Below are 288,358 nucleotides of genomic sequence, written 5' to 3'. Positions count from 1 at the left end.
GTTGGCTTGTTTCCGTAATTGTTCGGTTACAATAAGGTTTACCTCCCCCCGAGGGGTTGAAGGCAGACTGGGTAGGGCAGATGCCGCTTTGTTGTCAATACACAGCGGCACTGCTCAATGAAGAGATCGGTTCTGTCGCTCTTTGGAGCCGGCAGAACGCCTTCATTCGCCATTACCAACTTGACACGCATTCTAAGGATCGTGCTCGGTTCAGTCTTTCGGTTCTCTCCAGTGGAGAGTGCCCTGCCACCCTGACCAAGTTAGTAACTAGTCATTGGTATCGGTTCTGTGTTCAATGTCGATATATTTCATATCACTACATCATTATTAGCCTTACCATCCTTTCGGGTTGGGTCGGGTTTGGGTGTACATATCGCCCCTTTACGATCCTCTTCAAGAGGGCGGGTCCGTTTTTGGAACGCTTTAACCAGTCATATGCTATTAACCCGTCTTGCGACGGAATTGAGTACTTAACTCCCACGGGCACTGTTTGGTATGCCTCTCTTCGAGCCGCATGTCACGTGACCAGGTTAGTGTAATGGTGAGCCAACACATGTTCGACTACGCTTTTAAGCTATTCAGGGGTTTGTATGCTTACAGTTATCCCTCTTCCGAGCCTTCGGTATTTGGGAGTCTGTGTTAAGCAGCTTTGTGGGATGGTGGCCTACACTTACCCTCCTCCGCCGAGAGTGTTTGGTGGGGGGTGTTTTCACTCGCACAATGCATGGCGTTTGTACTGTTCGATTTCCTCAGAAAGTTTTAGCGAGGGCTAATAATTTATCTGGGTTTTATCTAGGTCCCAGGAAGCCCTCTTCCAAACAGGGGTGCATTCGAGCATTAGTTTGCAGTACTTATTAGCTCGACTCCTGGGTTATTGGCTTTAGCGTTTAAATTTTTACGCTTTCCCTACCCTTATATCTCATGCGCTTGTCTGGCTGGGGCTATATTAGGGTTGGGAGTTGTTCGGCATGTCCCCATACATTCCTTCCATTGTGATGGTTGGGGGGGTTTTATGTCATTGATACTCCGAACGAGCCAATTGACATATAAGCTTGGCTCTCTAGTTCCGCTCGTCTGATTGACATCAGCGGTCAGGTGGCTCGGTGTTTTCTATTTCCATTATCGGTTGTAGATTTCACTCCACCACGGGTTTATTTGTTGCCAGACAGAATGCCACTCCGTCTCAAATATCTTTGGGAGTCTGTCATATGCTTATATGTACCCCAAGGAGGACTTCTTCTGAAAAAGATTATACAAACCTGTAGAGGTTATGAATTCTTTGAAGAAAGTCCTCCTTGGGAATCTGACTCCCTCGCCCCCCTCATTCTGTCTGACCGTTCAGCATGAAAAGTGAGGTAAGAGGTAGGCGCAAGTTACCTGCTCTTGGCTGTGTTGGTCCGGTGGGGCCCTGTAGGGGTGGTCTCACAAGACAAAACAAGTTTTTTGTTTTGTAAATATTTTATTAAAAATATAGTTACAACTGTCGTAGGATTTAAAATGGACATTTTAATGCTTATATGTACCCCAAGGAGGACTTTCTTCAAAGAATTCATAACCTCTACAGGTTTGTATAAATTTCTGACCACTTAGGTTTATGACCCTTTTCTAGAAAAGTCAGTACTTTTCCTAAGTCCTGGTCCTGTTTCTGATTGTCGATTAAGTCCTGTTGACTTGTATCGACCAACTGTAATTGTCAAACTTCCCTAGTTACAGGTGAGTCCTCAGACGTCATACCACACTGTCTGCAAGGAAGGCGAGAAAGGCCATCTGCATTAGCATGTTTGCGTCCTGGTCTATGCTCTATTTTATATTGGAAAGAAGATAGAGTCTCCAGCCATCTAGCTATTTGTCCGCATGGTTCTTTAAACCGAGTCAACCAGGCAAGTGCCCCATGATCTGTCCTTATCAGCAAGGATTTTCCATATAGATAGGGTTTGAAATGTTTTACAAAGTGTACTATAGCCAATAACTCCTTCCTGGTGGCCTTAATAATTTCTTTCTGGTTTTGTCAGTGTTCTACTGGCATAAGCAATTGGCCTTTCAACTCCATCTTGAACCTGACTCAGAACCGCACCTATTGCAAAATCGCCGCATCTGTGTCGAGGATGAATGGTTTGGTGAAATCAGGATGGGCCAAAATGTCGGCACTGATGAGTTTACTTTTAAGATGTTCAAAAGCGATTGAACATTCCTGAGTCAATTATAAAACTTCTGTCTTTCTCGGTCAACTTATGCAGACAAGCTGCAACCTTAAGCGAAACCAGAGATGAAGCGGCGGTGGTAACTACACAAACCAGAAAACTTCTAAGTTCCGATACATTCTTCGGACTTGGACAGTTTTGATTGCTTCTACCTTCTTAGGGTCGATGTGAACGCCTTGTGCATTTACAATGTGACCTAAGTATTCCACTTCCCTTTGAGCAAATGACATTTCTTAGGTTTCAACTTTAACCCGGCTTCCCTAAGTCTATCAAACACTTGCTTCAGGCAACTGAGTGCCTCATCAAAGTTGCTGCCAAACACAATAATGTCATCCAGATAGACCAGACATATTTCCCATTGAAGACCCATGAGTACTGTTTCCATTAGCCTCTCAAAAGTTGATGGTGCATTGGTAAGACCAAATGGAAGGACTTTGAATTGATACAGTCCTTGACGAGAACAGAAACTAGTGATGGGACGATCATCGGGGTGGACTTCTACCTGCCAGTAGCCGGACGTTAAGTCACGGAACGACTGTTCACCGATCGAAAATCCACACAAAATCTTGTAGTTCCGTCTTTCTTCTTAACGAGAACAATAGGAGAAGCCCAAGGACTATTGGAAGGTTCTATGACATCTTTGTCTAACATATCCTGAATATGTTTCTTAACCTCTTCCTGACTATGGACTGGTAACCTCCTAACTGGCTGTTTAATGGGTTGAGGATTGTCTAGCAAAATTCTATGTTGGACAAGGTTGGTTCTCCCTATGTCCGTTGATGAAGCTGAGAAGATGTCCTGATATTCAGTTATTAAAGTTTTAAGCTTAGAGCTCTGCTCCGGACCTAAGTCTGTAACAGCTTCTTTTGCCATTTCTTCCAAGTATTCAGGTAATTCTGAATTTACTTTCTTAATGTTCCTCACCTGTCCAGGTTTATTGGACTGCACTGCTTGGACACAATCTATTGGAAAACATTCTGCAAAATGAGTTCCCGCATAAACTTTGATATCCTCTTCAGATGGATTGAGCACCCTGATGACTACCTCAGCTTCATTTTCGAGGCAGAAGTCAGAGTTCTAGCTACAAATAACCGCTTTTGGACATAAAAAGACTGGCTCCTTCAATGACATAGTCTTTGTTTACAGCTTTGGATTGTCAGTGAGAATTTGACCTGGTAGAATCATCTCATGACGTGCAGGGATACTTATTGTTTTCGGACAGGATACCCGAAAGCAGAAATCTGTCTCTCTCTCGTCTTCACAAGGCAAGATATTTTCCCCGATCTCAAGGGATCCATCTCCCATATTTAGATTACATGCATTCTCTTTCAGAAAGTCCAGTCCAAGTATGCCCTGATTTCCTATTTCAGCCACCCAGAACTCATGTTCACAGGTGTGTTTTCCTAAGCTTATATGGAAAAGTCCTTTTCCCAGAAGGCTCAATGGTTTTCCATCTGCCTGTAATATCCTCTCAGAAGAAGCCTCCAAACTAGGTTTCCTATCTTTGAGAATTTGCGAATAACTTTTCACAGACATTAATGACACAGATGCCCCGGTATCTATCAACATGGAGAACTTTGAACCATTAACTGACAACAGGAACACAGATCCGGAAACATCCGATTATCATTTATTTTACAACTGGGTCCTTCTTTTTACAGCCTTACTCCGACCCGTGAGTGGGGCTGACTCTAGTTTCCCGATTTCTGTCTGAACAGAACCGTACAGTCACGCTTTGTAATGACCTTTTGATTGCAGTGAAAACATTCTATATCCATGTGCTTATTGAGCGACCTCCTCTTATTTTGTATTCTCGAGGAATTACCCTGAGTTACTATCTGAGTGAGACTTGCCACTGCCTTAGTCAAGTCAGACACCTGAGACTTTAAATCCTCGTTTCTAGTATCCTCTATCACCCTGGCCAGCTTACGTCCTCCCTGGCGTTGAATTTCAGCATGTTGGAAAGCTTCTAACTCAACAGCTAACTGCACAGCCTCATCTAGGGTTCTAGGTCTAGATTGTTGTACTCTTAGTCTCATTTCTGACTCCTGAAGTGCCTCGATAAAGTGATCTTTAGCCAAGATTTCTACAAGTTCTGTACCGGCATCGAGTGCATTCATGCAAGCAAGTCTTCTTATACTTTGTCCCAACTCAGATAAAGTTTCATCCCGTGTCTAGTTCTACTTTTCAGCTGTGCTTTGTACAATTCCGTCCTGATTACTAGGAGCAAATCTCTGTCTCAAGGCTTGTACTAGCCTGTGATAATCAACTCTATGAGCAGGAGGTAAGTTTCCCAACACCTGTTGAGCAGAACCACGCAGCTGAACAGCAAGGTAAGTAGCTTTTGAATTTCATCCCAATGGTTTAACTTCGGCTACCATTTCAAAATGGACTTTAAAATCATGAAGGAGCTCTGTCCATCAAAGTCATGGGTAAAATAGTTGGTTTATCCCAGACAACCCTCCGTTCAGAGTTAGAGATCCCATTAGATCCTGCCATCATTGATATCCTAGAAGTTGGTGGGTCCTCTAGCAGACTATCAATAACTTCCCCGACAGTTTGTCTTTCCCTGAAACTGGTCATCCATAAAACTGAAGCGACGCTTTGTCTCTAATTTACCCAGTGGAATTCTTGGGCCCACAGCAATTCCACTAACCTCACTGACCTCCTAGGTGAAATCCCTCTTAGTGTATCCTGGCCTATCCGAGGAGATGTAACCACTCTCAATTCTCTATCTCTGCCAGAACCAGCTGGTATCTTAGAAATTATCTGCCAGATTCACTGAGAGTAACCTGTACTTCCCTTGCTTGACTTCCTGACATGTCCAAATCATGTTGAAGAAAAGCACTAGAAGAACAATGGATTGGAACTTTATCCTGGTGCTCGGCCATTCTATTCCCAATAGAATTTTCACTAAAAGCCAATCCCCACCAACTTATTTTATCCACAAATTACAACTCAAGGGATGAAATCACAAAAAGTTTACAGCTCTCGAGACAGATCCAAAGTACAGAAATATTTACAATTATTTACAGGAACTCCAAGATCTCCCAATGAAGAACTGTACAAATTATGCTAACTTCTTGACTAAGCACAAAAATAATCACCGACAATTACAGTGATTCCAGTCCAAGGAAATGAGAATAATTACAATTACAGAGTCCAAGATAATCCAATTTTATCCACAAGACCAAGGAACTGGAAACTGTAACAATAATTTGCCAGAACTTATTACCACAACATATCATTTATATTTCTAACTAACTCCCTTGACGGAATACATACTCCGCAAGAAACGATCTAAAAATAGACAACACGAAACATTATCACTTTCCAAATATTATTCATCCCACCGCTGCCACCAAAAATCTATGTAACGCCAAACAGGGGAGGGTATGCTATTCGATGCTCAGTCACTAAAACATGTACTCTTATGCATGTGAAAGTACAAGTGTAGAATCTACATAGTCCCATTGATAACCTGGTAGCGCGAGTTTGTTTACAAAACATGTCTAAATTCCGCCCCCTAATTTGCATTATACTAATGAGTTCGCTTGTTCCTCCAAGAATATATATTGCTGAATAGTGATAAATGTAGGGAATACGTTTTAAGATAATTAACTTGTGATATGTAAACTATTGTGTTCGTTGTAATTCGCTTGAAATTAAGACTTCTATGCTTCGCGTCTAGCTCATAGCAAACGTCAGCCATATTGTCATTACAAAGTACTTGCTCCTGATTGGTCATTTCCTGGGGAGGACCGCCCTTTAACCTCTGACCCGATATCCCTTGCATATTAATTAGCTAGCTGACGTTTGCTAATGGCTAGACTTAGCATTGGTTTCTGAACCCGCGAAACTTATACTTTCCATAACTCCAAAACTTTTGGAACAACAACTAGAAACTTTGTATAAAAACGTACAAGATGTATTTCAACAACAATAATAATTTATTAATACTATACCATATTTACATATATACACTTAAAAAGACACTTGGAAAAAAATACTCAAAGTCGGTGCATCCCGATCGTGACTACCTACATAGTACCAACTGACTGAATCCTAATCAGAAATTCCCCAAACTAATTCTTATAAGTCCTGGTAACTGTTCTGCCATCCTCACCTCTTTACTTGTTATCGTGTCCTGCGTATTTAGGTGAAAAGCTGCTTATGCTTCCTGGAAAATGCAGGCAGTTTTACGGTAGCGTCTCCGTTTTATACTTAATTACAATGACGTCACAATCGAAATGCACCCGCTGCAGTGACCACGTGACCATGCGAGAGATTCGTAAACAAAGATGGCGGCACCCATAAAACAACCTGTCATCCCTACGCTGTTTGACGGTTCTAACAACTATAGGGCTTACGCACATATCGTATTCTGACAGTAAGGTAATAAAAGTAATCTCTATATACTTGAGAAATAGTTTAAGGATGTACAATCGCTTCCTAAAGTCATAATCTAACCTAGGACTCCACCGGAAGTATGATGGACATTCGATTCGACAGTTACGTGCAGAATGACGTAATGACCAGTACGTTTTAGAATAATATAATGATACCCTATTGCGCTTCAACTGTTACAACTTTGATTGATCGAATTAACAGAGGTACAGTTGTCACTTATAAACTACTGCGTAAAATTCTGGTACTGAATGATGAAACATATTGATCCTTAAAAAATGTTATAAATATAAGCTGCAGATTCAGTGTATGAACGACAGATCTAAAGATCCCCCAAAAGTCATTACAGGACTAATATCTTGAGACAATTAACGAGTTGTACTTTTTCACAAGCCATGCTATAGCACATGTCCCTGCGCATATCGTTAACGTGATGTTTATGGGTAATTCATTTCCACTCGAAACACTTTCAAACCTACAAACCTGTAGGAAAAAATGTTTAACTTTATGAACGTTTGTGAGGGGGGAAGTGAGGATACGTGTCAGACAGACAGGAATAATTGGAATGTGTTTCATTTTAACATAAATAATTTCTTGGATTTCATCTTCTTATTACTCTTTGATACTGACGAATTAGATGCTTGATTGGCATTGTAGATGATGCTATTTGATGAACATTAAGAATTTCCTGGATTTCATCTTCTTTTTATTATTTGATACCAGGAAATTCTTTATGTTTATCAAATAGCGTCTGCTAAAATGCCAATCAAGTATCTAATTCGTGTTTCATTTGTCTTTACGCATATATGTTACAGGAAATGTGTGAAACCAGGGATTTCACTTAATCCCTAATATTTCATTGGATATCATGAAATTACTGATTTTCATGGTGTTCCATTACACACATTCCCCGTTAGGATATCAGTGAAAGTGTGAAATTAATGTTTGTAGCTTAAAACTTTACTGCTGAGACTCATTTTATCCCGCAGTTCTTAAGAGTTGAAAACTTTGACAATTTACTGATGGCACTCTTGGCTTAATTAAATACCTTGAGTCGGGGTGCCAAGGTCATTTTCTTGCAACTTTACTGTTGAGTCTCATTTCATCCCTCAGTTCGTAGGAGTTGAAAGCTTTGACAATTTACTGATGGCACTCTTGGCTAATTACTACCTTTTACTTTTTGCGTTAAGTGTCAGCGCAAATCCAAGCTAATGACATAGAACAGGCGTGAAATCCGGTATCCTCAAAGGTTTGTTCACGCGTTCTCTGAACAGAACATAACATTTTATTCTCTAAAAACCCACACACGGTGGTACATGGGAATGCAATCATGTACAATTTAACATAAATATACACTCAAGATTGCGGATACTAGAATAGTTAAATGAATTATTATTACAGCACAAAAACGACTCTTTTAGGGATTACGTGAAATCCCTGGTTTCAGACACTACCTGTAACATATATACGCAATAGCACAAGAGACGCCATCTCGTTATTCCGAACTCTTAAATTCTAAATGTCTTACTGTTAATGTGAAAGTGGGGGATGGCGAAAAATAGCTTTAACTGAAAAGGTATGTGTACGGAAAAAAACTCACAAAATATGAATGTTGACAGAATTGGTTTATATGAATATGAGTACATCTAAAAGATGTAGATAGCCAAACTGGATGCTAATATACCCACCGACATTGAAAACGCACCACTTACAAATGTTCAGATTACTAAAAGCACGTGTAAGGAATTGATATTTTTTGAGTGGATAATAACAGATGGACGACTGACAAAAACAACAACACAGAAAAGACGCTCATTCATTTAATTGTTCCACAGTCAGAAAGGATCAAACACACGTGGGGTCAAATCGAAAAGTCAATATCGCGTGTGAACGCCATTTGCATTGACACATGCAGTGCAACGTCTCCTCATTGAGTCAAAAAGCATCCGAATAGAGATCTGGGTGCCGTTGTACAAAGCGATCTTAGCGCTAAGGTGACCGTAACTCCCATACCTTAACATAGACTTAAGGTAGTCTTAGCGCTAAGGTTGTTTTGTACAACGGCACCCTGGAGGATGGCATTCCACTTCTGCAGTAGTGCAGCCTCAAGTTCCCGGATGTTTCGCACCTGTTGTCGCCGCGAAAGACTTTGACCAACTTCGTCCCACAAGTGCTCCATGGGGGATACATCTGGCGACTGTGCTGGCCAATGAATAACCTGGATGTGTTGCTGGGCCAGATACTGCATGGAAAGTCTCGCTGCGTGTGCCCGTGCGTTGTCCTGTTGAAAAGTATGGACATCTTGGTGGCGATTGAAGAACGATACGATGTGATTCTAAAGAATCTGGTCATGGTAATAAAGGGCATTGACTCTCCCTTGACAGACATGAAGGCAGTCCTGTGATTGTAATTTATTCCACCCCAGACCGTGACACTCCCACCACCCCAACGGTCTGTCTGAACCACACACTCATCAACATAACGTTCACCACGTCTACGCCAAACACGTAATCGGCCGTCAGCATTACGTAAATGAAGACGTGACCCGTCAGTGACTACCACACCATGCCATTGTTGTAAACTTTACTGAACATGCCTGTTAGCCCATTGTATACGCTCATTACGGTGTCTGTCAGTAAGAATTTGTCCAACGTAAGGACGTCGAGCATGGAGCCCTGTAGCGTGTAGACGGCGTCGCATGGTGTCGGCCTTGAAATTGTGCAGCAGTCCTGGCAGTTGGCAGTGTTCGATCACTGATATGGACAAGGTCAATATGGCGATCTTGATGGAGCGTCGTAACACGTTGTTGCCAAGGTCATGGAAGGTCACGGGTGCTGCCTGTCTGCTGATGTCGTCTATGAAGCCTAACGACGGTAGAGTGGCTAAGTCTAAGTTGTGGAGCAATATCTCTGCTGGTGGTGCCAACCTGAATCATGCCTTCTCTGTCGTGAGGTGTTAACCTTGGCATCTCTGTCCTCGTTTCACAATCGTTAGTGAAGCAATGAGAATCGTTTCTCATAAACCTGCCTTTAATGTCACAGTCAGCATGATTTCAGAATAAAATTCGCGCTTTTTTCATGTCGTGGTTGCATGTTGATGCGTTTTGGAATTAAGAGCCATACTATGAACAGGAATTTGCTTCTAAACATTTTTGCGACTAGACATGCCCTTCGACGTCAGGTTAGTCATATTCGTTGATCATTGTCATGCTGAAATCCACCTTGATGAAAATATGGACAATTTTAGACAGGTGCGTTTCCAATGTTGGTGAGTATATATGACCTTTTGTTGGCAAACGGGTTCCTGTATTTGGACTTATTATATTTGAAATATTACCTGAATCTGGGATTCGCAAATGTCAAGGAAGTTTGCAAGAATTTATTATCACTGATCATGAATAGACATGTTTTACGTTTTTAACGTTAATACATTATGAAGATATATACATTTCGAAATAAAACACGAACAGCTGAGAATGATTACGGGAGAAACCTTTTCAACAAATTATCATCATCATTGTAGTTGTAGTTAATATAGTGGTTTAATTCGTTCATGAAATACAGTAGCATGCGAGTGTTAAACTAACGGAATTACATAAATAGAGTTATCGTTCATGTTTCAAGTAGTTCGTACGCCAACATGAAAGCTTTCTACATTGGCACGAGTCGCTATTCAGCTTGTTTAGAAATAACACGAGTGGGTCTCGAATGACAGTTTCAGTACTGTTATATCTTGGTACTGACGCGCTTTGATTCATGATATGATTTCCATGTGTGACGTCAGGCCTATTCAATTCTGACACAACTTTTACCCAAGGCGTACTCCGGCCTCAACGCAATGGTTTCCAGTCAACTATACTTTTACCACCTTGTGGAACTGTTGAGGACCAGCAATGCACTCAAGGAATCTGCCCTTGGTATGTACATTTACACAATAGCTCCTCTGATTGTCTATATCATGCGTGTCGTTCGGCACATTCTGAGTAATGGCGGGTTGAGCCGTTTTGTACGTAAACGTATTAATTACGCAATCATACCGTGGCCGCCCAACACACTTACATTGTAGGGAGTGGTAATGCGCCCTCGTATATCAGATAACTTCTATTGAAAATTGATTTTTTATTCATTAATTACAATGCTGATCTCAAACCGAAATCGCATGCTCCATATAAAGCTTGGAAATACTTTGGTGGTGCGTCCAGCATGTGACGCACCATTTTCAGATCTGGATGGACCTGAGGATGCAAGTTTACTATGGAGAATGAAAGCATGGATTGAAGGTACTGTATCCTCTATCTGTTCTTCCAAGTATAATATGAGGCCGCGGGGTCGGTCGGTCTGTCGGTCGGTCGGTCTCCGGTCGGTCGGTCGGTCGATCGGTCGGTCGGTTGATTCGGTCGGTTGGTCCCGGTCGGTCGGTCGGGTCGGTCGGTCTCTCTCTCTCTCTCTCTCTCTCTCTCTCTCTCTCTCTCTCTCTCTCTCTCTCTCTCTCTCTCTCTCTCTCTCTCTCTCACTCTCACTCTCTCTCTCTCTCACTCTCACTCTCACTCCTCTCATATGTATCATTTTCTCAAAGAGTTTGCCAGAGGAAGGGATTCTTATGTGTCACCCACATTCTACATGATTGTTGATCAATCTGTCAAGTCATAATTCCACTTTACTTTAATCAATCAGTACATTGATAAACTGTAGAATAAATATATAATACATCTTCCTCATGACAGAGCCTCTTTTGTTACCACTATGCACACAGGGTGAGTGTGTAACTTTAGAAAATTTGAGAGAGTGTGAATTCTACTCTTTTAGGTGGGGTGGGGGTAGCCTAATGGTTAAAGTGATCTCTCATCATGCCGAAGGCCCGGTTCGATTCCCCACATCGGTACAATGTTTCAAGTCCATTTCTGGTGTCTTCTGCCATAATATTGGAATATTGCTAAAAGTGGTGTAATCCCATACTCAGTCTTTTAGCAGTGTGGAGGGTTGTCTGCAGGTCTTCCCTGTTGGAACTGAATTTGGTGTTTGGTAATCGATTCTTGGGTTATGTGCCATGTTCTTTATCAACAGGGAGACTCTATAAGGATATGTTGTAGAGTATCCCTGTTATCAATAAGGCCAGACCAATGTATTTCTTGTTTTACATATTTTTGTCCTCAGAAGAATTTCATGTAAGTTTACATTTTTGACCAATAAAAACATTAGGATTTTATTTTTTGAGTGGGGAAAATTCACTTTTATTTCTTTTAAATTATTCTTGAAAAATACAACTGGAGGATATATAAAACAAGAAATAGAATTGGTCTAGTCTAAACTTGAAATATATGTGTGCTTATACAGTATGCATGAGAAGCAATGTATACAGGACACCTTTAGCACAGTTTACTAAAGGTAAAAGATGCAAATGTGTTATGTGATTTTTAAGTTTAAACATTTGGGACATCTTTGAAATAGTGTGAAATGGGAGATAGTTGGTTATGATGCCTCTATCAGTATCATACCAGTCACATCCCAATCAAGGGCATCAACTTTATATATTTGCATTGGGGTAGGGAGTCAAATCAATGCCTGTGGCGTCACATAAGTTTATGCAGCTGAACATAGACAAGCATGTGCAAGGTGAACATGTCACAGTGGACTGTTTCTGTCCAAGTATAGACATCCATCAAAACATGCATGGTGTTAGTTGTTTGTGTGTTCAGAAATGTTGTAGAGCATCAGCTGACCAGATAAAAACTGACCATTGTTAGATTTCCCCATAAAATGACCAAAAAAAATGAGTTTTGTTAAGGATGTTTTATTACTAAAATACAGAGCAGCCTGTCTTGAAATGGGACAGGCTAGAAGAATACTATGAAATGTAATTATATGTAGTACCGAACTCATTAAGTTGGTTCACACTCATATCTTTATGTCTGTTGAAAAGACTCTTACAAACAATTGAAGTAATGCCATTGGCTCACCAATGTGAAATGTGTAAATACATGGAGGTTACATGTATATGGCATTGAACATTACACCCATCATATTTGTGAAAATATAAACTAGTAAACAAACCAAGGTAGCTATTTGAAAATACTTTCATAAACAGAAGCCATACTCACTCACAATCACCTCAAATGTCACCTTGAATGTTGACATAGCACTAACATTAAACATGGCAGTAATTATAACCAGACATGAAAATAAGGAATACCTTGCATTATATATGAGTAATAATAAGTGAAACATGTTTTACAGTTACATGAACACTGACATCAACTTTAATGATCATGACCAAAACCTTCAAAGAACAGGGTATCCATTTGAAAGGAGAAGGCACATGTCATGTTTAATTATGCATGTGTGAATTCCTTCTTAGAACCTGTGTTGTCTTGTGACATGAACATTTTACCAAAACAATTCCCCGGGACTAATGAAGAATAATCTCATTAATCTTTGTGTTGTAGTCATTGTGGAAACAACACTGTTTCAGTGGGCTGCACATCTTGTTTATAAATTATTACCTTTATCAAATGATTTGGCATGAACTCATGATAGGTAACTACATTTCACAAAATGTCCTCCAGAAACAAAATATGGCAAAATCTGGAGCAACAAAAACTGACAAAGCTGAATATTTCAAGATGGGGTAATTCTCTTTTTTCTAAGACTAACAGGCATACACATTAAATATTTAGATGTAACATCACATGTCAGACATTATTCACATATCATGAATTACACATATAAAACTTTCTTCGTTCTGGCAAAGGGCAACAGTTTTACATGCCTTCCATGGCAGACATGCAGAGACTTAGTTGCCAGTATGTGCAGCCTTAATTAAGTACTAACTATCACAAAAGTAATATAACAGCCAGTATCATGAAATACAAGAAATATGGCATAACTTTAGTATTCCATAGTTTACTACATGCCACATATACTAATATCAAACCATCAAACTATATCAAATCATGTAAAAAAATCGTGTAAAAAAAATGTCACTGAAAAGGTGGTCCAATTGTTCAGCAGGACAATAAGCACAAATGGGGAACAGAAAAGCACAAAATGTTTGTGTGGGAAAATTAATGGAAACTTCTGTTCTGCTGGCAAAATAAATAAAAATTCTTGCTGAGACTATTTTACTGCTTCAAAACAGAAGTTCCTTAATTTGTCTCCATTATGGAGGTGTTACTCAGCTGACATCAGAATGCCAGAACAATTATCAAAATACATCAAACAAATCAGTAAAACTGCATAATGAATGCACTTGAATCATTCTGTAGTCCATCAAGATAACTGTCATCACTTGTCATCTACAGTGATGGGGACACCTCTTCCTGGTACTTGGTCAGTATCATATTCTGTTGATTTGCATTCCGGTTAACCTCTCGAGGTAATATGTGGCTGCTCTGAAGTACAAAAGATAGAAGTGTTTTTATTTATATTGAACAATTTTTATGGATAACAACTTCTTTTATTTTATAAGTTGTACGCGTTTGATAAGATTCTTGTACCATTGTGAGCGATGCTTGGACAAGGTGAACTACCATACATGTATATCATGTACCTGCATCACAATATTTGGTCATATTTAGGAAACTGTGTTATACATCAACGAGATACATTAACTCAGTTAATGTTTTATGCTTATTAAAAATAGCAACAGTCAGTTTCAATGAGATAATAATAGCATTAGCAAGCTAATTTTCTTTTGGCAGTACAACCTTAAGTCCAACAAAATCACAAGGGGAGGGGAGAGGAGTTTGATCATTTTTTATGGAGAAGCATGTACAATCTGTGTAACTTAAAATTTATGTACAAAGTGACCCCCTCCCATGTACACAAATACTAATTATGCCCCCCTCCCCTCCCTCCCCTTCACATTAATTTGTATATTTATAATTTAAATATAATTATGTACAAAATTGCTGCCCTGCCAGTACATGTGTACAAAATGGACGACTACCCTACCTCCCAGAAGAAATGGGTGACCCCTCCCTTAAAATCATCACCACCCCACCCCTCTCAAAATAAATCAATCAATCAATCAATCAATCAATCTAAATAAATAAACAAATAAATAAATAAATAAACATCTGTGCATAAAACAAGCACCACCCTCTATTTCTACCAATTAATTTCGTCTGAAATAAAATTCTCAACTCTTTCCAAAAATAACCTTTATGATTTGATAGAGCAAGCATTTAACATTTCAAAAACGAAAACATCATTGAATTTTGATTAGGATAATTGCCCATATTAAAAACAGGTGTTTGAAAATTGAAAGTAATAATTGATTGTTGTGTGGCCTATACATTCGTTATTTATTGTGAATGGATGAAAGTTTGTAAACTAAGATTTAGAATAAGTTACAGTCAAACTTAAAAAAAAGGCAAATTTTAAAATGCATTAAAAGTTGCTTTACAAACAAAACGAAAAGATTTTAGCTGTAATTATCAGTATCCGGCAAGGGGAAGTGTTTATTCATTACAATAAACTCAAAATCATAAAACATTTATTCCAAAATCTTATTAATGTGGCCTTTTCAGTTTTGTCAATTAGCAATCTGAATTGTTGGAAAGATGTCTGAATCTTTGACATTCGGTTCTTCCTGATTATCGTAATTAAAGCTTACTTGATGTGTAAATTTCATCTTGGTATATAACAGAATTGTTATTCTTAGTCAAAGCGTAATTCAATTGTGTAGTTTGAGCAGGAGAGGAATAATTATTTTGTGTAAAATTTCAGTCCAATCACATTTTAATCAACATATTCTTTCATAAAGAATAGAAAAGGTTATGGTATCTGTAAAACTGTCAGTGGATAAAGCTTTTTTAACTACAGGTTGATTAAATTGATGGCTATACCCTAACTTTTCTGAAGCATCAACATCTTATTTTCAAAATAGGGTGGTGCCTAATTAATGCACAGGGGTATAGATAGATAGATAGATAGATAGATAGATAAATAAAATGTAACAAAAGCCATAAATAATGAACGTTCCCTTAAATGGACATTACATTACCCTAATTTTTCTGAAGCATCACAATGAATAAATAAATAAATAAATAAAAAATAAATAAAAAAAAAATAAATAAATGATAAAAAAAAAAAATGTAACAAAAGCCATAAATAATGAACGTTCCCTTAAATGGACATTACATTACCCTAACATTTCTGAAGCATCACAGTGAATAAATAAATAAATAAATAAAAAATAAATAAATGATAAAAAAATAAAATGTAACAAAAGCCATAAATAATGAACGTTCCCTTAAACGGACATTACATTACCCTACCTTTTCTGAAGCATCACAATAAATAAACAAACAAACAAACAGACAGACAGACAGACAGACAAATCAATAAATCAATAAATCAATGAATAAATAAATAAATAAATAAATAAACACACACACACACACATAAATAAATAAATTAAAATAAAATAAAATAAATAAAAAAAAAGCAATGTAACAAAAGCCATAAATGGACATTACATATCCACTTTTTTCTATTCTGCACCAAGATGTAACATGTTGCATCATTACACTGTTACAAAACAAAACATTCATGTTTCTTTTACAAATGTTTCCAGACTGATCTCATTTTGGTGGTTTTGAGACAGTGCAATAGATATGCAGTTAGCTGCCCTTCTTGTTCAAAATTTCAACATCACAAAAATGTAATTTTCTGAGTAAAATTGATATTTTATACTTATCCTGACTCATGCTTATTGCTTGTCTTCTTCTTCTTTTCGAACATAGTGGAACACGTGTATCTCCCAATTGAAGTTCCCTTCAATAAAAAATCACTAATTAGCACTCACCACGAGTTACCTCCCTTCCACAAGCTCGGGAACGAGGGCGCCACCTCACCCCATGTGCCTCACTCTCTCCTCATATACTGAGCCCAACACTTGAATTTTCAGGGAAATCCAAAGTGTTATGTGGGGAGGATGGGAGGGCTTACCTCATGAGTCAGGATAAGTATAAAATATCAATTTTACTGATAAGCTATATATATAATAGCAAAACTTCGTAGAGTTAGCTAATATATTTTATGATATGAGTATAGTACTGTGCCTAAGATATAATTAACTTAAGCTACCTAAATAGCAAAAAACTCCGTAGAGTTTGTTAGCTAATACATTTTATAATGTAACCATAATGTTTTAAGATATGATGAAACTTAAGCTAAATATATAATAGCAAAAAACTCCTTAGAGTTTGTTAGCTACTATACTTTTATGATATAAACATAGTACTGAGCTTAAGGTATGAATAAACTTAAGCTACATATATAATAGCAAAAACTCCATAGAGTTTGTTAGCTAATATATTTTTATGATATGAGTATAGTACTGTGCTTAAGATATAATTAACTTAAGCTACATATATAATAACAAAAAACTCCGTAGAGTTTGTTAGCTAATACATTTTATAATGTAACCATAATGCTTAAGATATGATGAAACTTAAGCTACATATATAATAGCAAAAACTCTTTAGAGTTTGTTAGCTAAAACATTTATAATGTAACCATAGTACTGAGCTTAAGATATGATTAACTTAAGCTAAATATATAATAAAAAACTCCGTAGAGTTGTTAGCTTATATATTGTATGATATAATAACCATAGTACTGAGCTTAAGATAATAAAAGAACTTAATCAAAATATATATAGCATGTAGCTATTTAGTACTGTTATAAGATAAGTAGAAATCTGTAAGATTGACTTATCTTCTCCCAGGAACTGTCAACTGTTGTGCAAGGACCATGGGACCCAATTGGTGGATACCTGAGACGTCCTCGGTGGTGATATCTCTCAGATAGTGGTTGGCAAACACCATATCGGATCTCCAGAAATAACCCTCCATTATGGTATTTCAATAGCACTTGCCGTAGAGCAAGTGTAGATGTTAGCCTAATATCATGAGGATTAGAAGCTCTGGAGGGTCGAAGTCCTGCAGTCTTGTAGGGCACGGTAGTTATGACAGTTCTGATCCAAATGGAGATAATAGTAGTACATTGAGACTTCAGTCTGCATAGCTTGTTGATAGAGGTAATAAATCCCTTTGAATTTTTCCTCCTCTGTTTGGCTCGGTGGAGATATATTTTTCAGTGCTCTTACTGGCCATCGCGTGATAGATTCATCATTATCATGGGGTCCAAGTATATCATCAAAAGTAATGTTCATAAACCTCACTTGTGAGGTGTTGGAACACTATATTCAGATCCCAAGTTGAGAGGTGAAACTTCCGCTTTAATCCTCAATCGAAAGCTCGTGTAAGGCGAAAGTAACTGGGTTTAAGTTAACTTGGCACTTCCCGTTCTCAGTTATGACAGAGCTATTGCTGCAAGATAGGTGGACAAGTTGAGCCTTTTAAATTCTTAGTCTGGCGTGAGATAACATAAGTAGTCAGCCACTTGAGGATGTGTAGCATATCTAGCTGTAAATCCTTTCTTTGCAGCATAATTGACAAAACTGTGCCATTTGTCATCGTGATAAGTTGCAAGTTGAGTTCACGTAGGGCAAAGCTTTGACTGCTTTGCAGCTCTGGCTGAATAACCTGTTATTCGGACACGCTATGGATACAATCCATAAGTGAAGTTGGAATATTTCTGGCTTTCCGCATGCGCTTGTTTGGTGTCGCGGATGTCTTAACAGATTCGAGCACTCTGTATGATGTAGTATTGGTTGTCGATTTCTTGAATAAGAGTTGGAAACCACGCTCTACAGCTGGTCAGTAGGCGCGACCAAATTCAGATGGAGGCTCTGGCGTTTGACTGATTTTGAGTAAACTTGTAGAGATTAACAGCTGGTGGCGGAAAAGCGTGCGCATTGAGTCCTTCCTACGATATGCTTAGTGCCGTCTGTTGCCAATGCTAGTGGGTCTGGAACTGGCGATCTGAATGTTGTCAGTTGTTTGTTGAATCGAAAGTGGCAAATAGGTCTATTAGTGGAGTTCCTATTTCCTGACAATTTGAGTGAATATCTCTGTATGGAGCATCCATTCTGTCGGCGATGGTATGTGTGGAGGAGAGGCGTCTGCTATCACATTCTTTGCTCCTGGAATGTGATATGCTCTGACATGTATGTTGAGATTGTTGATTAAATCGAACAATTGAAAACATAGAGTCGATAGGTTCGGGGACCTGGTTGAGCTTAGTTTGTTCACATAAAAGCGCCACTGTCGAGATTGTCTGTGCGAATCATCAACTGGGTATACTGTAGTAAGTTGCTCCAGTGCATTAAAGTTTATCACTGCTTGCATCTCTAGCAGATTTATGTAATTTGCTCTCTTGATTGCTCCATAGCCCTGATGCCGTCCTGTTGGCAAGATGGGCTCCCCAACCTTGTAGTGACACATCTACGAGAGAAGTGTTATCGATTCCAGCTCTATTAACGAGGCAGCCTATTCAAACATTCGATCTCTTGGTCCACCATAGTAGATGAGGTTTGACCTGATCCGTAAATTGAACGGTAGAGATTAGTCTAGATGCTAATTGATGATGACTTGTAACGGTTGTAATTGTAGTCTGCCTCTGCCTGTCATGTCTTTGAGCTGAAGTGCGTAACCCCAACAGGCTCTGCCACTGTAAGTAGTGGTAGCGGGAGAGAGTAAGGCTTATGGAAATGACTGTTGTATCTTGATACATGGTCCTCCGGTACAATTATCACGATTCTGCTACCGCGTTACAAATCAAAACCTAGAATTTGCAGATCTTCTGCGAAGGTTCTAGGTCCAACTTAAGTAGGTTTACTAACCATCCTAGTTGTGTTAGTAGCTTGATGATGAAATTCAACTGTAGTCTGAGACGGCTGTGGATTTGGATCCACTTGTATCCCGTCGTCGAGGTAAATTCGCCATCTGAAGTCCTTGGCGATGTAGGTGCACAACCAGGGTGACTGCCATCGCTGAACTTTATGTAAAAAATCGCCTGACTGCCGTTCGTTCTCGTCCTTACTTGACAGGGGAGGTCTCTAACCTCATGAAGGCAGCCCAATCATGAAGGTTCAGATTAGCTGGACTGTAAGGAGGCTTGCTCGTTCACTGATATATTGTTGTCACTTGCAACCTATGTCTTGAACTGTGAACTATGCTCTCGACCTCTGGCGTGAAGCGTTGTCCATCAGCGTCCAATCAGAACAAGGCATTTTGATTCTGTAGAGTACCCGCTGTGATGTCACCGGTGTAGCAGGAAAAGGAACCTTGTATAATATAGTGCAGTCGTTGATATTAAAACAATCGCCGGGTCACCAGAAGCTTCTTCAAAGTTACCCGGTGACCACGTGTTTCGAGGGTTAATGGTAATATGAGCCTTGAAGAAACCTCGGTATGAAATACCTCAGCTCTGTAATATTAATGCTGGGTAGGTTATTTTCCTGGCTGTTGTGAAAGTAACTTCAGTCTTGAAGATAATTCCGACTTCCTTATATAAAGGTTCAATAAAACTTGCAAGTTGTCAGCTTGTAGACTGTATACATGAATGTATTGTCATAATTGTAGAATTAAAGCTGAACTTGTTGTACATATTTCTTCTCAGGAAATCGTTGACGATTATGAGTTTTACTCGCTGTAACAAGGCTGCTGTTCAATTCTGTTATTGAATTTTCTGCAGATCTGCGTAATGGTCATGCATGTAGATAATCGTATCGTAGTCCGGGATTGCATACCTAGCAATCTATACTGAAATGTTGATTCCTGTGAAGATCTACGAAACGTCGTTGATGCCCTTGATGTAGGTAGTCGGCTTGAAGATCCTTAATTAGGCTCTTCATCTGTTGATAAAATAATACAGCGATGTTCTGTGTTGTAAATAGCCTGTGCAATTGTCTTCGCGTAGGCTTGTAGACCGCATATGGCATACAGTTGATAGACAAGTCATGCGATGTCTTGAACGGACTGGACGAAAGTGGCTATATATGACGAGTGGCTAGTATATGGAGACCTTGGAGGAGACTTCCTCGGCGAACGCCGGGGACTTCGCGAAGCTCTCGAAGTATCCCTTCTAGATCTTCTGGGTGAAGTAGACTTGGAGCCACTTAGCCTTCGCGACCTTAGCGAAAATGTCGAGTCAGAGTCGATCAATATATGGAGCTTGCTTCGCGCTAACGACCTCTGTGTTCTACAGGGTGTGGGCTCGGCGCCGCCTCTCCTCAGCGATGTCCCTCGCGAACTGGTGAGGCTCTAGCTCTGAATCGTGAGGCGCCTGGGACTTCCTTAGCGAAGTGTTAAGCTCACGGGCTGGAGTTGCCCTTGGGAGGCGCCCGTTGTGAGCTCTGGGGGCCCCTCACGAAAACAAAGGCGGGCTCTGGGGCCCTGTATGACTTATTATGGGTTGGGCTCTGGGGCCCATGGCTCTGAGGGCCTCTGTAAACCGTAATGGTCCTCCATCAGTCTCATGATTTGGTTGACCAGGTCGTCTGGGATGGTCTGCGCTGGCTGAGGGTGTCCTCTCTGTGATAGTGGCCGGGACCCTCAGTCATAATCTCGGCGTCAAGCGTAGGCATCTCTGGTTGCGTGTTGATCTGCGCTGAAATGACGGTAGCAGATACTTGGCGCTTCTTATGGCCGTACATCTGGAATGATAATCGAATGTCATCATCATATAAACATAATTCTGAAACAGGTAGAATATCAGAGGCAAAATTGTTTTGTAACTTTTCGTGGATTTCCCTTTTATGAAGCTGTGGACCTGGGGGTTCGGCGCGACGTTGAGATGATGTGAAGCTCTTCTAGTCTTAGACTGTGATGAAGGAGCGATCCTGAGATGTAGGTCGCTTCTTGGACATAGCGGACTGCGTCCCACGCTTATCCCCCGAGGGAAACTCAGGCGGGCCACCAGACGGTAGAGGGTCGTCCGCCAACAGTTGACAGGGTATATTTGCTTCCGATCTATTAGCCATGACTGAAGATTGTTTGCGAGATTTATCTGCCTTCCGTCTCAAGACAGAACATAAATATTTATCAAAGGCAGAATTAGGCAAATTAATACATAATTTACAACGTGAAACAATAGAACATGGAGTAATGCAACAAGGGCATTTTAAATGTGATCGGTAGCAGAATAATGTAATTTACAACCTGTGCAGATTCTCATTAACGTAAACTGCTGAACAAACACGGCGAACCGTGAATAAAACAGCAGAAACACGACTAATAATCAATGCAAGTTGAATGAGGATACTAGTTACACCTCTATAAATGAATATAAGAGGTACTAAACTAAATAAAATAAAAGGATATAGTGTGTGGGAGACACAGGAGTGCTCTCACGATCCAGCTCACTGGAGAGGAAGGAGAGTGAGGCACATGGGGGTGAGGTGAAACCCTGCGTTCCAGCTTGTGGAAGGGAGGTAACTTCGTGGTGAGTGCTAATTAGTGATTTTTTATTGAAGGGAACTTCAATTGGGAGATACACGTGTTCCACTATGTTCGCAAAGAAGAAGAAGACAAGCAATAAGCATGAGTCAGGATAAGGAAAAATTGAGGCCTATAGCTCCAGTTCTTTTACAGTTTGTACCTTCTAGTATCCCCCCCACATACACATTTTCATGAGTATCACAAATATTCTTCAATGTATGTACAAATGTAGCTTTATCAACTGAGACAATAAACCATTTCAGAAAAATGAATGATGTGAGAAAATGCCATATCTGAAGCCAAATGAGAAACTGACACAACCTCATACTTAGCATTTACATACCAATTTATGATTCATATTGAGTTTATTAGTCCCATATACTATACCCATCAGCTAATACCTTTCTTGGTGTCATCACATCTACTCTTGTTTGGAGTCTGTTCTCCCCTTCCTGAAAAGTAAAATTATTTATCACCAAGTGCAAACATGTTCCTTTAGCATAAAGCAATGCTTACCATTATAATATTTCTTAAAAGTGTCTCAAATTGTAATAACCTTTTTGTCATGGGTTTCTCCTTCTTTTGCATCTGGCAATGAGTCTGTTAGGACAATACATGTGAAAAATATGATATTTTACCTACTTTGGTACAAATCCAGGCATCAGCAATGTTTTCATTTCAGGGTACATATAAGAGTGAGTAGGTGAGTTAAGTTTCACGCCACACTCAGCACTATTCCACTATATAGCAGCGGTCTCTGAATAATCGAGGTCTGTACAAGACAACCCAGTGATCAACAGCATGAGCATCGATCTACCCAATTGGGATAAGATGACGTGTCAACCAAGTCAGCAAAACCTGACCACCTGATCCTGTTAGTCAGCTTCTTCACGACAAGCATGGGTTACTGAAGATCAATTCTAACCTGTATCTTCATGGGTTCATATAAGAGTGGATCATTGTAAATGGTTAAAAATGTACTGTTTCTTTGTTGGCTCTAGAAATTGCTAAATATCAACAAATGCTTCATCACACACTCTAAACGAATTACCTCTTGCATTTAGGCACTATATACCATCCATACCTGTGCTGACCATGAACTTGTTTAAACAGTGATGATTTTATTTACCACTAAGTTACCATCAACCAATGTTCATCCAGTGACATAAAAATCAGTCGAGTGCAATTTTTTGTTATTAGAAATTTACCTATGACCCTGTCATAATTTTGTGGGTTTTTTTTAGAGGTGTGTGTGTGTGTGTGTGTGTGTGTGTGTGAGAGAGAGAGATTCCTATTTGAAATCGATGGCAATAACACATTCTTTAAATAAAACAACTATTTGACACAATCCAGCTTGATCATATAACCTCGGGAACATTGATAAGAAAGGTTACTGTCATAAAAACATTAGCCCTCTCGAAAGTAGTACATATTTTAAGCTCATTGCCTAATCCTCCAGATGGCTTTAGCAAGTTTCTTGAAAAGATATTTTTCAAATTCATTTGGAATGGTAATAATGATAAAATAAAAAGAATCACAATGAAAAGATTAAAGGCTGAAGGGGGACTGGGTATGGTTGATATAAAAACATTTATTGAAGCTCTAAAATTATCCACTCTTAGACAATAATTACTGTATAAAATCATCCGACAATAATCCTTTTAATATACCTTATAATGATATATTCAAGTATGGAGCAAATATTCACAAAATACTTAACATTGAAAACCCTTATTGGAAAGATGTTTAAAAGCATGGAACAATTATTGCAAAAAGGTTAATGCTGATTCTGACAATACTGATCACATTCTTGCACAACCATTATGGCTCAATCATAATCATAAAAACACTTATATTAGACACTGGTCGGATAAGGGTTTATTGACAGTAAAAGATGTATGTGATGAGCATGGATTTATGCCTTTTGATAAGTTGAAGATACAATACAAAATAAGAGGGACACAATTAGACTATAACTATCTACTTCAAATCTGACCTGATATTTGGAAAAATGTTATTAAAAATGTAATTTTTAGAGTAAAATTGATATTTTATACTTATCCTGACTCATGCTTATTGCTTGTCTTCTTCTTCTTGCGAACATAGTGGAACACGTGTATCTCCCAATTGAAGTTCCCTTCAATAAAAAATCACTAATTCGTACTCACCACGAGTTACCTCCCTTCACAAGCGCGGGAACGAGGGCGCCACCTCAACCCATGTGCCACACTCTCTCCTCATATACTGAGCCCAACACTTGAATTTCCAGGGAAATCCAAAGTGTTATGTGGGGAGGATGGGAGGGCTTACCTCATGAGTCAGGATAAGTATAAAATATCAATTTTACTCTAAAAATTACATATTTTTCCTTATCCTGACTCATGCTAATTGCTAGTAGAATCCGACGGAAAAGGAGGTGGGAATATATACTACCCATCAAAAGTTTGGACTCACTAGTGTAAATGTAGCCACTTACTTTAGTCAGCTGTTCTAAACTAGATTTTGCAAAATATTCCATACTGTTTTAATGTACTATTTACACAAGAACTGATGTATTGTAAAACAAGTTCGTAAAGTTGAAAAGATTATTGTCATTAGTTCAATAAATGATGAAACTCAGTGAAAATTGGCGAATTCTTAACAAAACTTTACACCAAAACGCAGCTGTTCACATGCACGATATTTGCACATGCTTTTCAGCAATTTGATGCATGATCCTCATGCAATTAATCTGTATAAAGTTTGCAGTTGGTTCCCCCAAATTAGGGGAGAAATCATCTTCGATGTAACCATACACATATACATAACATAAAGTGAGTGCTTTGGGTGAGTCTAAACTTTTGATGGGTAGTATATAATACTTTGGATTTTAATAATTAGTGATTTGAACTGTGATGATTGTAATAACCCTATGGGAACTTCATAAAGGCACTGAACTGATGAATTCCTGCTGTTAACTTATCAGATGCCATATAAAGGTTATTACAATTTACTTATTATGAAAAAGTATATATAACATTAATACAATGCTTAAGACTAATAGACTTAAGCTTGTTAATATGATAGCATAAACTCCTTAGAGTTTGTTAGCTAAAATACTTTTATGATATAAACATAGTACTGAGCTTAAGATATGATTAAACTTAAGCTAAATATATAATAGCAAAAACTCCTTAGAGTTTATTAGCTAATATAATTTTATGAAGTAAACATAGTACTAAGCTTAAGATATGAATAAAACTTTTAAGCTATATATATAATAGCAAAACTTCGTAGAGTTTGTTAGCTAATATATTTTATGATATGAGTATAGTACTGTGCTTAAGATATAATTAACTTAAGCTACCTAAATAGCCAAAAAACTCCGTAGAGTTTGTTAGCTAATACATTTTATAATGTAACCATAATGCTTAAGATATGATGAAACTTAAGCTAAATATATAATAGCAAAAAACTCTTTAGAGTTTGTTAGCTAATATACTTATATGATATAAACATAGTACTGAGCTTAAGATATGAATAAACTTAAGCTACATATATAATAGCAAAAACTCCGTAGAGTTTGTTAGCTAATACATGTTATAATGTAACCATAATGCTTAAGATATGATGAAACTTAAGCTAAATATATAATAGCAAAAAACTCTTTAGAGTTTGTTAGCTAATATACTATATGATATAAACATAGTACTGAGCTTAAGATATGAATAAACTTAAGCTACATATATAATAGCAAAAACTCCTTAGAGTTTATTAGCTAATATACTTTTATGAAGTAAACATAGTACTAAGCTTAAGGATATGAATAAAACTTAAGCTATATATATAATAGCAAAACTTAAGTAGAGTTTGTTAGCTAATATATTTTATGATATGAGTATAGTACTGTGCTTAAGATATAATTAGCAAGCTACCTAAATAGCCAAAAACTCAGAGAGTTTGTTAGCTAATACATTTTATAATGTAACCATAATGCTTAAGATATGATGAAACTTAAGCTAAATATATAATAGCAAAAAACTCTTTAGAGTTTGTTAGCTAATATACTTATATGATATAAACATAGTACTGAGCTTAAGATATGAATAAACTTAAGCTACATATATAATAGCAAAAACTCCGTGAGAGTTTGTTAGCTAATACATGTTATAATGTAACCATAATGCTTAAGATATGATGAAACTTAAGCTAAATATATAATAACAAAAAACTCTTTAGAGTTTGTTAGCTAATATACTTATATGATATAAACATAGTACTGAGCTTAAGATATGAATAAACTTAAGCTACATATATAATAGCAAAAACTCTGTAGAGTTTGTTAGCTAATATATTTTTATGATATGAGTATAGTATTAAGCTTAAGATATGCATACATTTAAGCTATAATAGTATAGTACTGTGCTTAAGATATAATTATAACTTAAGCTGTGTAATAGTAACCAACTCATTAGAGTTTGTTAGCTAATACATTTATGAATATGACCATATAACTGAGCTTAAGGATTGATGAAACTTAAGCTGAATATATATATAATAGCAAAACTCCTAGGAGTTGTAAGCTTATATATAGTATGATATCAAAACCATAGTACTGAGCTTAAGATAATAAATTAAACTTAAGCAAAATATATAGATAGCATGTAGCTATTAGTACTGTTATCAGATAAGTAGAAATCTATAAGTTTGACTTATCTTCTCCGAGGAACTGTCAACTGTTGTGCGAGGACCATGGGACCGAATTGGTGGATACCTGAGACGTCCTCGGTGGTGATATCTCTCAGATAGTGGTTGGCAAACACCATATCGGATCTCCAGAAACATCCCTCCATTATGGTATTCAACGAGCAATTTCCATGTAGAGCGAGAGTTGAGGCTAGCGCTCTAATTTCGTGAGGATTAGAAGCTCTTGGAGGGTCGAGTCCTGCAGCCTTGTAGGCACGTAGTATGACAGTTCTGATCCAGATAGAGATAGTAGTACGTGAGACTTCCGTCTGCATAGCTGTAGATATAGGGATAAATAATCTCTTGAATTTCCCTCTGCTCTGTTTGGATCGTTGGAGATATATTTTCAGTGCTCTTACTGGACATAGTGATAGATCCATCGTATCATGCGGTCCAAGTATGGATGAGAGAGCTGGGACGTGGAATATTCTGTCTGGTTGACCTGGCAGCGAAGTCCCAGATGAACGATGTTATGAATATCATCAAAGCATGTTCTCTCGTAATCCAGTGCGTGAATCTCTGACATCCTGGCGGCCGTAGCTAGTGCTAACAGGAACAAGGTTTTCTGGGTCAGTGATTCAAACGATGTAGATTGCAATGGTTCATAAGCCTCACTAGTGAGGTGTTGGAGCACTATATTTAGATCCCAGACTGGAGCGTGAAACTTCCGTTTCTGATCCTCCAATCGGAACGCTCGTAACAAAGCGAGTAACTCTGGTGTTTTTGTTAACTTGACGCCCGTTCTCATAGTTATGACAGAACTTATAGCTTCAAGATAAGTGGACAAGGTTGAGCCTTTTAGATTCTTAGTTTGACGTAGATAACATAAGAAATCTGCCACTTGAGGATGTGTAGCATATCTGGCTGTAAATCCTTTCTTAGCAGCGTAATTGACAAAACTGTGCCATTTGTCATCGTTATAAGTTGCGAGTTGAGTTACGTAGTGCAAAAGCGTGACCGCTTTAGCGCTCTGGCAGAATAACCTCTCTTATTCAGACATGCCTTGATACAATCCATACGTGAAGTTGGAATGCTTCTGGTGTTTAGTTGCACTTGTTTGGTGTCGCGGATGTATCAATAGATTGGCGTTGTGGGAGCTGAAGAATTGGTTTTCGATTTCTTGAATGAGATCTGGAAACCAAGTTCTCGCTGGCCAGTAGAGGCGCTGACTAAGATGAGATGGAGGCTCTTAGTTTGACTGATTTTCTGTAAGACTTGTGGGATTAGCGCTGGGCGAGGAAAGCGTCACGCGTTGAGTCCCTCCACGATATGCTTAGTGCGTCCGTTGCCCATGCTAGTGGGTCTTGAACTGGCGATACGAATGTTGTCAGTTGCTTGTTGAATCAGTGGCGAATAGGTCTATCAGTGGAGATCCTATTTCCATGATTATTTGATTGAATATCTCTGTGTGGAGCATCCATTCTGTCGGCGGCGGTTGGTGTGGCCGAGAGAGAGCGTCTGCTAATACATTCTTTGCTCCTGGAATGTGGCAAGCTCTGACGTGTATGTTTAGATTGTCGATAAGATCGAACAATCTGAAACATCGAGTCAGTAGGTTCTGTGACCTTGTTGAACCTTGTTTGTTCACATAAAACGCCACTGTTGAATTGTCTGTGTGAACCATCAACTGAGCGTTCTGTAGTAGGTTGCTCCAGTGACTTATGGCGTTTAAAACTGCTTGCATCTCTAGCAGATTTATGTGACATATGCTCTCTTGATTGCTCCATAGGCCTGACGCTGTCTTGCCGGCAAGGTGGGCTCCCCAACCTTGTAGTGACGCGTCTACGTAGAGATGTGTTTTCGATTCCGTCTCTACTAAGGAGACGCCTGCGCAAACATTCAATCTCTTGGTCTTGATGATGAAATTCAACTGTAGTCTTAGACACTGTGGATTTGGATCCACTTGTATCCCGTCGTCGAGGTAAATTCGCTGCGAAGTCCTTGACGATGTAGGTGCACAACCAGGGGTGACTGCCATCGTTGAACTTTATGTAAAAAATCGCCTGACTGCCGTGCCCTCGTCCTTACTTGACAGGGGAGGTCTCTAACCTCAAGAAGGCAGCCCAGTCATGAAGGTTCAGATTAGCTGGACTGTAAGGAGGCTTGCTCGTTCACCTGATATAATGTTGTCACTTGCAACCTATGTCTTGAACTGTGAACTATGCTCGACCTCTGCGTAGGCGTTGTCCATCGATGGTCCAATCAGAACAAGGCATTTTATTCTGTAGAGAGTACCAGCTGTGATGTCACGGTGCAGGAAAAGGAACCTTGTATAATATAGTGCGTCGTTGATATTAGAACAAACGTCGGTCTTCACCGTAGCTTCAGAAGTTGCCCGTGACCACATGTTTCTAGGGTTAATGGTAGCCAGCGAAAACCTCCGGCGAAAAATACCTACCTCTGTAATATTAATGCTGGGTAGGTTATTTTCCTGGCTGTCGTGAAAGTAACTTCAGTCTTGAAAATAATTCCGACTTCCTTATATAAAGGTTCAATAAAACTTGCAAGTTGTCGCTTGTGGAGCTGTATACATGAATGTATCGTCATAATTGTAGAATTAAAGCTGAACTTGTGCGGTACATATATTTCTTCTCAGAAATGGATTGGCGATTATGAGTTTTACTAGCTGTAACAAGGCTGCTGTTCAATTCCGTTATTGAATTGTCTGCAGATCTGGCGTAATGGTCGCATGTAGATAATCGTATCGTAGTCCGGGATTGCATACCTAGCAATCTATACTGAAATGTTGATTCCTGTGAAGATCGTGAAAGCGTCGTTGATGCCCTTGATGTAGGTAGTCGGCGAAGATCCTTAATTAGGCTCTTCATCTGTTGATAAAATAATACAGCGACGTTCTGTGTTGTAAATAGTCTGTGCAATTGTCTTCGCGTAGGCTTGTAGACCGCATATGGCATACAGTTGATAGACAAGTCATGTCTTGAACGGACTGACTGGCTATATATGACGAGTGGCTAGTATATGGAGACCTTGGAGGAGACTTCTCGGCGTGACGCCGGGGACTTATGAGCTCTCGAAGTATCCCTTCTAGATCTTCTGGGTGAAGTAGACTTGGAGCCACTTAGCCTTAGCGACCTTCAGCGAAGTATCGAGTCAGAGTCCGATCAATATATGGCTTGCTTGGCGAACGACCTCTGTGTTCTACAGGGTGTGGGCTCGGCGGCCGCTCCTCCTCAGTGATGTCCCTCACAACTGGTGAGGCTCTAGCTCCGCCATGGCGGCCTGGGACTTCCTTAGCGAAGTGTCTAGAGTCCGATCAATATATGGCTTGCCATGAAGCGACCTCTGTGTTCTACAGGGTGTGGGCTCGACAAAGCGCTCCTCCTCCGCGATGTCCCTCGCAACTGGTGAGGCTCTAGCTCCTATGCGGAGGCGGCCTGGGACTTCCTTAGCGAAGTGTTCGCTACGGGCTGGGTTGCCCTTCGCGGAGGCGCGTTTGTGGGCTCTGGGGCCCTACGCGAAGCCAAGGCGGGCTCTGGGGCCCTGTATGACTTATTATGGGTTGGGCTCTGGGGCCCGTGGGTCTGGGGCCTCTGTAAACCGTAATGGTCCTCCATCAGTCTCATGATTTGGTTGAGAGAGATGGTGCATACCGTGAGATAGGATAAGTTATAAAATATATATTAAAGCCCTCAAAGGGTTCAAGATTACTTAATGACAAGTGTATTTCTAAAAATGACAAACTTGAGATTTGTACTAAATGGGAAATGATATTCAATGATTGTGAATTTTCAATACACATTTCTGCAAATAGTTATTTATACTAAAATATAATTATTCAAAATGAACCTGACTGACAATGATTTGTCTACCGTTGGTTTGCAATGATGTTTCTGAGAGCAATTGTTGTGCTTATTAGGACTGTTGTGAAACCATAAAATTCTGGAATGATCTCGAAATCAATTAATAACTATTTACCATGAAAAATAAACATTACAAAATATTTGATTTGGTTTGGTACATTACATAATGATGTATTACTAAATCAAATCATTATCTCTGACAAAAAACATATCAATTTATGTAAATTTAAAAAATCAATTCCAAAATTCATTAAATATAAAATGGCATCAAAAGAGATATTTTCTGTTCAAAACTTTATTTTCAAGGGAAACAATGAAATTGATAAATTCAGTCTTAAGTCTTAAATGGAATTCACTCATGCCAATATTCAGCAACAAATTATAATTACATCTTTACACCTTTTGGCACAACATAAAGAGAGATTTGTTACACTTAAAGACCTGTAAGAGATAAATTATGTCTATTTCATTAATGTTTTGCAAAATGTATTTCTGCATTAATAAAGAATGTTTTATAATCATAAAGATACCATGGGAGTTTATTCATTTGTCACAAAAAAAGAGTGTCATGGGATAATTTCACGCAACATCATATTTCGAATGACAGAAAATCTTTAAACCTCAAAACTAGTAACTATGCAACTTCCTGTTCATTAATGGTCAGTTGTTTGCCTTCCTCTGCTGACATCATCAAATCATAGCAGAGTCTGCTACATTAATAGAATATGGTTTTGATATTCATGACCTGATGTGATTGAGATAGTTCAAAACTGTTTCAACACACACTCCTGCATTGCTTATATTGTAAACAAACAACTGTCCAGGTTTGATAAACCATTTATGAGAGGGCTAACACCAGTGTCTGATCTTTAATTTATCCCCAAAGTCATTTGTGTAAGCATCTTTGATGTAGGCTGGTGATCTAAGTGGAGAGGAATCAGAAACATTGTTCAAAGTTAGAAAGCTCAGAATTCAGGCCAGAAATTGGCCAGGGTCACATTAAACAGCTTTAAAGTCCTGACATATGTAAGGCTGAATAATGAATTTTGCCAGAAAGTATTAAGTAAGGGGTTGGAATATGCCTAGCAATGTGAAACACTGACCAAAGAACCCTACTGCCTGTTAAAGCCAGGAAATTGAAATTTAAACAGATGAAAGCTCTTTGAGACAACAGCATGAAACGAAATTACACATGAGTCTATCAATTCATCAAGCTAAGACTTTGAAATACTTCCATGAAATAAAAAATTCACTGTTTGCTGTTTTGAGAATGCTAGACTTGCCAATTTCATATATGAAAACAAAATGAAAAAAATCCAGATAACTTATGAAGTTTATTAGTTACCCTGCCCAAAAGTGATTATTATTCATCAGAAATATCTAATAGATGAGGTTGAGAGAGTTATGGAATTTGAGATACAGCCTTCACTGGACTGGGGCACTTAAATGTACTGTATGTACCTACATGTTCAAGTACCACAACTTGTTCAAGGTGGTAAAAGGATATCAAGGTGAAAGGAGGTGCACACACTGCCAACATCAGACCGACTTGTTGAAACACAACATTGGATGTGAAGGCTTCTGATTCTGCTGTATGTGCAAAGATACACCTCCCTTGTCACCATCAGTCATTCTCCAAGCTGAAAATAGTGTCAAGATCATATTAAATGTTCAATCATAAAGACCATAACAGCCATGAGACAGTTTTGAGAAACTAAATAATTGTTTGAAAGTCATGAGAGAAAAAAGTTTATTCATATGCAAAAAGGGTGTAACAGAAAGAATGGATCATATGCAACACTGTTTACTTAAAATAAGAGGGTTTTGTGACATATTGTGCCATCAGCAGTGAACACATTTCATACTCACAATACTCATATCATATGACTTTACACACAGACACCCAAATTGTGTCAGTGGTGACTTTATCCTAATTTGTTGTCAATTCATCGGTTTCAACAAATTTAGAAGCCAGGTAACCATTACCATGTGGGCTCTTGTCACTGTTAGACCACAAATCGAGGCTACATTCAAATCAAGGCCACTAAAACAATCCATTCAACTCAAGAAGCCCAAGCTTCACTCCCTTAAATTAGTCTCTATAACAATGCCAACTTGTATCCATGGTGAAACATAAATAGGAAAGCATATACATGTAATGTATGAATTACTAAAATGTGCACTCACCTTTACATGTTGCACAAAATCAAATGTTTTCCCATTAACTTCCAAAGCAACATTAAAAACAACCAGGCTGTGAACAGCCAATACATGTAGTAAAAATATAGCCTGAGACCACTTTACCATCTACAGTGACATGCCATGGCCAGAGCACCATAATTAATATCTGTCCTAGGCTGTCCTGTGGCATGCTGACCAACCTATTACTTCTCACTTATTCAGCAAAATATCGGTCTGGATCGAGCATTTCAATTTTGCTGTATCCACTGTCAACAACGGTCACCAGAATTTTTGAGCTGAAATACACTAAACAGCCTTGAACTTGGGGTCAAATCATGAAAGGCTGGAGTCAATGGCATGTGCAGATTGAGGACAAAAACAAATGGCAATAAAGTAAAATGTCTGATCTTTCATTAAGCTGTCACAAGTCACCCTGAATAAATTAGCACAGACAAATCAGTGCATTTAAACAAGGCACTACATTCTCCTATTTTCCTTCGGGTCATGGTAAAACTTAGAGGAGTAATACAGGGAGTGTGAAAAGCGCCGACCCCAGTTTCTAAGCACCAAAATGTAACCTACTTGAAAATATCTCTGCACACATTCTCCAAAAGCAATCAGGTTAAAAAAAGCAACTACACATTGAAAAAAATATGGTTAGTTTTAATTACTGGATGAATGCACATTTTAACAACATAAAATCATCCAATCACTGCTGTCATTTGATTCAGTCAGCACTGAAGGCTCTCTACGATGCTTTAAAAATAAAAGGCACAGCAAAACAACATGCATTTCATTTCCTACCAGTCCCCTGGGGTGCTTGGGGCTGGATGAAGCTTTCCTGGGCAGCTGGCAGAACCTCTGTGGTGCACACTGACTGTCCCCAACCTTGGCCTTGGCGAAGCTGCCCAGCTTGGCTGAAATGGGAGAGAGTGAATGAAATTTTTCAGTCTAGAGGGGTTGTACATGGTCAAAGGGATCAGGTGGGGCCTCTGCACCAGCCAAAAACCCCCATAAGGGTCAAGGGAGAGGCCAAGACATCATTGTGCATTTAAGGTTTTCTGTGCACTTAAGGACTGCTATAGGAAACCTTAAGTGCACAGAAAACCTAAAAATGCACAATGGACCTTTTAAAAAAGAGCACAGCAAAAACAACATGCATTTCATTTCCTACCAGTCCCTGAAGCTCTCCTGGGCAGCTAGCAGAACCTCTGTGGTGCACACTGACTGTCCATCGCCTTGACGCTGGCCAGCGAGGCGGCTGCCCAGCTTAGCTGAAATGGGAGAGAGAGTGAATGAAATTTTCAGTCTAGAGGGGGTTGTACATGGTCACAGGGATCAGGTGGGGCCTCTGCACCAGCCAAAAACCCCAAGAGGGTCCAGGGAGGGGCCAAGACATCATTGTGCATTTAAGGTTTTCTGTGCTCTTAAGGACTGCTATAGGAAACCTTAAGTGCACAGAAAACCTTAAATGCACAATGGACCTTTTTAAAAAAGGCACAGCAAAAACAACATGCATTTCATTTCCTACCAGTCCCCTGAAGCTCTCCTGGGCAGCTAGCAGAACCTCTGTGGTGCACACTGACTGTCCGCCTTGACGCGCCGAGGAAGCGGCCCAGCTTGGCTGAAATGGGAGAGAGAGTGAATGAAATTTTCAGTCTAGAGAGGGTTGTACATGGTCAAAGGGGTCAGGTGGGGCCTCTGCACCAGCCAAAAACCCCCATGAGGGTCCAGGGAGGGGCCAAGACATCATTGTGCATTTAATTTTTTCTGTGCACTTAAGGACTGCTATAGGAAACCTTAAGTGCACAGAAAACCTTAAATGCACAATGGACTCTTACAAAAAGGCACAGCAAAAACAACATGCATTTCATTTCCTACCAGTCCCCTGGGGTGCTTGGGGCTGGATGAAGCTCTCCTGGGCAGCTGGCAGAACCTCTGTGGTGCACACTGACTGTCCTATGTGGCCTTGGAGAAGCGGCCCAGCAGCTGAAATGGGAGAGAGAGTGAATGAAATTTTCAGTCTAGAGGGGTTGTACATGGTCAAAGGGATCAGGTGGGGCCTCTGCACCAGCCAAAAACCCCCATGAGGGTCAAGGGAGAGGCCAAGACATCATTGTGCATTTAAGGTTTTCTGTGCACTTAAGGACTGCTATAGGAAACCTTAAGTGCAGAAAACTATAAATGCACAATGGACCTTTTTAAAAAGGCACAGCAAAAACAACATGCATTTCATTTCCTACCAGTCCCCTGAAGCTCTCCTGGGCAGCTAGCAGAACCTCTGTGGTGCACACTGACTGTCCTTGGCAGCGCTGGCCCGAGGCTGGCCCAGCTTGGCTGAAATGGGAGAGAGAGTGAATGAAATTTTCAGTCTAGAGGGGTTGTACATGGTCAAAGGGATCAGGTGGGGCCTCTGCACCAGCCAAAACCCCCATGAGGGGTCCAGGGAGGGGCCAAGACATCATTGTGCATTTAATTTTTCTGTGCACTTAAGGACTGCTATAGGAAACCTTAAGTGCACAGAAAACCTTAAATGTCACAATGAACTCTGCTAAAAAGGCACAGCAAAAACAACATGCATTTCATTTCCTACCAGTCCCCTGAAGCTCTCCTGGGCAGCTGGCAGAACCTCTGTGGTGCACACTGACTGTCCGCCTTGACGCGTCGAGGAAGCGGCCCAGCTTGGCTGAAATGGGAGAGAGAGTGAATGAAATTTTCAGTCTAGAGGGGTTGTACATGGTCACAGGGATCAGGTGGGGCCTCTGCACCAGCCAAAAACTCCCAAGAGGGTCCAGGGAGGGGCCAAGACATCATTGTGCATTTAAGGTTTTCTGTGCTCTTAAGGACTGCTATAGGAAACCTTAAGTGCACAGAAAACCTTAAATGCTAATGGACCTTTTAAAAAGCACAGCAAAACAACATGCATTTCATTTCCTACCAGTCCCCTGAAGCTCTCTAGGCAGCTAGCAGAACCTCTGTGGTGCACACTGACTGTCCTTAGCCTGGCGCCGAGAGAGCTGCCCAGCTTAGCTGAAATGGGAGAGAGTGAATGAAATTTTCAGTCTAGAGGGGTTGTACATGGTCAAAGGGATCAGGTGGGGCCTCTGCACCAGCCAAAAACCCCATGAGGGTCCAGGAGGGGCCAAGACATCATTGTGTATTTAAGGTTTTCTGTGCACTTAAGGACTGCTATAGGAAACCTTAAGTGCACAGAAAACCTTAAATGCACAATGGACCTTTTTAAAAAAGGCACAGCAAAAACAACATGCATTTCATTTCCTACCAGTCCCCTGGGGTGCTTAGGGCTGGATGAAGCTCTCCTGGGCAGCTGGCAGAACCTCTGTGGTGCACACTGACTGTCCCTTGGCCGCGCCGAGTAGCGACCCAGCTTGCTGAAATGGGAGAGAGTGAATGAAATTTTCAGTCTAGAGGGGGTTGTACATGGTCAAAGGGATCAGGTGGGGCCTCTGCACCAGCCAAAAACCCCCAAGAGGGTCCAGGGAGGGGCCAAGACATCATTGTGTATTTAAGGTTTTCTGTGTACTTAAGGACTGCTATAGGAAACCTTAAGTGCACAGAAAACCTTAAATGCACAATGGACCTTTTTAAAAAAGGCACAGCAAAAACAACATGCATTTCATTTCCTACCAGTCCCCTGGGGTGCTTAGGGCTGGATGAAGCTCTCCTGGGCAGCTGGCAGAACCTCTGTGGTGCACACTGACTGACTGTCCTTGGCCAGAGGTAGCTGACCCAGCTTGGCTGAAATGGGAGAGAGAGTGAATGAGTTTTTCAGTCTAGAGGGGGTTGTACATGGTCAAAGGGATAAGGTGGGGCCTCTGCACCAGCCAAAACCCCCAAGAGGGTCCAGGGAGGCCAAGACATCATTGTGTATTTAAGGTTTTCTGTGCACTTAAGGACTGCTATAGGAAACCTTAAGTGCACAGAAAAACTTAAATGCACAATGGACCTTTTTTTTAAAAAAGGCACAGCAAAAACAACATGCATTTCATTTCCTACCAGTCCCCTAGGGTGCTTGGGCCTGGATGAAGCTCTCCTGGGCAGCTGGCAGAACCTCTGTGGTGCACACTGACTGTCCGCCTTGTGGCGCCGAGGAAGCGGCCCAGCTAGGCTGAAATGGGAGAGAGAGTGAATGAAATTTTCAGTCTAGAGGGGTTTGTACATGGTCAAAGGGATCAGGTGGGGCCTCTGCACCAGCCTAAAAACCCCAAGAGGGTCCAGGGAGGGGCCGAGACATCATTGTGCATTTAAGGTTTTCTGTGCACTTAAGGACTGCTATAGGAAACCTTTAGTGCACAGAAAACCTTAAATGCACAATGGACCTTTTTAAAAAAGGCACAGAAAAAACAACATGCATTTCATTTCCTACCAGTCCCTGGGGTGCTTAGGGCTGGATGAAGCTCTCCTGGGCAGCTGGCAGAACCTCTGTGGTGCACACTGACTGTCCTTGCCTTGGCGCCGAGAAGGCCAAGCTTGGCTGAAATGGGAGAGAGAGTGAATGAAATTTTCAGTCCAGAGGGGGTTGTACATGGTCAAAGGGATCAGGTTCAAAGGGGTGTTGAAAATGCCATGAAATTGATTTTATATTAATTACTTTAGAGGGAAGTTAAGTTGAAAATAATTGAAAGTGATTTTAACTGCCAATCAGTAAACTCAGTAAGACTTGCCAAAGTACCAAAACACCCTGGCAGTATGGTATCTTTGGAGGGATATACTTTGCCAGACATTTAAACTGGCCGAGGTGTTGACATGGTCTTTCTTTTTTTATCCTTAATATATTTATCTGCACCTTCACACCAGAAACTAGTAATTTTACCATTTGGAGGGATTCCTCAGATACTTCAGATACACGACCCAAATTCTAGAAATATTTGTTGCCATTCTAGGTTACCCTGAGATATAAATCTCAAATATTTTTTTCAAAGTTTGTAGTGCCCTGATAGCCATGGAAAGGTAGCATTACTTTGGCCTGCCTGAGTAACCTTTCCTTCCTTCATTAGACAGCCCTATTAGAGCTGGCGCTATTGAAATACGTGGAGGTAGTTTAATTAGATCTGGCAATATGTAATACAATACATATGTATTGAATAAGTATTTAGTTGGTTGACAAGAGATGTTATTGTGTTAGGTTGGAGAGTTATGAAAAGTCAGGACTGAGCAATGACAATATTGACATGTGAATGTTTCCATCGCAACGCTAGGTACCGTGGTTGTTCTCGAGGAGGCTTTCTCGCTTGAACTCCTTCACCGTGGGAACTTCAATACAGCACATTATATTGAATAAACGGCACGTATACTTCATGTTTACATATACCTCATATGCATATTGTAGCTGTCGCATTGTATAAGGCAATAACAGATGAAGAAGCATAGGTCAACTCCCTCTACTAGTTCCGCGGAAGATACTGTGCCGTGTATGTGACGTAATGACATAAGCTCCGCCCACTCATGAATATTCATGATTTCTGTGCACTTAAGACCATTGTGCGTTTAAGGGCAATAACACAACACCGCGTGTATTGCAGGAAGTACGCCCCCACCCAACCCCTCCTTTGTCGTGAAAGTATATTAAAAGACCATTGAAACTCGGATAAAAATGAAGTGTGCATCCCCGTTTTCTCAATACTGTGCAACCCCCCTTTCTTGAAAAGTTGTATCCCCCCTGACCACGGACCAGTCAAGTGTGATCAGTGTTTATCTCGGCTTGCACAGCAATGTCGGCTACCCATTGGTCAAAACCGGTCACATGTCGTAGATACATTTTTTCTATGTTAAACTGGACTACGCGCGTCCCTAGTAACAACATACCGTCAAGAGTTATCTCCATTGTTTGCATTGTTTATAAACAAACACTAGATGACGACGCAATTTGGTATATTGCAAGGACGTGCATTCATTACATTAGAGCGAGCCTGTCAGTGGAGGCTTCCAATACTGTGTATACATCTTTCCTTTTGGAGTCAATACTCTCAAGAAATTCATGCCACCACTAAGCAAGAGTTGCAATGTATCCACAGTGTACAGAATTCCCTCTATCCATGCCACTGGGGCCGCACTATTGTCGATGTGTCACTTCGCTGCAGCTCAGATTATGGCCTTCACTGAACACACGAGTGTATCACAAACTCTCTGTTTATCAGCGAGTTGGCGATTCTGAGAAAGAACGTATGGGAAAAGCCATCCAGAATAAGCTACTACAAATTCACCTTCTCTTCCCCCATCTTCTACTTGCCCTGCCTTTATACCAACTTAGCGTCCCAAACGTCTCGCTTTCTCGCCCGGTCCGGCAGTCGGCCATGACCCTTCCAAGCAGCGATTATGACCGATGCGTTGACTTCCACTTGAGAGGGGTGCGACAGAAATGCTGTAACTTCTAGGCCACAAATGCCACTATTAGTGTACCATATACAATCTCTGCATTCACTACAAGGATCCATGTGTTGACCTGGTGTAGTCGACACGATGTAGAACATCATGCTTAGTCTAACCTCTGCGAGTGTCGTCTACGAGGCTAGTGCATTCCAATACCGGTTATGCTGACCTAAGCCTCGATACCCGAGTTGATGAAAGTTTCATATTAACAGAGTTTGCACAATTGCTTACATTAGTATATATGTGTTATTAAAGAGTTTTTCAAGATAAAGTTTGACAATGAATCACAGTGTGGATTTTGAACGTTTGATTGCACAGTTTCTAAGGTGGAATGTCTGCGCGAGGTGACGTGACCGTTGAAACCGAAATAAGAAATCGCCGTTTCAGCTACCGCTTTGCTTAATTTGCATAAATACTTTCTTTCAGTCTAGAACCGTTGCACGGAACTAATCCAAACTTTTTTCCTGAATGCATTGATATGAACAAAAACATGGTATGTTCACAAACAAAAAAGCTATATGGAGACAATCAGCCACCATTTTCATTGTCTCCTTCTTTCAGTCAAGATTTAAAGCATTTAGTGAGGGTGCTCGTCGAGATAAATTCGTTACCGTGTGTTCGCTAGTTTGATATAAAGATTTATCATGTGTCCGATTTCGTTCTCGTTCGATACATATAATAACTATCCATATCAAACTCGCAAACACATTCCAACTGTCTTCTCTTAACTACTATGCTCAAACCTATGGGTGGAATGTGACCGATGTATAACTGTCTGGTCTTAGTTACTAAGCTCCCAACTGTGGGTGGTGCGTAACCAGTGTATAAATGTCTGGTTTTTCCTGCTATGCTCCCAACTTTGGGTGGTGCGTGACTAGTGTATAACTGTCTGGTCTTTGCTGCTATCCTCCCAACTGTGGGTGGTACGTGACCAGTGTATAACTGTCTGGTCTTTGCTGCTATGCTCCCAACTGTGGGTGGTGCGTGACCAGTGTATAACTGTCTGGTCTTTGTTGCTATGCTTCCAACTGTGGGTGGTGCGTGACCAGTGTATAAATGTCTGGTTTTTCCTGCTATGCTCCCAACTTTGGGTGGTGCATGACTAGTGTATAACTGTCTGGTCTTTGCTGCTATCCTCCCAACTGTGGGTGGTACGTGACCAGTGTATAACTGTCTGGTCTTTGCTGCTATGCTCCCAACTGTGAGTGGTGCGTGACCAGTGTATAACTGTGGTCTTTGTTGCTATGCTTCCAACTGTGGGTGGTGCCAGTGTATAACTGTCTGGTCTTTGCTGCTATGCTTCCAACTGTGGGTGGTGCGTGACCAGTGTATAACTGTCTGGTCTTTGCGGCTATGCTCCCAACTGTGGGTAGAGCGTCACCAGTGTATAACTGTTTGGTCTTAACTGCTATGCTCCCAACTGTTAGTGGAGAGTGACCAGTATGTAACTGTCAGATTTTTCCTGCTATGTTCTCAAATGTTGGTAGAGAGTGACCAAAGTATAAGTGTCTGGTCTGAGCTCCTATGTTCCCAACTGTTGGTGGAGTGTGACCAGTGTATAACTGTCTGGTGTAAGGTGCTATGCTCCCAACTGTGGGTAGAGCGTGACCAGTGTATAACTGTTTGGTCTTAACTGCTATGCTCCCAACTGTTGGTGGAGTGTGACCAGTGTAAAACTGTCTGGTCTAAGGTGCTATCCTCCCAACTTTGGGTAGAGCGTGACCAGTGTATAAGTGTCTGGTCTTAGCTGCTATCCTCCCAACTGTTGGTGGAGTGTGACCAGTGTATAAGTGTCTGGTCTGAGCTGCTATGCTCCAAAATGTGGGTAGAGCGTGACCAGTGTATAAGTGTCTGGTCTTAGCTGCTATGCTCCCAACTGTCTGGTCTTTACTGCTAAACTCCCAACAAATAGTGGAGAGTGACCAATGTATAACTGTCTAGTCTAAGCTGTTACGCTCCCAACTGTGGGTGGAGTGACCAGTGTATAAGCTGTCTATAGGTCAATGTATAACTGTATGGTCTTATCTGATATGCTCCCAACTGTGGGTGGAGTGTGACCAGTGTATAACTGTCTGGTCTTTCCTGCTATGCTCCCAACTGTCGGTGGAGTGTGACCAATGTATAACTATCTGGTCTGCTATGCTCCCAACTGTTAGTGGTGTGTGACGAGTGTCTAACTGTCTGGTCTTAGCTACTATGCTCCCAACTGTGGGTGGAGCGTGATCAGTGTATAACTGTCTGCTTTTTACAGCTATGCTCCCAAAATATAGTGGAGAGTGATCAATGTATAACTGTATGGTCTTATCTGATATGCTCCCAACTGTGGGTGGAGTGTGACCAGTGTATAACTGTCTGGTCTTTCCTGCTATGCTCCCAACTGTCCAGTGGAAGTGGACCAATGTGATGCCCCAGTGTGATGCAGGCGACGAAACTGTCTGGTCTTAGCTACTATGCTCCCAACTGTGGTGGAGTGTGACCAGTGTATAACTGTCTGGTCTTAGCTGCTATGCTATGCTCCCAATGTATAACTATCTGGTCTGCTGTGTGATCCAACTGTGTATAAAGTGTATAACTGTCTTAGCTGCTATGCTCCCAACTGTGGGTGGAGTGTGACCAGTGTATAACTGTCTGGTCTTTCCTGCTATGCTCCCAACTGTGGGTTGCGATTTTAGTGTGTTTGACCAGTGTATAAGTGTTGAGTGGAGAGTGACTGGTCTGTCAGGTCTGCTATGCTCCCAACTGTTAGTGGAATGTGACCAGTGTATAACTGTCTGGTCTTAGCTACTATGCTCCCAACTGTGGGTGGAGTGTGACCAGTGTATAACTGTCTGTCTTATAACTGTCTGGTTCTTGTTGCTATGCTAACTGTCGGTGGTGCCCAGTGTATAAATGTCTCGTCTAAGCTGTTATGCTCCCAACTCTGGGTAGAGCGTCAACAGTGTATAACTGTTTGTTGTTAACTGCTATCCTCCCAACGGTTGGTGGTGCGTGACCAGTGTATAACTGTCTGGTCTTTGCTGCTATGCTCCCAACTGTGGGTGGTGCGTCACCAGTGGATAACTGTCTGGTCTTTGCTGCTATGCTCCCACCTGTGGGTAGTGCGTGACCAGTGTATAACTGTCTGGTCTTTGCTGCTATGCTCCCATCTGTGGGTGGTGCGTGACCAGTGTATAACTGTCTGGTCTTTGCGGCTATGCTCACAACTTAGGGTAGAGCTTCACTAGTGTATAACTGTTTGGTCTTAACTGATATGCTCCAAACTGTTAGTGGAGAGTGTCCAGTATGTAACTGTCAGGTTTTTTCTGCTATCCTCCCAACTGTGGGTGGTGCGTGACCAGTGTATAACTGTCTGGTCTTTGCTGCTATGCTCCCATCTGTGGGTGGTGCGTGACCAGTGTATAACTGTCTGGTCTTTGCGGCTATGCTCACAACTTAGGGTAGAGCTTCACTAGTGTATAACTGTTTGGTCTTTACTGATATGCTCCAAACTGTTAGTGGAGAGTGTCCAGTATGTAACTGTCAGGTATTTTCTGCTATCCTCCCAACTGTGGGTGGTGCGTGACCAGTATATAAATGTCTGGTCTTAGCTGCTATCCTCCCAACTGTCGGTGGTGCGTGACCAGTGTATAACTGTCTGGTCTTTGTTGCTATCCTCCCAACTGTGGGTGGAGTGTGAAAGTATATAACTGTCTGGTCTTAGCTGCTATTCTCCCAAACTTTGGGTGGTGAGTCACCAGTGTATAACTGGTTGTTGTTAACTGCCATTTTCCCAACGGTTGGTGGAGAGTGACCAGTATATAACTGTCTGGTCTTTGCTGCTATGCTCCCAATTGTGGGTGGTGTGTGACCAGTGTATAACTGTCTAGTCTTTGCTGCTATGCTCCCAACTGTGGGTGGTGTGTGACCAATTTATAACTGTCTGGTCTTTGCTACTATGTTCTAAAATGTTGGTAGAGAGTGACCAAAGTATAAGTGTATGGTCTGAGCTCCTATGTTCCCAACTATTGGTGGAGAGTGACTAGTGTATAACTGTCTGGTCTTTGCTGCTATCCTCCCAACTGTTAGTAGAGCGTGACCAGTGTATAACTTTTTGATCTTAGCTCCTCTGCTCCCAACCGTTAGTTGAGAGTGACCAGTATATAACTGTCTGGTCTTTGCTGCTATGCTCCAAACTGTGGGTGGTGCGTGACCAGTGTATAACTGTCTGTTCTTTGCTGCTATACTCCCAACTGTTGGTGGAGAGTGACCAGTATATAAGTGTATGGTCTTAGCTGCTATGCTCCCAATAGTGGGTGGAGTGTAACCAGTGTATAAGTGTCTGGTCTTAGCTGCTATGCTCACAACTGTCGGTGGAATGTGACAAGTGTATAAGTGTCTGGTCTTAGCTGTTATGTTCCCAACTGTAGGTGGAATGTGAATAGTGTATAAGAGTGGGGTCTTAGCTACTATGCTCACAACTGTGGGTGGAATGTGACAAGTGTATAAGTGTCTGGTCTTGGCTGCTATGCTCACAACTTTCGATGTAATATGACCAGTGTATGAGTGGCTGGTCTTAGCTGCTATGCTCCCAACTGTCAGTGGAATGAGAACAGTGTATAAGTGTCTGGTCTTAGCTGCTATGCTCCCAACTGATGGTGGAGTGTGACCAGTGTATACATGTCTGGTCTCAACTGCTATGCCCCCAACTGTGGGGGGAGTGTGACCAGTGTATAACTGTCTGGTCTTAGCTACTATGCTCCCAACTGTCGGTGAAATGTGACCAGTGTATAAGTGTCTGGTCTTAGCTGCTATGTTCCCAACTGTCGATGGAATGTGACCAGTGAATAACTGTCTGGTCTTAGCTACTATACTGCCAGGTGTGGGTTCAATGTGACCAGTGTATAAGTGTCTGGTCTTAGCTGCTATGCTCCGAACTGTTGGTGGAATGTGATCTGTATATAACAGACTGGTCTTAGCTGCTATGCTCCCAACTGTAGGTGGAGTGTGACCAGTGTATACCTGTCTGGTCTTAGCTGTTATGCTCCCAACTCTGGGTAGAGCGTCAACAGTGTATAACTGTTTGTTGTTAACTGCTATCCTCCCAACGGTTGGTGGTGCGTGACCAGTGTATAACTGTCTGGTCTTTGCTGCTATGCTCCCAACTGTGGGTGGTGCGTCACCAGTGGATAACTGTCTGGTCTTTGCTGCTATGCTCCCAACTGTGGGTGGTGTGTGACCAGTGTATAACTGTCTGGTCTTAGCTACTATATGCTCCCAACTGTGGGTGGTGCGTGACCAGTGTATAACTGTCTGGTCTTAGCTGCTATGCTCCCAACTGTGGGTGGAGCGTGACCAGTGTATAACTGTCTGGTCTTAGCTGCTATGCTCCCAACTGTGGGTGGAGCGTGACCAGTGTATAACTGTCTGGTCTTAGCTACTATATATGCTCCCAACTGTGGGTGGTGCGTGACCAGTGTATAACTGTCTGGTCTTAGCTACTATGCTCCCCAACTGTGGGTGGAGCGTGACCAGTGTATAACTGTCTGGTCTTAGCTACTATATGCTCCCAACTGTGGGTGGAGCGTGACCAGTGTATAACTGTCTGGTCTTAGCTACTATGCTCCCAAACTGTGGGTGGTGAGTGCGTGACCAGTGTATAACTGTCTGGTCTGACCAGTGTACTATGTCCCAAACTGTGGGTGGAGCGTGACCAGTGTATAACTGTCTGGTCTTAGCTACTATATGCTCCCAACTGTGGGTGGAGTGTGACCAGTGTATAACTGTCTGGTCTTAGCTTACTATGCTCCCAACTGTGGGTGGTGTGTGACCAGTGTATAACTGTCTGGTCTTTAGCTACTATATGCTCCCCAACTGTGTGGAGTGGAGTGTGACAGTGTATAACTGTCTGGTCTTAGCTACTATATGCTCCCAACTGTGGGTGGAGTGTGACCAGTGTATAACTGTCTGGTCTTAGCTACTATATGCTCCCAACTGTGGGTGGAGTGTGACCAGTGTATAACTGTCTGGTCTTAGCTACTATATGCTCCCAACTGTGGGTGGAGTGTGACCAGTGTACGACTGTCTGGTCTTAGCTACTATATGCTCCCAACTGTGGGTGGAGCGTGACCAGTGTATAACTGTCTGGTCTTAGCTACTATATGCTCCCAACTGTGGGTGGAGGTGACCAGTGTATAACTGTCTGGTCTTAGCTACTATATGCTCCCAACTGTGGGTGGAGTGTGACCAGTGTATAACTGTCTGGTCTTAGCTACTATATGCTCCCAACTGTGGGTGGAGAGTGACCAGTGTATAACTGTCTGGTCTTAGCTACTATATGCTCCCAACTGTGGGTGGAGTGTGACCAGTGTATAACTGTCTGGTCTTAGCTCCTATGCTCCCAACTGTCGGTGGAGTGTGACTAGTGTATAACTGTCTGGTCTTAGCTACTATATGCTCCCAGCTGTGGGTGGAGCGTGACCAGTGTATAACTGTCTTGTCTTAGCTGCTATGCTCCCAACTGTGTGTGGTGCGTGACTAGTGTATAACTGTCTGGTCTTAGCTACTATATGCTCCCAACTGTGGGTGGAGTGTGACCAGTGTATAGTGTACTGTCTGGTCTTAGCTACTATGCTCCCCAACTGTGGGTGGAGTGTGACCAGTGTATAACTGTCTGGTCTTAGCTACTATATGCTCCCCAACTGTGGGTGGTGCGTGACCAGTGTACGACTGTCTGTCTGACCAGTCTGTCTGGTCTTAGCTACTATGCTCCCAGCTGTGGGTGGTGCGTGACCAGTGTATAACTGTCTGGTCTTAGCTAGCTACTATATGCTCCCAACTGTGGGTGGAGTGTGACCAGTGTATAACTGTCTGGTCTTAGCTACTATGCTCCCAACTGTGGGTGGAGCGTGACCAGTGTATAACTGTCTGGGTCTTAGCTACTATATGCTCCCAGCTGTGGGTGGAGTGTGACCAGTGTATAACTGTCTGGTCTTAGCTGCTATGCTCCCAACTGTGGGTGGAGTGTGACCAGTGTATAACTGTCTGGTCTTAGCTGCTATGCTCCCAACTGTGGGTGGAGTGTGACCAGTGTATAACTGTCTGGTCTTAGCTGCTATGCTCCCAACTGTGGGTGGAGTAATACAGTGATGCAGAAGTAGCCAGATAATGATTGCAAATCATTTAAAAAGACGTATGTGTTCCACATGCACAAGTCTGAAGTGTTTTGGCGTTTGAATCAAACGTGGTGCTGGTGCGTTTCAGCACCCTTTTTTTCGCTATTTTGACGATGTTTTATTTCACTCAAACTCAATGAATATTGAATCAGTTGCTCCACTGCATATTTCATCATGTCGATTAAAGTGCCCATTAAGCACACAAAAAGTTACATTTACCTTAGAGTATAAATGTCATCACCACGTTTAAGTTTATCCATGACTCAATTTTAGGGTGTTCCCATACTTTTTGTTTGAAGTATATAGACTATACCTTTATTGTATTCAGGTATAACTTCATAATTATTCTCTCAACAGCTTGGCTTAGTGCAACGAAATCCTGTCTCTCGGACATTATAAAAGGTACGTTAATAGTTTCTCCAATGTGGACCAACTCAGATGTACATATTTGATCCAGCGTCTACAGAAACTGTCTTTTGAAAACATGTGGGTTTTTTTTTGTATAGGTTTGGTCTAAACTGCTATGCTCAAAACTGTGGGTGTAGTTTGACCAGTATATAACTGTCTGGTCTAATCTGCTGTGCTCCCAACTGTGGGTTGAGGTTGACCAGTGTATAACTGTCTGGTCTAATCTGCTGTGCTCCCAACTGTACATACATTATGACCCGTGTATAACTGTATTATCGTAGCTCCGATGCTCCTAATGATGGGCGGAGTGTGACCAGTTAGTGTATATTTGTCTGTTCTAAGCTACTATGCTCACAACTGCGGGTGTAGTGTGACCAGTGTATAACTGTCTGGTCTTCACTGCTATGCTCTGAACTGTGGGTGGAGTGTGACCAGTGTATAACTGTCTGGTCTTCACTGCTATGCTCTGAACTGCGGGTGTAGTGTGACCAGTGTATAACTGTCTGGTCTTCACTGCTATGCTCTGAACTGTGGGTGGAGTGTGACCAGTGTATAACTGTCTGGTCTTCACTGCTATGCTCTGAACTGCGGGTGTAGTGTGACCAGTGTATAACTGTCTGGTCTTCAATGCTATGCTCTGAACTGTGGGTGGAGTGTGACCAGTGTATAAGTTTTTGTTCTTCGCTGCTATGCTCCCAATGGTGGGCGGAGTGTGACCAGTGTATAACTGTCTGGTCACAGCTGCTATGCTCCCAACTGTGAGTGGAGTGTGTAACTGGAGAGGAGTAATACAGTGATGCAGAGTAGCCAGATAATGATTGCAAACCATTAAAAGAAAGTATGTGTTCCACATGCACAAGTCTGAAGTGTTTTGGCGTTTGAATCAAACGTGGTGCTGGTGCATTTCAGCACCCTTTGTTTCGCTATTTTGACGATGTTTCAAACTCAATGAATATTGACTCAGTTGCTCCACTGCATATTTCATCATGTCGATTAAAGTGCCCATTAAGCACACAAAAAGTTACATTTACCTTAGAGTATAAATGTCATCACCACGTTTAAGTTTATCCATGACTCAATTTTAGGGTGTTCCCATACTTTTTGTTTGTAGGATATATAATATACCTTTATTGTATTCAGGTATAACTTCATAATTATTCTCTCTAACAGCTCGGCTCAGTGCAACGAAATCCTGTCTCTCGGACATTATAAAAGGTACGTTAATAGTTTCTCAAATGTGGACCAACTCAGATGTACATATTTGATCCACCGTCTACAGAAACTGTCTGTTGAAAACAGGTGGGTTTTATTTTGTATAGGTTTGGTCTAAACTGCTATGCTCCCAACTGTGGGTGGAGGGTGACCAGTGCATAACTGTCCGGTCTTGGCTACTATGCTCAAAACTGTGGGTGTAGTTTGACCAGTATATAACTGTCTTGTCGGTCTAAGCTGGTATGCTCCCAACTGTGGGTCGAGGGTGGCCAGTGTATAACTGTCTTCTCTTAGCTGCTATGCTCTCAACAGTGGGTTGCGTGTGACCAGTGTGTAAGTGTCTAGTCGCAGCTGCTATACTCGCAATTGTGGGTGGAGTATGACCAGTTTATAACGGTTTGGTCATAGCTCCTATGCTCCAAATGACGAGCGGAGTGTCACGATTGTATAACTGTCTGGTCTAATCTGCTGTGCTCCCAACTGTGGGTTGAGGTTGACCAGTGTATAACTGTCTTGACTAAGCTGCTATTCTCCCAACTGTACGTACATTGTGACCAGTGTGTAACTGTATTATCGTAGCTCCTATGTTCCTAATGATGGGCGGAGTGTGACCAGTGATATAGCTGTCTGGCCTTAGCTGCTATTCTCCCAACTGTGGATGGACTGTGTTCCACATGCACAAGTCTGAAGTGTTTTGGCGTTTGAATCAAACGTGGTGCTGGTGCGTTTCAGCACCCTTTTTTAGCTATTTTGACGATGTTTCATTTCACTCAAACTCAATGAATATTGAATCAGTTGCTCCACTGCATATTTCATCATGTCGATTAAAGTGCCCATTAAGCACACAAAAAGTTACATTTACCTTAGAGTGTAAATGTCATCACCACGTTTAAGTTTATCCGTGACTCAATTTTAGGGTGTTCCCATACTTTTGATAGTATATATAATATACCTTTATTGTATTCAGGTATAACTTCATAATTATTCTCTCAACAGCTCTGCTCAGTGCGACGATATCCTATCTCTGGGACATTATAAAAGGTACGTTAATAGTTTCTCCAATGTGGACCAACTCAGATGTACATATTTGATCCAGCGTCTACAGAAACTGTCTTTTGAAAACATGTGGCTTTGGGTTTTTTGTGCATAGGTGACCTGGTTTTAGTTGATGAAATAGCAAGCCTGTGTTGTTACACTGCATGGATTGTATGAGATCAGAACACATGGTCTACACTGGTGACGTGATTGTGTGGTACCCCACGTGTTCTTAACACTTCAACACAACCTTCAAGCTGTTCGTCTATTTTTGTGTTTCTTTATTGGAATTGCAGTGATTCCAACATAAAGCTTAACCGCAAACGTATAAACTGTGGTTAATACAAGACTTAATATATGCCTCTATATTTTTAAGAGGAAAACAGTCAATACATCACTTTCATGGAAGAATTACTTATGTTTGAGATATTCCTATCATTCAAAAGATTACAACTTCAGTAGAGATATTCAGATACCTGGTAAAGCAATTTTAAAATCCTTGAATGCTTTATTCTGATGTTAATCACTTAAGTGTAAACAGAAAAGGTTGACTAACTGAAGACACACGATGTTCACATCATTGAGTCTGTACTGTAGTCCTCGCCACTTGAAACATATGTTCGTAATACTTCATGATTAGCTTTGTTAACATATTTACAACCAGGATAAGACTCGACAGTCAAGTGGCTATATTTCACTTGAACAGGGTAAATAGCCCTTTAGATAATTCATATGCATGTTTCCTTTTTCTGTTCGTGATAGTAATGTACATATCCTAGATATGACTGGAGTGTTTGGTATTTTGAGTCCTCGTACAAAGCCTACCACAGCACAACGTGTTCGCGGTTATAGTCTGTTTGCAGTGAAAATGTACCGATGAATTTCACTTTAAACAAAAAAGTAAATCAAACAAAGTGAAATAAAGATTGCGAATCCTCATAATTTTACCTTGCCAATTGAACATTTAAATTTCAGAATGTTATTCAACTTAGGATGAAAGTTGTTTTACAAACGATCACAGTTTGAAATCGCTATTATTGGTTTATATTAAAAGGGGGTAAGCGCAGTAGTTGGAACAGTGAAACAAATGCACGTGCGGTACGTGATGAGTGTTAACGCTACTTATTCTCGGTGTTTCATTTGATGAACATACCCCCTTCTAATACAAACCAATAACAGCGATTTGAAACTATGATCGTTTGTTCAACAACTTTTATCCTAAGTCGAATAACATTCTGAGATTTATATGTTCAATTGGCAAGGTAGAATTATGAGGATTGGCAATTTTAATTTCACTTTATTGGATTTACGTTTGTTTCGTTTAATTAAGATTCCACGCTCATTTAGCTGAACTATGTAATTACTTCATAGAGTGATCTTAGAATGATATGTAACAAATATAGTTAATCAGGGTATGTTCAAGTTCACCCCTGGTGAAAGGGGCGGTTTGTGTGCTTCTTTTGTATTACCTGTACGACGGGCGATCATGATGGAGCAGCACGATCTCTGACCACGATAGTGCAAAGAGTCACTGTTATCTGTGTAATTAACATTCTTTTTGTGGTGTTTGTTTGTTTTGTTGTTTGTTTAACGCCGCAAACAGCAATTTTCTGACTATATGGCGGCTCATCGATATGAAAGCACACAGGATCAGTTAAAGTTGTTGTTTGAATAAATCCGAAACTAATCATTGTATCGAGGAATATGAGTGAGACTTTTGACCTAAATATGGAACGACTGATTCGTATTTGTATTATTCTCTGGAGATACGGCCATGATAAATTATGTGAAGACATTCAAATTTCCCATATATTTCTCTTGAAACACATCACAACAATGAATGTATCAAAGAGTTCAAGTAAAATGAAATTATAAAAAAATCTGAAAACCTTTGTTGCCCGTCAGCAAATTCTTTTCACATAGAAATTCGTTCGAGCTTTCAAACGAAACTGATTGTAAGGTCGTTCCCATTATGCATTCGAAGAAGGTTGTGCGTGAACATATCTCTTGACACCGATAGCCCGTATGTGGTACCACTTGTGCGTTTCCGATGCCGTTGAGTTAGAACCCCAGAATCTCCAGGACAGTTATCCCTTTAGCATCTAATCCTTGATCATATCGTTGTAGGCATCTATGACCTGTGAAATAGTTGACATAGTGTTATTAATGGTATTAAGACCCAATTCACTCGTTTTAGGATACATTTTCATCTAATTAAATTAGTATCTTTGCTCATTGACGTCTCTTTTATCAAATATAATATGCACACTCTCCTCACCTGCAGGTATCCTTAAACAATGGATTTGGCGACTTGCTCGGGCTATTCTCGGATTCTTGGTTCTTGGTATTTTGGGAGCAGTAGCAGGTTTGTTCAGAGTCATCTTACTGCAGAGTATTGATTCGATTCCAGTATTGGACTCAAACCCAGGAAATGGTAAAATATGCACTTAACTAAGAAAGGATATTGTCAAATTAAACATAGTATATTATGTTAAACTTGAAAACTTTCCAACAGGCATTGTGTTTTTTATAGTTTATGATCGTATAAATAACTATAATCGATGACATGCTCACCCATCCCTCTCCAATACACATGCCCTCGTGTCTTTGCGAGGATTAAAGATTTTTAAAAATATATTTTGAAAAATTTAGATGACCCCCGGCTCGAAATGCTTCACAGTACAATACAAGTAGTCATATTATGATGGTTCTATTACAGGGTATCCTATGGGCTTATTTTGGCTTAATTCCTCTCCTAGCGTCCAGTGAAAAATCATTTGATGTCCCGACGACCTCGCCAGCCTAGACCCGTTAAACTCGCACTGTGACTGTCAGCCATCCCGACATTGAAATGGTAGAGCATTGGACTGACAATACTTATCAAGAGCACAAAAATGGTCAGGACTACTGGGATTGGTACTAACTTTTTGCATGTTTCCCCCAGCAAAACATTTGGTAGTTCCAATGTATAGCACTACATATGGCAACCGAAACGACTTTCCAACAAATGGGTCTGCGGATCGAAAAGTCTGTAGGAGCACATCTACTCCTAGAAAATACTGTAGACAGCAATCTTGTGTCGGATATCGCCGGTGTCGACTATCTTGCTGGCAATCTCGGTAGAACAAATCTACAACCTTTGGAAGGTCTACCTACATTCGTAGACGATATATCGTGTTTGGCTACCTGCAGCGCCAAAGACTGCAGAATTCTGGCCACGAGAATCTCCATTTGCAGTACAACTGTGGAGCAATATGGAGCACCATCACTAGAGTAGAGAGAAAACTGGAAAGAAAAGCGAAAGACAAATTGGCAAGAACTACATCGGGAAGAAGGCATATGCTCTATTAAGTAGCAAGATAGAGCGTTTCTGAAATACCCATTGGCGAGCTACAAGCGTCGATTTCTTAAACTAATGCGCCGACTACTACTAGTACCACGGCTGTGGACTGTATTCTATCGACTGTACAAGAGATTTCTCTGGTGTACTGGACATGGCGACTGGTGGGATACCTTTGGAAGAAACAAGGTTTCGAGAGCAAGGAGACTTGTCTTCTGCTATGCAGTCGAACAGTCCAACAATGCTAGACAATACGGGCAGTGTTGGGGCTAACGTCTGTACTTGGGTCCGAGACCTGGAATGGCTATACCATGCGAACAGAAACTCTACAACAAGGTTGTTTCAAGTTTGTAAGCAGGAGAGAGTCCGAGAACAGATCGGTGGACATCTGACGAATATGTGGATTGCCCAAACCAACACTTGTGTGAAAACTTTCCTGCATCCAGGCGTGCAAGCCCGTGGTTGTACTCGCATAGAAGTTTACGCTCGCGCACATCCACACAACTTTCGGAAGAAATAGCAAAGCGATTTGGTAGAACAAACTCAAGAGATGGTATCTCCTCCAGACACCAACTTGTTTGGAGTACAACCACCAGCAAAACAATGGGAAAACCTATCGAAATGTCTAGACCACTGTCTTGTTCTGGCAGATAAGCCCACAGGGCACCATATTAGTAGTGACCGCTTGGTATGCACATTTGGAGACAGGTAGAATTTCTGGGATCCGTTATTGCTTCTACAAAGAACAGATGGCGATGCTACGTGGGGAGAAAGTGATAGAATGGGCTGCAGCAGATTTTTAGGTTCCAAGCATGTCCAATATTTTTGGGTAGATATAGCTCCGCTCCAGATACTGGTGTGGAGCTAGGTCCACTACAATACAAAAGGATCCAGATGCCAAAAACGCGATACTGTCTGCGGTAGTAGAAGCCCAACCCAGCTACATCCAAATGGAGCCGATCCAAGTATTCTATTGCCTTCTTGCAAGACAGTAGAGTGGAAATGGAGAACAACCAAATGTAGCAGCATGGGCAAGGCTTCTTCCAAATTCCAACTACAGGAAGTACCAGAGATTGCAAAAGACAGAGAAGTATATTCTGGATCTGCTGGGGATCGAGGAAAACGATTGCAAAAATACAACAAGCAGCACGCGTGGAAGAATGGAGAAGAGAAGCATGGGCTATCCTAGAAGCAGAAAGACAGCACGTCAGATAGAACAAGAGCAGCGTAGAGAAAAAGAACTGGAACAACTAGGAGAAATAGTAAGGGAGAACAAGGAATACACAAAGAGATCGAAAGAAGCTCGCAAAGAGGTAGAAACAGCTCTATAAAACACACAAACGAAGAAAATAGCAGACGTTGCAAATACTGCATGGTCTATTCTAGGATGCTGCAAACATCTGGAAGGGCAAACAGCCAGCAGAGTAGTCTTGTTGCAAAAAGGTGTAGAAATGCCAATAGTGGTTTGGGCAAACAACAGATTGGAGCATGTGCTGGAAGAGAACCACGACTTTGTGGAGACCACTACGGACAAATACGGACGAAAATAGTGTTGGATACCAAGAGGCTTTGCCAGCAACGAAGAATACCCTGTTGGCCTGCACACCCTGTTGGCCAGAACCCACCAGAACTTTCCAGAAAGATGGAAGGACCATATTCTGGAATCCCTTTGACGTAGTCGTTGCCCAAGATCCTAGAAAGCTATCTTCTATAGAAACCGAAGAGATGAAGCAAGACTACAGCGACCTGCTGAGCGAAAAATGCAAACCATAGTGGTAGAGACTGCAAAAGCCCCCACTCCCAAAGGGATACAACCAAACTTCTAGATGTCGAGCCTGGAAAATAGACATTTGCAGAAGGAGAAAGCAAGGGTGTATTGTATCTACTGCTGGTGGGAGATGGGAACCCAACCACAGACATCGAGAAATACCGAGGATACTGATGTCTCCCACGCTAAAAAAAATCACTATTTTTGACTGGGCGTGGGAGGAATTAAGCCAAAATAGGTCCCCTAGGGTGCCCTGTAATAGAACCATCATTATACCAACTACTATACATCATGACAAGGCCAGACACTTCCTGTGCACCCCACCCGCTCCATGCATGGTTTAAAAACTTAATGTAAGATGGATGATTGGACTATCAGCACCATTCATGACACCAACCAATTCTTTACTGTTATTTCTGCAAGTCGATAGAAACCGATTTTGACTCTCAACTTCTTGATCATGACACAAATGGATGACTATATGTCCGCTTTTAGCGGGGTCACAATTGAAGCAATCCCTCTGGCAGGCGGGTGGGGTGCATTGAGTTCCTAGCCTTGCCATTATGTAACGTACTGTGTGAAGCATTTCGAGTCAAGAGGTCATTTCAAAAAATGCCAATATTTTAACCCTTAATCTTAAGCGGACCACGGGGCCTGTGCTCCAAGGAAACTCAATTTTAGATCATGTACATGAGTTTGTTGTTGAGATGATTTGGATAGTGAAGCCTTTCCAAAGCTTGCAAAATGTATTGAGTAAAATCGTGATCTGAAATCGTCGAATGGTGACGAAAGTTTTCAATAGAATCCAACTCTGATATCTTTCCACTATGGGAGAGAGAGTTATTGTCATCGGTGTCATTTGAATCTTTTGTTTGCCCAAAACAGCAAATATCCGGCTATATGGATATCGCATTAATATGAAATCGCAGAGGATCCGCTAAAGGTGTTGTTGGAATTTATCCGAATAGAAACTCATTATTGTAATGGGGAATATCAGAAGACTATTGACCTAAATATGTATCCTTTTCAGGATTTGCTGTGCTGGGGAAACTATCTGATTATGGAGGTATAATGGAAGTCTGGACTGGTATTTGTATTATTCTGTACATTGTGGCGATACGGCGATGATAAATGATAAATTGAAGACAATTAAATTTCGTATCTATTTCTCATGAAACGGATCATGACATGTGTGCATTACCAGTTGAAGGACCTGATTAATAAGAAAAATGACATAGAATATGTAATAACTGTAAATCTAACAATGAATTTGTCAAAGGGTTCATGTGAAATGGAAATATAAAAATATCTGAAAATCGGTTGCCCATCTAATCTTTGATCATATTCTTGTAGACATCTATGTCCCGCGAAACTATTAAAATAGTGTTATAAATGGCCTTAAAACCCCAACTCACTCGGTTTAAGATATATTTTTTGGTGTTTTGGGAGCAGTAGCAGGTTTGTTCAGAGTGACAATGGTTTCCGGGTCATTTTACTGCAGTGTTTGCACCTGGACTTACAACATCGGTGATACATGTCTCACACCTGTAGCGAGTGTATCAGGTATTTACATAAGCAGTTGTACACGTCGCACACCTGTTGCATGTTTATCAAGCATGTAACTGAACTGCAAGCAGAGTGGAACACACTCTCCTTTTTCTCGTCAAGTGCAACCATGTTTCACAAATCCGCTAATTTTATGAAGAGAATATCTCAAATACATCCACCAATTATATCTGTATGTTTATTAACTTGAAAACTTTAGAACTGTCTCTGACCTGAAGTTCATATCCAAAATACTCGGGAGACCTGTTAACATTTGTCTCCAGGGGTGCTTACTTTTATGTGTTTTCACTTTTGGATAAATTCAATCGGCCTACAGACTGAACCACAGTACAGAGCCAGCTCACCGGGGTATCCTGCGGACTTCTCCTGACTATTCATCGCTCTTGCTTGACCTTCCGCCGACAGGCCACCACCAACTCCTTCTGGAGAGAGTCAAGGAACAATTTGGAATTGTTATCTCAAGTTTCTTTTCAGCAATAGTCTCCTTTTTGGTATCTCACAGAAGTTCCTCTCAAAGTTGCAAAGCACAGCCGCCAGAATCATCAGCGGAACATCTAAACATTCTCATATCACACCTGTCATAGAAGACCTGCACCGGCTTCCTGTCAAATCAAGAATTGCTTTTAAATTGTTGTGGTTTGTTTGCCAATGTCTCCATACTGCAAGTCCAGAATACCTACAGGTCCTCCTCATCCCTTGTATCCCAGAAAAAACAGCTCCGGTCTCAAAATCAGAACCTCGCTATAAACTTTAAGCATTTGGAAGGAACTCATTTGCTTGTTCTGCCCCTCTACTGTAGAACCCTCTCCCTTTGGCCATAAAATCAGCAGTTGGCTTTACCCCTTTCAAACACTTGCTGAATTTTACAGATTAAGATGAACATGCATCAGAGGGGTTTCGGGTGATCCTGGCACAGTCAGGCTGACCATCAGCTCAGGGCCCTTGCCCTCTGTACATGCAGCCGAGACAGCAAATGGGACTTCTCCCATGAAAAGGTGCCAAGTGAAAAACACCAAGAACTTTCCGGAGAATATGTACATTCACCACTGCAACCTTCTACATTATCCAGAGTGTCAGAAGGACTGTGCTCCCGGTGGAGAACCTGGACACTCTCCTGATTTGCGCCAAGACATCAACGGGGAGTCTGACAACAGTGTACCTGGGATGCAAGCGAGATATTTCAAAGGCGAGGTCCGCATATTTATCATGCTTTTCCTGAATTTTGCCAATCACGTTGCTGTCAAAAGGGGCAGAAAATTCAAAAACATTAACAAATTCATTGGCTCTATCAAAAAGGACAAGATCGGGTTTGTTGGTTGGAATTCTTCTGAGGCTGTATATGGGCATATTCCAAAGAAGTTTAGAAGCATCATTTTCCATAACGCCCTGGATATGTTCAGGGTCGTACCACGAATGGACCTCAGAGTCAAAGCCACAGATATGGCAAAGACTATAGAAGCCGCGAGCGATGCCATCATGTCTTTTAAGAAATTCTGTTTGTGCCAATGAAGGGCATCCACTGACAAGGTGTTTGACAGTTTCTGTAAATTCATTACGTAGTCGACATTTCATGTTAATATTTTCTTTAAGAATCACATTTTGGCGATAGCAAGTGGGAAGTGACTGGTCCTGAGCAGCAAAACGGAAGCCCTAAGTTTTACGTTTAAGACCAGCCGACTTTATCCAGGTGAAGGAGTCGATTGGATTGCTATTCTGTTCCACACACTGGCTGTACACATGATGCAATGGCTTCTTAGAAAAGCTTCTCCACAAATGACCGACTCTGGGCAGACTACATCGCGAGCAACAAAATCATCCTCAAATTTCAGATTCTGTCCAACAACCTTGGCACGCGTAAATAGCTGTGGAATTCATTGCTTTCATCATGAGTTTATGAGTCTTGACATACATCACAAAAGGATCATCCGATAAATAAATATGTGCTAAAGTACCTGATGAAGGAGTAAGCAAGGAAGTTGACATCTATAAATCTTGCTTTTCTTGTGCTAAAGTACACAAAAAATTCTATCATGAAAAGGTAGCGCCTAGACATTCATCAAACCCGACCTCCAGAATTGGGAAGGTACTGTGTGACCTTTGCAGAACCATATGGAGAACATCGCCTGTAATCCCGCAAAAGCCCGAGTAGAAGCAGTGAAATACAATTAGGACTGTGTATTGCCCCAAGTTTTGTATTCGGGATATATTGCAATACACTCTTCTGTATTATGCGATAATGTGCAATATATTGTGAAAGAACAGTTATTGAGATCTGTCCACTTTGGTAAAAATTATTTTACCTTCAAATTGAATCACAGTCTATGCTGAGGCAACCATTGTGCATTGTATAGCTTCTTTTAAAGTGAAGAAAAGGAAAATCCAGAACATTCTTCTGTTTATATTTCTATTTTAAAACAGCAGGGATCGACACTCACTAAAACATTTATCTGGCCCTCAGGGCTAGTGGATTTTGCATGTCACTAGTCCTTTCCAAACCAAAAAGTACTAGCCCTACGCTTTACTATGAAAGAACTTTCAACAAAGTCTTTCTTTTTAATTGTAACTGCTGTCCAAAGGAAAGTTAAGCGGCTGATAAATGTATGAGGTTCTTATTTCATATATGGACAAATTCAACTGAAAGGCAGCTACACCATGTTCTCCATCTACCCACCCATACTATTATACTTTAAATTCTTTAAACAGCAAAGGATGTTGAATTTCAAATAATTTAAAGAGTTATAGAAGTTACTGTACACATCTGTATTGCTCAAGAAAAGATTAATTGAAGTCACAATCATGTGACATGACTTTGAAGTGCACATTCTAATAAAAACCATTCTTTATGTACCATTGTCTTTGAATAAAAGTATATGTCATTACCTACCCTATTTTATGAATGACGTTTGGTACACATTCACATAAAAAATGAAAGTTAAGCAAAGAGCACTCATGATGGGCAAAAGATCATCTGTGTATCAGGCAAAGTACTTTCTTTACACTAACTAGAATGATGAAAAATGAAACATGAGAAACATAACCTTATAATGAGATAGAAGCCTACGTTTATCACGGAAAATATCAGCGTGTGAAACATTTTTGCTATATCATGCACCATTTAAAAGTTTTAGGTCTAATCCAACTGTTGATAAATACTAAAGGTATGTTTATCATATTATTCAAATAAAACAACTTCAACTTAAATAAATTTATTCCTAGAAGTAATACAAATTTACACACTTAAAATGTCCATATAAATCAATAATATCACAGTAACCTTGCCAGGAGTATGTTGTTGTAAGAAAGCTTTGATTTTGCTCGGATAAAGAGTGGTTTCTAATGGCTAGCTGCCAACTTACAGTCTGCTTTAAGGTTAGTGTGATTGGTAAAATCATGCTACAAATAAATTCAATCATATTACAGCAGTGGATATTGTCCTCATAAATCCAAAACTTTAGACAAGCGTTTTGGGTACAGTAATGCTATTCTGAAAGTGTTAAGTAACAAATGCGCCATATATACGTGAATTATGGAACTTATTGGACGATCGTATTGGTAGGTGATGCGACCTTAATGCAAATGTTTTCTCATTAAACATCGTGGTCCGAAAGATGAAGATCAAGGTGACGAAAGCCGAGATGTCACTTGACTTACATCACATGATCGCGACGAAAAGATGGATATAGTAACTTAGATAATATACGTTTGACAACTTTTATGAAAACTGTTGATTTTTTTAATAGTTTATTCAATTTAATGATTTCTCGAAGCGTCCATACTTTGCTCTTTTTGGCATTTTTTAAGTGGACCCGTTGCCAATCATTTGGAAAGACTTCAAGCCCAATCCCACCACCACCCATATTACCTGAATATACATATGTATCTTTTTCCTCACCATTAAAATTTAGGGGTATACAGGCGGAATACTTAAATATTTGGTGGTATACCGGTCGTCATAAACGTATCCCGATACGTAATTGTTACAATTTCAGCGCTAGAAGTAATGGTGTTTGGACACAGGGGAGCTGTTGCCAATGCAGGTTTCGAATGCCATCAGGCCCTAGAACTGTATTAGATTGGACTTATTAATAACACTTTTCAGGCAATCTGGTGAGATGTAACAGACAAACGACCCCGTTATTTTGTCATACACTGCGTGATTGTAATCACGGACCCATGGTGCCTAAAGATTACAGGCGCCGAGTACAGACCACAACTATTTCTAGAACCTTTCATTGGCATCCATGGGAGGTCGTTTATCATGTTCACCATCAGCCGTTGTCTTGAGTTGCTGCAAAAAATGCTTTTCATTATTTCTCGAGTTTATTGTGTTTTATATATTTGTTGCTCTTTTCCCATATTTTCTTTTTCTCTGTCTAAACCTTCAATTTTGCCTTAAGGAAATCCACAATTTGGAGAAGTACTTTTTCTCTCGTTGTCTTGTATTGTAACTTTCTCCAAATTGTCTTTTGCCTTTTAGACTCTGGGTTTCCTCACGGTCTTATTTTAAGGCACATCTTGACTTTGTGTGCTGGTTTCCACAGCGTATGTTCATATCCTCGATCTTACTCAACCTCCAACAGAACTAGTGTTTTATAAAGTCATTGCCATTTTCATAGCTAGCAATAGCCATGGATGTAGCTGTGCCAATATTTACTTGTCAGAGGAGTACACAAAGGGGTACCTGATCTAGACTATCAGTTGTCGGACATCCATTTCTGTGCGAGCCTCGGCGGCTGAGTGTGTACATCAATCCCTTCGTCGTGTCTCTCTCTGAGAGTATGGATTCGAATCTAGTAGGGCTCCCAAACCCAAGAAATGGTAAAATGTGTACTTAACAAAGAAAGGGTATTCCCAAATTAAACATATGTTAAAGTTTACCACTTTCCAAAAACCATTGTGTTTTCATGATTTAAGTTTGTACAATTCAGTAATCGATGATAATATACACACCTCCCTCTCCAATAGCCAATTTCAAATCATACATACAAGCTAGATGTGTATGATTTAGGGTATCCAAGCCATTCCAAAGCTTGCAAAATGTACTGAGTAAAATTGCGACCAACTCGTCCGGGACAGTCATCTCGTTGGTTACAGAAAGGGGCGAATGGTAACGAATGTTTTCAATAAAATCCCACTCTGATATCTTTCCACTGTGGTGGACAGAGTTACTGTCATCGGTGTCATTTTAGTGTTTTGTTTGTTGTTCAACGCTGCAAACAGCAAATCTCCAGCCATATGGACATCGCATTAATATGAAAACGCAGAGGATCCGCTAAAAGTGTTGTTGGAATTTATCCGAATAGAAACTCATTATTGTAGTGGGGAATATCAGGAGACTATTGACCTAAATATGTATCCTCTTTCAGGATTTGCTGTACAGTGGACGCTAACTAATTATGGACGTATAGTGGAACTGTTGACTGGTATTTGTATTATTCTGTACATTGTGGAGATACGGCCACGATAAATAATTATTTGAACACAATCAAATTTCGTATCTATTTCTCATCAAACGGATCATGACTTGTGTACAGTACCAGTTGAAGGATCCGATTAACCTGAAAAATGACATAGAATGTGTAATAATTGAAAATCAAACAATGAATGTATCAAAGGGTTCATGTGAAATGGAAATATAAAAATATCTGAAAATCGGTTGCCCATCTAATCGTTGATCTTATCCTTGTAGACATCTATGACCCGCGAAAGTATTAAAATAGTGTTATAAATGACCTTAAAACCCCAACTCTCTCGGTTTAGGATACATTGTCACGTAATTAAATTAGCATCTTGTGTTTGTATTCATTGACGTCTCTTCTATCGAAATATAATCTGCAAATCCTCTTCATCTGCAGGTGTTCTTGAAAAATCGACTTGGCCAATCAATTGCTGTGGGCATTCTCGGATTCTGGTGTTTTGTATTTCGATATCAGAACCAGGTTTGTTCAGAGTGACAATGTTTTTTGGGTCATTATACTGCAGTGTTTGCACCTGTACTTACAACACAGGTGATACATGTCTCACACCTGTGGCGAGTCTATCAGGTTTCTACATAAGCAGTTGTACATGTCGCACACCTGTAAGGTGTTTGTCAAGCATATAGATGAACTGTAAGAGGAGTGGAACACACTCTCCTTTTTCTCGAGAAGTGCAACCATGTTTCACAAATCCGCTAATTTAGTGAAGAGAATATCTCAAATATATATCCACCAATTTTATATGTATCTTTATTAGTTTTGATAATTTGAGACAAAAGAGGCAACTGGCAAATTTATCTTTTTCTATAAGCCATCGGCCATGGGCACCAAACCAATTTACATTGGTCAGGGAGGTGCACAAAGTATGTGACCTAGACTACGAATGCTTGACTTCCACTTTTGTTGAAGCCTTGGTGGTCATTTGTCTTGTGTGTAGGTTATATCGCTGACTTTGTGTGCTGGTTTCCACAGCGTATGTTCATATCCTCGATCTTACTCAACCTCCAACAGATCTAGTGTTTATAAAGTCATTGCCATCTCATAGCTTTCGGCCATGGATGTAGCTGTGCCAATATTTACTTGTCAGAGGAGTACACAAAGGGGTACCTGATCTAGACTATCAGTTGTCGGACATCCATTTCTGTGTGAGCCTCGGCGGCTGAGTGTGTACATCAATCCCTTCGTCGTGTCTCTCTCTGAGAGTATGGATTCGAATCTAGTAGGGCTCCCAAACCCAAGAAATGGTAAAATGTGTACTTAACAAAGAAAGGGTATTCCCAAATTAAACATATGTTAAAGTTTACCACTTTCCAAAAACCATTGTGTTTTCATGATTTAAGTTTGTACAATTCAGTAATCGATGATAATATACACACCTCCCTCTCCAATAGCCAATTTCAAATCATACATATCAGCTAGATGTGTATGATTTAGGGTATTCAAGCCATTCCAAAGCTTGCAAAATGTACTGAGTAAAATTGCGACCAACTCGTCTTATTCCGGGACAGTCATCTCGTTGGTTACAGAAAGGGGCGAATGGTAACGAATGTTTTCAATAAAATCCCACTCTGATATCTTTCCACTGTGGTGGACAGAGTTACTGTCATCGGTGTCATTTTAGTGTTTTGTTTGTTGTTCAACGCTGCAAACAGCAAATCTCCAGCCATATGGACATCGCATTAATATGAAAACGCAGAGGATCCGCTAAAAGTGTTGTTGGAATTTATCCGAATAGAAACTCATTATTGTAGTGGGGAATATCAGGAGACTATTGACCTAAATATGTATCCTCTTTCAGGATTTGCTGTGCAGTGGACGCTAACTAATTATGGACGTATAGTGGAACTGTTGACTGGTATTTGTATTATTCTGTACATTGTGGAGATACGGCCACGATAAATAATTATTTGAACACAATCAAATTTCGTATCTATTTCTCATCAAACGGATCATGACTTGTGTACAGTACCAGTTGAAGGATCCGATTAACCTGAAAAATGACATAGAATGTGTAATAATTGTAAATCAAACAATGAATGTATCAAAGGGTTCATGTGAAATGGAAATATAAAAATATCTGAAAATCGGTTGCCCATCTAATCGTTGATCATATCCTTGTAGACATCTATGACCCGCGAAACTATTAAAATAGTGTTATAAATGACCTTAAAACCCCAACTCTCTCAGTTTAGGATACATTGTCACGTAATTAAATTAGCATCTTGTGTTTGTATTCATTGACGTCTCTTCTATCGAAATATAATCTGCAAATCCTCTTCATCTGCAGGTGTTCTTGAAAATCGATTTGGCCAATCGCTGGGTCATTCTCGGATTCTGGGTGTTTTGTATTTCGGCAGCAGTAGCAGGTTTGTTCAGAGTGACAATGTTTTTCGGGTCATTATACTGCAGTGTTTGCACCTGTACTTACAACACAGGTGATACATGTGTCACACCTGTGGCGAGTGTATCAGGTTTTTACATAAGCAGTTGTACATGTCGCACACCTGTAGCGTGTTTATCAAGCATGTAACTGAACTGTAAGAGGAGTAGAAAACACTCCCTTTTTGCTATTCAAGGACAACCATGTTTCACAAATCCGCTAATTTATGAAGAGAATATCTCAAATATATCCACCAATTTTATATGTACCTTTATTAGTATTGATAATTTGAGACAAAAGAGGCAATTGGCAAATTTATCTTTTTCTATAAGCCATCGGCCATGGGCGCCAAACGAATTTACATTGGTCAGGGAGGTGCACAAAGTATGTGACCTAGACTACGAATGCTTGACTTCCACTTTTGTTGGAGCCTTGGTGGTCATTTGTCTTGTGTGTAGGTTATATCGCTGACTTTGTGTGCTGGTTTCCACAGCGTATGTTCATATCCTCGATCTTACTCAACCTCCAACAGAACTAGTGTTTATAAAGTCATTGCATTTTCATAGCCTTCGGCCATGGAAGCTGTGCCAATATTTACTTGTCAGAGGAGTACACAAAGGGGTACGTGATCTAGACTATCAGTTGTCGGACATCCATTTCTGTGCGAGCCTCGGCGGCTGAGTGTGTACATCAATCACTTCGTTGTGTCTCTCTCTGAGAGTATGGATTCGAATCTAGTAGGGCTCTCAAACCCAAGAAATGGTAAAATGTGTAGTAAACTAAGAAAGGGTATTCCCAAATTAAACATATGTTGAAATTTACCACTTTCAGCAAGATGAGAATATATAATTTAGGGCCATCAAGTCTAAAGGTTTATTCCAAAGCTTTCAAAATGTATTTAATAAAATCCTGACCAACATGTGTTATTGCTTCATGTTGGTTTTGGTCGAATGGTGGCCGATGTTTTTTTAATAAAGCGATTAAGGATATGCCAACCAATAATTTCACAAATGTATTGAAATTAAAAATCCTTTTTTATTTCTTCCTACCGAAATTATATCTTCAACGATAAAATACATTAAAAGCATGTCAATACTTAACATAACCATTTAGTTTTCTTTAAAAATATTATTTTTCGTATATTGTTTTTGACGGTATTGAAAATAAAGTAAAAAGACACCTGCTTAAGAAGGCAGTTAAATTACGTGCATTATTCTTCCTAAAATTTACATTGAAATTTTTGAAAAAGAAATTATTTGATAACAGCTTTGGCGCGGTTCTCTTTTATCGGAATTTTCCCCACCTGTTGGTGTATATATATTTTGCTTCTTTGGCAGGGAGTCTGTTGTTCTACTGGGAGATCGACAGGTACAAGTCTATGGTTGGTGCCTTGATTGGCTTGACGGAGAAAGAAAGGGATAACTTGGTCTCAAAGATTCATAGATTGATTTGTTCGCCGAAGAAGGAGAATCTCACATGCTTCATCACAACCCACTATCGCAGAAAAAAGTTATTACGTATCCTGTTTGACTACACTGAACCTTCATTGCCGGATCCAAGGGAGGGGTGTGGGGGTGGGTGGGATGGTGTGTGTGTGTATGTGTGTGTGTGTCTATGTTTGTTCACGGGGTTCGAATCCCCACCCCTCCCCTTTGAAAATGACTAACCGACGCACACACCAACAACCCCCACCCCCACCCCTTCCACCCCTTTTGAAAATTATTGGATCCGCCTATGAACCTTCACACATATAGTGAACTTATAGCCTCTTCTTTTCCATGGCCATCTTGGTAACACGTAGTTTTCTGGTACAACTTTAAATCTTGAAAAAAAGGTGTTGTGTGTCCAAAATATAGCGTTTTGGTCCTAGAGAAACACAAGTCGTACCACGAGGGCTGTCAAAAACAAAACTAAGTAACAGATGGAAACATCAGTCAAATTAGAAAATCATTCAGATCAACTAGCCCACACCCACTGTTTTGTGATAGATCCGATCAACCAGTCCGAAAACTGCGATCCGCTAAATATGCAAATGAGGTTACAGGAACAACTTTTGATAAGCAATGTCCTTTCTCATCCACTGTATGGTGGTGGTGGGCCAGCCGATGGATTAAAGCGCTTGGTGGTCACGGCGAAGATCTGATGAGAGTGTGATTGAGTTAACTCCCTTTGATATTCTCAATTCATTTTCTAAAATCAATGTTCACAAAGCAACTGGTCCGGATAATCTTTGTGGTAAAGTTTTAAAAGAATCTCGTGAACACCTATCCCACATTTTAAACACAATTTTTCAAATTTCTATCAACAATCATTCTATCCCAAACATTTGGAACACTTCAAATATTATTCCAGTCCCTTGCCTACCGTTGATAATGACTTCTGTCCAGTTGCTTTGACTGACGCCTATACCTATGAAATGTTTGGAAAGAGTTGTAAAGCGTCTGCTCCTGTAAGAAACAAAGCATCTTCTCGACCCTCTTCAGTTTGCCTACAGGGCTGGGCGAGGTGTCGAGGACGCTACCATCACTTTGTTAAACAATATTTACAAACATTTAGAACTTTCCAATTCCTATGTAATTATTCTGTTTGCTGACTTTTCTTCAGCTTTTAATATCATCCAGCCTCACATTTTAATGCAAAAGCTCTGTAATATGTCAGTCAACCCATGTGTTATAAAATGGATAGAATCTTTTCTCGTAAATAGCCCCTAGTTTATAACTGTTAATAACACCCAATCAGCAACAACATTCGTATCCACTGGTGCCCCGCAAGGTTGTGCTCTTTCTCCGGTTTTATTAATTGTATATACAAATGACTGAATCAGTAGTTTTTCACGATGTTTAACTGTAAAGTTTGCAGATGACGCCGCACTCGCTGGATTTATCGCTCTGAAATCACTAAATTTCTTGTTTGGTGTAACATCAACTTCCTTAAATTAAATGTTAAGAAAACAAAAGAGATGATTATTGATTTTCGGAAAAGCAACAGTGAGCTGTTGCCAATTGCCATTGATAACGAAACCATAGATAGAGTTGAGGAACATACTAGTAAGTATCTTGGCACAATGATAGATTCTAAGCTCACCTGGAACAGCAATACTGATTACATATACAAGAAAGGACTAAAGCGGCTATACTTCCTACGTCGTGTTCGTTACTTTAAGATTGACACAACCATATTGTCATTATTCTATAACTCGTTTATTCAAAGCATTTTAGTTTTCAATGTGCATTGCTGATATGGGGGGTCTGTCTGTTCACAATCGATGTAAACTTTCCAAAATTGTTAACACAGCAAGTAAAATGCAAGATATTGGCACTATTTACAGGCAGCAAATTGAAAAGAAAGCACGTAAGATTTTAAATGACAACTCTCATGTCCCATTTCCTGAATTTCAACTTCTTCCTTCTGGCCGACGACTGCGCACGCCGATATTCAGAACAAACAGGGCTCGAAATTCATTCATCCCAGCAAGCATCAGTGTTTTAAATGAATTATTTTAATGTTTGTTTATCATTTTATAATACTTTGTTTCAAACTGTTCTATAAATATACTTTTAGTGCTAATGTTCCTCAGCAAAAAATTTAATGTCGTCACTATATAGCCTTGAATCTTAAATATATTATTATTATCTATTCATCATTTATCTTTACCTAATATATTAGGCGTTGTTGCTAGCTGTTTTAGTACTATTTGACATATGTATGGGTATTTTATGTGGTTTTATGTATATGCATCTTTTGTTGTATTGTATGTGTTTTCAATGTTAACCGTGCAAAGCAAATTTCCTTCGGGATAATAAAGCATTATTTTATCTTATCTTAAGACCCGGGTTCGATTCCCACATGGGTACAAAGTGAGAAGCCCATTTCTGGTGCCACGCCGTGATATTGCTGGAATATTGCTAAAAGCGGCGTAAAACTAAACTCACTGTATGACACTGCCGGTTTAGATGTGAGAAGTGTTCGATGATTGTGGCTATATGATATTGGGGGTGGGGGTCTGGGCAATATTCTTGGACAGATCCAGATGAAAAACACACTACTGTACAAACCTACTTAGGCAAAGTGTTATAATATAGGATAAATCGCTTACCCACATGGGCACAATGCGTGATGCCCATTTCTGGTGTTTCCCGACGTGATGTTGCTGGAATATTGCTAAAAGCGGCGTAAAGCTGAACTCGCTTACTCTATCCTTCAGTTGGTCACATCAAGATTGCTGTCAACTCTTCCACATTGACAAAACTGTGGTTGTCAAAGAGTATCTCACTACTACCGATGTCAACATCCATCTAAGCTGAAGGACAACAGAAAGTATACCGACTTGTCTGTTTTATATAAACTTGAAAAATTAAAGAACTGTAGTTAAACTTTGTTATGTCATTTCAGTAACAAACATGTTCAGTGAAGGCCGTGGTAAAGAAGAATCTGCAGCTTAGTGCTCCCCTATCTTGTTTGAAACGTAAACTTGTGGAGAAGAACAGATAATTTATTCATTTTCAAAGATAAGATGCTTTTAACATAAGATACCTTTTAGTAGTTGTGTATTAGGCGAACAGGTACTATAATATTGTTATATTTATATTCTATAATATAACGACATACTAGTATATATTAAGAAAATAATATATTATATAGAAATATCAAACGTACAGTTATATTTATGTAGCTTCTCTTTTCGGTTGAAATTTCAAACTCATGATAAACTCAACTGAAAGGTAGTATTCCTATTGCATCGCCGTTTTCTGGTCGAACATTATCATTTGTGATTGTCTAATATGTATAAGAAAATATGTCAATTAATTAAATAAATAATATTGTCATTAAATGTTTTAATGCGTATTTTTGTATTACAATGCGATTATCAATCTAGCAATATAACACATCACACAAAAAAACATTTTTACTATTCAGTACTATTACTTTGCTCTATATCAGAAGCATTGCACGTGTATTACACTGACGTACAGAAGACGCCTGGTCTCGTAAGATTTTTAAAATTATTTATTTTAATAAGAAAAAAAACAAATAAAGTAAATGGTTAAAGTCACACACATTGTGTAGGTATTGCCAAAACAGCACAGATATCGTACCCAAATTCAGCCTTGCCAGCGCCTCATGTTCTCAAGACGATTCAGCTGATGTTAACGGTTCATGACATGCCCCGAATTGGTCGAGAGACCGCGATGCCAACAGCATCGTTTCATCACTGTCTTCCCGTTGATGCTTATGGCGTCCATGTGAGCATCGGGTTGTGTAAATAGAGATTGAAACCCGTGAAAATCCTGGTTAGAATTGGTCTTCAGCAATCCATGCTTGTCGTAAGAGGCGATTAACAGGATCAGGTGGTCAGGCTCGCTGATTTGTTTGACACATGTCATCGTATCCCAGTTGCGAAGATCGATGTTCATGATGTTGATCACTGGATTGTCTGACCCAGACTCGATTTTTACAGACACATACGCCACATAGCTGGAATTTTGCTGAGTGCGGCGTTTAACGACCAACCAACCAAATAAAGAATGCGCAGGTGGTAGTAATGTTGCGGCCTGGGATTTACCCTCTAAGTCAATGAGAATAAAGGCTGCGGGTGTGAGGTCAACTCGTTTATTCTGGGAGTCAGTAGACAGTAGATATCAGTTAACACTTTGTAACAATAGCATAATCATAAGTACACTTTCATTCAGGGGTTAAAATATAAACATACATATTACATCACATTACATTACATAACATCAATAAGCATATATTTACAGGTACATTACTATCTGTAATAATGCATACTTCATATGCTCAAACCGTTAGAATTACACATACATATATATGTTTCATACAAATGTTTTCACCAAATTATGATATAGTATCACGTAGTCAAGTACATGATACAAGGCAACAATACAAATATACAACAATAAGCAAATACATCACTTATGCATATATAATGAAATGGATTATAAAATGCGTACCCTGTGGGTGACACGGGAGTGTTGCTACCGGCGGTCAACCTTCCTCATACTACAGGAATGTGATACCTGCGCCAAGCAAATATAACACATGAAAATATATACGTTGCGTGACTGAGAATAGTTCAGACGCAACTTATACAATAAATATAATTACAAGGAAAGGTTTGCTTCATTGTTTGATACATATAAATATGCATAATCCAATCACACTAGTAATATAGTTATATATAAAATCATCACTCATACACACATTCTCGCATAAGAGTATTCATACATTTGCTAATTACACTATCAAATGCTGTGCTGAAAATGCTTACTTATGATACTTATTTATGTTATTTATGTATTATTAAAACTATATAGCAATAATGTACTATAATTACTAACCTTAGAAGTAGCGTATTTACTATGTTGATTTGCTGTGCACATCAAGTAATGCTGACACGTGCTGAGCACTTCAGGTGAGTGTGACAAGTGCTGTTTAAGTGAAAATGGCTGATGACCTATGATTTGAAATAAGTCAATCCCAATCAACCTGGTTATCATTACAAATCACATCACTGACAGAAAGATAGAATAACCTAATTGCCCTATGACCTTGTAATGGAATGATCCAAAACAATCAGAGACCTGCATTAAGCACTTAAAACACTACTTGCCGACAACTGCTTATTCTGAACACAATGAACCTCTGTTGAACCCAAAACAACACAGATGTATATACATTTTGATAAAAATAACGCAACACATGAAGATAATATAAATGCTTTTATTTCACCCTATTACAGTAATCTTGCTGGGTGATCACTCTCGGTCTTCCAGTTTTTGGACTGTCGGGCGGTTGGGTAACCTAGTGGGTAAAGCGTTCGCTTGTCACGCCGAAGACCCGGGTTCGATTCCACACATGTGTCCAATGTGTGGAGCCCATTTCTGGTGTTCCCGCCGTAATATTGATGGAATATTGCAAAATGCTGCTTAAAACTAAACTCACTCTTGAACTGTCAGATGTCTGGCCAGTCAGGGTGACGCGTCTCATTAGTCTGGTGATGACCTGCTTTGTGTAGCCGGGCGGACGTTCTGGCAGTATGGCTGTTCGATGCCCCCACCTGCGACACCCTAATCTCTCGTTCACGCTGATAATCCTGGTATTTTTAGGTGTGCCTTACTTCTAATAGTAAAAAACTGGCTGTGTTTATACTGTTGGCGCTTTACACGTAGTGCAGCGCAAGAAAATCCTGATATCTCACGCACAATACTGTAAAGGATATATGTGGTGTTTTGGCAACACAGACACCATGATTGTAAGTGTGTGCATAATTCATTTACTCCTGCACAATCAGATAAAGACGATATGATGCTGTCACAAAGTTTGGATGAGAGACCGTGTTCGGCAGTTCCCCTCCTTAGTTTCTAGGGCATCTCACCAACTCCACACTTTACATATATATGTATGTCATTTGGCAAAAGAATTTGCTCGATATATGAATATGTTCACCCCAGCAGTGAATGGGTACCCGGTAGAAAGAGATTTTAATGTGAATCTAGCGTCTAACAGTTAGCTTCGGGTGCAGTTTCAAGTGACCGATGTAAGTATTAGTTTCTTAGCGCTGTGTGCATTCATTTGGTGAAAGAAATTAGAGCAGTTCAAATGGATTTTATTGATATTGTTGAAAGATTGCTGAATGCTAAATGTATGGTTTTGCTTATCTTCACTATAAATCTCTAGTTTTCAGTGCTAAAGACTCCTAGGGTAAGACACAGCCCGACGTTATGACTGTGTACAACACGCAGGCTATACATGAAGTATGTAGAAGCCACGTGTGGTCAACTCAAGTTCATTTCGACGTCATGTGGTTACTGAATACGTGATGAAAGTAATACATGTGACCAGTCCAAATATTTCCTAGTATGACATGTCATGTCCAGTGGGTTATGAATCATTTTATAGTAAATACGAAGATTAACTTGACTGGAACAAGGCCAGTGCTATATTCTTCAATCGTCGGTGACTATGTTGTAGTCCATGAGCCAGATGAGATTTGACTACCAAATTGAGTGGCAAACAGTCACTATGATTTTCATATAGCTTAAGGTATGTACTTTATGAAATTACCTGATGGACACCTCCCATGCCCAGCTAAATAGGTTTTTGGCAGCCATCTGGGCATGGGAGGTGTCCATCACGTAAATTTCAAAAGGTACATACCTTAAGCTATATGAAAATCATAGTGACTGTTTGCCCCTCAATTTGGTAGTCAAATCAATATTTTCAAGGTGTGGCTCAGGGACTATTGTACATACATGTATATAATTAATTTCTCTTGTTGAGTCTTCCCTGCCTTTCAATATATTGCAGTTGGAAAGGAGCATCCATCTGGCTGCGTTGTCTTTGCTAACAGCAAACATACAACTAGCTCTCTTACTATCCTCATTTCATTATTCGCGTCACGCTTGAAGGCCACCACCTGACTCGTTTAGACGAGGCGATGTGGTTTGTTGGTACACAATGATGAAATGGACTATAAAGGATATTCCCTGAGAGTTACCCCCCTTTGTAAATAAACCAATCTGCGCGGAAATGATTTAATGTTGAAAGTGAAATTACATTAGCCGACGTGTTTTCCAGGGAAAGGGCTTGTCTGACAGGCAGGTAATAGTCACTGTGAAGTACTACAAGTGTTCAATTTTTGTAACTATTGTTCACAAAACAGTCTGTCGTTGCATATGTCGGAGGGCTTTCTACAGTCATGTTGTTGTACATCTACGACGACGTTTTTGTACGTTTCAGGTAGTTCTAGTACCATGGCTGCGAACGTTCTTGGAATGGCCTTTGTGCCCTACTACAACCACTTAATGACGTTGTTGGAAACAAACCAGGAGCTAAAGAAAAGTGCCACAGGTACCGCAGATGAGTACAGGAGACTAATTTGGTTACTATTATTCAATTATTTATACATATCTACGAAATCACCGTCTACGAACCAATCTGGGCTACGAATCCACCGCGTCTACGAACTGGTTCAGCCTACGAAAACACCGTCTCCCCGTATCTTCGTACTCCTGTTTCCGGACACTTAGGAAACAGTTCTTGTTATGTTTCTATTCATGTGAACGACTGTAATAAATTTTAAGAAAAAACTGTATCTTGAAGACAAGCTTTATTTGAGATTTTACAATGTCACATCCCAGGTGTTTCATGATCCAGAAGATAGATCTATACTGGCTACCGAACAGTTATCGCCATATTTAGGATTCATAATTTTTCTCTTATCTTACTTACCGTGCAAAAGTTTCTTTTGCTGTCCTTTATTGTTGTCAAATAAAGTGGGGAAAAAATATGGGAATTGTAATTGACCGGAACTGCACACGTGTGATACTGATGGATTGGCGATAACTGTTATGCGGCGATAACTGTTTGCTAGCCAGTATACCTACCAGTCCAGCATATAACTAGGCGCCTGAGCACTATACCAAGGAGTGCCCAATGCAGGCCTTGGCTGGAATACGAGTATATTTACATGAAATATACCTACCTGTTTGTAGTTCTGATATAATCAAGCAAGATGACATACGTTCTTGTTTGTAGTTCAGATTTGTTCAAGTAAAATGACTTCCTGTTTGTTGTTCAGATGTATTCAGGCAAGATGACTTCAATGCTCGTTTGTTGTGCAGGTATATTCAAGCAAGTGGCGTGGGGAGCTGGGGGTACCATTGCTGGTGGTGTGGTCGGTGGACCTGTTGGTGCCATGATTGGAGGGCTTGCAGGTTTGTAAACAAAATTAGAAATCAAACATTTTATATTCATGATGGAAAGGAATAGGTTTCCTCTACCTTTATTTAAAACAGGTTTTGTCTTGGTTAAGTAAAATATTATCGACGATAGTTAACTACAGGTATTACAACAGGTAATTTGTGTGACCCTGCAAAGCAATGAAATAATGTAAGTGTAGGGTTGGTTATTGATACAGATCACAGAAATTGATCATCACAAACTAAATATCAAGTGATTATCAAAACTTATTGAAGGAGTAACTTTGAGAAAAACTGTGTCAGAAAAGATGATTTCCCATTTTTGGCAGTCTGTTGTGCACTGAACCATGCAGGTGTTGTATCTCACTGCCAAAATTGGGACAAGTGGTGTGACAATTAGGTCTCGTCAGTAAGGTGGTAACTAATTTGCTACTGGCACAATTAGGATCATTTAAGCACTGAGGATGTTTGTAAAAGTAAACAGGTTAGAGTTAGGGAAGTTCATCTCACATACTAGAAAAGAAGGATGTTTTATTTAGATAACTAATTTCCGGAGTAGATGAAAGAGTAGATGAAAGAGGGAAGTTCATCTCACTTACTAGAAAAGAAGGATGTTTTATTTCAGTAGAGTATATATAAATTTGAAACTGAAAAACATGTCTGTTTCACAATACAGGAGTTACTAACAGAACCTAAATTCTTTCATTCAATTGTATTTCTGATAATTATTCTCTTTTTGTGTGTGTGTACTTTGAGTTGTAATAAATATTACATAATAACAGGAACTTAATATTTTTTCAAGAATTTGTACAATAAATATTTTGGTCATTTAAAGGACTCTATTTATACTTTTTTACTGCATCCATTTTAGATGCTTGTGTGAACTGCATGCATATTTTTGCGTTCAGTAGACCTTTGCATATCAAACCAACAATTTCTGATCGTGTTTTCAGTGTGTGTTTCATTTGTTGTCAGGGTCTGTGATTGGCTACTGTAGGAGTGATGAGTACCAATCAATGATCAAGGTACTGAAGGAACTGACGGATAAAGACAAGAAGCGACTCGTCAGTCAAGTTCAAGAAGTGGTAGGGTCAACAGGGATTGAGACTCTCACTCGCTTCATTGGGCAACAGGCCCAGAGGGAAATTCTACTCAATGTACTGAACAAGTTCACTACAGATCTCAAAGGAGGATAGGCATATAGAGAAAACAGTCATGGACATTTTACGTGCATACTGTCTTGATATAAGAATAATATTCTTCAAACATGTCACAAATCATTTTCACTTATATATCTTCTAACACTTAGATCTGCTTTTTATCTGTACATTTATTCATCTCAATGTGCCTGAGACTGAAAATATCTTGTACTTGCCATTTCTATATTGCTTTATTAGTAACATATATATATATACATAAACATTCATATTCTGAAGACAATGTGAAGAGACATCTCAAAATGTAAGCATTGTAACTCGTGGGAGAGTTATTGCCCTTTACAAATGTAGGTCATGTGATATTGGTACAACCTTTGATCAAATCATGAGTAATAAATGTTGCTTTAGGTCCCATCAGCAATTTTGCAGCTATTCGTGGCTCTCAAATCATGAATAGTATGTTATTTTGTATCATGTACATTGTGTTGCTGTGCATTTATATACCAGCCTGATCTTATCAGACAATATATATGTATAATAATGTATGTACTTGATGTAAATAGGCATGCAAGCAGAGTCTGTACTTTCAGAAAACAATATTAGCATATGGGTGTTAGAGGGGCCTTGGTGTCATAGCATGTCTACCATGTCACTACTCTACCCTAGGGTAGTTCAGTAATCATTTGCATATAGTTGGGTTTGCAGAGGGAATTATGGTGATATTATGCATAATTTTAAAATTGTTATGAAATAGATTACATCACCTCATTTTGACTGAAACATCATCACTTATACTTGTACTTATATTTTGTGTATGAATGAAATAAAACTTGAATTGATTTATTTTTTATACAGGATTTTTGTCTTAGAGTGGGAGGTTTCACTTTCAATACAATATATATTTGTTCCCCATAGGTTCCCGATGGACACTTATGTTAGAATAGAGTGAGTGAGTGAGTATAGTTTTACGCCACTTTAAGCAATATTCAAGTAATATCATGGGGAGGGACACCAGAAATAAGCTTCACACATTGTACCCATGTGGGGAATCGAACCCAGGTCTTTGGCGTGACGAGCAAATGCTTCAACCACTAGGCTACCCAACTGCCCCGTTAGAATAGATTCCTGGCACCCCATTGGTGATTTATAAGAAGGAACTAAATTTGATCCAGTAAAAACTACAACTGATTGCCTGTGGTTGTATCGTGGATTGTCAGTTCTGCTTTCAGTCACACTATTGAATATTCAGGAACAACCTCAGTAGGGAGGCTCTTTCTTCAGCATCAAGATGTGTGAGTGTGTTTCTCCATTATAAAGAAACGTGTGTGTGTTGTGTTTTTGTTTGCAGTACTATTGATATGTCTCAGTGTTTTCTCCACTGTTAAGATGTGTGTTTTTACACTTAAAGATGTGTGAGCGTATCTCTACTGTATTAGTGTGTATCTCTTCATTATTAAGGTGTCTGTGCTTGTTCAATATTAAGATGTGTACCTGTATTTAGATGGACGACTGTCCAGTATTAAAGTATGTTCGTCCAGTGTTAAGATGTGAGAGGGTGACTATCTTCTTCTCCCTCTGTTAAGCAGCTTACTTACCATTAGACATACATTCATTCCTGTTTGCCTGCACAACCTGAAAACATGTTGCAACACTACAAGCAACATAATAGTTGATCTAACCTTGGTTTGTAAACAAAGTGCATCCCTCTTTATAACAAGCAGTATATATGCGCATGTGCTGTCTGTCTTCACATGAATAAGTCTATATTACGGACGCTTTAATCAATACTTTATGGAAGGAAGCACTGAAGGGACCTGATCAAATAAAATGTAGCGCACGAGTTCGTATATTGAGTGCACAAGTTAATATATATAGCACACAAGTTAGTTTTCTTAAGCAAACAAGTTAACATCTCGAGTGCAACATCTTGAACATCTTGAGCATCTCGAGTGCACAAGTTAACATCTTGAGCGCACAAGTTAGTATCTTGAGCGCACAAGTTCGTGTTTAGCATCTAATGGTATTAATGGAACGCACATTTGCTTGACTGCTGGCTAAAATGTACAAACTCATATCCTTTTGGAAGATTTCAATCTATGCAAAGTCGGAGTTAACTAGGTGGTTATGATGAGACTATGTAAAAGTATGCAAATTTATCATGAACTTTGATAATGTTTATCATGTAAACGTTCATCGTCTTTATGCTTGCCAGTACTATTCTTTGTATCTGAATTTTCCCCTTGTTGCTTTATTACATAAAGCAGGCCTAGGTATGTATAATGTCGTAATAAGAATTAAAACATAAACATGAGTAGGAGTTTATTGCGAGGATGAATAGTGGTTTTACTTACTTCTTATATTTGTACAATTTTTCCTTATCCTGACTCATGCTTATTGCTTGTCTCCCTTTCCTTCCGAATGCTAGTGGAACACTTGAATCCCCTTTTGAAGCTCCCTTCAAAAAAGCGGACGTAAAATCACTCACCAGGAGTCATCTCCCTTCCCCAGGTTTTGGCGGGAAAACGGCGCCACCTGTCGCCATGCTCCTCACTCTCTCCTGATTCGCACGAGTGGGCGGTTGTGAGAGCACCTTGTCCCCTATACGGCATTATATCCTTTTATTATTTAGGCCTTTCTTCTAAATTAGCTGTATAAGGCTTTAGTTAACATTTACCTACAATATTCTACGGAATTAATTCTCAAATTTCTCTGTTTTATCACATTTTTACGTGACTGTTCAGATTGTTTACAATTGATGAAATCTTGTTCTGGTTGTAGGTATCGATTGTCTGCTGTTGATCCACATAACCTATGTCCTAATTGCAAGCCCGTATGTTTATCTGACTCTCATTGTCAGTTGTGTTTTCACCTGTCTGATAGTGCATTTTACAAATATTCATATTATCTGTCTAGACGTGCAAAGGACAGGTCCAGACAAGATTTACACGACATGTCTAAACCGGCTAAGCTTGCAGAGGACCTGCAGTTGGTGTCTGCGCAGATTCACCATTCCAGTGGTCTACGGGGTCGTCTACGGAGGAGGTTTCTGCCGTAGACAACGCTGGCCCGAGGAAGAGGTCATCTACATCTGATAATTACTCATCGCAGTCTAAGAAGACTAGGGCATCATCTTCCCAGAGGAAGAAGTCAGCTACAACTAAGACTTCGCCTCGAAGTCTCGACATGGGGCAATGCAGAAAAGATCGTCCCTCTGGAAGAAATAGATCCCTCTGGAATGAATATATCCTCTGCCCTGAGATCACATCTAAGAAGAGATGAAGGCGTCTTCTACGTGACTCACGAAGGGACAACCTATCAACGCAGACGTTCGGCAGAGAGGGTCAACGGCCTTCGGAAGAAGCCTCATCCGTCTCAGATGCGTCGTCGTTACAACAGACAACACAGACCTTCAACCCGGGCGCCTTTATGCAGCAATTTACCCAACAGATGTTGGATCTGATGGAACAACGGTTCGCACGCGAGAGAGCTGCGACGAAGACGACGTCTGCGACGAACCCGAGTGAAGGTCAACTGAGCTGCACACCACGTCCGTTGGGAACCAACGTCCTGCAGAGCGTACAGGAAGATTCCAGCTCGACTACAGCGTCCGCACGAATATCTGGCAGCCATACCAACGTGGAACCTGCACCGACTACGTTCGGCGGAAGGACTAGACGTTCGCCGAACCCACGTAGATCACCATCGACGTCAGATACGGACGTCCGTCACGAACCTGCACGCAAGCATGACTACAACGTCCGCACAAAGGTCTGGAAGTCCTACCAACGTAGAGCCTACACCAGTTACGTTCGGCGAACACTCAAGGACAAGACGTTCGCCGAACCCACGCAGATTGTCATCTACCTCAGATGCGAACATTCGTCACGAACCTGCGCGCAAGTGTTCGTTACCAAGGAGAAGAGAATCTACACCACTGCCAAGGCACAGAGATTCGTCACAAGACTCCAACCCTCGACAGAGCTGTTCACCTACACGCAGGTTCGCGCGAACGTATGGTTCGCCACGAAGCTCACCACGCAGGTCTCCATACAGATCACCACGCAGATCACCACATAGATCTTCATACAGATCGCCTTACAGATCTCCCGACACTAGGAGACATCAATCCTCAGAGCATGATACTGCTAAATCGGAAGATGACGGCGGAATTATTAAAAAACATTTCCGACTCTGAAATCAGGTCATTGATGGCCAACGGTTTGGAACTTGCATCACCCTCTAAGGAGGCCAATAAAGCACTCTCGTACTTGATGTTGAATGATGATATAGACACACTCACGATTCCACCTATCGACCCTGTCTCACAGTTAGACAGGTCAAGAGCTATCAACGAGACCCTCATCTCGATCATGCAGATCTTCAGGCAGGTCTTCAGGCAGATCTTCAGACTGATCTCCAGAAAGGATTCAGGATCTTCAAAAAGATATATCTACATCAGAAGAGGGTAGCGGGATTAACTGCAAAAAACTCCTCTACGCTGAGAACCTACACATTCATGAAGGTTAAAGATGCTTCTTAAGAATCCAGGAGGGACTCATGTCCATATACAGATCATTCACCTGCGTGCAGATCTTCAGGCACTCACGTCGTCGCGGATCAGAGATAACGACTTGATAGATAATACCGGAGAATTTCAGCGCAACCTTGGTAAGGTTATGAAGTTCCACAGTCAACATATCCCCGACGTCCAAGCCAGGGAATTCCCACTACTCCACATGGAACCCTTCATGAAGGCTTCAAAGATTGATGTGAACTACAAGATCATCAACGACTACCGGGGTAGAACTTACACTGAAGTTATAAGTATCAACTCTACAAAAACCTTTGTGTATTCAACACAAAGGGTTTTTTATACGACACTTCATTAAGATCGATGAATACAGTCTACAAGCAACAGCCCTAAGCAAGTATGGAATTTCAACTGATCATCTGTATAAGATGACGACTGCATTATCTTCAGGAATGAAGGAACAGGAACCGAGAATCACTAACATCATCCTTACAAAACTACGTTACACCTGTAGTCAGTTGAATTATGATCTATTCCGTGCTGGTTTAAGAGATAACCCAAGTTGTTCTTGTGGAAATGTTTGTGAAAATTCTCATCATTACTTATTTGACTGTCAATTATATACAGTACAGAGAACTATCATGATGACTAATTTACGCAGTATTACAAATGTGGATATAACCTATGAGTTACTATTACATGGCAATGCAGATCTGACTGTTCACATAAATCAAAACATATTTAAAATTGTTCAAACATATATTTGTCATTCAAAACGATTTTCTTAAATGTTGCAATTGTTCCTCTTTTTCCCATATTTCTGCTCTGTTCTTCTCTGTCCATCTTGTAGAATGAATGTAAATAATACTATGTAAATACTACGGAGAGGGTGTTCTAAGTTGTATAACTTGTACCCAATCCTTTTCTCCTGAATAAAATATGTTTAAAACAAGGAACAGTCACAGCAGCCAGGGAGACAGTCTACCTACAGCTGTATCACGCGGCGGAATTTTTCGCCCTCCATTTAGCCCTCTATACACGTGGTCACTCGTGTAACTTCGGGAGGGTACGGACAAGGACGAGTGTTGATGAAGAAATCAACGACTGCACAAGATTTTACACGGATCTTTTTCCTGCAACACCGATGACGTCACATCGCGGGAATCTGAAAGGATTCAAAATGCTGCATTTTGATTGGTCCATGAGAGACAACGCCCTGCGCAGAAGTCGGACATCGCTCACGTGTCAGGAAGTTGTCTACAGATTGTAAACAACATTTCAACTTGGGAGGAGGACTTCATTTACAGTCCAGTTAGCAGGGTACAGCGTGATTTGACTGTCTAATGGGATTTAGAGACCTTCCCTGTCAGCAGATTGAAGACTGTTTATCTGGCGAATTGCAACAACATACGTTTGACGAATTTTGCTCGCGGCAGCCAGTCTACTATCTATAGACTTCACAACGATGGCAGTCACAGATCCGGACGTTGCTTCGCTTCCTTTACGGACATGGCAAGGGTTCCACTGTCTACGTACTTACAACATAGAACATGAGCAGATTCTGGGAAGATGTTTCATCTCGCCACAGAATGACAAGGTCGTCTCAGAGGATCGTTGGGTCTAGATACAAGTCATGGTATCTCAAGCACTACTCTCTCCGTTACCACTACGAAGTTGACAGAGCCTACTCAGTCTTCTAACGTCAGCACAAGACATGACTCACAGAGGAAGACTACAATTGCGCCCACTACAGGTGTTCGTAGACGCCTGTTTTAATAGTCTGGACTCCTTCGGACTACCGGACGGATTGAAACCATATTTTCTATGGTGGACTCGGAAGTCGAATATTTGCGGAGGAATCTACTCATCAGAGCGGAGTGCAACACTCATCTCTACGTAGATGCATCACTTCAAGGCTGGGAAGCTCACCTCGATAACGAAGTGGCAGCAGGAAATTGTTGAGTCAGGAGCAATCTGCATATCAACATGCTTGAGATGAAAGCAGTAGTAAAGGCCTTACTACACTGGTCCAACATACTAAGGAATGCACAACTGATAATCCACACGGACACAGTGGCGTTCTACATCAACAAACAAGGATCAACAAGGTCAAGATATCTACTAGACCTCAGCTTTCATCTGTTCAGCATAATAGATGACTTGAACATCTACATAAGAGCATGCCACATTCTTGGAGCCAAGATTGTGATAGCAGACGCCCTATCTCGTCTAACACAACCATCCCCGATGGAATGGATGTTACATCCAGAAGCCTTTAGATACATCATACAGACGATAGATTTCCGCTAATAGACCTGTTTGCAACAAAATTCAACAAACAGCTTCCAACATTCGTCTCTCCGATTCTCGATCCACAAGCATGGGCAACAGATGCTCCAAGCATCTCCGGGGTAGGACTAAACGCTTAGGCGTTTCCTCCTCCAGCTCTAATACCACAGGTGTTGCAGAAAATCAAGCAGATGAGGAAGCTGCAACTGATTTGATCGCACCTTACTGGCCAGCGACAATGAGGGTTCCTATTCTCTCACAAGAATTTGGAAGTCCAAAACTGCAACTCTCAGAGTGTCCGAACCTACTGATACATCAGCACACCAAGCAAGCACACGGGAACCCCACAGTGTGCCAGCTACACACATGGAGTGTATCAAAACTTGCTTGACGAAAGGAGAATGCTCCGCCAGAGCAGCGAAAGCAATTACACTAGCTTTACGCAAATCTACCCGCAAACGACAAGTGGCAGACTTTTGAGAAATACGCCTTGAGAAAAGGCTTCACAGCGATGAAAGCAGCTCATCCTCAAGTGGCGGAATATCTTTGTCATCTCAGACAAATAATACAATTAAAAGGTTCAATGCTATCTACATACCTAGCGGCCCTCAGCTCAGTAATCACCAAGAAGTCAGGTGTTAAACTGACTAAAGTACCAGAAATACTGGCCTTACTAAGATCCTTCAAATTGGAAGATCAACAAAGGAAGTTTAAAGCGCCGGCTTGGGATCTTAACGTAGTTCTACAGCTTCTCACCAGTGATGCTTATGAACCACCAGACAGGACATCCTATGAGTTTCTTACAAAGAAAACTCTGATGGCTTTGGCAACAGCAGCACGGATGTCAGATATACATGCTCTAGACTTTGAACGTATACGTTTGATGCACATCACAACATCGTTCATCTGGGATTGAGATGGGACTTCATAGCTAAGAATCAACTGCCAGGTCAACCCGACAGACAGTCCCACGTCCCAGCATTATCATCAATCCCTGGGCCACAGGATATCCAGGACCTATCCTTATGCCCAGTCAGAGCACTGAAAATCTTTTTACAAAGATCTAAAAACAGGAGACGAAAATTCAAACGCCTTTTCATCCCTATATCGGCGGAGACACCCACAGAGATCTCACGCACTACGATATCATTCTGGATGAGAGCAATCATCCTTAGAGCCTACAAGGCAGCAGGACTTGAGCCTCCACGAGCCTACAATCCTCTTGAAGTCTGAGCATTAGCATCTACGCTCGCCTTACATGGAAACTGCTCAATATCTACGATAATGGAAGGCTGCTTTTGGAAGTCGGAGACGGTGTTTGGCAACCACTACTTCAGTGACATCGTTTCCGAAGACGTCTCCGGAATTCACCAATTGGACCTCTTGTGGTAACACAACTAACGGTTCCACAAAGGCGCTGAGAAGGATCTCACCCCTTTATCACGTGACTTGCAAAGCCAACGTTCTGGAGAGCTTTAGAGTCCATGCGCACGTCTAGGACAGACCAGCATGAGTGATAAACCCTGTACTTGTAAAAGAATTACTCGTACACGAAGAAGGATTGCTTCTCCACTTGATGCTACACGAAGAAGGATTGCTTCTCCACTTGATGCTAAATCCACACATAATGTCAGCAGAAGAAACGTTCCAGCAGATCTGACAAGTTGTGGTCCCCCCAAACTCATCAGAAAAAGATGGAAGTAAGGATCAGCAGCAGCAGCAGTGCCATCTGAAGTTCCCATGGGGGGTAAATAGGACGTAAGTTCATCACTAAGGAATCCAGAAGTGGTTTGACCCACCACCAACTCCGTCGGATTCTACAAGCAATAAGCATGAGTCGGGATAAGGAAAAATATGTAATTTTCTGAATAAAATTTATATTTTATACTTATCCTGACTCATGAGGTGAGCCCTCCCAACCTCCCCTCACGGCACTCTGGATTTCCCAGTAAATCAGTGTGTCAGGCTGTAAAATACGGAAAGAGTGAGAAGCATGGCGACAGGTGGCGCCGTTTTTCCCGCCAAAACCTGGGGAGGGAGATGACTCCTTGTGAGTGATTTTACGTCCGCTTTTGTTAAGGGAGCTTCAAAAGGGGATTCAAGTGTTCAACTAGCATTCGGAAGGAAAGGGAGACAAGCAATAAGCATGAGTCAGGATAAGTATAAAATATCAATTTTATTCAGAAAATTACATTATTATTATGAACACTAGCGTAAAGCTTGGATAACTTGTTTTGTGCTACGGGTTTATTATGGTTATATAGTATTACATGACCATGAAAAATGTAAGCATTGAGTGTTATACTTAATTATCTTAATTATAAAACTAATGTCTGATGTATTGGAAGTGAAGTTGATCACTTTCAGGGAACTATAGTCTGTAGTCTTGGTTTGCATGTATCAGTAATGTTTCCTTACGTGGGTACAATGGCAGTTTAACTCTGTACAATATGATATAAAACCCGCCTGATTTATTTGATCCATTAGTATGTGCACCTATAGCACATATACCGACTTTATATCTTACAAAAATACCATGTTCCCCGTTTTACTTCCTCCGTATCAATCCCTTATGTATACGGATGTGTCTTGTAGTTTATTTAACATGTTTAAACAACACAGGAAGTCGAAGAATAGACACGTCGATGAAGACAAGTGTCCTGAGCGAAATTCAACACCATCCGGGTCCAACAACGACCGTACACTATCCTGTTTCACGATTAAACCGCATTGGATACATTTTTGATGCATCAACGATAACCATGTCTTTGTTCAGATCGTCGAAGTTGTCCGCAATAAAGTATGAAACATCAGCGGGACGGTCGGGTAGCCTCGTGGTTAAAACGTCCGCTCGCCACGCCTGGGTTCGATTCCCCATATGGGTACAATGTGTGCAGCCCATTTCTCGTGTTCCCCAACTTGATATTGCTTGAATATTGCTAAAAGCGGTGTAAACCGTACTCACTCACTCACTGTAACATCAGCAAATCTGGTATCTGGTGCGAAAGAGGGACATACACCTCAGAATACGCTTCGAGTGGCGTACTATACTATACCATGATTTTTGACAAGAAGATGTGTTATGTGTTTGTATTGGAACCCAAGACTGAAATCAGCATGAATCAGCTCGTGTTTCCGCTCCTCCTTGCTTCAACATGAACTGCTTATGGAGCAATGTATCTCAAGATACTATTTTAAGTTGGGCGCTCAATATATTAACTTGTGTGCTCAAGATACTAACTTGTGCGCTCAATATATTAACTTGTGCACTCAAGATAACTAACTTGTACGCTCAATATATACCGAGTCAAAAAAAAAACTTCACAAAATGTAATTTGAAAAATAATGAATAATTTTTCTCTGATGATACATCTATGTATCCGAAATGGGATCCCTATCTTTCGACTGTAGAAAAACGTTGGCAAAACCCACTCAAACCCATCCATTCGTCGTGCAAATGACGTTAGTGCCAAATCAGGTTTTGCACGTGCAGTCGATCACGTGATCTTCGCATCGACGTTTTCTTCATATGCACGTGTTTGCATTGGCCTCAAGAATTGAAAAAACACTTTTAAACCACAGTTCTAACGGTACTTGAAATGCCACGATTGTCAAATGTGCAACGTGAACGTGCCATTGGCATGTTGCAAGCGGGAAGATCAGTTATTGACGTCGCAAGAGCAATGAGATGCAGCCGTCGTACTGTGTATGACTTGCGAGGTCGTCTACAACAAACTGGCACCACTTCTGATCGCCTAAGGTCGGGTCGTCCACGTGTGACGTCACGAGCAGAAGACCGTCAAATCGTCCTACGTCACCTACGTGACAGATTTCTGCCGGCTACACGAACCAGGGCTGAGATGTTTAGAGGTCGACTGTCCTCACAGACCATTCGAAATCGGTTGCGGGCTGCCAATCTCCATTCTCGACGTCCATATCGTGGGCCAATATTGACGCCGTTTCATCAACGTCAACGTCTGCTGTGGGCCCAACGTCACCTCCGATGGACCCAGAGAGACTGGAATCGAGTCGTCTTTAGCGATGAATCCAGGTTTACCCTCAGATTCGCGGACGGCAGGCATAGAGTCTGGAGACGACGTCGTGAACGGTATGCCCAATGTTGTGTACAGGAAGTCGACAGATTCGGGGCGGAAGTTGCATGGTGTGGGGTGCTTTCTGTGGGAACAACCGTTCCCGACTTCTGGTCATCCGTGGAAACCTCACAGCTGCTGCTTACCGCGACCAGGTGCTCACCCCTGAACTCGTTCTTTTCATGGCGGCTCATTACCCAGGTCTACAGTTCCAGCATGATAATACTCGGCCGCATACCGCGATGTTGACACGAAATTTCCTTCAAAACGCTGGAATCAACGTCATGGACTGGCCATCGAGGTCCCCTGACCTTAATCCAATAGAGCACGTTTGGGATGCGCGGGAGAAGGCTTCGTGGTCTTAGGAACCAACCTCAGAATTTGCAGGAACTTGGTGCTGCCTTGCAAGAGCAATGGCGCAGAATCCCCAACCACGTGTTCACAAGCATCAGGCAGTCGATGAGGAGACGGTGTTTGGCAGTGGTGAATGCGCGGGGCGGCCATACACGATATTGAACTGAGAAATTTCGCATTTTTATTCTTGTGACTTGACATTCTGTATACCCATGTTTTGGAACGGCGGTGTAGCCTAATGGAACTGATTATGGCACTGTCAGTGTATCGAGTACATCACACAGATCTCAGCAATGAAATAATAACAATTTAACCATCTTACCATCTCTTGTTCTTTTATAGTGCCCTGAAGAAAGAATGTGAAGTTTCTTTTTTGACTCAGTATATTAACTTGTGCGCTCAATATATTAACTTGTGCACTCAAGATACTAACTTGTGCGGTCAATATACTAACTTGTGCGCTCAATATATTAACTTGTGCGCTTAATATATTAACTTGTGCGCTCAAGATACTAACTTGTGCGCTCAAGATAACTAACTTGTGCGCTCAATACATTAACTTGTGCGCTCAAGATACTAACTTGTGCGCTCAAGATACGAATGAACTTGTGCGCTCAATATATTAACTTGTGCGCTCAAGATATTAACTTGTGCGCTCAATATATTAACTTGTGCACTCAAGATAACTAACTTGTGCGCTCAATATGTTCACTTGTGCGCTCAAGATAACTAACTTGTGCGCTCAAGATATTAACTTATGCGCTCAAGATATTAACTTGTGCACTCAAGATAACTAACTTGTGCGCTCAAAATATTAACTTGTGCACTCAAGATAACTAACTTGTGCGCTCAAGATACTGACTTGTGCGCTCAATATATTAACTTGTGCACTCAAGATAACTAACTTGTGCGCTCAAGATAACTAACTTGTGCGCTCAAGATATTAACTTGTGCGCTCAAGATATTAACTTGTGCGCTCAATATATTAACTTGTGCGCTCAAGATAACTAACTTGTGCGCTCAAAGTATTAACTTGTGCGCTCAAGATTACTAACTTGTGCGCTCAATATATTAACTTGTGCACTCAAGATAACTAACTTGTGCGCTCAATATATTAACTTTTGCACTCAAAATAACTAACTTGTGCGCTCAAGATATAACTTGTGCGCTCGATATATTAACTTGTGCGCTCAAGATATTAACTTGTGCGCTCAAGATACTAACTTGTGCGCTCAATATATTAACTTGTGCACTCAAGATAACTAACTTGTGCGCTCAATATATTAACTTGTGCGCTCAAGATAGTAACTTGTGCGCTCAAGATATTAACTTGTGCGCTCAAGATACTAACTTGTGCGCTCAATATATTAACTTGTGCACTCAAGATAACTAACTTGTGCGCTCAAGATATTAACTTGTGCGCTCAAGATATTAACTTGTGCGCTCAAGATATTAACTTGTGCGCTCAAGATGTTAACTTGTGCGCTCAATATACTAACTTGTGCGCTCAATATACTAACTTGTGCGCTCAAGATAAATTAAATTTACTTCAACTGAAAGCTTTACTACAGAACATTTGTGCGGCGTGCCACTGAAGAAATGTGGAAAGCGTTTGAAAATACGTACAGTACATGTAGTTAGAAAAGGTGATATTATACAAAGAAATTGTTTATCCATTGAATGTATTATGCAGTCTGTACACCTGCCGACTCTATATCCAGCCACGAATACACTTGACACATGTTTGTATGCATGACGGCGGTCTATAAATAATCGAGTCTGGGCCAGACAATCCAGTGATCAACAGCATGAGCATCGACCTTCGCAATTTGGATGACATGTGTCAACCAAGTCAGCAAGCCTGACCACCCGATCCGGCCTGTCGCCTCTAGGACAGGCATGGGTTACTGAAGATCAATTCTAACCCGGATCGTCAGGGTTCAACTTAAACAATTATGTATGTGACTTAAAATTTTGACATTCATCGTAATTGGTAAAGCGCTTGTATTCGAGTTGGTAGCAAGGACTGACTGACTGTATAAAACCGTGATGTCCGGGGTTTGCGTCCATACATTCGGAGTTGTTGTGACAAAGGCGTGGCGTCTATATACATTCTTCCGGTACTAGTTTAAAACAAACACCAGTCAAAAGGCTTCAGATCATCCTTAAAGTCTCATATGATTCCTTAATATAATAAAGATTCATTCTGGCGCCAATTTATTGCTGAATCCAGACTTACAGTTTGAAACTGGTGACTAAGACGGCGTTAATTGCTGAGGAGAGATCAACGTTTAATCTCATAATGTGAGCAAAGTATGTGATCATGAGGCGAAGCCTGCAAATTCAGCTACCTCAGTCCGACAGTTACAATGGTACAGAACTTTGCACATCAAAATGGGACTTTTGAGATGATTTAAGTTCAAAGAGGTTTAGAACTATTGCCAAAACGGCATAATTTCAAATGCAGTTCAGAATTTATGATGTAGGAAAACCCTTCCAATTTACAGTGAACAGAAATTACCGAGTAATTGCCATTAATATATTTTTAAATATGGCGGCGACATCGATTTTGATCCTCGCGAACACTCGAGATATAATTATTGGTTTTAGATTCATTAGTCAAGTAGTAGTCTGAGTGAAGGCCGGGTGTTCATGACGCACAGCGACCATGGTAAAAGCCTAATTGACTTTCTGTCATGTAAAACACCGATTCACAAACAGAATTCATCTATGCGTTTACTAAAAGATGTATCCCTCCAACGAAATTTAAAACTGATTGGAAACAAAACAGTCTGACAGAATGAAATGCTCCGTAAAAGTTTTTTTCTACCCTGGCGTCAGCAAATATCTGAATTTAAAAACAGTTTAACACAAAGAGCAATCCATTATTGATTAAGGTATGTGTGTTTGTTTACTTGTTGTTTAAGGCTGCTCTCGTCATTTTTCAAGGTATATGTCGGCGGTCGGTAAATAATCGAGTCTGAACCTGACAGTTGAGTGAGTGACATGAACATCGATCTATGCAAATGGAATACGATGACATGCATCAACCTGATCAGCGACCTGACCACCCGATCCCGTTAGTCGCTTCTCACGACGAGCACCGGTTGCTGAGACAAACTCTAACCCGCATCTTCAGAGGGGCCATGAACATATGAGATACAACACTATGATTATACCACCGTGAAAAGCTGGGCGGTCGAGTTTATCCGTTTGAATTGTTTCAAGACGCCCCTAAAAAGATCTTAGACTCACAGTTTTAAGTAGAATATTATCTCGTTTTGACCCAGTCACCATACAAAATACCACCCTGAGACAGAAACATCTGTTCGATTGTCGAACATCTTGAAATGATGCTTAAGGAATACCAACGCAATGGAAATTAATGTTTGAATACCATTGCGATGGAGAAACATTTTATGGATAGGTGGAACACCAAGCTGGTAGAGAAATACCAGCGCGATCGAGAAACATCTGTTCTCAGGGGCGTAGGTACCATATAAGAAAAACCCGGGCTTACACATGAATTTAAAAATGAAAGGTGAGCAAGCCCTCAATACAAGCTTTGCAACCTATAGACTAGTCTGTCTCACAGTCCCTGAACCACATTATTTTCCCCACTGCCAAGCCTTCTCTGCAGTGCTAAAGCCCTAAATAAAGCAAATCTAGGTTTCCTCAGGTTCAGGAATCTGAATCTCTGGTCTCCCTAGGGCTCCTTTTCAATATAAATGGGCTTGTTTGTTACTATCAAAATTATATATATATTCAGAGACTAAGGTACATGGGCGGATCCAGAAAAATTTTATTTTAAGGGGGCGGATCGAACCCTCCCCCCCCCGGCTCCGCCAACGCAAAAAAAAATCTTCAATGTGGTCTTAAGTCATTTTCAGAAGGGGGGGTGGGAGGTGAAACACCCCACCCCACCCCACCCTGGATCCGCCAATGAGATATATAGCGTATCTGTTGATATTGAGATTCCAGATCAAAGATACAAGATTCAGGATGTTTATCTGTAGAAAAGGCTACATTACCCACAGTACAGATGATAGGCTAACGCTTAGTCCCTGAATATACTAGTATATAATTTTGATAGCACAAACACATTTAAATTGAAAAGGAACCCGGTGAGTTGGGAGATTCAGGTACCTGAGGAATGTCCGTTAAAGTATAAGGACAACGAAAATACCGTCCAAGGCCACTGTACATAGCACTCACTTACTCACTCACTCATGCACTGTAATAGTTCAGACTGCTATGCTCCCCTGTTTGGTTCCTGTCTTTTACTAAACCGCTTCATGAATATCTTTAAATAGTTTTACTGGGATCTGAACGTATTTTCAATAAATTAACATATTTTAGTGGATTAGTCACCTTAATCAAACATTTACATATATATGCATTTACGTATGTAATTGTTGCTATAGATACGTCGGTGTAACTGAATAACATTTTGTGGGAACTTAAGTTGCAATAATTCATAGCAATATAAGAATATAATATCGTGAAAACTGTATTTATCAATATAGTGCACACGTGGAAAAGTGCATGTTTCAATAAACAATCATCATTCAAAAACGTCAAAAATCATTATGGCTTTCAACAAATGCTCCCTTGCATTTATTCTTAGCCAATCAATGACGACTTCATATCATGTGCTCAAATCCAGCCAATCAGAAGCTGCGACATTTCATTTCTTCGAGGAAGGAGCCAATATGGCTACCCATCACAAAGATACAGTTTGACTGGAGACATGGACTCAGTTCATCCCTTTTTGGAGTTTGTTTATCAAAATAGTCTGTGTTTATAGTTGGTGAGTATTTAACTATCTGATTATCTATCCGTCACCTCTAAGCAACGCAAACTTAGCGCTTCAGATTTTGGCGCATTATGCGAGCAACAAACGCGACCTAAGTCAATAAATACGCATTTGTGGTTGTGTATAAGTACCGATCCATCCATTGGTAGTGACCATCGTGTATATAAGACTAGTGCTATGCTTTGAATGTTCGGTTTGGAGCCTACGTTTTAAAGCGTATTACCTGCAGTGAAATTGTTGTTTTTTTATTTAATTAATCTATTATCTAACGGTCAGTTTATCAACCGAAATATTGTTTACTTCCCGCCACACACGGCTTGGTAAACTACTGTCTCAAGAAGTGAAAGGTATCTATCATGCAATGATACTGGCGAAACAACATAGACCTTGTGGTAGTTTCATTATATTGTGTATAAAATTATATGAGATAAGTGTATTTTAGATATGCGTCTAATATCCCTTGAAAATTTGAGCAATTTAATGGGTCCCTCCCTTACACACACACACACACACACACACCCCCCCCGTCAGGTGTTCAACATTAATCGTGCACATGCATCCTCTACATAACTGTCATAAGACAAATAATGAATCATTTAAGGATGAATATTTATTACCCAGTGTACCAGTCTTGAGGTATGCCAGTCCTTGTGATAACACTATGGTGTCTTTTAAAAGAGTATAGACATGTCAATTCGAGTTCAGATTTCAAAACTAAACCATTTCATGATGAGGTCAATCCAACAATCTACACATCGCCTTGTAGAAAATTCATTATTCTCCCTAAATCCATGTAAAACCTGAATTATAGTTTGATGTATAAGCTCAGCTCTTTTGCTACAGACAGATGGCATTGTGACTCTTCCATGATTATATCCTATTTTGACATTCCTATTTGAAACAACAAATTACATTACAAATTTTGGGTGACAATCTTGAAAAAGACCCCATCTAAAACCCTGCAGCATCAGTACCCACACATCAGCAAAACCCTTTCCATCACTGTCAAGGGGAAGTAATGATGAACCTGCATGCAAATTACAATCATAACCATGATTACCATAAATCCTGTTTGTGCTCCATTCTAACTGACCTAAACTCTGCATCACCTTTGCTATTGCATATACCTTAACCTTACCTGTTATGCGGAACTACTGTTCAAAGTTTTATCACTTGTATAACAACAGCAATGACAGTGATAGGGCCTTGGGGTAGGCTAGTGGTTAACTTAAAGCGTTTGCTCATCACGCCGAAGACCTGGGTTCAATTCCCCACATGGACACAATGTGTGAAGCCCATTTCTGGTGTCCCCTGTCGTGATATTGCTGGAATATTGCTAAATAGTGGTGTAAAAATAAACTCTCACACTCACTCTGAGACTGATAGAGGGTAACTGAGTAGTTCTTGGTAGTATGGAGCCAAGTGGTTCTGTCATGCATAACCATAAATATGTAAAATGTATGAAGGTTATTGTTTGATAATGTTTCAATTTGGACATTAAATTATTGTGACAACAGGGTTGATTGTGAACTAGTTGTGCCAGTAGCTACAACTTTATTTCTTTACATATGACAGTGAAGTATCCTTTTCAGGTGGGTGTAAAGTTATGGCATCTCAGGAAAAGATCAAACTTCTATTTGAAGATCTTGGGAAACCAACTTTACGAGGTGTACGGAAGTGTCCTAAATGTGGAACCTATAATGGCACTAGGGGGATTAGTTGCAAGAACAAGGCTTGTGATGTTGTGTTCAAGGAGAAGGAACGGAAGAGGGGCCATAGTGCTGATGCAGTCAAAATCATCACTGGTTCAACAGTGCAGGTTTTCTCAGTGCGACTCCGTGATCGAGGACCTGACTACCGAGGGTTTGTACAACTACCACTAGTTCAAGATCTAGATGGGAATCCAGCCACAATGGTAGATCCCTCAGTGCTTGCTACAGCAGCAAGGTGCTATGTGGACACATGTAGTCGGAACACAAACCAGATCAACATCCAACAAGATCAACCTTGTGCTCACATCAAAGCTGCCATTGAATGCACAGCTGAAGCTCAGCCCCTCACTCTGAAGAACTCTGTACTAAATTCCCTTCAAGTCTCAAATGAAACAAAGCAAGCAATCTGGCTTCTGGCCACCGAGACAACAGGTCCCCTTGTACAGAGAGTCACTAAGAATATCATGGTAGTCAAATGCAAACCCAATCCCAAACAACCACTAGGCTTCCTTCATTTTGCCTTCTTTGAGACATCGAGAAACCGAAACGCACCAGACTACAAGTTTCAATGTAGCTGTAAGATATTTAAGGTAAGAATTTTCCCCATAAGGTATTATTGCTGTTAATCATTGGTTTTGAAACACTTTAAGGACTTACTTATACTAATGTGAGTGACACATGATGAAGTTTGTTGGAGATATGGAAAATATTCATCATAATATGGTTTGTCTGGAATCTGTCCCCACTATTTCCGTTCAAGGATCCAAGGACTAAGTGTAGAATTTGTGTACAAAATCCTTTTTGATGAGATGTTTATTTAGTTTTTATGATACTACCATGACTAATTTGTGGCTGTCACAACCCTTTGGCTATAACTTGTAAGTTGCAAGGGTTAAAGGGCCACTGATCCAGAGCAATTTCCGTGGACTGGTTGTTGCTTTTGTTATTGTTTTTCTGCCGTGAGTACCCGGATGATATCCCATAATTCTTGACTGGTTCGTGACCTCTGCTGCGCTACTCGCATGCGCAATTGATAGTATAAGTATAGATTGATCAAAGAAAAGAGGAGATCTTTTTTTCTCGGTAATATTTCCATCTTCATTAATTTGATAACAAATGAAAACATTTTGAAGTTTAACCATCTGCCAGTGGTGAAATATGTCAGGACTGAAAAGTAACGAAGTCAATGTACGTCTTTATATTTTGTCTTATAATCCTCATTAGTTTATTATCATCTTTGTATGCATTTTGAATACTAATAAAATGCACACGATATGCTTATACTTATTGTTAATTTATAACATGACTGTAATATCTAGACATTTTATAGATTGCCAACATCGATTATGTATTATTTCACACACACGCCCCAAGTGTGACCTAGTGTATGCTGTCTTATTACACTTCACGGCGAAAAAATGATTCTGCATAATGCTGCAACGAATGAATAAAAACAAAATGCAAATATTAAAATGAAAACAGATCATTTTAAAGTTACAGCAACAATGTCAGGTTATCCTACCTTTTACGAGGAATGTATCCATCAATATCCACATAAAGGAAAGACATGCCATTCACCTTCAGCTGACCAAGAATCCTGCTCCATGTCATGTGTCTTGTAACAGTCTAATATGCGAAAAAATGGTATATTGTTTCAGGTTTTTCACATTGTAGAGTCTGATTTGTCACCCAAGATAGCACACCTGGCAACTTATTGCATCATGTCCGCCATTCTTTAACAAAGTAATTTAGTTAGCCAATAATGAGCAATCAATCAATGTATTGGCGGTTAATCCTTTGAAGAGAGGACGTTGTTTTTACACAGGCACTTTACGACAGGGTGTATTCAGGTTAGATTAGTAAATCTACATACATAAACACTACCTTTTGACAAATCCACTGTGCAAGATAAAAGCAATTAATCAATCAGTGTGTTATCGGTTAATCCTTTGATCGATGTTTGTTTTTGTAACTCAGCTGATAATCCCTCTTGCTGCACTTCCATGCGCATATTACATAAGATGTAATACATTTGCCACATCAAACCTTAATTAATAATGTTGAGTATTTACTCGAGACACGAGAAATGCCAAATGGGAACCTTTGTCGGGTAATCTGAGTTGTGTTACCACTAATTATACCTGTTATAAATTCATTAACTGACAATCAAGTGAATGATGATAAATAACGTGTAGGTTTACCACCAAACACGGGTTACAGAAGGGAAGTAGTAATCGCTGTATTGCATGCAATTTTGATTGCCTGACAAAAACTTATAGGCCGACACTCTTTTGAGGATACGAACGGAACTGCATTGTTGCGTAAGAAATACATATATGCATTTGCTGTATATACCTATTTACCTAAGTAAATTTTCAGATTTTTTAGCAATGGCAAGGTGGGGTTGTTTAGTTTACAGATTCAAATACATCAAATGTGTGTTTTTTATATCATAGCATAGGTAATAAACATCATATTTTTACATGACATGATTGAATATCGAGAAAAAACACAGAATTAGGATCAAATTGGATCAGTCATTATACCATCCAGGCATTAGAAAGTCTGACAATGTTTACACTACTGGGATTCTTTATTAGAGTCAGACAAGAACTACCGGGATATTTTCAAATAACGGGCATCCACCTTTCCTAATGCCCCACTTTAAGAAATTCTGCCAAGGTGGACAGTGGCCCAGTCCCTGTGTCCGTCACGGTCAGTGAGCAGGTACCGACCAGCCTGCAGCTTGGTTTCGTAATTAGATTGTTGGCGAGAAACATTAATCACTCTGGGTCAGTGGCCCTTTAATTTGTCAGAGCACTCATCGGTCTCAGTTGTCATGATTATGATGCATATGATGTTGTTTCTGAATCATGTGAACTTAATTTACAAATCCTTTCAGAATTTCAAACCAGGTGTACCAAAGGATGACAGCATGAAGCGATGTGTCCACTTTTATGCTTGTATCTGCGCATTTGCTAGTGATGATAAATTGGCAGAAGAATTTGAGCATTATGTCAACTTGGACAATGCCTGTAAGTTTTTGTCTGCATATATCAGTATCATGAAAAGACTCATATTTTGATCAGCTTCATCAATATTCATCATGTTCATATGTACAATTATCAATATTTGGGAAAGGGTGGCCCAGTTGTCTACGGTGTTGCACTGCATAGATGTGTCCTTAGGCAACACCGAAAACAATAAGAGGTTGTTCCAATAACATTAACAATTCCAATATTTCTAGATTTGTCAGCACCATACTCATACTTGTAGGTATCGCTGAAATTGTTTATGTGAGACACACATCAATTACACCTTTCCTCCCAAAATAAGCTGATGGTCCTGTGATACAAATCAAATACTGTTCATAGTGATATAACAACTAACTCACACATTCATAAAGATTTTTTCACCATCATGTACAAACAGGAAATGTCTTCAATTTTTGTTTGCATCGAATTAAGTGAAAATCGTACTCAGAAGTGTTCTACAACTGCATACTAATTTAGTGACTAGATACTTTAATCTTATTTTGCAACCTACTCATATTTCTTTTTAATGAGTGATGGCATGTGTGATGTTCCAATAGTTTGTTTGCTTGACATGGTGAGACTGGTTTCAGTATCCACGATAACGCCAAGCGTCAGTGTGACTGAGCGGCAGGTGCTCACGATCTATCAAACAGCTGATGGTTCCACGCTTACCACTACTGACCCCAGCACACTCGAGGTCATCGTCACAGAGGAAGATATTCTTGGTCCTACGTCTGCCAAAAAGAAGAAGAAAGATGATACTCTGGGTAAGATGACCTTGCATTTGTTGGAACCAAACATTTTAATTATTTTAGGGCCGGTGGGGTAGCCTAGTGGTTAAAGCATTCGCTCGTCATGCCGAAGACCCAGGTTCGATTTCCCATATGGGCACAATGTGTGAAGCCAATTTGTGGTGTCCCCCACCGTGATATTGCTGGAATATTGCAAAAAGCAGTGTAAAACTAAACTCACTCACTCACTTTAATTATTTTAAAGGATTGATCTATGGTTTCTTCCGATATGATATAGAATGGTTGATTGTCCCCCACTGCAACATGGAACGGGGGACAATGTACTCAGCAGCAGACGTACGTATGTATGTCCGGAATCGATTCTTGTTAACGCGTTATCTCATGCACTGTGGTGTTCAATGTCTTCAAATTTGGTGATAGCCTACAATGGTGGATTACGCAGACACCAGTCGATTTGGGTGACCAGTCAGGGTGACCTTATTTTTAAGGTCACATGACACTTTTCAAAATCTTGTCATCGTGATAAATAAATCACACAAAAGGTAGATTTTTCCTTATCCTGACTCATGATCTTTTGCTTATCTCTCTTTCCCTTGCGAATGGTAGTGGAACACTTGAATCCCTTGTAGTTCCCGAAGCGGATGTAAAAATACACTCACCCACGAGTTACCTCCCTTTTCCTGCGCAAACAGTCATGTGACCAGCCTTACTTGTCACTCTCCCCCTTTTCGCCCAAGCGGATGGTTGGGCGAGAACTGGAGTCCCGTATACGGCAGATATCCTTTATATTTAGATCCTATTTATCAAAATTACGCTGTGTATGGTATTTGGCTATAACTATCATAAATTTTGAAGAAATTTTGTAATTTGTTACACTTTTTCATCGTAATGTAACGTGTTTACATTTTATGAAATCTTGCATTGTTTGCAGGCACCGGCTATCAGTGGCTGATCCTCACCCCCAATGCCCATCGTGCATTAAACCATGTTCTTCCACCTCACGTTGTACATATTGCAGTGATTTATCAAATGTTCAATTTAATCAATATTTGTCTTATATCTATAGACGTGCCATGGTTCGGGTGAGGAAGTCATCACAACAAGTCACGGTTGATAAACCTGGAGATCCACCCGGTAACCGTAGGTTGTTTGCTACTACAGAAATAAATAATTCTGGTGCTATGTTGAGTACGTTGCAGGGGCAGTCGTCTGTTACGGGTCGAAAAGAGTCTGCTACGACAGAGTTGACGCCCTCTCAGAGTAAGAAAAAGACTACTGCTTCATCCACAACGCAGAAAAGGGCATCCATAACTAGGTCTACATTGAAATCAACACGACCTAGCAAGTCAACTCATCAGGGTTGCTTAATGAGGAGATTATCCTACCGCTAGGGGCAGACGTGTTTGATGAACCACCGTTACTTCTGCCTGAAGTACCTATTAGATCGGCGACACAGTCGAGCTCCACGACTACTAGATCGTCTCCTGCAACTACAACAGCGGCCAGCTGTTTGACGACCAACTTCTCAACGCAGTGAAGTTGAAGCACACAACACATCAGCATTCGTGAACGCTTCATCAACACCGAATCAGTTCCAGTCAACACAGAACTTCAATCCAGGCGACTTTATGAGGCAATTTACTACTCAAATGATGGCCATGATGGAACGAAGCGAAGGCACGACAGGAACGCTCATCAACTGACAATGTTCGCAAACCCTCAGACCTACGCGAACCCAATATGCCTCACAGATCTACATCTGCAGACAACGTTGGCGAACGTGAACGTTCGAGAAGGTCATCACAATCGGACGACTCTGTCATCATAGAACAGGATGGAAGGTCCGCCGAAGGCTACTAACTCTACGACAACCTTGTCTGTGAACCCTCAACTTTCGAGAACGCCTAGGAATCCATCCCCAAGAGCCAGCCGTTCCAGATCTACATCCCACAGCTCTCACAAGCGAAGAGAAGGTTCGCGAAAAGGAAGTTCGCGAGAAACTAGTTCGCAGACGTTCGAGACAGACGTTCGCGAAAGGATGACTCACAACATTCGCGAAAGGAATGTTCGCACACTGAGGATTCGCGAAAAACATAGTTCTACGGAACAAGAACTATCTGATGAACATACTGACTTACGTCTTCTCAGATACGGAAGTTACAGCTTGAATAGCTAATGGATTGAACTTAGAGTCTCCCTCCAAGGAATTGGATGAAATTTACACATATAAGATGTGCAAGGACGACTTCGACTCAGTCACCATTCCTCCTATTGAGCCTATATCCAAGGTGCCTTCGAATCTACACACATCTTTTGACAAAGCTACTAGATTCCAGAATCAACATCTGCCAGCATTTAATGCGAAGAAATTCCCCTTACATCACATGGACCCCTTCATGAGAGCGCCGGACTTAGATGAAAATATAAAACTGGTTAACGACTCTTGGAACAAGGTCTACAAGGTGGAGGATAATAAGTTGGCTCAACTTGATACTTCGACGAGGAGATCCTTCTTCGGATAAGCGAGGTCCAGAGCAATTGATTAACAAGTTCCAGAACCCCAGTTCGGAAGAAGATAGACTGCTATTATCTTCTCTGCTCACTCAGAAAAAGGACCAATACTTCATATCGGATCATCTGGCCTCAACGTCGTCGGGTCTCACCTTATTACGGAGACAGGGTCTACTGGCATCGTGTTCCTGGAGTGACAGATTTACCCAACCGCTACTTAGAGCTCCTTGGGCAGCGCCTACCATCTTCGGAGGTGAGATAGATGAAGCAGCTAAGGAAGCTACTCACGACTCACAAGGGAAGTCATGATGATCAAGTCTATAGAAAATCTAGCCAACGTCATTCGTCATACTTCACAGAAGTACAACAGCAAGTCGAAATATTCCAGTATCCAGAAGGCTAAGGAGAAGAAGTACTCCAACTTCAGAGGTGGGAAAAGTCCTTTTTCGTTGCCCATCCGGAAACTACAGAGGAAACTCAGGGAGAGGACGTACTCCCAGAGGTTTCAGAGGGGCAAGACGCTGAAAGTGGGGTTCGGAATGACTGGATGCTTCCACCCCCAGCCGTTCCTGTACAACCATCGACAGTGGGTGGACGTCTACAAAGGTACTGGCAAAATTGGGGAATACTAGAGGACGACTACGTCTCACAAGTACTGCGAGAAGGGTACAGAGTGCAGCTCAAGACCACACCACCGTTAACCCTCAGACCAATGGTCTTCAACTATGCAGACGAGCAAGCAGACAAGCAACAAGAAGCCATCACCTCGCTTCTAACCAAGAATGCGGTGGAAAGAATAGATCAACATCATCTCACGCCAGGCTTCTACTCCCCAATTTTCCTAGTACCCAAGAAGAATTCCAAAGTGAAATTCAGATTGATTTACAACATGCGGAAATTCAACCAAGACTATCTACTCAAACCGGAAAGGTTCAGAAGGATCCACCTACCTCAACTCAGACTACTAATTCGTCCAGCAGACTTTATGGCCAGCATAGACCTCCAGGATGCATATCTACACATCCTCATACATCCGGAATCAAGGAAATATCTAGGATTCTTATTCAGAGGTCAGCACTTCCGATGGAATGTCCTACCCTTTGGAATATCGTCGGCTCAGTGGTTATTCACATGAATAACCAAGCCCATAATCGCCTACCTTCATCATCGAGGTCTACTCAATACCTTGTATCTAGACGACGGCATACAGGTTCATCAAAGTGCCAATCAACTCAGACAGCAGCTGAACTTCACAATCAAGTTGCTCACACAACTAGGATGGTTAGTGAACCTGATGAAGTCGGAGTTCGAACCAAAACAAGATCTGCAATTACTGGGGATAAGATTCATCACAACACAGAATCGAATTGTGACCCCAGAAGATCGTTGGGTCAAGATACAAGCCATGATTCCTGAAGCAGTCATCTCTCCGTTAACACTACGAACATGGCAATGTCTACTTGATCTACTAAACTCAGCACAAGACTTGACTCGAACAGGAAGGTTACAACTAAGGCCATTGCAACGATTCCTGGCAAAACATCTGGACAGCAGTGACCCTATCTCTATTCAGCGACCCTTACGCGTTTCCACCTCCGATCTTACTACCGAAAGTACTGTTGAAGATCAAACAGACACAAGCGCTACAACTGACTTTGGTCGCGCCCTATTGGCCAGCGAGAGTCTGGTTCCTAGACCTAATAGAAGATCTCGGAAGTCCAACCCTCAAACTACCAGAATGGCCGAACCTACTCAGACATCCGCACATCAAGCAAGTCCACAGGAACCCAACACTGTTCCAGCCACACATGTGGACCGTATCAAGACCTGTCTGAAGAAAAGAGGATTCTCCACCAGAGCAGCAGATCTACCTGCAATTTGTAACCCTAGCATTACGCAGATCTACTCTCATCCTCAAGTGGCAGAATATCTATGTAAACCTTAGATATACAAGACATCTGAAAGGTTCGACATATCTGGCAGCCATCAGTACAGTCATCACTATGAAGTCAGGCATCAAATTTTCGAAAGTACCAGAATTACTTGCTCTGCTGCGATCTTTTAAACTGGAGGACCAGCAAAAGAAATTAAGAGCACCAGCCTGGGATCTGAATGTAATTCTACGTCATCTCATGAGCGATGCCTACGAACCTCTAGAGACTTCCTTCGAGCTACTCACACCGAGAACAGACGGAGACGGCACAGCACAGGTTAATGAATAAATAACTTTGTCTGCTGTGAACGTGCTTCTCGAACACCTGGCTGTCCCTTTCTCAGGACTCCTCCCTCGTAACAAACAGTGAACTGTGTCAATATTTTAATGATAGTTTGTTAAACAACTTTATTATTTTTAGGACAAAAATTCTGCAAAAACCTCACAGAGTGGGTATGATGTTTTGATTATGATCAGGGTTTCATTGAGTATGTTATGTTTATTAGTTTTTGAGTTAGATTGCAATTCATCGGTCCACTTTTGAGCCAAATGGACTATAGGAAATGCCGTTATGCAGCTCCCATGGGGGGGATACAGGACGTATCTCTGGACAACTGTTGAATCCACAAAGTGGCTTGACCCACCACCAATCCATAGGATTCTATAAGCAAAAGATCATGAGTCAGGATAAGTAATAATATGTAATGTTTTAATTGAAATTGATATTTTATACTTATCCTGACTCATGAGGAGAAGTCCTCCCAACCTCCCTGCTGGAAGCACTTCGGATTTCAACAGTAGATCCAGGTGCATGGGCGGAAAAATCAGGAGAGAGTGACAAGTAGGGCTGGTCACATAACTGTTTGCACGGGAAAAGGGAGGTAACTCGTGGGCGAGTGTATTTTTACATGCGCTTCGGGAACTACAAGGGATTCAAGTGTTCCACTACCATTCGCAAGGGAAAGGGATATAAGCAAAAGATCATGAGTCAGGATAAGTATAAAATATCAATTTTACTTAAAAAATTACATTCTTCTCTGTGACCAAAAGATAAAAACTAGTAATTATGTTACATTTCATTCTTCTGGGGCGGGGGACATTGCCATGTTAGTGACAAACACATGCTGTCCATTGTTGTTTAGTCTTCTGAGGTGTACAAAATATTTCCTGCAAGACTTGTGTACTTTCAGCTCAAGCCAGCAGTGCACTGCTCACACTGCAGGAGGGTACACCTGCACCAAAGAAAGCCAGTCCTGTCAAACAGCAGACACAGCAGACTGTGAAGACCATTGTCACGACTCCAAAGAAACCTGGTAGGTAGTTCTATAAATGTTGCATTATTTACAGTTAGTAGCAGTTGGACATTATTGGGAATGTCCAGGATGTTGAGGGTGTGGATTTCCCAATAATATTCTTGGACAGACTTAAGATAACCACCTCCAATTTTGTTTTTAAGACAGTGTTAACTGGCTGATCTGCTCTGACACTCAGTCTGACCTAGCTATTTCTATAATAAACGTCACTCATTGAATACACGGTTTGCAAAGACATTTTTGTAAATGCAACATAAGGAGGGCTCCAACCTATGCACCTAATTACATGCATCAATATCACATTCATGTTTATTGGAGCCAGTCTCATTTGCGTGCTAAAACATTGTCACAGACATTGCCAGGGAGCATTCACTGAGTTGTGTTGCTGTTCCAGTCCAGACCCCGTTCCTGGATGAGACTCAGACCATCATCACCTGGCACCAGTGGCTGGCTAGCGTCACCGAGAGGATCAACCAGACCATGCACTACCAGTTTGATGGTAATGTTACTTGAACCGCTGTAGGAAACCCACTCCCCACTCATGACCCACTCATCAAAGACACCAGGATTCTCATTATGCAAACCTTAGATTGGGATGAGAATCCCAGATTTCCACTGATAATGTTACTTAGGTTGTCAGCTCCATTCCGTTGTTCAAAGGGACTGGGGTAGCCTAGTGGTTAAAGCGTTTGCTTGTCATGCTGGAGGCCCGGGTTCGATTCCCCACATGGGTACAATGTGTGAAGCCCATTTCTGGTGTGCCCTGCCGTGATATTGCTGGAATATTGCTAAAAGCGGCAAAAACTCTCTAACACTCTGTTGTCATTGAAGTAGTAAACATCCAGGATGCATGACTACCTGCTTTCCTTGTCATTGAAGTAGTAAACATCCAGGATGCATGACTACCTGCTTTCCTTGTCATTGAAGTAGTAAACATCCAGGATGCATGACTACCTGCTTTCCTTGTCATTGAAGTAGTAAACATCCAGGATGCATGACTACCTGTTTTCCTTGTCATTGAAGTAGTAAACATCCAGGATGCATGACTACTGCTGGAAGTAGTAAACATCCAGGATGCATGACTACCTGCTTTCCTTGTCATTGAAGTAGTAACATCCAGGATGCATGACTACCTGCTTTCCTTGTCATTGAAGTAGTAAACATCCAGGATGCATGACTACCTGCTTTCCTTGTCATTGAAGTAGTAAACATCCAGGATGCATGACTACCTGCTTTCCTTGTCATTGAAGTAGTAAACATCCAGGATGCATGACTACCTGCTTTCCTCCCACACTAAGCTGACATTCTGTGATATAACGAGATTGTTGCACTAGCAAGTGTGTCTTGCTGATTTCACAAAATGATCCTGTTAATCGTGAGACAGCAAACACTGCACTGATCGTGATCTCATCAACAATTTTCTGATGTCACAGTAAGATATGACTGACATCAACATTGTTGTTCAAATGATGTAAACAATACACTGATGTGCATGAAGTGATATCCGACCTGATCCACATAGGTTATTTATTGCTTCAGTTACTTTAACCCTGTGTATAATAGAAATGAATTCCTGTCCAAAACAGCATTGCTACCAGACATTTACTCCACCAAGTATTTTACTATTGATGAACTATGTCTTCAGGTAACCCAGAGCCCCTTGTGTTCCATGCACCGCAAGTGTTCTTTGACTGTCTCCAACAAAGAATCTCAGCTGGAAGTCGCAAGAAACGCTTGCCCAACTACACTACTGGCTTTGTGAGGAAGGATGCCCTCCCACTGGGCACCTTCACCAAATACACATGGCATATCACTAACATACTCCACGTCAAGCAGATATTTGACACACCAGAAGTAAGTCATAGACATTCTTGCTTCTTACTCGTCAGATATAACTTTCTTTCAGACATAAGGTATTTGTTTCTTCACTACAATATAGGGATTATGACCTGTTTATCTCTGGTGGTTTAGCTTACTGTACATCACATCAACAGAGTTGTCTCCCTTTGTCAAACCAGGCCATACTGTCATGGTTTTGAATTCATACCTGTTCTTTAGAAATTCATGTAAAAATGGTCAACAACTGTGACCAACACCCCTGGGTTCTTTTGATACTACATTCAGGTGATACTCAAAGATCATGATAATATCTCTTACAACTTGTAATGTGTACTGCTCAAAGCATTTACCAGGATGTTTGTCTTTGTTTTTCTGTAGGAAAACATAGTATAGAATGACGCTCTTGTCTTGTTAAATTGTTTTTGAGTCCTTAACCATTTGACTACGTTTTACAGATGCCTCTGGAGATTACAAGGAACTTTGTGGAGAACAGGGATGGGACATTTGATCTGTATGAGATACCTAAAGTACAGGTGGAAAATATTGATGATTCTTTCAAGGGAAAAACACAGACTCCTATCAGACCATTTGAACTGAAGACCTTTCTCAAAGTTGGTAAGTCATCACATCAGCTGAATATCAAGTGTGCTTGTTCTGTGACTGCTATGGCAGGGTTATTGGTATGTAAGGTGGTCAACTGGGCCAGGGACATTGGAAAGGATGTTGGGTTTCACGTTTCAAATATGTCCCTACAGCCAATGATGAAGGTTAAAGGTTGTAGGTAGGCTGGTAGGACTCAGTGACTTGTTTGATTGCATTTACTTTATCTAGATGGCATATGATGGTGCTTATGATATCAATCATTGGTTTTCTGGTTCAGACTTGATTATTTAGAGGGAAATGTCCTCTTGGTATCATATTGCTGAGTAAGTCATTAAACAGGAAGCAACATAAATAGAGGTGCAATGGGAAAGTCATAGATAAAACTGCAATAATGTCTATAATCAGGTCTTAACATAAAATCCAGTGATTGACATCATGAGCATCAATCTATGACATACATCAACCCAATCAGCAAGCCTGACCATTAGTTACTTTTATAACAAGCAAAGGTTGTTGAAGACCACTTCTAACCTGGATCTTCTGTGGAAGCTTCATGAAAACATGCTTAGTGAGTGCCATGGCACATAGTAACTTGGCCAGTTAGATCCTGGAATATTATTGTACTGATGTTATAATGGATGTCTACATAATGGATGTCTACATGTAGAAACAAAATCTATTTCTTGTGCAACACAACAGAAAGCAAATTGACAAATTGACAAAGGTAGTGAGTCGTGGTTGCATTAAATACTTATATATATTGATTTCTGCTTTGGTTACAGGTAATATCAGTGGAGAAAGCAAAGATCCCACACCCTTCATAATCGAATGGATACCCGACATTTTACCACGGTCTCGGATAGGCGAGCTGAGGATCAAATTTGAATACGGTCATCAACGAAATGGACAAATTGAGCACAGAATCTCAGCTCCTAGTTCTGATATCCCTATACAGACAATACAGTTTCAGGAGGTGTGTCAAACGTAACACATGAGTCTCTAGTTGAACCATTATTGGGGAGAACGCTCTCATCAAGCCAGTGGTGGGACACTATCACTTTGAGTTGCCTCCCTTCGTCCAAGGCTAAGGTTGCAAGAAGGGAGACAACCTGCAACAGTGTCCACATCTGAACAAATGGCATATCTATCTTGAAGATAAATAACCAAACAGTATTGCTGGCTCTTGGCATGTTTGTGTGTTCAATTTTGTGAATGTCTGCGAATGAATCCTGCTTGTAATTGTGGTAACTTAGTGTTGCCATGGATACTGTAGCTTCATGCTGTCTCATCAAAGGCTGCGCAAGTGTGTTGCCATTTATGGAAAAAACATGCCTCATACAGAACTGGTACCTGAAAAGGGATGAAGAATAACTGAGATTATCTGTATATAGAGTGAGTTGCCATGGTATCAGTAACTGCTACAAACTGAAATGTATAAGTTGGCAGTAAAGGCCCAGTTCACAAGCTCTGGTGGATACAAATCTTAATTCCTCAGGTTTGGAGATCAGGGTGGCTAATGGGGGAGATGGCGCAACACACCCTTTTTCTCCTGTTTTTGATAGTAATTAAACCAAGCAAACAGTTCGATCCTATTGTAATGTATATGCTGTTATGAGTTTTTCGACAAGGTATATTCTATTTGTAATGGTACAAATAATATTCCGAATCTAGTTGATAAATGTTCTGAAAAGGCAGGGCAAAACAAGAGAATAAATATCGTTTTCAGAATGAATTTTTGGGTGGGGTGTACCTCATAATTTAAGTAATCAAGTTTCCTGTGAACAAATCAGCATTAAGGTGTCCAAAGTGTTTGTAGAGGTAAGTGAAATGTTGAGAGCAAATTATCAGATTTCTATCCTTCTCTGCCCATCAATCACCCTATAATTTTTCCTTTGTGTTCTGCCCATCAGTCTCCATGTAGTGTCTGCCCATAATGCCTAACAGTCTCCCTGTTAAGCTGGCCTGTTCTGCCCATCAATCTCCCTGTAACATCAGCCTGTACTCTCTCCATCAGTCTCTCTGTAACATCAGCCTGTACTCTCTCCATCAGTCTCTCTGTAACATCAGCCTGTACTCTCTCCATCAGTCTCTGTAACATCAGCCTGTACTCTCTCCATCAGTCTCTCTGTAACATCAGACTGTTCTGTCAATGAGTCTCTCGGTATACCTATCAGTCATGCAGCAGTAATCCCCTGCAGTCAATATTGCTAATGTGTTGTACATTAACACAAAACTGTTCATGTTATATTGTATGTTTAGCCCATGGTTTTGTAAGTTATTTTTGTGTTACTTAACTTATTTGTATCTTTCCCAAATGACTGGAGGAGATGCTTGTCACTGCTACATCAACTTGTACAGATTCTCCTGTGCTTGACTAACTCAACAAGCCTTGCAGAACATGCTTTGTCAACCTTTACAAGACAGGATTATAAAGACTGGCTAGTCTGACTTATTCTTGTTCATCAAAAAGAACTGTCACTATCTGCTATAAGGTTTTATTCAAGAAAAGTACTTGAATTTCAGGAAGTTATATGAAAATGGCCGCAATGTGTAAACTTATATGAGCTTGCCTGAAGAAATAGTATAAAGGTAGCGATAAAAGTGGACCCACAGAACACCAGGTCTCTATGGAATTGTTCGAAGGAGAATCTGATAAAAATGGCTTTTTTAAAAAATTGTACAACACTGCCCTGAATATTAAACTGCAACTTTTGGTAAATTCACTGTTGTAGCTTCTTGTTAATTGTTGGCTGAAGTATCTTAAGGAATATTTATACATAAATGAATAGCTAGATAATTCTCAAGGAAATAGGAGTATCTTCTCTGGGTTAAAACAGTACCATGACAGCTCCATGTAGAGAAGGCGTCCACTGTTGGAATGTTGAGGACAGTCAGTGTGATCGTGGAGAGGGGTACTGCTGTATACATAACCTCTGTCATGTGGAGCTCAGTACTGTACACTTAACCCCTGTATGTCACATGACATAAGGCTGGCGGTGGGGTAGCCTAGTGGTTAAAGCATTCGCTCGTCACGCCAAAGACCCGGGTTCGATTCCCCACATGGGTACAATGTGTGAAGCCAATTTCCGGTGTCCCCACTGTGATATTGCTGCAATATTGCAAAAAGCAGTGTAAAACTAAAAACTCACTCACTCTCATAAGGCTGAGTATAGAGTACAGAACCTCTATCTGATTTGGAGCTGGGTGCTACCGTCTTCAGAACCTGTCACATGGAGCTCAGTACTGTACACATAACATCTTTGTCACTTGGACCTGAGTACTGTATACAGAGCTGCTGCATAGAACCTTTCTATGCCATGTACACCTGGGTACTGCTGTCTACATATCCTTTCCTGAGCAATAGCTGTCTGAATATACACAGTAATAAAGTTGTGGCAGTGATTGCCTCTGGATGTTAACCATTACAAACAGCGTGTTGCTTGTTTCTTCAAGGATCTCTGTCAAGGGTACATATACAAATGAAAAGTGAGGGAAATACTTTCAGGGAAGCAGAAGCATGAATATTTTTGTAAGTTGGTAACCAATGATTGGTAGTTTGTGGACTGCTAACAATCTACTTTTATCTGTTGTGTTTTCCTGGAGAGTAAACACAATTTGTGCAGGTCAGGTCAGCGATATGACATACTGAAATCCTGGCACTTGACCATCTTTGCCTTCATTTATTCATGAATCACATAGGTGATAAATCTACTGGTATTTTTTCGCTTTAATATCATGATTCCAAAAACTAATGGAACACATAATTAAGGTCTCAAGTCAACGATGAATTCAACACATTAAGCTTTTCTCTCATGAAGCGAGTTAGAAAAGCACAGCTGGCCCTATGCATCAAACTTCACTGTAACCCGGGGCAGTGGGGTAATCTAGTGCTTAAAAGCAGCGTAAAATTGAATCCTCAACTTGACACTACATGGCCGTCATGCATAATAAACATGATAAAGATCTTTGACTATTGACACCTGTGCATCACATTCACAACTCTTACTGTGGCATGAGAGGTAAGGTTTGTTTCTATGAAGAGCAAAATCTGAAGAAAGAATGCACTGATAAATATATCTTCAAAAGTGGGCGTTTCAACCCAAGGATTCCATTTCATACTCAACACTAGGCCATGGTCACCTATTGTGAAATTAACACTACTTGGAAGCTGATATTTAGGACAATATAGTTGTAGTTTCAGCACAGAGCGTCCATGACATTGTATGCCTTTTTATTTTGGAAAATAGTAACGTGTGTGGCAGAATAGCCTTGCACCAACCAGGAAGAATCAACCTTATAATGAACTTATCTGCCCTTGTATTGCTCACAAACTGGAAAGAGGTTATAAATAATCTTGATGATGATGATCAGTCCTGGATGATGTTGATGATCAGTACTGGATGATGATGATAATCAGTACTGGATGATGATGATAAACAGTACTGATAAAGGTCTTCATGGTTTTGTGATCAAATTAAGTTTTTTGAATAATAATAATTGGCCACCTATATAGCGCTGAACTCCACGATGCAGGGGGTACCATGCAGGGACATGCTCTAAGCGCATAGAAAATGGACATTATTACCCTGATAACCCAAGTTAATAGTCATATGACATACCACCGGGTACCCTTTTCTGCTGGGTGAACAGAGGCAATTTTGAACAAACTTACTAAGGTTTGACCACATAGGTGCTTCATGGTGGGTCAGGACAGATGTCCCAGGAGTCGAGTTGCCAGACATGGTCACCCATCCAAGGACTCTCCGTGACCAACATTCACTTAACTTCACCTGATTTGTGACCTGCACTCTATGACCACACAAATGTTTAGGAATCCTCACCTTAATAGGTGTGTATGTGCCAGTTTCAAATTTTACTGTTGCCTGATAATGATCGTAGTCCAATGTGGCTGGAAGAATATGGTTGTAATATTTTGAACCAGTTATTAATACACTTATTTTGCTACAAACTGAAAACAGCAATCTCTGTGTGCAATACAATATCTGTATAAATGCAAAGCACATTTCACTCTGTTAAGTTGAATTCATAAGTCATACATATGAACAAACTGACTGTGGGTACATCAAACCCAACCTCCAAGGGAGCGGAGGACAACAAATGTTTAAATTACTTACCATTGTGTCAACAAGCGAAGCACACTTTGGCCCCATTCAGAAAATCTACCACACTTCAGCAATAACAGCGAGGACAGCCTGGTGTAGTGGTTAAAGCATCCATCCGGAGAGCGGAAGGTGGCGGGTTCGATTCCGGCTGCATCATACCAAGACATTAAAATATGCCACTCGGCATTAATGGGTACAAGGACTTGTCAGCTTAGAGTCAGTATAATGTAGCTAGCACTGTGAAACCAGCATTAGTCTTGGCTTGTACAAGCAGCCACACATACATACGCATGCACGTCGTCATATGAGTGAATTATTCTTAAGTACGACGTTCAACCCCATTTCACCTCACCACCAAGAACAGCAAGAACAGAAAAGAGTTGTTCAACCTTTTTCTCATGTAGAAATGAATTTCAGATACAAAGTTGCAGCTGGTGTGTAATGCCCCACTTTCAGCAATTTGAGCAAGGAAACAAAAAATGTACCCCACATTACAGTTGCACATTGAACATTTTAGAATGTGTCCAAGCCAATCAGAATCTAACATTCATGCTTCAGGTAAATTGTAACCAGCTTTGCGTGAAATGTTGTAGATTTGCTTCTGCACACCAAGATGAATAGAACCAAGGTTTTTCCGGAAGCGAGCTGCCCCGTTTATTTACTGGTGTTTGGGACCCGTGAAGATCCGGCTTAATTGGTCTTCAGTAACCCATGCTTGTACTAATGAGATCAGGTGGTCAGGCTTGCTGACTTGGTTGACATAAGTCATCATATCCCAATTGTCTACATCGATGCTCATGCTGTTGATCACTGGATTGTCTGGTCCAGACTCAATTATTTACAGACCGCCACCATATAGCTGGAATATTGCTGAGTGTGGCATTAAACTAAACTCATTCTCTACTGGTATCTTTGGCACAGCTGTCCACATACTGAGCCACAGCAAGAACACAATTCAGAGTTTACTTTCAAGCTTTTATTGAAAGCTGCGTCCATTTCTATAAACATAATAAATACAACAGATGGTTTTCTATACAATATACATATATACAATTTCTTTACAAATTAGCACCGTATACTCTCGTGTATACTCTCCAACATAAAATGTAAACAATGATGGCAATTCTCAAGGCACACGAGTTACCTCCCCTGTGTTATTAAGAGAATTCCTTTTGATCATAAATAAAATGCCATAAAAATTAAACATTTTAATATATTGGAAATTAAAATGCATGATACTTACAGGAACGTAAAATTATTTGCCATTTAACAAAGTTAAAAGTTCTAAACTACAAACCCTGTAGGATACTGATCCTGTGACTCAACAATAAGTCATATGCTAGCAAAAACTAGTCTAAATGTTTAAAACATTTCCAGCCTTTTGTAAAAGGTATAATACTTAGTACTTAGAAACACAAAAGTTAACAAATCATTTTGCCAAGTACAACTTCACAACATAAATGAGACATAAAATTAGCAGTTCACAACCATCCATTATTACAAACACTAACGAACATTTGAAATTACACAAAAGTCACTGTTTCCTCTACATATTTAAGGTCCACAACTTGACTATGTTGGGTGTTTCCGAGATGTTTGGGTGTGGCCCCAGGTTTTCCTTCCAATGACACAGCAAGTCTCTCTGGTTGTGAACACAAGTTCTCACTGTCCCGCAGTGAGGCTAGATCCTTCACCTGACCACTATGCTTGAGGGCTCGATGATAGCTGGAACTCTCTGAATGTTTTGTATGAGAACTGTTTAAGTCTTTATTAATTTCTGACAGTGGTGGGGGTGGGGTGTAATTAGGTGGTTTCCGAGGGATTTCTCTCGGGGTAAGTAGTGGGGGTGGGGGTGGTCTAGGCGAGGGGTGGAGATTCAGTGACACACTCTTTTTGTTTTGATCCATAAATGTTTGGTCAATGGCTTCACACACTTCCTGTTCATTGAATCTGTCATGAAGTTTAGTTCTAGGTGAGAATCTTTCTGGAGACGCCATTGGGGCGTGAGATGTTAGGTGTTGCACACCAAGACGATAAGGTGTTTCAGTCCACTCATGCTCTTGTTGGACGTTCGCCTGGTAAAAGTTCTCAATGTTTTCCATGTCGAATTCATTGGCATCTAAAACTACTGGTTGCATTTGGAAGTAGTCATCTGCCAGTTCTTGTGATGGCAACTGACCATCCAAACTAAAGCTTTGATTGGAAGAGCCAAACCCTGGTGTTCCAAATGTGGTAAATTTGTTGACCTTCCTGGAACTGGGATTTGGACCTTGACCTTGAGGTGTCTGGGCTCCTCTGGACAGACGGCCATGACCCTGCAAGTACTCCACCTCATCGAAGAGATCAGTGGAAGACACCCCGCGTGCTGTTGGGCTGTCAGTTGACACCGGAGGCTCCATCTTCAGGAACTCGGGAATCTCAGCAGAGTCTGTGCCTACTCCTCTTTGGTCATCCAGCCTCTGGCTCTGAGCTCTGGAGAGAAGCTCGAAGAGTTTCTCATCTGATGAAGAAAAATAGTATTTCTATCAAAATGTGATAAATAACAGACATATCATGAAGGCACAGTTATATAGCTTTACATCACAATAATGACGTTTACATAGGACTGATGATGATGATGATGATGATGATGATGATGATAATGATGACGATGACGATGACGATGGTGGTTTAAAACATCAAATACAGATACTTCATTGGATAACTGGATACTCACTCTCTGGATCAGATCTTGGGCGGGTTTCATTCTTTGGGAGAGCAAAGGTCACCTTGCTCTTTGCTGTTGTAGACTTCGGCTGCTTGCTGTCTTTTGCTTTGCCCACCGACTCTCTTCTCAGCAGGCCGAATAAGCCTGATAAGCGATGCTCGTCTGGATTTTTGGGAGCCTAAAGAAACCAAACCAAACAATTGAAATATTTTTTTCTATGCTGTGAGCTAACAATAACAAAGGGAAAAACAGCTTCAAACAAACCAAACAAAACCACAAACATTAAAAATCATGCCAAAGACAACATTTATTGAAAATCTTTTATCCTCTCTTCAAGCTTTATTTGTCTGCGATCCTTGAAAAAATATTTTTCATGCGACAGCGACAGATCACAACACACCAGACATCCAGCTAAAGCACGCCACACGTGAGGTGGAAGCACCACCGATCACACAAGAGGGGAGGTAACTCCACCTCTCACACAAGGGGAGGTAACTCCACCCCTTACCTTAGTCTTCTCCAGTTCCACAATACCAAGTTCATCAAAATTATGAGCTGATTCCGCTTTCCCTTTCATCAAGTCCTCAAATATACGATTAGTTATTTCGTCTAGCGATCCTGCCTTAACGTTACCCAGGCTACCAGATTTGTGCCGGCTAGCTGTGGGCGGGAGTGGGGGTCTGTGAAAGGTGGACGACATGCCAGGTCGCTCCTCGCCAACCCAGTCTGTTAGACAAATAACGAAACATGCAAGGTTGTTAATGCATTTCAACGATCCATGCACCGTGCAGGGTGCCACCGATGTGTGCAGGTATAGATCTGGGGAGTGATACATATGGAGTGAGGCAGAGAGAGGCACGAGGAGGTTAAAATCAGTAATTCAGAGGCACCAGTGTCAGTGAAGCGAGAGAGGAGAGTTGGGATTAGTTGTCAAGGAAGTATCAGTAAGCAAACAAGCATTAGGGTTAGAGTACAATAGTGTACAAGTCAGTCATGCAATAATGAGAATATGTAGTTAATGCAATGTTAGTAGATCATGCAATATTAGTAGATCATACAATATTAGTATATAAAGTTATGTTAGTAGATAAATGGCATGTTAGTAGATCCAGGTAATATAAGGCAGTATCTTTATTTCATGTTAGGATCATTAGCATGTATTATGAATGAAATGTTTTGTTACTACAATTATTTTGTAGAATGGAGGGACGATGATGAAAGCGGACATGCGGCTTTTTGAACCAAACTGAATAACACACACACTGCAAACCAGGACAAGCATCAAAGATTTACACTGATTCTCAACCACAGCAAAATAGGCCAGACTTAGCAAGACAGCAACCAAACACACCGAAACAAAGGAAAAAAGAAAAACTACTCCATGGAAATAAATAACAAATGAACTAAATGAAGAAACCACTGATGATGACCTTGACCTACCTCGTCTACAATGACACGAACATGTGCATGGCAGAGATCCTGGCATAGCAGCAAGTTAAAGATGCTTTAGTAATAGTTGAATTACTACATGGTTACATTCGAGAAACATCGGCAAGCTAATTAAGCCATGAATACATCAGAGAGCTACTGATGGTGCAGATCTTGACATAGAACATATTTAAAGTCCAACTTGCTTTAAATTAAACATAATTTCAACACTGTTTAAAACTGTGTCTATTGACAAAGTCAAATGTTTAGGAAAGCATTGTTTAAGCACACACCTAAAGCCTCCTTGTTTAGGATGACGACTCGCTGGTTGTCTAATTGTGACACCAACATATCGATATCCAACAGCTCCTCGTGCCCTGACTGAAACAAAACACAAGCACTGTTAGTCACCAATGATTGATTTCTTGTTCGTATCATTTCCTTACATCATCTGATTTTATATAAATAATTAAATAATACAAACATAATTTTTTTTAATAGTTTCTAATATTGATTTTAAAGTATATATAAAGCTGTAGATCTTTTAACAAGTGAACAAGGTATAAGTGTTGAAAAACTTCTTACCAGTTGCACAGCTATATTCTCAATTCTGTAACCGTATTTGTTGAGGATGGGCTTAAACACATCTCGGATGGTTCTGTTAGGCTTGGCCTTGACCCCAATGGATTTCTTGTTGGGGAAGTCCATGCGGAACAGAACCCTTCGCTCTATCACAACCTCCTTAGACCCAAGGGTGGACACGTCCTCGCTAAGGTCAAGTGGCTGCAAGAAAAGGAACAAACTGAATTAATTCTGTATCAATGAATGAGTTTGTATTTTATAAAAAATTCAACACTAATCCAATTACAGTGCTTATGTTTAAATATGTAATGGAAGAGAATGACAAAATGGCCAGTTATGGATGATATTTGATAGTTGACATACCTTGTCTGAGCCAAGGAGAAACACATCGACAGCAGCGATGGAGAGGCCTCGTTTCTCACACAGCTTCCCCAGCACCGATCGACTGGACTGGCCAGGCTTGGCACACACGACGGTGGTGGAACCATCAGGGAGGACAACACGGCAGAACTTGAACTGACCCTCGTTGGGATCCCTCATCTCCTGAAAACATCATGAAAAAATGTGTTACAATGTTATCAAACGCTTGCTTGTATATATCTCAATATCTCTCATTGAATATTTAGCTTTGGACCATTTAACCATCCCTGTGTTTGTGATTGAGTGAGTGTGATTTTATGCCGCTTTTAGCAATATTCCAGCAATATCACGGTAGGGGACACCAGAAATGGGCTTCACACATTGTACCCATGTGGGGAATCGAACCTGGATTTTCAGTGTGAGGAGCGAATGCTTTAACCACTAGGCTACCCCACCGCCCCCGCTGTGTTTGTGACACTCCTTCAGATTTGCATGAGGAATGCTGACACCCCTGCCCCTCCCGAGAACACCTGCGGACACCTACCTCCTTGGTCTGGAACACCTCCTTCCTCATGGTGCTCAGATCAATTCCGGGCCCAGGGCACTTCTTCAAGTTGTTGTTGACCTCCTTGTCCTTGACCTTGATATCCTTGGCTGCCACGCGCTTCAGCTCTGACTCAGACTGTGCCTTGTTGTTGCTGTGCTTGTTCTTATCTGTAAGAACCAGATGAAAATTAGTCACCGTGACAACAAAACACAGCTATTTTATCCGTTTTTCTATTCTTACAATATTACATTTGCATTATTCTTTTCTGAAACTTTTGACTGAAACTCCAACTTACTTTGTCTCCATGGCAACAAAGATCTCCTTCTCTTCTCATTTTCTTTGCCCTTTCCATTCTGAAATAAACAACAAAGAATTAAAGCACTCATCCAACAAAATATTTCAATCACTGTATTTTAATTAACGATTATTGAAGAGTTACAAAGTATCTGGATTCATCACTGGGCCTACCTTCTTTTCGTCCTTGGTGGCTCCAGCCATCATGTCTTGGGGCAGCTCCAGTGGTCTCCCTTCCATCTCTCTCATCAAGTATATCTTGTACATGTCGCTCTTCAGGAAACGAACATAGCTGTCCTGCTTCATCAGCTGCCAGATCTGCGGACACAACAACGACATTAGCACCAAGTCAATTATCACTGAATGCGCATAAGTGGCAATTCAAATGAAAAACGTCTTTTTCCTTTTTACTTCTGAACATGTTACATTTAGATTTGATGAGAATATAACTTGAGAAGAGCCTTACATGTTTCTGCGCCATGTCAAACATGGATGGAATGGGGTTGTCAAGATGTTTCTCTGCATTCTGACGAGACGTACTGTCCACATTGACAGGCTCAGAAGCCTTAGATGACAGGTGCTTGGAGAAGATTTCCTTCGCCTTGGCTTTTCTCTGTAGAAAGCAAATTTGAGAATGTGAAATCAAAGCATGTTCAGACTTATTACTGAATGTGTGGGTGTGGTAAGAGACGGCAGTAGTCACTGCATGCAAAAATGCAATAAAGAAAACATTCAGGAGCAACTTAAAACCATAAAGATAAAGAGATATCACATAAATATATGTTCTGGGGGGATCTGGTTTGTTTGGTTGTCACAACAAAAGGGGACATAAAAACGTGTAATGGCTAACATCATTCCTGAAATATCTTCTGTAAAGATTCAGTATCTTAACCATTTTCCTGATCCTATGTTTTTGACTCATCCCAGCAAGGCTTGTTGTGGCATGCTACCACACAGTAATTATCTGACAATAGGTTTGTAGTCACGGATGACTGCACCCTAAAGGAAGGGCTTGAATATCAGCTATAGATTATTATCTGACAGTCCTTAAAAACAATCATCAAATTGTTTGAAATAATATATTTTACCTTGGCTGACATTTACATAGGGGAACAAAGCAATGCCGTCACAAAATGAACATAAATTTTGCATGCCATAGACGAGAGCATGAGTTTAGTTCATACACTGAAGTGAAAGCAGATGAGTTGAATATTCAAGTTTTTCAAGACCCACACAGTCGGGACAAACTGTGCTGTATGTCGACACTCATTAATTCATGGTCAGGTAAAAGTAGTTGCTGGGTAAATTGCCTTTAGATATGCAGTTATTCCTAGTCATGTTGTTTACAGAGTTGTCAGGAAAGTAGGTTTACCTCATCGTCACTGCCGAGTTGTTTGTACTGCTCACACAGACGCCAGAAGACAATGTTTTCTTCACTGAACTCCTTTTTCAAGAATTCCTAAGAAAAAGCAAATGAAAATCAATAGATATATCCATCAAGGCACACAACATACAATATTAACTTGGATAATTAGAAATAGGAATTGTTGTTTCAAACAATGAGATGAAGAACTTACAGTGAAAACAACAACACCGCCGTTGTCACGAAGAAGTTTGTCAAAGTTGACGGCCCAGCCAGCAACTCTGCCAACTTCATCCTTATCGTCCTTCTTGGCCACTTGGGCAACAATGCTGTTGACGCTATTTGCCGGCAGCAACTTCTGGATCGACTGGTCTCCATCGCCTGCTATGAGCGACTGAAATTGAAAGAATTAATTTTATAATTGGGGTCACAAATTAAGAGGAGGGGAACATATTTCTTTCATCTTCATACCAGCATGTGTAGATCCAAAACCACACCTTACTAAGATTGTGTCCTTGTTTCTGTGTCAATACCAAACTCTTTGTATTGTGTTGCTCCTCGAGACGATTAACTAATATCAGCTACCAAATCAGATACACTGTATACCACATAATAGCTAATGAATAATGCTTCAATTTGTGTCCACTGTAGACCACCGTCAGATCACAATTTGATTGCTGGTGGTTTAAGAAGATGACCTCTTGCAGGGTGGTTTATGAGGCAATATGGCTGCCATACTTACTGAGTTGTGAAGGAATATAATTTGTGAAGCAGACGCCTGCACAACGCTTTGATCGTCCGCACCAAACAACTCCTGGCGCAGTAATCTCATACAAATCATAGTGCATCATCAATATTATCCATGAAGTTCCAGAACCACATCCAAATATTGCAGAAAACTCTCCAAGAATATTCCAATATATGGTAATCACACTGGTTGAGTCAAGAGAACCAAGTGCCACCAAGACAATGGTGCGCAGTTAAATTGTTACAAGTAGCAGTATGACTTGCCAATCTGAATGGGTATGTATATGTGGGGGCCAGGTAGGTCTCTCCACATGAGCAACTTCCAAAGCCCCCCTGATTAGATCAGCCAGATCCAACTGCAGTCTATTCATACATACATTGTAATATTCTTATAATAATCACAGCCAGTCAGGTAATGGGACCAGTGTTATATTCACAACCCTATGATGAATTCTTTTGTCAGCTGGGATTAACAAATTAAGGAGATTGTAGTAGGCTGGGAATGCAGTTTTGTGAGCCGGGTCTATATTTTATTTGTCGAAATAGTCTCCATGGGAGGCACAATGATGAAATAATACTTGAGGAATTACAGGACCAGGGTTGAGCAACACCTGTGTCTGATCCTGTTGTCACACTTCACTGAATCTCGGTGTATTCCATTAACAATGATAACTATCATGTTCAGTTGACTGGAAAGTGTTAGATATCACTTGCATGTTGAACTTGAACCAGATGACACGAATGTGTGCATTCAGGAAGCAGATTATATATGAACTAATATCTGTAAGTTTACATAGATATTATTTTCAAACAGTAAAAACTCTAAAATATAAATTAAAATCCATATACATAAACATTTTTTAACTTAAATGTCAGACTTCTACCAAAGTACCTGTTTAAACAGCAGCCATGTGTAGTGTTGTGTTATTGCAGCAGTTACAAAAGAAACCTTGGTTCTGATTAACAGCCACACCTTGATCCTGTGTCTCTAGCAGGTATTGTAATGACAACATGTGTTTGACCCGGGATAATTACCCTGTGACCACAGACTGACCATGACGGCCTCTGCTGGTACTCATTACAACAACACCGGGTCAAGGAGACTAATTAGCTCAATGTAATAACAACATTGTCATACTTCACAAGCACAACAGATCTTACATAACAGTAAATGTCTCAGGTTTCTTGTTCTCATCTACTGTTAGTATCAAACTGGAAATATTTAATTTCTTTCATCTGTACAGATGATGCAATGGATATCAAATGATACAAAACAGATGCTAAAGAAAATCCAAATACGAAAATATTGAAACTAATATAACTGAAAGATCAGATCAGAAAGAAGTAAAGGATTATGAAAACCTGTACTCTTTACTGTAAATATACTAAATGTATTTGTAATATTTCCAGACAGGTATAAATTTTCTTTGACGTGCCCTGAAGTGTAAAAATAGTACTGAAGAAAATAATAATATTTTCCTGCCACTATCTATTCACAGTTCAGCTAGTATGGAACTAGAGTCAGCAAACAAGGCTTCACACTAATACTACATACACCTGCAGGAGACACCATTACATACTACCTAATAGCTGAAACACCTCACCCTAAATTCACTGTTAAACTATTGACTTTCTGAACATGGTCCAATAAAAACAAAACCATATTCTTTTTATGAAGGGGTGAAATAGGCTGTAAAAACATGGGTCATAAAGTCTTGAAGTTCAAAGCCGTTGAAGTATGTTGTAAAGGCCCTTAAATCTGTGAGGGGGATTGGGAATTGTGATCCCCCTAATGACAGCCATGCCCCAGGGCCAGCCATCTTCCTTGTCTTACAGTATAATGCGCTTCAAAGGGGATACTAATGGCCTAACACCATTGTCAAGGGATTTAAACAATTTGTCAATAAAGTGTAGAATCTTCAAGGGGATTAGGTGCAATGCCCTGGGCCAAACAATACATGTTTCACTAGAGGTGTAAGACAATAACAGAAGTTGGCAGGAAAACAGTAGCAGGGCCCCTGCAATAACACTACCACTGTCAATGTCGGGGCAAATATACTGACTTGGAGGAAATATTTGGACACCAAATAGAAGAAAGAGGCCAAAAATTTGAAACATTTAAAATTTGTCTTGATGACAATAAAATATAAACTTGGCCCATTCTTTGACAGTTTCTTAATTAAATGCAATATAAGGGTTAATTTGGAAGAGATAAGTATGTTCTACCACACTCACTAACAGCAATGCCAGCAAAGGCAGATTAATCAGAGTAAACAAAAACGTAAACTTACATGATGCAGGTTAATGGTACAATCCAAGTAGCCATACTGTTTCGATTTAGATTTTTTGCTGATATGTCCAGATCGGCTTCTGTGGTGCTTACGCTTCTTAAACATATGATGTTCAAGACAGTCGCTGTACGACTGATTGGCACCATAGCTGTACGACAGGTTGAAGCTCAAGTCAAGAACCATTTTCAAATTGAAGTGTAAAATTCAAATATGAAAACTTGAACAGACTGTGTGGAATCTACACAAGTGATACACAGAGTGAAGTCCAGGAGTAACAATGATATCCAAGGGATGCTGACAGTTGAAGATACTGAGAGTGAATGCTGTGGCCTGGTCCAGCACATGTATATAGCCTGTCCAACTGACAGCCAGTGAACACTGCTTGACTGGGAGCAGCCAATTGATTGGCTGTGTACACCTTCATCCACACACAATTACTCTGCTGCCACCAATCTAACTTTGTCACCTGACTATTGCTCTAATTACATCTCACTGTTTACACAAGCCAGACTCTCCTAATCACCCACAAGCTCCCTTGGGATGCTGGCCTGGGTTGTCTCTGATTGGCTTACAGATTGCATACTGCCTGCTGATTGGCTGACATAGCTGATCAGATTAAATGCCTGTCAGTGACTATCTGGTGGTAAGGTGTAGGGATATAGAAAGTTGAATGAAATGTGTGATATTTATCTTACATCCCGGCAACTGTTATCCCTCCTTGAGGTAAACAATAAAGGTATATACCCCACAAGCTTGTTGTGTATAGCTATCATCTGTATTTGTCCTGTTACTTGCAGTTAGCTCTAGCTGATATCACACCTTCATACATGGAATAACACTTTGACAGCTTCAGGGTGATAAACATTAATATAATACTTTCCCCAAGTTTGCCAAGAAAGGTTTAAAACTTGCTCTAATACCAATTAAGATAATGACCAGCTTGTGACAGGCTAGCTAATGCCTGTGGTGTATTTCAATCCTATCCATCATTTCATTACAGAATAATGCCATATCTGTTACATAATAAAATAATATGGTGTGACATTTAGATACAAATGAATATTTGCTTCACCTAGAGAGATCCATGGCATCTCCAAGTCCTATATTTACTAACTTCACATAATACTAGCTTTCTGTAAGTTGTTATCTAATAATTTATCCTAAAAAGATTACCATATTTATCTTTAATACACCAATTGAGGAACTTCATTAAAGGAACATAATATTTTAAAATAAATATAAAATTGATTGAAATAACTGCCACAGCAATCAGGAAGGTGCTGGGACACTGATAGACTTGATGAGGTGTGACATGTGTACACACTGTCTGATCTGATCAGGGCTTCCCTGTCCCCCAAGCTGAGCTGTGCTTCTGTGTCAGTGTCTGACACTACTGCTGGCTGGGTTACACACTGTCCACACACTGTCACCAGTCTAACACTAGAGCAATATGTAACTTGCAGGAACATACTTGTCTTCCATTAATTGGGAAAACATAAATTGTATGTCTGGCTAGATGATAAATGTTCATAGTTCTCAATTACAGTCAAACACCAGACTTTTGGCTACAGAGACCCTTCTGCTCACCAGTTATACTCTGCATACATAACAATCTCTGACAAAATTGTGTCTACTAGTCTAAACCTTTTTTAGAGTTTAAAGACCAAAAAGAAACTTAACTCAGATTTCAGACTAGTAGTTGTCATGACATTTCACTAATTCTATCGACAACTATTACCTTTTTATGAAAATCAAATGGTCTGTCATAGCCTTATAGTAAACAACTTATGGATCTCCATTACTGTATACCTACTTTTGTAGTATATGAAAATGGGAAATTAGCTGAAACTGTCAAATACTCTATACAACTATTGATATATTATGTACATCCACTATATTATCATCCATGCAATATGTATCTAATGCTGTCTTTTCACCTGTTTGAAACTGTCAAATACTCCATACAAACATCGATATACTATGTACATCATTGCAAGTCAAGATAATAGGTACAACATTCTATGATTTGTAAAACACCGCTAAGTGTCATCTGCTGTACATTATCATACCTGTTGAAACTTTGTGCTTTATGTACATCATAACTTAAAATCTCACTAAAACATCATATACTACCATGCCCCCCCCAAATGATGTTATCCAGATTTATACACATTACTGTATCCTACTTTTGTAATATATGAAAATGGGAAATAAAAGACTTAAATTATAAATTATTTTTTTTAAAAATGGGACTTATGGATCTCCAGATTTGTGTACTACAGGGAAAACCATTTAAACCATTTAAACACTGTAAGAGGAAGTGCTAATGCCATCAAAATGTATTAGCACAGTAAATGTCATTTTCTACCTGTATAACACTTCCTTCCCCATATTATTGAATTTAAGATTTTATGATATGTTCAAGTAATAGGCAAAGCTATATTTCTGTTACATAAACAAGGCAATCTTGGACTGTTTGAAGTGTCTCTCAATACAGGAGGAAAACGACCAAGCAGTTTGTTTGATTAAACTTAGAATCAGTCACTTGACTTCCAGGTAAACGGGAAAAACTTGAATACACAGAGCACACTTATATTTGTTGACACTAAATCAATTAAGTATGAAGTCACATGCAACAGTGACAGACAATAGTTCAGTCGTCAATCTCCGTTAATGAAGAGTAGAATCAGGACTTGGTGTTGCTTTAGAGTGGCTAATCTAACCAGTGTTGTTTCAACCAGAGTGGTTTAACCTACCAGGTGGGGAACAATTGCTCATTAGCCTGTCAATCCTAATTAATTGACTAAGGTCACTGCGACCTCAGTGGGTGTGGCCCTTTGATCAGTGATTGAGACAAAGGACTATGATGTCAGATCAAACATCAGTGAAGACAACCATTAGAAACATGGTTGAGCATACAACATGGTCACATCAAGGTATTTGAAGTTGCTCTAATTGTCCTCAAGATGTATTTCAGCAGGTGTGAAATCAAACACATTAATCTTAGATGGATTTATGTTTAAACAAATCAAGCTGTTTGCCAAATACTTTAAAACTTCAGACTGCTTAATTAAGAGTCTTGTGTTTGCCTTACACTGCATGTTTCAGACAGGTATTTTTAGATGCTGACAGGTGATGTTTGTTCGGGATGACAAACATATCATTTCACTGTAAACTGTTGGTGAATGTGAGCTTCTCTACAAGCTGAGTTCCAGGCCTAGTACCATGTGAACACATTGAAACTCACCATCCACAACCAACTGCCATGTACTGGCTCAACCATGTCATTATTTACACTGACAGGTAAACACTGCCATAAAATGTAAAATAAGCATTATCAAGTCAAACATTACTGGTTCAGCCCTTCTCGTGATGATGAATCATGATGTTTAACTTCTGTGCATTGACATAAAGGTTGGTTTGTGTTTGTCAAACTGGGGCATTAACAATGAATATTTATTATGCACAGATTAGTTTCCCTGAAAGCTGGGACATATACTTATCTGCTACAGATTTACCTTAATTCATAGGTTAAAACATAATAAATGTTAAGGATAAAAAGTTTACCTCATGTGAGTGGCTAAGCGGGTTCTGGATCTTCATCCCTCGATTTCGCCTGAACGACCCTGTCTTTGTCCACTTCTGCAACGCTGCTACGTCAGTTCTCTCTTTCTCTCTCTGAAATGAAATCGGTAAATCCAGGTAAAACACAGAGGCAGCCATTGCGGGGGTGGGCTAAGTCAAGACGGAATTTCGACATATCGGACTACTGGAGGACGTGATCGGGGTGACAGTGAACCTGAAGTTCATGCAAGAAGGAAGTCAAATCACTGCAATCAACACCGTGACTGATGGGAATCAGTTGTCAATCAAACTAGTGCATTCAAGTATATCCCAGTAATCAGCTGTGAGAGAGATTGTTGAGGCCAGGACTCAACGTCCTGTCTGAATTTTAGGTGATAGGTTATCAACTAGAATCAACATAGTTTAGATAAATGAACAACCCCCTATCTGTTTAAAATATTCCACATGTTTGATGGGATTTGGTATGAGGATAGTCAATGTTCAGATCCAGTTATATTGGAAAGGTTCTCACATTTATCATGTTCATAACGACAAGATCTGGATCCAGTTGAACACAACATAATACAGAGAAACAGAACAAGACAAGTAAAGACATGGGGGATGAAGAATGTAACCACTTAGCAAACTAAACCTATGTCTCAAAATCCTGCAAGCTCAACCACAAATATATGGCTGGGAGTTCCCAGATGGCAATAAGTTTACACACCTACAGAATGTACTTATTATATGATGACCCAATACCTACATAGTTGCTCTCTCATTTCACCTGACTGCTTTAATGCTGAAATAATGCTGAGGCAGCTATAAATTTTAACTGTTTCCAACTCTGGGGAATGCCAAGCACCAACGACCCCTACCCTGAACCAGCCGTGAAAATAGGAAATTGCAAGTGGTGACTATAATCTCATTCACAGAAACTAAATATGAAAATGATGAAATGAATTGAAAATCATCTCTATGATTTGTTCTTCAAGTTCACGAAGTTGTAAAGTGGAATTTGAAAGGAACAATATATGAAAATATAAAGGACAGCTTACCATGCTGGAATACCTAAACGGGAGGGACAGACGACGCACAATTTGTGCCATTTTCACACCTGATGATCACTTAATGATAGAACCTAATTGTTAAAAACAATCAGCAAGTTGATCCTTGATAAAACATCAGAATCCTTAAGTGTGTCTTGTTTTGACAATACCTGCTGTAACAACACCAGAATATGATTACTCTGTGCAAGTAACTTAATACAATGCAGGAATATGATTACTCCTTGCAAGTAACCCAATACATTCAGCCAGCAGCACACCTGGGTGTTCAGTTTGTACAACCTGATAAATCTAAAACACTCAGGAAAATATTCCCATATCAAATGACAATGGTTCCAACATCAAAGGAAGTAATCATAAATCTGAGCCAAACATGAACCCTTCACACAGCACAACCCTGAGTCTGAACTGTCTGTGGAACCAAGTCTGTGTCTGTGTTTTCTCAGACTTCAAGATAGAATGACTTCCATTTTGGACTACCGAATTATATATATGATGAAAACCTATAGCAACATGTGGAAATATTTAGCAGCTTATTAGCCTTGAGACAGACACTTACATTCAAACCAAGACCACATGGTGGTGCAGGGGAGGTGGGCTTTATGACTCTGTTATTGCCCGGGTTACTGTTGGATATGGCTGGGCTATATGGTGCTTTATGGCCCTATACAGGAACTGGCTGTAATTGACCAGGGAAGCTTTAATTAAGGGAGTGGACAACTGTTATCAGGGATAGTAGGGCTGGTAGAATCAAAGTTCACTGTGTGGGACAGAGATTGCTACAGACAGGTGACTATCAGCATCAAGGAGAAATGCCTGGTGCCATACCTTCAGATCTGACATCAATCCTAAGAACCTGTGGCAATAATTAAGGTTTTTAAAAAGTTTGTATGACTTGAATCCATAAATTGAATCTAAATCCTTTATTATTAACCTCTTTTCAAAATGTCTTAACAGTGCAGTGACAGAAGATAGTAATAGCAAGCAAGTATCATGAAACAGTAAGTCAGGAACATTTTGCTAGGTGTAATTCAGTGACATGAACTAAAGGGAGAGTCTGATTGACATAGATTATATGTCAAATATTTGGTTAAAGACAGCACTTACATTAATGCTTTTTTCTGATTTGAATGTGTTAATATCTGCTGATGGAATAGCAATGGTCAGCTCAGTAATAATTCATATAGAAGATTGCATGACAGTTTTCCCTTTCACATAGCAGAATGTGACATTTGCTTTGATTAAACTGACTGACTGACTGAGTTTGGTTTTACGCCGCTTTTAGCAATATTCCAGCAACATCACGGCGGGGGACACCAGAAATGGGCTTCACACATTGTACCCATGTGGGGATTCGAACCCGGGTCTTCAGCGTGACGAGCCAACGCTTAAACCATTAGGCCACCCCACCGCCCCTGCTTTGATTAAACATATCTATCATTGATACTTGTGAGCATGAGATAACATAGTATGTGAATGTAATCTGTTCACAATCAGAAAATCACTGCTAAATGAAAAGCCTTTAAATATCATTTATAGAAAGTTGTGGCAGTTCTGAAATACTAATATCTACAGGTGGGGGTGGGGTACAAGATAAATATTACAGGTGACCCTCCCTACCTGTGTAGTGGTTGCATCTACAGGTATGACGGGGTAATATACATATATTGTACAGGTGCCCCGTCCTACCTGTACACTGATTGCATCTACAGGTATGACAGGGGGTAATATCTATCTTGTACAGGTGCCCCTCCTACCTGTACACAACTGAGTGCATCTACAGGCATGACAGGGGGTAATATCTATCTTCTACAGGTGCCCCACCCTACCTGTACACTGATTGCATCTACAGGTATGACAGGGGGTAATATCTATCTTGTACAGGTGCCCCTCCTACCTGTACACAACTGAGTGCATCTACAGGCATGACAAGGGGTAATATCTATCTTCTACAGGTGCCCCACCCTATCTGTACACTGATTGCATCTACAGGTATGACAGGGGGTAATATCTATCTTGTACAGGTGCCCCACCCTACCTGTACACTACTGATTGCATCTACAGGTATGACAGGGGGTAATGTCTATCTTGTACAGGTGCCCCACCCTACCTGTACACTACTGATTGCATCTACAGGTATGACAGGGGGTAATATCTATCTTGTACAGGTGCCCCACCCTACCTGTACACTACTGATTGCATCTACAGGTATGACAGGGGGTAATATCTATCTTGTACAGGTGCCCCACCCTACCTGTACACTGATTGCATCTACAGGTATGACAGGGGGTAATATCTATCTTGTACAGGTGCCCCACCCTACCTGTACACTACTGATTGCATCTACAGGTATGACAGGGGGTAATATCTGTCTTGTACAGGTGCCCCACCCTACCTGTACACTACTGATTGCATCTACAGGTATGACAGGGGGTAATATCTATCTTGTACAGGTGCCCCACCCTACCTGTACACTACTGATTGCATCTACAGGTATGACAGGGGGTAATATCTGTCTTGTACAGGTGCCCCACCCTACCTGTACACTGATTGCATCTACAGGTATGACAGGGGGTAATATCTATCTTGTACAGGTGCCCCACCCTACCTGTACACTACTGATTGCATCTACACTGTGGTATGACAGGGGGTAATATCTATCTTGTACAGGGCTCCACCCTACCTGTACACTGATTGCATCTACACTGTGGTATGACAGGGGGTAATATCTATCTTGTCCAGGTGCCCCACCCTACCTGTACACTACTGATTGCATCTACAGGTATGACAGGGGGTAATGTCTATCTTGTACAGGTGCCCCACCCTACCTGTACACTGATTGCATCTACAGGGTATGACAGGGGTAATATCTATCTTGTCCAGGTGCCCCACCCTACCTGTACACTACTGATTGCATCTACAGGTATGACAGGGGGTAATGTCTATCTTGTACAGGTGCCCCACCCTACCTGTACACTGATTGCATCTACACTGTGGTATGACAGGGGGTAATATCTATCTTGTACAGGGCTCCACCCTACCTGTACACTACTGATTGCATCTACACTGTGGTATGACAGGGGGTAATATCTATCTTGTACAGGTGCCCCTCCTACCTGTACACTACTGATTGCATCTACAGGCATGACAGGGGGTAATATCTATCTTCTACAGGTGCCCCACCCTACCTGTACACTGATTGCATCTACAGGTATGACAGGGGGTAATATCTATCTTGTACAGGTGCCCCTCCTACCTGTACACAACTGAGTGCATCTACAGGTATGACAAGGGGTAATATCTATCTTCTACAGGTGCCCCACCCTATCTGTACACTGATTGCATCTACAGGTATGACAGGGGGTAATATCTATCTTGTCCAGGTGCCCCACCCTACCTGTACACTACTGATTGCATCTACAGGTATGACAGGGGGTAATGTCTATCTTGTACAGGTGCCCCACCCTACCTGTACACTGATTGCATCTACAGGTATGACAGGGGGTAATGTCTATCTTGTACAGGTGCCCCACCCTACCTGTACACTGATTGCATCTACAGGTCTGATTGCATCTACACTGTGGTATGACAGGGGGTAATATCTGTCTTGTACAGGTGCCCCACCCTACCTGTACACTACTGATTGCATCTACAGGTATGACAGGGGGTAATATCTGTCTTGTACAGGTGCCCCACCCTACCTGTACACTGATTGCATCTACAGGTATCACAGGTGGCAATATCTATCATGTACAGGTATGGTAACTACCATTAAGTCAAACCAAACACGACCCCCAGGTCTGTCTGTAATCTATACAAAATCTCTTATCAACATGGACAAACACATACAGTCAATAGGCAACATTTTTCACTAAGCCTCTGATCAAATCTTTTTCTGCGTTAAGATCACCTGAGATATAATCACAATATTTTGACTTGCACTTTCTGAGATAATATCAACAGGCATACCTCCTGAGTCCCTACCTCGGGGGCCACCCTCCCCTGGAAGACAACCCTTAATACAAATACCACCTCCATACAATCCCCTTGACTTCCACATGAGTTTGTGTGGTCAGAAGCACCGTTTCTATTTGACTAGCAATACAGTATGTCCTCCCTCAAAATCTCTATCAGTGTCAATAAAGTTTATTATCAGCTATGTTTGTGAGATTTATCTCTGGATAAATATGAATAATACAGACCATATTGATTCCTATCATGTGAATAAATGCTATTGTTTGTACAGATTGGCCCTGTAGATGACTGTACATGGAAGTTATTATCTTCTAATCATAGCCAAGAACGGTGCAATCAGTGGACTTGATCCCCAAACAGAAGAGGGGTTTACTTCCAAATCTTGCCTCATTCTATTTGACAGGAATAATACCAAAACTATTTTATGCCCTATATTGCTCTTAAACTTAACCTGATAAATACTTGACCAAAACAAGTTACAGAACATGCTGAATTATATCTGAGCTGTGGAAACCACTGAGAAACCTAGGAATAGAAGATGACCGGTACTTTGGGAAATATGAGGCACAACCAGGAATGTTCAATATTTAGTGGTAGATATTTCCACGGATTATCATAAACAAGCAAAGGAAGAGTTAGCACTATATTTGTAATAGTGTTTATGCTATCACAAACACCAGAAATGAGTTGGTTTTGACTGAGAGATGGTTTAACGTCTTTTCACCTTTTAGACACACAGGTAAAACATAAGTAAATAGTGTGTGAGTGAGTTTGGTTATACACCGCTTTTAATCAAGGCTTGGGACACTAGAAATGGGCTTCACACATTGTACCCATGTGGGGAATCGAAACACAAGTAAATACACTGGGCTGATGACAACACATGGTTTCATAGCTCTTTAGCCTCAGCATAAAAACAAATGATTACTATAAAGGAACGGAACATCAAAATAATAAACAACATTTACCACACAACTTATAGAATGAAGAAAATGTTATACTCAAGTTGACACCTATATCACAAACATTCTTATTTTTCTCTTCCAACTTTTAAAACAAAACAGGAAGACATTTCATAATTTAAAGTTTTAACATTTGTATTTCTGATAAATGATAACAGGTATTTATATCACCATATTCGTTGTAGTTGAAAGTGCTCCACTCGGTACACACTTACCTTCTCAACATGGTAAATTTCCCTAGTAGTGAACTTGAGTGAGAAACTTCGCATACCACTGAGTAATATCAGACCATGTTCACTGCACAACTGAATACCGGTTCCCCCAAAACACAATGTCAAACATTCTAATTGTCAGCGTGGTATCAACAAGGATGTGACACGGTTATCTGTTTCTTCTTGTCTGGCTTGACATCATCGCTGCTAACATTCCTTACACACACCATTAAATGTGTCTACACGTTAACACACACAAACAGACAAACGGAAGTTTTACAGATTCCCCACGACTGAGTGACAGCCAAATGTAATACTGTGATACTAGCAGCCGTTCACATAGGGCGATCCTTCCCTGGTTTTTATCCTCGCCACAAAGACAGATCGACTAGTGAAGGTACCGAAATTTCACGCTACAGTGCCAGCAAAGACAGACAGTACTTGTGTGCCAATATTGCGCTGAATGCTTTCAGGGGCCGAGCGGGCAGGGACTGATATGAAACACAACAAACCACAGCCCAAGTAAACATAGCCCAATGTGATCTGTTTGTTTTAATCACCTGGAAAACTTCTTCACTGGGCGACAGTCCCCTTGCTTACAAATATGAAATATGAAATCTTTGTGCTCTGTTGGCAAGATCGGGCGTGTTTTGTGTGTTAATTGCAGCCCATTTCTCTCTCTGAATAGATCTAACAAACCAACGCATGCTGAAAGTCATTGATATGAACAAGGTTGAAAAACAAAATCCCAAGGTAATGCGTTTTACACAACATTTGAGATACGGTTTTAAGTATGACACAGGTTAACTGCTTACAGCACACAAAACCACACAAAGTTGATAAACATGTTTTAGTTGAAGGTTCTCCTTCAACACACAGCAGTCACTGAAAGGACATTTTTCAAAGCGACTTTATCTCAAGCAAACACTGATCGAGCATTAATCTGAGTGTACACTAATAAATTATCTCGACTATCAAGGAGGAATTGAAAATGTTTTAGACATGACTGTTTACTGAACTGGTACAGCATTCTGGTTGTGGGATTAGCTGCCCAACAGGAATAGCAAAATCAAAACAAACATAAGAGTGTTCCAGCAAGCGGTTGCTTGTATTTAATGATTATATTTATGGAAACAGGGATCTTAGTTTGATCCTTCTTTTAAGCTGATGTCCCTTGATAACCAGACTGTTTATCTACTGCGGAATGAAAAGTTGCTACATAAATGATACATCTTGGATAATTACACTGAAAACTATTAAAATCAAGGGACTTTTAGTTATAAATATACATTTTACTCATTAATGTTGTATGTTTCAGGCCTTATCTGATATCATGGGAGCAGGACAACTCCCACCCAGACAATTGCCACCGGGAATTGTCCTAGACCCGATATCATAAACTTTTATTAATTATTTAAATGTGATTCATGTATTATTTATATTCTGTTACATGACAAAAGTAATTTTATTTTACGAAAGTAATTATTTTGACATACTCAAAGGTATGATTAAAACTGTATCATGCAAGTATGTTCATGCTCTTCTAGTGGAGTCAGCATTGAATACTTGATATAGCTTGGCAGGTCGAACAGCAACATACATAGTGGTGTGACGTTACTGCAGTATTGTATCATGGTACAAAGCTCACTATACAATGTGTTTATTTACAACACCTGTGTAAAAACTAACAGAAACTGTTCAACAAAAATGTAGATATATCTGGTTAGCCAGAATGTTCACTGTGTCAACATGCTCACGTTTCTCTGCTACAATATATCATCCTCACTGGCTGAGATGAAAAACAAATGATTCAGGGTTGTGATTTACAGAAAGGGAGATAATGGGATATGTATTGTATGGCTGCCTCATGATATTGTTACACCTCTCACAAATTTCACCAGTTTCAATGCGACAGTTTGTTTTCCCAGAAATTTAATGGTGAAGCTGTCATTAAAGTGAACTTAAACTGCAAATCATGAATAAAAACTCTGCAAGTAGTTTCAATTTGTTTTGGACACTAATTTGTTACGGATTTGTTTTGGTTGAATGGTCAAATTGATTTTCAGAATCTTTGGCCCAAATGAAATTTTGTCAATCATGAGCTGGTGTCTAACATCATTAACTGCTATGTGGGAAAAGGCAATTCTTGTCAGGCAATAAAATGAATTCATTTAAGTGTACTTGTTTAGAATGCTGGGGTTTTTTTCAACATATATTTTCTTTCTTAAGTTCTCATGACTAGTAACATAGTAAAAGAATTTTGGGGTTGTAACCAAAGTGTCAGATGTGTTGCACAAAACACAATTATTTGTATTTGTTGCTACAATAATCTTCACATTCCAGTGATTATTTTCATCATCTACATGTTTCTGTGAGTTAAACGAGCATCCTCAATTTCCCTAGGCAATGTTGTGAGGTTTAATCATGTCAGCCAGGTGTGCTGTCTGCTACACAAACACTCCCAACACTTCTCTCCTGACAAACTGGGGTATCGTTAAGTAATCACTACAGATTATACTAATTAATACCGGTTGATGGAATTAGAAACTGGACCTGATTAGGGGAGGCTACTCTTGTATTCTTGGAATACAGCAGCAACATCTAAAGGCTTTTACAATATCTACTCTCTCCAGCTTTAATGTTTGGAATACAGGTGAAATAATTACATTATAATTAAAATGTACACATTCATACTTCATAGAGTTTGCCAACATATAAAAGGAGAAAAGTATGTACCAACTGGAATTGGATGAACTGTAGTACAAACACTGTCGGTACCGGACATCTTACCAAACTGTACTGTACAAATCACAAAATGCAAAATGTCTGATAGGGAATTGTTTTACCACATCCCTGTCAAAAACTGGTGAGGAAGCTCTGTCTTTACCCAGACATACAGAAACAGCCTTGTGTGCATAGACAAAAGGAGATGTGAACATATGTCTTGTCATCTGTTTTGTTTTATTATTGTCATAAATGTTGTGTACTTAACCACGGGTGTTTTGGGTTATACTCAGGATTCATAAAACCAGAAATAGCATGGGCTGACTTCTGAGTCACTACCACAAGGCTCTTTGGACAGAAAACTTGAAAGATAACATGCCTCAATTATAGTTTCATGGTTTGAACGAATATATTTTCTTGGTTACAACTTCCTGGACGGTTAAATGCATGGATACCAGGGGGTTTAGTCAAAGTGTTTTTATAACAAGTCATGAATTTTAGCAGGCTCATAAATATCATGAAATAACTTTGAAAGTTAACGCAGGGTCCATTTGGTTCCCTGGGGAAATTCTGAGTGAAGTGGAAGACAGTTTGGCATTTGACAATTTATATTTAAATTTACTTCTACTAGCCAGGACTTGAGGTCAAATATATACCTAAACAAGACAGTTTTCATAGATAAGATCCATTATCATCCACGGTGCATTAATGTTCAGGGTATTCAGATTATTGAACATATCTGAATGATGTACACTTTAATTGTGCAGCCAAGTTGTTTATGTAACAGTTATTTGCAAAACTATACATTAAACATAATAGCAGGGGTGGAAATAACCCATTGCCCGACGCCCGAGTCCAGTGTTTTTTTCTGTCGGGCAAGCAAATTTGTATATCACACTGTACCAGTGTCCAGTTGACTTTCCAATGTTAATTATGTTCTTTATGTACAAAATCAACAAGAAAACAGTTGGTATAGTGGAAAAATTATCAGGGCATGTGATTTTACATGTGCCCCTGTACCGGGAGTACACTAGCAATGTTAAAGTTATTTCCACCCCTGAATAAAGTACCTATTTTTTTCATTCTATAGGTTTATTAAAAGACAACCTCTGAGAGTTGTACATTTAGCCTGAACAGCAAAGGTTTTTGTTGTTGTAACAGTTAATTACATAACTGTATATTTAACTCTGACAGGAGAACACCCTCTCAAGCCCACTCCAGATCCAACACTTTATGTACACAGAAGCATGTCAACCGCTGAAACAAATCACTTTTAATGTGCTCTCTAAACATCTGGCCAGGGGATGATGCCAGGCTGGAATAAGCTCTGGATTAGCAGCTGAACGATCAGCAAGTGGGTAATCCCCACTCCCTCCATTAATCCTAATTCCTGAACACTGGTGTCAGCGTGAGTGTATGTACGTCCAGGTGGGTTGCTGCTGCAGGTTACTGGGTGTCATGTATTATCTGCAGAACAAACCTGCTGCTCTCACAGTTAGTGTCACAGCCCGACTGTCAGGGTGAGGGATGTACCCCTGAACCCCAGTACAAACCACCCATCCCCCAAGTTAGAGTGACTGTCAGGGAGGGGGTGCGCCAAGGTCGAAACCCCTATACCCCATGTTAGTGTCACAGTCGGACTATCAGGGTGGGGGTTGCACCCAGTACAAACTAACTATACCCAAGTGTCACACCCATGTAGGGTGGGATGTACCCTTGTACCACAGGACAAACACTCTAACCCCATGTTAGTGTCGCAGTTAGACTGTCAGGGTGGGGGTTGCCCAGTCCAAACTAACTATACACAAGTGTCACACCCATGTAGGGTGGGGATGTACCCTTGTACCACAGGACAAACACTCTAACCCCATGTTAGTGTCACAGTCGGACTGTCAGGGTGGGGGTTGCGCCCAGTACAAACTAACTATACCCAAGTGTCACACCCATGTAGGGTGGGGATGTACCCTTGTACCACAGGACAAACACTCTAACCCCATGTTAGTGTCACAGTTAGACTGTCAGGGTGGGGGTTGCCCAGTACAAACTAACTATACCCAAGTGTCACACCCATGTAGGGTGGGGATGTACCCTTGTACCACAGGACAAACACTCTAACCCCATGTTAGTCATCACAGTCGGACTGTCAGGGTGGGGGTTGCGCCCAGTACAAACTAACTATACCCAAGTGTCACACCCATGTAGGGTGGGGATGTACCCTTGTACCACAGGACAAACACTCTAACCCCATGTTAGTGTCATCAGTGGGGGTAGACGGGCTGTCACACCCATGTAGGGTGGGGATGTACCCTTGTACCAACTAACAATACACAAGTGTAACACCCATGTTAGTGTGTCACCCTCTGTTCCACAGGACAAACACTCTAACCCCATGTTAGTGTCATCACACAACCTTCCTGTTTCAAACTACCAATTTAATGTCCAGGGAAAGACATTCAATATATATGTACCACCCATGTGCTGCAGGAGTATCCTAGCGTCACTGTCAGTGTCATAACATAGGACAACCTTCCTGTTTCAAACTACCAAATTAATTCCGTGGATGGAAGAAAGACATTCAATATATTTACATTATTATCACACTGTAGATAAATGTTCAGTCAGGGAGGTAACTGTTCAGTCAGGGATAAATGTTCAGTCAGGGAGGTAACTGTTCAGTCAGGGAGGTAACACAACTTAATGTTGCTACTAAGAATGTTACAGCCAAGTCACTAGTACCGACACCAGGAACAGTCTGACCATTGGGTGTACAGAGAAATCCTTTACACATACCAGCCAGGTCACATATATACAACCTAAGTGTGCTGGGCCACGCAACATGCTATGCTAATGTTCTTTAAACATTTCGTTTTGCAAATAAACAAATAAAACAGATACTGTAATTCATTTTAGATCATATTGAAGTTTATTGCAACTTTGTCACAGAAAACCACACAGATCAGGTTCATTCCACAAATAGATAGCCCCGAAACACCTCATCTCAATGTTAATCTTTACAGAAGGTACTGCATGCTTAAACACAGATGACCAATTACCTCCCTTAATGACATACATAGGATAGGCTGACATTCATCCACAGGTCACCAGACTCTGGCTGGAGTCAAGGTTGATCACAGGTGTTGTATAGGTAAGAAAATAGTTTCTCTCAGAGGTGGACTTTCCACTGTGTACAAAATATAAAAACGTTTGAATCTTACTTTTTACGAAAACTGCTAGTTACTAACAACAATGCTGAAAAAAATAATAATCAACATCCATGTTTACAAAAGTTACATTTTATGGATTGGCACATGCAATATGTGCTTTTACCACCATGGTTGACTGAACATCTACCTGTGACAAACCCATCAACTGGATCCAAGCTTTTAGTTGAATACAGCTTTCATTATTCATTCTACCTTGTTGTAATATTAGTAGTTAGTGTTCCAATCCACTGATGTCTGAATTTTTCACCTGACAACTCCATACACCCATCCATCAGCTGACTCATCTTAATAATATATTGATAGCACAGTTGCTGTACACTATTTGAACAAACATAAAGTAACCAATCATTCGAGTTGAACACACTCTTACTGAACTCTTTTCGGTCATACCCAAATGAACACAAATTTTCACTTGTAACTTTATATAGTGTATCACAGTGACAAAGATATCATTGAATGGAATGTATTGTGACACCCATTGTAACGATTCATCGTGGAAGTTGCTACAGTCAGGCACTTCACAGTCTGAACACAGTAGATGCCCAACCTAGTCGGTACAATCCTCAACCCAGTGTGCGAAATTTACGCTAAATGATAAGTTTGCAGTGGTCTGGGGACCAGTGAATTTTTAAAGTATATCTACAAATTTTATTTTGGACCAGTGAAGTACAGACAGACCACTAGTTATTGTCCACTCACTGGTCCTGTGGTCTAGTGGGAAAGTTGGAAAGGTTTCTTTCTCTGTAAATCTGTGGTGACTCTTGGTAAAAATATACTGTATTCAGCTACACTTGCTGGTTTAGAGAGACTTGACTTCCATGAGTGGAAGTCATTTCCTTGGTTGATGTTCATCACATCAACCACCAGGCCACAAGTGATTATTTACTGGCTGTTAACATTTAAATAATCATGTGACAGGCAACTGACAATACAAACAAGAGTTAATTTCAACCTGACAATGACAAGAATTTGAAAATCTGACCAAACCATTCGATAATTCTATAGCATCAACTGTTCTAGTGATGGAATATGCCAATCAGTATTCAAACTATATCAAAGTCTGGACAAGACAAGCTTGGGATGTGTAGCAAGACAACATACTCTTCACTGGAGCATGATGTCATGGGACCAGCAACACGTATATCATCATTCCCAGCGACATACAGCACTGTGCGTTGTGCGAGTGAAATCCATGCACCTGTCCTTCACCTGCACTACGTTGTGGTATTTGCAGGTGCAGGGTAGATCATGACTTGTCAAGTAACCAGATCTGGATGTCATTAATGTTTTCCCCAAAGGTTAGGGTACCCTGCACATGTCAGTAGTCATATAATCTGTAAACTAGCAGAATGTAACTCAAACAGACGGTTAAAGAGTTTCTAATAGATCAGCTGAATATGCAACACCTATTAATGTTACAGCAGAATGGCATTTGGATATGGATAAGCTGATTTAAACCAAATATTTGAATGTTCCTGACTCCCTTGATGAAAATTTCTCTTGAAATTACTGGATGAAAAGATATATTTCACAGTGAATAAGAGCTGCCTTCTTGAAATTATTTCTTGACTTAAAAAAGTAATTTCCACAAATTTAGATGACAAGGACCATTTATGGCCGAAAAAGTGGAAATGTACAAGGGCTGATGTGATTGTTGCTGTGTGAAGCATCAGCATGAAGTGATGAGCTGTCTCCAGTCTTACTCAGACATAGCACAAGTCATGAAGTCAAATACAAAAATACAAAGAAAAGAACCACTGATGACATGGACTGAAGTAACATGAATAGAAGCAATGATTAAACTTAGTACCTGTTAGCCGAGAGCTGTCAGTAGTTGACCGTGGCACCTGAGGAATCTACAGACAACCTGAGCAATTCTCACACTGTCAGTACATTCATACCCAGTCAGTGTACACTACAACCAATGAGCAATCTGATCATCCACAAAAAAAAAACATGTTTTCTCCCCACAAGCTCTTTACTGTTCAATTGCTTTCACTCTCCAGGAGATGAAGGTGTCAACTCTGTCTGCCATCAAAGGCTTCCCCAAGCTGCTACAATAACACCGACGTCCATGTTGTTACAAGGGACTGCCCAGACCACATGGCCTCAATGGCTGCTCCCTAGGGTTCATGATAGCAACATAACAATAAGAGAGGAAGTGGCCAGGATTTATTCTAAGGATAACATTAGTGTAGGTAATTACTGTACGTCTTTTATCTTGTACCTATGTTATTGAATGGTAATTGATGTAGGCTGCTGTGATCAAGCAGTGGTGATCCCTGATAGGGGTTGATGGAAATCCCTAAATGTTGACGTAGTTTGAAGCATCAGTGTTACATGATGGCTGGAAATAGCAATTAATCCCAAGGCTGCTTTGACCCAGCGTCAGTGTGAGGCAATAGTATGAGACAATCCAAATAGGAAAATGTTTGGTGACAATACTTGTAGGAGACCGTCACACATTGTAAGCAGTGATGGCATACAGCGTGTGTTTGGTGCTCAAACAGTGGCTATGGCTTTATGTAAAGGTATTGAATTAATAACTCCTTCATACGTGTCCACAATATCAAAATTAAAGTAGACTGATTTGACAAATATTTCTGCATATATAATCATAAACATGCAATAGGTTTGGGTACACAGGGTATTTATTTGGCCTGTGTTTCAATGTGAAGGTCAAACATGCTGTATTGATGACCTGGATAAATGACAATAAACTGGTTCTCTGAATGAGTGAGCTAATATTTAAATTACACTTAACTTAAAAGTTTTTCACCTGGTCCGAGTTTAGTAACAATTTTAAAGACAAATCCTGGTTCAAAGAGCAAATTATTACTCAACATTTAAATCAAATCCAGGAATCTTTGAACCATCAAAAGAAAAGAGATTGAAGGCTTTTAATTTGATGCTGATAATCTTATGATGACAGAGGATAGTTTTACCTATGTGACATCTAACCTGCTCTACCTGTGACTGTACAATGTTACACAATGTGATGTAACAGAAGGTCAGTACGGTCATTATCACCCCGACAGGGGCCAGCCTCATTCTGACCTTCGCCTTCCTGAAGGGCAATGACACACCTGAGTGACCTCAATCTGGTCAGTGACAGGAACAGATTGTTGATTTATACCATGCCAGTGGCTTCAAATCTGACCTCTAAAATCTGTTTCATTTTAAGAAAAAACATACGTCTTTGAAGCAAATATCTGTTTCTTTAGACAACTCTAAATTGTTTCGTTTCTATACACCAGGGACCATATAATCCATTATATGGGTTCTGTATACACATCTTTTCAACATTCAAGTTGAGTATAGACAAACTTTATGGATAACAACTTCTGTATTTCGTGAGAGTGACATTTCGATACAGATTCTTGTACAGTTCCCTGCTTAACAACGGTACAAGAATCTGTATCGAAACGTCACACTCACGAAACACAAAATGTTGCTATCCATAAAGTTTGTCTATACTGTACTTCCCAACTTCTAATATGCCACTCAAATTCAAGTTGTATTAACAGTAATATCTAAATGATACACTGCTGAAAGACCATTTACGGGAAATGTGATCTACACTAGAAGCTGAATGGGAAATATTTACAATATTGGTTACCAAAACCTTCAAATAATTATTATTTTGCAAAAAGCTAATTACAACTGCAATGTAACCCTTCACTTCTTTTCCCGAGTATTTGATATCAGCCATTAGTCCTTGGTACAAACAGCACTCCACACTAGAACCCGTATCAGGGGTAATAAGTTTTAAGGAAAGTATTTTCTTTTGTACACCTTAATTATGCAGTGTGTTCAATGTTAATCATACTCCTCCATTAAATATGATAATCACCATTTAATTGTCAGGTATGTTACAGCATAGCCCCTGATCAGCTACATATCTATGTATAATACACAAAATAGATCTCTGTTGTCACTGCCTGCATACAAGTGTGCATACAAAACTAAAACACTCAATCAGACAAAAAACATTGCTTAAGTATCCAAAGTTTTATTTTCCTTAGTCTGAGTGACCATACTCCTTTACAGAGCTCTGTTTGCAGATCCCATGAGGGCATCATATCTCTATGAATTCTGCTGCAGTGATCGATCTACAGAAACATTATTATTGTGATTGGTTTATAACAGCAGATCTGATTCATGGGAGTTGACATACACTGAATACCCTAACAAAACTAGAAATACCCACAGTGAACACTACGCAGAGCAACCGATAACTTTTGGGGTCATTGAGTTATGTACTCACTTGTCTTCATCTCATTTGGGTATACAAATTTCCTTTGAGTAACCAAATAAATTGTACTCACCTCACTCAAACTCAATTGGGTATTTTGCCATTTTCCATTAATTTTAAAAATATAATCAAGTTTAAATGTTAGTGTTTGTGAGTTACATTTAATCTGTAATATGAGAAACAATAAGAAAGACTGCAAGTTGTCTAGTTCATGTCCAGAAATAGAACCTCTCAAAATACTTCAGTTATTTTATCTACCCACCGTTGCGCAAACTACGATTTGATATTTTTGTGTGTACGCATGTAAAATCACATTTATTGAGTATTTACAAAACTTCAAGCGTACTTGTACGCAATAGCCTTTATAGGAATTGAATTTTCACATAAATATTTACGCAGATATGCAGCTTATCTGTACCTCTGCTATGGGAGTAAATACTTAATGGCTCAGGAAATCAGAAGCACTGCTACAAGTCGATAGTTGTAAGAAATGATCTGGTACCTTATTTCACCGGAACTTATCACTGTCAGGTCCTCCTCAGTCCATTATCACCCGGACAAGTGCATCAATTCTGCAGCAGACACACACTCTCACATAGAGGCATCAGTCATCTGTGTAATGTCCATTAACTGCCCATCATCGGGTCACACAACACAGGGTCGTAAATCTGTCACACCCCTCCTCAGCTCGACAGATACAGGCAGCAGTACAATGTGAACAACCTCATTATGACATTAACAATGTCAACCTTCTGTGCTGTTTCGAAGTAAACTCCTTTTTAAGTTTTTACAGTTAACAGCTTTACTAGACATTTCAGCTGTACAATGTACAATGTCATCCCTTTTTACAATGCCTCTCTTGTTCTCACAGTCACACAATGTCTTCCTTCATATGCTCAGTCAACTGACAATTCCTTGGCATTTATAATCTCACTAAAATGATCTATTTTGCCTTTATGAAGTTTTACAGTGTTATTGTAACCACAACTTATTGCAATGTCCAACATAATTACGATTTTATTATGTCTAAACTGTTTATTCTTACATACCAATTATCAATTTTCTTTAGATATCTTGGTTATAACTATTTGACATTTTCCCATTTTCTATATCATCTCTCTTGAGACATGACAAATTGGCACAGGTCAGAGAACAATATCTATATATGAAATTTTGCACACACACATTCCAACATATTCACAGAAGAGTTAATATTCATGAATATGCAGTCAACAGGCTGATAGAGATATCTGTAACTAGTGTTTAAACTAGCACATTGATTGGTCTATCTAGGCAAACCTGTGTGCAAACAGTGGCCTAACACTGTCAGCCTAACACCAAGTGTAAAGAGAGGCATCATGTCAGAGGTTTACATGACCTTGGTCCCTTCCCAGTGAACTCTGGTGGCCAGTACAGAATGGATGCTATAGAGTAAATGCGCTATAGACTAAATGCGGCAACTGCCTACAGTGACTCCCCTTCACTCACTCCCCCACCCCTCTTCAACAATCATCTCCTGGTCAGAGCAGTATACAATGGATGTCATAGAGGCAATGAGGAGACCCAGTTGTATCAACTAGCGGAATATCAACACACCTAGACAGGTACATCTGTTGTACACCCAACTAGCGGAATATCAACACACCTAGACAGGTACATCTGTTGTACACCTAGGCAGAGTTTTTAGTATCAACTAATCCATTTCCTGCGGAATATCAACACACCTAGACAGAGTACATCTGTTGTACACCTAGGCTAATATATTGTGAAACCAATTAATTTAAATCATCATTTAGTTGTATCAACTAGACAGGTAATATGTTGTACACCACATAAAGCACTAGAAATTATTTTTCAGGTGACACCATTGGCTACACATAATTTCAGATTGCTGACTCCCAATTTTGAGACTGAATGCCATTGGGTCAGACTCAACTTGGAGATCGATGCTCATGCTGTTGATCACTGGATTGTCTGGTCCAAACGCAATTATTTACAGACTGCCATCTCAACCCCTGCAGCTTATATAGCTGGAATATTGGTGAGTCACAAAACTAAACTCACTCACTCACTCAACTGGGTTGATGAACATCACTGTCCTCTGAGTGTCATTCTGAGCCAGACTCTTGGAATCCTGAGCCAGACTACCTTACACAGAACACCATCATGTAGCGGAGTATTTAACACTGAAAGTAGAGCTTAAAGAAGAAGACAACATTCTAATTAAAATATATATATATAAATTTGAAAGTTGCCAACAAAGGGGCCCACCCATCAACAAAACGCTGCCTAATTTCTTGTCTTGTCCCAGCAACATAGTAGTAATGGACTCCATGTACAACTCCAAATAATGACTATCACTGAACATGTTTAACAAGGTGGGGTATAAATATATAAGGTTGTATTACCATGCAGTACAACCCAATATACAACCCCTCGACTGGCACATCTGACAATACTTAGCAACATTGTGTGCCCTGTCGTACCTGGCGATACATGTCAGTGGGAGTCTATGTTATATCTCTGTGTCCTTCATTGAATACTCAAACAGGTAGAATCTTCATAATGGCAGCGTTATTGATGAGTACAGAGGGAAGTCAATATCAACATGGTTTGTGTAATATCAGGTCTGTAACACAGGGGGGCCTGGCAGGACCTCCAGTCTTACACCAGCCATTCATGCTGAGTCTCTGTGAAGAATGTAATATCTATTGGCCTGGAGTTTGCAATTCATATCCTTTACTGGATTGTCTGGTCTAGATTCATTTAGTTCAATGTAGACATTGTGAAGCTGTAATATAAACAGTACCTGCTAAAGAACACCACTAAACAACAGACACACTGACACACATTACTTTAGACACTTCTACCTCCTGCTGGCTACTGAATTTGCCCACAACTACATAAGTAAGAATCTATACACTAATTGGTGACATGTCATTAACCAGGTCACCAAGCCTGATCATTTAATACAACCAGGAATGGCTGTCGGGGACCAATTCTAACCTAGGTTCCCAAGAGGCGACACAGTAATGATTAGGTCTGGCATGCTGCCTAATATTGTATGCATCTTTTGGACATACTTAGTGAAAACAAAACTAAATAGAAAGTCATCAGCAACATGACTTGAAATATTACAAGTCATCTGGGTTTAACTAAGCTGATTACCCTCTTATTAGATGATGTCATGTTACATTTTCTCCCGTTTTGATCTGAGCACGTAACTAGACTGGGTAAACATTTCACACATTATAAAGCAAGGGTCTTAATAATAATGCACAGAAGATTTTTCATCACTGATTTAAACAAAGGGATAAAGAGATCTGAATACTTTTATTACTCATAAAAAAATACTTCATAAAATCACAAGATGACCTAAGAAGTGGTTGATTTGTCAGGATTCATTTGCTTTTGTATCAGGTTAAAAACAGAGATGTGATTTTGACTGGTAGAACAAAATATCTGAGGTCACTATTCTGTACTTATTACATACAAAAACCAAACAAGTACACAATACAAATGGATATGTTTCACAAGTATAGTCATTCTAGCTAAAGTGTTTCGCTCTGGTTGTCTCAGACGGTTGTCAACATCATAAGAAAAAACATGCCAAACATTAAAGACAGCAACTTCATGTATGCTCTAAGTCAATTCATTCTGGCAATGGCTGGAAGTGGGCAATTACTTTCGATTAAGGTATTGGACACCACATTAGTTTAGTGACAAGGCTATCATATGACGGGTATTCGGGTGAAACAAAGTGATATGAACCCGACCTGTCACACAACGTACAGAGGCAACATTCAAACCCAAATGTCCCACTTCACGAAACTAACTCGGAAGATTCAGCCAGGTTGTGAAAATAATCGGCCTACCTGAAAATTATAAAATGTCACATCCGTCAAATGCATCATGTCGGATCCCAGAGTTTCAAGTCATGTTTAGTACGTCACGCCAAGGTGATCACCGTCTCAAGTCAAACTCCAGTGACTATGAATACCCAGCGTCAACATAAACAGTTCACACAGGACTAATAACAATGTACCTGAACAGAGACAGACAGGTGGGTTCAACATTACCTCCTTGTGAATATATACCATGTATTCAGGGACAAAGTTATACCTCAGTCATCTGATAAAACACCAAACGCCCAATATTCACACTGTAATACTCTGTGTGGTAATACAATACTGTGTACCAATCACAGGGCAATTGAAAACAAATTTACCTTGAATTACTGAAAATAATCTTTTACAATAAATATTTACCCTGTGGAGACTTTTTGTCTAACAAGTGCATATAAGCAAAACTTAATTTTATTAACTTCCCAGTTCAGGTGCACTGTCATGTCTCAACTAAATGACATTTGTACAATTTACAGAAATTTATTGAAAATATATTGAGAGAAACAAATAAGGGAACACAGGACAATTCAAGCATTCCTTTAATACTTTAAAGTTTTCATCACCAGCTTTGCATAGTGCTGTGGGAGGAAATCTGAGAATAAATAAAGGAACACTGCCATGAAGTGGTGTTTCCTTTTGTTTTCACCTCAGTTTATATCCATTATTCGTTCTATATTCTATGATGATACTGTATAGCTCAGTTGCATGAAAGCAATTTCAAATTGTCTTAATTGTATTATGTTTGAGTTATAAGCATCAGGTGTATTTTTACATATTCACAACCTGGATGTTCTGATCTTACCTTACTCTATTCACAACCTGGATCTTACCTTGGACATGTATTTCCTTATTGCCAGCTTCTTATGCACAAGAATGTGTCCGCTTGTTTTCACGTGACGTAACCTATCCAACTTTAACATGGCTTGCATTCCAAAATTGCAAGCCCCCCTCTCTCACCATACAAATTATTTACAATGTCACACATGTGATAAAAAGTTCTACTGCAAATCCAGGCTTAAATCCATCTCTACATCATCCATTATGTATGTAGAAGGCTGGCCGGAGATGGTGGACGGACTCTCGATGTGGCACCCTAGTGTCAACGACAGTTGCGTGTTCAGTCCACAGAGTCACACCAGTTAAGTCCAAACAGCTCCCATATGCCAGGTCTCCGTGAGTATTGCAAGCAGGCTTGTAAACCCACACAACAATCGAGGACAATGTTTTTTCTTAGTTCTACTAAGAGCTTGAATAGATGTGTTCTTACGACAGCTTTGACGTTCTTACCAAGCAAATACCAAGCACATTTAAAAACATTCAGAGCTAAACAGCCACTCTCCATCACTTGTTTCTGAACAGAGTGCAAGTTACGTTACACCTAAATACACCATTCAAACATCTGTCTGGTAGGCAGCCATTTGCTAATGCTCTGTTATGAAACATTAACAGTCTGCATACAAAAACCTTAGCAGCTGTATGTAGCCATGGTGAGTGAAGGCATTGATAAGTTTCTGCTTAGTCTGTATATATACATTCTTGTACAATAGACAAATGTTGAAATAACAAAAATCAAATGAAAAACTGACTGATTAAAGACAGATTTGTCATTAAAAGAATGGACAAATTTTGTAAGATGTCCACACAACTAATTCCTATCAATTAGAATGTTACACAGGAAAATACTCTTTCTGAAGACACAATCAAAGAAGGCTTCTCAAATTCATTATTCCCGCTTAAATTTCCGATGGTTATGAAATTTGAGAAGGTGGTGTCTAAAGTCAATTAAATAATTCATATTTTTGTAAGGTAAAGCGCTTTATCTTAAAAACTCACTTCTCGATGTAACCACATCCTAGTTGGTATCAGTTCTCCAACATAAACTTGACAGTTTTGAAATTCATTGTCCAACACAAGCAGCCAAACCATGACAAATGCAAAACGGTGAGTTCATACAGACACTTGTAATCTCTACCTCACAGCAACTTAAACAAGTCCACTTGCATCAACTAAAAGTAAGAAGACTGGTGCCAGTCCTGTTTCTGTGTACGAAGCATGTGATGTTTCAACAAACTCAACTTTGTGAAACTGAAAAACTTCACATCAACTAATCTATTTATTGTTCATATTTGCACATAAATTTATGAACGGGCAGTTTAACCGACCTCCAGCATAAAGTCATATGTATATGCACGCCCAGTTTCAATATTGTGTTATAAGGCTTTTCAGTCCCAGTACAAAGGATACACGGCAGGCTAAGTCTAACTAATGTAAACTGTTCTGTCTTCTTTGTACCCAGTAATCGAACCTCATATGAACTGCTGTCACATGAATACCTGGCTCCATGGTCATTTGGATGTGGAGATTTGGAACAAAAGCCCACTGCCATGCTCATGATTGAGAATAATATGTCTACAAATACCACAACAAGGATGGAATTTGCAATGAAATGAGCTGTAATTTGACACTACACCTTCTAGAACTAGTAAGCTAGGCTGTCAGCTTGGATGGGGAGTAAGATAAATGGAGTCATAACAGGGTACAATACCCAGTCGCTTTGCAATCATTACACGGAATATTGACTGATTTATGACAAACGACCGTCCTCTGCCCCCCACGTCAGTCGAGTTTGTATACACTTATATACACTTCTACTTTCATATAACAAATCTCCCAGCCTGCTAATGCTCTTTTGAACACTGAGATTACAAGTGATTACAAACGAATGAAAGGTGTTGGATCTGTCGCCCTGGCAGACGGCAAGATGACAGAATTACCCTGCAGATCTTGAGAGCGTGGATATGTCATATCTCCAACACCTCGCCTTGCTGATTCAAAACACGCCTCCACACCAATCCAACATGTAAGGCAGTTTTGTTTTCTCATAAAATACTTTTGTTTCTGGTATCAAACAGATTAATGGTCTCATGACACAGAAACTTACATCCCATCATGACATACCAAGAATCTAAATAGTTGTATTTTAATGATAGACCCACTTGTTGAGTCCTATGAATGTCCTTGTTGAGACGTAGGCTACCACTTATCATGTTATCCTCTGTTTATAATGACAATGATAGCAAATATAAATAAGTGAACAGCCTTTCTGTGAAGCATTTCCATAGAAACAATAGTCCTGCTATATGGCGGCAGGAAAAACATGGGAAATGTGCTTCATATTGTACTCACATGGGAATCAAATCCAGGTTTGAAATGTCAATGACTTCACCATTTTAACCATTAGGCTATAAATTGATATTGATATCATCAATTTCACAATAACCAGGGGTGGAAATAACTTTATAATTGCTAGTGTACTCTGGTACAGTGGCACATGTAAAATCACTTGCCCTGATAATTTTTCCACTATACCGGACGTTTTCTTGTTGATTTTTTAAAATAAACAACATAATTAACGTTGGAAAGTAAACTGGACACCGGTACAGTGTGATATACAAATTTGCTTGCCCAACAGAAAAATCACTGGACTCGGACGTCGGGCAATGGCTTATTTCCACCCCTGATAACTATATGTTACATTGTAATAATCACAGATCCAACACTTATTACAAAACAATGGCTTACGGTCTAATGTCCCAAAACACAAGAAGTTCAGTTTGAGGTTTGTTTTGCCTGACAGTAGACATCACATTAAGCTCACCACTTTTTCATATCTAATAACCTATTGTTTTAATTTGATATTTTGTTTATCTTCGTGGATCCACAGCTGACATCATAGCTGTTGGAGACGTGGCTACAGAGGATCACTGCCCTGAGGTAGATAATACTGCACCAATATCATTACAGCAGGGTTGGTTTACTTTCTCTTAATTCAACCAACGAAAACATGCATTAAATCAAGGGCAGGATAAAGCTTAGCTGTTGCTCTTGACGCATTCCTTACACTTTCTTGTAGGGGAGACATGTTTGCCTCAATTGAAGTCCAACCATGACCTGAATTGTTTTGCCAAAAAACTTCACACAGCGTTTAACTTTAACCATGTTAACAGGCAAAAATCAGCCAATTCAGGCACCAAGGACTTAACCAGGAAATAAAACTATGTGCCACATGTCTGGTGATTTGGAAAAATATCTGTATTGTACTGACAATTGCAGTAGACTTGGTAATGAATATCAGTTTTCTAGTAGGTCGAGAAACCCTGGGCATCCATGCATCTCAGAAGTCAAGAAAGAATTCAATACCATATTAACTGAGTTTGAATCTGAGCGTCTTAATTGGTTCTGTCCTGTACAAAAGTAAAATTGACAAAATTACAAAAGTAAAGGAACAACCCATAAATGCAAACACTGCTTTACTTTCAGTACCCAGCCTACTTTGATTCGAAGTGTTTCGTTTTCCTATACTGATTTGGTTTATGCTACCAAACACTGTTCACCTTCAACAACTGCATTTCTGATGTTTGAGTCAGTCTATCACAAGGTGTGATTCATTCCAATACAAGTCAGTGTCTGAAAGGGATCTCAATTCCCCAAATTGTAGAAACAATAAACAAGTTATGTGTGAAATGTCATCTTGACACATCCGAAATTCATATTTAGCTGATATACACAAAATCGCAACTGACGACTAGTTTAAGTGGTTTCCTTACACTAGTTCTATGGATCTTTTTACAGGTTAATACCTATCAATAGTTGGAAATCTTTTAAAAAGAAATTCAATTTTTTCTCCAATTTGTCCAAATACAGGTTTGCTGTTCCATGAAATTTAAAATGGCGGAGAGCCTGCAACACAGTTATTAATAGGTTGCTAAACAATGCAAACTTGACAAAGTGAACAGAAATTCTGTTTTGCATTAATGCCTCCCATTAAATATACTTTTTCAAAATCGTAATGCTATATTTATTATAACACAATTGATATACAACACAATTTTTAAACCGCCACAAATATATATCCCTCATATGTTTTTCAAATTCATGACAAACAGAAGAGGGCTTCCTTGTACCAACCAACGTGGGGTCATAAACCAAAACGTCTTGCAATTGAACATTCCTATATGAGAGGAAATTAAGACGGCAACAGAAGTGCCTTGTGCTTTTGCCAGTTCCTTGACAAATAGATTCTGGTTTGAAAAACATGTCACCTTGACCTGTAAGTACATCTGTCCGGAGAGTGATAAAAATGTGAATCAGCAAAGAGAACTGGAGTAACCTCCCTTTCTTCATACAGTGGAGCATATGATAGCTCAGTTTTGACAGGAAGATGCCAGGGCATAGATGTTTACATGACATCACTGGTTGAAATAATCCTTGCAACAACATGGAGTTTCTTAACATTTCTACATGAAAATATCTTTTGTATTACAAATATAGATGCACTGACAGTGGGTCCTTGTTTCGGTAACATTTTTGTGCACATTAGTGAAACGCCTTCTCAGCTTTTGAAAAGAAAGAAAGCACAAACTCTGAAACTTTTTACATTCAACAGAATTTACAGTCAGCAGATCCACAAAACACTTTGAAAAGTAAGAGAATAGCTTAAAATATATATCTGGATGAAGCTGCACTTATTCTTCCTCAAATAGACATTCTCAAACACATTCTACTACTGACAACCACTTGATCTGAGGACAACAAAATTGTTTGGAGATCCTTCAAAATATATCCCCTATTTAAGTTATATTTACCAAATCTTTACGAAAACATTAAGAGTACTAATGAACACTTGAACCAGTAATTAATGAATGCAAGCATGAACCTGAATCAACAGGAACAACTGACAAGAATGCCACGTCAAATCATACCCTGGGATGAGGTCACATATTTTCTCCTAGTGCCATGGCATGTGAATTAAGCACTATTTCTGTAGCAGGAATATACATTTCTTATCGACATTATCAACATATGAATTAATATGTCAATACATTCTTTCCAATTAAAGATACCCTACTGAAGTAGGTATGAATGTTAACAGTTATCGCAACCCAACCAGCCAGAATAATCCAAGGGGGGAAACTCTTGCAAAGTTTTAGAAGTAGCTGTGTGAAGCCCCACTAAAATAATACATAGGCTAACCTGTCACACATATTGAACACTTCAATGAATGCAGTTAACAAGTGTTTTATGATCAATTTTACAAAGTTAAGTGACACCATCCACAATCAGAGCTATATGATGTCAACTGAGTGAGCACATTCCTTTCACTTTGTCTCAGATGACTAACGAAACTTTAAAGTGTCACTTCCAGCCAATTTGATTTGACAGGCAACAGCACAGAAGCACAAGAGTAAATCTCGCTCCTCACAATGAGGGTCTTCAACAGGATTCTACACCACGACATACTGATCACCAGATGACCATGTGTGTCTGTGCAGTGTGACATTGTCACAACAAACTGTAACTAGTCTTTACTGTTTCACTGTTGAACTCAAGGACAACTGTATTGAAATATGGGAATGTATTTTGCAAAGACTCTTTCTAAGCCTATTGATGCACCATAGTCCATTCTGCCTTTCATACAGTCTTGGAACGGCATTTAGAGTGATACACATAAAGACAAGGGTTTATGGATGTTGAGAAACATGACGTTTCTGAGAATATTTGTATTCCTTCAATTGATGAAGGAGTAAGAATATACTCTGAAACATTGTGTTCCTCAAACTAAAGAAGTCGACACCCATAAACTTTCACCAAACAGTGTTGTTTGAAAATTACGCAGCAAGAATTTGTTGAGTGACAACTTACCTTCCTTGCCAATGCAAATCCTTCAGAATAGCGTCTAGGATCCTCATCTGCAAGGCCGAGAGCTTTGTCTCTGTTCAGTCGTGAGATGATTCCACGGACAAATGGATCATCTTCCTCCTCGGAATCATCATCTTCTTCATCGCCATGGAAGTACGGGATGGGAGGCGCTGAAGGGGATCGGCCAGTGTGTTTGGCCACTGCACCAAATGCTCGCGGGCTCAGTTTCCCAGCAGCAAGATCTACAGCCTCAACCTTCTCACTCTTAATGAAGTTTAACTGAGCAAATGGAGCAGACACTGGTCGTGGGGCTGTAAACCCATTCCTGCCCAGAAAACAGTCCCGCGAGTCTTGTGACTCCGTATCACTGCTTAGATTCTGTTCACTGGCATGTCTTTGTCTAGCTTGAAGTAATTTATGCATGCTCATACGCAATGTCTCTGCACTATTTTGTCTCTCAAGGTCATCTGATGACCTTGCTTTCCAGATTGAGATCGGATCAGGCATTGCACGTGGATTAAGTTTACTACCCTGCCAACACTCCTCACTGCTGGTCGAAGTGTTCATTCCACGCCGAATCTCCATGGCCGACTGAGGTCGGGAGAAATTGTGTCTGGGTGTGGGCATGGAGTTCACATCAGGAGAGAGATGATGAAGGGCACGACTCGAGCTTGATCGTGTTGGGTTTCCAGAAGCCTCCGCTACTTCCTGATTCTGAGCAACTTCTACTGGCATGTCCACAACAAACACACGTTCATTCACTTTGTCCTCGCGGCCAAAACCCAGACCACTGTCACTATTGCTGCTGTTGCTGCTACTGCGCTGGACGGCCTGAACTGGGTCAGCAAGAGCTTGAGACTGGACAATATCATTCTCATACACACCACGAGGACGGTCCTTGTACAGATTGGCTACAGATAATATTATAGGAGTTGCAGAACGGGGGAACTCCAGACATCTTTGAGTTTCAGGATCTACAGTACATTGTATATTGAAAGCTTTGGCTTTTTGAACATGACTATTATGAGATCTTAGCTCTGGGTCCACCATAAAGATATGACATGAGCTGGCACTTGGTGCATCATCCCGCTGCACACTCATCTCGCTCATATCATCACCTGGGGCGTGAAGCGTCACAATTCCAAAGAACCGTTTATCGTCTGGACAGACACCACTGAATGCTAGTCTGTCGACTGGGTAATGGGCTATACTGGCTCCCATTGCGTTTGTTAACTTAACACCCTCAGAGTCTACATCCATAAGAACAAGAGTGTGAATCTTCTGTTCGATGCGAAGTCTTCGCACTGCATTTCTTAAAGACTGAATCCTTTGGTGGGGTCTACTAGAGTTGCTTGGCATCTCGATTGAGCCAATGTATCCCACAATAGCCTTGATGTCGCCAGCAGGGGGCTGCATATCAAAGCTATCATCATCCTCAGGATACCCCGGACTTGCAGGTACAGCAGCAGCAGCCTCTGCTCCCTCCGCCTGCTGTTCCCGTGGCAACTGTCCTTGGTCGGACATTCCTGAGCTGGATAGGCCATGGGAGGACACGATGCCAGATGTTGGGAACATGCCCTGGAACCCTGAGATATTCTGAGAATGAAGTTCTTGAAACTGGACAGATCCTGTAGAAGTTATTGTAGCATTCTCCATGCCATTTAAACTTGACTTTGATGTCTGTGGGCAAGAAGTTAAGGATGATTTTGAGCTTCGTTGGGGAGGTGGCGGCTTTGAATTCTTATGCAAGCTTGTGCGGGAGCCATGCCCATATTGTATATTTGATCTTGAGTCTTGTTGAAGATTTGATTTTGAGTCTCTCAGTTGCTTCAAACTGGCCCTGGATTCTTGCCTATGGGAGTTTTTGTCAGCAGACACATACTGGTGAAACGCAGATTGGTCCGAGGAATATAGTCTTTCATGAGATACCCCATCAGTGAGGGATGAGTTCTGCGAGGTCTCAGACTCACCACCTATCACCTGCCTATGTCTTGATTTCAAGTTATCTCCCCTTACATCTGCCCCTCTGTGGGGTCTGCCATTGAGATCAGAATTGGAATGTTTATCCCTCATATTTCTTTCACAACCTTGACGAGGACGTATACGATTTGGGTATCTTGACTTTGTACGTGGCTGGGTAATCATCATCCGAGGAATCGGAGCTGTTGTAGTTCTCCGCCACCTGCAGTTCGAGAGTTCCAGTAGACAAGCCAACCATACGCACCACATCATCGTGGCTGTAGCGGGACACATTTTCGGCGTTCACAGACACTAGATAGTCCCCTGGTTTCAGTCCTGCCTGTTCTGCAGGACTGCCAGACACAATACAGCTAAGGACACAGGGGTGCTGCCCGGAGATCGTGAAGCCATAGCCTGACCTGCCTCTGGTCACTGCCACCGTCTTTACGCCATGGATCGGCCGTTTCTTTCTTCTACGAGGCTGATGCATTCCGGACAATCCTAAAACAGACACAGAAGGCATTAAATCAATGGTGTATTACAATCACAAAACAGTTGGTGGCTTGAGCATATTAAGCAACTAATCTGAATTCAATGGCAAGAAAAACATGCTCAGTCAAGAAGTTCACCTAAGAATACATTATTTCTCAGACGATTATATACATTTTCAAATAATAATATGAATAGTGGTGAGGGAGGCTTTCGCTATTTTTCATAATTACATCATATTTTCACTACTGGTGCATCACCATACCATCAGATCAATATCATATTGTCCAGATTGTGCTGTATTCAACCACAAATGTCATATCTTCTGTATAAATGTCATTGTGATTCACATCTCCATATAATTAATCATTCAAAGTTTTGAATTACAATCTTGTGTCGTAGTTGAAGATATATATATTACTTCAAGACACAAAATATAACTGTGCATTCATCTTTTGACTTCCATGAAGAATGACTAACATGGGAACACGGTTTTGCAATTTAGTTGGACAGCCCTGCTCAACTGCTGTCACTGTTTCATACTTAGTCTTAATGGATTTTACTGTTAATTTATGTTTTTTAGGTGTAGGAACAATTCAGATATCATCCCTGAAAAACTGAGTCCTTTGTGGATAGCTCAGTTATCTACTGATTCATTTCGGTGGCTATCTGTCAGTTTTCACACCAGTGAATCATCCATGGAAATCCTAAATCATGACACATCTTACAGTTTGTAATAACAAGATATACATGTGATAATTACACAACTCCATTTACTTCAGCACTTGGCACTGATCAAACAAGGTGTTAATTCCTGATAGACACATCAATGAAATGTTCTATAAAGTTAGATCTGACTGATTGTCACCAACAAAGCAATAGTCTTTTAACATGACATTGAAAATGTAGGAGATATGTCCTGATTATTGTGCCTTGTTGATTGAACTTTGAAGACCAACTGACAAGTCACATCAGGACATGCAGGAAATACAAGCTTGGGACTGGAAAATACTTTCAAACCAACCATAAGTACTACCCATACCACTTCTGGCAAATTTCCAATTTAAAAATTCATACAACTTTAATTTGGCAACCTTAACACCCCTTCATGTTGCCATATCTTTCGGTTAAATCATCCCTCCTTCAACCAAACCCTAAAAAGTCTGGCGGGCATGTGTGCGAAATACACACTATGTCGGAAAGTGCATGTTTAATGTCCAAATCAATCATCATCTTTAACACATCAGAAACAACACACTGGAGATTCCATAATGATGAAGTATGCAGGGACCAAGCTTTCACTTCGACACAATTGTCGTAGGAACACATTTGCCCACAGGAACTCTGCCCGCCAGAATTTTTAACAGGGAAGGACCTTTGCCCACAATATAAATTTGTGCCCACCACAAAGACATTTTTCTGTATGTGAGACAAATCAAAGAGTAATTTCTTTTAATACCTGTTAAGAGATTTAGTTTAGTATACTTTCAAAGAGATCAAACATTAATTGCACTTCACCAAAGCTTCTCTGCTGCTTTGTATTTCTCTTTCTAATTGCAATTAATACTCACCTTACTACTCATGACATATTGTTTTAATAGAGATCAAACATTAATTGCACTTCACCAAAGCTTCTCTGCTGCTTTGCATTTCTAAAATTTGGTTGTCAATTACTTATTTGGTACTTATTTTATGTGGTGTTGTATGATTATGGTGGGCAAAATTCCTCCCCTGTAAAAATTGTGGTGGGCAGAATTATTGTGGCCAAAGTTCTGTACACCAGAGGAATGGTGTTCAATTTTTTAAAGCACCAGCACAAACATGTATTTTCTTCATGAAACTTAAATGATGAATTACAAGCCAGATAGGCATTGTGATTTGAAGGTTGTGACGAAAATAACACTTGAACATTGCAAAATCCATGACACCTCAACAAAGGTTTTCTTCATTGTGTCCTTATATGACTGAGCTTGGTGAATAATGAATTAAAATGTTTTACTGAACTGATGTATTTACATCTAACATACAATGGAAGGTTAACTCTTTTTAAATTTTAGTGAATTTACATAACTGCATTGTTGAACCCTTTCACATCAACAGGCAAGATAGTATTATTCATATTCTGAAGGAAATGGTAAAAAAGTAAAATCATAACAAAAGTGATTGAATACATATCAACAGATTGTCCACACATCACAGCAGTTTTGTGGCTTTGAACACCTTCAGGCCCCTTCGTGCGACCTCACGGGATTGTTTGAGTACAGAAATCATGTACAGCCATGTCTGATATCTTCCGGTCCTCTCTGATTAACACGGTAAACTTTCTGCTCTTGTTTCAGATTTCAACATGCCTAGAGCTAAGAAATGCACGATGAAGAAATATCACACGAACATCGAACGAATTCCTATATCCGATCACTGGTACCGATTAGCATATACTATTTTCTTTCAAATATAAACATGAAACGGAAAGTGACGTACAAACAAACGGTGTTGATTTCACAGACAGGTAGATGTGGCTTCGCGTACCTGTCGCCCAAATGAACACTTTCTTACCGATCTAATTTCAGACTTGTAATTCCTCGGTGGTTCTTGGCATATCAACCATATGTCAGGCTGTTATATTTGGTAGATGTTTCATATTGGTGAAACAAATATTGGAAGACCCCTCGAGGTATTATTTGTTTTCAGCGGTTCAAGATGGACGACCGTTTGATGTCAGTGATGGTACGGACAATCTGATTGGTTCATTTCCTGTGACGTCATAACGCACCAAATTCAGATAGCAGGTGCCCGTTGTCTTTCAAATGGAAAATACAGATGTGCACGTACGGTATGATTATAAATAGACATAGTTACATATGTAGGATAATTTATGCACGTTTGATTTTAAAGTAAATATACTGACGTCTGACAACAACCACCGGCTGTTTTCCGTGCTTAGATATCGAATAAACGATATATCAACAGCATGTTCGTATGCATTGAATGGTAAGATTAATACAACCGAACGGCGATAAACATGTTTTTATTATGATATCGATACCTAGTATATTCACCGATACACTTACATTGAAGAACTGAATGCAATAAAATCATGAAAATGCACAAAAACACTCTTGCTGAATGAACAATGACAACATTATCCTACCGCTAAATGGTGTTTTTGTGTATCAAAATTGTTATGACAATTATACTTTACAAAGCTGATGCCGACATGTATGCCTGTAATTATAATTTCATGTTTTACCGTATCCTCGATTAGATCACTAAAACAGAAAAGTTGTTTAATTGTCGACAAAATATTCGTACTGCGTCCGTTTATCAAACAGAAATCCTTCCATAGCTAAACTAGAGAGACAATTCAAGTTATAGACAGGTTCTCCTGTGCTGGCTAATTGCCAGCGAAGAACATATTTTACGTGCGACTTCTGAGATAGAGAGTTACGTCCCTTTGACCCTGTACCGGCTATCTGTACACACTACATGAACAAAGGTATCATTGAATCGTTTTCTATATTCCACATTTGGGAGTTCAAACACAATTTACATGTCAGAGAGTATGTTAGATGGCAACATCGGCAGAACTCAAGTTACTCTAACCAAATTAGCTGTTTTGTCCGACTGGTAGATACAACATAACGGTTAATGTGTGATATCTTTAGGCTGTCAACTACTCTGTGTAAAGGTAAACGCTGGTTTTAAAAAATACGAAGTATAATATTCTGATCTTTATCTGGAAATTAGAGTTGTCTGTTCCTAAAATATTCGATACACTGGAGTCTCGTATCGTATTAGGTACACCGTAATATATCGTGCACGTGAAGGTAAATCGCCTTGACATCTGTTACATCTATGGATGTGAAATGAAGTCTAGTGAAAGGGTTATGGCAATATGGGTTAACAGTGTAAGACTAACGAAATGAGCAACAAAAATATCTAAATTTCAACGTTACTGGTATAACGAACCTAATTCATCAATACAACTAGGTTTTAGTATGTATATATTGTATGTACCATTGACATAACGAACAGATTTTACAGGCAAGATTAACACGAATATTTTCAAGACTATTCATATAACGAACCTGAGTGAACGGTACTTCAGTGTTTGTTTTTTTCTTCTTACAGATATAACGGACACATTTCCACGGTATCTAGACGTTCGACACAACCATGTTTCCTGACAAGATACATATCTAACTACGGATATAGAAGTGAGAGCCACCGTCTAGGTTGGTTGCAGTTCTGTTTTACTGTCAGACAACATGGCTAACATGAGACAACGCAGTGACACGTCTGGGTAATCCCAACTGATGTCGACATGCTTGTAGTCCGACATGCATCTGTTGACTCGAACTGCGCTCGCCAGGGTTACCGAGGAAACGCGGGAACTAAACACACACAACAGCAAACATCAAAACAGAAGTTTAGAGATATCTTGTCTTTTCTTTATCTGCATCCTCCCAGAACATTCCCTGGACAAACTGTTCACGCTGGGGTGTAGAAAATAGCTGCAGTCAATATTGACCTGCTTGGAATGGAGATAGGGTCAGTTGTCTCCAAACAGTGGAACGGGCTAATCGGACTGACTGGCGGATCAAGACAATGTTTGACATATTTTTGGTGAAAATTTGGAGATGGCGACTTTATCAAAAACAATCCCATCAACAATGCATTGTATATGGAAGACTCCATAGGAATGCTTGGTGTGCATTTATCTTTTTCTGGCTCTATATGTACATCCAGGACCTACTGTTACAGATATCTCCCTTGAAAGTTTGTTTCATGATCGTTTCAATGTTAGGACAGTGCATGACGAGATGTCGCTGTACACAAACTAGCTTCATCTGTTTAACTATATACCTTACACACATACCATAAATATTTGTATACTTTACTTCTCTCTCAGCATGTTTACATCTTCCTTTAAAAACAGTGAAGAAATACTTGCCCCCTAACCAAACACCAAACCGTCCCTTAAATAGTAATGATATAAAACCTCGAAAACTAAACCAAACTAAAACAAGAGATCTGAAAACAATACACCAAAGAAAAAACAAATGTGCCATTCTAAGTTATGGGGATCATTCGGTAGAACCTTTACTGAGTTACAACAGACATTTTTACCTACTGGATGCGACGTAAACATATAACCGACGTGTCACTGCCTCGGTCGTACTTCAGGGGACACGGATCTTTGTCATTTAAGCTATTAACCTATGACCTATAACCCTCACTCGTGCCTGTTGTGACCTCTGATCGTATTAGCAAGAAAGACTGATTACCTGGTGATTACGCCAACAGCTAATTAGCTATTAATTGGGAAACGTCACGCGGAACCCGTGAAACGATAACAGCGTCATCAATAGCCTGCAGTGGTTACCTCTGTTGTCAATTGTAATTTAAAAGCTTTAGATCTCTGATAGCTGAAATTAAAAATGTATTTTTCAAAACATCAAAGGACGAATCAAAGATCAACATAATGCTAATTACAGTAATTATTCATCACGAGTTTAGTCGGCCTCATAGGAGAAGAATGTGTTCTGAACCCGTCATAAACACTTATGCCAACAGTTTGTTCGTCATATATTATAGATTTGAAGTAAATCCTCTCCGCACGCTAGCACGCTGCGACTAATCAATATGTATCTATCGCCTATCAAGAGTGCCTTTCTGTTTGAAAAGAATTTGCGGGTAATTTGTTTTTTCGCCTCAGTTAGAAATGCTATAAACAATTCATTTTTAACACTAGCATTGTATTTTTGTCAAAACCATTTAATTAAGTCTGAACATTTCTATGTGCGTCTTCTTCATGTGTCTACTTTAATATCTCCAAATGATTTTAATTTTAGAACTTCATAATTAAAAGAGAAAACCCTCAAACAGGAGGACCCGTTGAAAATGAAAAATAATATCGGATGAGATTAGTTTCGAGAAAATGTCTAATAATGTAATTTACAAGTGTGCCGAATTTGTACGTGTGTGAATTACATTTGCTTTTGTTGGATGTACATACAGACTCTACGCCGATCACGGCAGTCCTCTATCAAGTTAGATTCCAGACATTTAAGACCAATTTCACTGACGCCTTAACTAAAAGTGTATGATACACACCTTTAAGGGAAGATGTAATTACTTCACAATGGAATTCTGTTTCCACGTTGTCCCTGTGATAGAACTATGTGCCGTACAGGACAGGACGTACGTGTGGAAAATTAATTAGAAGTTTAACATAGCTTGATAACAATGTACCTTTTGTGTTTGAGTCCCACGGTGGCTGAACTCGTTAGAACATTGACTTTATGTGCTGACCTTAGGTGCGAAAAACTCAAGTCAAAAAGAAAGTGTCAACGACTACCTCTACTGATTGACAAAATTACACAATCACTGTCTCGGGTTTACATGGCATTGGTAACGGCATAAACCAGCATGCAGCCATCGAGACATACTGAGGAGTATACCTCTACAGCACATCGGAATGTGCTATATCCACGCCTTCTCAAGAACAGACGTAAAATGGAGTGAATGAGTTTAGTTTTACGCCGCGCTTACATTCCAGCAATATCACGTCGGGGGACACCAGAAATAGGCTTCATACATTGTACTCATGTGGAGAATCGAACCCGGGTCTTCGGCGTGACGAGCGAACGCTTTATCCACTAGGCTACCCCACCGCCCCACAGCTAAAATGGAAAAGGGGCATTGTGGTATATCAGTGTTTCCAGAGTCAAGTGCACCTGTTTTGGTCGATGTGCACCGGGGGGCTATCGACCCGCGGTCACCACCTCCCAACCATCACCACTTGTTTGCTGGCGATATTTACCCGAGACTGGGGCCATCGACCGAGACAACGTTTCAGCGAGACTACGTCCTTACAGAGTTCTCGACGACGTGCTACAAACACAATCGTCACCTTAATTGCAGATTTATTTGTTTTCGCTCTTTATGCTGCAGCTTTAGAGCCTTTTCCTTTCTGTGGATACAAATACGTCATGTTGTAGTTATTTCAACACTTTGCTGATGAAATATTTAGCACAAACATTAGTTCGGCAGGTAAGTGGGTGATTTTATTCTACTTCTTTGCAAAGTAGACGGAGGTCAAGGAACTACTTGCTAATGTCACACAAAACCTCCACAGTGTTCAGCAGTGCCAGACCAAACATACCCATTTTATGTGAGGATTGCGGGGACTTCACACGTACAGTCGTTCATAGCAACCGATGGGAACGAGGGCCGGCCATTTTAAAACCATCGTGGCGTTTACTTAGCTCCGATGGGTGAGTGAGCTGGGTGTAACACCACTATGAATTTTTTATCAGTCATGTAACGATATGCCACATTGAGTGGTTACGTGTGGATATATGTGGTTCAGTTGTGCATGTAGCGTTAGGATCAGGATCCGCTGCTCGTGGGTTTGAATCCCCGTTCACGATTCTTCCTCTGTTAGCATCGATGGAGTTTATGGAGATAAGGCTGTGGAAATCTTGGGGTGCATATTGTGATCACAAATGAAAACACACGAGCTAGATGATGCAAGTAATTCACAAGCCAATGTAATAGTTGTGCCTGTTATGGTAAGTAACTCCCACCCATTGCCCTGGTAATGGTGCTAGGAGCAGATTGTGAAAGAAAATAATATAGACGATCTACTTTCGCAAACGAAACACAATGACATATTCCTAATGCTTCATTGCCCTACATGGGAATACTTATTATTTCGTGGGCCTGACATACACTGGTGTTGTGAAATACAGTGTAACGGGCTTGTCAGGACACACGGGATCTGTTTGTCTGGTCGGTAAAACATTCACAGATCCACGAAGGATCAATAAACTCAATCAACAGACATACATGACATACCACACACAGATTTGACTATTTACATACATATCTGGTACAGTATAGTTAGCAATATGAGACAAAGAATGCCACCCAGCCGACATAAACATCCCATCAATTCATTCCATTCTAATATGTCATTCTGACGAAGCACCCATTCAAAACATAAGATAAAGCGACAAAATCCTTCCACATTAAACAAATCTCTGCCAAAGGAAGAATTTCTAGCATGATTTCGACTGTATCATGAGCTAGCGAATCACTGTCAAGTAGTGATAATACCATGTACCCAGCGAGACTACTCGTATCCGCCCCAAACACACGCAGAGGCAAACCAACTGTTCTGATGTGAAGATGCTCAAAACAGCCAACTGCGTCTTACATCATTATATTCACTCATGTGCCAAATCTGGAGCTGTCTTCCACATGTCTACCATAACACTTTCCCAAGGCCTTGAATGTTGTGACCTTGGTCTAACGAATTCAGAGCAAGTCTTACGACACCCATTGAAATCTTTGTAGAAAGAGCGTTGTACCACAACATCGTGACATGTAAACACCAATAACCGGAGCTGCATGGATATTGTTCAGTACAGGGAAAGCTGGCTACTGGAAGTTGAAGTCATTCCTCTTGTCATGTACAGTCAATGAATGCAACGACACTATTCAGATATGTGATATTCAGAATAGGATTCTCTTTGAAACTTGCATTAAATATGTTCAGTCGTCACGTTAAATCCCCGGTTTGGAATCATCTCACGGGTACGGAGCGTAAATCTAACCATTTGACTCCCCAACCGTTTTCTATTTGATTGGCTTGTTTGTTGTTTAATGTTCCACTCAGCAATATTCTAACTATACGATGGCGGTCGCTGGTCGGTAAATAATCAAGTCTGGACCAGACAATCCAGTGATCAACAGAAGGAGTAGACAAGACAATCGTTTATTGTATTTTAGGCCACCGGCCCTTATACAAGCGAGTTACATACATTAGGACATGGTTAACTGTAAGTGCTCGTTACGACGAATAAATGCATATTTAACATAGAGAGCTAGATTGCGTAGGGCGGATTCATTATTAGTTGTTAACATACTGGTAAAAGCTATCAGTGGTGGTTCCGACAGATAACGTTCTGGGATATACATGTAACGTAAATCTTCATGAAATGGACAGTCAAGGGTAAAATGTAGTTCATCTTCTACTGAAGAATTACATAAAGGACGTTTTTATTTGATTGGGATGTTTGTTTTTAATGCAGGATGGACGCACTCAGCAATATTTACCATTAAGTCCAACAAACCTGTCCTATATTTGACAAATATATTTCTGTTACACTTAAGAAGGAGTATCGATCTACGCAATTGTGATACGATGACATATATTTGGAATATTGCTGAGTGAGGCGTTAAACAACAAACAAACAAAAAGCAAAACAAACAACAACAAAAACAACCAAATTGTAACACAGCCTCGGCCTTCACGAAAATCGCAAACACCAACTATTTCAGTGCAGAAATTCTGCGTGTATACAAGCAAAGGAAGTGATAATCATAGGTCATTCCAGTGGCATGTACACGTTGTGACATAAACGTATCAAGATCTAATGTACACGCAATGTTATCCAACCATTATAATCAGCTGATTAGACACATCACACGGGTCAGGACAGACAGTTATGTATCACACATGACACTCCAACACCTACAGCAGTAGCCGAGACTATTGGGAATCACCTCATTACATTGACCATACATCATTGTGTGTGCTCGCTCTGATCACCGCCCCTCAGTCGTTCCTAGTTGACTGGAATTCTGTACAGTTAGCTGTTTTATATACTCCTCATTGTACAGAGTGTTAATCATGTAAATGAGTTGATAGTTGACTGTTCTATACACAAGGGTTCGAATCACTGTTTGGACAATAATTTTCAAAAATTAAAAATCTAGATTTTTGCAACCATATTTTGTTTATATATGTTACTGAGAAAGTATAATCCCAAATATAACATATGTTATATGCTACACTCATTACATAAAATACACACTTGTGTGTTTTATGTAATGAGCGTAGCGGGAGAATTTTCTTAAAAATCAATTTCTTCACAAGTGTGTATTTTATGTAATGAGTGTAGCGGGAGAATTTTCTAAAAAATCCATTTCTTCGCCGATTTCGTTCAAATTTGAAATGTTAGTTACTCATAACATACAAAAACAAAATACGGTTGCAAAAATCTAGATTTGTATTTTTTTTAAAAATATTGTCCAAACAATGATTCGAACCCTTGTGGTTCTACATGTTGTTGTAACTATGTCCACTATTATCCTGTTGATGTGTTTCTTTGGTTACGGGGTGACCTGTGCGAAAGTCCACCAAGCTGACACATGCATATTCTTATCGGAAGATAATTGACGTAGTAAAGTTGGGGTATACAATTGTTATGATTTTCAGGACTAGTCTGCGATCAGGAATGTACCCTGTTAGTGATTCCGGTCTGGAATCGGTCTCAAGCACCTGCTGCAGTCTCGTCCGAGGCTGTTTAGTTGGTCAGAAACACTGACCTGGTTGATAGCCGGACGGTTGAGATCGTTGCTCATGATATCAGCCCCTGGTTCGTCAGAGCCAAGAATGTATTATTTACAGGACAGCGTCATATACACACAGTATTGTTGTGTGCTGCATTAAATATACAAATAGGCATCACGTAGACTCCTGTGGTCGATAGCGTAACGATGGAGATCGGTGCTCATATCATCCCCTGGTTCGTCAGAGCTAAGAATGTATTATTTACAGGCCAGCGTCATATACACACAGTACTGTTGTGTGCTGCATTAAATATACAAATAGACATCACGTAGACTCCTGTGGTTGGTAGCGTAACGATGGAGATCGGTGCTCATGATATCAGCCCCTGGTTCATCAGGGCCAAGAATAGAATATTTACAGACAAGCGTCATATACATACACTATTGTTGAGTGTGGCGTTAAACAAACAAACATACAAACAAACGGCAATGTACACATTGGTAGACCTTTCTAACATAGACAGACGCGTTGTCGACTCCCGTGGTGACCGATCCCCCGATAAGGCAGCCAGGGAACAAACGAGGGGATCCGCCTGCCAGAGCTGTTATATATACCACATTAGTTATATTGGCCTAAATAACCACCCAGTATAAAGGAGCACTAAATACTCCTTTATGCTGGACAAGCTTTATCCACATGGGTAAGATGTGTATCAAATTTCCATTGATGCAAGCTATATGATTACCCCGGGTGGGTAAAATAGCATATTCATAAACATTTCTGGGTACTGGTTTTATGATATAGGAACTAGGACGTGAGATACTTATTTGTTAAGATATTCTCAAAGTGAAAGTCGCTCGGTGTAAACGATGAATCACGCCCTTTGTGTGGAATCAGCCTGGGTGTATACTGTACCGTATTAGGGAAGACTGAACCCATATGGGTATAAGCTCAACTGGACACTAACAATTGGAGGTAAAGTGATCATGCGCCCTGCTTGCTGTCCGTAAATCTGTTAAGCTAAAGCACACCTCTATTCGTTTTGTTGAAATGTCTTAAAATGTATACATGCTTATTAGGAGGGGCATACTCTTGAATTTGGTCATGTTACTTTAAGAGGATCAAATGCTTTGCTGAGAAAAAATAACAATCTGAATATCCTACCTCTTTTGTAGAGCCTACTCGAGTTGAGTTAGGTATCAACATAGTATATCTAGCTTAGAAGGACATAACCTATGACAAGGAATTGGATTCGCAAAATGCTATCGTGGGCTGTGTATGTCTTAAAAACAACCAGTACTTTTTCCCATATGAAACCCACGATCTGTGAAAGGTGAAATAAAGTTCAAACCGTTGTTAAATCCACTCTCTAAATATGTATGACCAGCATTTAAGCAACGTTTCAGCCTGCCTTAGTTTTCAATTTTATTGAAATTTGGATAAACATCGCCCATCTTCATTTCCAAACATCGCCCATCTTCATACAGCAACACATTTTTATTGAAACACTTTGGATAAGCATCAGCCTGTCCCAGTTTCCAATATTCACATTTCCAAACATCGCCCATCTTCATACAGTAATACAATTCTATTGAAACGCTTTGGATAATGACAAGTGCATCGCATGAAATAAATCTTAACCAAAACTCTACACAGCCTAGCCTACTTGACTGCCTCATGTATGATTACTGCTGTACATCTGGCCTCCCCCGTACCCCGTCCTTTGTATTGTTAATCAAGTTTAACAAGTTTTCAAGCTAACGCACATGAACCAATTCTCACTTATGTGTCAAAGTGTATTATAAATATCCTATAGTCTAATAGTCAGCAACTATCTATCATAGCCTCCAGCATTCAACAAACACAACCCTGATCTGGAGACGTGCTCGGGTCTATAGCTCTCACCCGCCGTCAATAATGTTCCTTGTGTGGGTCTACACGGGGCAACGCTAACTGTATGTACGCCTCCTAATAAGTAGTGTCGACCATGTTTGTAGGCTGAACTAAGAAAGAAAACATTGCAGTCAGCCTACATTACCTCGTGGTCAGCAACAACAGAACTAGCCCGTGTCCGGCACACAAGGAGACCACGTGACCACACTTTACGCGCACCTGCTAACTTCACGTCTTTAATCCGACAAGGGGCGTCGAGAACACGTCTAGAAGTGCTAAACTGCTCCATGTTAATCACTCGGCTATTTGTGTGAACCTGTCCCCGGTAATAGAGTGGTGGTTACTTATTGTACACACGGAGTAATATACGACCGGGTGTAGCATGAGTGTGATGTATGACGCCTATTTCACCATAGATTACTTTCATACATACATTTCACAAACTTCGAAAACATTCCTGGTTAATCCTTATTTCAACCCCGGGATTATCGTGCTAATACAATAGTCGTGTTTAATCAGCTATATCGGCTTGGCGTTTACACATAATCTGGGCTAGGTCTGTATTTTGACCAATGTTCAAAGTGACTTCATCATCTGATCAGCTGCATTTCAATTACCTGCTTCGCAAACATCACCATTGCGAATCCTACATCGTTCCTTTCTGCGGCTGCATCACCCTTGTCACACCTGTTACCAATCTGGCAAACACACGTTACGAACGTACTACCCGTAAATTCCGGATACGTTGTCAAAAAACTGACAAGAAAGAGTTTTATCTGCTTCTTTTACGTAAATGCTTCAGATAATGAGATCCGGGAGACACCTTTTCATGCATGTGGCCACACACACACACACACACACACACACACGATTATTCTAAATGTTTTTCACATGGGAATTTACAATTACGTTTAATTCAAGAGCTTTCACGTGTAGCCTAGATATGGTGAGTGAGTCTGGGTTGTAAAACACACTAGTTATTCGTGTAACAGCAATGTCACGATGACCTATAATCCCGTCTGTATCTGGCCAGTGTTCATCATCATGGACATCAGCTAATGATGAACATCATAGACATCAGCTAATGATGAACATCATAGACATCAACTAATGATGAACATCATAGACATCAACTAATGATGAACATCGTGGACATCAACTAATGATGAACATCATAGACATCAGCTAATGATGAACATCGTGGACATCAACTAATGATGAACATCATAGACATCAACTAATGATGAACATCGTGGACATCAGCTAATGATGAACATCATAGACATCAGCTAATGATGAACATCATAGACATCAACTAATGATGAACATCATAGACATCAACTAATGATGAACATCATAGACATCAACTAATGATGAACATCATAGACATCAACTAATGATGAACATCGTGGACATCAACTAATGATGAACATCGTGGACATCAACTAATGATGAACATCATAGACATCAGCTAATGATGAACATCATAGACATCAACTAATGATGAACATCATAGACATCAACTAATGATGAACATCATAGACATCAGCTAATGATGAACATCGTGGACATCAACTAATGATGAACATCATAGACATCAACTAATGATGAACATCATAGACATCAACTAATGATGAACATCATAGACATCAGCTAATGATGAACATCATAGACATCAGCTAATGATGAACATCATAGACATCAACTAATGATGAACATCATAGACATCAACTAATGATGAACATCGTGGACATCAACTAATGATGAACATCATAGACATCAACTAATGATGAACATCATAGACATCAGCTAATGATGAACATCATAGACATCAACTAATGATGAACATCATGGACATCAACTAATGATGAACATCGTGGACATCAACTAATGATGAACATCATAGACATCAACTAATGATGAACATCATAGACATCAACTAATGATGAACATCATAGACATCAACTAATGATGAACATCGTGGACATCAACTAATGATGAACATCATAGACATCAGCTAATGATGAACATCGTGGACATCAACTAATGATGAACATCATAGACATCAACTAATGATGAACATCGTGGACATCAGCTAATGATGAACATCATAGACATCAGCTAATGATGAACATCATAGACATCAACTAATGATGAACATCATAGACATCAACTAATGATGAACATCATAGACATCAACTAATGATGAACATCATAGACATCAACTAATGATGAACATCGTGGACATCAACTAATGATGAACATCATGGACATCAACTAATGATGAACATCATAGACATCAGCTAATGATGAACATCGTGGACATCAACTAATGATGAACATCATAGACATCAACTAATGATGAACATCATAGACATCAGCTAATGATGAACATCATAGACATCAGCTAATGATGAACATCATAGACATCAGCTAATGATGAACATCATAGACATCAACTAATGATGAACATCATAGACATCAGCTAATGATGAACATCGCGGACATCAACTAATGATGAACATCATAGACATCAGCTAATGATGAACATCATAGACATCAGCTAATGATGAACATCATAGACATCAGCTAATGATGAACATCATGGACATCAACTAATGATGAACATCATAGACATCACCTGAATACAACACACTGATTCTGCACTGCACCTGCAGCTAACACATGGTGACCCTGGATCACCCATCACAACAACATACTACAGGGGCCAACGTGGTCACTTGCTACATGGAATCATCTTTCTGGAAACGGCCATTTTGTATTCTTGGGAAGGTGTGCGTCTTGTATTGAAAACAATCGTTCCAAGTATAACTTAAAACAATGTTCATATTGTTTAATCCCGAAGCAATGGTTCGGTGGACATGTTGGATGTCCTGATATTTATGTGTTGTGGAAACAATGACTTTTGTCAAAAAGCTACAGGACCTTGCCCGAGTTCCCGCCGTGAGTAGCGGATACAGAGTCAGACTCTCTAAACGTCTCTCATCCCAAGGATGAATCAATAACGTCTGGATGTTTACTGAAAAAGCAGCCGCCGCCAAGTGTTGCAACACAAGTATGTTCCTTTTGAGTAAACATCCCGAAAGCTTGGAGAAACCTGTTATTGACAGACCTGCCCTAATTGTGTTGTTCACTGTGCTATTTCAGACACAATAAAACAGGTAAAGTGACCATAATTTAAACTCTCGCTCAACTTGCTTCCAAAATAAATATTTCGATTGTGAACTATCGCCATTATCGTTTGATAATGATGCTATATATCCCCAGCAGTGGTGAAACACATTTTCAACAATGCTCAAACAAGTCCTTAGGGTGACAATCATTCCAGATATATCAATATATCATTAGAGATGATTCATAGCGCCCTAGGCAGACCTTCTGGCCCGTGCAGCATGTGAAAGGACAATTTGTGACCACTGACCACTTGATCCGTGACAGGATGGAAGGACAATCTGCGACCACAGACCACTCGATCCGTGACACGATGGAAGGACAATCTGCGACCACTGACCACTCGATCCGTGACACGGTGGAAGGACAATCTGCGACCACTGAGCACGTGGTCCATTACACACGAGGGTAAACAATCTGTGATCATCGACTACGTGATCCGTGACACACGAAGGAAAGCAATCTGTGACCATTGTCCTTGTGATCTTTGACACGAGGGAAGGTAGTATGTGACCACTGGCTATGGGGTCCTGGGCGCATGAGGGGAAACAATCTGTGACCACTGAAGGTGGACAATCTTTGAAAATCTGTGACCACTGATTTCGTCCCTTCACACCCGGAGTAATATTCCACAAGTGTTTTCGTACTTATTCAAAGACTTTCAATTACATGTATCAATGCGTTCAAGTAGCGTGACCTGGGGGCGTATATAGGTGTTACGTTACCTCTCCCTTGATTACAGGTGTCCACACACAGGTGTGATATATATAGTGTAACAAGAAGCAGGACGCAAGAAAGAGGAAATGGTGGTGTGCATCTTGAAATAAACTGTAGATTACATGAGGTTTCTTGAACACGTTTCTTAAAGGAAATCTGTCGTTTGAAATAAAACATTGGCTGATGTTTCCTTGACGAGTGCTAGAACTACCTTGCATATATGAATGGAGGCACGTTCGAATCCATCACCATCACGGTATTTACTGATTGTATTCAAATTGACCAGTCAACTCGTTACTCCACGCCTCTCGTTACTCGCTCCATGGACGACATCAGTGAATATGTATTCAAGTGTTATTCGAAATCTACACAATACTGTGTTGGAAAGTATTAGAACACTTCTATAATTTTCTTGTTTTATGGATTTAATCACTTGGTTCAGATTGTGGTCATATTTGATTTTGGTGTTGGAACTTCAACCCTCTTCATCTTTCACAGACAGACCCGCCACAACACATAGTACTTGGAAATCTTATTCACCAGCTTCATGACTTTGTTTAACTAACAGTATAAAAACTCCAACCCTCCAACAGCACATGGTACATTGATATCTGATTCCTTGCTTCTTCTATTGTTTCTGTGTCCCTCACAGACTGCCCCCTGCATATCAACAGTTTCGTCAATAATAGAACGTTGGTCTTAAGTTTCAGAGCCAACTTTCTCTCCAGTCCCTCAACAAACAGTTTATTTGAGTTTTACAGAGAAGATTATTGACACGGTGTTCTCATATTCCCCGTTCTCATGAAAACAATGTATACTTTGACATAAGCCCTGACCGCCTGACATGGCGAAATGACGAAGACAGATCAAGTTCCCCGGATCCGCAAACAGCGCCATTAAAACCAACGAACTTAGATTTACTCAAGCAACAGCGCTGGAAAATATAAACACTCCAGCATAAGACATCGGACCCTTAAATCCATCTCCTTTAATCCCCCCAACTGTCAAGTTATCTACAGATGATAACAGTGGCGATATGAACCACTTAACCCCCGTCCCTCGGCAAATACCCCGTCACGTCAGTGTGCATGCAGACGCTGGGGGGTCAATACTCTTCACTTTATAAACAGGCGTTTATTGGACCCTAAGCCCATTTTCTGTGAAACGTCGCAATGTTTATAATTTCAGTGATTTGTCACGTCACATTAATGCTCTGATAGTGACGGAAGTGGACCTCGAAATTGGCTATGGTTCGTTTAACATTTATAGTCCAATGTATCTTTAGACTACAGGCATAAAAGTTATATTTAACCTTTTATGTACTATTAAGTTTTGTATTCAGTAATTTCACTGATACAAGACAAGTTAACCTAATTGCTCTACAACATATGAGGTTCCTGGTGAGGGTGTGTCGTTTGTCTGTGTGCGCGCGTGTGTGTGTGGATCAGTGAGTGTGCGTGTGCGCGTCTGTGTGTAAACCTGGCGGGGAGTATTGACTATTAACCAGCAACTTCTGAAAACAGTACTTATATTCTGATATAGGGTATTGAACTGTACTGGGTCGCTATTTTTGATAATCTGGATACAGGTTTATCTTAGATGCTTGTTCCTAACCCTTCAGTAATCTCACGTGTATTGAACTTATTGAGCTTAGCTTTGCGTTCAGTCCATATCAAAGTCATCTACAGATCAGTGACTATCTCACCTTCTCTGCCGGAGTCTTTGCCTTTATCGGTCTCCTCAACATCGTCTGAGGGCGGGTCAGCTTTGACTTCGGGAGGGGGAGGGGGTGCTTCTGCAGCCATTTGCACTTTGGCCCCGGACAATTGTAGTCTGCGCTGGAGCGTCGTCTGCCCGGGACCCCCCTGAGTGTCCTCCTCCGCTGCCTCCCTTCGGGTAGAGCGCTTGGGTACATAGCGGTATCGTAACATTTACAAGTTCCCACGCTTGTCATTCAGGCACCTCTTCAGCAAGCCTCTCAGGTTGAGATCACTATCGGGTATTCCTCTGTACTTTGTTGGGAATTATCTTAACGGGTTTGTTAGATTCTGAACAACTGTGTTTTCCACACTTAACTACATGAGCACAACACTGGCTATCCACACATCTCCACGTGCTCTCAACAACACGGAACACTTACATGCGTATCTCTGCTGGTATCCTTGTAGATAAAACAAGTCAAAGTGCGCAAGTCGGTGAACTTCCGACAGCAAAGGTATTACAGCTTCCTACCCGCTGTTCAACTCCATAATCGAAAAATACGATGAACACAAATTCACCAGACTATACTCTTTAAATATCCAACTGAAAACCACTAAAACACGGGTTCTGAATATGTTTGTTCTCAAGACGCACATATGATACTTTCAACTGGGCGGTTCCTGATCCAGTTCCCACCAAGACCCGCCTCATGGGTGGCGTTCATAGATTCCCGTCGTATATGTCAACCATGCGTGGCATCAACACGTCTTCACAGGGGCGACACATCCCTCCTCCCTGTCGATAAAAGTCGCCTGCAGGTACTACTACATGATCAGCTGGAGGGTGGCTAGGTACATGGGCATAGATGATGTCCACGGCTCAGTTACTTCCACTCAGCATCTGACATCACTGGGAGACCTCATCAGACTGGATGCTCCGCACTGATGACAGGGTTTAATTCAGTGAGACACAGAGACACAGACGCGGAGATCGCTCCCTCACAATGTCCCCCCAGTGTGGGACGAAACAGCAACAGCACGGCTATTGTCCTGGATTGCTAGCTCGGGTGTGACAGGTTCCAGAAGGATAGTTTCAGCACACGATATGTTCACTTCTTAATCTACTCCATGAAATAATTGAGATAAAGCCTTGATATAATGTATTCCGAGTCGTCTAGAAATGCATGGCCGAGCAAATCTGAAGGGCATATATCAGCCATGTGCTTACTTAGAAAGCTAATCCATTATATGATAAAGTACTTATGAAACATACCTGTCTCCATTCTGTTTTCTTTTGGTGAGGAGTATCTTGGCAGGTCTTATGGATCTAACTTTCAGCATGTGATATGTTTATTCCAAATCTACTTGATACACAGTGGAGAACGTTGTGTACAGAAGTAATTATGTATCCAACATATCTTCTGGTGTTGCATATCTGAATACGTCCTGTGATGACTTGCAACAGGTGGTGTGTTCTTTATCCAGTGTGTGGACAAGTTGAGAGCACGACAGTTCCACCAATGTTTTATCTCTTCATCTGATGCCACAGAGGATACACAGAGAAAACAAACACCCAGGAGATGGTTACAAGCAGACGATATGTTGTTTATGTCTCGGTTTGTTCAATAAAGTGATACGCCGAACGTTGAACTGTTTGTGCTCGTCATCTTCAACAAAGATCTCCAGTCTTCCACCAAACCTGAACATGCGTTGATCTGTCACAAGCCTAGTCCGAGATAATACAGTTTCTAATGCGGATTACCGGAGTTCAATAGCTATTGTTATGTCGGAGAATCATAGCAGACGATACAATGTCTTCCTTGTGTGTGATAGTGCTTTCTCTGTACAAACTGTTGACAAATAGGCCTCTTCACGTTTGTTGATTCAGTTCGAGTGTGTCTGATCCTGATAATTAAGACAGTTAACACCTATCTGGCGTTGAGGGTCACGTTTCACTCAGAGTAAGTTTGTTGAAGTCTGCAGTTGGCGATGTGGGGACAGACTCACTGACACCGGATGACAGCGCGGACAAATCCCACCACTAACATACACTTCTTCCTCGTGCTCAGTATCGCACTGTAACAGCCTAAATGACAAGTGTGAGGTGCGCACCCGATTAAGTGATACACGTGTACAATACCTCGCTCCTCTTGCACTATTTGTCGATGACACGCTGCTAAAAGTCAACGACAGGTGGTAGTGCTGTCGTGCAGCGATGCAGTCAGAGTTGCCGAGGGGCGTGCACAATGTGTGCACAGATGTATTAATCACACTCCACGTACTGGTCTTCCATCGATTGGAAATAGGATCAAATGAAATCTACAGTATCACCTTGGTATCCGACGTATTGTATCCCGACCCGAATACTGGCTGCATCAAATACGAATAAAAGTCACGCCAGGAGAGGTCCTTTGACAATAAGACTCTTGCATTTTGTTCATCCGTGCATTTCTTTGCATTTAAAACGACAATAAATCAGAACAGTAGAGTCCAATGCGTGATGAGGCGACACGGAATGTGCTCTCCAGCCCGGTAACGTGTCCCGATGGTTGTCGGTGAACTAGAGGGCTCTCAGGTATCTAGCGCTTTGTTTGACCGGGGACACCCGTAACATCCCTTTCTAATAGTTCAGGGATATTCGCAACTTGCGGTTGATGATTAAATAGTTCTACTGCATCTCTAACATTTCAACAATAGCAGGTAAATATAACTGCAAATTGAATATATCCAAATTTACGGAATAATCACATATACACATCCGAGCGGTTTTGAATTTAAACACTCAGAAGCAAAGCCACGGCGAGAGTAGTGTATTTCACACCAGCCTACAACGGTTTTCAAAGGATGACAAACATCCTTTGTAGCAAGCTGTCAAATTGATCAGACGTGGAGTCTCGTAATGTCACAGCAAACGATCTTTATCTTATTCTGCATATGTCGTCTGCTGCTTGTCACATGTCGTCTGCTACAATTCGTCTGCTGCTTGTCGCATGTCGACTACCTCGGTCATGCAGAAGATAAATGTGACCCACCAGTTGTTCCGGTCCGAGCGGAGGTCACAGAGGGCTTGAAGACGAAAAACGAAGCGGTGTCGGCAGATCGATAAGAGAGGAATTCAAATGCGAGTTCAACTCCGAGAAAGGGATATACTTCTTAAGATCAAACACACCAAGCAGAAAATCCTCTCCACACATCGGTTGTCCTATATGAATGAGTGTGACGGGCTTTAACCTGCTGTTGTTCACCTGTTGCCGTAATCAGCGCAGTGGGACTGATCTCTCGCCTGCGTGACAGCCAGGCCAGGTTCGCCAACTTAGGGCGAGAATTACCCCTGTTCAAACAGACGACAAATTATTGAACTAAACAAGGAACGTTAAAAGTGGCTGGACGGATAACGCGTTGCTCAAGTGGAGCATTTACATTTAATCTGTCTTTGATCGTTCTGCGGTATTCATAAATAGGGGTACTCGGCACGAACTGACTGAGGTGCAATATGAGCATATTTCTTCATGGCATGTATAATTAATTTATATTAATTTCGGTACTTCATCAGTGAGGACGACTCATGACCGCGGGGTACCACTCAGGCGTCATCGTCGTTCCCAAGTGCAACGTCTTTTTCCATAGAAATGTTCTTGGTTGTGAGAGTGGAGTATCATCGTAATTTGATGAAATTAAACACCGTTACTTTGTCGACCATGTCTATTTTCTGTTCCGGTTACGAAATGATGTCACCCCATAACGAAGATACTCAACCAGGACTAAATATACGTCCTTTAACAAATGCTAAAACTACGTGATTCTCAGTCACGACGTAGAAAACATGATTCTAAACAATACTAAATGTGATTCTCATATAATATGGAGATTATACGTGGTTCTAAAAACAACGGCATTGAATAGCCGCAAGGGACCTGATGCGGCGTTAAGTAATATTCACTCACTAACTAAACCCATGGACGTCATCAACCCAAACCAAGACTGCTGCTTCTTTACCAAACTGAGAATACCTGACTCCAAACCAAGGTGCTTCTCAACCAATCGCAATCAGAACTAAGAATATACGTACCTTTCAACCAACGTACCAACCAATATAAAGAACCCATGATTCACGAAGAATCTGAAGACAATCAACTAATACCACGTGCTTCTTAACCATTCATCCGTGAGTTTAAACCAATACCAAGTACATGTTTAAGTGCTCCTTAACCATTGCTAAGAATACGTGTTTTTAACCAACTACGAAGAATATGTGCTTCTCAAACAAAGCCAAACAGTACGGGCTCCTAATAACAACTAAGAATACGTTCTTCTGAACCATTACTAGGATTGGATGCCTCCAAAACAAAACTTAGAACAGGTTCTTCTATCCATTTCTGTGGATACGTGCTTCCAAAGCACTTCTAAGAATACGTGTTGGTAAACCAAGCTAATAGGAATACATGTTTCTAGCCACACCTAGCAATACCTGTCAAACCATTACAGAATCTATGCTGATCAACCAGTAGAAGTCTAGGTGCCTAGACCATTAACCAAGACTATTAACAAGTGTTTCTGAACCAACACTAATAGTGTACATGTTCCAGCAAGCAGTCCGTTATGAGGGTAACAGCGATGACCGTGGAATTACGGTTCTGTGGTGCTAATACATCAAGACGGAACAAAGCTTTTGCTCGTCACGCCGAAGGCCCGGGTTCGATTCCCAACATGGGTACAATGCGTGAAGCCCATTTCTGGTGTCCATCGCCGTTAATTTTGCTGGAATATTACTAAAAGCGGTTTCAAACCATACTCACTAATGCAAGATGGAATAAACTCATGGCACTTTATAAACGCTTTTAAAACTTTTGTCTCCTTTCATCAGCAGACATGACCCGGTGATATATAGCCTTATTAGAACAAGTAAAACATATTTAAGGAATCTCTCCATATATGTAGTCATCTCCCCCGTGTCTGACCCGACACGGACGTTGTGTTGCCCGGGAACACAGGGTGGTGCGACTTGGTGAGGAGCAATATGTCAATACATTGGTCGCTGGATATATTTGCACATCGAAATTCCTGGGATTCTACTGCCTTTGTTGTCACGGTCACCGTAAGATGCAAAGTAGCCGCCGACTTCCAAGAGAAGTGAATGGTGGGTGTAACGTCGCTTTGTGCTGTTATATCACTGAGCATCATTTCAGTACGTGTTTAAAGCCCAGCATAGCGCATGCAGGTTGCAGATCTTTCTTCATGACAGAAGGATCAATAATTATAGCGAATTAAGAGTTCAAATCCGTAATGATCGTTTAATTGCTCAGCCATGGAATACCAAGTCTGCAGAACGAGGCGCTGCGTCATCGATGTCTGTAACGTGACAACAGGAGAAACGAGGACAACGATAGACGAGAGGGAGTGGGCATCCGAGAGACCCATGTATTGTGTCTCGGTGGTGATGTCTGTCTGTGCCTGTGTCAATCACTGAGAGACCATCCAATGAAGGTCCGGGTTAGAACATTGGCCTTCAGTAACCCATGTTTGTCGTAATAGGCGACTAACGGGATCAGGTGGTCTGGCTCGCTGACTTGGTTGACACATGTCATCGTATTCCAGTTGCGTAGATCGATGCTCCTGCTGTTGATCACTTGATTGTCTTGTCCAGACTTGATTATTTACAGACCGCCGCCATATAGCTGAAACATTGCTGAGTGTGGCGTTAAACAACAAACCAACCAACCCATCACTGAGAGACCAGTGGGTTGACTGGAGAGGTCTGTGGGTCTCTGTCACTCAGAGAAATGAAGACAGGTCGGCAAGCAAAACACCTCTCTGAGACAACCATGCCGATTGCTTCGAGTTCAATTCTCTTCCAAGGTCCATTACATTGAATGTATTTCAGTAAAGAACTTTTTTTACGTTTCCTATCTCCCTATCACTAAGACCGTAGTTAGGTCGAACTTATTTTAACAGATATTTCACATATTGACTACACAAATTGTAAATATAAATGTGAAAAACAACAACAGTTTTTCCCCTATTTCCACCTGGACTTGACCTTTCGTACTGGGTCAGTGTGACCTCCGACATCACGCGACCTACTAAACCCTTGCACGTGCAGCATCAACAGTGTAATCTTTCGAGGGAACTTCTAGCGAAGATAATTAGCATGTGACTGACAATAAAATGAAACACAAAATATCCCTATCAGAGGATGGTATGTCTCTTTAGATGGCTTGCCGCGCAAATGACGGGTCAGGGTGCAACTTTACTTCTGACGACGCAGCTTGTCTTGCTTACACTACGCCGTTTGTTTTCAGTCACATTAACGTCGGTATGTGGAGAAGTAGCCAGCTAACGAGGTTGTTGGTTTCCTGTTTAATGGCGCGGAGAGCACAAAGCGGTGATATTCATTTGTTGCTGTGACCGGAGAGGCCATGGAACGACACCCGAGCATGAAGAGTGTAACTTCTACAGTTGAAACACAACATAATAGGCTTCAGTGCGATATCCATCAGTGTTCTTTGTTTCCATACAGTTCCCCCAGGTAACGACAGCTCGTTCATCTGCGAACGCGTTTCAGAATCAGTGTTCTCAAATACATGTGTATACCATTATTTGATGACGTGACAATTATACTCCCAAACTAGACAAACATTCCTTGTTTAACTGATAAGCCTAATGTGTTCATGGTACTGGACTGATTTTCTATTTAAATTAAAATTACGAGGACATACGTCTGTTGTGCACTCTACATACTTTCCCTCTGAAGAATCCCTGTACAGCAAATGGTGTGACGACAAGACGTTTCCGAGTTGAACATTCAAATCCTTAATTTCAAATTGACACAATTCCTGTAATAATATCTTGGCCATAGCATCACTACATTCGGGAATGTCAAACCTAACAATAATAAAACAAGCATTGTCACTAAGGTGACATAATCCCCCGCCGCAAATTATCAAATCAAACTTATAAAGTAATGAAAGTTTAAGTTAAATGTCAACAAAAACATGACCAGTCAACCTCTCTTGAAGTCTTGCTCTTTAGGTGTTCAAACACATATTTTCAAGACTGACTTTGACATGAATGTCATAGTGTATGAAATATGCAAAAATAGTACAAAAGAAATTGCTTTTTGAAAAACATTTAAGGGAATTCTTGAAAGTCTTTGAAGATGATCCAGTGAACTGTTTTTGAAATATCTTGCTGACAATTCAGGTTAACATGCTGAAATCTTCAAAGTGTCTCTGTGACCTTGAAAATTAAGTGAAGGTCACCAAAATCGACTGGGCCCGGCGCCTTCCCTGGATAAAGCTTTGTATTGAATATGAAGAAAATCAAGTTACCGGTTCTTGAGATAGCTTAACATGCAGGTTTACATGCTGAAACCTTCAAAGTGTCGCCATGACCATGAAAATTATGTGAAGGTCACCAAAATCGACTGGGCCCTGCGCCTTCCCTAGATAAAGCTTGGTATTGAATATGAAGAAAATCCAGTGAATGGTTCTTGAGATAGCTTAACATGCAGGTAAAAGGTTAAAGTCCCTTGTGACCTTGAAATGGTCAAGGTCACCAAACCTGACTTGGACCTTTCTTATACTGTGATGAACTTAGGTACCAAATATGAAAAGAATCTAGTGAACGGTTCTTAAGATATTCCAATTCGTACCTACGTACGTTCGGACAGATGGACGGACGGAGCCTAATACTATATCCCCCGCTTCGCGCTAAACGCGCGGCGTGGGATAATAATTAAAACACAGATCTTGTGTTTGCAGAAGCTGCAGAAGTATGCACAGATCACCCTTTGGTTGTTACAGGAGTTGACTGGACGCCTGGGTGACTGGTTGGAGGACTAAGGACGTTTTCAAAGCCTGTCTAAATCAATCTGTTGCTTTTTGTGTTTACCTTACGTAATAAGGAATGATATCACACAGTTTCATAGCACACCAGAAATAATAGTCTGGACCAAACATACCAGTTATCATATCCATAGTGTCCTACAAAGTCTGAACAAGTAAATCAAATAACTTACTGACAACCCAATCACTTATTTGTCCCATACAACCATCACTTTCTGGTGCCATCTTTTGCCAACCTTGAGCCAAATCCCCACAGGATCGCATCTTGTCAGACCTCCTTGCTGTCTTCACAATAACACAACTCTGGTGTAACCAGTTTCTTAGCAAGTATTTCATTGCTTTTTGATACCATGGATGTCATTCATATTTCAGACTTTGAATGTTCATTTTTCATACTTGAATCAAATGATAACAAAACACTGGTGATGTTTCAAAAATATTATATACAATTGTTATTTACATTGTGGAACAACAACTAGGTACGATTCTGTGTGGCTGGATGTTCATGAAATGCAGAGCTCCCTACATGATGCAGTAAAATATGTTGAAAGCACTAAAGTAAGTTTTGCACTGGTGTCAGTTTGTTGCTGCTACAGGCTTCTGAAGAGTTGTCCCCCTTGCTTCTGTTGAGTCATCTTTTGAAGGTGAGAAACATGGCACATCCGGCAGGTCGGGAACTGGAAGAAAGAAATTCAGTGAGTGAGTGTGTGAGTGAGTGAAGCAGAGAAGTAACATCCTTATCCTAATGGCAGCTGGGTATTTATTGAAAATCTTAAAGATTACCCTCAGGGCCATATCGGAAATACCCAGATAAAATATTTCAAAACACTAAGTAATATTATCCACAGTTGCAAATGCTATTTGTAATATGACTTTATAGGCATTTGAAGTTATCATAAATTCTTATTTTCTATGCAACTAACTATCAATAACACCTTATATTTCAAGACCAATGTTCAAACAGCGTTAGCCGTAAGAGCAGACCCTGGGCAATTCTAAAAGTAAAGAAAAAAATGGGGGAGAAATAGGACCCTGAGTTGAGAACAGAAAAAAAACTATCATGTGCATACATTTAAGTTGGTTGAAGTTAATGAGAAAGAATCTCTTATTTTGAGGTTTCAGAAATACTGTCGAATGTACATATCCAAGAGCTTTCAAACTATAACAAAAGATGACCATCCCCTAAAGCATTATGGTAAGACATTTATTTTAACCCAGTTTTGACTGCATAGAAATGAACACATAAATAGTGATGACTTACAGATACACTGCTTAAAATATTCAATTCTATCAGCCACTAAATGATATGTTTAACTTTTGTGGACAAGACTTGGTTCTAGTGGACTAGTGGGCTATCATGACCTTCCATCCCGTACATGGTTTCAAGATGAAGAAGAAACATGGATCCCAGCCAAAGTTATCTTTTGATAAAAAACACAAACAGAATACTCAAACACATGTACTTAAGAAGCTAATTAGGAGCTCCAAAAACCAGTCCTGACCTGCAGCAAACCTCCTTAACCAAACATACATTCAGCTTAAAAGATGTTTTTCTTTTGAACAAGACTGTTTCCTCATACTAGTGTTTGAAAATGATGATTTACATAAAGTTTGTGTGTACGCATGATGCTCACTTGCAATGCTAACACCCTCTTGTCAAGCCTGAAGCTAGTGAATTATCACAACCTTATGAAAACATAGAACGTTCTTTCCAAGGGTTAAGATCTGAGAGAAACAATTTGGATCTGTATTTGGAATAATGGTAGATATGAAAAGATTTTGACATGGTTAACTCATCGTCACTGTCCAGTGATTGTATGTGATTGGTCAGTTCCAGCAGGAACAAATAAACACATGACCAGGAGGGAGCAGGGTGCATGGCCAACAAGATGGCAATCCAAACAATTGAAGCATATGGAAGACAGAGGTGTTAATGTGTGAAGGGAAATAAACAGTGATAACAGCAATTAGGTGACCTAAGGTAACTCTGTGATAAACAGTGCTCACCAAATAGAAGAAACCCCTACTTCATTTCATAGCTGCCAAATGTCTGAATTTTACATATTTGTTACAACTTTGCTACTAAAATATAATAGTGAGTGAGTTTAGTTTTATGCCTCACTCAGTAATTTTCCAGCTATATGGCGTAGTGGTGTTCCGAATAATTGAAATAATCGAAGATTGGTCGCAGTGACCAAATGACCAAGCAATCGATCACATTTACTCATAATCGAACACATAAACTATTTTGGAACTACTGTTTTAGTCTTTGAAACACATGAAAACATGTTTAATTCTTAGAAAACTCACTTCACTAACTGAAAAGCAATGACTGAATATATTTTTTGAAGACTCCGGGAAGTTTATGTTCATGATATATTAGTCATCACTTTAAAGTAGCAAGTTGCATCATGTTATACATATATGCAATAACGACCTTGATGGGAAAATCTGAAAAATGACGTTAAACCAATTTTTTTCGATGATTGTTCGTTGGTAATGAAGCAATCATCAATTGTGAGATTTCAACCAATTCCCAACACTAATATGGCGGCGGTCTGTAAATAATAGAGTCTGGACCAGACAATCCAGTGATCAACAGCATGAGCATCGATCTATGCAATTGGGAACCGATGACATGTATCAACAAAGTCAGTGAATCTGACCACCCGATCCCGTTAGTCGTCTCTTACGACAAGCAGGGGTTACTGAAGATCAATTCTAACCCAGACCTTCACGGGTGTATAATACAATAGCATCATTTCTGTCTTAATTTATATGAAATAATATGCCAACATAAATTCATCATGATTAAATTTTCACTGAAAGGGTCATTCTTTGACCTTGCACAGTCTATGGAAAGAGCACTTGTCATTTATTCACAAGTGTGAAGCCTATTAATAGCGTTGCACCCTGTCCTCTCAAGACAATGCTGGTGTGCTGACCAGAAGATTGCAAGAAAATAGTTATTGAAATTAGGAAACTTTGGCAGCTATGTACATATGAACCCCTGCTTGTGCTTGAAAGAATTAAATGAAAATAAATCTCCAATAAGAATCAAATGTTACTGAAACAGGAGACAATCAATAATGGCGATATTCTACTTGTATCATGGATGACTAGTCCTTCAATATGGATGCCAGGTTGTCACCTTCCTCTTCCATTGCCCGCTGGTCAGCGACCAGGAGGTCACTCAGCTCCTTCTCAAGGCCATCTTCAGAGGCATCACTTGATGACAGATCCTGTGATATCAGCTGAGTTATCTCCCCTTGATCTTCCAGAGCCTGCACAAAATGGCAAAGTAAAGGACCATTTCAAAGTTTTGGATAAAGGTTTTACTATCATGACAACATGTATATGAGTATTACAAGGATTTCAAAATTTTCCGAAAAGCTACGAGAAGTGATGTCTCAGAAGTCTGTCAAGTAATGAAGTTTTTTATCCTACACTCAACTTTTGAACTGGTCTCTAAGTTAAATATATTGCAGAAACTTCACAGCAAGATAGACACTGTGGTAACATGAAGTACTCACAAAGTAGTCACCGTTTATCATGCTTTACTAAGCAGTATCTACTGACTTGTCCATTCTAGGTATGTTCTAATGCCAACTGTACCCTCCAAGTGAAATACAATATTTGGAAAGAAACAAAACTTTCAACAGAACACAAATCTCATAGTAAAGACTCCTTCACATGAAAACAGAAACGTCTCTAATAGGATGTGTGGCCTTACATCGTGCAGGTTGTCAACAACATTCTCCACTTTCTCGACGGGCGTCTCCTGGTTAAGCGACTTGATGGCAGACATCCCAGAATTGTAAGCTTTGAGTATCTGTGGAAGGGAGATAGATGCTTAGTGCAGACTGAGCAACACATATTTTGTTCATTTTAATAGTTATCACAGTTTGTTCATATTAATAGTTATCAAATTTTGTTCATTTTAATAGTTATCACATTTTGTTCCACCCCCACCTCTTACATTCAGTATGTAAATTTTCATAAACAGCTATAGCTCTGCCTATTGCTTTGGCTCACTTTCAGTTATATCACCAGTATGCCCATACTTCCTTCACGACACTGATGTACATAGTTCCCTACCATTTCATTCGTAGCAGCATCCTGTATTTTCGTCATCATGTTGTGCAGCTGGTCAATGGACGCCATCTTCTGACTCAGAGTCTGTTCCACCCTCTTCTTCCTGCGTAGTGACTGGAGGGCCTGGGACAACAGGAATAACAGTGGTTGGTTCACGATACATGACAACAGAGTGAGCAAGACTGGCTCACTGCTGCTGATACAGTAGTCACTTAAAGGGCATGTCAACATCATCTGGTTTTAGTCAGCCCAATACGACACAGTTGTAGAGGTCTACCACCTTTGTCATGTTAGTAGTTTCCTACCAGAACACTGAGTGAGTGAGTGAGTGTGTGAGTGAGTGTGTGAGTGAGTGTGTGAGTGAGTGTGTGAGTGAGTGAGGACAGGAGAGACGGATGGATGGAGGTCCTATGCCGTTTTTAGCAGTGTTGCCACAAAATCACAGCGGGGGATGTCGGATCCATTATAAACCAAGGTTCCAACACAACTCAAATGAAACTACTACTACATGATCAAATCTCACTCATAAAAGAATACATAAAGCTGTTATGGAACTCAGCTGTTGTCAGCAAGAGTGGCTATTTCTATTTAAAGCGTGTACATAATCCATAGTTTGGTAGCTCCCTGCTCAGGGAACCAGTCCCATACAAAGCTGGTATGAATCACAGACCCACTCACCAGTGTCTTCTTGCCTTCCTTGACATGACACCTGGCTTCATTCCTCAGTCTGAAACAGAGGAAGACATTGTCTACTCTGAAGTAGTGTAATGACTACAATCCCATCTATGTATACATACTGTAATGTGGCAGTGTTTGTAGACATTGTACAACAGTGTTGTATATGTTTTACATTGTTTCTGTTAAGAAGGGTAGTGGTGTGCTGGGTTCTATATTTAGACAAGGAGACAAGACTGGTCTGGAAATTTCTAGTCCTTCCGAATTGTCTGACCAAGTGAGTTAGGGAAAGTTAGGAAACGTTTGTTTCTGTACAAAAGATACATCCTCTTGCCTCAAGCATCTTACATTACATCTCACATTATAAGAAGACAACAGTGTGAAGATCACTGTTAACCCTGGCTACTCAGCCTTGGCCTATTTTGAAGCTTGACCACTGTTGTAGTGACTTGACCACTGTTGTAGTGACTTGACCACTGTTGTAGTGAAGGGACTATTACCATCACTGTCTTTGTTGCTGCTTGTATACAATATTCTTAGTGAATTTGTTCTGCCTCTCTATTTTGCCACTGTAAATCATTTGTAGTGATTTGCACTTACTTGTAAATGTATTCAGTTTTAGAATATAGCAATACTTTACATCACATTTCTTTGTTCTTTGTTGGTTTCACATTGAATTCCTTATGTCCAGTTGACCCATAGCTATACATGTGAGACTGACCACTGAGGCATAGTGGTGTTCCTCTTAATCGAAATAATCAAAGACTGGTCGCAGAGACCAAACGACCAAGCAATCGATCACATTTTCTCATAATCGAACATTAACGATTTTGGAACTACTGTTTTAGTCTTTGAAATACTTGACAATGGAACATATCTTAGAAGTTGTCAGGGCCTGAAAACATGTTTATTTCTTAGAAAACTCACTTCACTAACTGAACAGTCATGACTGAATATTTCTCTAAGACTCCAGGAAGTTTATGTTCATGATATATTAGTCATCACTTTAATGTAGCAAGTTGCAACATGTTATACTTTTCTGCAGTAACAACCTGGATAGGAAAATCTGAAAAATGACGCTAACCAATTTTTTTCGATGATTGTTCATTGGTAATGAAGCAATCATCAATTGTGAGATTTCAACCAATTCCCAACACTACTGGGGCATATTTCCAATCTATGCTGATCTTACCATGATAGGCCAAAGCATAATAAACAGTTAAATATTTGTGATTTTGACCTAAATAGAATGATATACAGTCAAATCCCCATGAGTCTAATGCTAGCGTTTCGAACATTATGCATAACTCGAAATACCTGTCAGTCCCCACCATTCCCTGTTATAGCTGTCATCATTTGATTTCTGGTTACATGAATTCGTCTCATAACTACACACGATGACTCGAGAATTAAATTTGGTCCCATGATATTTAAACAACAGCAATCTTGTATACATAAGCCGAAGTCAGTCAATGAGAAGTTAATTGGTGTAGCTAACTGATCCAATTACCGTAACAAACCAGCGCGGCTCACACCTTTCTGCCATTGACGGGTGAGTTCAAAAGGCAGATTAGTGATTTTACAGAAACGGAAGAGTTAGCACGTCAAATGTTGTTTTAATCATTGCCGACTTCATACTGTCACAACAAGTCAGCCTTGATGACGTCTGGTTTATTTGTGGATTGGGTAAAATCAAACCACCACCATCGGTATCGGAGGCGCTAAAGTTCTGTCAAGGACTGGAGGAATTTTTCGAGTCGGTCCCAGGTACAAGCAATGAACATTTTTCCCACTTGGCAAGATTTTGTTCATGGATTTTAAGAGGTACATGTACATTGTGCTAGTATTGAAATGTGTTCAAATTTATATACTATTTGTTTTCATTATCTATATCACCTAATGTATTGGTGTGCTATGTTTTGATATGATGTGCTGAATAAAGGAATTGTTCAATATTCGATCATCTTTTTTTTCTACCCTCATAGACATACCTATGTCTTGAATACATTGATAAGTCGAATTTATTACTTGGTCCCCAGCGATTCGACTCATCGGGGACTGACTATCAGCAAACAAAGCATAACAAGTGTTTGCCACTGATATGGCAATGTCCCCGCCCGCTAAAGAATGGAATATCTATATTTACTACTTTTTATTTTGGTCACATAAAAGATGCCTGAAATGCCTGGTGTCTGCATAATCACCCAGGCTGTCAACATAATTGAAAACATTGGGTGCAATGTTTTATGAGATATCGCGTTTAAATAAGTTTGAAAAGCTCAAAGTGTCGTGGTGACCTTGAAGGTAAGGTCAAGGTCACCCAAATCAACTGGTGTCTGCGTAATCCCCTAATGTAGGCTGTCACCAAATTTGAAGACACTGGGTACAACAGTCCATGAGATATCGCGTTAACAAGAGTTTGAAAAGTGGTCAAAGTGTCATGGTGACCTTGAAAATAAGGTCAAGGTCACCGCAATCAACTGGTGTCTGTGTAATTCCCCAATGTAGGTTGTCACCAAATTTGAAGACATTGGATACAACAGTGCATGAGAAATCACGTTAACAAGAGTTTGAAAAGTGAGCAAAGTGTCGTGGTGACCTTGAAGATAAGGTCATGGTCACCAAAATCAACTGGTGTCTGCGTAATCCCCCAATGTAGGCTGTCACCAAATTTGAAGACATTGGATACAACAGTGCATGAGAAATCACGTTAACAAGAGTTTGAAAAGTGAGCAAAGTGTCGTGGTGACCTTGAAGATAAGGTCAAGGTCATCCAAATCGACTGGTGTCTGCGTAATCCCCCAATGTAGGCTGTCACCAAATTTGAAGACACTGGGTACAACAGTCCATGAGATATCGCGTTAACAAGAGTTTGAAAAGTGGTCAAAGTGTCGTGGTGACCTTGAAAATAAGGTCAAGGTCACCAAAATCAACTGGTGTCTGTGTAATTCCCCAATGTAGGTTGTCACCAAATTTGAAGACATTGGATACAACAGTGCATGAGAAATCACGTTAACAAGAGTTTGAAAAGTGAGCAAAGTGTCGTGGTGACCTTGAAGATAAGGTCATGGTCACCAAAATCAACTGGTGTCTGCGTAATCCCCCAATGTAGGCTGTCACCAAATTTGAAGACATTGGATACAACAGTGCATGAGAAATCACGTTAACAAGAGTTTGAAAAGTGAGCAAAGTGTCGTGGTGACCTTGAAGATAAGGTCAAGGTCATCCAAATCGACTGGTGTCTGCGTAATCCCCCAATGTAGGCTGTCACCAAATTTGAAGACACTGGGTATAACAGTCCATGAGATATCGCGTTAACAAGAATCGGGACGTACGTATATACGTACGGACGCCGCTGAATACATAGTCCCCCGTTCCGCGTTGCGGCGGGGGACAAAAATGAGAAATATAAAGCTGACACTGAGGACTGTCTAGCGTGCCCCAGACCTGTGGTTTGATTCATATCATATGGTAAATTAGAGTCTTTGTTGGAGTTAATAAGGTGAACATAAACATGACCTCGAGTAGTATTGGGTACAACAATTTCTTCCATATAGATGGACAATATTTCAGGGTGGCTTCTTGCCCTTTTATCAAATCAAGACAATAGATAAAAGTGATGCATGTCTTAGTTGTTTACCACCTTGATGAAACCCACAGGCACTGGTTGGGTGCTGACAAACCTAGAACTAGAACTGAAATGAACATGGTGGTATAGAAGTAGACTGTGGTAGTACTGACTTGTCACATTGCTGAGATAGAACCTCCGTCTGCTTCTCCAGGTTCTTCTGCACCTTCTGGATCCTGAAACAACATCACCATTAAACAACACCATCATCTACCAGAACAACAGTTGGGGCGACTACCAAGGGTTTTTACAATAGCTAAATTTAAGAGTACAATTCTTACATAGGTACATATATTTCAGTAGGCAGGAAAGTACCGGTGGGAAGAATGAGTTTGGATTGACAATTAAATTCTTTCCCTTGTGTGTTTTGATAGGAAATACACCTACACTGAATCATCCCTAGCTGTTTTCATCATGTAGCCATGAAGTATAATGACAGGTGAATCAACTTTAGCCATTGTCAGGAATGGACCTTTTATGTCATCAGTTCTAAATGAAGACTCCACTAACCACAGCCTACATATACGTTACCTGAAGACATTGAGCTCCACTTCGCTCACAGGGCCAACACGCTTATCTCCCTTCTTGCAGAACTTCACAACCTGGAACAGAGTGAGAGATGATGTAAAGATTGAGCTGGTTTAAACACTGCTTTGAACAATAGTCAGTCACATCCTGGTTTGTGGGTGGGAAGAACAAAGTGAGGCAGATCTTTTGTGTTTACCATGTCATGAAACCCAAAAGGGAATTGTGCTGACTCACTGGATGGATGGATGGATGGTTTAATGGATTTTTCATTGTTATCAATTCATCCTTGTTAGAACTTGTAGAAAATATAGAGAACTTTAAACATACTGCTCATCCCAGTCAGTGTCTGAAATAGCTGCTCGCCTGCTGGGAACATTTGTGTTGGGATAGATCAATGTATTCCTAACTACTGTACTAGTACATGACTAGAACAAGTGTCAGCACTTATAATTGTACACACTTCGACACAGTGTAGAACTACTGTATGTAAATACAACATTTGGTCACTATTACAACATTGGTTACAGTGACATTATCCTAATTTCTCCACCTGAGAAAAATGATAATTTGTTTATTATCTACCTTAGCATGCATTTGGAAATGAAACTTTTGTGTGCAATGTTCATGACTAGTTAAATTAATGATTAACTTGTCCACCTGGCTTGTTGAGAGTAAACAATATTTCAGACACTGATCACTAATGTCAAACTTGAGACTAGCTTTACAATGGTTGCCTGAACCTGAATAACTAGATTTCTCTGTAGTGAATGCCTAATATAGACTACACATACAGTGTCTCTCTCCTTGGTCTGTGTGACCACCACCTTCTTGTCTTGCGCCAGCTGCTGGACAACTAGGTCGAACTCCCTGTCAGATAAGCCAAGTGATGCATGCTGGGAGCGGAGAGCCCCCAGTTCCACCAGGTTGTCAGTGGACTCATGCTCCACAGTGTCGTAGTGGCCACACACCAGCTCATCACACTTCTCCTGAACAACAAACATACTGTCATATTGTTATCATGCTCCACAGTGTCGTAGTGGCCACACACCAGCTCATCACACTTCTCCTGAACAACAAACATACTGTCATATTGTTATCATGCTCCACAGTGTCGTAGTGGCCACACACCAGCTCATCACACTTCTCCTGAACAACAAACATACTGTCATATTGTTATCATGCTCCACAGAGTCGTAGTGGCCACACACCAGCTCATCACACTTCTCCTGTACAACAAACATACTGTCATATTGTTATCATGCTCCACAGTGTCGTAGTGGCCACACACCAGCTCATCACACTTCTCCTGTACAACAAACATACTGTCATATTGTTATCATGCTCCACAGTGTCGTGAGTGGCCACACACCAGCTCATCACACTTGTCCTGAACAACAAACATACTGTCATATTGTTATCATGCTCCACAGTGTCGTAGTGGCCACACACCAGCTCATCACACTTCTCCTGTACAACAAACATACTGTCATATTGTTATCATGCTCCACAGAGTCGTAGTGGCCACACACCAGCTCATCACACTTCTCCTGTACAACAAACATACTGTCATATTGTTATCATGCTCCACAGAGGCGTAGTGGCCACACACCAGCTCATCACACTTCTCCTGTACAACAAACATACTGTCATATTGTTATCATGCTCCACAGAGTCGTAGTGGCCACACACCTAGCTCATCACACTTCTCCTGTACAACAAACATACTGTCATATTGTTATCATGCTCCACAGAGTAATTGTAGTGGCCACACACCAGCTCATCACACTTCCCCTGTACAACAAACATACTGTCATATTGTTATCATGCTCCACAGTGTCGTTAGTGGCCACACACCAGCTCATCACACTTCTCCTGTACAACAAACATACTGTCATATTGTTATCATGCTCCACAGTGTCGTAGTGGCCACACACCAGCTCATCACACTTCTCCTGTACAACAAACATACTGTCATATTGTTATCATGCTCCACAGTGTCGTAGTGGCCACACACCAGCTCATCACACTTCTCCTGTACAACAAACATACTGTCATATTGTTATCATGCTCCACAGTGTCGTAGTGGCCACACACCAGCTCATCACACTTCTCCTGTACAACAAACATACTGTCATATTGTTATCATGCTCCACAGTGTCGTGAGTGGCCACACACCAGCTCATCACACTTCTCCTGAACAACAAACATACTGTCATATTGTTATCATGCTCCACAGAATCGTAGTGGCCACACACCAGCTCATCACACTTCTCCTGTACAACAAACATACTGTCATATTGTTATCATGCTCCACAGTGTCGTGAGTGGCCACACACCAGCTCATCACACTTCTCCTGTACAACAAACATACTGTCATATTGTTATCATGCTCCACAGTGTCGTAGTGGCCACACACCAGCTCATCACACTTCTCCTGAACAACAAACATACTGTCATATTGTTATCATGCTCCACAGAGGCGTAGTGGCCACACACCAGCTCATCACACTTCTCCTGAACAACAAACATACTGTCATATTGTTATCATGCTCCACAGAATCGTGAGTGGCCACACACCAGCTCATCACACTTCTCCTGTACAACAAACATACTGTCATATTGTTATCATGCTCCACAGTGTCGTAGTGGCCACACACCAGCTCATCACACTTCTCCTGAACAACAAACATACTGTCATATTGTTATCATGCTCACACAGAGGCGTAGGTGGCCACACCAGCTCATCACACTTCTCCTGAACAACAAACATACTGTCATATTGTTATCATGCTCCACAGAGGCGTAGTGGCCACACACCAGCTCATCACACTTCTCCTGAACAACAAACATACTGTCATATTGTTATCATGCTCCACAGTGCGTCGGTAAGGGCCACACACCAGCTCATCACACTTCTCCTGAACAACAAACATACTGTCATATTGTTATCATGCTCCACAGAGGCGTAGTGGCCACACACCAGCTCATCACACTTCTCCTGAACAACAAACATACTGTCATATTGTTATCATGCTCCACAGAGGTGTAGTGGCCACACACCAGCTCATCACACTTCTCCTGAACAACAAACATACTGTCATATTGTTATCATGCTCCACAGTGTCGAAGTGGCCACACCAGCTCATCACACTTCTCCTGAACAACAAACATACTGTCATATTGTTATCATGCTCCACAGTGTCGTAGTGGCCACACACCAGCTCATCACACTTCTCCTGAACAACAAACATACTGTCATATTGTTATCATGCTCCACAGAGGTGTAGTGGCCACACACCAGCTCATCACACTTCTACTGTACAACAAACATACTGTCATATTGTTATCATGCTCCACAGTGTCGTAGTGGCCACGCACCAGCTCATCACACTTCTCCTGAACAACAAACATACTGTCATATTGTTATCATGCTCCACAGTGTCGTGTGTGGCCACACACCAGCTCATCACACTTCTCCTGTACAACAAACATACTGTCATATTGTTATCATGCTCCACAGTGTCGTAGTGGCCACACACCAGCTCATCACACTTCTCCTGTACAACAAACATACTGTCATATTGTTATCATGCTCCACAGAATCGTAGTGGCCACACACCAGCTCATCACACTTCTCCTGTACAACAAACATACTGTCATATTGTTATCATGCTCCACAGTGTCGTGAGTGGCCACACCAGCTCATCACACTTCTCCTGTACAACAAACATACTGTCATATTGTTATCATGCTCCACAGTGTCGTAGTGGCCACACACCAGCTCATCACACTTCTCCTGAACAACAAACATACTGTCATATTGTTATCATGCTCCACAGTGTCGTAGTGGCCACACACCAGCTCATCACACTTCTCCTGAACAACAAACATACTGTCATATTGTTATCATGCTCCACAGAATCGTAGTGACCACACACCAGCTCATCACACTTCTCCTGTACAACAAACATACTGTCATATTGTTATCATGCTCCACAGTGTCGTAGTGGCCACACACCAGCTCATCACACTTCTCCTGAACAACAAACATACTGTCATATTGTTATCATGCTCCACAGAGGCGTAGTGGCCACACACCAGCTCATCACACTTCTCCTGAACAACAAACATACTGTCATATTGTTATCATGCTCCACAGACACACCAGTATTGTTATCATGTGGGCCACACACCAGCTCATCACACTTCTCCTGAAGAACAAACATACTGTCATATTGTTATCATGCTCCACAGTGTCGTGAGTGGCCACACACCAGCTCATCACACTTCTCCTGAACAACAAACATACTGTCATATTGTTATCATGCTCCACAGAGGTGTGGCCACACACCAGCTCATCAGACTTCTACTGTACAACAAACATACTGTCATATTGTTATCATGCTCCACAGTGTCACAGTGTACGTGCTCAGTGGCCACGCACCAGCTCATCACACTTCTCCTGAACAACAAACATACTGTCATATTGTTATCATGCTCCACAGTGTCGTAGTGGCCACACACCAGCTCATCACACTTCTCCTGTACAACAAACATACTGTCATATTGTTATCATGCTCCACAGTGTTGTAGTGGACACACACCAGCTCATCACACTTCTCCTGTACAACAAACATACTGTCATATTGTTATCATGCTCCACAGTGTCGTAGTGGCCACGCACCAGCTCATCACACTTCTACTGTACACAAACATACTGTCATATTGTTATCATGCTCCACAGTGTGTCGTGAGTGGCCACACACCAGCTCATCACACTTCTCCTGAACAACAAACATACTGTCATATTGTTATCATGCTCCACAGTGTCGTGTAGTGGCCACACACCAGCTCATCACACTTCTCCTGTACAACAAACATACTGTCATATTGTTATCATGCTCCACAGTGTCGTAGTGGCCACACACCAGCTCATCACACTTCTCCTGTACAACAAACATACTGTCATATTGTTATCATGCTCGACAGACGCAATGTAGGGCTACACACCAGCTCATCACACTTCTCCTGGACAACAAACATACTGTCATTTTGTTATCATGCTCCACAGTGTCGTAGTGGGCCACACACCAGCTCATCACACTTCTCCTGGAACAACAAACATACTGTCATATTGTTATCATGCTCCACAGAGTCGTAGTGGCCACACACCAGCTCATCACACTTCTCCTGTACAACAAACATACTGTCATATTGTTATCATGCTCCACAGTGTCGTAGTGGCCACACACCAGCTCATCACACTTCTCCTGTACAACAAACATACTGTCATATTGTTATCATGCTCCACAGTGTCGTAGTGGCCACACACCAGCTCATCACACTTCTCCTGTACAACAAACATACTGTCATATTGTTATCATGCTCCACAGTGTCGTAGTGGCCACACACCAGCTCATCACACTTCTCCTGAACAACAAACATACTGTCATATTGTTATCATGCTCCACAGTGTTGTAGTGGCCACACACCAGCTCATCACACTTCTCCTGAACAACAAACATACTGTCATATTGTTATCATGCTCCACAGTGTCGTAGTGGCCACACACCAGCTCATCACACTTCTCCTGAACAACAAACATACTGTCATATTGTTATCATGCTCCACAGTGTCGTAGTGGCCACACACCAGCTCATCACACTTCTCCTGAACAACAAACATACTGTCATATTGTTATCATGCTCCACAGTGTCGTGGTGGCCACACACCAGCTCATCACACTTCTCCTGTACAACAAACATACTGTCATGTTGTTATCATGCTCCACAGTGTCGTGAGTGGCCACACACCAGCTCATCACACTTCTCCTGTACAACAAACATACTGTCATATTGTTATCATGCTCCACAGTGTCGTAGTGGCCACACACCAGCTCATCACACTTCTCCTGTACAACAAACATGCTGTCATGTTGTTATCATGCTCCACAGTGTCGTAGTGGCCACGCACCAGCTCATCACACTTCTCCTGAACAACAAACATACTGTCATATTGTTATCATGCTCCACAGTGTCGTAGTGGCCACACACCAGCTCATCACACTTCTCCTGTACAACAAACATACTGTCATATTGTTATCATGCTCCACAGTGTCGTGAGTGGCCACACACCAGCTCATCACACTTCTCCTGTACAACAAACATACTGTCATATTGTTATCATGCTCCACAGTGTCGTAGTGGCCACACACCAGCTCATCACACTTCTCCTGAACAACAAACATACTGTCATATTGTTATCATGCTCCACAGTGTCGTAGTGGCCACACACCAGCTCATCACACTTCTCCTGTACAACAAACATACTGTCATATTGTTATCATGCTCCACAGTGTCGTAGTGGCCACACACCAGCTCATCACACTTCTCCTGTACAACAAACATACTGTCATATTGTTATCATGCTCCACAGTGTCGTAGTGTCCACACACCAGCTCATCACACTTCTCCTGAACAACAAACATACTGTCATATTGTTATCATGCTCCACAGTGTCGTAGTGGCCACACACCAGCTCATCACACTTCTCCTGAACAACAAACATACTGTCATATTGTTATCATGCTCCACAGTGTCGTAGTGGCCACACACCAGCTCATCACACTTCTCCTGGAACAACAAACATACTGTCATATTGTTATCATGCTCCACAGTGTCGTAGTGGCCACACACACCAGCTCATCACACTTCTCCTGTACAACAAACATGCTGTCATGTTGTTATCATGCTCCACAGTGTCGTAGTGGCCACACACCAGCTCATCACACTTCTCCTGTACAACAAACATACTGTCATATTGTTATCATGCTCCACAGTGTCGTAGTGGCCACACACCAGCTCATCACACTTCTCCTGTACAACAAACATGCTGTCATGTTGTTATCATGCTCCACAGTGTCGTAGTGGCCACCACCGCCAGCTCATCACACTTCTCCTGAACAACAAACATACTGTCATATTGTTATCATGCTCCACAGTGTCGTGGTGGCACACACACCAGCTCATCACACTTCTCCTGTACAACAAACATACTGTCATATTGTTATCATGCTCCACAGTGTCGTGGTGGCCACACACCAGCTCATCACACTTCTCCTGTACAACAAACATACTGTCATATTGTTATCATGCTCCACAGTGTCGTAGTGTCCACACACCTCAGCTCATCACACTTCTCCTGAACAACAAACATACTGTCATATTGTTATCATGCTCCACAGTGTCGTAGTGGCCACACACCAGCTCATCACACTTCTCCTGTACAACAAACATGCTGTCATATTGTTATCATGCTCCACAGTGTCGTAGTGGCCACACACCAGCTCATCACACTTCTCCTGTACAACAAACATACTGTCATATTGTTATCATGCTCCACAGTGTCGTAGTGTCCACACACCAGCTCATCACACTTCTCCTGTACAACAAACATACTGTCATATTGTTATCATGCTCCACAGTGTCGTAGTGGCCACACACCAGCTCATCACACTTCTCCTGAACAACAAACATACTGTCATATTGTTATCATGCTCCACAGTGTCGTAGTGGCCACACACCAGCTCATCACACTTCTCCTGAACAACAAACATACTGTCATGTTGTTATCATGCTCCACAGTGTCGGAGTGGCCACACACCAGCTCATCACACTTCTCCTGAACAACAAACATACTGTCATATTGTTATCATGCTCCACAGTGTCGTAGTGGCCACACACCAGCTCATCACACTTCTCCTGAACAACAAACATACTGTCATATTGTTATCATGCTCCACAGTGTCGTAGTGGCCACACACCAGCTCATCACACTTCTCCTGAACAACAAACATACCGGTACTGTCATATTGTTATCATGCTCCACAGAGTCGTAGTGTCCACACACCAGCTCATCACACTTCTCCTGAACAACAAACTTACTGTCATATTGTTATCATGTTTATATTTACACTAACACATAAACCCTGTTTACAGATTGCTTAAAAAGGTTTAACGACAATTCAACAAACCTCAAAAGCTAAAATATTACAGCTCATGTTTGCTTGGCGTATACAGTTCCCATCTCTGAGTGAGTGAGTTTAGTTTTATGCCGCACTCAGCAATATTCCAGCTATATGACGGCGGTCTGTAAATAATCGAGTCTGGACCAGACAATCCAGTGATCAACCTCATGAGCATCGATCCACGCGATTGGGATACGATGACATGTGTCAACCAAGTCAGCGAGATTGACCACCGGATCCCGTTAGTCGCCCCTCACGACAAGCATGGCTTACTGAAGACCAATTCTAGTTTGGATCTTCGTGGGTCCCCATCTCTGAAGGAAAGCATACTTGCAAAGTGTAATTAAAGAGATAAAGATGAAACAACTATGGGTTATCAGAACCTGATAACACGATGAAAAAAAGCTTGGCTCATAGATCTAATATTTTGATGAGAAGGTGTTTTAATACCATTAGCAGCTGATGCAGAACCCGAGGCTCCGAACTGTCTTCAGACTTCCTCCACACCACCCCGAGACCCCAAGACATGGGCTGCCACACAAATGTGTTGAAGCCCCACCCCAACCAGCTGGAGTTCCCTGCTTTCTGATAGTAGGACAGCTTGTGTAACTTGCCACTTCTGCAAATTGAAATAAAACACATTAATGTGTAATGTTAAACATTATCTTGAATGCATTAGATGTAATTATTTTCAGTTTTCCAGAATCATAATGAATGTTTCTTCACATTTGGGAAACATATTCCTGAACTAAAGGACAAACACTTCCTCATCCTCAGCCATATCAGCATTAACATGAAGCGTAACAGACTTAGTGCTGTGTCAGTAATTACATGAGGTTCTTGTGTCTTTACGCTTTGCTAATACAGAATTTTTATCTCAGGGAACCCTGAAACTCTGAATTTTACATCAGGGTTATGATACAGATAACTTTATCTTTCAATGTCTAATAGTAACACATTAACTAATTGCTTGTTGTCAGACACTTGTAAACATGACTTTATACTAACCAAGTTTGAATCTGACTAAGTGCATGAAACAATGCATGAAACAGATTATCATAATGATTATACTAGTACATGTGTCATACTGATTTAACAAAATGTGTTCCACGATTTCTGTATTTCCAAACAAGAGAGGAAATGCCATTATTGTTTCACAGGTTTTTTGAAATCAGTGAGACACACATGTGTAAATGTCTTCATTACAATTTACTTCTTTTTGTAGTATGATGCCATTCCAACCTTAGTCATGATTCAAAGATGTCCACATTGCAGTCTGGATGATAACTAACAGTACTCCGGTGTGCATATATATATATATAGGGTTACAACGAAGATGAATTTCTCCACTAACTTTGGGGAACCAACTGCAAACTTAATGCAGATGAGGATCACATGCATCAAATTGCTGAAAAGCATGTGCAAATATTGTGCATGTGAACAGCTGCGTTTTGGTGTAAAGTTTTGTTAAGAATTCGCCAATTTTCACTGAGTTTCATCATTTATTGAACTCATGACAATAATATTTTCAATGTTACGAATTTGTTTTACAATACATCAGTTCAAGTGTAAACAGTACCTTTAAACAGTAAGAAATATTTAGCAAAATCTAGTTTAGAACAGTTGACTGAAGTAAGTGGCCACATTTACAGTAAATTACACTAGCATGTCTAAACTTTTGATGGGTAGTATATAAATACTGATAGAGGCTGCATGGCTTCCATCATTTATCACTGCATGCTTTGAGACATTTTAACAAAAGAGACACAGTGTTCAAGAAGTTCTCATTAGTCGGCTTTCTTGCTAACATTATCAACGATAATCATATTAGCATGCCCAAACTGTGCACTTCGGCAAGGGTCCATTTTTTATTCTATGGCCACAACAGTTATTTTACTATTGTATACTATCCGTTATATTAGTATGGCCCCACTGTGCACGTCGGCAAGGGAGATCACTCCACATTACAAGCAAAAACATGGTCCAGTTCTACACATGAGAGGTGATGCTGTTTCAGTAAAGTTTCGCGGTCCAGGAATACATTGAATACAGCATCATGCATTGGATAAGTGAGTGTGCAAAAAAGAATACGCACAATTTGGGGAGTGCACAGTAGGGAACTTCCACAGGAAAAAGAGAAGAGTAAAGTGTCTTTGAATGCTGGTGTATCACAAAACCCATGAATACTTTATGAGCGGGACACTTTACAGCACACACATTTTTAAAATTCATTTTGTGCCACTTAGAGGATCGAACTGAGCATATGCCAGCTTCAAGCTAAGCTTGAGGCTAAGCTTGGCTAACTACTTAATCTAATTAGCCCACACACTACCACATGCACTATCACAATAATTTATGCTTGTTAACCAAGTCATCAGCACCTGATTGATTTCCTTTTCTTGCATACGCAGTAGGGGTAAGGCTGAAAGCGTAAAGGGGTGCCTTAGCCTAATGATTGTAACTTATGTAAGGGGTGCCTAATTGGAAAGGTGAATTGAATAAGGAGAGCATTGAGTGTACCCTAACCGTAAGGATTGAAAGCATGAGCCGGGTAAACTGCATTCTTACCCCATACCCCTTCCCCTACAAAACAATTTTTATAAATTAAATCTTTATTTCACTGATGTGTTGACTTTCTGTTGACTTGTTCAAGTTGTAGCCACGTTTGATCTGATCAATCCCATCACTTGCCCTTTACCTTTGCATTTCTGCTCCAACAACATCAAGACAGCCAGGTTTTTTCCCATTTCGCACAAAACGACTTTGTAGTTCCTTCACATCAACAATTATACGGTTATTCTGTCGACAATCTTCACTGATGACATGAGTCCAAAATTTCAACTTTCTGTCCCATGATTGTGGGTTGAGAGATCTGTCGCGGAAAGGCGCAAACAACACTGTCATCTTCTGATCGTCCTTCCATTCCGGAGGCAGGAATAACTTGTCAGTTGACATCATCAAGCTTTGTGGTTTATCTAACCATCTAATCGCATTAGAGATGGATTATCACCACAAGAACAGTCAATTAATCCATCGTTCCAACAACCACATTGCAATGTTGTCATTTGCGAATTTCCCTTCGTACTGTTAACCTAAAACAAATACAACTTACATTTTAATGTCGCAACAATTAAGTGTGATACAATAAACTCAATTGAGAATTATTCCTTATACTAAAATGTACATGAACTTACATATTTGTTTATCAATATTTTAAAAATTATGGTGAATTTGCGGTAGTCAGTCTTACTAAATATTTACCTTATGTTATACGTTTTGAGGATAGTAGTATGTACGAGAACCGCGGAAGTCACGCGGACAACTGACGTAACGCGTGACGTTAGCGAGAATTTGTGAATTGGTCATATCTTACTAGACATTGTGATGTATGATAACCCCCTGCTTAGAGTTTTTTATTTAGAAAGTTCGTCTTTCTGGACTATACCATTGTAACTACCATCTTCAGGATGAATTCTCTTCGAAGATGGCTTTACAGGCCGAAGGTAAGCAAATGCGTGGCCACAATGACCGCTCAGACTTAGTTCTCTTGCGCACCTGTCTGTTTGGAAGTCCATTTTATTTGTTTACAGAAAAGATAATTGTTTGGCCCTGATGTTATTTGATATCTTAAGTGTTGGTGTCACTAATGAAACCAATCTCTGTTATCTTTTAAATGTTTGTAAGCCCCTCCATGATATTTTAATCTCATGATAATAAATAGGTTTTCATTGTTTATTTGTTGGTGAAATGGCCTAGTTTTGGGATACTTTGGATATGCATCAACAACTTTGGGCTTTGATAATGGTAGACTGAAGCATGACTATGTCGATCGTCTGTACATCGTGAATGTAAAGGTCAGCTTCTTTAGACCACACCCAAATCATCTGAATCAAAGTTGTAGGATGATTTAAATAATCAATATCAAATATATGAGATTCACCTCTGTAAGGTTCTTGTGTTAGATGTAAGGCATGAGGCGTGATTGACCATGAATCACTATGACTCGTCATTGTTATGTTTTTCACCAGTGTGTTAGTTTTTTCCACAAAGTCTGTATCTATTGTAATGGATTACATCCATTATATATTTTTGGAATTGGTGTCATAAACATATATTTGTCATAGATTTAAAACTTTACCTTATTCATGACACTGTTTTCCTTGTTATATTTCATCCTTACTTTTTGTGCTTATATCTCAAACTGAAGTCTGTTTCTTTTCATTAAACATGACAAAACATGTTCAGGAGCATAGATCCATGAATACGAAAGTTCAAATATGTATTCATGAATTTGTGATGTCTATGTGTTAGAGAGGTTAACATTGTTAGTAACTGGTAACTGTATAAAACATTCGGAATTATACATATGGAATATTTCATATATGATTTTGTTAACAGATATTAAATTTCGAACGTTATGAATATTCTTATCTGAACAAGTTTATAACAATCCTGCTTGGTTTGTATGTATAGTTTTAGACCAAATGCCTCAGGTATTTCCATGGTTTTAGTATATGTGAAGTGATAATTTTGTGATTGAAATACTGAAAAGTCATAATGCAAGTCCTGTGGTGTTTGGTCAAGACCACAATAAATATGCAGTGGTTCTGATTTCATCAATGTGTTAATTAGTGTAGGTGTGTAGGGATTTTGTGTGTGTTTTTAAATAATATACGTCTGTATATTAAGCATGTTAAGATAGCAACGATTGTAAAACTGAATCTAAATACTGTGTATGATTTTATGATATACTGAATCTTATGGGATATATGAATTTATCTAAAAAACAAATAATTGCATTGAAAGAGTGGTGGATAAATGTCTTGTATACCTATATGTCTTCAAGCTTCTTATAATAATTTTACATTTACTGGTCACCATATCAGCATTGATTGACCTGTCACATGATCAATTTTGACCTTGCAAGATAACACAAACATTACAAGTATGTACAGGTCCACCTCTCTATCTTTGAAAGGTTGAAATCTTGACTTTCTGTCTTCAAGGAAGTCATGTACATATAACACACTGTCCAAGTGTCAGAACCTTTCTGTTTATGTTACTTATGAGAATCATCAAACTTACTATGCATTTAAATTAACCCACAGTAAAATTAACCCGAGTATTTTCAACTCAGATTGTGTCGAGTATGCAAGATTTCTTTGTCAGTGTAATCCCTGGGTGAGGGACACCAGAAATGTGTTTCATGCATTAGTGAATCGAACATTTAGCATGACTGCTTTAATCAGCAAAATATCGTATTGCTGTCAAGTCTACTGTTGGGATGAAATGACTACAGGTGTTTGATTTAACTGTGATAAAATATTGCCAGGGTTCGAAATAACCAATATATTAATGTGCCATGGCACGGTAAATATTGAAATGGCACGGATGAAAATTTTCTCAGTGCCCTTATGGCACGCCTAATTTGTTAGACACATAACTCACCTTTGGTCATTTAATCCCCAAAGACATTGCCCAGGAAGTCCCTGGCACTGGAATTATGATGGATGATGTAAAGAAATCTGGTTGTTTTAGAGGGAGTACTGATAGTTTGGTTATCGAAGAGGAAATTGTGTATTCTAAAAACATGTGGGCACACTTGATTTCTGGAAGGCACATTTAAAATATTTGCCTGGTGCCTTAAGGCACACTTAGAGAAAAAAGTATTTCTATCCCTGATTGCCAAATTAGTGCAGTTGTGGTCCACATATATAAGGCACAGAAATTAGTATGCAGATATGTGTCCTTCATGTTCCATAGTTCATTATAAAAAACCCATGTAACATGTGTTTCAACAGAAATGAGAGAAATGTCTACTCAAAAAGTAAAGGCAAAATGTGTCTTGATAAGCGAACATTAGCTTTCGTCACCCTTCACTTATGGATGATATATCCAGCAGGAAAGATTGTTTAGCTTGATTATTGGGTTGTCTCAGTGTCATTGTACTCGGGTTGGGGGAAATCTTGTGAGACAGACTGATTTGAGTGCCCAGGTGTAGTCTCCAGTACATTACCTCACTGCCTGTCTGCATGAATGTGATATATGTCGAGCAATTATCAGCAATTACCCATAACCTCCAAAACTGAATGACACTGTTGTCACCTTGGATCGATGACCTGGTGATACTCAGCACTAGTAATAGTAGTATAAAGACATATTTTTGCTATTGGGCACATGTCAACAGTTGTCTAAGATGCTACAATTCACTATGCAAAGTTGGGCCTAGTAGCTGGGCTTCTGACAGTAATCCATGGTTGTGTGTTCAAACATAGTTTGTCTGCACTGGATCCATCCTTATTTGCTTTCCTCCCAAATAAAACTGACAATGTTCAGCACATTGTTTAGATCCAGTTGTAGCACATACCCTTAATGTGTTCAAACAATCTGCCACCCCATGGGAAATTTTGTCCGAACAGAATCAGTGAGTGAGTGAGTACGATTTTACGCTGCTTTTAGCAATATTACAGAAATATTGTGGCGGGTAAGACAAAATCAGCCTGTGATGGTTGTAAGAAGGTTACGTAGGGGATTGAGTTGTCAGACTTGCTGACTTGGTTGATGTATGTTACTGTATCCCAATAGCATAGATCGAAGCTGATATCAATCGCTGGATTGTCTGGTTCGGACTAGGATAATTATAGGCAGCTCACAGGTAGTTTGAATGATGTTAAACAAACAAACAAACAAATGTAAGAGGTGAGTAGATGGATCCGGTGGTGAGGCTTGGTGATGCGGATGACTGTGTATTGTCTATGGTCATAGACTCATACCATGTAAGGGATCATTGCTCATAACATCAATCACTTGATTGTCAGGTCCAAAGTTTTATATATTTACAGGCAACCATGATCATATTCCTTCAGTGTTGCAGAGTGCAGTGTTGCACAAAGACAGTCAATCTGCCATTTTCTTCATATGGTTGACTGACAAGCTTTTTTCGTCTGTTCCAGAGGACAGACACCTCTCTGCTGGCCCAGTTCTTCTATTCCGACGAGGATCTGAACATGGTGGCTGCAGAGCTGGATAGTTTTGATGGTCGCAAGGACCCGGAACGTTGCACAGCACTGGTGAACCAGCTGCGGGCCTGTCAGGACAAGGTCCTCACTGCCATACAGAACATCATGGAGGACGCAGTCCCGGGACAAAGAGCCAGTCGGGACTTCCGTTGTAAATTTCCCGATGATGTTATCCAGGAAAACCTTGCTGGCCAGCTATGGTTTGGGGCAGAGGTGAGAGATGATAACATGTTTGTGCCACTCACTTGTCTCAATCTTCAGTTTTGTTGTGATTTCAAAGTAGCCTGAAGAATGAATTTGTTTTTGATGTGTTTTCATCATATTCAATGAAATGGCAAATGTAATTTATTTAATCTACATGCTGAACATCAGCATTTGACATTTTAGATGTTTCACTTATGTCCTGTTACTTTTCCATTTGATATGAACAATGTGATCAGCTTTATCAGTTGTTCTCCTTTTCATAGCTGACAACCTTTCAGTGGGTTTTCTCCTCTTGGGTCTACTGGTATTGTCAATGTGTCACTCATTGCAGACAATGTAGACACCTTTTTATCCTGTATGTGAAAGCAGCCATAAATCTTAAACATGTGCATGGAACTGGGATTTACTGAATCTGTGTACCACATCTCATGTTACAAATTATTATTTATCTATGTATTGCAGTGTATCTTGATTTCAATAATTTTGTCATATACACTGTATGTTACTATGTTGGCTCACCACTTAGAAAAAGAAGCATTTTTGCAGGTCAGTTTATCAGTTCAAAACTGATTGTCTATGATGGAAAGCTACTGGTTGGGAACAAGACATTGAGGAATGGAGATACTAATTACATGTTATAAGATGCACAATGCATGCAAATTTAGGGAAATTATTTGGATATTTTAGGAGTTCTTTATTTCCAAAATTCTGATGTATTTTGTTGTTGTATTTAGAGCTGTAAAGTAAAACTAAATATTGATGGCGCATGTTCAATGGTTCATTATCAGTGTACAGAAATTACCTCCACAATGTAATTACATGAGTAAACAGGGAAATTGTCTTGTCAAGTGAATGTCAATGGCTATATCTTGGTGTAATGTCATATGGATATCAGTGGTTATATCTTGGTGTAATGTCATATGGATGTCAGTGGCTATATCTTGGTGTAATGTCATGTGGATGTCAGTGGCTATATCATGGTGTAATGTCATGTGGATGTCAGAGGCTATATCTTGGTGTAATGTCATGTGGATGTCAGTGGCTATATCTTGGTGTAATGTCATGTGGATGTCAGAGGCTATATCTTGGTGTAATGTCATGTGGATGTCAGTGGCTATATCTTGGTGTAATGTCATGTGGATGTCGGTGGTTATATCCTGGTGTAATGTCATGTGGATGTCGGTGGTTATATCCTGGGATGTCATGTCAATGTGGATGTCAGTGGCTATATCTTCATGGTGTAATGTCATGTGGATGTCAGAGGCTATATCTTGGTGTAATGTCATGTGGATGTCAGTGGTTATATCCTGGTGTAATGTCAAGTGGATGTCATTGGCTATATCCTGCTGTAATGTCATGTGGATGTCAGAGGCTATATCTTGGTGTAATGTCATGTGGATGTCAGTGGCTATATCTTTGTGTAATGTCATGTGGATGTCAGAGGCTATATCCTGGTGTAATGTCATATGGATGTCAGAGGCTATATCTTTGTGTAATGTCATGTCAGTGGCTGGGATGTCAATGTCATGTGGAGGCAGTGGCTATATCTTGGTGTAATGTCATATGGATGTCAGTGGTTATATCCTCTTGTCATGTAATGTCATGTGGATGTCAGTGGCTATATCCTGGTGTAATGTCATGTGGATGTCAGTGGCTATATCTTGGTGTAATGTCATGTGGATGTCAGTGGCTATATCCTGGTGTAATGTCATATATCTTGGATGTCAGTGGCTATATCTTGGTGTAATGTCATGTGGATGTCAGTGGCTATATCCTGGTGTAATGTCATGTGGATGTCAGAGGCTATATCTTGTGTGTAATGTCATGTGGATGTCAGAGGCTATATCTTGGTGTAATGTCATGTGGATGTCAGTGGCTATATCTTGGTGTAATGTCATATGGATGTCAGTGGCTATATCTTGGTGTAATGTCATGTGGATGTCAGTGGTTATATCCTGGTGTAATGTCATGTGGATGTCAGTGGCTATATCTTGGTGTAATGTCATGTGGATGTCAGTGGCTATATCTTGGTGTAATGTCATGTGGATGTCAGTGGCTATATCTTGGTGTATCCTGTCATCATGGATGTCAGTGGCTATATCCTGGTGTAATGTCATGTGGATGTCAGTGGCTATATCTTGGTGTAATGTCAGTGGCAATGTCATATGGATGTCAGTGGCTATATCTTGGTGTAATGTCATGTGGATGTCAGTGGCTATATCTTGGTGTAATGTCATGTGGATGTCAGTGGCTATATCTTGGTGTAATGTCATGTGGATGACAGTGGCTATATCCTGGTGTAATGTCATGTGGATGTCAGTGGCTATGTCATTAGCTCTAGCATGTCTATCTTGATGTCGTTGCACAACAGCTTTTTCTTTGGGATTGCAGTGTTTGTTATTGATTTGTGTAGCCTTTGTCTTTGCATATCAGGTTGTGTTTAACTTTCAGTCATTGCACATGATTAATGCAGCATAAAGGTCACCCATGCATTCAAACTGTCTCACTGGTCTCCAGTTCTCCTGTGTCATGTTTAACCATAGGTTATATCTTTCTTACAACCATATTCCATGTCAAAAGATTGGGTGGCACTTAGTGCTGTGTACTGTTAGCCTTCTAGTACCTCACAGGCTGCATAGGTTGTACACTCCTCAGGGTGTTGAGAACAAAGACCCATCCTGAGTGACCATAATAATAAGGTCTATCATAGTCTAAGTACACTTATTTAGGTATTAATTGGAAAGTACACCATGCAGTTGATAAAAGCTATGATATAATGTAATATGATGTCATGAATATCACTGTCTAAATGAGATTGGAATCTGTCATGGTAAACCTGACCGTCTGTACAGATTCATGAAATCGCTGATGGGTAGTAAGGACGAAGACCAACTTCCTAAATCAAGTAATGACACTCTTCTTTGCAGACACTTTCAACAAATTCTTTATGTCAAAGATAGAGATGATAAGGGACTCTCTGATATCTACATCTCCAGACAATGAGGTAGATGAAAGTCCTACTTTCAGTGGACATATTCTCAGTAACCTGGAGCCTTTCACAGATAAGGAGGTCAAATCACTGGTAATGGGAGCTAAGCCTACAGGTGAATCTGATCCAATGCCGACGAAACATGTGAAACACATGGACTTGCTCATTCCTATAATCACTGAGATTGTGAACAAGAGCCTATAATTAGGTGTATTTCTAGAAGCTTTTAAGAATTCCTTTGTTCGACCACTACTAAAAAAAGCGCGACCTTGAGAAGTCTAAGCTAAAAAACTTCCGTTCAGCATCCACGGTAGTTTTCCTCTCCAAAATCGTGGAGAAGGCTGTCAGTGTGAGGCTGAAGAACCATCTGACAAGGTGTGACCTAGTGGACAAGTACAAGTCTGCATACCGGGAACATCACAACACTGAGACAGTTCTTATACGTGTCAGTGATTTCCTGAGGCAAATTGGGCGGTGGGGTAGCCTAATGGTTAAAGCGTCTGCTCGTCATGCCGAAGACCCGGGTTCGAATCCCCACATGGGCACAATGTGTGAAGCCCATTTCTGGTGTCCCCCGCCGTGATGTTGCTGGAATATTGCTAAAAGCGCCTAAACCAAACTCAGTCAGTCAGTCCTGAGGCAAATTGTAGATAGAGGGGATGCAGGGGCCTTGATACTCCTAGATCTATCATCGGCCTTTGACACTATAGATCACAGTGTCCTGCTGCTGTTCCTCAAAACAAGATATGGAATCTCTGGTACAGCCCTCCAGTGGATTGTGTCCTATCTCCATAACAGATGCCAATGTGTGACCATCGGGAACAAGACATCAGAGAGCGTTACAGTACCACACGGTGTGCCACAAGGCTTCGTATTGGGTCCACTGTTGTTTGTTCTGTACACTGGTCCAGTTGCTGACATCATCTCAACTCACAATCTGCAGCACCATTCATATACAGATGATAACCAACTCATCGGTCTAGCTGGGTTTTTTTGACGGTACAAGACACATCAAATCTTGGATGACAAATCATATGCTGAAACTAAATGACACTGAGACCAAAGCTCTTCTGATTGGATCCAAACAACTGCTGTCCCCACCAGATCTGTGACAATGGCTGATGCTGTCGTCCCTGTCTGTTCCACTTCAAAAGATTTCGATGGAAGCTCAAGTCTCTCAGATCTGCAAAACCTGCCACTTTCACTTTCGTTCCATCAGTAACATCCGTCCTATCTCTCAGTGGATGCTACCCATGCCTTGGTCAGAGCCCTCATAACCTCAAGATTGGATTATTGCAACAGTGTATTGTTTGGCATTCATCAGAAACTCTGTGACAGACTCCAGAAAATCCAAAATACTTCAGCCCGCATCATTTATCGTCTCCCTAAACACTGCCATATCAAGCCAGTACTGAAGGAGCTTCACTGGTTGCCCATCAAAGCCAGTATTGAGCATACTGTGTCTGACCTACAAAGCCAAGCATGGTCTTGCTCCCCAGTACTTGTCTAAGATGTTGTCATCATACACTAGTACACGCAATCTTCGTTCAAACAGCCAGGATCTGCTCACTGTGCCCAGCTTCAGACTGAAAACTTTTGGACAGCGTTTTTTCACCTATGCAGCCCCTACTCTCTGGAACTCTCTTCCTTATGACCTAAAAACTATTGACAATTTCGACTTGCTCAAGTCCAAACTTATAACCTACTTCTTCCAGCAGTATCTCCCTTTTAGTGCTCTTGTAGTACTTCTGTACATATAGTATGACCAGAAATTATTGAGAATTTTAGGAATATGTTTAATTGGATTTCTAGTATAAACAACCTTGACCAGCTATCAAGTGCTTGGTTTCATTCAAAAGAGACAACTCTGTGAATCCTTTTTCATTAGTTTGTGAAGAGTTATCCCCCTTTGTTTACTTGCTAGCAGATGACATTTTCAGTGATCCTCAGTATGGATGATTTAGAGAAGAGGAAGTTGATATTAGAGTATTATAACAAGGACATCAGATCAGCTAATGTGATTTCAAGTAGAACAGGCATCCCTTTGTCCACTGTTTATCGTGTTTTGAAAAATATTGCAAATGGATATGGCATTGAGCACCAGGGAGGCGCAGGTAGGCCCAGAATATTGACTGTCAGTGACAGGAGGCGGCTTGGTATTCTTGTTTCTAAAAACATACAAAGGAGTTTAGAATAGGTAAGGCTGGAAATGATTGACAGAGAAACTGTGGCTGTCTGTAGGGAGACAATTAGAACTGAGCTGCATGTAATGTAATGGTTTGGCAGAAAGTCCAGGAATTCCATCACCAATCATGAAACCTGAACAAAAGGAGCGAAGGTTGAACTGGTGCTTACAGCATAGAAATTTTAACTGGGACAATGTGATTTTCTCAGATGAAAGTTCTGTGTGGCTGTTTCCTAATACACTGAAATTCGGGACCAATCAAACTGAAAAACCTTTGTATCAGCGCCCAAAGTACAGTCCGAAATTTAACTTGTGGGGTGGCATATCTGTGTTAGAGGCAACGCCCCTCTGTGTATTTGAAGGGAATATGAACAGTGAGCGGTACACAGATATTCTCGAGGGACATTTACTTCCATCTGCTCACATGTTCTATGGAATTTTTTTGATTTTCCAGCAGGACAACGACCCAAAACATCGTTCAAAGCAGTCACGTGCCTGGTTTCGGACCCAAAATATGACATTATTAGATTGGCCAAGCTATAGCCCTGACCTAAATCCAATAGAAAATATTTGGGGACTTATGAAGGAAAGTGTCAATAAGAAAAATCTGACAAATATTGCTGAAATGAAAGAAGAGATGGTCTGATATTGGGACAACATGGACCACGACTTTCTAACTTCTTTGATCAGTTGTATGCCACGCCGCATTGAAGCCAGCATTGCTGCCCATGGTGACTTGACAAAATACTAACTGTTCACCTGTGTTTGAATCTGGAGTTATGTTCTGCTAATATTCACATTTAATACGTGAGTAATGAGTAAAAAAATTTTAAAAAATTACAATCTTTAAATTCTCATTAATTTCTGGTTATACTGTATGTACATATTTGACTCTGTAGCGCCTTGAGCATGTCTGTTGAGGTGGATTGGGTGCACATATAAATATGCATTATTATTATTATTTTGAATATATGAATGTCTCCTATATTAAGCCATGCTATGATACAGGTTGTAACACTCGAGGTACCATGATATGCTCATTGTGTATCACAATCAGGGTCCACCTACACAATGCCATCTTAGCGCAGTGACTATCTTAGGTCTCTGTTAGATAATCATGATAATGGTTGATACGATAATGGTAAATCTAAGATCACTTTGTGGAGGTGGGCCCTGGACTTCAGCTTGAATCTCTTATATCAGCCACTGTAGATTTTCCAGCAGTCATATTTCACTCAATAAGTGCCTGTAATACTTATGTGGCATATAATGTCTGAAAATATCCAGTTTGTTGTTAAAGATATCCTGGTAGGGAGTTGCATCAGTCCTGAATATGATCTTTGGTCCGTGGTTAAACCTTCCTTCATCACCCTCGGCCGATCTGGTACCGCATGGTGTCTTCATCCCATTACCCACCCGTGAAGGTCCGGGTTAGAATATTGATCTTCAGTAACCCATGCTTGTCGTAAGAGGCGACTAACGGGATAGGGTGGTCAGCCTCACTGACTTGGTTGACATATGTCATCGGTTCCCAATTGCGTAGATCGATGCTCATGCTGTTAATCACTGGATTGTCTGGTCCAGACTCTATTATTGACAGACCGCCGCCATATAGCTGGAATATTGCTGAGTGTGGCGTAAAATAAACTCACTCACTCACTCATCACATTACTCTGGCAGGTGCTTGTCATTAAAACAAGGACTGTTTGTCTCAGAGTCGGTCTACTTTGTCTAGGTGAGATGTCCTTGTGGCACCGCTCTGTGGGCTAGCACTAGGTAACTAGCATTAATCACAGCCACACATCCAAGTGCACACACACACATGCATGTAGTTTTGTAGGTGTAGTAATTAGGGGTGGGCGTTAATACCGGTTAACTGGTATTTTCCAATTCGAACTTCACTTTTAGCGAACCGGTTCTCCTGATAGGATCGGTCATTTTCGCGATGTAGTCAAAAGTACTAATAACATTTGTATGTCCTTTATATTATTATATATTGATAGTTTTGAGAAAGTTTATTGGTCATATAATGGCATTTGCGTGACTTTATAACCATATAAATGAAAAAAAACCAACTGGTTCTGGCACTTGTTGTACGGATAAACAAACCAAAATGGCATAAGGCGGGTAAAATAGAGCTATTTTTGGTTTCATGAATTCTCTTGAACTTTCGATACAATGCTCAATTATAATACTTCACAGAATAAATGTTGTATTTCAACATTAAGGAAACGTCTTTGTTCACCCTTCAACATCAACACAAGACAGATACATTTTCATTGTATCTATCAGCGTGGGTCACATGACTAGTAGCATGATCTTGTAAGGTGGGATGTCAACTAAGCAGACAAAACATTAAATAATGGCATCTTTGGAGTAAAGATTTAGGATTTTTGTGCATTCGATTTTGAGGTAGATATTGCATTAAGGATCCCTGAGTTAAAATTATCTTTTGTGGGTTTTTATACTGTTCCCTACGCAGGGAAACTTGATTTGTAGCATATTGATGTCAGACCAATAGCGGGGATCGCCTTGTTGTCATTTGGGATGCTCCTCATGGATTTTCTTGCATTATTGCACTATAAACGGGAATTGTAATGGCCGATCGAAAACATATGCCGATCGGAAACGTAAGACGATAGGATACTTTACGCTGCAAATGTAAGTAACTTGCTAGCGTTAACAATTGACACATACTGACAACAACCCAGAAGTTAGTTCGGTAACGTAGGTATTTGACTAGGAAATGACTGTCCAAATGATTATAATTGGTCAATTATAGATCTGACACTAGCGATTATCGATGTGACAAAACGTAATGATAACCAGCTCTAAACTCACTCACTCACTCAGCTTAAGCGGCGTAAAACAAAACTACTCACTCAGCTTAAGCGATGTAAAACGAACCTACTCATTCATTCACTCACTTACTCACTCACTCAGCTTAAGTGGCGTAAAACGAAACTCATTCACTCACTCACTTAGCTTAAGCAACGTAAAACAAAACTACTCAGACTATGGTGGATGTTGGCTAGATGGACGGTGGTGATTGTTGAATGTTATGGCCAGTGTTGAATGTTTCAGTGTCTGGCAGCGGGATCGAGCATCATGAACCGAGAGGCTGAGAGTGCCAGCATGCGACCTCTGGCACGTGCACTAACCAAGATGCTGGACAGCCTTAGGACCATCCTGAGGGAGCAGTGTCTCAAGAATATACACGAGTACACAGACAGGGTATGTCAACATTACTGCTTTATGTTGAATAGAAGATATGTGACGAAAAACATAAAAGGGTCTGGCCTTTGTGAGGAAACAACTGTTACAGTCTGAATGATAATTTGATGATAACCTACATAAGATGTGACTAAAGAAATGATGACCCTTCAACATTCCTGTATTGTCGATGTAGAGATCAATGGCTTTATGGGTATTGATATACACTTCCTGTGTTGGAGAGAAGTTCATCACCTGCACAACTGTAATACTGTATCCCACGAATCAATAATCTGCTGTTCAGGCTTTTGATTACACAGTGCAATTATTAATTCATCACCAATAATGTCCTCTCAGTTAAGTATTTCTATAACATTTACTGACTTCAAACATCACCATGACTATTGTCTTCTGTTTTCCTACCTGATATTGATGGATCTTTTCTTTCAGATCAAAGAAGCACTTATTATATTCGACAAACTGTTTGCCGAATTTGAGCTCAGGTTGGTATGAATTCTTCTCTTGATAGTGACTGAGGGAGTTTAGTTTTATGCCACACTCAGCAATATTCCAGCAATATGGCGGCAATCTGTAAATAATCGAGTCTCTGGACCAGACAATCCAGTGATCAACAGCATGAACATCGATCTACACAATTGCCTCTTGCGACAATCATGGGTTACTGAAGACCAGTTCTAACCCAGATCTTCACCAGTGGACTTTTGATAGTATAAATAGAATAAGTCTGTCTTGCTAGGACAATATGGCATGTATCCGTTTCCTAAAAAATGATTACAATACTGGCCCTCAACAGACCCTAATGGTATTAAAAGGATAAAACTGAGTCATCGGTTGTAAGTTCATGCAACATACTTAGATACATGGGCTGCAACACAGCCACTGTGAAATATGATATGTATCACAAATATTGGGTAAAGAATACGGATATTAGGTAATGAATATGATATCAAGTAAGCTCTTGAAGTATTATTCATTATATTCAGTGAAACAATAGCAAATCATATTCCTTGACGTGTTTTGACCATGTTATCAGTGTTATTTTATCAGGACAATGACCAGTGGCCAAATTACTGTCAAAATAAATATATAAGAGTGTTGACTATAATCCTTCCTGGCTTTGATATCTTCTAGTTAACATTTGATAAATAACACCCAAATTCAAATAAAACACTCCTCTCTAAAATATATACATGAATATTTGATGCTTGTGAAAGCACTGAATACACAAGTGAATTGTAACAGCAATATTAGACACTTGCAGAAACACACAGATAATGGTATTTCAGGCATACCTTTTTTAAGATATATGTCTTCTCATTAGTGAAAGCGTGCTTAACAGACTAAACCAAGGGGAGTTAAGATATGCTGCAGGGGTGGAAATAACCCATTGCCTGACGTCCGAGTCCAGTGTTTTTTTCTGTCGGGCAAGCAAATTCGTATATCACACTGTACCAGCGTCCAGTTAACTTTCCAATGTTAATTATGTTGTTTATTTAAAAAATTCAACAAGAAAACGGCCGGTTTAGTGGAAATATTTTCAGGGCAAGTGATTTCACATGTGCCACTGTACCGGAGTACACTAGCAATTTTAAAGTTATTTCCACCCCTGTGCTGAATGAAAAATCTGAATATACAGTGTGAATGAGATCATGTGAGTAAGTACTCAATGGCAAAACATTTATTTCTTCAAACAAAGACTCAGACAAGAAAGGAAACAACATAAATCATTCATGGGCCATGTTATGTTTGATGGGTGACATGACTGACAGTGACAGCCCTTCCTGTTGGTGTGGATGTTGAAGGAAATGACCAGTGTCTCACACCAGGAAGTGATAGCTCTCTAGAAGACCATCACACGTCACCGAGTCTGGCCGGAGGATGTCCTGTTACATCACAGGCTGCCACTGCCAGACAGTACCACTTGACTATAGGGTCACACTGACCACTCATGTCCTCGGGCTCATCGTACTCATAATAGCTTTAACATGCCAACTCCGTGAAAAATAAGCAGTCTGTGTTTCACAGGGTTTTACATGATACAGAAATGTGTGTGCAGTCCACACAAATGTAAAGAATAGCCTCAGAAAATATATTTGATCCTGAAGGATGCATAATATTATTCACTATAACAAATTCTTCAGAAGAAATATAACGTTCCTGTAATTAAAATAATTACAAAATTTCATGTTCAGTTCACCATTTCATTCCTTCAAAGAACCCTTGTGTTTGTCTTGTACCTACCCTTGAAATTAGTAATGGTTTGTCCTCTAAACCTCTTAGATTTGTACGTCACCCTTATTTCAGTTGCTGGGGGGTTCCAGTCTTCCACACAGAAAAAACCCATAATAACAAATGTTCCTTTGTGAGCAATATTGGTCCTTGACCCCATATTTTACTGATGACTTGTCTGTAATCTGAAGCTAAGAAAGATACTTGGAACAGAGTATTTTTGAAAATAGTGTGTTAAACATGAAGATGCTTCATAAGTAACTGTTCGAACTAAACTTAAAATTGTTACTTAGAATTGAAGGATGAAAACAATTTCTGTTATGATCAAACAAGTCAAGTCTATTCAAACAATATGTCCTCTTCAGTATCTTGTGTCATGGTTAAAAATAGTTCTGTGGTGTAGTCAGTGCTTTAGACTGTCATGCACTCCTAACCTGTGAAACATGCAGGTCAACATGCTCAGGTCAGTGAGGTCGTTGCCAGTGGTAGGGTATGTGGCTATTCATCATCCCTATGTCACAGTGATGTTCTGATTCTGCACTTGCTGTACCTCGTCCCACATTTGTGTCCACTTCACCACCTGCTGGGGAGAAACTGATCATGCTGAACTGTGTCATAGGGTTTGAACTGTGAAGGACACGGGATCTTGATTTGACACACCAACAAATTACTTCTCCCTGCAAACATTGTTGATGTGTTACTGAGGCCATTGTTGACATAATGTCAAAAATGTCTTTTTTTCTTAACATAATACTCATGGTTTTGTTGACATAATTCTGGCATATTTATTAGCATAATATTGAATGTCATCCTTGTGATACTGACATTGTCAAAATACTAATGACTTTATGAAGGTATCACTGGTGTTGATGTGTTACTAACATGTTATCCATGTAATACTGATGTTGTGCGACCTGTTTATACTGACATCATCGATGACACAATTTTGACAATAGTGTCTTCGAACATGTGATGCTGACATCGTCAACACATCACATGTTGTCTACATAATATTCGCATTGTCACCTTAATACTGACATCATTGCTGACACTTGCTCTTATACTTACAACATTGTCGCTACATTGCCGTCTCATGACAATTGTGGGGTAGCCTAGTGATTAAAGCGTTCTCTCATCACGCTGAAGACCGGGTTCAATTCCCCACATGGGTACAATGTGTGAAGCCCATTTCTGGTGTCCCCACTGTGCAATTGCTGGAATATTGCTAAAATCGGCGTAAACCTAAACTCAGTCACACTTAAGAACTTCTTATGGTTCTATATGAAAGACAGACAAGTGTATCAATGTCTGTATATAGCAGCTGCCTGAGATGTAGTTCTGTTTAAACATATTTTATTCACATGAAATGAAAAGTGGTACAAGTCATATCAACTCACACTGCCCTCTCCTCAACATGTTACATAATTCATTTACAATGTAATACAGGGATAGAAATACAAACTTTTTGAAGGTGCCATTGAGCACCAGACAGATAGTTTAGTTGATCCTTTGTGAAAGTAATTGTTCCCTACCTTTTGATGATCCAGTTAAACATAAAACATCACAACAATTATGTCATTTCAGTTTGTTTATTAAATCAGTAAACATCATGTATACCTATAAACTTGAGAGCAGGATTTCCTTAACACCATCATGACCAATAGTTCAGCTTCATTTGTCCTGGACCCATAAGCTAACCCACAAATATGTTATCATCCAAAACAGGATTTCTTGTTGTGCATGTTGGCATTCAAAATGGCCAAACCCTTCGTCTTCCAATCATTTGAGTTCAGCAAATTTATCACATTTGTTCCTTTATATGAATCAATATATTATTCTTTATAATTGTAGTTGTGCCACATGTTGAACATATTCCTTTCATGCCATTTCAATATTTGACGTGCCATGTCACACAATTTAAGCACTGTTTTGATCCCTGTAAATTGTGTAATGTATCTCAAGGATTGATGGACAGGAGACTGTGAATAGAAGATAATAGATATATATGTTTGATTAACAAATGGGTTACCTTCATTGATGAATTTTTTTATGTTATTCTGTGAAAATATTCCCAAATGCAGTACAGAGCCCTGTTCCATGCATCAGTTTCAATATTAATACCCACGAAGATCCGTGATAGAATTGGTCTTCAGTAACCCATGCTTGTCGTAAGAGGCGACTAACGGGATCGGGTGGTCAGGCTCACTGACTTGGTTGACACATGTCATTGTACCTGGAGAACAATGCTCATGATATTGATCACTGGATTGTGTGGTCCAGACTTGTTTATTTACAGACTGCCGTCATACAGCTGGAATATTGCTGTGCTGTTTTAAACAACAAACCAACCAACTAACATGAAGGTTATCGTAATCCCATACTTTAACAGCCCACTGCCCACAATTAGTTGTTGATGACGGAAGTTATTATAACATGTGATATGTATATGTGAGCCTACTCTGTTCTCTGTGTTCATGAGAAACTGCAAGCATTGTGTTGTTTCCCACAGCTATGTGAGTGCAATGGTACCGGTCAAGACAATGAAGGAGTATGACACGATACAGGAAATCACTGTGCTCTTCTCTGAAACAGTACACAGGTAGGTGGGCTCCAGAATCAATTGACACTGGGATCAGGTGTTGTGTGCCCCATCATGAGAGTTGTGAGTGAATCACGTACACATACAAGGGAAACTTGAGAATAGCAATTAAACATTTAAATGCACTTAATAGGTTAGGTCTGTTAACGGAATCATTGATGGTATTGATTATCACTGTGTGAAATGACCGCCTCCGTGGTGTAGTGGTGAGAGCGTCTGCCTGGAGTGCTGAAGGTCGCGGGATTCGATCCCCTGACCGCATCATACCAAAAGACTTTAAAATATGGTACTTGTTGGTCCCTGCCTGGCGCTCGGCATTAATAGGTACAACAAGGACTGGTCGGCTCAGAGTCAGTATAATGTGTCTGAGTGGGGTATTCATGCTTCACTGCGGCATGGTATCTCAGTGGGCTAGTACTATAAAACCAGCTTCAGTCTGGGCTAGTACAAGTAGCCGCACATACACACACATACACACGCATGCACATCGTCATATGAGCGAAAAAATTTCTCAAGCACGCGACATTAACCCAAATTCCACCACCACCACCTGTGTGAATTGTTACAAAGATAAAGATGACAAGGATGAAAGAATCCAGGATAGATAACAATACAACTGTCAAAAGTGGAATAGTATGTATCAGACAGAAGATGAAAACATGTAACTCACAACAATATTCACAGGATATCATATGCATTTTGAATTGAAACTTCTGGACACAGTGACCATCAACTCTTTAGTTTATCAGGCCCAGTCATATTTTACCTGCCAATATCTGGTATTTACAGAACAAAAACATTGTGTAGAAACTATGACGAGTTTCAAGCTCATGAAACAAAATCCACTAAACTGCAAATGATGAACTCAGAATTATAGTAATTTCATGTCCAGTCCCAGGTTTGTTATTTACATTGTTTTGTTTCAGGGCACTAAAAGTTGGGCTTCTGACCCAGGATATGATCGATGAGTACGACCCTGCGCTCATGTTCACAATCCCTCGTCTTGCTATTGTCAGGTGAGCTAAGATGAATGACCTTGAGTCACTGGTATCCTGTGAACAACCATGGCCAAACCTTTTAGTAGAAAACGGCTTCATTTCTTTGCCATTGTCACGCAAATAAATGTCATTATTTTACTGATATTTTCTGCCAATTTTTCATAATTCTTTTGTTTGATTAATGAAAATGACACCAAGTTAAAATTTGTCCTCAGGAAACATATGCTTGTCCTCTATGAATATAGAAGTAATATAATATAAGAAGTTTGTTTATTGTTGTAGTGGACTGGTTGTGTTCCGAGAAGGACCACTGAATCCAGACAACGATCCATGGAATATGTCAGACATGTTCCGCCCATTCCAAACCCTCCTATTCAAGATCAGGTATGTTACAGAAATTGTTACTAAAAGCCTCTGTTACAACCAGAGGTATTCATGCATGAACCAGCCAACAAGTTCTGTGAATCATTGCTGCAATGTACAGTCTGTTTGGGTTCAAATGAGAACGATGAATGATTAAATATCTCGAAATAGGGATAAGTGCACACAACATAAATAAGACACATACTTCCTGAAACGTTTTATGATCAATCACGGAAAAAGTTGTTTAAGAAACTATCATGTAACATTGTACTATTTTCACGCTTCACACTGAGGGGTGACAAATGGCTGGTGGAACAGCGCCAGCACGCACTTTTGGTGCAACTCAGCACAGCCCCTTACTAGCCAGGAAACAGCCCTGCACTTATCCCTATTTCGGTTTATTTAACCATTCATCATTATCATTTGAACCCAAAGGGACTGTAAGCGTAGGGGTAGCCTAGTGGTTAAAGCGTTCACTCATCATGCCGAAGACCTGGGTTTGATTCCCCACATGGATACAATGTGTGAAGCCCATTTCTGGTCTCACTCGCCGTGGTATTGCTCTAATATTGCTAAAAGCGGCGTAAAACCATACTTACCCACTGACAGGACAGAGGAACTATCTTGCAGCCAGTCCCCATGCTGTTGGACCCTGTGAAGATCCCAGTTAATTTCGTCTTCATCCCATGATTGTTGTAACAGGCAACGACTATAGGATTGGAGGGACTTGGTTGACACGCGTCATGGTATCCTAGTTACATTAAGGGGCGGTGGGGTAGCCTAGTGGTTAAATCATTTGCTCGTCATGCCAAAGATTCAGGTTCGATTCACCGCATGGGTACAATGTGTGAAGCCCATTTCACGTGTCCCCTGCTGTGATATTGCAGGAATATTGCTAAAAAGCGATGTAAAGCAAAACTCACTCACTCACCTAGTTACGTTAATCCATGCTCATGAGTCACTATATGGCTGAAATATTGCGGTGGCGTTAAATTCTAACTCACTCACTCACTCACTCCATGCTCATGATGTCAACCGCTGGATTTTCTGTCCAGATTTGTTTGTTTACAGGCTAGACTACAGCTCAGTTGGTGGATACACACCCATGAGATTCAGAACAGCTGAAGTATCAACAGTGTCATTCCTTGACTTTTCTTTTCCAGAGAACTGCTGTATACCTTGTCATCTGAGGAGATGGTGACATTGAACGCGCACTGTGCTCCGCAGAAGAGCCAACATTCCTAGCCTCCCTCCAGCCGACCATAGAATCAGTGGAGGGCTTCACTCAAACAGAGTTCGTGAAACTTCACTCTGACAAGAACCAGGATGTACAGGGTGGACAACTACTTGAGGACACGTTGGGAGGACCGATACTCGTACACACACCAAATTCTGGTAGTCCTGTCACCCCAGTCGCTCAGACAGAGTTTCCTGTAGGGACAATGTCTGCCTCGACGTCATGTGCAACAGTAATTGCTGCATCGCGAGGTAACAGCTTGGACGTTGAGGATCAGCAAGAGCAGGAGTGTTTGTTGAACAAGAGTGAGAGCAACGACTCTGGGCTGCATAGTGAGAATGTCAGCACTTCAGACAGCATTACGACAGTGTCATCTGCAGAATCACAACCGTTACTCAACGATACTCTCACCGCGACTAATTCTGAAGGGGAGAGAACTCTGGCAGAGTTAACAAGGGATGCGAGTTGTGCCTCCCTTGATGATTCTTCTAGTTTGGAAGCGATGGAGACTGGTGAAAGTAATAAGACATTATCAGTTGCGGATGTATCACATAGTATTAGGCAAATGTGCGCAGATATTGTGAATGATATTGTTGAGACAACTGTAGTAGACACTGCAAGTCAGTCCGTCTGTCTGTCTGTTAGCCCTCCTCTGTCTCCCTCACGGTCTTCTGTGTCTTCCAATCTTTTGAAGCCATGTGAGGAAAGTAGCTCAGACTCAATCAGCATGTTAAGTGACTCTGTGAATCCAAAACCAAATGAAGAAAGTAGCTCAGATTCTGTCAGTATGTTGAGTGACTCTGTAAATCCAAAACCAAATGAGGAAAGTGGCTCAGATTCTGTCAGCATGTTGGAAGACTCTGTGAATCCAAAACCAAATGAGGAAAGTAGCTCAGATTCTGTCAGCATGTTGAGTGATTGTGTGAACCAGTTAGAGGCTGCCTGTGATCTCGGAGCTCATGACACGGACAATTTTGTGGGTAATAGTGCAATAGTCACCAGTTCCACCTCCCATGAAACATCTCCAGGCAAACCCAGCTGTTCTGTGATATTAGATAGTAACGACAGAATGGATGATACTGACCAAACCCACAAATTGTCCAAACATGGTCACTCTTCAAGCTCAAAATCTTCACTTCAAGCAACAGGGTCTAGGAAATCACAGAGAGACAAGAAAAGCTGCAGAACTTCAAATAATGGCAGTAACCATGGCAACACGTTAGATAAACTCCACAGTAAAGTTGGTGCTCCAAGTGGGGAGACAGGGGAGGGAACTCCGGAGCGACTCCCATTACGGAGTGTGCAACGGCTTCGCTATGCAGAGAGTATTAGTTCAAGCTGCTCAAGTTGCAGAAGCGTTGGTTCCAGTGTCCATGGCGACGGAGACTGGGAGAAGGAGAGGTATGTCAGGGTAGAATGTTTGGAGTTAGAGATGGAGTAGTTACATCAGTGTTAATGGTCACTTCCGATTAGTTTGTTTGATGAAGATGTTGAAACTGGTGGTGACTAACCAGAGCCATGACGCTCATCTTTCTGTCCATATATATCCCAACAAGGGTAGTCTTCGTCAGGAGAACTCGTACATTCCTGCAGCTTTGAGTAAAAAAGCTTTGCATATCTAAGCTTCCTGATGCAGTTAGGTGTTAGGTTGGTGGTTGGGATGTGTGGAGGGGAATATAGAGTATTCAGTAAATATTTTTCCAAAACACTGAAAACCGAACTCAAGAAGCAACCAATTTCAGTTATATATATGTCCTTGTGATGCATGAAAGTATACTCTAAACTTCCAAAGATAGTTAACTGTCTCAGATTGTCATGAAGAAGAGGTTTGATAAATGATGTAAACTATTTGTATTCGTTAATAATGTACTACTTCCCTGTAAGGATATGTCATCACCTACCCCAGCAACTAATGATGTTTATTAGGGGCGACCAATGCGATCAGCTTGTCAGGCTTAGCGACTTGGTTGATTACCTAACTTGACTGCATGGATCACTGCATTATCTAGTCCAGACTTGAATATTCATGTGCCACTGTTATGTAGATGGAGTAAACATGACAGACAACAGACAAATAAAAGTAAATTGAGAATTGTATGATGCGACTGCTCTCTGCTCTAACAGTGCCCCTTTCTGTCCAGCTGTGCAAGCAGTGAGACCAGCTCCTACAACTCGGAGTGCCATGACGATGAGGAAATAGCCCTGGCAATACAAGCAGCAGAGCTTGCATCCCGAAATGAGGCACGGTCTCGTTTCCGCAGCAGCAGCGACATGATTCATCGGCTCTTCGTCTGTATATCAGGTAACACACTGACTAACCTTCCTAAAGAATCCTGTGTGGGAAACTGGGTGCCCCTGTTTGAGGTATCAGTTGATTACATGGAGACACACATCATAGAGACATCCCGTAGTGATCTGACATTATATAGTATGACCAGAAATTATTTAGAATTTTAGGAATATGTTTAATTGGATTTCTAGTATAAACAACCTTGACCAGCTATCAAGTGCTTGGTTTTTTTATTCAAGAGAGACAACTCTGTTAACCTTTTTCATTAGTTTGTAAAGAGTTATCCACCTTTGTTTACTTGCTAGCAGACGACATTTTCAGTGATCCTCAGTATGGATGATTTAGAGAAGAGGAAGTTGATTTTAGAGTATTACAACAAGGACATCAGATCAGCTAAAGTGATTTCAAGTAGAACAGGCATCCCTTTGTCCACTGTTTATCGTGTTTTGAAAAATATTGCAAATGGATATGGCATTGAGCACCAGGGAGGCGCAGGTAGGCCCAGAATATTGACTGTCAGTGACAGGAGGCGGCTTGGTATTCTTGTTTCTAAAAAAACCCGAAGGAGTTTAGAAAACTTAAGGCTGGATATGATTGATAGAGAAACTGTGGCTGTCTGTAAGGAGACAGTTAGAACTGAGCTGCATGCAATGGGTTGGCAGAAAAGTCGAGGAATTCCATCACCGATCATGAAACCTGAACAAAAGGAGCGAAGGTTGAACTGGTGCTTACAGCATAGAAATTTTAACTGGGACAATGTGATTTTCTCAGATGAAAGTTCTGTGTGGCTGTTTCCTAATACACTGAAATTCGGGACCAAACAAACTGAAAAACCTTTGTATCAGCGCCCAAAGTACAGTCCGAAATTTAACGTGTGGGGTGGCATATCTGTCTTTGGGGCAACGCCCCTCTGTGTATTTGAAGGGAATATGAACAGTGAGCGGTACACAGATATTCTCGAGGGACATTTACTTCCATCTGCTCATGTGTTCTAAGGAAATTTTTGGATTTCCAGCAGGACAACGACCCAAAACATCGTTCAAAGCATTCACAGGCCTGGTTTCCACGACTTTCTAACTTCTTTGATCAGTAGTATGCCCCGCCGCATTGAAGCCTGCATTGCTGCCCATGGTGACTTGACAAAATACTAACTGTTCACCTGTCTTTGAATCTGGAGTTATGTTCTGCTAATATTCACATTTAATATGTGAGTAATGAGTGGAAAAAAAATGAATACAATCTTTTAATTCTCAATTTCTGGTTGTACTGTAGTATAATACAGCTGAATGAACACATCCATGTTCAGGTAGACACTTGACCAAATAAACTGCCCCATGTATACATCCTGCTCTTCTCATCCATTACGTACCTCCGCACAACACATACATACATTCCCAATCTCAAAACTATCGCTCACCACTCACTCACTCACTCACTCTGACTCACTGTTCCAGGTGTAGCAGACCAACTTCAGACCAACTTCGCCAGTGATCTGCGAAACATTTTGCGAGCTGTGTTTGACATGAACTGTGCAGAGCCTCTCATTACCGATGACAATATTGATGTGGATGTAGACGATGAGGAGGCAGCTGCAAGTTCATCCAATGAAAGCTCACCTACCAGGAGCAGGAGTAACATCGAAAATCGAGAGTATCTGTCTCACGGTCACAGCAGTGAAGCACAGGAACACACACAACCATCCCAAGGTCAGAAACTTCATTTAAGTTAGTCCAGTTTTTCAACAAGTTTTCTTGTTCATTATATCAAAATGATACAAAATGAAGACCAATTGTAATGAGGTTACTCCTAACTTCTTGAAATACAAAAATTTGCAAACTGGTATAACATTACAAAATGTCACAAAATGCATGTAAAATCTCCAAAGCTTATCGTCATTGTATCTGATTCTTGTGTGTTCACTACAATAGTAAGGGTATGTAGAAATTACTGTATTCCATATACTGTATGCTTAGCCTGCTATAACCTGGGTAGGCCCACCCAGCTTCCCCTCACATTCCGGACTCTCAACTACAGGCAAGGCATCCCCATTAAGCCCCATTTCACCCAAACTAATCAGACTGTAAAGTTTGTATTTGAGGAGTTAAATGTGTCTGTTCCTTTTTAACAATTCTGTTAACCAAAGGGATTTTGCTGTTTCAGATCCGCCCCACTGGGTGCCGGACGAGGTGTCACCATTGTGCATGGCGTGTAGAATACCATTCACCTTTGTGAGACGACGACACCACTGCAGGAACTGTGGCAAGGTATACTGGGAAAGCTTGCTAAAAAGCAGCATCCTAATTGAAGTAGCTAGCTAGCTTAAGAATTGAGCTGTTTGCTCGAGACATTCACCATATAATTGCAGTTCATTAGACAACCTACGAGACTGCTCTTGTTAGGTTAGAGTAAATGAGTGACCAAGCAGAATAAAATGACATGAGTGAGAATAAAACGACTTGAATGAGAATGCAACAGCATAAGTGAGAATAAAATGACATGAGTGAGAATAAAACGACTTGAATGAGAATGCAACAACATAAGTGAGGATAAAACAACATAAGTGAGGATAAAATAAGATGAGTGAGAATAAAACGACGTGAGCCAGAATGCAACAACATAAGTGAGGATAAAACAACAAAAGTGAGAATAAAATAAGATGAGTGAGAATAAAACGACTTGAGTGAGATTAAAACAACATGAGTGAGCATAAAATGAAGATAGTGAACAAGCAGAAACGACGTGAGTGAGAATGCAACAACATAAGTGAGGATAAAACAACATAAGTGAGAATAAAATGATGTGACTGAGAATAAAACGATGTGAGTAAGAATAAAACGATGTGAGTGGCCAAGTTGAATAAGACGACGTGAGTCAGAATACAACAGCATAAGTGAGGATAAAACAACATAAGCGACGTGAGGGACCAAGCAGAATAAAACAAAATGAGTGAGAATAAAACAACATGAGTGATCAAGCAGGTTAAACACCAGTATTAATGAATCCTGCTGTCACTTGATACATTTTTTAAACTTTCAGTCAAAGGTTGCAGTAAGACTACTTTTCTGTTTTCTCTCTAGTGTACTCTTTTGTAGCTTCTGTGAATCTTTGTGCTGCTCCTTAAAATCGATTTTGATGGATTTGTTCCAAAGATAGATTCTAGGTGTAAATCTGTATTTCCCTTTTGAAGCTTCAGTAAAGTGCTTGTGTTTCTATCAAACGACAACTGAAACATGATTCCCTGCCATGTATTCTTGCCTCCAAATACAGACACTGATATTAGATAGATCACCCAACAACACATGCCCTGAACAACAATGTAACATATGTTAATATTTGGGATTACACTTTCTTAGAAAAGTACAAATTCTAGTACTTTTTGAGTTGAGCCCCATCCGGGATTCGAACTCACTCCCTCAGAGTCAGGCACCTAATCGCCAGCACACAAAGTCAGACGCCTAACCCGCTCAGCTACCGCGACTTCCACAAAAATGGAAGTTGGACAACTGGTAGTCTAGACTGCGGACTTTGTGTACCCCTCTGATGAGTATTAATTGGCACGGCTCCCACGGCCGAAAGCTATGAAATTTCAAATATAACATATGTTACATTTGACCACTTTCTAAATGGCATTGTGTATTTCATTCCTTAAAAACAATGATCAATGATCTTTACCTTCTCTTTGTCTTCAACCTGACAAGTGGATGGAAAGATAGAAAATATATGTACTCCCATTTGAAGGCATATGTGTAAGGAAATGAATTGTGTTGCAGTTTCATGGGGTTAGGATACATATACGATATGTCAGGTTTGTTAGTGAAGTATGTTCACCATTTGGAATTTATTGAAAAAAGACTGTGGAACAGCAACAAGTCAGTATCAAAATCATTTATAGGAAGCAGCACGGGGGAACGGATACCGTAGCTAAGTATTGGTCTGTCAGGATTCACTTATGTATTGATGCAAACCGATGAGGAAGTACAGTTCCAACTTTATGGTGATTTTGTTTCTCTCTGACAACCTTGTCTTCTGCTTCAGATCTTCTGTGGGCGCTGTTCCTCCAATTCTGTTCCGCTGCCTCACTACGGACACGCAAAGCCTGTCAGGGTGTGCAACCGTTGTTTCATGTTCCAAGTTACACCATTCACCGTCGCTGGGGCGTCCTAGTTGTCATCACAGGATTGTCCTCGATGCCCATCTACTCCTCCAGCAAGTAGGATCCAAGATGTGTCCATTAACTCTTTCAACATGGACGTCCGTGTTGTCATGCTGCACCTTCACCAAGGGCATCGTAGTGGACCAGCTCCATCATCAATTGATTGATCGAATTGTCCAGTTACATCTTCAACATGGGGAGTACTTTTTGTCCATCTGGGCCTTCAACAGGCGAGGTCCGTATGGTGTCTATCTACACCTTCAACATGGGCGTCCTGGTTGTCCAGCTACATCATCATCGAGGCCCTATTGATGTCCATCTACACCTTCAACATGGGCGTCCTAGATGCCCAGCTACATCTCCAGGGTGTCCAAGTTGCCTAGCTACATCATCTCCAGGGTGTCCAAGCTGCCTAGCTTCATCGTCACTGGATGGCCCTAGTTGTCCATCTGCACCTTCAACAAGGGGCCACTTTTTGTCCATCTACACCTTCAACAGGTAGCGTCCTTCAACTGTTGGAGATGTCTGTGTTATGGCATTACACCATTCCTCCCTGAATGTAAGTGTAACAGCCATAGCAATAACTTTCCACGGATGAAGATGCTATGTCGTTAAACCATTCCTCATTGCAAGGACGTGAGAAGGATGTCCTCGCAGGCACACACCTAACTAAATGGCTTCATCATTCCTTGTGGTGACTTATTAGTGGCGCTACACTGGCAATACACATAACCAACCAGTAGCAGCCACTCCATGTCCTATGCTTTAACATGTGTATTCCTCATATACCAACCAATAACCTCCATGTTTATAACAGAGCTGTCCAGTCAGTATGAACAAGCTTGTACAGCGATGCATCATTCTACTGTTATTCATGATATACCACCTGATTGGTTTCCTACTTAGCAATATTGTCACGCAGCACATTATGACTGTCAACTCCAGAGTGAGGAGCCTGCAGCACCAGTGTCGAATCAATGGCTCAATTGCCACGAATTACACAGAGCCTTTTGCTCCATGTTCTTGCTGCCTGTTGCAGCCAGGGTCACGGTTGCAGCTCCAGGGGATCGCCAGCCAATCAAAATGAACCTGTTTATACTCACACTTATCCAGGATATTTTACAATGAAGTGATTGATGTATTTATCGTGAAAGGATGGCCACTGCGATGGGACTTGCTCTTTCATTTGTACTTCAGTTAAGTGCATGGCATGCTAGTTGTATCCTTTTGTATTTATTTCCATGGGAAATTTTGATTTTCTTCATGGTGTTAAGTAGGCCCAGGGCATATGTGGCCCAGTGGTGTAAGTCGCTTCAATTTGCTCACAGTTCATTAGTTGTGCAATGATGCACTGGTCCTGGTTTCCTATCCCACATTATTTATTATCCTTGGTCTGTCTGCACCAAACCTGTGCTTGTGGCTTTCACCTAACTGGTAACTAGTTAACTTGTGGCTTGATATTGCCGAACTCTGGTCCAGCCTGAAAGTTAACCAAGTTTAATTAAATAAAGTCAACTACACACAACAAATTTGGTGCCACAACCATTTGAAATTGATATTTGAAATCTTTAACCTGCAGATGAACTATGAAGACATGGTAAGATGGAGAATCTCTGATGGCACCGTATTTATCAAGTGCTTATGTCCCACTGTCCACTCCACGAAAAACAACTCTCATTAAGATATAACCATATGTAACATTGGCATCGTTTTTAAAGTTCACAACTGAGGTTTAAGAAAGTTGAACAAGGGTACTGAATAGGGCACTGTCCTATGTGTTTGTGTTGAAATTCTGACAAGTAAAAGACATTGACGATTACAGAAGTTGAGGGTTCATGTGTTGTTAAGCAGACTTCAGTGTAGCTTCTGGCAATACCAAACTATGCCATCAAACAATACTGGAAAATAACATATATGTCGCACTAGAACTCCTCTTGCAGTCAGTTTGTGAACATGTTAAGGAATTAAGAAATCTTGTGATGCTAAAAATAGCATGCTGATGCAAGTGTCAATAGTGGATTAGCACTTAAGTGGTGGTGCCATTTTGTGCGGGTCTAGTTTGTTTGGTGATGCCATTGTACAACACAGTACTGACATGTGCATGTGAGGGACTTGGGTGTTGTCTTCATCCTCAACATCCTCTACATCTTGTTTAGAAGACCAAAATGGAATGTTTGAGTAGAACAAAATGGGAAATGTTCTTTTTTAGTAGAACAAAACAGGAAGTATTCTTCTTTGATATGCTTCAGTGGGATGTGTTCTTGCTTATTATAATGCTTTACAATGTTTGGGAGGCATACTTGTTTTCAGTAGGCCTTTAGAGGAAGTTTTCTTTTGAGTAGGCTAAAATGAATCTTTTTGTAAACTGAACTGGAATTTTAGACCAAAATGGTAAGTGTTCTTGTTTCAAAAACTAAAATTAGAAGTATGAAATACAGAAATTGGAAGCGTTTGTGTTTAGAAGACTGAAATAGGAAGAATTCTTGTTTAGAAGAATAAAATTGTGTGTACCTGTCGTGAATAGACTACAATTTGTTAGTTTTGAAGGCCGAGGAAAATAGTGTTTGCAGGGAATGAGGTATTCTTATACCTGACATACAGGAGTGGGACATGCAAGTGTTTAGCAGCTGGGTGAAGAATTGTTAGGGGATCAATGTTACAGTTGGGGGGAGGGGGGTTGGGGGAGCAGTTAGAGATGCCAACCACTCCGATTTTGGAGGAGTTACTCCGATTTTCAAATACAAAATCCTTACTCCGTTTTGTATATAAAAACTCCGATTATTTAGAAAATACAAATATGTTTATAAATTTAGAATGTTTGAAAGAATTTTAGTAAATATGTTCATTTGAGTTAAAAATTATCTGGTTAAGTATGCCCAGAAATCGCATATTTCCAGGCTAAATTTTCATAGGGGAGGCCCCACATACCCCCACCGCCAAAAGGGGCCCGAGCCTCCTCTCACGCTCACCCCCCAACTCGCACCTTCAGGGCTCGGGAATTGCTTTCAGCAAGGCATGACTCCAATTTCATCTGATTCAGGGTTGGCATCTCTGGGAAGGGGAACAGTTGCTGTGGAAGAGGAGGGCTGGGTTACGTTTGTGTAGATCAGATGGAACTGGGAGTGTCTTTTTGATACGACACTGCTACTGTGTCGACACTGTCTTTCTAACACTGCTGTGGTGGGTGAGAGTATTTCACCTACTGAACATGTTGAACTAACTGTGATAAATGTTCAATTGTATATATATATTTACTTGCTCTACTCTGGGTTACAGAGATTTGTATAAAGAGAATATTTTCATATACAGACATAGTCGAGATGTAAACAGCTTCTGATGGTGATGATCACTTTTATGGTTTTTAGACTGTCTGTAATCCATATACAGTGCTGATTTGCTTTTTTGCCTGAATGTTTTTGTACTGCAAGATTTCATGTGAGTAAGATGGTGTTGTCATTCAGAGCAGTTAATGAAATGTGTGCTGTTGCTTTAAATACAACAAATATTCCATATATAGCATATATTCTATAATTGGCAGTTGTAATTTTACATTGTTTCAGTGTCATGCTTTTAGAACATGTTTTATTGTGACAACTGTGCTATATTGGCAGATTATTTTAAAAATATACAAACCCCCAAAACACTGAAAAAGGCATGAAACATGATAAAGGATATATTTTAGTCCAGAATGAATTGTATTTCACTATCACATACACAATTTATCCGTGGAAATTTCCATATTAAATGTGTTCAAGAGCTAGGTCGTGATGGTTGATCATGTAAAGGGAGCTAACTCCTACGGCCATATTTGCCTAGTATCCTTGTAAGATCTCATTTAGTTGTAGAGGCTAACAATTACAGATCTGTTTTGTTTATTTTATTGTAGCTCTTGTCAGTGAGATATGTAACCTCTTGACACTGATTTTACTCCCTTATAGTGCTTGTTTCAATGTTTATCTAGTACTCCGTGAATGCAGACTACACACATCAGTCTCCAACTAAACTGAGACATATATACGGCTCAAAATAAGTTCAGGACCACCCTATTCTTTCATATTAGCAACAATCATTTGATTGCTTGAGGCCTTGAATTTTGGATGCAGACTGGAATTTATTTCATTGCAGAACCAGATGTTTTTTAACTAAAACTATATGGCTCAATACAATCAAATTGCTATCTTTCACAGACCTATTCAGGCAGCTAATTTATTTTTGAAAGTATGAAGCTTAATTATTTTTCAAATCTTTTCTGGGACAATCTATTTGTTTGACTCATGTCCCAAGAACATCAAGAAGTCAGTCCCGTACTATAGTAATATGAAAGAAGTGGGTCATCTTGAACTTCATGTGAGGAGTATTTTACCTCCTACTCAAAGTGCTGCTGCTGCTACTTGTTCTTTTTGTTTTATGTTTGAGCTTGCCCTGTTACTTGAAACAGTGAAACACTGTACATATTCAGATGTTAATGACAAGCAATGTCCAATGATCTCATTTCATTGTCGACTCCCCCGACTCACTGTTTCAAAGGCATTACTGAGATGTTTGGAAAGTGATGTCACCATTTTGTGGTGCCCTAAGACTTTTTGCCCAAGTTCTACTAAAGTCTAGAACTGGAAATACATTTTACATGCCCAAAGTAATTCTGTAAATGCATGGCTAAATATGAGTATAAGTTCTTGTTTTTAATTTTGAGTACCAAATATGTCCCTTTCTATGGCTAGAATGTAGAAAAAATCGAATGGGTACCATTTCTTTTAATATACATTGCATCTACATCAGAGTTGTTGCATTTATAGACATGAGCTTGATGAAGTAGCTGTTATTGCATAAATTGAAAGGTGCCAAATGTGCCAACATGTGATAGATAATAAACATATTCATTATTATATCATGTTGACATGATTTTGATATTGAAACTTGCTGTACACCAAGATAAGTATTGAATATGTTCATCTTGGCATATTGGTGTAGGTAATCAACAGAACAAGAGGCTTGTACAAGCAATATAATGCAACCAATGGTACCTTGGGGAGGTGGACAACACTTGTAAACGGTCATTTATGTACCCCTGTGCTCCACCATTGACATCTTAATCATTCACTGAAACAATTACCGGTACAATATTTTCCTTACTTAAAGTATTTTATGAAGCTTTAAGGACACTACCACCACATGCTACATGTATTCTCAGTATTCCAGGATGTACTCATCTGTATGTTGTATTCATTTGTAACATTTTCTGTTCTATCTTTGTAACTTACACCGAATTTTGCCTGGAAGAATTTCATGAGGATTAGTAGCTCTTGCAGTGATGTTTCGTAATGGATGCTTATTGCCTTTTCTACAAGTTTTGGATTAAGAGATTTTCTGTGTGGGATCTGTGAGTGAGTGAGGCTGTCATTCCACTTGTACAATCAGTGTAGGTTGTGTGCAGCATTTAGCAGGCTCATGTACAGCATGGGGTTACTGTCAATAAACATTTTTTATATACAGAAATACCAGTGTTTGTGTTTGACATGAAGAATTAAGCTGTTTGGTTGACACTCATGATGCAGCTAAAATAATGCTGACTCTAGTGTTAATGAACATTGAAGACCATGGACAATGATAGATCAGTGGAGTGGCGGGATGAATGTGAACAAGACATGTGGAGTCCAACATGGATCCTACCTGTGTGTAAAGGGGTAGCCTAGTGGTTAAAGGGTTTGCTTGTCACACCAATTGCCCAGGTTAGATTTCCCACATGGGCACTATGTGTAAAGCCCATTTCTGATGTCCCCCTGCTATGATGTTGGTGGAATATCGCTAAAGGCGGCATAAAACAACTCAGCATAAAACAACTCGCCCGGTGTGTGGACCTCCTTGACATGACATCGGCTCTTTTTTACTGGGTATGAAACTGGAGGTGTTCCCAGGCTTAGATAGGAAACATTTGATGTAAAGAAAACCTTGAAGTCTTGCTTCAAAGAAAGGTTGGCCATGGGTAAATCCTCCATAAACAAATTATTTACCTGGGTAAATCCTGCTTCAATGAATGGCACGTCACAGGTAAATCCTACATCAAAAAAGCTTGAGCATGGGTAAAACAGGCTTCAATGAACGCTTACTGATCCTGCTTCTGCCAAAAGTCTGACTGCCCACAAAGAATAAAGGCAATGAGAGAAAGGTGTTGAATGCTGGTGAAGGTTGGACTTCTGCATTGCCTTCCTGCAAGACCCTCAGATGTCACAAACGTTTGGTGACCTAGCTTGTTATAAAGAAGAGAGTTTGCAATACTTAAAATTTATCTGTTAGTTTTTATCTTATCTTCTTTGTTCATAGAGGGCACAGTAGGCCATATCGCCCAAGGTGCAGAAATTCACAATTGTGTCCCTTGGGCTCGAGAGGAACCTTTGAGCGTAAGTTTCAGCGAAGAGGCAAAATCCTTGTGGCTTCCCATACACAAGAAGCCGATGCACCATGATAGAACAGTAATACTGTTCAAATCAGCGTTTAAACCCAGTTCAATCTCTGACATCAAACTTTGAAAAGCCTCCGACAATACAGGGTGAATCGAAAACGGATATGAATCCGCTCCTTCTCAAACACATATCCAAAATTATGAACATGTCTGTCTGTCTAGTACATGAAGGATTAGGGTGTTCTTTTGGAGCGATTATTTTCCCCAGCGAATACGAGGGTAAAATGGACACACTCCGTTAGATGTTAAAGGAGCAGACCTCGAAAACCGGGGAATTGAACCCAGACCTTCGGTGTGACATCAAACGCTTTAACCACTAAGCCACCCCACCGCCCTAGCAGATCTTGAAAACCGTGTACTATTTCTTCATCGACGCTTGCACATAGATATACCTCGTGGTGAGTTGGTGCCTTTTGATAGTTGATTTTTTGGGTGGGAAATATGTATTTCGAGCTTCTATGGCAACAGCTTTGACTTCGGCTTGAAACTGCGGTTGTACCCATTAGCTCAACATCTCTCATTCTTGTTTGATTGTTTTCTAAACTATAGATTTTAGTTTCTGTTGAGTTTATATGGTATACAAAAGATGTGCAGCCAACACTTTGCGACAAGCATCCTTAAAATGACTAACAAAACTTACTTAAATGATCAACAAAGATCAAAATAATGACAGGCAACCCTTAACAAGATTAACCTGGGGATACATAGGACATGATAATGGACAGATCCTGTTGAATGAAGCTCAACAGGTCCAACAAATGCCCGGCATCCTTCCCGAGTTAAGAGTTCAAAATAATGACCTGCACCTTTTCAAAGACTGACTGACTGACTGAGCTTGGTTTTACGCCGCTTTTAGCAATATTTCAGCAACATCACGGCGGGGGACACCAGAAATGAGCTTCACACATTGTACCCATGTGGGGATTCGAACCCGGGTCTTCGGCGTGACGAGCCAACGCTTTAACCAATAGGCTACCCCACCGCCCCCCTTTTCAAAAACTTACCATAGCGTAAAGGTAAAAACAAGAGGACAAAGTTATCGCTATCCCATGCAATAGGAAATACTTGTCATGAAAGCGTCAACCAGTTATATCAATTGCATGAAATGAAATTTGTGGTGTAATTTTCTTCCCAAAACACATTCTAAAACTTTAGAAAATATTATTAATTCACAAAACTCATTATTTCTGAACAATATTTTCAATCTTTATTACGAATGTGTTCAATTAACGTACAGGTTTTAGATATTACAACTTTTGTTATATACTTTACTGTAATTACATCCTATCACTTGATTCGTCTCATAACTAATATATGAAAGTGTTGTTTTCCCTTCACATAGACAGCACTGCTTCTGTTCTCGGTTCTTTTGTCTATAAAATTACCTCATATACCACACAGCTGAACTAACCGTTAACATTTCTCCTTTGTTCTATACTAAGTGTGTTTTCTTTCAAACATAGCTTTGCATTTATGACAAACATTTAGATAAAAAACTTGTTCTCGTTGTTTTATTGCTGGAATGCCGAAACGACATTAAAGTTTAACTCCCTCAATATATGCTACGCTCCACACGTTGGTGGTTTGTACACAAGTCTTTCATCCTTACGGGTGACACAGGACATTGCATGAAGTGGGTATGATGGTACTTGGAGAGAGATATCATCGAATTTGTCTTTGATGAAAATTACTAATTGAAACTGAGTATTGAAAAACAATGAAGCATATCCATCAGTACAAAATCATGCAGGGCGGGTGATCTTCATTTGCATACAAAACTTAACAAAAGTTGAATTCTTGAGGCTCAGGAGGTCTTGTTGAGGGATATCTGTCATTAGTTTGACCTATTTAGGATCAGATAAGTTCTGTTAAGGGACACCTGTCATTACTTTGACCTCCATCGTAATCTCCAGACACCACAAAGTGAAACAGAACACTTATAGTCTGAACATCGCACAGGAGTAAGCACACGCCATCTCACTGCACAGAGCTTACAGAAGAAAAGCACAATGCACCTGAGAGCACAGGTCTTAAATTAAGAAGTATAGCACACATCACAGCACAGATGTTTCAGTAAGAAGCACAGGACACCTTAGGGCACAAATTTGACAGAAAGAGGCACTGGACACCTCACTGCACAGGTCTTAAGTAAACACAGGACACCTCAGTGGACACATATAATAGAAGAAAAGCACACTGCAACTCAGAGCACAATTCTTACAGTAAGAAGCACGGGACACCTCTGTTCAAAGGTCTTACAGTAAGAAGCACAGGACACCTCTGTACACTGGTCCTACCGTGCACAGACTTTAAAGAAGCACAGGACACCTCTGTACACTGGTCTTACAGTAAGATACACAGGACACCTCTGTGCAGAGATCGTACAGTAAGAAGCACAGGACAGCTCTAAGCACAGACTTTAAAGAAGCACTGGACACCTCTGTACACGGGTCTTACAGTAAGAAGCACAGGACACCTCTGTGCACAGATTGTACAGTAAGAAGCACAGGACACCTCTGTGCACATACTTTAAAGAAGCACAGGACACCTCTGTACACTGGTCTTACCATAAGAAGCACAGGACACCTCTGTACACAGGTCTTACAGTAAGAAGCACAGGACACCTCTGTGCACAGATCGTACAGTAAGAAGCACAGAACAGCTCTATGCACAGACTTTAAAGAAGCACTGGACAGCTCTATGCACAGACTTTACAGAAGCACTGGACACCTCTGTACACTGGCCTTACCGTAAGAAGTACAGGACACCTCTGTTCACAGGTCTTACAGTAAGATGCACAGGACACCCCTGTGCAGAGATCGTACAGTAAGAAGCACAGGACAGCTCTGTGCACAGACTTTAAAGAAGCACTGGACACCTCTGTACACTGGTCTTACAGTAAGAAGCACATGACACCTCTGTGCACGGGTCTCACAGTAAAAACACAGGACAACTCAGTGGGCAGATCACACAGTAAGAAGCACAGGACACCTCTGTTCACATGTCTTACAGTAAGAAGCACAGGACACCTCTTTGCAGATGGGATGCATAATCCCCTCAGAACAAAATCGGATGTGTGTATTTTAGGTTCAAAATCAATATTAATTTAATTAATTTTAAGACAACCGCCAAACGAATTGTTTCAGGCGTCACACTTTCAAGGTCGTTTAGCAGCAACCATTTCTACCGACAACTGCCAATGTGCGTACAAGAAGTTTTCATTTATAACCATAACAAAGGTAGCGTGTTAGATAAATAATTTAAGGTAACAGCCACAACGGCGCTGTGAACGTTCTATTCTTACAAACCGTACCTCTTGAGTGGACTGTAACTTGTGTAGTCACCCTCGCCAGGTCTGTAATTGAAACAAACAGCACCAGGAGGGTCAACCCCCATGATTGACGCTACTGATTGACTCAAGGATATGCCAGGATTAATTAGCCGACATTAGATCAGCTGTAAGTCCTCGCGCCGCATTCCTGTACCTCATTGATGTGAGCGACTTCATCGGTCCAGCGTGTTAATTTCATTACTTTAACGTTGTCTTACCCAAGGCTGGCACGGCGAAGCTACTTTCGTGACGCATAAAGAAGTTGTTTGATTCTAAAGGCTGTATTCTGAGGAAGTATTAGCGGCGTGGATTTTTTTACAAGCATTTCCGTAAAAAATAGACGTGTTGATTTCAGTGTGGCCACGCGTTCAGTATTTGTTTTCTTGTAAAAATATGACAGAAAAAGGCTTTTTTTCGATTTTATAGCAAAAATACAATAACAAAAGACGAAAGAAAATAAGAAAACAAAAACAATTCTACATAAATAATTTATATTTGCAAGTAATAACAAGTTCAGAAAACATGAGCATAGCCTTTTTTTCATATACTCCACGCCCAGCAGGTCTCACGTTTTTGCCGGTGTTGAAAGTGTTTTTAACTTTTCGTATTAATTCTCCATATTCTACACAAAACTGGATCTATTTTCGTCACTGCCTTCTTTTGCTTGAATAATAAAGAAAAAAAACAATAACCCACATTTTGCTCTCCAGCCATCGCTTTGTCCTCCCGCTGTGACAATCGAGATCACACTTAGTCCTCCCACTGTGACAGTCTTACACTTAGTCCTCCCGCTGTAACAGTCTTACACTTAGTCCTCCCGCTGTGACAGTCTTACACTTAGTCCTCCCGCTGTGACAGTCTTACACTTAGTCCTCCCGCTGTGACAGTCTTACACTTAGTCCTCCCACTGTGACAGTCTCACACTTAGTCCTTCCCACTGTGACAGTCTCACACTTAGTCCTCCCACTGTGACAGTCTTACACTTAGTCCTCCCACTGTGACAGTCTTACACTTAGTCCTCCCACTGTGACAGTCTTACACTTAGTCCTCCCACTGTGACAGTCTTACACTTAGTCCTCCCACTGTGACAGTCTTACACTTAGTCCTCCCACTGTGACAGTCTTACACTTAGTCCTCCCACTGTGACAGTCTTACACTTAGTCCTCCCACTGTGACAGTCTCACACTTAGTCCTCCCACTGTGACAGTCTCACACTTAGTCCTCCCACTGTGACAGTCTTACACTTAGTCCTCCCACTGTGACAGTCTTACACTTAGTCCTCCCGCTGTGACAGTCTCACACTTAGTCTCTCCCACTGTGACAGTCTCACACTTAGTCCTCCCACTGTGACAGTCTTACACTTAGTCCTCCCCCACTGTGACAGTCTCACACTTAGTCTCTCCCACTGTGACAGTCTCACACTTAGTCCTCCCCACTGTGACAGTCTCACACTTAGTCCTCTCCACTGTGACAGTCTCACACTTAGTCCTCCCACTGTGACAGTCTCACACTTAGTCCTCCCACTGTGACAGTCTCACACTTAGTCCTCCCACTGTGACAGTCTTACACTTAGTCCTCCCACTGTGACAGTCTCACACTTAGCTCTCCCACTGTGACAGTCTCACACTTAGTCCTCCCACTGTGACAGTCTCACACTTAGTCCTCCCACTGTGACAGTCTTACACTTAGTCCTCCCACTGTGACAGTCTTACACTTAGTCCTCCCACTGTGACAGTCTTACACTTAGTCCTCCCACTGTGACAGTCTTACACTTAGTCCTCCCACTGTGACAGTCTTACCTTCCGCTGTGACAGTCTCTCCCTCCCACTGTGACAGTCTTACACTTAGTCCTCCCACTGTGACAGTCTCACACTTAGTCCTCCCACTGTGACAGTCTCACACTTAGTCCTCCCACTGTGACAGTCTTACACTTAGTCCTCCCACTGTGACAGTCTTACACTTAGTCCTTCCGCTGTCCTCCCACTGTGACAGTCTCACTTAGTCCTCTCGCTGTGAGTCTTACTCCCACTGTGACAGTCTTACACTTAGTCCCTCCCACTGCTGTGACAGTCTCACACTTACACTAGTCTCTCCCACTGTGACAGTCTTACACTTAGTCCTCCCACTGTAACAGTCTTACACTTAGTCCTTCCACTGTGACAGTCTCACACTTAGTCCTCCCACTGTGACAGTCTTACACTTAGTCCTCCCACTGTGACAGTCTTACACTTAGTCCTCCCACTGTAACAGTCTTACACTTAGTCCTCCCACTGTGACAGTCTTACACTTAGTCCTCCCACTGTAACAGTCTTACACTTAGTCCCTTCCCTGTGACAGTCTCATACTAAGTCCTCCCGCTGTGACAGTCTTACACTTAGTCCTCCCACTGTGACAGTCTTACACTAAGTCTCCCACTGTGACAATCTGACACTTAGCTCTCCCACTGTGACTGTGACAGTCTCACCTTAGTCCTCCCACTGTGACAGTCTGACACTTAGTCCTCCCACTGTGACAGTCTCACACTTAGTCCTCCCACTGTGACAGTCTCACACTTAGTCCTTCCGCTGTGACAGTCTTACACTTAGTTCTCCCACTGTGACAGTCTCACACTTAGTCCTCCCGCTGTGACAGTCTTACACTTAGTCCTCCCACTGTGACAGTCTCACACTTAGTCCTCCCGCTGTGACAGTCTTACACTTAGTCCTCCCACTGTGACAGTCTTACACTTAGTCCTCCCGCTGTTAACGACCACTGGCTCCTGCCACACACAGTACTGTAGACTAACATCTAGTCTCTGAAATGAACATATTTTACAGAAAAAACAGTTCCCAAAGTATAATAAAACATATGTTAAAAAAGAGTCCAGAGACTTTGAAACTGTGGAAATCTAAGAATTGCCACATATTCTAGACATGTTTGTTTCAGGGTATGTATGACAGGCTAACAGTACGGGTTACCTGTTTGGGACGTATACAGTGGCGTGCGGTGATACGGAGTATCTTCCGAGGTGTTAATGTTTAGAACGTCAACTGCTGAAAGAGGGAAGTTTACTTCCTGAACATGGTTCTTTAATCCTGAAATGCTTAATTTTGAGTTCATACAAGTATTTTGAAAACGTTATTACTATGAGTTTTGAAATTATAACTGGATAGATTCATATTTCTGTCACCTTAATCAGGACCTATGACACGTGTAGAAGGACTGCTAAAATGAATGAGCAGAAAAGGCCGGGTCAAGTGGAAGTCTGACTGACCATGCCTCCATATATTTGTCCCCTCGTTACAATCTCTGCCACAGTTATCAGCAAGTTAGTTGGGTTGTGAACTCAAATCAGCCGACAAACTTCTATGATTGGCATTTAAGAAGTTGGGTAGATGAAGAATGCGGACAATTTTCATGGATATACAACTTCTATATTCTGTAGAGACGACTTTTCGAAATAGATTCTAATGTCGTCAATTTTTATGGATATACAACTTCTATATTCTGTATATGTCGCGATCTCCTGAATACGGTGAAAGTCCTTTCGGTGAAATAGTCGTTAAAGCGGTTCACCGCATGATTAATAGGATATACGGTCTCCAGTTCGGCGACCGGCCGCCGGATATTTTTCGTCCGCTTCCGGTGTTGACTGAACACCACGGTTAACGGCCATGGCTATACTTTGGCGGAAAATTGGTTTGGAACGATGAGTCCTTAAATGACATTTTAGAATCCAAGGTTCGTCTTCACGAAATGAGGATCCCGAAATATTCGATGGTATTTTACGAATTGTAGTTTTGCATAATTGCGTTGGTCGCCGCATTATCAAAATCAGATGATATTTTCCGTCGACGGAATTTGTATCGCTATAAAATCGAGGGTTGAGGTGAAGGTCGATGAGGAGATGAAAGCGGAACGGTTGCAGTATCGGTTAATAATGGCGTGAATATGTTCTGGCGTAAATGATGGTTTACCTGTCCTTTCTTTGTTCCAGCCGTAACCTGATTCTATCGCCACGCGAATGGTCGAAAGTCAATGCAGCCGGTACTGGAGGCGTTTGCGATACGGAGTTTTATTTGGGGATGATGATACGTTTTAACGGTCTTGCGGAATCATCAATTCGATCCTGCGCTTGTCGCTCTTTGCGTTAAATAGGTTGTTTAGCGACCGATTCCAACCCCGGATGCATCTATAGGGTTTCAGGAAGGGAACCAGCGTAGAAATTCACTAAATTCACCAAGCGAATGCGTTATGAGGGATGCAGGATCCTTGAAGTGAATGTATAGTCTTTGGACGTTTGTACCACTTCGAAAGAACGGGTTTTGCAAAATCTCCATAACGAAGGAAGTTCCAGTATTTGTGGGCGAAAACGTCGAATCCTGTCGCGATAGCCTTGTCTCATCGATGACTTTATATCCGTACCTGATATTCTGGTATCCTGGAATTTGAGATTTATATTCCGCCGAGCACTTTCTATGTTCATCGCGATGAGTTTTATGATTCTGTCGATATTCTTGGCGATCCTCACCGATATCCTTTATATCTCACTTGATATTTCTTCTGATCATCATCCTGAACTCAACGGATATCCTTTAACTTCACTCTGATGGATATTTCTCTGCGACTTCACCGATATCTCTTTATATTCCCTATCCGACATTCCTGATTTAACGATGATTTCCTTACATTCCTCACGATATCCACCCCCGATATTCTTTATTCATCGAGAATTTTGCGGATCCCACCGATGGATTCCAGCTTTCTAACGCTTTAGCCAGTAATGCGTACTAACGATATTGCAATTATTATTTCCCGAAATCCTGGCAACTCTTTTTTCTGGTCTCCAAACAGTCACAGAGGCACCATACCAGCGCGGTCAGCCTGAGATGGTGTCAACGGAGTATTGCCGTGCAAGGAAATCAATCGGGAATGAGAAGCAATGTCCAGAGCAATGAACGATCATCATCGACTTTCTATTCCAGGCGTGATGGTGCCAGGGTGAATTGAAATGCGCGATCCAGAGCGATCCCTCGACATCTGATTCCTGTTCCATAAGTCACGCATACGGCTGGCAGCGTCGAGTATTTTAAAAGCGAGCTTTTCCTGATTTGACCGGTAATTCCTCCCGCCTGGCTGGAGCTGTCGTTGGTTCTCCTTCGTCGCGAATGTTTTCTACAAGCGCGAATTGTTTAGGTGGTAGATATTAACTGGCAGCGTAACGCGGTGTCCACAGCATTCGTCGTAGTGTTTGAATTATAGGTTCTTCCGAATGGCGAACCGCTATTGTTCATACGCCCATTAGTCGAGATGCAACTCATGATAATTTTGGTAAAGAATGATTCTGCAGGCCTCTACGGCATATGAATACCCAACGATGACCAAGTTCACCATCATGTATGGAACAGGTAAACTTCGGTTCGATGCAAGATGCCCGTGACGGGAAGCGCCAGAAGGTCGCGAGAAAGAGAATGAGTTACGCCATTGAATATTTATTTAATGTTACCGATTTCGTGATGATTTCGCCAGACCAATCACCGCATCCAGATGTCCTTATCCGTTTTGCAGTTCCGGGCACTCTATGGTGTTGCCGTAAAACCGGCGTAAGAATATCCTGCGGTTATTTTCTTTCAGCATTTATTCGTCATGTGATTGTCGTTCGAAACACCCGCGTCCCGGTCCTTTGCGCATTTTAGTGATTTATTATGAATAACGATCGATTCGGAGTACGATTTTGATGCGTAATGTAACCCTATTACTGAGTTTGACTTAACCTTCAATGTCGGGTTCGTCCCCAGTTACTGGTAAACCCGGATAACCGTTGGCATGATGACGCTCCAGCACCACGCATGAATCCTGCGAAGGCGATGTGCCGATTGTTCGTGGTTGCGATTTTGTTTTATCGAGATCCCTTTGCCAGTGCTACCGCTACAAATTCATGGATGGCGGCGCGACCGGTGATTGCTGGGTACGGTAATTAAAATGGCCCTGTTGGTTTGTTTTCAGTTCGAGGGGAGGAGCTGGGCTTCCGCGATGGTTCCGCAGGGAGTTTGTCGGTACGTGCTCGTGCGTCCATGCTACTGTGATATAAATCAGTTAATGAAGTAATTGAAGAAACCGCGATAAGCGGTGCGCCGCTGCGGCGAGGGCGCGTTGCTTTCAATTTTGCGAAAATCCGGTTTGCATTCCAAACGCTTTGGATGGAAGATTCGAGTTGGTTACCGGCGTTGTCCGCTTGGCTGTCCTTCCCAAATTCCTTCTGCTCTGCAATAGTGAACCTGTGCCCGGGCTGAGTCGAGGATTCAAGCCAACCTTTATTTTAGAATGCAATTCGCAAAACCCCAGCCAGGCATGATGTTTTCGGATTGGCGATCGTTCAAGAGCGGCGATATGGGTTTGTTGCTTCGATATTTTACCCATCGGGGTCTCGTGCTTTTGGCGTTTCAACGGACAGGAATAAAGGCATCCCGTTCGGCGGCTTCCAGCCGTTCGAAAGCCCCATTCCAGCTTGGTTTCGACCGCCGGGTAAGATTAAAAAGCGGAAATGAGTTGGCGAAGCTCAGCTTTACGCCTGACCGTAGCGGTTAGCCAGCCATTGTTTTGCGGTCACAATCGAAGTTCATCGATATCCCGGTGGCGACGCAGCACGCGGTCGATACCGATATATTATTATTATGCGCACGCAAACGTTGGTATGATTCCCGACCTTCCAATCGATCCCTGCGGTCGCCCCCTGACATGCTGGAAGTCGACGCGAAGATCAACTGCAACTTGATCCGGTATGTCGTGATGAGACCGGTCGACGCATTGTTTTGATAATGTTCCGGAAGGCGTCACTTATTTTGCGTTCGACGATTGAACGCCGGGCGCAGTTGGTTTTGAAGCCCGCTCATCGTTGTTCTCCGGTCGCCGCCGTAAAATCCTTCCAGCGACCGTCCTGTTCTGTACCGTTCGCACGGAACCCGAAATGAATGCACGCCGCAATGTAATGAGGAAATTTTGCAAAAAAATCCTCGGTATATAGAAACTAGGCGAAATCGGCTGAGTTCGTATTTTCGAATGCCGAATGAATTAGGAGAGATGAGTTCCAGGAAGCGAGTTCTTGAAGGAATCGAGATTTGGTGACCGGAATCCTTTGACGGAACATTGGGACAGGCGTCGGAGACGAAGATTTGAAGTACCGCGATATTCGCCGCTGTTTGCTGTGGTGGATCATGGATTCAACTTTGGAACAGTTCGTTTGAGCAAGCGTAGCCTACCGCGCCGAAACCCCGGAATCATACCAACAACCGCTGTACGTATTCCGCTCTGCTTCGAATCTGAAGCCGATCAGGCTTGAGAATACTGCATCATGATGGAACACGAACAATTCGGTTCTCCGCGCGGCAACCGCGGAATACTGAACGCGGTGAAATCACGAACCATTTTGACCGTAGTGTCATGCAATGGTTCCCATGAAATCGCTGGCCCACGGATTCATAACAATGACCGCGTGTTCGGGCGAACACCGGATCCGCCGGTGGCACCGCCGGAACAACGACCAGCGGCGTAAAACAGCGAAACAACGGACCCCGCGGTACCAGCAATGGACCAGCGAAAGGTTACCGGAAATGAAAGATCCGGCAATGCAACGGCGGAATGAATTTATCCTCCGCAGTGGTTCGCGGCTAACGCAATGATCAGCGCAGCGTAAACCCGCTTAGTCATGGATCTGCGGCAACAGTCAATGACCCCATGCGTGAAAATAACGGCGCAACAATACGACCGCTGCAGCGTCCGCTGGCTGCTTTAACCTTCCGGCGAGCGTACCGCTAACACCGACCATGTACCGCTGACCGTCGGCATCTGCGTAGTACCGTCTGGAATAATGGATTCCAGGCGGAATGAAATAGACGGCGGTGGGTAATTTGCGAATAATGACTTATGTAGGGTCGCGAAGAAGATTCAGTGGCTCGGCGGAAATAGTGACCTGTAGTGGCACCATGAACGTTCCATCTGCGCTGACCGCAGCAACGCGAAGGCGACCGCGAAGAGGGTGCTGGAGACATCGGCATCCATGGATCTGGTTTTGACTTGTTCGTTCGGTTTATTCATCCAGTCAACGACGCCCATGGTGTCATCACCGATTTATCCGACGGATATTTTTATCGATCTGCCTGATTCCGAATATCATAACGGTACCGTCAAACATCTTTCATGAATAGCGGCCATTGTAAATTAATTGAAACCGCCAGTCGTAAACGTACGAAAATTAAAGAGCCGACGCAGTTCGAATACCGTTTATGATGGTGGAAGCGCTCGGAAGAAATGCAGGGGATAGTCTTCCAGCCATGAAATATCAGCTTCCAGGTTGGTGAACTACGCCAGCGAATACGCTAAATGCGCCGTTCTGCGCGAGCATAAAGGTGGTGGGGTGGGGAAGATGGGCGAAAAGATTATTTTGTTAGGGGCCTTTGAAGCCTTTTGGAGATATTACCCGCTGCGTCGTACCATTGCGGCAGCCCGTGGTAAATGTCGATTCGAAGGTTTGCTTCAAACCACGTATCGTTTCGCGCATGAATGCTCGGTAATCGTCTTGCAATCGTGTTTCCTTCAAATATCCGCCTTTCGAAATCAGATCTGCGATGGGTTTGTTTCGGTCTGAATCGAATAGAACATGTTGATCGTTTTCGGTGTTTTAACAAACTATTTCGGCGGAAGTCGGTAGTTTATCCAGAAACCGTCCGCAGCATTAATGAATTTAAATCCACGCGGCGCTTCCCGACCACCGCCGCCGCCATCGATCTGGCGTAGTCGAATTGTTATATCCGCGAAATTAACTGGTTGTTGGTAATAAACCGCCAAACGGAATGAAGTTGGCATACCAAATCATGCAGCGAAAACATTTCGAGGAGCCAGAGGTGCTGACTTTGGAGTAAGTTAATTTCACCTCTATCGGTATCGATTGCGAGAGCTTTAATGGGATATCGAAGTTTTGTTCTTTGCCCCAGGAATCTCGAGTCGCGATGCGCGGTGGTGTTTAACGAAGCATAACGAAGAACTTATACGGTTCTGGCGTTGTCGCAGATATCGAAGGGCTGCGTCCCAACGAGCTTTGTTCTGCGTTTCAGAAAGGTGGCATGAGCTGACCGGCGGTATCCCAAACGTCCTGGGTCGATTTGCTGATAAAGCCAACACCAGCGTCCTGGCGGTTGAAGATATTTTCCTTTTGATTTGCCCATCATTATGATTCAGTAAGTCCCGGTGCCGTCCGAATACCTGAATCCGGCATTTACCTTTAGGATATCGACATTTTGGTAGAATGTGGACATTTTATCTTGAATTCCCGAACTTAAAGTTTCAGGAACCGACGTCTGGTCCGCCCATGCCCGCTGTCTCAACATTAAAGTTTTCTTTGCGTTCTTTTCCGGCGGTGAATTTTGTTTCGAATTTCTGGCGTTGTCGAAGCGATAAAATGATTCGTATTTATCCAGGTGGCAGCGTCGCCCCCAACGAAGCTGAATAGAATAAAACCAGGAGGGAGGATTCCGCCAAGCCCAGAAGTTCAATAATAAGCTGTAAATATCCGCTTTGATTATATTGTAGTCCTTGTTTCCAAAGCAAACAAATTTCATAAGCGCGAAGCGCTGTTCAGTCGTACGACGAACTTTGTCAATCAAAGAATCCCAACACTTCTCAAACCTGACGTTGTTTTCCCACTGTCTTTGAACCATCGCATGTCCCTGCTCCTGTTTTCGGAAAGCGCATCAAACGGTTCATTCAGTACACCGTGGACTTTCGCTATCCTCTGGTATTCACCAATCGACGTATTCGCTCGGTATCCGAAGTTCGAAATGTTCTCAACCGAATCGTCATGGTATAGAAGTTTCGATAGATCCTCCAGTCATTCTATCATCCATCCTTCGTTCCAGCCAGAATCCCTGTTCAATTGCGCGAATTTGTTGATGCACCATCGTACCCCCATGATATGGACTTTGATGAAGCGTTCAGAGCCGAGCAATGGACGATAAAAAGCGCCTTCGGCTAACATTTGTGAAGGGCGTGTAGATCCCCAGGGTTCTAAACCCAAGCCGGGGAAAGTTTATCGCGGAACTTGAAGAAACCGATTTTGAATTTATAGTTCATTTATTCAAACACACCTGGCGATATTTACTGGCGTCACCGAAAGTTCAGCGGTGGAATAAGTGTAAGAAATCAGAAGTTTGATTTTCGGTAAAAGTAACCTAAAGTTAGGGTCTTTGCCGATGAAAAACCGGAGAGGTTTCAAAACGCAAACCTCAAATGCAGCTTGTTCCGGTATAGGCGATGTTGACGATAGCGGAGAAGACAATGAGGGTTATGTTTGAAGGAAAACACTTCATACCTTTACCCTACCCTTCCTCGTTATCGGTTCGAATTCAGGTTTTAGCTTTGCGCCCAAACGCAGCCGCAAAATCTTCGAGCGTCTGCTCCACAATGGTTCAAAAAATCGTTGCTTCATGATTCAGCTGGGAAAACACCATCGGTTGCATCGCACCCAGGGTAACGTCATATCCGGCGGATAGACGTATGTCCACGCAACAAATAATCAGCAAATTTCGTGCCAGATTCTGCAATGTGCGAAAATCGAAGGTATCTGATTCCAGCGACGTCGTCAGCGCCAGTTACATTGACGATCGAGAAAGGGAGTGCAAAGCGCGAAACCATGGAGGGTATGGGCTGGCGAGCGGGCATATGGTGTGGAGCAGCCGGTAGCGGTGATGGAGATGGAGAAATAGGTATGCGATATAGACGGTAGAGCGCGGTGGTTTTTACAGGGAGCTTGGGGGCGGCGTATTAGTGTTTTCGGTTTCAGCCTTCTTCTGTTTCGATGGAACGAAGTTTCCTCCGGTAAGCGGCGGCATCCGATGACGACGAACCCTGTTCTTGAGTTTACGCCTTGTTCATTGAAGCGTTCACGCCGGTCAAAATAGTTGCTGACCAGTTATGCGGAAAGCGTCCTCTACCCCGTCCATCCTGGAACAGTTTCCACGATAATGTTAGGAAATAACGTCCTTCCAGCTTAACCTAGGATATATGACATAGACGTTTAACACATCGGTGGATCCCACAGGCAAGGGTATGGTGCTTACAAGTCCGGAACCATTAGCAAGCGAATCTGGGATTCGAACCAACAGTGGCCAGTAGTCTAGTCCTGGCACCAGTCCTATGGGAATGAATATGCTGTCGGTCACAAGACAGAAAGATTGATGCCGGAAGGTTTAGCCAAAGATGTTCTTCTAATATAAACAAGAACAAAACACAAGATACTTATATTAAAGACCCGGGCGGTGGGGTAGCCCTTGTGGCTTGCACGTGGATCATATATGTGTCATAAAGTGTCATTTGATAACCCTAGGCCATACACTATAATGGTTAAACAATGGGGCCCCGCTAGTTGAAGTATATGCTACGTGAGTGTATTACGAAGCGTTTTAATTGAGTTCAGTTAGTCTACTTCCTGGTGCCTCATGTTGTTCCTAAGGCCGCCCCTGTGGTGTAGTGGTTAGAGCGTCCGTCCGGAGAGCGGAAGGTCGCTGGTTCGATCCCCGGCAGCGTCATACCAAAAGACTTTTCACGCGTCTTACTAAAATATGATGCTTGTTGGTCCGTGCCTGGCGCTCGGCATAAATGAGAGCAACAAAGACTGGTCGTCTCGAAGTCAGTATAATGTGTCTGAGTTGGGTATTTATGCTTAACTGCGGCATGGTATCTCAGTGAGCTATCACTAGAAAACCCATAAATTGTTCTCATTCACGGATTTTTCTACATCTGAAATGTAATTCCGATTTGAGACTTGGGTATGCACTCAAAGTCTACTACCATTTCGAGTCCCACTTTTGACAGCAGGGCGGTGTAGTAGCTTAGTGGTTAAAGCGTTCGCTCGTCACACCGAAGACCCGGGTTCGATTCCCCACATGGGTACAATGTGTGAAGCCTATTTCTGGTGTCACCCGCCGTGATATTGTTGGAATAAAGCTAAAAGTGGCGTAAAACCCGACTCACTCACTCACTCCTAATTTTGACAGTAGTTTTATACTGGTTTCGTTGTTTAGTTTAGAGTAAATTGTAACGTCTTCATTGTTAATAAAGGTAATCTGTAGTAATCCAATGTGGTCTACACATTTGAGGTGACTGACAGACAATTACCAGATATTTGCTAACCAGACTAGTGTCACCCAGACAATAAACCACCTGACAAATACCTCCTACCTAGACAATACTGACTTCCTAACCATCAGTCAAGCATGATACATACGGGGTGCCATCAAACAATCTCGACACACACATGGTACATACGGAGTGCCCTCAATCGCCAGTTAAGCATGGTTAATACCTTGGTGCCCTTAAACAGTCTCAGGTCAAACATGGTAAAAACCAGTTTGAGTACAGCTCCGACCTGTAGTAACGTTCAACCCCTCAACCTGGTGGAACTGGCTTGCTGGAAAACCATTGTTTTCGACAAGACAGTTGATCTGAATACCACCGTTTTGTAACAAGCCAGCTGCACTACAGTATCTGATGAGATGTCTTCTGGCGCAGTGGCTTGTGTGTGTTGCATGCAAATTGTGTATGTTCTTCATCGAGTTTAAAACGTCATGAAAAAGTAGTTGTGAAGCTTGACATGGTAGAGTTACAGATAATATACTCCAGATGTCTTTTTGTGGTCGGTCACTGATAACGGACAGACGGATATTCCCACAAAACAACTAGGTCTCACATTCCACTAAACAGCTTTATCTCACCGAAACTACGGCGAATTCTCCAGCATGCTTCCTTACCTCTGTCTACTGATGATTTCCGTTGCCATGGCAATGGAACAGGACCAAGCCAATATCCCCCACGGGTACCTGGTGCCCAACCCCTGCTACCCTACCGTGCACTGGTCGGCGGTCGGACACACTCACCACTTTACAGGCTCCCAGACTGACCTCAACCAATTCGGCAAGGTGAGATAACGCAGTGATCAGGACTTGGTATAACAACCATTGTGGTACAGGTATGAATGCGTCATTTGAAATGTGACAGTTGGAAAATCACCTAAATAACCAACACTTCCTTCTGTTAGAGTTAAACACATACTTTTCTGTGATTTTAAATGTTGATTTCCTTGAGATTCTTCAATATATAACGTTAATGCATCTCCATTTTGTGTGTGTATTTAAAAAAATTAGATTGATTTAAAACTATGGTAAAGTTTTGTTTGCCTGCCTGTTTATGTTTCGAAACATAGACATGTTCAGGGAACCATTTCTTTGACTAGTCTGTTTGTTTGTTTGTTTAACGCCACACTCGGCAACATTCTAACTACATGACTGTAAGTAATCCTTCTGTAAGTAATCCCTATGTAAGTAATCCCTCTGTAAGTAATCCATCTGTAAGTAATCCAATATGGTCCATACAATCGAGGTGACTGACAGACAATTATCAGAGAGGCAAAATAAATCAGATGTTTGCCAAACAAACCAGTGTCACCCATCAAACAATCTCGGCACACACATATACGGGGTGCCCTCAGCATGGTTAATACCTGGGTGTCCTCAAACAGTCTCTAGTCAACCATTTTAAATACGGGGTGCCCTCAATCGCCACTTAAGCATGGTTAATACCTGGGTGTCCTCAAACAGTCTCTAGTCAACCATTTTAAATACGGGGTGCCCTCAATCGCCACTTAAGCATGGCTAATACCTGGGTGTCCTCAAACAGTCTCTAGTCAACCATTTTAAATACGGGGTGCCCTCAATCGCCAATTAAGCATGGTTAATACCTGGGTGTCCTCAAATAGTCTCAAGTCAAGCATGGTCAAAACGGGGTGCTCTCATACAGTCTCTAGTCAACCATTTTAAATACGGGGTTGCCTCAATCGCCACTTAAGCATGGTTAATACCTGGGTGTCCTCAAATAGTCTCAAGTCAAGCATGGTAAAAACGGGGTGCTCTCATACAGTCTCTAGTCAACCATTTTAAATACGGGGTGCCCTCAATCGCCACTTAAGCATGGTTAATACCTGGGTGTCCTCAAACAGTCTCAAGTCAAGCATGGTAAAAACGGGGTGCTCCCATACAGTCTCTAGTCAACCATTTTAAATACGGGGTGCCCTCAATCGCCAATTAAGCATGGTTAATACCTGGGTGTCCTCAAACAGTCTCAAGTCAAGCATGGTAAAAACGGGGTGCTCCCATACAGTCTCTAGTCAACCATTTTAAATACGGGGTGCTCTCAATCGCCACTTAAGCATGGTTAATACCTGGGTGTCCTCAAACAGTCTCAAGTCAAGCATGGTAAAAACGGGGTGCTCCCATACAGTCTCTAGTCAACCATTTTAAATACGGGGTGCCCTCAATCGCCACGTAAGCATGGTTAATACCTGGGTGTCCTCAAATAGTCTCAAGTCAAGCATGGTAAAAACGGGGTGCTCCCATACAGTCTCTAGTCAACCATTTTAAATACGGGGTGCTCTCAATCGCCACTTAAGCATGGTTAATACCTGGGTGTCCTCAAATAGTCTCAAGTCAAGCATGGTAAAAACGGGGTGCTCCCATACAGTCTCTAGTAAACCATTTTAAATACGGGGTGTCCTCTGCTGCAGGACATATGATGATGTGACGTGGACAGGGGGGCCCTGATGTTGGGAGTATCAGGATGTGACGTGGACAGCCGACCCCTGATTTTGGGAGTATCAGGATGTGACGTGGACAGCCGACCCCTGATTTTGGGAGTATCAGGATGTGACGTGGACAGCCGACCCCTGATGTTGGGAGTATTAGGATGTGACGTGGACAGCCGACCCCTGATTTTGGGAGTATCAGGATGTGACGTGGACAGCCGACCCCTGATGTTGGGAGTATCAGGATGTGACGTGGACAGCCGACCCCTGATGTTGGGAGTATCAGGATGTGACGTGGACAGCCGACCCCTGATTTTGGGATTATCAGGATGTGACGTGGACAGCCGACCCCTGATTTTGGGATTATCAGGATGTGACGTGGACAGCCGACCCCTGATTTTGGGAGTATCAGGATGTGACGTGGACAGCCGACCCCTGATGTTGGGAGTATCAGGATGTGACGTGGACAGCCGACCCCTGTTGGGATGTATCAGGATATCAGGATGACGTGGACAGCCGACCCCTGATTTTGGGAGTATCAGGATGTGACGTGGACAGCCGACCCCCTGATTTTGGGAGTATCAGGATGTGACGTGGACAGCCGACCCCTGATGTTGGGAGTATCAGGATGTGACGTGGACAGCCGACCCCTGATGTTGGGATTATCAGGATCTGACGTGGACAGCCGGCCCTTGATGTTGGGAGTATCAGGATGTGACGTGGACAGCCGACCTTGATGTTGGGAGTATCAGGATGTGACGTTGACAGGGGGGGCCCTGATGTTGGGAGTATCAGGATCTGACGTTGACAGGGGGCCCTGATGTTGGGAGTATCAGGATGTGACGTGGACAGCCGACCCCTGATTTTGGGAGTATCAGGATGTGACGTGGACAGCCGACCCCTGATTTTGGGAGTATCAGGATGTGACGTGGACAGCCGACCCCTGATGTTGGGAGTATCAGGATGTGACGTGGACAGCCGACCCCTGATGTTGGGATTATCAGGATGTGACGTGGACAGCCGACCCTTGATGTTGGGAGTATCAGGATGTGACGTGGACAGCCGACCCTTGATGTTGGGAGTATCAGGATGTGACGTTGACAGGGGGGCCCTGATGTTGGGAGTATCAGGATCTGACGTTGACAGGGGGGCCCTGATGTTGGGAGTATCAGGATGTGACGTGGACAGCCGACCCTTGATGTTGGGAGTATCAGGATGTGACGTGGACAGCCTACCCTTGATGTTGGGAGTATCAGGATCTGACGTTGACAGGGGGGCCCTGATGTTGGGAGTATCAGGATGTGACGTGGACAGGCGATCCCTGATGTTGGGAGTATCAAAATGTGACGTGGACAGCCGACCCTTGATGTTGGGAGTATCAGGATGTGACGTGGACAGCCGACCCCTGATGTTGGGAGTATCAGGATGTGACGTGGACAGCCGACCCCTGATTTTGGGAGTATCAGGATGTGATGTGGACAGGCGACCCCTGATGCTGGGAGTATCAGGATGTGTCGTGGAAAGGGGACTTCTGATGTTGGGAGTATCAGGATGGGACGTGGACAGGGGACCCCTGATGTTGGGAGTATCAGGATGGGACGTAGGAAGACGATCCCTGAAGTTGGGGGTATCAAAATTTGAGGATGTGCAGTTGGATTGCTGTTGCAGGACTTCAAGGAGGCCGGGTTGAAATGGACGCCTGAGCTTTGCTTCAAGGATTCGGACGGAGACGGCTGGACAAACGGGCACGAGCTTGGCGACTCACGCTGTGTGTGGATGAGGGGCCAACCAGAGGAAGAACCAGTCAGAAGTCACCCAGGTAGGATAACTCGCTATGCCTTTCTCTAACTCCCCTTCCTTCCTCCTCTCTCTGTCCCTTCCTCTCTCTCTCCTCTCTCTCTCTCTCTCTGACTCTCCCCTCCACCCCTCTCTCTCTCCTCACCCTCTCTCTCTCCTCACTCTCTATCTTATACAAATTTGTAAACTTCCGACCTATTTTCCAACCATCTATTCATTTACTCACTTACTCGTTCAATTACTAACTTTTTTTGTTTCAGGTATCAACGAACATACACACGTCTGCACTTGAGATGCCTTTCTAGACCCGACAACAAGCAGTGAAGTCACAAACTGAATTAAAACCTATTTTCAGAACTTTCCTCTTCCATCTATTGTGTAGAACACGTGTAAATTGTTTGTTTTCCAACAGGTGAAATCAGTTAAGTACTTGAACAAATAGCATTAGAGAAGAGCAGCGTCGATATCCAAAGTAAAAAGACATGAAACAAATATATATCTCGTGTCAATTCAAAAAGTAGGTTTGGTTTGTTGCTCCACAATTTCTTCAGATATTGTTGCCTTTTTGTTAGTAAATTCGAAAATCTTCCTAGTGATACCAGAATTTTCACAATTAACCAGTTACAAATAGTACCGTAAACAATATTCTATTTTATCAGATTGACAGCTACGTGGTATTTAAGTTATTATCATCATCATCATCATTTTTCACGCATTGTTCCGTTTACCCGGAACGGTATACAATTTCCGGAATTGTGTGTCAGCCCGATTTAACATATTATCACTTATAACTAGCTATACCTAGTAACGAGTTTCGGTGCAAATATACACAACGCTAACTTGATGCCGAAAGGGCCATCACTCTGCATTACGGAGAAAGCGGATTTGACAAGCTGTGATTGACACGACTTCGGGCGAGACCTCATTCAGAGACTATCCTTTGCGGTCCCTCGTGTACGTTGATGGGTGGCCTCACCACTGACTAGGGGCTAGTGTGCCTACTAGCCATTGAATGATATAATTTCCATTCTGCCAATCCCCTTCTGTAATGCAAAAATCCATAAGTGAAGCAAGTCTAGATTATCCTTCTCACTCTCCCATCTTACTTGGGCTCCAGCATATTTTTTGGCGTTATTTGTTTGCATCAAAATTGTATATGTCCAGAGACTAGTCGTTAGTCTAACCTGCCACAGAACTGATCTCGGTAAGATCTGATCGAACTCAAAATCCGTGAGCTCCAGAACTTGCCGAGGCACCATGTTCAAGAGAGACCAGTTGATGACCATTGACGCAGAACTCTGTTCAGCTTATGCCCAAGACAGATTGAGACGTGGGGTGTTCGCAAATCTTTATTGTCAACTCAGGTCAGATGTATTAATCACAAAAAAGTGTGGAATCGCCTGTAGGTATCTCCTAATGAATTAGTCTATACACACTAATGTATAAACCACTGCAGCTCAAAGTCTCCCCAAGGCGTTATAGGCGGCGCTGCGGTTTCCGAATATCGTAGTATTATCATTTCACAACATTCCACGTGATTCCATTCCTGGTATCTCCCGCAGAAAACCCCGAAACGCTAAATGGAGATGTACCTGTTCTCATCAATCAGAATGACATTTCCCGGTAAGCTTCACAGGCAGTCTCCTTCTGTAACGCAGGGTTTTACCGTGACCTGCCAAAACGGGGTCAAAGGACCCCAGATGTTAATTTCAACGTTCCTTACAGGGAATATGAGGGTCCTGTCATGTGATGAAAGGTTGTAGTGTAGTGTAGTGTAGCGTAGTGTAGTGTAGTGAAGCGTAGTGTAGTGTAGTGTAATGTAGCGTAGTGAAGTGGTAGTGGTAGTGGTAGTGTAGTGTAGTGTAGTGTAGTGTAGTGTAGTGTAGTGTAGTGTAGTGTAGTGTAGTGTAGTGTAGTGTAGTGTAGTGTAGTGTAGTGTAGTGTAGTGTAGTGTAGCGTAGCATAGTGTAGCGCTTATTTTCAACGTAGCACTGCTCAGAAGCGTTGAATTATTACCCCGGATAACCAAAGCTTCCTGGGCACGAAACGGTTAATAGTCACATGACTTATCTCACCTGGTACCCATTTGCTGCTGGGTGCACAGAGGCAATTTTGAACAAATATCCCTAGGGTGAGACCACATGTATGCCATGTGCTTCGTTGTGGGTCAGGGCTGAAGTCCTAGAAACTCTCAGGAGTCAAACTGCCAAACACGATCATTTCTGCCTCCAATCCGTTTGTGAGTATTGCATTACTGTAACCCTGGTAACAGATGTAGCATGTACCTACTCACTCGGTGGAGGCTTTGATGTCCCACTGCCGTGAGTCCAGATCATATACTTTGTGTAACCTTTCGAAATTCTTCAAATTACGTTTGTTTTGAATGATATTATTCGATAATGCTTCATGTCAATCAGCTGTCTATTGTGACGCTATTGGCTTTGCAGCGTGAAGTGTAGACGGATGCTTAGTCTCTGAATATATATAATGTTGATAGTAACAAACAAGCCCATTTAAATTGAAAAGGAGCCCCGGGAGACCAGAGATTCAGAACCTGAGGAAATCTAGACTTGCTTTATTTAGGGCTTTAGCACTGCAGAGAGGGCTTGGCAGTAGGGAAAATAATGTGGTTCAGGGACTGTGAGACAGACTACGTGAAATGTAAAAGCGTTGAACCCAACTCACTCACTCACCTCTCAAAACATAAACTCACTGTGGCGAGGATGAGTTTTAAAGAACCTGTATATGATAGTCATGGAAGAAGAATTATGTTTTTTGTTTGTTGATTAATGCCGCAGAAAGTAATCAAGTCTACGAGGGAAGATATGACTTGAGTAATCTCTGTGGGAAGAGAATGGTCTGGACCAGACAATCAAGGAATCAACAGCATGAGCACTGATCTATCCAACTGGGATACGATGACGTGTGTTAACCAAGTCAGCGAGCCTAACCATCCGATCCCGTTAGTCGCCTCTCATGACAAGCATAGGTTACTGGAGATCAACTCTAAGGTTGAGTTGTGTTTTTGAGTACAACACAACTAATAACCGTTGTTTACGGCAGTTACTACATTAAAAACATTGCTTACACTACTTGTAAGGTAATACCTGCGTCTCAGTGAACTTGTCCCCGGGGTGGCATATGCGGGCAATGATAAACGACATAGAGATAGCGTCTGAATATACCTGCCTCCAGGTGAGTCGTCTCCTCATGTCTAATTCATCTGTAACGAGCGATGTTTCACCGCACCGCGTATAGTCGTACACAGGCGACAAGGAAGTGATGCCAGATTGTACAATAACTTTGAAATGTGAGGCTGTTACGTCGACGATGCGGTATGAGAATCATTTCAACTTAAATAATTGATGCTGAAGCAAGCAAATTCAATTGCATGTTGGAAAAAACCCAGCTATAACATTTTTCTATTCAGTCACGAGATGATAGAATATTTTCTTAAGATCCTCCTCACTTTGTTGTTAATTTGAGTGACAAGACATTCAAAGGCGTTCTCAAATGTCTTCTGAAGTGCAAGGACTATGCTTGAAATTTAAAATCTTTAATTAGAACTATACAATAATACATTTAGGTGTTCTGTTTAGTTTGTGGAACAATTTGAGAGATTAAATTGGCAGTTTCTGCTCCAAGACAACTGCGACTAATAAATATTATTGTTTCCTGGTCTTAATTTCAGGAATGGACTGGAATAAAGGGTTGTGTAAGTGCTGACTGAATAACACTGACCCAATGATTAGTTACCCACCGCTAAATCACAGAGACCCATCCACACTTAAGGTCAAGCCTTGGTAGCTAGGTCTGGTTTTATACAACTGACAGAGTTACAAGCTTCAGCTACAGTTGTATTGCTTAAGGCAACACAATTCGCGTTGCCGAGTAGTGTCATACCGAGGGGGTGAAACCTTTAATTCTCAGTTCGAATCCCATATTCATAGGGGCGATGGGGTAGCCTAGTGGTTAAAGCATTCGCTCGCCATGCTGAAGAACAGGGTTCGATTCCCCACATGGGTACAATGTGTAAAGAACATTTCTGGTGTCACCCGCTAAATAATGCTAAAGGCAGCGTAAAACTAAAACTCACCCACTCTCCCAGATTCTCCCTTGTTAATCCCACGGTAAATTGACACGCCGATATAATATAGTGCTTACTGAATCCATATTGACTAGTGTTACCAGATTTGAATCTTGCTTAACATATATATAAGGATAAGGATATATGCAAATTTTGAAATTATGAATAATGATCTATTTATTCATTGTCACACTGATAAAATATCAATCATGAAAATACCAATATCCCTAACTTCTTTTGTCCAGTATAGGAACGGTAAGGTAAGGTAGTCCAGTGGTTCACCCGTAGTCATGTCGTAGACGTGGTTTTACTTCAAAAACATGGATACAGTGCAAGATGCCCTTTTGTTATAACCTCCGTCCTGACGTGATTGAATCACTGAATAATAAAGTTTGAATACAATATTATGTTCGAACCATCAAAAGAAGATGCCACTGCTTGAGAAAAAGGAAGTTCTTCTAAAGTCAACACATAATAGAGAGTATGTGTATCAACTTGAAATCGTCCTTCTATTGTGTCAGTACCCGGAAGTGCCGGCTCTGTGTAGAGATGGTAGGGTGGTTATATCTACTTAAGGACCTTCAGGTGGCTCCTGGTCATGCGAGACAGAATGAACAGACGTATTTACGTAACGCGGAATTACTGCCGGACCACTGATCAGATGATCCGTGTATACAGACCTGTTCGTATCGCGCGTTTCATCCCCATTCCGATATTACACATTAAAGAAAAATGCCAGATATCAAAACAAAATGTTAATGGTTTGAAATTATCCCATGAAATCTGAAATTACGATAATTATGCAAATAATAACAACATTTACACGCCCTGAACGCATCGCACTGAAGAGATAAATCCAGTTTGGGAAAGGGTTTCAAAATACAGTCACCTCGCCTCGAGGCTTCCGCCGCGTAGTGATACAAGGAAAACAGTGCCTTTCATGCTCGATTGTTCGCTAGCACTGAACATATCAAGCCGAAGAAGGGGGATTTAATTACAGTCAGCATGCTCTTGCTAAGTGACGGCACAAACTAACACCAAAGAGATCTAGACGTTTATAGGCCAGCGCCGGAACTTTTTTTTCAATCTCAGTGTCTGTTAAGCAGTGGAGGTAACTTCATTATACTGGCTTACATTTTCCGATTTAATAAAGTCGGCAGGAATTGAAGAACTTTTTAGCTCTGTAATGTTTCGATTCACTTAAAGGAAGTCTAATTTAAAATATTTGTTGAATAGTATGACGTCACCTCGGTATTTTGAAGATTACTGTGTCCGATTCAACTGGTTCTCTCTCGGCGTTGTAACAGACAATTCATGCCAGGAAGTTAGGTGCTGATCTTCGCTTAATGGAACTCTGTTACACAACATTTCTTTAAATGTTTAAATTGTATCATGCGTAATCGCCAGCATTATTTATAGAATTTGAAAGGAGGCTTCATCTATGTGCCAATGGCGCCCCAGCAAAACAGGGTGGGTGTTATGTACAGTAACACATCCCCACCGGCGGAAGGAGAATTTCGCTTATTGCTTGTTGAGAGATAAGGCATCGAAACTGCCTAGAAGTCGTTCACAGATAAGGTCTCAAAATAGTGTGGTTAGGCAGGTGCATTAGACAGACAAAAAGATTACTTTTTCAATTATCGTCCCAATTACATTTCAGAATGCTAGACAGAAAATATAAAAAATGATCGGCCTCTCCATGCGGAATTATGGGAGAAAAAACGATCAGAAAGAAACAAGCATGTTTTAATACTATGTACGCACATAGAACACAAATTTATAATAAGCAATGACTGCTACAATCGTTCTATTACTGACTTACTGTGTTTTAAGATATCACAACAGACTTTGGCCGTTCCACTATATATCACGTGATGATATAGTGGTGCAAACGTTTGAGAGTCACCGAAATATTTGATGTATCATTTACCTCATGACATATGTTATTGACACGTTCTCTGTTGTAGACAGGACATCATCACAGGCCATGAATGTCGTCTTGAACAGTTTCTCTACAATTTAAACATGCCGTCTGTTTCCGCCATGAATAGGTTCGCGAAGTGAGTGACTATGGTTTTACGCCGTTTTTATCACTGTTCCAGCAAAATCACAGCGTGAGACACCATAAATGGGCTTCACACATACCAAAGTTGGGAATCGAACCCAGACCTTCGGCGTGTCGAACGCTTTGACCACTAGACTACCAAACTGCCCTAGGTTCGCGATGGTCAGGTCAAATGTCAATATGAGGGCCATGTACACATTCCAGTGTAGGTGTCGCTTCTGTCGTGTATCAGCGCATACAGGTCTGCATGACGAGAACCACCAGGTAATTCATTACCAGCGTCTAGGCGTACTACTGCCACTGTCAGTGTCAAGCCCTACACTTGCCCCAGGACGTTTCTCATGCTTCAGATTGGAAGAACTCGGCAAGAGGTAGTCAGTGTGATTCAGTAGCTTTGTAGACTGGGACAGGGTTTTGTGGAAACAAAATGTCGGTAATCACTCCTGCACAATTCACTCTGGTCAGCAACATATCCAGGGATGAATTAATCCGAAATAGAAGTCAAGACAGAATTATTATTAAATACAGTTCGCTGTACCTCCATGTGTGGCATAATAAAGTAAAATCATAAAGTTTAACTCTTATGTAACGTTAAAGCAATCGGACGCATGGGAACTGTATTTCTTTTCTGGATGTCAAATTAATACTTACCGACGATTAATCTAAAACAGAAAGGAAATAGAAAAACGAGGTTGTGACCTCAATCGACAATCCTCGCTCAGGGCTCACTGACGTACTGTTCCATTAATGTGTCTGTCCCTCTACTTTAAGATACCTGTTACCAATAAAACAAATGACGGTTTATCATATACTGAAACATATTCTCCTTATTACAGAAATTTCATTTGTGATTTATGTAAACCATATGAGACAATATGAACGTCTCGTGATCATTTATAGTTCAGTACGCCTGTAGCAAGCTGACTGATCACGTGACATTCCACCGATGCATTGTGGGACCCTGGACATAGGACATAGCGAACCATGTCGTGCCGCTGTTTAATTGTGACTCAAACTGAGGCATTTTGTTCATCGAAAAAGTGAAACGTAATGTTTCCACCAGTGACGTTAGCCGACCGAAGCAGCTGCAAATCGTGAAAGGGTTGCTAACCGAGTTAGTTGTACTGTATGAGACTGTACTGGGCAATAGTGAATAGTGACGTCGGTTACCAAGGTAACGTTTGATTACTAGGGTACAGACTAGAATGGCGTAGTGACGACAATTCAGTGTGACGTAATTCAAAAAGTGTACTTTATCGCCTAATAAAGCATTGTCGATGCCTTTGATCCTTTAACAAAGCATCTTAGAACAGCCAATCAAATCGCTGTTCACTTGCGTCAGGCCGCCTGAGTTCACATTACTGAGCAGACGATAATAAATCGTCTGCACACAGCTAATTTCATGCTTCGTGACCACGTGTTGTACCACCGTTAACAAATCAACAGTATCTTGATGTCAAGGGTTTATAGAGCGAGGCAACTCGGACAATCGCCTGTGGTATTGTATATATATACTCCATCCTAACTATGCGTGGACGAGTCTGATGTCGTCCCAATGAAAGCTATACGAGAGTCAGCATACGGCTATATGGGTGGGTCTGCAAGATGGGGCGGGATGACTGCCATAATATCACTGCCCATTGTCCATAAAACGGTCACTGAAAGGTACCGCCCAGACAACATCAGTCCTCGTGTTATCTTTTAAGACGATAACGATCGTGCCCACCGTCCATATATTGTAGCTGACTTTCTCCAGCAGCAATAGCCTACATGACATGACCACAACAAATAGCTATCCAAAGTCCTAATCTTCTCCCATGCAGAGTATGTCTGGAACATCGTCAGCATACATGCACGCTGACGTCAATAAATCGGCAATGCGCTTCAAGAGGAGTGGAAAATAAAAATAAGAATAAAAAATATTTTGTGATTGCTTCAGAAGATGTCACAAACATCTAGGTTAATTTGATTGATAATAGCTCGTTGTAAGGCAAAATTGTCACGTTACTGTGACCCGCTCTTAATACATTGCTGGCCATTGATAACATTTCTGTCGATTACAGCTGTAATATACGTAAAATATTTATGACTCCAGTGCTTTATAGTATATATGATTATAGTAACAGGGCATAGCGAACTACAGTGTATTTTACAAATGTTAGTTATAAGCTTCCGAAGGATATGGTATTTATGTCATGAGTAAGGTGGAATACTGGTGATTAAGATTACATGTTAATCTCGGATTATTTCCTGGTATTCTATGGCATACACATTTAAATATTTATGACTACCGTTCGTTATGTCATACACGCTAGACACGGCATTGCTGACAATGGTAGTGTATAGTATTTGTGACTGTAGTTAGACATTCCGTTACTGACTAACGCGTTACTAACAAACGAGTTTACTGAGTTACAAGTACGGCAGTTATATGTGTACACTTTCAGTATGTATGCACTTCAACCCGAACCACAACTGGAGCTCAGGTTTTGAATTTTTTGTTTACAAAATTGGTGTGCGATCTGTTACTCTAATAGTATATAGCTTAAAGACACACCTTCTATTTATATTCATCTCTTGAAATTATTACAAATATTGTCAGTCGGAAGAAAGGAGGGTGTAGATGAATGCGACAAATAGAGCTGTGACCTCTGTCCCAGTACTGACCTTTTTCCATACTGCTAATTTACGGAAATAGATCTACAGTCTCTGTAGGGAGATAAAAAGACGGTTCTTATTTGGTAAAAAGTCTCATTATCTTATCTCGCTTTTGCAAAGCTTGTGGTCGGCGTACCTTTAAGCAACGTAATTAAAAATATAACGAGAAAAAAGATTTTTTTACAATGGAAAATATGTTGTGGCTCGCGGCATATCAGCAGTTGAGGGCCTGGTTGATCAAAGCTGCAGTTGATCTGCGATAGGCTGAGATAATGTAACAAGTATGGTGGAATCTATCTGTGCCTTGTGTCTAGACGGACACCATTCTTGACAATGATGCATAATTCACATCACACGTCTAATGCTTTTAGTGCAGTATAGCTATCAGATCCATCATGTTGACTAGGAGATGTGCAGACAACGCAACGTGTCAACTGTTCAGCTACACCCGTGCTGAGATGTTCCTCAATCCGTACATAGATACGTCCACCTACACAGATGATAGGTTTACAGGTATATTTGATTGGAATCGTGTGTGGAGACACATACTCTGTCTGATCATCTTCTGGCAATAGTCAGCTAACATGAATGAATGAATGGATGAATAAATGGATAGATGGATGAATGAATGAATGAATGAACGAACGAACGAACGGACGAACGAACGAACGAACGAACGAACGAACGAACGAACGAACGAACGAACGAACGATTGAATGAATTACAATCGTTTCGGTGTTGAATATTCTGCAGTCTTGTAGTCCAAGCATTGTGTTTGGACCGCAGCGACAAAAGCGACAATACCTTTTGCATACTGATAAGAAATCTCCGCAAATCTCGTCTATACCATGGGCATGTGCTTATAAATCACTATCATATAGTGATGTCACCTAGTGTTCACGAACAGGTGAGCGTATTCTGCTCCACCGACGGCAGGTTTGTCATCTACGGTACAACGTACGTCAACCTGGACGTGTAGAGCTGATAAAAATCCTCTGGAATGAGCAGTGAGTATAGTTTTACACAGGTTTAGCAATCTCCGCGCAATATCAATGGTCTCCAAAAAATTTGAGTTAGTGAGTGAGTAGTTTTACGCAGCAATATTCCAGCTATATGGCGGCAGTCTGTAAATAATCGAGTCTGTATCTACGGTACAACGTACGTCAACCTGGACGTGTAGAGCTAATAAAAGTCCTCTGGAATGAGCAGTGAGTATAGTTTTACACAGGTTTAGCAATCTCCGCGCAATATCAATGGTCTCCAAAAATTTTGAGTTAGTGAGTGAGTAGTTTTACGCAGCAATATTCCAGCTATATGGCGGCAGTCTGTAAATAATCGAGTCTGGACCAGACAATCCAGTGATCAACAGCATGAGCATCGATTTACGTAACTGGAATACTATGACGTGTCAACCAAGTCATCGATCCCGTTAGTCGCCTCTTACGACAAGCATGGGTTACTGAAGATCAATTCTAACCCGGATCTTCACGGGTCTCCTAACATTGTACCCATGATGGTGTTCAACCCGAGCGAACGCTTTAATCACTACCCTTCCCCACCTCCCTGGTTACTCTGTTGTGAAGGTATGGAGTCTACATGTGACTCCAGTCGCGAAAGAGGAAGCCCACACAGATCGATACTGCCATTTCTCTTGTCAATATTCTTTGATGAGCCTACATCTGACGGTATTTGTTTCTGCTGGATGTTGGTGAAGTATGATGGTGTGAAAATGCTCGAGGAGTCATAAAATCAAACACTTTGTCTAACATCAGAGAAAAGTGATAACAAGATCCGAGACAAGGAGCCAACAGATTCTATCTTGGCCCCGTTCCTCAAAACGATCGTAGCCCTACGACAGTCGTAAGTCTATGTTAGAATATGGGAGTTACGATCATCTTAGCGCTACGATCGCTGTGAAGAACGAGGCCCAGGGTGCCGTTGTACAAAACAACCTTAGCGCTAACACTACCTTAAGTCTATGTTCAGGAATGGGGGCTACGGTCACATTAGCGCTAAGATTACTTTGTACAAAGGACTCCAGGGCCTTCTTTCACAAAGCATTAAGGTGATCGTAAGTCACAAAGGTAACCTTAGTGCAATGATAAAGAATGGGAGTAAAGGTAACCTTAGTAAAGGTTGCCTCTGTATAACAGCGCTGTTCATTATACAGCACTATTGCTCGAGTACTATTGCTCTGATTAAAGCCGTCCACAGTTTGGAGGACTCACCTCGGTCATTGCACATGCGATCATAAGTTTGCTGGAGTTCACATTTGAATGTCTACGTATGTGTTTTGTTATACAAATGTATATTTGAGTATATGTGAATGCGTAAGTCAGCCGCCAAACCCTCTCAGCCATTTTGAATGTGTGGAGGCCGCAGTGGATGCGTGGGTTAGACGGCTCACATTGCGTGCTGGCGATTAGGTGCCTGACTCTGAGGGTCTGCGTTCGAATCCCCGATGGGACTCAACCCAACAAAAGTACAAGAATCTGTACTTTACTACGAAAATCTCAGATATATCATATATTAGAAGGAACGTGTAATCCCAGATATAACATATATCTGATATAACATATATTAGAAGGAACGTGTAATCCCAGAATATCATATATTAGAAGGAACGTGTAATCCCAGATATAACATATATTAGAAGGAACGTGTAATCCCAGATATAACATATATTAGAAGGAACGTGTAATCCCAGATATAACATATATTAGAAGGAACGTGTAATCCCAGATATAACATATATTAGAAGGAACGTGTAATCCCAGATATAACATATATTAGAAGGAACGTGTAATCCCAGATATAACATATATTAGAAGGAACGTGTAATCCCAGATATAACATATATTAGAAGGAACGTGTAATCCCAGATATAACATATATTAGAAGGAACGTGTAATCCCAGATATAACATATATTAGAAGGAACGTGTAATCCCAGTAATCCCAGATATAACATATATTAGAAGGAACGTGTAATCCCAGATATAACATATATTAGAAGGAACGTGTAATCCCAGATATAACATATATTAGAAGGAACGTGTAATCCCAGATATAACATATATTAGAAGGAACGTGTAATCCCAGATATAACATATATTAGAAGGAACGTGTAATCCCAGATATAACATATATTAGAAGGAACGTGTAATCCCAGATATAACATATATTAGAAGGAACGTGTAATCCCAGATATAACATATATTAGAAGGAACGTGTGTAATCCCAGATATAACATATATTAGAAGGAACGTGTAATCCCAGATATAACATATATTAGAAGGAACGTGTAATCCCAGATATAACATATATTAGAAGGAACGTGTAATCCCAGATATAACATATATTAGAAGGAACGTGTAATCCCAGATATAACATATATTAGAAGGAACGTGTAATCCCAGATATAGAAGGATACGTAATTAGAAGGAACGTGTAATCCCAGATATAACATATATATAGATTAGAAGGAACGTGTAATCCCAGATATAACATATAACGTAATCCCAGATATAACAGAGGAACATAATTAGAAGGAACGTGTAATCCCAGATATAACATATATTAGAAGGAACGTGTAATCCCAGATATAACATATATTAGAAGGAACGTGTAATCCCAGATATAACATATATTAGAAGGAATCGTGTAATCCCAGATATAACATATATTAGAAGGAACGTGTAATCCCAGATATAACATATATTAGAAGGAACGTGTAATCCCAGATATAACATATATTAGAAGGAACGTGTAATCCCAGATATAACATATATTAGAAGGAACGTGTAATCCCAGATATAACATATATTAGAAGGAACGTAATCCCAGATATAACATATATTAGAAGGAACGTGTAATCCCAGATATAACATATATTAGAAGGAACGTGTAATCCCAATATAACATATATTAGAAGGAACAATCCCAGATATAACATATATTAGAAGGAACGTGTAATCCCAGATATAACATATATTAGAAGGAACGTGTAATCCCAGATATAACATATATTAGAAGGAACGTGTAATCCCAGATATAACATATATTAGAAGGAACGTGTAATCCCAGATATAACATATATTAGAAGGAACGTGTAATCCCAGATATAACATATATTAGAAGGAACGTGTAATCCCAGATATAACATATATTAGAAGGAACGTGTAATCCCAGATATAACATATATTAGAAGGAATGTGTAATCCCAGATATAACATATATTAGAAGGAACGTGTAATCCCAGATATAACATATATTAGAAGGAACGTGTAATCCCAGATATAACATATATTAGAAGGAACGTGTAATCCCAGATATAACATATATTAGAAGGAACGTGTAATCCCAGATATAACATATATTAGAAGCAACGTGTAATCCCAGATATAACATATATTAGAAGGAACGTGTAATCCCAGATATAACATATATTAGAAGGAATGTGTTAGAATACACTAAATGAAGTGTGTTTATTACAGAGTACTTGAATGTGTATGGGGAATGTGTTTATGAGAATGTTCATAGATATATGTGTCTGTAGAAATAGTTGACACTACCTTTGTGGGACTGTGTAGAAGTCAATCAAGTCCATCCAATAGCGTGGTCACATTGTGAAGATGCACTTCGCATGGGGGCGGTTGGGTAACCTAGTGGTTAAAGCGTGCGCTCGTCACGCCGAAGACCCGGGTTCGAATCCCCACATGGGTACATTGTGTGAAGCTAATATCTGGTGTCCCCCGACGTGATATTGCTGGAATATTGCTAAAAGCGACGTAAAACCAAACTCACTCACTCACTTCTCATGGTAGAAGACGTAAGATATAGGGCAGTTTGACGTCATGTATATCTGACGCCCACCTTTCAGCTGTCACCCACGGAGATTACCCCTACATTTCAGCATGATCCTGTACTCTTGAATAAAGAGGTAACATATCAAATATACATCCTCCAATACATTTCAGTATAAAAGAACACAAACAAACGTTCCTAAGTGTACATGGAAACGCGGCGTCTCGAAGATGCTCTAATGATCTAAATGACCAGCCAAACAAAACAATATTGCTCTCACCACGGGTATTGCTGCGTTAACGATCTCAGTGCCCCTCCCAAGGGAGACACGTTCTGTCAAGCAGTAAGTCTCCCGCCACCTACTCCCGCAGCTGATGAAATATTAAATACCCAGCAACACTAGACAAAGATATTGTAATTTACTACTGCAGATGTACTTTGCTAAAGTGATTCTGTTCCATCGATGCTCAATGTGCCTAAAATGACCACAGAGAACCAAACATGTGGCATAACTGGAGCTCGTACATTTAACAAAGCCTCGATATTCATATTAACACATGGCATTTGGCATTCAGCGCCAACCACCAACTTTGTAATGTCCACTCAAAGACGCCTGTCATCATTGCAGTCCTGACGTTACACGTTTCAGTCCCAGATGAGCAATACCAGGGCGGCATTGTATTCTCCGCTTCAAGATGCAGTCTTTTATGGGTGTTGTATTACCTGGGCTGTTCATCAAAGCAGTCAACGCTTTAAAAAATAGAAAAGTGTAATTGATTTTAGCGAATGATGAGGAGTTAGTTGAAACGTATCGTGAAAAGGACAGGACCATCAATGGGATGAAGTTATATTCAGAGACAAATGTGAAAAGGTATCTATGCTAATGATGGCTGTGTGTCATGATTGCTCCCCACGTGGAAAGACAGGCATAGAATGTATACGGTGTAGTTCTATGTAGTCAGATAATACCACAGATTTACACGAGGAGAAATATTTAAGAGAAACCCCAAATACATTCAGTAATAATATGAAAGAAATCATGTGGATTTCAATCTTCAGACTAACGTCAATATCTGGTTCACGTCCCATGAATATCAATGCAGGGTATATTGGTTATCAAACGTAGGAATGTCTTTTGTGTCCTTGGTTTCTGTGTCTTGTGAAGTCTGCCCAAGTTTTTGTAAATTTTTGGAGCAAGGTAGGTTGAGAACCTTCCCGCCCAGAACATCCAGAAGTGTTCAGTTGGTGGCATGTCTGGAGATCTGGCTAGGTCATTGTTGTGACTGACTGCTACCGCTGAAGGTCGACTGCGACAAGAGCACTGCGGGGACGTGCAGTGTCATTCTGGTACTCAGTTCAGACCGCCATACAGGGATGACCACAGGCAGTAATATTTGTTCCATATAATGTTCATCGTTCATGGTTTTCTTGACCGATCACCAGATCCATCCTGTTGGATGACCATGATGCTACCACCAGCATACCTATCGCACTCATACCTCTCCACGCCCTCTCCAAAGACATCGTCTACCATAAGTAAAGTATAAACAGAAACTAGCGAAAGAAAAGAACAGAAAACTGTTGACGATGTCGTAAATACTGTGCCCAATGCTGTCTGAGAGTTTTAAAGAATGTGTACCACAGTATTTCTCTTGTTTTCGGACTCGCAATTTCGAATCTGTTTCTCATGGTTGGCGTCAAAAGAGAAACTTCTGTGGGATTCCTTAAGTCTTCCCTCAGGTTATGGTGTAGAAATGAATCTGTCCCTCCATGTAATGGTGCTTGTGTATATCCTACTATGGAGCAGTCATGCTATTCCTTCCTCTACCACTTTAACCTTAACCCCACCCGTCGAGGTATTATGCTGCTAGGTTTACCCAAGTTTCTGTTATTGGTCAGATTCAATCAAGCCTACTTCGCCAAAATATATGTTTTGGGGATGGGTTTTCTTCGTTTTACCCAAATTAGTGAAGCATTTTGTTGTGGCACGCTTTGACACATACAAGGAACCATCTGAACATCATATTTTACATGTGCAAAGTTTCAGCTAATTTGCTGAACGCCATCACCTCTCAAGGACGAGTGCAATATCCGCTCAGCATTGAAATATTGAATGTATGAAAATGCATGTTGTCAGCACATCAGTACATGTCTCGTGTCTCCTCTGGGTCAGATATGCCAGTGGTTCAACTCCCTGGCGTGGTGGTGACATTAAGCTCTGCGACTCCACTTGACGGTCTGACACTGGGCAATGTAGGGGAATAGCCACAGCACAGGACCACGACAGCAACCAGGGATAATAGTACAATAACATGTAGGGTAACAAAGCAACAACATATAGGGGCAACAGCAGCAACAACAACAGAGGGTAAAGGAACAACGGCATGTAGGGGTAATGCAACAACAACACGGTGTAGGGGTTATGGAACAACATCCTGTGGGGTAATGGAACAACAACACGATGTAGGGGTAATGGAACAACATCATGTGGGGTAATGGAACAACAACACGATGTAATGGAACAACAACACGATGTAGGGGTAATGGAACAACATGTTAGGGGTAATGGAACAACATTATGTGGGTTAATGGAACAACATCATGTGGGGTAATTAAACAACAACACGATGTAGGGGTAATGGAACAACATCATGTTGGGTAATGGAACAACAACACGATGTAGGGGTAATGGAACAACATCATGTGGGGTAATGGAACAGCAACACGATGTAATGGAATAAAAACAGGATGTAGGGGTAATGGAACAACATCATATAGGTGTTATGGAACAACATCATGTGGGGTAATGGAACAACAACACGATGTAATGGAACAACAACACGATGTAGGGGTAATGGAACAACATTATGTGGGGTAATGGAACAACATCATGTGGGGTAAAGGAACAAAAACAGGATGTAGGGGTAATGGAACAACAACACGATGTAGGGGTAATGGAACAACATCCTGTGGGGTAATGGAACAACAACACGATGTAGGGGTAATGGAACAATAATAATAATAATAATAATAATGTGTCCATTTATGTAGCGCCAAACTCCACACTAGGTATGCTCATAGCGCTAACAATCAAACCACAGCACATTATTACCCCGGATAACCCAAGCTGACTGTTAGGCGCTAGAAGGATATAGTCATATGACTTTCTCCATCGGGTACCCATTTTCCTGCTGGGTGAACAGAGACAATTTTGAACAAACTCATTTGCCTAAGGTGAGACCACATGTGTCACATGTGCTTCGTTGTAGGGCAGGACTCAAGTCCTAGAAATTCTCAGGAGTCAAGCTGCCAAACACGGTCACCCATCCAAGGACTCTCCGAGCTCGTCGCTGCTTAACTTCACCGATTTGTAACCTGAGCTTTGAGCACAGGACCACGCGCCACCACAGCATCATGTTGGGGTAATTGAACAACATCATGCGGGGTAATGGTGCAACACACTCAGTGAATCAGTGAGTGACTGTTTAATATTAACGAATGAGGAAAGTAGTGAATGGACTCATGAAGCAATGAAGAGGTATGTTTTCATGACTTGAGAATACATACGTCACAAATAGCAATGCCAGTAAGCGCTTTAAGTAGCACTATTATATGTGTCAACGTACATCTCCGGCCGTTAACGTGCGTCACGTCTTCACGGCGTGGACAAGCCTGGCTATGGCGGTGATCAACAGCGAGAAGACTTTGGGGAGTTCTATATTCTCTGTCCTCTGCATGAGTTCATTCATCTCCAAACAAAACATGAACTAAGTAACTTAGTACGTTTCACAGTCTGGTATACCCTTTTATTCATCCCATTCAACTGATGTTGACATGAACAGTCCAACCAACAAACTGACTGTTTCAGAAAAATCAAGAATTCGTTTGATAAAATGGATAACAGAAAGAAAGCGTAAACACTTCTTGTTGGTGAGGGTTTCATGAAGGTGGACGACGTCTGAGACGTGTATGACATGGGATCCCCCTCCCCCCCCCCCCCCACACACACACATGAACGCACGCACGCACGCATACACACACATATAAACACACATTAGGCTGACACGCCGTGGTTTCATTAAAGAAGTGTTCACCCTGTTAACCCAACGTTTAACCCAACTTTTTCGCTCACTATTGCAACATAATATACAATAAAATTCATTATTATTGCATTGTGCCGATAAAGTATTGAATTATATAAATGTGTCGGATGAAGATCATTGCTCCCACAGGCGGTCTCCATACGCCCGGTGCTTCCACACACTCATGGACCATCAATGACGTCATCTTTTGTGGCGTTGTCTGTTCTGTTAAAGTCCCGAGCAGATGCGCGAGGCTGACAAGGGGTTGGTGTCGGCGTAGAGAGGGAAATAACCCAATCCTACAGTCTGTCACACCTTAGGTTTCCTTGAAGTCAGGGGTGACGTTTGTACCAGTAACAATTCACCATCGGGCTAGCCCTCTAATTGATTCCGTCAAACGAGAATAGTTGTAAAATGGTATTATTAGGCTGATTGGCAGTTGAGATGTATATACTGTTGTTTTGATGACCGGTAAAGATTCTCCGTGCGTCCAATCACTGTTATAAGGTGCAGTGTGTAAACACGTCTTCAAGTCTTCACAGTAAGTGACGCATGGGCTCAGCTGTTTGACCAACACTTGTTGCGGGTTTCCAGTTGTTCGCTAGTGGTATTGAGGAGTGTGGCACAGCTAGTGTACAATAAACATGATCAATGACTCAAACATAACTACACATTGCTGTTTAGTCCACGCTAGAACCGCCCAGAACCTTCCAATCAGCGTTCATCAAAAGCACAGATTAATCGTAAGGATTGCTTGTTACAGCATCGTGACATATAAGTGAAATATAATGTCAGGCACCCAGACATCGGTGTATAAGTGAAATATAAATAAGACACATATACATTGGTGTATAAGTGACATATAATGTCAGGCACCCAGACATCGGTGTATAAGTGAAATATAAATAAGACACACAGACATTGGTGTATAAGTGAAATATAAATAAGACACACAGACATTGGTGTATAAGTGAAATATAAATAAGACACACAGACATCGGTGTATAAGTGAAATATAAATGTCAGGCACCCAGACATCGGTGTATAAGTGAAATATAATGTCAGGCACCCAGACATCGGTGTATAAGTGAAATATAATGTCAGGCACCCAGACATCGGCACCCAGACATGTATAAGTGAAATATAATGTCAGACACATCGGTGTATAAGTGAAATATAAATAAGACAGACATTGGTGTATAAGTGAAATATAAAATATAATGTCAGGCACCCAGACATCGGTGTATAAGTGAAATATAAGTGTCAAATATGAAATATAATGCACCCAGACATCGGTATAATAGGCAACCCACATCGTATATAATAAGACAGGCACCCAGTGAAATATAATGTCAGGCACCCAGACATCGGTGTATAAATATAAATGTCAGGGCACCCAGGACATCGGTGTATAAGAAATATAACCAGGCACCCAGACATGGTGTATATGAAATATAATGTCAGGCACCCAGACATCGGTGTATAAGTGAAATATAATGTCAGACACCCAGACATCGGTGTATAAGTGAAATATAATGTCAGGCACCCAGACATCGGTGTATAAGTGAAATATAATGTCAGGCACCCAGACATCGGTGTATAAGTGAAATATAATGTCAGGCACCCAGACATCGGTGTATAAGTGAAATATAATGTCCACCCAGACATCGGTGTATAAGTGAAATATAATGTCAGGCACCCAGACATCGGTGTATAAGTGAAATATAATGTCAGGCACCCAGACATCGGTGTATAAGTGAAATATAATGTCAGGCACCCAGACATCGGTGTATAAGTGAAATATAATGTCAGACACCCAGACATCGGTGTAAATATATAATGTCAGGCACCCAGACATCGGTGTATAAGTGAAATATAATGTCAGGCACACAGACATCGGTGTATGAATTGAAATATAAGTGACATCGGTGTATAAGTTAGGCACACAGACATTGGGTGTATAAGTGAAATATAAAGTTAGACACACTTTCATTGGTGTATAAGTGAAATATAAAGTTAGACACACTTTCATTGGTGTATAAGTCAAATATAAGTAAGACACACAGACATTGGTGTATAAGTGAAATATGGAGTCAGACACCCAGACGTAAGCGTCTAAGATAGCTCTGACATCAGACGTCCAGGCATGAACGTCAAATATACCGTTGGACTTCCTGCCATCGATATATAAGGTCAGACACAGACATCGGTGTCTAAGTCAAATATAACATCAGATAGTCTGACATCAGAAAGTTATATGTAACGTCAGACACCCCGGCTTCTGTTTATGACAAACAGACACAGAGCACACTGTAGACACCTTTCGAGTGCATCACGTATAAAAATACTGTATGTGTCATATCCGACAAATATCGTAATAACAACGAGTAACGAGTCTCATATTGGTGCTTCTAGTGGAAGTGAACGAATCGGAATATCTTCTCGGCAAGAACAACACTGGGGAATTTGTCTAAGAAGTTTAACTCACGCCTGCGGTATGTCGATGATCTAATATGATTCAGCAACGGCCAAATGTCCATTTTCCTTTAACTGATTCATCCATCTGAACTTTACTGAAAGACAAAAGTTATTTTGAGAGACAAAAACGACAAACAAATTCAGTGTTAAATTTTACTGCTACGAATGAAATGTTACTACGTGGAAAAAGAAATGTTTCACTGTATGGTAACTATCACATGTCCATATACATAGTGCTCCTGGTATATGGAGATGAGCCACAGCACAAGAGCAGGTTCACACGATCAGTAGCGAGTGTTTCAACCTTGTGCATTGGTGCAGGCCAGGCTGCTTCGTCTCATCGAGGAACGTCCTGTGGTAGATCATTCCATATCCGAGGAGGGATTTGGCGGAGTTCTACAGATTTGATTGAGGATGCAATGACGTCGTGAACGTAGCTCAACTCAATCTGTCTTGACGCAGGGTCGATACTGATGGGTGGCCACTACGGGGACAGTTTTGATAGCGTTGTTGAAACGTCGCAATAGGTGTTGAAAGAGGTTTCTGTGGATGTTGCGTCAGCGTCACGCTCCGCGGCATCAGACTGAAACATACCTATAGCTATTCATCCGTCATTTTCACCGAGGCGTGGCATGTCGAACGTGTTCCAGAACGACGATCCTGGAGTTTTTTCTTACTGCTGCACTTCTCAAGACTACATTGAGTGGAACTGATAAAGCATTCGAAAGTGAACAGTGCTGGTCACTTTTGTCTGGAATGTTTCTTTCTTGCAATTCGATAAACAACTGTTTGACTGCGTTTCCTTAGACTAACAACTAGTCTCTGAAATGAACATATTCTTACAGAATATAAAATAAGAAGAATAAAAAATAATAATAAAAGTTAAATATAATGAAAAGGAGCCCTGAGACTTTCTTCATTTCCTGACACTGTGGAAATCTAGACCTACCACATAATCTAGACTTGCATGGGCTTTCTTGGATATGGTTGTTTCGGGGTCTGTATGACGGACTATGCGTTTCTTAGAACACTTAACATACTGTTTCTCTGTTTCAAATCCGCCTATTCATGTCAAGATGACCAATTTAGAACAAATTCCATGTCATTACCCTTTGCCTCTGAGTACAGTATAGACCAGTAGGTCGCCTAATCTCCTTAACGTGAAAGCATAACTTACAGTTTCCAAATGTGTAAGATAAGTTAGTTCCTAAATATAGCTGTATAATAATAGTGAAGTGACTGGAACATGTTAACACCGGTAGCATGGCATCAAATGTTATGACGGCCAATGTTCTTAAAGGACGATTTGCGTAAGATAAGAAATGTCAAAGTTGACGTTTGTGGATTAGGAGTGCCAATATCCGAATGATTTGTCAAATATTCATTCACTCAACAAAGCATACAACGCATGAGTCTCCTAGTAGGGGGTCTTTTACACTCCTCTTGCAGTGCCGAGTCAAACACAGCCGAATAGAACATGAAGTCTTTGATCGACACTGGCTCGCCGTTTATGGCGACACCACCAAACACGACCATGCTTATCAAGGAAATGCCGAGAGACTTGAGACTGGAAACATGTGACACGTGACGACCGCCGATGACTTCAGATTCAACGTTGCATACACCACTATTGTCAATATGACGATTTGTAAAGGGAGGCACAACGAGAATGGAGACGATTTCGTCTCATCCGTAGCTAGTGCTTCAGTCGCCTGTTGAGAGTTTGATTCACCAGTTTAACTCGATTTCGTACACGCTGAGTTTGGTTAGATCCTGTACAATCTAGGACATCCTGAAAGGGTCAGATCGTCAACAATATGGATATATGGGTACCTGCTAGTTTCAAACACAAACAGTGGATGAATTCAAGTAAATCACAATTGTAGTTTTAGCAGAAACAATAAAATGGACAGTAATAGTGGTCCTTGGAGGGAAATCGACAGTGATCTTTCTTTCTTTCTTTAATGCCATGCGATCCCTAATGGATCGCTAGAAGGATTTTACATCCACCTCACATATCGGATGTCCATTCACTGCCGGGTGGACACAGGCACATATGGAATAAAGCACTAACCTAATATTCATATGTGTGCAAAATAGTATCCACGAAGTCAGGAAAATACCCTCTTTGTCATGTCAGTCACGCAGATGAGTATAGTATTTGGCAAGCAATACAAATATCCTTTAGATACATTTAATTGTGTCTGAGTCGTTTACTCATTAAACTAAAATATATATGAGTGGTAAAAGTTTGTTTTTTAATAAAGGTGCATACTAAACATAGTAAATAAACCCATTCATACAAACTGATATACATTGAATAAATACAAAATGTCCCCTTATCTCATGGTACACAGCGTTCAGGATCTGGAGGTGTTGTCAGTCCTAGATCAAGCTGCTCCTTGAGGCGACACATGACCCTCTGTACACCCTCTTTCTGCTTCTCACAGCTGCACCAAAGTCTATCTTGCAATCTTGGCTCTCTGAGTGTACCACCTTCCGGATGACTTCAACAAATCTGTACACGTTTGGATGTCGATGTGGAAGTCCTCTGTTCAGGCGGTTGTGGAATCACCTCAGGTTGTTCTTCGTCCTGGGACCTGTCGTCGAGTGGTGGTTCCACAGGGGAAGTCGGAATGTTGCTGTGTCGTCGACCCAGGTTCTCACCATGTAGTCGTTGAAGGAGACAGCTCTGGGTACGTCTGGGGTGTCGTCCATGGTGTTACCCCAAGTTTCCTGGATCGTGTTCTGGGGAAGTAAAGGCAGTCCTGCAGCCCGTCGTATCCATCTGGAGACTTCAGGGTCCTCTCTGTAGGCAACAGCAAGTCCTAGATCCTGTACCTGCCCTCCACAGGGCCTGCCAATACTAGAAGAAACAACCCTTCACATCGGCTGTTGGGAACTGGATCCCGCCAGATCGAAATCAGTCTGAATACAGGCTGTACCAACAAGATCTATATATATACCACCCCAAACTATCTCAAATTATTTATTGCAATTTTTCAGTTTACTATCTCCAACACTATTACAACTGATATTATCATCATTTGCAAAATCTGTTTAGTCAGTACGTAGATCAGGAAGCTAAAAAAACCCTAGTTCAACATTTAATTCATCTCAATTATTTAAAATGAAATATTAATACCCTACCAACAACAGCACAATCTTACTCCCTTCTCATCTGTATACTCTATGCAGCTTAATCTCACACTGTATGCTCCACCCTGTAATCTCTCCTTTGATCAGTTCATTATGCCAGACAGGTAAATGCCGCGTGTTATTTTAACTAATTGTAGGGGTACCGGCTGTTGGGAGACAACCGATTCCCCACATGGCTACAATGTGTGAAGCCCATTCTGGTGTCCCCCTCCGTGATATTGCTGGAATATTGCTAAAAGCGGCGTAAAATCATACTCACTCACTCCAAGGAACAACCGGATGGGTTAAGTGATTCAGAAATTAGTAACTGAAAATATTACATAGGTCGGAAAATGTTTTTGCTAATTTTTCCAAACGAAAGTTGGGATCCTTAGTAGTTAATATGCGACATATAAATGGCCTGCCACTCCTACTGGGTAAAATACATTGTATTGTTTCGAAAACAAATAACGTGCCTCTGTAAAAGTTCATGATTGTTCCCATAGTTCATTGTGATGCACAACAGGCTGATTATGAAGCAGTATGTCGCCATCAGCGGCCACACCTTACAGCAGTGACAATGGGGTCCGTGTGAACTTTTACACTCGACTGATGACGGAAACAAGTGAGCATGCTAGTCAACACTAAATTTGAAAAGGCATCTCAACAGAAAATCTATAAAGCGTTTGGAAATAAGGAATACTTAATTCTAACAACATCATACATTACAGAAACGTATCTTTATCGTTGTCCTGAGAAAGAACTATTTCCTTCACTTTACTGTTTATTACCGCGTGCCCTCAGATGGGACCTATGTTTCATCTTACTGTCTTTGGAGCAGAAAGGATTAGAAGAAATCTTTCATTTAATCCTGTTGATAATGCTACTTTATATATGCATCAGTATATATAAGCAAGTGATTTCTTCATGTGTATAAGCAATATATATATATAAGATATTTGTTCTTTATAAAAATGTACTCCTTTATAAATACAAGATCTTTTCACTAAGTGTTCATTAAACCCGAAGAGCCGTTGAACGTCGAAAGATCTTTTGGACGCAACATGAAACATATATATGAAACTTCATTATGTAAATGACGCTAACACTGCCTGTCTTCTGAATTAATGCTGACAATGACAACAATATATAAGTTATTTTTAAGGAATTATATCTGAAACTTCATTCTGTAAATGACGTTAACACTGTCTTGTTCCACTTGTTCCGGGAAGCCCCTATAGGAAGCCCTATAGGATGAAAAATATCGAACCGTTGTTTGTGGTGACATTAATCCATAGCCACTTTAATCTGGTAATAGGGGTTACAGCACATACACTCTTCACAAAAAACACGCATAGGCGTTTTCAGCAGTATTTTGACAACAATCGTCATTAAGACAATTTCTGTGTTTGAATCTCATTACTCATGTCGTGGTTGTAGTGTTGTAGCCCGCAAACGCATCCTAAAACTTGTTTCCAAACGTTTGTCATAAAAAAGAAAACGATACATGAAAAGTGCATGCAGAAAAAGTTTTCCACGTAATGCACGTGTAATGTGTCGGAAACATGATATCGACTATAAAAGGCCAAACCAAATTCATCATTTCATTACGAAATTTAAGAAGTAAACGAAGATAAAAAGAATGCCAAGATCGAATGCTACTGACCGAAATATCACCATTGGGCGTTTGGAAGTAGGAAGTCTCAGTCTGTCGTTGCAAGACACTGACAACGTCCACCACAGCACCATATCTCGATTATGGCATCGATATAGCCGCTTCAGTTCGACTAAAGATCGTCCCATAAGTGGAACACCAAAAATGCTCGGTACCGATTACGATTAATCCGGGTGTTTCACCTACGTCACCGTTTTTCTACAGCAACGGACACAGCAAGACAAAAAAGTTTAATGCCTCGTCTTCGAAGAATGTCCGAGCAAACCATCAGAAATCGTCTGAGAGAACTGGGAATTCAAGCATATCGATCAAAAGTTTGACTTGTCCTGAGACGACTACACCGACGACAACGACCTGTCCAGTGGTGCACCAGGGTACAGGCATGGTCCCTGGGGAACTGGCAATGCGTTTCAGCTATGAATCGCGTTTTTTCCTCCAACGACAGGATATGAGACAACGTGTCTATCGACGTCGACACAAAAGTTTTGCTCAGAACTGCGTGTGACAGGTGGGCAGTTTTGGCTGAGAAGGCCTCATGTTGTGGGGAGCCATATCCTACACGGATAGATCAGAGCTAGTGGTGGTTCAAGGCAATCTTACATCAAATCGCTCCATCGACCAAATCGTGCGACATCACCTCCTCCCACCTTTTAAACACAAGAAGGAGCTGTTTCAACACGACAACGCTCGACCCCAACAGGTGCCTATCTCGCAAATGCAAACGTCAGTGTCCTTCCCTGGCCTTCCAAATCGCCTGATCTGAACCCGATCGCGCATCTATGGGACGAACTTGATCTACGCGTCCGTACACGTCACCATCGTCCTCAGACATTTGAGACATCGTCCTCAGACACTTGGCAACGCGTTGCAAGAGGAATGGCGAATAATTCCCCAAGCAAAATCCGACGACTTGTGCAATCCCTTCCAAGGCGGTGTGGAGCTGCAACGGCTGCAAGGTGTGAACTCCTCCTTTTGTCCACACATGTGCAGTGAGTGATCTGAATTAATGCTGACAATGACAACAATATATATGTTTTTTTTAAGGAATTTATATCTGAAACTTCATTCTGTAAATGACGTTAACACTGTCTTGTTGCACTTGTTCCGGGAGCCCCTATAGGAAGCCATATAGGATGAAAATAAATCGAACCGTTGTTTGTGGTGACATTAATCCATAGCCACTTTAATCTGGTAATCGGGGTTAAGCACATTTTCTTTAAAAACGTCAGAGATTTTGACTTCCCATCCGCGATGGAATCAGTACCACCCAACCTAGTGAAGAGTGATGACAAGATGATCATTTCAAACCGTCATGGCATAGATATGTTTCTTGTCTGGATTTCAGCATATCCTGAACTGATCTTTAGCGATAATGGAATGATTTACACTGGTTTTCTATATCACTTTACCCATATCAGTTTGGCAATGGGGAAGTTGTCATAGCGACTGAATCAGGACAACCATTGGATGTAATTCCAAAGGCTATCTTCTATGTAGCCAAAACAAGTATAACCTGATTAGTATTATTGATGTGGCGCTAATCTCCTTTCCTAATCCTCATCACCACTGCATTGTATATTGACTTGTCAGCCAGCTCGTCCGCTCAGCCACTTTCAATAATTACCGTTATTTATATTATGAGATTTATAACCTTATTTGGTTAGCTCCTTGGCCTTGTCTGTCATCCCATCAATATGCCCAAGGAGTGAATGAGTGAGTGAGTGTGGTTTTACGCCGCTTTCAGCAATATTCCAGCAATATCACGGCGGGGTACACCACAAATGGGTTTCTTTTGCCCATCAGTAGTTACGTGAGTATCGATCATCTTAGCGCTAAGATTGCTTCATGATCGCTGTCCCTACACGGACAGTCGCAATACCGGACTACCGGACTGTATAGGTGTAAACATATATGTGTGTGGGATATATAAATGGGAGTCAACAGAATAACGTTGTAACAACGTGAAATTGTTAGCTGAGTACATACATTGTAGCATGGTACCTCATGGTAGCATTTTGGGGCGGTGGACTGGCCTAGCGGTTAAAGCGTTCGCTCGTCACGCCGAAGACCCGGGTTCGAATCCCCACATGGGTACATTGTGTGCAGCCCATTTCTGGTGTTCCCCGCCGTGAGGTTGCTGGAATATTGCTAAAAGCGGCGTAAAACCCAACTCAGTCAGTGAGTACAGTTGGTCGCTACAGCCTTTCACCCGTGTGCGCATCTTACGTCATACAGAATGAAACCGTCGCCATCCTATGAGATACGTCATATTGATATACATATTTTCCGGATGTGACTATTTCTTTTATCTGAGTTGGTCAAACATTGTACCCGTGAAGGTCCGGGTTAGAATGTGCCTTCAGTAACCCATGCTTGTCGTAAGAGGCGACTAACGGGATCGGGTGGTCAGGCTCGCTGACTTGGTTGACATATGTCATCGGTTCCCAATTGCGTAGATCGATGCTCATGCTGTTGATCACTGGATTGTCTGGTCCAGACTCGATTCGTTACAGACCGCCGCCATATAGCTGGAATATTGCAAAGTGCGGCGAAAACTAAACTCACTCACTCACTCAAACATTGTATCAAGGTCGTGGCAGACTCAGAAAGATCAGGAAGGTTCATATTCAAATGAACACATGAAGAGTCATGAAAATGAATTTTAAATTCGGTCTACGTTTGGAAAAATAGCATTAAGCAAGTCGTTAGAGTCACTCTAGAACCAGGCAACTTATCTGTTGATGCATATCGATCTCAGTGTTATCGATTAGTGATACAGTGACAATGTTCAATATTCTCACCAAGTTTTTAGTACGTCCAGTCTTGTACCCTTTTCCCTTAAATAGAAATTCCTATTTTTATATTCACAACAATTATTTTCTGAAAGCATAGTCCACTGTGCGATTCGGACTATATCAAGATTATGTGTTTATGAATCAACGTCAAATAGCCATGATACAAGGTGTTTGTTAGAAAACACGACCTGCTCTAATCTATGTTGTACTCTCCATATTCATAATGCCACTCCCTACTCATACTTATTAATATGCAATGGCACAGTAAACAAAACATTCACCTAAATATACATTACCTTATAAATATATAACTCATGTTTTTCTCTCATTCATGTATGAGGTCCGTACAGACACGATATACCACGTGACGTCATTCACCAGTGCGCGTGGGAAGTCCTTGGATGGGGGAGTTGCTTCTTATGATGAGAAAATTAGTTTCCCATAAAACTGTTCCTATTTCAGCCGTCACAGAATCTTCATCAACAAAAACATCTTGCCAAGAAAAAAAATCATACCCCTGTCAAATTACCTTCACATAAATAGTTTAAGGTCATATTTCGTCGTTAATTAAACAGGAAAAACTAAGGTTTGGATAATTTCTGAAAATACAAACAAGCCACTTTCAACATATTTGCTGCCAATATCACTTCAAAGAATCAGTCATTTTAGGTCAAAACTAGAAAGAATTAAAACAAGAAAAATTAGATATGAAACGTTTGATGAAGTTACGAGTTTACAGATTGATTATTCAGAGGGATCACGAAGTTAAATATGCACAGATTGTAATGTCGTAATCTAAACATCCAATATACCTCGAGGTCTCGCGACTTGAGCACCTTAAAGTTCCGCCTGGGGAAAAATCTATAAGCCATATCACTCCGAAAATATTGGATTAAATATTCGTCTAGCTTCGTTGTAACTTTGCAAACTTTGCTTGAAGGAATCATTGTTATTCTGAATTTGGTAAATGGAATGAGGCGAAGATTGACACGTTGTGGGTGTATGGACACAGGACGGAGCTGGATGACCACTACAGAATAGCCACACTTAATAGTAACCGCTCCGCATCCGACGCTCATCAATGCTATGCTACTCCACATAGTCACAGTACCACACATCTCGCTAATACGATTTCTTCCGCGTGCGAATATTGGAGGAGAGGCGACGCGAGCTGTCTCAACCAGCCACAGTTTTACACTTGGCCAAATATGTCTTAATTTTGTTTGTCGCTTAATGGTATTAGAATTAACAGTGAGCTTAGCGAAGGAATTGGAAGGACAGTTTTCGCAGAGATTTAGCCAGAGAAACACAGGAGTGAAATCCCCAAGTAGTCTGGAATCTAATTACCATCCCATCTCTAACTAGCCCATTACTGCACAATACTCGGGTAGGGAGGCGTTGCGTCGTCATGGCAACCACCGCATCACTATCCAACTTGAAGCGAGACAATGAGAGAGCGTGTGTACAAGGCGCATGTTAACACGGGGACTACACACGCTGCCTGATTAGTGTATGTCCATGACGTCACATCCGCCCGAGGGATCTCGTGCTGTATAAGGCCGCACCACGCAGGCGCGGTGGCTGAGGGGAAAGCGACGAGGATCTAACGGGGCGCCTAAGTTACTGCTTGAAAACTTGAAACTACATAAACACAGGATACGAGAAGGGGGGCCATACTACGTCACTTGAGAGAAGGTAAGTTGCTCTACTTGTACACTTTATATTGTACTTAATCAAACTGCAGATTAAAACTTAGCACTTTTTTCGTTTTTCTCAAAACAAATAATTTGTTTTAAACAAATTATTTATTTTAAACAACCATGTATTCAATAAATTCAAACAAATTGAAAAGGGAACATAGAACGATGTTTCCACCGTTTTAGATCTAGTGGGAATTTTAGTGAACATTTTGCAATAAACAACAGCTATCATGTCTACAGATGTTACGTATATATCTGTTTTTCTCAACATGCAGCGTATGCACTATTCAATAGTAAAAGTCAAATCGTTTTTATCAAACGTTAGCGGCATAATGAAAAGGTCACATGTACTTGAGAAACTTCAATGGAAATAGTTATTGATCTTTCTGTATTTTCAAAGTAATTACGAAGTAGGAAGCATGTTTTTGCTTTGAGAAATGTGACGATTAGCAGGGAAAATGATGCCGAATATAGGTACATATTCCCCTGAGAGTTTGACGCGTTTCTTGACATATCCATGAACGTGCGTTTGCTCAGGGGAAATGGCACTAGTTTGTCGCAGTGACTTCAGGTGCAGTTGAGGCCACGCATGATGGCAACCTTTAAAAGCTTAGCGCTTACATACAAGAGAAACATATTCATGTCATGGTGAGACGCATACTGGGGCTAATTGTGCATACTGTGTAGCTTGTCACCCTGAATACCCGTGTGTTATAACATACAATATATATACATGTACTTACTGAAGCTAATTGTAAACACTGTATATCTTGTATACCATGTGCTGTCGATGCTGTCTTTACATTTACTGATATATATATAACATTCGATGTATGATATTTAAATATACAAAAGTATTTCCCACTTGATTGAACTGGCATTTTATGCCGGAAATACCGAGGTAATTAGAGTAACGCCATTGAGATAAAATGGCATTGTGTAATCATAGCCATGAAGATCAGTAGGAAAACACAAAATAAATAGCAGTTTGTCTTTTGTGTGTGTCAAATTACATTAATATCTCATCATGTTCACTCGCGGTTGTTTTACAGGCTGCTCTTGATTCAGTTAGGTTATATGCCAACAAATGAAGCCTCATCTATAATTCCTCTAACATTAATCACTTGTATGCTGTAAATCACACCTGCGTCATCAAAAACTAAGCTACAAATTTGGTGATGTTACAATTAACAGCTCCGACACTCACATTTGGAGGAATAATCACAAACAGTGACATATTCCGAAAAAAGAGTCCTACAGTTACGCAAAAGCAAGAACATGTGTTAATTCATTACGTTCGCTTCTTTGCCTTTCTTACCTCTGTACAGCTGCGAGTGTCAATATGGGCAATAATTATTCTATACACAAGCTTTTATGGATGTGAATTGTTACAACCCTTATACGATTAAAACTTGAAATGATATACATGTCAACAACGATACTTTGTTTGTCATATACAAGGTCCATGTAAAAGATATACAGCGGTTTCATCTATTTTTATTGTCATGTGTAATGAGACGTTTTTGAGAGAAAGAACAAAATAGTTAGGGATAGACACCTGCACAGAATCAATATGTCTCCCGATACCATAAAATTCATGCACGCTCACAAATATATGTTACTCGTGATATAATTCATTTCTATCTAAATTGAACAACCCATGCAGCCTTGTATTAAAATCGAATCATGAGCAACAGTGGCGACAGAATGTAACCACTGCCATCGACATGAATCAGAGACTATGATTTCCTATTATCGTTTTGCACAGAGGATCTTTCATGTCTGTCAGATATAATTTCATGTCACTCCTTACTGCTGGACGTGATGTTGTGTATGTGAAACTACATATGTGTGGATGGTGATATGCTGTCATTGTTTCTCGTGATACTCATGACTAACTGACAAAATTCATTATGATAATTTAAAGGGAATTAAAAGAGAGACATCATGACTATCTAGCAGACACTTAGTCCGTACCGCTCATGTATCGAACAGTGCATATTGTTTGCAGAGGAACATTGTATAACATGCTTTCATTGTATGCACTCAAACAATGCAAATCATGTAAAAATGTATTTGTCTTTCTTCGGATTAAATTCTGTAGGAAATAAGGACATTCATTTGTTATTGCAACTCAGATATCTAAAGCAGGTAATACATTCAAGGTGAGGTGTTTCTGTATTGTTTCGTATTGTTGTTTTAAATGATGTGAAACTCTACCAATGACAGTGCTGCCATGACAATGTCTACCTATTGTTTCAAGGACATGCCGCAAATTATGACGTCATGAACAAAGGGGGACGTAATAGGTGTCCTCCCATTTGTGAGAACTCCCAGTTGTGAGACACATTAATTAATGGTTCAGTGCATTTAGGTGGTGTGTCCACATCCCCACAATGAAAGTGGGATCAGCCAAGTTCATTGATGAGTTGATTAATGAAATAGATTATCAAAGATTTTATTTACGAAGAAGAAATAGTTCATTAAATATTTTATTAATTCAGAAGAATATGTAATTATGATAACACATTTTTATTTGACTGTTATGAAGTTTGAAAGTCATTTTGGTTTAAACATATTTTATTATCATTATCAAAGTGTTTAATTTTTAAGGACATTTACTGGAGTATGTTAATCAGTTTATCTTATAAAGTTTCATTAAGTTACCTCCAAAAGATTCAGTTACATAGCAAATCACACATGGGCACAATGTGTGAAGCCCATTTCTGGTGTCCCCCGCCGTGATGTTGCTGGAATATTGCTAAAAGCGGCGTAAAACCAAACTCCGTCAGTCAGTCAGTAAGTAGCTAGGGTTAATCCATTCTATCAGGCAGGGGTGTACGGTGTGTTTTCTTTGTTAATTACCTACTCCACTGTCTCATAACTGGGAGTCTCACAATTGGGAGTTCTCACAAATGGGAGTAGACCACGTAATAGCTCTGTTCCAAACAAATTAGCCAGATGAAGTCGTGTTGTGATCGATGATAGTCATCAGAATCAGTCATTGCATATGGATCAGATGATACTCATTGTATGTGTATAATAAGTCGATTGCTTGGATAGTTGCTGTGTCATGAATGTAGTTGTTTAACCAAACTTGGTTACCACAGACCGTGATGGCGGCATACAACACACTTCACCAGCTAACACAAACAATATATCATTATGTAATAATGACCTCTACTCGGACGGCTGGAACAAAGTTATTAGCATGGCGTTTTTTCTATGTTAAATAGTGATAGACTCAGATACGGTTTGTACTGTCGTGTTCGGGGTCCGTGGAAGGGGTGGTGGGTAACCTAGTGGTTAAAGCGTTCGCTCGTCACGCCGAAGACCCGGGTTAGATTCCCCACATGGGTACAATGTGTGAAGCCCATTTCTGGTGTCCCCGCCGTGATATTGCTGGAATATTACTAAAAGCGGCGTAAAACCATACTCACTCACTCTAGGTCGATGGCTTCATCGTCCCGATAAGAAGCGGGATATCTTGGGGTGCATCAGCGGGAGTATAAGTATACTAGTCTTAAGATGATAACCATTTATAAATAATTGATATTTTATGATGGTTTAGAGAAATTAGATTGGAGATAATCCGAACCTTTGACTAGACATTTCTTTATTTCCAACAGGAAATAATGGAATTTTACCTGAAGTTATTTTGTTGGAACAAAAAACGACATAAAAATGTTTTCGATAAGTCAGTGAGTATGGTTTTACTCCGCTTTTAGCAATATTCCAGCAAAATCACGCCTGGGGACGCCAGAAGTGGGCTTCACACTTTGTACCCATATAGAGAATCGAACCCAGGTGTTCAGCGTGACGAGTGGACACTGTAACCTCTAGTCCCCGTTTTCGAGGAATATATTACATGAGTGTCAAAGACTCGTGATATCATCAGTAAAGTGAAATCTAGCATGGTACGTTATATCGTTTGTTCAAACTGTTGTCCACAATAATATCCTTTAAAGCGTTCGCCAGTCACGCCGGAGACCAGGGTTCGATTCCCCACATGGGTACAATGTGTGACGCCCATTTCTGGTGTCCCCATATTATCCCTCGCTGTGATATTGCTGGAATGTTGATAAAAGTGGCGTAAAACTAAACTCACTCACCCATGGTAGCATTTCGTCTCTTGGGTGTGTACTTTCGTTCATGAGCATAGTTCATCACAAATTATTTGTCAGCGGTTTCTATCACTCATCGGCATTCATTGGTTGTAACCGAACACCGTTTGTCTCAAATTGGAAACAAACATCACATGAAAACTTTAAAGGATTTGTTTCAAGCCATTACACCTTAAACCCTGCAAATGAACACAAAGCTTTTAAACTTATTCTTATCGGGATCTTCATCTATAATTCAAGACGACATAGGTCTTGAGCCCCGGCCAAGCGTGAACATACGCAGTCATGACATGGGAGAGACGCATATATAATTTAAGAAAGCATAATGATTGGTCCTAAATATATCGGAATGATAACTAGTGAGTGTGCAATCTGGTGTGTTCATATTAGATGTGATTTTTTGGTGGACACGGTTAAGACCTAATAGAAATATCTACGAAAGATTTATTTGTTGTAAAACGGTTTCAATATGCACAATCTTGTTGGGAAATTAAGTCGTTTAGTCTGTACATAATAGTAATCAAAATAGCAATGGCCGCATTAATTATCTATCTATTACTTATAAACAGGAAATCTGCTTAATGACCCGAGGAAACATGTGAAACAGGACATAATCTAGTAGTGATATCGTGTTCTTTGAGGCAGAAATGTATGATCAGCTAAAACTCCTTGCTGTTATGTATGGGACAATATCTCCGCTAGGGATAGTCTCAGAGAATTTAAAAGCAAATTGAACTCTAAAAACAATATGTCATCAGATAAGAATCTAAGCACAATAATGGCAGCATTATTATTACAATGAAAACTGCGGTACTAACTCAGGAAATCTGGAAATGCCAAGATTACCACAACATTCAAGTCCGGATGTAAAGAAGTCGGATAGGACGAATACAATGACAATGAAGGTGAGGTGAAATGGGGTTTAACGTCTACTTAAGAATATTTCGCTCATATGACGACGTACATGCGTGTATATGTGTGGCTGCTTGTACAAGCCCAGACGTAAGCTGGTTTCATAGTGCTAGCCCACTGAGATACCATGCCGTAGTGAAGCATGAAGACCCCACTCAGACCAAAATACTGACTCCAAGTCAACCAGTCCTTGTTGTACCCATTAATGCCAAGCGCCAGGCAGGGACCAACAAGTATCATATTTTAACGTCTTTTGGTATGACGCGGCCGGGGAACTGAAATACTTTAGGTAAACGTTGAAACGACACCAATCTGTAGTTTTGTGTTAATACTTTAACAACATTCTCTGCATCCTGTGTGTAAGATGAAAGCTTAATACTGACATTTCGAGAATCTCATCCATTTCGTCCATGTTTATCCACCAACACACATGTCCAGAGTTCGATGAAAGTCATAATCAGGCCTTGTGGCTTTAACCCGTATGCAATAGACTTGCCTCCAACTCATCCAGCCATGATCAACTAGTCGTCATATCAACTCTTGGTATCGTCATATCAACTGTATATACGTCGTATCAATATTTCATATAATCACACGTTACTGTATCTGTATGTGGTATATATTGTTATATCTTTTATCTGTGATGTATCAAACCCTTGCTCTTCCAATCACCGACAGAAACCCAATCTGCGACTGTAGCGAGGACAGTGTCAGGAACGTTGGAATTAAATCCAGATACGGCAATGTGTGCGGTCAGTACCCTATCTGGTGGTCACTGCCACCATATCCTTTGGCCATTTTACAGTGATAGTCCTCCTCATTCTGCTTTATATACCGTCGTTACTTAAAGAAGGGGGGCGTTGGGGTCGCCTTGTGGTTAAAGCGTCCGTTCGTCACGCCGAAGACCCGGGTTCGAATCCAACATGGGTACAATGTGTGAAGCCCATTTCTGGTGTCCCCTGCCGTGATATTGCTGGAATATTACTAAAATCGGCGTAAAACCATACTCACTCACTCACTTAAAGAAGCCGGTCACCTCTAGAGCTTTTCTTGTTGATCATCATAAGTTCCGACAACTCGTTCCTGTTCTGACTGATTCAAGATTAGCTCAAATCCTTCACTCAGTGGAGTACTAGTTCTTAGTTTACGCTTGTCGTTGTAGTTTCCTCTCGTTTCCATAAACGATCTCAGAGTAATGACAAGCGGAAGTCCGTCGCAAAGACACGCTTCTTGCAGCTTTGTGGACGAACTCCCGAACACGAAACTATAACAAGAAATGAATGTGTACACTTCCATACTGAGGTAACAGTGACATGACAGATGACGTCACGCATACGCCAGATTCAATAGTGTATTTGAAAGTTTTGGAGGTTTCAGGTTAGATGCCATTCTATAAACATATACAGCAAAGATTTGATTGGCATTTAATTACAGCAGGCTGTTATTAAATCATTGAAACTCCATCGCTCACTGACACCGCCTTCGACCAGTCTACGTTAACTTATATTAAACTCAACGTTGCACGAGGTACGTATGAGAATATGCGGAACTATGAACCACTCTGTACAGGACACGTGCATCTCGGCATTCTTCATTTGTCGTGTGTCAATGTAGGCTTCTCACAAGTCTTAATCCTCCTTGAACTGTATTCAAGATTAGGCAGACACCAGTGTAGAAATGTCTTTAAGACTTGTCCTTATACTTATTTAGCTGGAGTGGAAGGTTAAAAACAGATGAGGCATCCAGAAACCTCATGTTTTCAGAAACAGCGACCACACTAGGGACTGGCGCGAATCATCGTCTGACCCAGACTCGACTCGAGGTGTTTTGTTAGGGACTGTGTCGCTTTCTCATTCAAAATCTACTCATGATTACTGTTTGCATGACGTTGGTGTGTGTGTGTGTGTGTGTGTGTGTGTGTACTCCATAGTCAGGTAATACACACGAGAGCCCCAGCTTGGGTTGGTTCCAGGTTACCAGTGGACTAGCCTTTGCATATGTTTATGACGGGTGCCACCGGTGGGGCATGATACGTCCACCTTTTTGCGAGCACCTGGTATCATCACTGTTTGAGAGATAAGTCATGAACACATGCTATGTCCTGGCATCTTATGGTGTCTATCACTGGATCGTCTGGTCCAGACTCGATTGTTTATAGACCGCGTCGTACAGCTGTAATACTGCTAAATGCAACGTCAAACAAACACCAGATATAGTCAGAATTGTACAATCGACTCTCCTTTTATCCAGAGATTTTCATTGGATGTGGAAAGTTGTTGTTTCTACCTAACAAACCAAGCAAAATAACCATGGAACTTCTGGACTTGGAACCCACGAACATCGAAATCTGTAGCGTCTTACTGCGTCACACATCCATACCACGTGTTGTTCCTTAGGCCTTTGCAACTTTAGAAATTACATTACAAAGTAGTGATGCGTTTGCTATAAACAAAATACTAAATACCAGATTTAGTGGCGAGTAATGGGAACATCGAAAAGAAAGAAAAGAAAATTGCAATTGAAGATGACTTTTAAGACCCCGCTGATCACATCCCTGATTCTATAATAACAAAGTAATCTATGGTAGCTGGTCTCATCTGCACCCACAAATTAAATGATGATGCACCACAATTTAATTCCCTGAAAAATATTTTCATTTGTCTTGTACAGGTTTGCGGATGAAAAAACTGTCTCTATTCCGTGATAGGAAGCTTGTGACGAGGCTTTAAGTGGCTGCAAAGGGTTTACCGGTTTTTAAACACCCCTGGCTTGTCTCCTCTCCAATTAAAGGGGCATCGTTTTCCTTTGTAGAAATACAATCGATTTCGATTAACTAAGATCTTTCCCGTCGATCTTTATTTTCCCCGCTCTGTTTGTCATGTGACATGAGCTGTTGTGCATCTTTTGTTTTCTCTCGGACTTACAGAAACAACACAGAT

The 288,358-nt window shown here is 40.8% G+C and overlaps 8 protein-coding genes and 1 long non-coding RNA gene across 16 annotated transcripts; 6 read left to right on the top strand and 3 right to left on the bottom strand.

The window, feature by feature from the left end:
- Positions 1 to 10,316: 10,316 nt before the first annotated feature.
- LOC124258444 lies at positions 10,317 to 64,957 on the top strand. Of its 4 annotated transcripts, XM_046692538.1 has the most exons (11): positions 10,317 to 10,524; positions 10,831 to 10,887; positions 47,804 to 47,848; positions 48,842 to 48,886; positions 51,165 to 51,314; positions 55,019 to 55,075; positions 60,921 to 60,977; positions 61,410 to 61,493; positions 62,830 to 62,886; positions 63,319 to 63,397; positions 64,749 to 64,957. In XM_046692538.1, exons 1-11 carry the CDS (start codon positions 10,446 to 10,448, stop codon positions 64,831 to 64,833), a joined length of 795 nt encoding a protein of 264 aa, XP_046548494.1. In that variant the 5' UTR covers positions 10,317 to 10,445; the 3' UTR covers positions 64,834 to 64,957. The 4 variants fall into 4 exon arrangements, with proteins under 4 accessions (XP_046548494.1, XP_046548495.1, XP_046548493.1 ...); XM_046692539.1 differs by having other exon boundaries at positions 10,438 to 10,887; positions 51,165 to 51,245; XM_046692537.1 differs by having other exon boundaries at positions 10,438 to 10,887.
- Positions 64,958 to 71,920: 6,963 nt separating this feature from the next.
- Positions 71,921 to 75,137, top strand: LOC124258434. The gene is made up of 4 exons (XM_046692530.1): positions 71,921 to 72,030; positions 72,169 to 72,279; positions 73,053 to 73,145; positions 74,106 to 75,137. The coding sequence occupies exons 2-4, from the start codon at positions 72,183 to 72,185 to the stop codon at positions 74,324 to 74,326; spliced, it is 411 nt and encodes a 136-aa protein (XP_046548486.1). The 5' UTR covers positions 71,921 to 72,030; positions 72,169 to 72,182; the 3' UTR covers positions 74,327 to 75,137.
- A 15,095-nt stretch (positions 75,138 to 90,232) lies between these two features.
- On the top strand, positions 90,233 to 107,495 carry LOC124258433 (uncharacterized protein C2orf42-like). Its single transcript, XM_046692529.1, has 9 exons — positions 90,233 to 90,362; positions 91,961 to 92,670; positions 94,983 to 95,115; positions 95,706 to 95,882; positions 101,502 to 101,624; positions 102,019 to 102,123; positions 103,270 to 103,478; positions 103,919 to 104,078; positions 104,849 to 107,495. Exons 2-9 carry the CDS (start codon positions 91,975 to 91,977, stop codon positions 105,052 to 105,054), a joined length of 1,809 nt encoding a protein of 602 aa, XP_046548485.1. The 5' UTR covers positions 90,233 to 90,362; positions 91,961 to 91,974; the 3' UTR covers positions 105,055 to 107,495.
- A 2,655-nt stretch (positions 107,496 to 110,150) lies between these two features.
- LOC124258449 (regulator of G-protein signaling 12-like) lies at positions 110,151 to 151,875 on the bottom strand. 4 transcript variants are annotated; one of them, XM_046692548.1, is made up of 15 exons: positions 143,367 to 143,467; positions 123,076 to 123,186; positions 116,685 to 116,864; positions 116,480 to 116,566; positions 115,574 to 115,720; positions 115,282 to 115,425; positions 115,109 to 115,166; positions 114,811 to 114,980; positions 114,270 to 114,449; positions 113,910 to 114,107; positions 113,618 to 113,705; positions 113,337 to 113,375; positions 112,405 to 112,622; positions 111,906 to 112,074; positions 110,151 to 111,689 (listed from the first exon to the last, which is right to left on the bottom strand). In XM_046692548.1, exons 1-15 carry the CDS (start codon positions 143,403 to 143,405, stop codon positions 110,713 to 110,715), a joined length of 2,805 nt encoding a protein of 934 aa, XP_046548504.1. In that variant the 5' UTR covers positions 143,406 to 143,467; the 3' UTR covers positions 110,151 to 110,712. The 4 variants fall into 4 exon arrangements, with proteins under 4 accessions (XP_046548504.1, XP_046548503.1, XP_046548501.1 ...); XM_046692547.1 differs by lacking the exon at positions 143,367 to 143,467 and adding an exon at positions 129,292 to 129,835; XM_046692545.1 differs by lacking the exons at positions 113,337 to 113,375; positions 143,367 to 143,467 and adding an exon at positions 150,099 to 151,875.
- Positions 151,876 to 152,038: 163 nt separating this feature from the next.
- LOC124258450 (regulator of G-protein signaling loco-like) lies at positions 152,039 to 173,121 on the bottom strand. Its single transcript, XM_046692550.1, has 2 exons — positions 170,417 to 173,121; positions 152,039 to 152,555 (listed from the first exon to the last, which is right to left on the bottom strand). Exons 1-2 carry the CDS (start codon positions 170,640 to 170,642, stop codon positions 152,176 to 152,178), a joined length of 606 nt encoding a protein of 201 aa, XP_046548506.1. The 5' UTR covers positions 170,643 to 173,121; the 3' UTR covers positions 152,039 to 152,175.
- A 5,557-nt stretch (positions 173,122 to 178,678) lies between these two features.
- On the bottom strand, positions 178,679 to 198,290 carry LOC124258435 (charged multivesicular body protein 7-like). 2 transcript variants are annotated; one of them, XM_046692533.1, is made up of 10 exons: positions 197,906 to 198,290; positions 195,658 to 195,826; positions 187,973 to 188,167; positions 187,185 to 187,255; positions 186,767 to 186,829; positions 183,029 to 183,077; positions 182,354 to 182,473; positions 181,989 to 182,087; positions 181,360 to 181,539; positions 178,679 to 178,932 (listed from the first exon to the last, which is right to left on the bottom strand). In XM_046692533.1, the coding sequence occupies exons 1-9, from the start codon at positions 198,163 to 198,165 to the stop codon at positions 181,375 to 181,377; spliced, it is 1,191 nt and encodes a 396-aa protein (XP_046548489.1). In that variant the 5' UTR covers positions 198,166 to 198,290; the 3' UTR covers positions 178,679 to 178,932; positions 181,360 to 181,374. The 2 variants fall into 2 exon arrangements, with proteins under 2 accessions (XP_046548489.1, XP_046548488.1); XM_046692532.1 differs by having other exon boundaries at positions 181,407 to 181,539.
- A 251-nt stretch (positions 198,291 to 198,541) lies between these two features.
- Positions 198,542 to 230,203, top strand: LOC124258426 (lateral signaling target protein 2 homolog). The gene is given in 13 exon segments (XM_046692523.1): positions 198,542 to 198,710; positions 202,161 to 202,439; positions 210,689 to 210,838; positions 211,268 to 211,320; positions 215,577 to 215,666; positions 216,593 to 216,682; positions 216,947 to 217,048; positions 218,191 to 218,228; positions 218,231 to 219,665; positions 220,406 to 220,566; positions 222,009 to 222,260; positions 222,715 to 222,818; positions 224,590 to 230,203. Coding segments are annotated over 13 exon segments (2,919 nt in total). The 5' UTR covers positions 198,542 to 198,674; the 3' UTR covers positions 224,719 to 230,203.
- A 12,926-nt stretch (positions 230,204 to 243,129) lies between these two features.
- LOC124258442 lies at positions 243,130 to 261,844 on the top strand. Its single transcript, XR_006893596.1, has 3 exons — positions 243,130 to 243,142; positions 245,999 to 246,000; positions 261,752 to 261,844. It is a non-coding gene; the product is annotated as an uncharacterized LOC124258442 (long non-coding RNA).
- Positions 247,178 to 251,257, top strand: LOC124258441 (temptin-like). Its single transcript, XM_046692535.1, has 3 exons — positions 247,178 to 247,445; positions 250,772 to 250,922; positions 251,161 to 251,257. The coding sequence occupies exons 1-3, from the start codon at positions 247,266 to 247,268 to the stop codon at positions 251,190 to 251,192; spliced, it is 363 nt and encodes a 120-aa protein (XP_046548491.1). The 5' UTR covers positions 247,178 to 247,265; the 3' UTR covers positions 251,193 to 251,257.
- Positions 261,845 to 288,358: the final 26,514 nt, after the last annotated feature.

The sequence above is a fragment of the Haliotis rubra genome, unplaced genomic scaffold (genome assembly GCF_003918875.1).
Source record: "Haliotis rubra isolate DU_JTF1 unplaced genomic scaffold, ASM391887v1 Scf693, whole genome shotgun sequence".
NCBI classification, from domain to species: Eukaryota; Metazoa; Mollusca; class Gastropoda; order Lepetellida; family Haliotidae; genus Haliotis; species Haliotis rubra.
This window is presented reverse-complemented; position numbering and strand designations above follow the sequence as displayed.

Coding starts and splice junctions, on each gene's coding strand:
- LOC124258444 (XM_046692537.1), top strand. CDS start 10,743: ATGCTGATCTCAAACCGAAATCGCATGCTCCATATAAAGCTTGGAAAT. Junction 51,315..55,018: donor GGACTCAAACCCAGGAAATG/GTAAAATATGCA, acceptor TATCCTTTTCAG/GATTTGCTGTGCTGGGGAAA. Junction 61,494..62,829: donor TATTTCGATATCAGAACCAG/GTTTGTTCAGAG, acceptor ATCCTCTTTCAG/GATTTGCTGTGCAGTGGACG.
- LOC124258434 (XM_046692530.1), top strand. CDS start 72,183: ATGGCTGCGAACGTTCTTGGAATGGCCTTTGTGCCCTACTACAACCAC. Junction 72,280..73,052: donor GCTAAAGAAAAGTGCCACAG/GTACCGCAGATG, acceptor TTTGTTGTGCAG/GTATATTCAAGCAAGTGGCG. Junction 73,146..74,105: donor CATGATTGGAGGGCTTGCAG/GTTTGTAAACAA, acceptor ATTTGTTGTCAG/GGTCTGTGATTGGCTACTGT.
- LOC124258433 (XM_046692529.1), top strand. CDS start 91,975: ATGGCATCTCAGGAAAAGATCAAACTTCTATTTGAAGATCTTGGGAAA. Junction 92,671..94,982: donor GTAGCTGTAAGATATTTAAG/GTAAGAATTTTC, acceptor AAATCCTTTCAG/AATTTCAAACCAGGTGTACC. Junction 95,116..95,705: donor TGTCAACTTGGACAATGCCT/GTAAGTTTTTGT, acceptor GACTGGTTTCAG/TATCCACGATAACGCCAAGC.
- LOC124258449 (XM_046692545.1), bottom strand. CDS start 151,751: ATGGAGAATGCTACAATAACTTCTACAGGATCTGTCCAGTTTCAAGAA. Junction 116,567..116,684: donor GCGGTGTTGTTGTTTTCACT/GTAAGTTCTTCA, acceptor GCTTTTTCTTAG/GAATTCTTGAAAAAGGAGTT. Junction 114,450..114,810: donor AGGTGTTCCAGACCAAGGAG/GTAGGTGTCCGC, acceptor TGATGTTTTCAG/GAGATGAGGGATCCCAACGA.
- LOC124258450 (XM_046692550.1), bottom strand. CDS start 170,642: ATGTTACGATACCGCTATGTACCCAAGCGCTCTACCCGAAGGGAGGCA. Junction 152,556..170,416: donor CAAAGACTCCGGCAGAGAAG/GTGAGATAGTCA, acceptor TGTCTGTTTTAG/GATTGTCCGGAATGCATCAG.
- LOC124258435 (XM_046692532.1), bottom strand. CDS start 198,165: ATGATGTCAACTGACAAGTTATTCCTGCCTCCGGAATGGAAGGACGAT. Junction 187,256..187,972: donor AGACCAAGGAGAGAGACACT/GTATGTGTAGTC, acceptor ACTCTGTTCCAG/GTTGTGAAGTTCTGCAAGAA. Junction 178,933..181,406: donor GCGGGCAATGGAAGAGGAAG/GTGACAACCTGG, acceptor TCTTTCTTCCAG/TTCCCGACCTGCCGGATGTG.
- LOC124258441 (XM_046692535.1), top strand. CDS start 247,266: ATGCTTCCTTACCTCTGTCTACTGATGATTTCCGTTGCCATGGCAATG. Junction 247,446..250,771: donor ACCTCAACCAATTCGGCAAG/GTGAGATAACGC, acceptor TTGCTGTTGCAG/GACTTCAAGGAGGCCGGGTT. Junction 250,923..251,160: donor ACCAGTCAGAAGTCACCCAG/GTAGGATAACTC, acceptor TTTTTGTTTCAG/GTATCAACGAACATACACAC.